A 288,358-nucleotide genomic window follows, 5' to 3' on the forward strand; every position below is an offset into this window, starting at 1 on the left:
TCTTCCCTGTGCCGTGGGTTTGAAGCTAAGGCGTCGTCTCTGCTGGTCCTGGAGCTGGGCCAGGCCTCGTGCTGCTCCCGGCAGCCTCCCCGCCCAGCCCTCACCGCAGCAGGTGGGGGAGATACATTAAAATGAGGTGAGCAGAGAGGGAACCCGATGAGCAGGAGAAAGCCCGGAATCCGAGGCCGAGGCTGGAGCTAAATGGGGCTGTGGAGTCTGGGAGCAGCAAAGTGAAGAGGAAGAGAGTCCACAGGCCCTGAGCTGGCCAGGCACAGGCGGGAAATCCAGATTTTCTCTAGAGGGGCTGTTGGCTCTGGGTTCTCAAGGGGGACATGGAGTGAGGGCTCTGAGCCCGGGGTGGGGGTATGGCCTCCCATACTCTTCATAGCCATCGTCCCACATGCCCAGGACACCCCTTGGCAGACTCTGGACCCACTTGTCACTCTTACCGCTGGAAGACCGCCGTGGCTGGCGGGGGACGATCCGCCCCTCCTCCCTGTCCTTCTGCAGCTCCAGGCCCCATAGGTCAGGGTTCAGGACAGCCAGGGGCCTGGGCCGGCTGTGGGCGCAGTCACCGTACCCCAGTGCAGGGGCCCGCCCTCTGCTCCTGCCTTAGGGTTTCTTTCTTTTTTAGAAATTTTATTTATTTTTAGAGAGAGGGGAAGGGAGGGAGAGAGGGAGAGAAACTCCAATGTGTGGTTGCCTCTCGTGTGTCCCCTGCTGGGGACCTGGCCTGCAACCCAGGCCTGTGCCCTGACTGGGAATCGAACCGGCAACCCTTTGATTTGCAGGCTGGGGCTCAGTCCACTGAGCCACACCAGCCAGGGCTGCCTTGGGCTTTCTATTCTGTCTATGCAGCAGGTTCGGTCAACTGAGTCAGGACCCTCCCTACCCTCCTTCCAGCTTGAGATCTCAAAGTGCAGTGGGGAAACGAGGGAGACAGAGCTGGGTTGCTGGTTGTTGGTTGTCACCCTGGCATCACTGTCCCCTCATCTTAGGTCTCCTCTGTGTCCCTCAACTGCATCGCAGAATCCTCTTCCCCAGGGAGTTCTGGGCTACGCATTTCCACAGTGCCAGGTGTTAGAGGGATTTGGGGTCCGATCAAGGAAAAACGTGACTGCCACGTGGGGTCCGATCAAGGAAAAAAGCTTTGTGCCAAAACGGGCACAAGCTTTGTCTGGGCCACACAATGGGTTTGCAGTGCAGTTCCTGGGGCTCCAAAGCCCCCACACTTCACCACTAGGCAGCACAGGCTTGTGGGATGTCAGGCAGGGGGACTTCCGATCAGGGAAGGAGCATGGGTTGGGGGCTGGGGGGGGGGTGGCTGGAGAGCCAGCCGCACGGACCTCGGCCGAGCTAGGCGTGAAGGAGTTGCTCTCTCCCCGACGGGACAACAGCACGCGTGGGGAGAAGGAGGCGGGCTCCTTCACAGAAGAGACCTGGACGCGCGTGGGACAGCCGGGGGGCGTTGCCTCGGAGCCAGTTAGATAGTTGACTTGCCCGTTCAGGGGAGAGGTCTGGGCTCACCGTGGAGACTTGAGAATCATCAGCCGAGGTGGTGGTAGGTGTCTTGGGAAGAAGTGTGGTGGATCAGGGGGTGTCAGAGAGCGAACGCAGCTGAGGGTGGAGGGGCCAGGGAACTGCACTAAGATGCTTGACTGAGGTCCCAGAGGTCTAAGTGACCCCAGAGGGGGGGTAACATGTGGCGGGCTGGGTCAGATACCTCACAACGGCCAAGCCTTGCGACTGTGCCTGCAGCTTGGTGGATCTTGGCCCTGAACTCCGGACGCCCACACCTGGGTGTACAATGGCGCCTCGCCCTTACCTGCCCAAGAACACGCTTGTGCTCGCCCTGGTCCCATGCTCTTGCTCCCTTCCGTGTCTCCGTTCCTCGGGCTCCAGCCTTGGAGCCTCCTGGTCTCTTCTCATCCACATCTTGCATCTAATCCATCACCAAATACTGGGAGCTCCGCGTTTACAGATCCAGGTGTATCCAGAGTCTGACACCTCTCGCCACCCCCATGGCCACCAGCTTGGGCCAAGCACATTCATCTCTCGCCAGGTTGCGTGGCAGAGAGGGTTGCTGCAAAAAGGAAAATCAAACACGTGGCTCCTCTGTCCCCATCTCATTCAGAGGAGCCCTCAGAGCTGAGGGGACAGCCAAGGGCTGGCAGGAATGCCAAGGTGAACCAGTCTCTTCGTGGCCTGGCTGCTGAGAAATTGGTTTCAAACCTCAGTGTTTTCCCAGTTCACTCTCCCCACCCATGCCTTTGTGAAAACAATTTAACAAACCCCAATACAGGTCATCTGAACGAAAGGAGGTTTTCAGCCAAGAAGATGGTTATTTCAGCAAGAAAATGATAAGTGTCAGGGGAGACAAGTCGCAGCTTGCGGTGTCTTCTAGGCACAGTTGGGGAGCCCCTTGCTGTGTCTACACACTCATCAAAGGCTGCCCTGCAGTCCCCAAGTGCCACCAACAGAGGGCGCTTTCCTCAGAGGCTGCTGCCCAGGGGGCCATAACTGGGCGACTTCAACAGTTCCTTTGTTTTGGGTTAGTTTGCTTTCCTAGGTTCTTTTAAAAAATCCTCTGTGCAAACAAGAGAGACACGTTCCTAACTCGATAGCTTGTGAGTTCATGGTTCTTTGGATAATAAAGGAGTCCAGGATAGAGTGTAATGAGTTGATTATTTTCTCATACTTCTAACTGGGATCAGCATTCTCCCCCTGAGGGAAACTGTCTTTGCTTGGGAAAATACTTTGTGAAGAACCCTGGAGTTGAAGGTGAGACACTGGCTGAAGCTCAAGCAAAGAGACAGAAAAATGCTTCATCGGGGCTGGCTCTGGGCCACCCTCTGAGCTCATCTCCACCGCGCTCTCTCCTCCTCCTTCCACTCCTGCCGCAGGCCGCCCTTGCTCACCACAGGGCCTTGGCTCTGCTGTTTGCCTTGTCTGGACGTCTCTTCAGTGTGATCCATTCTCCCTCCCTCCCTGCCTCCCTCCCTTCCACCCATCCTTCCTTCCCCTTCCTTCCTTCCTTCCTTCCTTCCTTCCTTCCTTCCTTCCTTCCTTCCTTCCTTCCTTCCTTCCTTCCTTCCAGTTTTGGCCTAAATGTCAACTTATCTGGAAATCTTAACTTTCCTCAAGAGCATAGCACAGACCTAGCATATAGGATGCTCTGTACGAAGGGTGCGTGTGTGTATGTGTGTGTCAGGGGGTATGGGAGGGTCTGTGTGTTTGAGCATACATGCTTGTGTGTGTGCGTGTGTGTGTGTGTGTGTGTGTGTGAATTGAGAAGAGGCTCAGTTTTGTGTTGGGTCCAGAAGCAGGGGGTGATGAGGAACCTGGGGTTGGCAGACATCATGGGGCTTCCATGGGGATTCCCACCAGACTCATGAAGGGCGTGGGACCAGGAGGACCTGGGTGGCCCTCTGGTTGTAGGGTGGCCTGGTACAGGGAGCAAAGGAGAAAGGTCAGAGGACCCATATAGAGTCCAAGGACGCAGGAGGAGCAATCAGGGCCGCTGCGTTCGGCTCAACTCTGCTGCTGCTTGGTGATTCGTGGCCATGTTTTCCCCATTTGAGCCTCTACTTTCATATATACAAAACCAAGACTTTGGACCACATATGATTTTTAAACTCTTTGCAGCTTACACTCTATTTTTAGATCGAGTTTTTCAAAAATTTATTTTTACGAGTCTCTGTGTGCTGGAGAATTGGGATAATGATCTCTCTTCCTGAGAGCTGTCAAAGCACCTGAAATCGTGTGTGGAACTGGACTTTGCAATCTGCAAAGCCCTCTGAAAAAGTTAGTTCTCATTACCGTTATTGTTATGGCAACATCAAGGCAGGGGTCGGTATGCTATGAAGACTGTATTCGAAATTATTTCCACACAGAAACCGATGGCATTTAAGTCACACTGTTTTCTCAAAGGCAAAGACAGGTGCATGGAGTCCACTCAAAATGCTTTGAAAGCTCCCTCAGAAAATGGCACCGTCATGTTCCTGGGGTGGGAGGGACGGGATGGTGGCGGGAAGTGTGTGGCTGATATGCGATTAATAATTCACACAGGCACAGGGCACCCAGTCCCCTGGTTGCTCATGAATAAAACATTGGGTTCAGTTGTTTGGCACTCACAGCTCATCTGGAAGCAACATTCTCACTTGGAAATGCCGGCTGGCCCGGGGGCCAGAGCGTCAGAACACCCCGTGGTTCTAGAATAAAAACGCCAGGGAAGGGAATGAGTTCCCAAAGACCAATGAAACCATCCTTGTTTTTAAAAAAAATTAAACATTTTTTATTAGTATATTTATTTTATATATAAAAGAAATACAAAAAAAAAGAAACACAAAGAGAATGCTTTTATGGCAAGTCGGACTTGTCGGCGCCCTCGGCTTGGGTTCCAGGCTCTGACCCGCTGGGTGTCAGCAAAGTCCGCCGGTTGTAGTGGCCCTTGATGATCCCCGTGTTGCTGTTCTCGTTGAGGAGCTGCTTCTGCCTCTGCCTGTTGAGGGACTGGACGAGGCCCAGGACGACGGCAGCCAAGGAGTACTGCCCCGGCAGCCTTCTCGGGGGCAAGATGAATGGGTTGGGCTGGACTCTGCCCAGGAGAAAGTACGTTTTGATTTTCCCTTCCTGTTCGCTGATGCCCTTCACGTAGATCTCCCCGCGGTAGTCGAAGGCAAAGCCCTGGTCCTTCAGGATGAGATAGGTCTCCTCGGGGACTTGGATCCTGCCACTGACGCCTGTGCTGTCCATCCGACTGGCCAGGTTCACTGTTTTGCCCCAGATGTCGTACTGAGGTTTCTTAGCGCCAATGACGCCGGCTACCACTGAGCCGTGGCTGATGCCTGGGAGGGAACCAAAGAAGCAAGAGATGAGAGAAGAGAAGAGAAGAGGGACATCCCCGAGATGGCTGCCCCCTGCCTGGGGCGGCGATCATGAAGGGCGTGATTTCTGCGGACAAACTCCAGGGGCCTGATCCCGCCTCCATCACTTGTTAGATATGTGACCTGGGTCACTTACTTTGCCGATTTGGACCTCACCTTTAGTCTGGTGAAGTGGAAATGATAAAAGGGAGAGGAAATGAGATACAAGCAGCAAAGCCATGAGAGCTCGTGAAAAAAAACTGAGCGTGTGCACACCATGGGACGCTGGGATCTCCTCCTGCCTCTGCTGGGACCAGGCTGAGAGCGGGGCAGACATGTTCGCTCTCCGGTTTGGCTAGGGTCCTGAGGGTCATGCCCTCAGTCCATGGTGACAGCCTCCTACTGGGCCTCCCTGCCTCCCGCCCTGGCCTCCAGGGATGCTCCACTCTGCACTGCTGCCTGAGGGGGAGGGACTCTTTCAGGCTCATCTGATCAAGTTGCAACCCACTCCAACACCTGTCCCGTTGCCTCTTGCCTGTGGGATAAGCCTTGGTCCCAGCTGAGGGCTTCTCAGATCGAGCTGTCGTCACCAGCCTCACTTGCCAGCTCCCTCCCCCTCCCCTGCGCTCTGTGCCCCGTAAGAAACTGTGCTAATGCCCTGCCGACCATTCCCTGCTTTGCGCCTTTGTCTTCGCCTTTCTCTCTGCTTATTTTCTCCCAATCCTGTAGTTCATCTGGCACATGCTTTTTAAGACCGTTTCAATGCCTCCTCCTTTAGGAAACACAGGCTTCTCTTCCAGGAATGGATGCATTTCACTCAACATGTTAGTGGGCAGGTATATCCCCTTCAAATAGGATTTCCCATTCATTCTGCAGACAGAGCCTGGGCACCTGGTGCATACAGTGCTGTCCCCGGTGCTGGGGGTCTGATGGGAAAGAAGAAGACTGCCCCGGCTCTCCTGGAGCTTACCTTCTATGGGGGAGAGATGAGAAATAATACAAACTACTACAATACCAATGAGTGTTCAAGTCTCTAAAGAAAAACCCATCAGGTTAAAGGGATAGAGAACTATGGTGGGCATTTTGGAGGGGCATGGTTAGGAAAGGCCTTTCTGAGCAGAGATCTGAAGACAGTGACAGCGTAGGCCTCGCAGGTATCTGGGTCTGATCATTCTCGGCAGAATGAAGAGCAAGACGCCCCCTCTCTCAAACACGTATGCATATATATAAGATACAATTGGCTGTGGAATTTGAGAGACAGACCTTGCAGAATGCCCGGGAATCGCCAGTCTGCACAGCATTGTTATAGCCGTTGTGCATGTGCTCGTCACCTGACTGCTGCGGGGTAAGCAGGGGAAGCTGATGGCAATGCCAGGTTCACACCTGAGCACGCTGACACGCAGCATTTACATGATTCACCCAGACTCGCAGCGCTGGTCACAGCAGGCCCGCAACACACACCGAGATGCCCAGTCCAGCTAGGAAAATAATTTCCTACCTCCTGAACTATGTCAGCAGTGTGACAGATCACACCATGTCCCGATCCCGAGCAACATGTCCTAGATTTACGTAGAATACCCTTTTGTTGAGGGCTAGGGTCCTGCTTTGTATTCCTGCCTCAATTCTGTTGTGATTTCAAAAAGGACAAGCAAAGTGAATGGAAGATGTTGGAACAAGTCCCAAACATCCCATCCATACACCAAAACATAAAATACAATTTCTTTTAGTCCAATGAACAAAGGCAAGTGGAGTTCCTTTGATCTGACAAGTCAGATGTTGGTATTTTGACCTTTTTGTCTTCAAAGCCGATGAGGGAGGACCGAATACAGTAAAATGGCACACTAGCCAGAGGGCACCTAACATGAGGATGCAGCAAGGATCGCTCCAGATTGCACCCTGGCAGCTAGGAGGTCGTCAGTCTCAGGAAACCCAGGAGCTTCTCCCGGGATGCCTTCCTGGCTGTGTGATGTCAAGTCACTTCCTCCCCTTCTCTGAGCCCGAGTTTGTGCATTTGTAAAACGAGAATGGGGACTGGAGCAGGGGCTTCCTAGCTTGTTAGGGGGCGCTCGAGGCTCAGCACAGATGCCGAAGGAATTGGCACATTCTACAGATTATAAAGGGTTGTTATTCACATTGCTGTGACTGTCGCTGTGCTGTCCCTCTGCAGGAGGGTGCCTCCAAACGCGAAAGAAGGGCGAGCTGTGTGGCTGAGAGAAGTGCCGCAGGCTCTCTGCCTGTCCCTGATTGCCAGCTTGGGGGACACAAGAGGATGAAATGACTCATGAGTCAGCTGCCTCTCTCAGCAGGGCCTGGTGTGGGTGGGTGCTGGGCACAGAGGTGGGAAGAGAGGTCACCGTGGACAAGTGCCTGCACACAGGCCAGTGCCCTTCCCTGGCCTTCAGAGCGCGGCAGCCAGAGCGGCCTGAGCTGACCCCGTCCCTGTCCTTGGCAAGGTCACGCTCAGCCTGGCGCATTCTGCAGGAAGAAGCTTCCTGGCTTGCCGCCCAGGGCCGGGTGCTGCCCGCCACCCCTCCAGCTGCTACTCACCGATCCGGAGCTCGAAGTTGTTGAACGAGTGCTTGTTGATCTCCTGTATGCTCTCGGTCAGGGCGAGGGAGAAGTCGGCCAGGGCACACAGGTGTCCCCACTTATCTTCAGATTGCTGCAGCAGACAGGGGAGGGGAGCTCACTCTCCGGGGCACAGGGGAGCATTTCGGGAGTGGGGGCCTGCTCTGTGTCCTAAGCCCACCCGCACATCCCACAGAAGGAAGTAACCAGGTGTGTGACTCCCTGTACGTTCAAGCCATCAGTGTGCAAGAGCATGGGACAATAGCGGGTTGGCTTAAGAGTATAAACTGTGCGTGGGTCATCATACTCCTTTCCCTCCCCTGCACCTGTCTGTTCAGGCAATGGATCCGAGTTCCCGACCATGCTCACTGTGTGCATGCATGTGTGCATACAACTGCTCTTGTGTATATACGTGCAGCGAATATACATGCGCCCCATGCACACATGCAGTTTGTGCACGCACTCCTATGCACACACGCGTAGCACACATGTTCCCATGCACGCATGTGTGGTGTTGGTACGTGTGTGCTCCTGTGTGCATGTGTGTAGTGTTTGGGTGTGTGTGTACACGTGCTACGATGTACACAGGGGTAGTGTTTCCAAACTAGGCACTATGTACTTTCCTTGGAAGCGCCTTGTGCACAAGCTCCTGAGGGAAGTCGGAGTAGCCTCTGTGCCTCTCTGAGCCTCAGTTTCCTCATCTGTACAATGGGGATGAGCACACTTGCCCTGCCTACCTCCCAGGGGGCGGGTGGGGTTGTGTGTGGAGCTGCCCACTTCCCAGGGGGCGGGTGGGGTTGTGTGTGGAGGATTCCACCCTCGCACCGGAGGCTGGCAAACAGGTGCAGTAAAGGGTCAGAGAGCCCGTGTTTTAGCCTTTGTGGGCCATGTTTCGGGCATGACTACTCCACGCTGCCACTGTATTGTGGCTTGAAGGGAGCTGCAGACAAAGTACAAATAAGGAGTGCGGCTGTGTTCCAATAAAATCTGATTTACGAAAACAGGTGGCTGGCTGGATCTGGCCTGCAGCTGGCCCTTGGGGACCCCCGCCATAAAGGGCCATGCACAGGCACCTGATTCCTAGCGTGGGTTTCCTGCCAGGTAGTTACCCTTATACTGTTTCTAGGCCCTTAGCTAGAAAGAAAGCAAAAGGAGGTGAGAAGGAGGAACAAGGACTCCTTCTCCCCAGTGACTTGGACTCATATCCACGTAACACTGGCTGAGGACCTTCTCAGGGGCAAGGCTCTGTGTGGGGAGCGAGACATTATCTCGGGGGATTCATCCACTGACCCCGGAAGGTGGACATTAACATTCCTACTTAACATTAGCGCCTGGCACACAGGCATCTCTCCAAAGAGCAGGAGCTACTATATTATTATTATTATTACTACTATTATTCCATATTGATTGTGGAGGAGAAAACAAAAGCAAGATTAGACAACAAGCTAGGATCAGGGGTTTAGCAACACCTACCACTCAATCATAATAGGGACTTCTTGGCTCCGGTTTTGTTCATCAAGTGAACAGGGAGGTTCAGAATGAAGCCCAGAGGCTTTTCAACCATAAAGAAGCATCGGTTCATCCAGTAGCCCCTGCCGACCCCGGGAGCAGCGTGCACCACAGCACTGGGATATCCAGTCCCTCAGATTTTCTCCCTCGCCATCCCCAAGCCTCCTGGTGTCGGTGGCCTTACTACCTTCAGCAACATGACAACGGTGAGGCCCCTGCCGTAGGGTGTGGCTGAGTCTAAAGAGTCCCTTTACCTGTTTTTCAGGTGACAGGCCCGAGACAGCCATGTAGGTGCTGCCAATGGTCTTGATCTTTTCGATGTCTTGGAACCGGTCCTCGCCGAGCAGCTGAAACAGACCAGGCAGCGGCGTTAGCCCTGGTGTGTGTTCTCCCTGCAGCCGGGAGCCCTGAGGCGAGCCCTCTGGCTCACATTAAAGACGGCCCCTGGCTGTCTCAGCAGCCTTGGGGCAGCTGCGCTTCTCTCTGAAAACCATGCATTCAGAGAGTCAACATATATTTACTAAGCACCTGCTAAGCACCAGACGCCAGGATGGCTGTGACTAGATACTCTTTAGGGATAGTTTGGTCTCTAGGAATCTTCGAAATAGACAAAGCTACCTTATTAAGTTAAAGGAGGGATCACAAATGTTCTGCAATCCATCAGCACATGTTTGCCTTTATTGTCAACATGTATGTGGAATCCCTCCCCGCCAGCACCCTGGCCTAAGCCACTGTTAGCGTGTACCTTGTTACTGTGTAGCAATAACATACCAGCTCCTGCCCTTACCCCACATGCCCAGCACAGCTGCCAGAGGGATCCCATCCAAATGCAAGCCAGGCCATGTCCCTGCTCTGTGCACACTCTTCTGTGGCTTCCCATTCCACTCAGGGTCAAAGTGAGAGTCTTCTCTGTAACCGGCCGGTCCTCCCACGCCCTGTCGCCTCCACGCACTCTGCTCCAGCCACACCGACCTTGCTGATCCTAGCCAGCCAGGCCTGCTTTTGCCTCAGGACCTTTGCACTTGCTGCTCTCCTTTTGGGACAGTCCTCCCTCAGAGGAAGACTGCGCACCCCTCACCTCCTCTGGGTCTCTCCTCAGCTGTCACCCCAGTGGGGCCTTGCTGACCACTTCATCCAAAACTGAACACAACCTCCCATCCCTGGGGCCACCCACACTGTAAGATAAGGAAGACAAGAATAAACTAGCAAAGGGGAAAGGTGGAGAATTGCCAGTGAAGTAGAAATAAAAACGTGAGTTGGCAGAAGCTAAGGGGGGAGGGAAATGGTGTCCCCGGAGGAAAGCGCTGTCACCCGGGCCTAACACTGCTGGTGGGCTCAGGGCCCAGCGCAGCTCGCTCCCTGGGGACCTCATCATGTCTCCTGGCTTTCAGCACAGCCTCTTTTCTGAAGACTCCCAGGTATGTGTGTCCTCCTTGACCTTCAGACTGACCGACACAATTGCTAAGCCACACCCCCACTACAGGTCTAACAGGCATCTCTCATTGGCCATCCCCAAAGCTACACCCTTGGCCTTGTTTACTCACTTGCCAGTTCTGTTAATGTTGTCTCCATTTTTCCGGTTGTTCTGGATAAAACCTCACAACCCGCATCTAACCTGTCAGAAGCTCCTTGGCTCCACCTCAGAGATGTCCAGATTATCTGTTCCACTGTCCCCATACATCCATGAACCTGCCCTGAGTGCAGGAGCCAAGTTCAAAGCTCAGACCTCCTACCCCCAAGTCTAAATTCTGACCTTTTATTTCCTGTTGTTGGCAGCTATTTAAATGTAACTGCTGGCTCTCTAACTCTTTGCTTCTCTGTAAGACTGTACATCCTCAGGTGCGCATGCCATCCTGGGGGTGGGCAGACAGATGGGGAGGATGCGGTAGGTTTTCTATAGAGAGCAGTCCCCAACCTTTTTGGCACTGGGGACCGGTTTTGCGGAAGATGGGAGGGGGTGGGTGGCAGCAGAGCTCAGGTGAATTTTGGTCACAGCCGGGTCACAACACGCCACGGCTCGGCACCCATTGTGGCCCAGGGGTTGGGGACCCCTGCTGTAGACCATTTCCCTAGAGGCATCCTCTCAAAACTAAGCAGGAGCTAAGAAACTTGGAAAAGTCCAGCTCCAGAGAAACTAGTCTGGGAAACATGGAAAATACAAGCAGGTGCTTTTGTGATTTGACTTGTGTGTGTGTTCATGTATGTGTGAGTGCATCTGTGTGGGAGCGCGAAGCTTGATGAACAGCCGAGGCAGCCTTTGTTCATTACTTTTGTTTCCTGAGCTAAAGAAGAGGCCGCCGCTCGGTGCTCTGTCCTGACTGAGAGTCTGCAAAGTGCACCCTGGGCAGGAAGTGGCTGGAGCAGCCGGCCGGTCCCCAACCTGCGATCACCCCAGACAGGTGCCCTCAGACGCCTCCAAGCAGGTTTCTGAGCAGCGCTCCTGCTGTGAGTATTTCAGCTCAGAGATCCTGGCTTGCCTTCGGCTGCCTACCTCCTTCCCTCTGTGTCCTTACAACTGCATTTCCCCAGCCTCCTGCGGGGAGGGGGCTCTACCCTCCTCTCTTCTCCTCAAAATTTCTTGGCTGAGGGCCAACTTCAGGCCCAGGCAAAGCTTCCTCCTCCTCTGAAATCGATTAGGAGACAGCAAGAGTCATCATTACTTCATTTAATATCCATGCAGCAAATTTATGTACTATACAGCTAAAAGCATCTGCGGGCCTAATGTGTTCCTGATCCACCCCTTTATTAATTCACTAGTCTGCGCAGAGAAGGGGGTGTGAGAGGACTCTTCAGCCTTCGCAGGGGCAGGGCCTGTGGGGCGAGCGACCTGGCGTCATTGCAAACCCAGCCTTGGTGCGTGTGCTCTGGGCAATGTTCTGCTTTCCTCTGAGCCAAGACAGAATTTTGCATGCTAGCCCTCAGGTCCTGTGGTAATTGTGTCAGCAGGAAGAGCAGCGTCGCTATTAAGGTGAGCACCGGGGCGTCTGGCTGGAGCTTGGCCAGGGCAGAGTCTAGGGGCCGCTCTTGACCCGAAGGATGAAGGCATGTCTGGCTGACCCAAGGGGAGCTGACAGTGCTTGGGGCTGGCAAGCCAGGGAACGTTTCCTTGTTGACGGCATTCTCTTTCCTCTTCCTCCTCCTCTGTCCTTTCTCTTCTATTCCCTCCCCTGTTCCTCTCCCACTCTTCCAAAGCACCTGTTCTGAAGACAGCAGCCTCCTGGACCAATCCCCTCTCAGCCTTGTCAACTTCCCTCTGCAAACACCCCTCTCTACCACGAGGGGCGCTGTCCTTTGTCTCAGTTTCTTGGAAGACTCCAGGATGTTTGCAATTTGGGGCACCAAGATGTGTATTTAGTTCGTTTATTTACTACCATTTAAAAACATGCTAGTGGGCACTTTCAGGAGATGGAGTGCTATAGAGTTTAAAATAAAAAAAGAGCCTACTATCTCAACCTTCAATCAGGATATTTTTAATGGAGCAATTTTTAAAAAAAATTTGGGAGTATGTTTTAGACTGTACTAGCCCATCACCACCTCACTATTTACCGGCTGCTTCCTGTCTCCCATTATGTAATTAATTAATAAAGTATCTTTTATAAGCATGTCTTATGTTCCAGGCACAGTGCTAGGCCCTGGGGATATCCAGGATCCATAAGAATATAGTTTCTATCTTCATGAGCCTGTGGCCTGGCATGGAGGCTGTTACCATGGAATCGCTCTCCACTCCCCCCACAGCAAGGCCCTCGGTGCAAGAACGCTGACCACTGAGTCCTAACGTGAATCCAACTCCTAGTCACTGTCTCTCTCTCGGGCGTGAGCCACGGAAGGCAAGAAGTGATTGTGTTGTCACTTATTTTGATCCCCCACCCCCTATCCCTAGGACAACTGAAAGGGCTATGGTTGACTTTATGACCACAAAACCAGAATCATGAAATGCCACTTCAGTGACAAACAGTGCCACATAAGGATTAACAACCAAATGGCACGGCGGGCCTGGGGCCCAGGCGTGGCTGTACCATTCTAGTGGCAAGTGACCCTGGACACCCTTGGTGCTTCTGAGTCTTTAGTTTTTCTTATTTATAGAACAAAGGCTAGTCATTCCTATCCTGTGGGTTTGGTGTGAGGGATAATAATAAGCAAATGTGGAATGCTGAAAATGGCTACATGCGGTAAACGCCTGTAGGGTTAACACAGTGGGTCTCTGCTCCAGACCTAAGTGGTTAGAGGGGGCCAAGGATCTATACACGGAAGGGTTCCAGGATCTATGAAGGAAGGTTTCTGGAGAATAAGTGTTTCATTGAAAAAGGAGCGGCAGTATTTACCTGGCTGGAAGGGGGATTAGAAGAGGTGTCACAAGGGGAGATGGTGTTTGGATGGACAGTGAAATGCCTATGCGGGTTTCCACTGCTGTGGAGTCAAGGAGGCAGGATGGTACGGTGAGGATGGACTAATTTCTTGGCAGAAAGAGCTCTGTGTGGAATAGGTAGGTGGGCTCGAGGGCTTGTAAGTAGCATGACAGTGCTGGACGGCGGGCTGGGTGGCATGTAGTGGAAGATAAGGCTGGGGAGGGTACAGGGACAGCAGTGCAGAGCCACAGGTAACCTGAGGAATTGGCAAAGGGGAGCCACTGCAGGGTTTTGGGTTCCAAAGGGATGTGACAAAATATGCCCAATTTCGGTTGTTGCTGCTGGTGAGTTGCAGGAGGGACAGCAGCCAGGAGCTGATTGTGACCGTCCAGGTGAGGAATGATGTGGCCCAGAGCAAGACCAAGAAGAAGGAATCCGTAGGACTCAGTCGCCAGATGGCACGTGGGGACTGAGACAGGGTGTGGTTCGGGTGGTATAGTAGGTGCTGTCGGTGCCTCACCCAGACCTGCCTCATGGGGCCGTCCTCCAGAAGGCCGCGAGGGCTGGCTGCCGACAGCGCGTGGCTGTGCGCTCCTCGGGAGAATGCCCGGGCGGGCGGTGGAAGCCCCTTGCTGGCCGTGCGGGGAGGTCGTGCACCCCCATGGGCAGCCCACAGCCAATGGCTGACCAATACAAGGGTGCAAAGGCCCGCCCCCTTGCCTCAAGGGCAAACCACTCCCTGGTGTCACTTAGACTCCTGAGCTCCCCGGGAATCAGGCTGAGGCTAGACCTTAGCTTAACCTGCGTATTTGTATGGCTTCCTCTATGGCATTTTTTCAATGAATCATTTACTCCCCTTCTCAGGCTCAGGCACGTCGATGGGCACTGGTGCACTGCTTCAAGTTGGAGGACGAGAAGGAGAAAGCCCCGTCTTGCCTAAGTCTATTAATGTACATAAAGTGCAGCAAGAGTGTACCCCCACCCCATGTTATGTGGTCTTTAGACTCATGCAGGCTGGGAGAGGACAGCACTGTCTAGAGCCTGTTTATCCTTGTGTTTAGGTCTCTGACTAAATGGTAACTGATGGCTTTTCCTGTGACACTTTGAGCAGATGGAGGAACGTCCCCATCAGTGCCCAGTCTCTGTGATGCTAGTGCCTGAGCAGCAGTGGCCCCCCGTCGAGTCTTGGTTTTGTCATTTGCTAGTTGTGTGATGTTGGGGTAAGTCACCGAGCCTCTGAGGCTTATGTTCTTGCACGCCCCCCCCCACAAGAACATAATGTAAAGAAAATAGCATTTATCTCATGAGGTAACAGTGATAATTAGATTAGATAACACATGTTTGTGTTTATAATGCAGCCTGGAACTCTGTTAAGTGTGAAAAATGGGCACCGCTATGATGAGTAACATAATGCGATGACAACAACGAGGGCCATTTGTGACCGCCGGTTCCCAGGGCTCGGTTTACCTCGTCGAAGTCAGCAATGATCTCGTTCAGCAGGCGCAGGCATTCCACTCCTTGGTTGTTCATTTCAGTCTGAGAGTAGAAGTCCGCAAACCCCGGGATGGAGGCGAACATCACGCCCACGGCATCGTAGGATTGAGAATACAGCTCCTGGACAGAGGGACACATGCAGGGAGCCAGAAACAGCCATCAGAGGGGGTTCTGCACAGGTGCTCACTGTGCAAACAGCCTCCTGCCCCCTAGCACAGGTACCCATGGTCAGGGCAGAGAACGGGGGCTCTGACCGCCACATCAACGCCATAACCACAGTGTCATCACCATGTGGATTGGGACTGCAGAAAACTCACAGTCTCAGCCTCAGCTGGGCCCAGAGTCCTGACTGCCCATCCTTTTGTCCTCAGCTGTCTTTCCTGTTGTTCTCGATAGCCTAACCCTCACCGAGCTCCTGCACTTCAGCCTCCCTTGATTCCTCTTAGTAGGTGATCTAGCCTCTTACTTCATGGAGACACCTGAGGCTCTTGGCGTTCCAATACATGTATGACATTTGTCTACATTCTTACTTATTTTTATCGCTTCTGCTTCAACTCCAGACAATGCATTTTTCTTTCCGCCGAAGGTCAACACTTGTGCCTGACCCGTGGAACCCCTTCTAATTTTTTTCCCAGTGATCCTTCTCTTTCCTATTTCTTTTCCCTCTCTGCCTTCCCCTCCACCATCACCTCTTCCTCGAAGTGTTTCCTAGGAGAAAGAGAACATGTGCCTTTGATCCTGAAGACACTTGTGACTACCAACCAGGCTCTCTCCATCTTTGTCCAAATTTCTCAAACTGGTTTCCTCCACAGCCAGGCCTCACTTGGTCAAGGTTTAGTCTCATGTCAGGTGGAGGTGAAATGCCTCTGGAAGAGGTCAGACTCCCGGCCAAAGTAGGAAAATCCCCACACGAGTATCAGTTCCCACCTTCCCGGATGGTTGGGCAGACTGGCTGGTGTAGTGATCACTCCCAAGAAGATGGGTCTCTTGACTTTCTGTGCTTTACTGACACTACATTTGTTTTCCTTGTGGCTGGCCCCTTCCATGATTTTTTCTTTTATGCTTATCCTCCACCTTAGATATCGGCGATTGCTCTGGTTCTGTCCTTGACTCACCGTATGGTTCAATCAAGGCCCCTTACCGGGGCCATCTTGCATGCTCCCAGCCTTTCACCAACATTCCCCTGTGACAATCTCTGAATCCTTGTCTCTAGGTCAATTCTTCTCGGCCTTCAGGCCTCTGTGTCTTGTGCTGGGCTGCCCTCACACGGCCCCAATTTTTCAATGCGGCACCTGAACACATCTGCTCTCTACCTAAACCAGCCCCGGCTCCTTCATCCCCCAACTCAGTGTGTGGCACCCATGTTGCCAAGTCATCAATGTTAGAGGTGCTCAGAGTCATCCTTGACTCCTTCCCCATCATGTCTAGAGTCAAGAAGTTGCCAGTTCCTGTGGGGGTTCTTTTTGTTTCCTAAATATTTTTTCTAACCCTCCTAGCATTGCTTTTTATCAAGCCCTTTCCATTTTCCTCCTTCACCAGTAATAGGTTCCCTGGCTCCAGCCTTGTCCTACCCAAAGGCATGTTCCACACGGCAGCGCAAGTGAGCTTTGAAAGGTATAAGATTGACCACACTTCTTCCATTTTTAAGACCCTCAATGGCCCACCATTGCCCTCAGGAGAAAGCTCAAACACAGTGGCATGACATATATTCATGTCTTCATCTCTACCTCCTATCTCTTCAGCCCCATTGTCTGAAATTTATCGCCTGTGGTGGATCTGGTGCTCCAGAAACACTGAAGCATTTGTACTTCTGTCAGCTTCCATTCCCTCCTCACTCATGGTCCAGCCCTTGCATTTCTTTGCATGGAGTTTTTCTCTGGTCACTAGAGGGCACTGTGTTCATGTGAGCACTGAGCTGAACACTCTAGGAAATTAATGCCTCCTCCACCTCTGCCTCCTCCCCCGCCCCCGAGCAGCTGTCACTCAGTGACTGAAGAGAATTGGCTATAGTCCTCAACTCCTTCACCTTTTGGGTCAGACAACTTTAAGGTATGCTTTTGACGCAGTTTCTTCCCCAAATTCTCCAGTGGGATTAAACTTCAGTCATCCACAAGGTGACTAGTCTAGGATGCTCTTCGGCCTCCCTGGGTCTGCCTCTGAGCAAATTGCGTGTACTCAAATCTGTCTCGCGGTGTGCTTCTGGAAGAAGCCAAACAAAGGTAGATACTTGGCTGTTTCACACACTAGTGCTTTTGTTCTTACTGTCTGTCCCTTGATGGGGCATGTCCTTCCTTCCTGCCGTTAGCTTCCCTCACCAGGCTAACTCTTGTCTTCTGCCTTCAGTAACCACGGAGATACCTTGTCTTCCATACGCCTTCCCAGATGCACAGCTGGGCCTTGTGCTGTGGCTGCGCCCTGAGCAACTCCATGCCATCGACCTTGCCACCTGCATTAGTGCCATAGTGTCCATCTTTCCCTCTCTGCGTGAATTCTTCTAGAACAAGACTCCATGCCATTCATCTCAGTACATTCAGATGCTACACTTGGTGTTTGTGGGATGCCTGCAGTACAGTGCGTGCCCTAGACAGGGTCTGGTGCTAGGTAGACGCTCAAAATGAGGGAGTTAATGACTCCCTGGCCTTTGTAGGAAACAGGAAAGCTTACAAGGCTTTCATGTGAATTCAATGATTTAATCCTTTCAACAACCCTGTGAAGCAGGTATGATTATTATCCCCACTTTACCAATAAGGGAACTGAGACAGAGAAGACTTAAGTCATCGTTTGGGCTCACGCAACCAAGAGCAGCCAGAAGCCCCCCCGCCCCGGGCCTTCTCCATCTGCACATCAGGGCTTGCCTTGTCTACCTTTCATGTCGTCAGTCTCAGAAAGACAGTCCCCTGATTCCTGATCAGTCAGTCTTGAGCTTTTAGGTGCAGATGGATCTGAATGGATGCCTTCACTAGCTCTTGTACAAAAGAGCCTAGGTAGCTTTGGGGGTGAGGTGCACAGATTGCAGCCAAGGTGCAGTTTGAAGGTGGGGCCACTCACCTTGGTCTTGAACAATGGGGTGATACCACAGGAGGAGTTTAATTCTGCTTTGTGGGTCAGAGAACCCCTATAAGCTGACTTACAGAACCGCATGCCCCAAATAGCTATGATTTGGACAAAAAAATAAAACTCTGTTTATTAACTTCTGTACTAGTTTTCTCAGGCCTCTATAACAAACTGCTACAAACTGGGTGGTTTAAACAACAGAAATTTATTTTCTCATAATTCTGCAGACTAGACGTCCAAGATTAAGGTGTTGGCAACGTTAGCTCCTGAGGCCCCTTTTCTTGGCTTGTAGATGGCCTTATCCTTCCTCTGTCTTCACATGGGTCTTCTTTTCTGGGGGTGTCTGTGTCCTAATTTCCTCTTCCTATAGGGATACCGGCCCTATTGGATTATGATCTACCGTAGTGGTCTAATTTTAACTCAATTACCTCTTTAAAGATCCTATCTCTAAATCCAGTTGCATTCTGAGGTGTTGGGGTCAGAACTTCAGAACATGGACTGGGTGCCAGAAGGCATGCAGCGTCATCGCTGTGGCCCAGGCAAATCAGCCCCCACCACCCCAGCAAGCAGGGGGAAGGGTGTGGAGGGTTTGGAGGGCCCCTGCGCGGAGCTCCAGCCACCCCGCTGCACCATCGGAGATGACAGCCTGTCATTCAACTGGCTCTAACCAACCGCTTTGAGTGTGCCATCTGTTTCTTGCTATTTGGGGCTCAAAGAAGATAAAAATACTGCAAACAGGGGAGGGGCCAGTGAATATAGAAAGGCTATTATTGCCTTATTGTCATCCTCCTCTGGTTGGGTGTACAGGCTTGGGCTTTCTAGAGGATTTGGAGCATATGAGCTCACCTACCCCTCTTTGGTCAGGGAAATCTGTCTGGCCCTTCCCCTGCCCAGGCTTGTCTGATTCCAAGTCTTGTGTTTCTTGCCTTCTGATATGAACGTAAGTCTTCTCTGCAGGGAGAAACAGGGTCTGAGACCTGTTGACCTTATTAGGACCCTTTCACCATTCAGGTCTCTGCTCAAAAGTCACCTCTTAGGAGAGAGCTTCCACCCCCCCACCCCCAATGTAAATGCCACCTCTTTTCACAGACTGTAGTCTCTTATTTCGCTTCTCCTGCTCTCTTGGAACTTATCACTATGGGGCACTATGCTGTATATTTATTCACTTTAATGTCTACTTTCCTATGAAAACACATGCTTCCTATCAGCAAGGACTTTGTCTTTGTCTGCTGTTTGAATGCCAGGGTCTACAATAATACCTGACACATCGTTGGCCCTCAGTCAGTATCTGCTGATCAAACGAGTGAATAGTGTGTAGGACATGCGGCTGTGATTGGGAAACAGCAGAAAAAGTAGCGATGGCTCACCTTTATCAAAAATAACTGCAGCTAACAATCTGTGTGCTCTCAGAATGTGCTAAGCACCATTTAAGTGCTTTATGCATAATAACTCATGTAAATGTTGTGACAATCGGATAAAGGAGGGATGTTTTGTTACTTGGTAGGTGAGGCAAATGGAGTGAGGGGCCAGTCAGGATGGAACCCCGGTGTCAGGCTTTTGAGCGTGTCAGATGGCCTTTCTTTACCGAACCCACCGTGCACCCGGCTGCGTTGGGCACCACGGGTGTTCTTACCCAGTTTAATTCTCACACCCACTCGGCAAAGGGCAGTATTATTTCCTCAGTGGTTGGATGAGGAGATGGACTCAGGGAGGTTGGGTAAGCCACCCTGGGTCACACAGTGCTAGTGCCAGAGGTAGAACTTGTGTGGCATGGGCTGATCAGCACCTGAGATGGCTGTCCTTGGTAGTGGCCTTTCAGGAGCTCTGAGTAAAACCGTGGTGAGCGAGCGGACTTCCCAGGACTCATGGATAGCCTGCCTGACACCAAGGACCCAGCCCTGCTGGCCTTGCCTGCAGGAAGGTTTCTGCTCGGGGGTGGTGAGCACTATCGTAAGCCAGCAGCCCAGCAGAAGAATGGGAGCTGCTGGAGCTTTTGTGTGGAGACACTGCTGGGGCAGACGTGGACGGAATGCTCCAGAGGGCGAGACTCTGTCCACCACCCTGTGTTTGGATGGTTGGAGCTCCCTTTTCTTGTTCATTTGTGCCCTAATAACAAGGTTCAGGATAAAAGGCTCAAAAACTGGTCCTGAAGTTACACTTGGGTTTGAATTCGAGCTCACTACTCACTGGCTTTGTAACCTCGGGCAAGTTCCTTTATTTCTCGGAGCCTCAGTTTCTTCATCTGTGAAATGGGGGTAATCATTCTTACCTCCTTATTGCTGACATCCGTGACCAATCAGATTTTCAGGGGCTGCATTAGAGCTCAGATCTGTAGCAAGAAGTGAAGCTAAAAATGCCTCTTACAGTAACAGAGCATGAAAGTGACAGTTTTGATAGGTTCCAGCAATCCTGCCTCTATCTCTGTCACCCTTGCACAAATGACATGACTGTCTTGCTGTCCCTCTCCTATGCTTGCACATGCACACCCACCCCAATTCTCCCGTATGCCTATTTATCTTTACTTACACATATCTCAACTTCTTGCAAACACCTACACAGTATAAGCCCTGACACACACCCCCCTAGTCTTGCCACACGCCCAGGTCCAGCACAGCAGCAGCACGGTCAGGAGGCAGTGTGGCCCGGATGGAAGGGCTCGGAGGGACTGGATCTGAGTTGTAGCTGTGCTGAAATAAAGCCAGCCATGCCATGACCTCTCTGAGCCCCAGTGTCTTCGCCAGTGAGGTGGGGCCGGCAGAACTCTCCTCTTAAGGTTGTGACCTGAACGAAAGGTCGTTTTCCTCAATTGCCTCTCTCCGTACCTGGCATGCGGTAGGTGTTCCGTAAATGGCTTCCGCCGTAATGTGAAGATTCTCTAGGCAAGGTAAAAACTTTCCAGTCGCACGTGAACTCTTAAATATTTATAAAACCTCAAATAAGCATGCCAAGGCATTTTATGGAAAATGTCTTACACCTATGATTACGGCTGAACCTGCCATTTATTTTGCTCGCTGGGGCTTTTGCCTGGAAATGGCCAATGGCTCTGAGTCTCAGCATCCCTGGTTGGTTTCCGTCCTTCCTGGATGAGGCCAGCCTGCTTGCGCTTCTCCCCTTTGGTCCCAGATCCTGGTTGTTTTGTTGTGTGGATGGAAAAGCAGCTTTCCTTTTCTTTCTCTTTGGGTTTCCCCTCTGAAGGCACGGTGTTTCATCCGCTCCTTCTGGAGGTCATGGTTGATGCACATCGATATTCTCCCTGTTTTCTTGGCTTCCTTAGGGAGCTCTTGCCACAAAGCCCCTGACCTTAGGGAGTCTCTAGGAAACCAGGCCAGAACCTAATTCCCAAGAACCGCGTCTGCTGAGGAGGGTGGATGGTGCCTTGATCTGCATCCAAGAGACCCTCAAGGCCCGAGTTCATCAGGAGCTGACTATTCAAGCAGCACATTCCTCATGCACTTGGCTTCTGTCCATGGTCTTTCTGTGGTGGCTTGGATGGGAAAGAGACTCTGTAGGTCTCACCCAGTTCTCTGCTAAGACAAGGGTCACAAACCCAAATGTCTGCATGTGACATAATTGGCAGGATACAGATGGATGAATTGGAGAGCCTATTCCATGCCCAAAGGTATCATATCCACAAATTAAAAGAAATAAGCAAACCAACCAACCAACTACTGAGCACTTCCCCTCACCACACCTGCCCTTGCCAGTCACCGATGAGCAGGTGATCTGGGCCTGCCCGTCGGAGCACCTGTCACAACAAGAAGCACCCTCCGTGCCCAGCTGTCATCTCTGTGCCCCCACTGGAATGTTGGCTGGGCGATGGGAAGTCCTTGTCAGTTTGGTTCACCAGGACTATCCTGGGACCTTACGTGGTTCTCCTATGATGCCTGTTGCATCATATGATGCCCGTGTCTTATAAATATTTGTTGTGATGCAGATTTCTGAAAAATTTAGTCTACTATGCTCAGAGTTGTCCTTCTGTGGTCAAAGGCTAAAAGTTGCACTTGGCCAGGCATCTGCCCGCTGGCCAACTGTGCACAACTAAGCGTCCCTTCAAGGCCGACTCTGCGTCACCACATTGGGATCTGCCTTGTGGGTAGGGCACCATGGTCTCTTCCTGACCTGGCCTATGCCTGCTTCTGCAGCTGCGTCCCCATTACCCTCAGCTTCCTCAATGTGTCCGGACCACACGGCACTGGCAGTTCGCACCAGACATCCTCTGCCCTCTGCTTCAGCACAGCTGTCTCCTCTGCTTGGAATGCTTTTTACCTTGTGTGTCCAGTTCACAGTGCATGGTAGATATGCAGTCAATATGCCACTGAGGATTATTGAACAAATGGTTATCTCCTCTAGCCTGAGTTGATCTATTTCCTCTGAGGTTCTCTATCTCATCTGTGAAATGGAGTAAAACACCAGCCTTTGTGGATCACTGTGAGAATTAAATAAGCAAATGTGTGCCAAGCGACCGGCCCAGAGGGTCCATTTGACGAAATGCAAGTGCCTTCTCCTTCCTCAGGATGGCAGTTCCACTACCACCAAAATCAACTTTGGGGAAAAGAGATGTGATTAGCAGACAGTTTCCATGGTTCCCTTTGGCTGGAGGGTCTCAAAACATCATTGGGCCAATTTCTAACACCCTCCCATCTACAGCTCACTTCTTACCTGGCACATTGGGTCCATGGACCCACCAGGTACTTCCAGCTGTCCACAGATGTTCCCAGTGCCACGGGGGCCACTGAACAAATGCTACAGACTACTGAGGGGCAGTGGGGCCATCTCTTCTAACACTGAACTTTGTCAAATGATGAGGCAACTCCAAAGGTTGAGTGACTGACCCTGCTTCAGCCCCTGTCCTCCAGCCCCTGGACCCTTCTCTCGGGCTGCTCTGCCCTCAGGGCTCCCATCATGGGGTTTCTTGAGGAGTCATTCTGTGCTCCAGCTCGTGACTCTGTGACTTTGGACAAACTACTGAACCTCTCTGACTCTCATTGACTCCATTTATAAAGTGAGGAAAAGTGTCACATTGGTACCTCAATCGGAAGCCCTGTTCCTACCCACATCCGATCGTGAAGCTGTCTAGGCTTGCGGCTGTCTTCTTATTTACTGCGGTGTCCAGGACAGTGCCTGGGACATGGCAGGGGCCAGATCACTTGGGTCTCTTTGAGATGCTCATTGCTGAGCAAAGATTAGAGAATGAGGAAATAATGCTGGTAGCTGGATGGACTTCCCCAAGTGACCCTTCAGGCATAATATACAAAAAATAGTTTTAAGTAAAAGGAGCATTTTTGAGTACCTACTACATGGTAAGCAATGTGCTAAGAAGATATATGTATGCATATATACATATGTATGTACATATGTACATACACATGTGTCTATATATACACATGTATTTTGTTATAACATTTAAATTATTTTAAAAATTGTGATAAAGTACATGTAATTTACCATCTTAGCCATACATATTTGTATGTATATATTTTGTTTATATATTCATCAGTCCATGGAGATTGGTTTCCTTCCATCTTTTAGCTGTTGTGAATAATGCTGCCATGAATATGGGTATTCAAGTATCTCTTCAAAACTCTGCATTAAATTTTTTTAAGTTACATATAAAGTCTTTTAAATTATATGTATACAATTTAAAACTATGTGTGTATATTCCAATTTAGTCTTGCAATGGACATCTTACGTCCATCTTACAGATGTGGGACCTGAGGCTAGGGAGGCCATGTGTAAACTTCACAGTGCTGGGCAGTCTGGGTGGCCTGGCACCAAGTGGCAGGCCTGGTCTACACTGCCAGGCACTCACAGAAGGACAGAGGAATTCTCCCAGAGCTTGGGATCAACGTGTCCCACTCATCCCACCCACTGCCATGCCTTCTCACCGACCAGACAAGCCTGGGCTCACCTCATTGTCTCGGTCTTTCTCCAGGAAATGGCGGGCCACGTGGCTGGGCAAGATATTCCGGAGCATGTTCTCATTGTGCTCCCTCAGCTCCTTCATCTCGTTGATTTCCTCTTTGGCCTGAACTCGCCAAAGGAAGTCCAGGCGGGCTGTGTACTCGAGCTGCAGTTCAGGGGAGAGAAAGAGAAGAAACAGGTAGACAGGCTGTCAGGGTACAGGCTTCAGTCACCTGGATGGCAGGTGGGGAGAGCTTCTTGGGACCCTTCACAAGCAAAATGGCTTTATCTGAGCCTTTCTGGGAGGCACTCTGACTGATACACAGAGAGCAGAGGACGATCAGACTGCATGGGGCCGTGGACCTCCTCTTCCTAGTGTTATGGCACCTGTCATTGTATAATAGTTTGTGTGATTATTGGATAATGGCCACGTCTTCTACCTGTCTGCAGGGGCTGTGAGGTCAGGGGTCCTTTCCCCTGCTCAAAGTTATATCCTTACCACCTGGCCACATGCTTGGCATAGGGCAGGTGTTCAATCAACATTTATTGACTCAACAAAGAAGTTAGGCTAATCAAGCCAGCTAACACTTAGATGGTGCTTATTATTATTCCAGATGCTCTTCTAAGCAGTATGCATATTTTCATTCCTTTCATTCATATAAAAATCCTAATAGGCATTATTATGCTCAATCCTTATTTCACAGATGAGAAAATGAAAGCAAACATGGTTAAGTAAGTTGGCTGTAGCCACACTAGTTAGTGGGGAAGACAGGATTTAGGTTTAACTCGAGTCCAGCTCTAGAGTGTGAGCTCTTAATCACTAGGCAATAAGGAAGAAATGAATGAGCTGATAATGGAAGGATTGTGGATTTAGTAGTCAGACAAATATGGCTTAGCGTCCTGGTCCCACATCAAACAGTGCAACCTGTGCTAGTGACTTCATCTCAGTTTCCTCATTTCCAAAGTTGGAGTGAACTCCAATGACCAAGCAAGGTTGGAATGGGGATTATATAGGAAGTTATAGATGAAGCACATGGCTCATAATAGGTCCTCAATACACATTCATTCCCTCTTGTCCTAGCTTTGCATTGGCAAGTAGATAACTCCCTTTCTAAAGAATCTCACATATTTACCACAGCTTTGGGGATGTCATTAACTGTTGAAATGAACAATATGCCCCACTGTTAAACACAAGGTTGGATGCTCTGAATTCAAGGGCTTAAAAAAAACAATCCAGCTCATTTCTCTTCTTTCTTTGTCTTACTTGAATGTCTCAGTGGATGGCAAGAATGTGAAAAGACAGAGGCAGAAGGTTACCTATTCATCAGGATTTTTAATAGCAAAAGCTGGGTACAATCCAAGTGTTCATTTTGTTGGTTGAATGAACTATTGTGTGAGGCTATAAAAAGAAATGAAGAATATTTCTCTATACTTTGATGGACTGTCTCCAGGGTGCAGAAAAGTGTGTATAGTATGCCACCACTGAGCTAAGTAAGGAAGGGAGATATGTACATCACTCTCTGTCTCCGTCTCTCTCTTTATATATAATATATAATATAAATAATATAATATAACATATAATTTTATTCATTGAAAAGTTGAAGTATAAAAAAATCAAAAGTAAAAAAAAAACCATTAAAGATCATTACCAGTGAGATGAAGAAGAGAGGGAATAAGGTGGAGGAAAAGGGATCGAATTCAAACTTTTAAAATTATACGTTGTTTTGCAAACTTGATTTTGAATCATGGAAATATTTCACTTAATAATAAAACTACATAGGTTTTCAAAACTCTGTAAAAACGAACACAAAGAAGCAAGCAGACCTAGCAGGATAACCACATGGACAGGCACTACTCCAGGTTTCTTCTGACCCAGTAATTCGATGACACATTCATGGAGGGAAATCCTCTGAGGAGGAAAACAGCTCACAAGGAATCTTAAAACTGTTTGCAGCAACCCTGTGGCGGGTGGTAGTGTTTGCATCATTATTCTTGGACTATTGTATGTGAATAAAGGGGAAAACAAATGAGGGTTTGTGCTGGTGTGGTGGAGCTGGAATTGAGGGGAGGGACAAAGGAGACGCAGATGTGAGAGCGATGAGTTTCAGTCAAAGGCATGTCATCCCGACTAGGGCTTGAAGTGTCCCTGTGAACTCAGGACCTGTGTGTCTATTTCCCAGCTCTGCCCACTGAAGTCAAGGCCGAGAAACAAGGAAAACCCCATAGCAATGAGCATTCCCTGTGTCCAGAGAGGGGTTTCAAAATACCAGTCCCTGCCAAAATCACCTCATGGTCTTTGCAGAGAAGGCTGAAATTTAGGGAAGAACATGTACAAGCCTGGAACATCTTTTCCCACCAGAAAGCAAGGAGATTACCAGAATCTAATGGGGCTACACTGAAGGACTCAGAAGCCAATTGCCCAAGCTCTCACCCATAGATGCTGGCTCTCAACTCAGAGCATTTGACTCCCTGCTGTGACTCTTAACCCTCACACTCTATATATGTGACCTCATCAACTGTTGTCCAGCTCTTGATAGATACTTATTGTCCTTTCCATTTTATAAGTGAAAAATGACAGTTCTTTCCCTGGCTGGTGTGGCTCAGTGGCTTGAGCGCTTGCCTGCAAACCAAAGGGCTGCTGGTTCGATTCCCAGTGAGGGCACATGCCCGGGTTGTGGGCCAGGTGTCCTGTAAGGGGTGCGAGAGAGGCAACCACACATTGATATTTCTCTCCCTATCCTTCTCCTTCTCTTCCCCTCTCTCTAAAACTAAATAAATAAAATATTTAAAAAAAAATGACAGTTCTGGGAGCTTGAGTCTCTCAAGGTCCCTCATTCTTCCAGGGGCATTGCTGGGGCTTGAACTTAAGAACATATGGTTCCAAGACTTAGGTCTTTCTTTTCCAGCCCCACAATCCTGGTGCCTGTCTTTATCAGACCCAGGAGTAAGTGGCTGGAGGCATGACCTCAGTAATCTCCATTCCCAGGTGTGGCTTCCTCTGCCATAAATGGAGATGCTGAGGCAAAGCTCAAACCTCTGGGCTGCAAGTGCCTGAGGCCCGGAGTGGGGGTGTGTGTGACTGTTTAGCTCCTGTCCAACGTCCAGAACATCTGCCTGCCTGGGGGAGCAGGAAGCATTGGGCCTCCCGCTTCCACACATGTGTGAGATGAAATTCCCTGACTGCTCAGTTGTTATATAACTTCCTCTGTCGCTCTGGAGATGTATCATTACCACGCTCCCCCTGGGAGGCTGCTGTGTGCCAGCCACCAACAGGCATTCTTAATAAACACCGAGGGCCTCTGAGTCACCCAGGGGAACTGGTGGGTGTAGGGGGCACACCCAGGAGTGGACAGGCTCTATCTGGACGAACAGGCTCCTGCCAGGTGCTATGACTAGATGGCACCTGAACTGCTATGATTCTGCAGAAAGCCTCTTTGAACAGAGAGGCAGCGAGCGGCACATGGTGGGAAGAGAGTGGACCTGTTTCTGTCTGGCTTTCCTTATTGGCTTTCTGACCACAAGTGACTTGAGTCTCTCTGCTCCTGCCTTGGGACCTAATGGATAATAATCATACTTTCCCTGTTTGTCTCAGAGGCTTGTTTTCATGTACTCTATGAGCAAAGCACTGCGATACATATGTTATAATTACAGTCTCATTTAATATTGTAACAACCCCATGGAAACTGTTCTTATCATACCCATTTTATAGGTAAGAAAACAGACTCAGAGGAAGTTACTGGAAGTCGCATATCTGCCAAATGGCACAGTTGGGGTTTGAATATTATCCACCGCACTCCAAGCCGATACCTGTAACTGCTGCAGTTATGGGATATGGTTATGTAATTTCAAAGTCTTCTGAATGCGAAAAATAAGAGTAAAATATCAGGTGTCAATTAAGCACTCAGACTCTCGCTGCTCTTCTGTATCCTTACTTTGTACACACTCTTTACGTGGTTAGGTTATCTGCCTTCCCAGGACTGGTGGAGAGTGGAATACATTAAACCAGAAGGTTGGGAAGGTTGGAAAGGTATTGAGCTGGGGGGACTGGCAGGTCATGCAGTTATTCCTTAAGGTGACAGAGGGAACAGGAACATCTTTCTTACTGTGGAACGAGGGCCCTCGCTTTGAATGTGCTCTCTCAGCTTTCCCTGAGGATTTCTCACCTGTCAGTATAACCTGGCTGATGGAGTGTGTGCACACACAGCCCTTTAATGGCGTGTCATTTGCATGTCAGCCTCAGGAGCTGTCCCCTGTAACTAGAAGCCATCAAGACGTGGAAGACACGACCCCAGCTCTCACATCGAGGCGGAGAGACCTAAATATAGGAATGCTGGAAGTGGCTAGACTTCGACATTTGGCTTATTGTTTCACTATGAGTTCAGTGAAGACTGAAAAACCAGCCGGCGTCACATGGCTGGATGGGAAGCCCTGGCCACAGTGTGCGTGCGCAGACGCGTTCTTTCTGTTTTTCTCCAGTTAGGGAAGGGGAGAAGGTGGGCCTGAGACACAGGGCGAGGTGTGGACTCTAGTTCTCTCACTAGCTGAGTAGCCTCACTTTCTTCATCTGTAAAACGGTATCGATAATAACTACATTCCGGGTTGTGGGAATTTGGTTAAACGAGATAACAGAGGTCAAGTGCGAGGCCCTTTGTAGGGACTTGATATATGTGAACTCTTTCCCTCGTGTCTTTGCTTGCCAGGTTTTATATTACTCCCTTTCCCCCTTGACTACATTTTACCATCTGCCTTTATTGCAAATAACTCTATATATGCATCTCTAGGTCCTTGGGGCTTGGGACTGTTTCATTCCTGGTTTCTCAGGGTTCGTTACCTCCCCGTTTCCATGGTGATTCCTCAGTGATCTGTTTCTATTTCTGCTCTGGCTGACAGTCTTCCTGTTTTGTTTTTCTCTTTTTCTGGCTACTTTTTTTTTTTGAAGTGTGCACAGACCAAAGAAAGATGAATAGGGATGCTGAACAGAGCGGTGAAGCCGGCAGGGCCTGGCTGTACCAAGGAGAGAAATCTCCCTATGTCATGTATGAACATGATGGCATTCATGGTCTCAGTTCACATGGAGAAGTCCTACTGGGGACAGCAGGGGACACCACATGAGTGAGGCCTGGTATGGTGCTCCCAAGCAGAACAACTTCTTGCCCCCTCAACTCTCGAAGTCCTTGGGCAGCCTGTTCCACATGGCATATCCCCCCGTGGGGTTGTTTGGGGTCTGCTCTCCCTCAGAGACTGGAACACTGGGGGCCAGGGATGGGGTGTGGTACAGTGCTATCCACAGTGTCCATCCTGATCCTGGCGGAGCAGAGGCGCAGAGGCAGGCGCTTTATCTACTCAGGACGCATCCGTAACTAAGCGCTTCCTATACTTACCTAAGGCGGTGAGCCAAATGCGGCACAAAAGTGAAAACATGATTCTTCAAAACAGCCCTCCTTGGATGTTCCTATCTCATTTTAGAAATGAGGAAATCGAGGCTCAGGGAGATAAGTAACTTGCTCAAGGCCACAAGCTGCTGAGAGGCAGAGGTGGGATGAGAACCCTGGCTCACCTGATCCTGATGCCTGAGTGTTTACACACACAACTTTGACAGTGATCATTGCATCCAGGCCTGGGCATTGGGAGAAAGCCTAGCTTCCTTCTAGCAGAAATCAAAAGCTTTTTTTTTTTTTTTTTTTGATAATGATCTCTTTGAAAGACATATACCTAAGGGGAGTTAAAACTACATTGTTTACCAAGTCATCTCCTCCAACTTAGGTTTTTTTTTTTTTTTTATTTAAGGGGTCTGTATTAGAAATTGATCAGGTAAGAATCACAACTTGCCGCAAGCCGCTAATAGTCATTTGCTGCCAAGAAGAGCCAGGGTTACAGCAATGGGAAGTGCCAGGTAACCGAAGGCAGCTGGGGCAACTAGTCAGATTACCTGCTGTCCGTGGTAGAACACAGCGAGGAGGAACATGGCCATCAGCAGCAGCGATGCCTCCTTGGTGCCCAGGAAATCTCTGCGGGAAGAAGAAATGCAAATGGCAACCACGGAGGGACTCAAGGACACTCACCCGGAAACGGAGGTTCAGAAAGGAGTGGGATGAAAAGAAAGAAGCAGTTGTTTTCTGAGCTCCCACTAGGTGATAGGCGCAGCACTGGGGGTCTCCACTTAGGCTAATGTGGAAATCAGTTGACCCCCAAGGGCACGAGGTCACTTAGGTCATACCTGGTGGGAGACTTTAGAGTCGAGCATTTAGACAGTGTGCTCACATTAATAATGATGTCTTCTCTCCAAGACGCAGGGACCAGACTGATGGTAGCCAGAGGGGAGGGGACGGGGGTGGGGCGGCTGGGTGATGAGGCGAATGGATTGAGAAGTGCGAATTGGTGGTTACAGGACAGTCACGGGGATGTGAAGGACAGCACAGGGAATGTAGTCAATAATACTTTAATAACTATGTCCAATGCCGGGTGGGTACTGGAAATATCGGGGGGATGGTATATTTAAGTGTATGATTGTTTAACCACTATGCTGTCCATGTGAAACTCATTGCAAAATAATATTTAAAAAATTTTCTACTTGCAGGGCAGTTTTTCTAGATTTCAAAGAGCTCTTGTACTTTCTTGTCACAAAAATCTCTGTGAAGACAGGGATCCTGCCTTTTTTCTTACAATTTTCCTGGTTAAAAGACAGATGTGCAGTTCTTGCTACATGCCAGCCCCCATTCTGAGCACTGTAAGAATCACGCTTAGATTCTTAACGTCAATTCCATCAACTGGCCATTTTTAATCCCATCACGTTTGAAATTCTTATATCAGTGGTATGGGTGGAGCACTGCTGTGACCTCCATTTCAATTCTTGTATCTTTTAGTAAAGGCCTTGTTCCCACTGAGTCGTCTGCTAGAGTGAACCTACAACACCCCTTTCACAGTCCTTGCGGGGGGCACCGGCTGTTGTGCCGCTGGCCTGCCCTGGCCTGGGCTCTCTAGAAGACCAAGCGGGAGGGCAGCTGGAGATGGTCAGCGGCCAGTATATATTTGAACACTGACATGGCTTCCAGCCCTCAAAGGAATTCAGGAGAAGGCCCAGGAACCCCTTGTTTGATCCTACGTGCTTCCTCTCTCTCACTGTGGCCCCACATGAAGACTTTCTCAGGACAACCGAGGCCAGGAGGCAAAGAGCTTGGGGAAGCAACATCAGGCTTAGAACAGGGAAATAAACAGTTTCCCCGGACAGGCTTCCGCTGGCTGGAGAAGAAAACCCCATATACCACTGCTCACGGAAGATCATCTCTCTTGCTTCCCATCACCTCCCATGTTTCCCCTCAGGTTTCTCCATCTCAGGCAATGGTCCCTCATCTGCCCACCCAGGTGCTTGAGCCAAAAACGAAAGCCAGCGTAGGAGTCAGGCCTCACCCCTCCAAAATCCCAGTCCTGTCCACTCTTCCACCAAAACGTATCCTCATTCCAACCACTTCGCTCCATCCCTACTTTTGTGGCCATGATTCCCTACAGCCTCCTAATGTTACTGTCTACAACCGGTTTTTTCTATGGCTGCCAGAATATTTTTTATCACTCAAGCCAGATCACCCCACTCCCTTGTTTTATTGCCTCCCACTCCCAAGCACACAAAAACTCAGAACTTACTCAAAATAACTTAACTTTAGGGTGGCTTAAGGACACGGTGGGACCATCACCGATGAGATGCAGTATTTAGAGGGGGGAGGAGTGAGTGTTAATATGGCTGCGCCCAGGCAACCCCCAGCTTCCCCTTTTCTATTCTTTCTGGAGGCGAGCTGCGGGGCGGCGGGGAGGGGCACGGGGCTTGGGGAGAGAAGAGCATGAACCCCGCTTCCAAGTCCAACTTCTCATCAAACTTGATGTTAAAAGACCCTTCCAGCTTATACAGGGCCAGGCCCAGTTCAGCTCACCAGGTGTGACGGGGGCTTAGGAATGGAAGTCTGCTTTCTCTTGGGGAGGTATGAAGATTTATGAATTTCCAGTTCCATTTTCTCTCCCTTAGAGATCAGATGCTATTAATAGATGATACTCATTATTGTGTTTCTTTTCTATAGCCCCAGCAAAACACGTAATTATTGAGTATTTACTGTGTGCCAGGCACATGCAGGGATACAGAAATGAAAAAGGCACATTGTCTTTGCCCTAAAAAGCATCCACTAAAACAAAAAAAGAGAAAATGAAATAGACAGATAATTTTGTAACATGATACAGTCCATAATAGGGATACACCCTTGTTGCCATGGGAAAACATAGGAAGAGAATGTAGCCTGGGCTGGAAGATTCAAAAGCTTAGTCTTAAAGGATGGTAAATCTTGGGAGGTAAGGATGGGATGGACATATATCATGCTTAGCTAGTGGCTGACAAGCCTCTAGAGTAGGGATGATCAAAGTAAAAGTCTTATGTCAAGTTTGAGGTCACAGGCAGCAGGAGAAAGTGCTCAGCTCTGTTGGAACTGTCCACTACTTTTGGTGCTGAAGTGCACGGGGTTGGGTGGTGAGCCCCATATTGTCATCCCACATTTTAGGCCTAGGATTCATTCATTCATTCATTCACAGTCACTACAGTGCTTATTTGTGGGGTCTATAGGCATATTTTAGTACCACTCTGTTCTCCATATCACTTAATTCTCTGACCCTAAAGTTTGGGAACGCCTGAAAAAACGATTAAAGACATGAGCTTTGTAATCGTGCAGACCCAGGCTCCAATCTCAGCTCTGTTACTGACTGGGTGTTTGACCTTGGAAGAACCACTCTGTTTCTCTGAGCTTCAGTTCATTGCCCATTGAAACACTCTAATAGCATTTCCCTCCATAACTGGGGGATTACATGAGCACATTTTGGTAATGTGCTCAGCATGGTGCATGGTCCACATCTCCCTCTTTCCACTCCATAAAGGTCCCAGTTCATGATCTTGTTCCTGGTCCTGGTGCTTTTGAAAAACAAAACAAAACAAAACATTGGTTCAGGTGGCTCAGTTTGAATGAGAAATGTCATTTGTTTTGCTCCTGCTGAATGTGGCCCAAACTCCTGCTTGGACTGGCATGTCTAATTTCCTTTTCCTTGTGATGCCACTGACTCTTTTTAAGTCTGGAAATTTATCACTTACACACTTTCAAGAGGAAACACAAAGTCCTTTTGAATCATTCTGAAGGCAGCAGTTGAACAAAATCAGAGAGATGACGAAGTCAAATTCAGAAGAAAAGCAAAAGAAAATTATGAATGGTCTTTGAGCCTTTCTGATGTATTTCCAAGAGAAAAAATATGGCCCGAGTAGAGATGGCAGGATATACATAGTAAGTCAGCCAGACCAAGGGACATCCAGAAAAAAATTATGATTTGACTTGACAAGGAATTTTTTTGTACGTTCTATGACTACTTAAAGAACTTCCAAAGAGAGTCAAGTGGCTGAAATCTGTACAAAATTATAATACTTCGTTTGATATTGGGTGACATAGACTTAAAACTGAAGCTGTTTTGAACTAATTTATTTGTATTAATAAAATAATTGAATTAATACTACCATCCCCCCATGTTAATAGAAAAGAACATAATTAAGTGAAAACACATATAGGGTAATGTAATTTTCAGAGCTATAACAATCTTTAGAGATGCTCTTATTGGGTGTCTCATAAAAATTACAATAGTATTTAATTTGAATGAAACTCATTATAGACATATTTATGCTAATTGCAGTGTTAAGAAGGTAATAAAAATTCACAAATAAAAAATAAAAATTGTCAGTAAGCCTACCACCCAGGGAAAACAATGATTAATATTTTGCAGTCAATTAAATGTCATTTTCTTTTCCTTTTTTGCAAAATGTGCTTATGTTTACAAAGTTAGGATGGTATGGTTCACACTATAATAATTTTATGCAATTATATGCTTTACAATGTGAGCTTAATGGATCCATTCTAGTCTGTATTATGTGGACCATACGTAATATACTATTCCTTGCAAACATTTACTTTTCCAGAGAGAAAATTCCAGGCCCAGGGAGGAGAAGTCGCTTGCTCACGGTCACACAGCTGATTTGTGTCAGAGCCACAGTGAGAGTACACCTCTCAGGCACCCAGTTCAGACTTTTAGCTGTTGTGTATCTGATGCCAAATTTTTAGTTTAGCTGTTAGTTCCCCTCCCCTCTCCCCCAAGAACCTGAAATAAATCAGCCAACCTGAATTTATCTTTTGTTCTGTGGTCATGCTAATGACTGCATTTGTGAAGTGCTGATTTGATGCCTCCAACAACTCTTTACCTACAGTTCCCTGCTTGAACTGTCACATCAACACTTAAGATGCTATCAACCCTATTGTAGTAAAGAAGAAACTGAGACTCCAATGCTGAATGACAGGTTCCAGTTGACAGGTCTAGTGAATGGTGCAGGCTGGCTATTGGCCCAGATCTCAGTGATGCTTTCTCAGTAGCCCACACATCCTCCTACATGCACTTACTTGCCCCAAAGCTCCTTGAAGGTGGAAATAGTGTCTTATTCATTTACAGATCTATAGGGCCTAGCAGAGCCTATAGCAACGGTATGACACTTATATCCCAAAGCAAATTGTGCTTACAGGATAGGGAACATGTGGCTTATGGGCAATGGTGAGCAAAAATCATGGGGGTTGTAGAGAAACGGCACTTATCTTGCTGTGAATGAATGGCAAAATATGATTCACAATGAGCTAATATTTCTTTCAGTCACTCACTCATTTCATGTTTCATCCAACAAATATTTAATCGCCAGATATGTTACTAAGTGCCAAAAATATGAATATGGACAGTGGTCCTGGCCCTCAAAAGCTCTTATTCCAATAAAAGAGAGAGACATGAAAATTAATATTTACAACACAGAGAGATGAGTGCAGTGATACAAAAATAAACTGCATGCATTAGAAAATGAGCACTAATCAAAGAGGGCTTCACTGAGGAGATTGTCCTTGAGTCGGACATTGAGAATGATGGGTTGAAGACAGGCAGGGATCTGGACCTATCAGGCAGGTGCAAGTATGTGCAGAAGCTCACCTGGAAATAGCACATGGTTTCCCATGGCTATAACACAGGCTACCAATGATGATGAGGCTGGTGGGGTCTGTGGGGGCCAGGCTGGGGAGAGCTCTGAGGTCCCTGATAGGCAGGTTGAACTTTTAACTTCTTTGAGGCCATTGGGAGCCCCCTAGGCTTTTAAAAGAGGGAAATTAATTGAGCAGACGGCTTTGTGAAGAGTGGATTGAGTGTGGAGGCTGGGAGCCCAGGTAGGGGAGGGCAGTCCAGAGTTGAGAAGGTGTCTTTTTAGGACAGCAGCATTTGTGGTACAAAGGGGGTGTGTCCAATAATAATCCTTAGTATTAATCAAGTGCTTAGTCTATGCCAGGCCTTGTGCTAAGTTTGTCTGATTACATTTGATCTCTTATATTCTAGCAACATAGGAATATTATCCCCACTGTACAGATAAGAAAAGCAGGGCTTAGAGAGGTTAAGTCACTTTTAATTAATTTGCTCAAGGTCGCACAGCAGGATGATGGCAGAGCTGAACCCAGACGGTTTAACTCCTAAACTTATACTCAGAAATGTCATGACACATTCCTTCCCTGCAAGGGATGCTGAGGAAGGTGAATCTCTAGGGACTTAGGAGATACTGGGGGTGAGGGTACCCCACCTGTTTTGGACTCAGTGTCATTCACTGAGACAGGGAGTTGTAGAGGGGGCTTCATGAGTAGATAGGGAGATGCCAGCCTGAAATATTTCAAACCGCATCCATGGAGATGCAACCAGGCTGCCCTGTGTAAGTTTCTCTGTATTTTCCCAAGTACTTGACCCCAGGGACAAGTGGAACTGCTGCTTCTGAGCCAATATGAGCTCTTAAAGAGATGGTTACATCCCCAACAGCAAGAGCAGCCTGTGACTATCAAGTGGACGTACAGCGACCATTGGCCTGTTGATACATAACAGCAGCTGAGAGGGAGGGCTCTGCTGTCCCTTACTAATTTAATTCTGTTAATAGCAAAGTGTGAGCCAATAAAAGACCAGCCAGTAATCGACCTTGAGTCACGAAGAAGCAGCAGTGAGTTTGGGATTCTGGTTACTTTCACAGCCCTACCTAACAATTTCACTACAAGCTCTTCCTTAAGACCTCAACAGAGAATCCAGAACTAAACGTCTCTCCTATGAAGGAGGGAGGGGATAGGAGTGAACAGTACTGATCACCTACCATGTGCCAGGCATATCAGGGCCTCACACTCCCCATGTGCTTCCTGCACCTGAGGCCAGGTGTGGGGTTTAGGTTCCCCAGGGACTGTGGAAGGGGCTAAGTGATGTCACCAGGAGGTTCATCCAGAGGATGAACTGTGACTAATGAAAGAAAGGAGAGAGGAGGCAGAAGCAAATTTCTCTCCCCTGCTCTGTTTGAGATCCTTTTCCCCAACTTACCACCTATCCAGAGGCATTTCAATTGGCCAAATGCATGGCTCTCTGGAGGAACCAACTGGGTCTCCTCGCAGTTCACGTGACCAGCACAATATGGCATTAGCCTGTATTTGCCTCCCATAATTTTCTTCTTCACTTCCCTGCTCTTCGCTTCTGCCACTCCAGGGTTGCATTAGGACTTCAGGTTTGCCTCAGGCTTGGTGTTCTAAGGACTCTAGCCTCAGATAGTATTACTTTCCTTGTAGTATTCCATATTTCAAAAATGATGAAATGCATCATAGTAGGTGCTCAATGAACAACGTCCCCTGTTATCAACATTGCTACAGCCAAATTATAATCAGACCCTCCGAGTCGTGGATCTGTTAAACGTGAAGGAGTCATGAATTATTAGGTTTAGAGGAGACCTGAGCTGTGATTCAGTCCAAAGTTTAACTCATTAATTAATCTGTAATTAATCTAATGATAAGCCTGAAATTTAGAGATTCTGCCTAAATTTAGAGATTCTGCCTAGACCTGTAAGCTAGCGAGTGCCCAAGATGAGGATTCAGTTGATCCCCAAATTTCCAAGACTCCCTCCTCTCCTCAGGGGCTCTGCTTCCCGCTGAACACGGTGGCGGACACTTACTCTCCGCTGTGGTTCAGCTTGTCGTAGCGCAGGAAGAGGCCCGCGTAGATGGTCTCGGTCAGCAGGGCGTAGATGGCGATCATGATCAGCAGCACAGCCAGCTTCAGGACGGAGTTCAGTCGCAGGAAGACCGCACAGGTCACCATGGCCAGCACGCCTGTGAAGACGAAGTACTGGAAACAGAGAACGCAGGTGGTCAGACTGGACAGAAAGGTGGGTGCTTCCCTCTCCCCCTCACAGATGCCAGTAGGCTTCCCTATAGAGATGCTCGCTGAGCATCTCCAGTGGGAGGTCTCGGCCATCCTCAAATTCAGCAGGCCCCGGAGTGAACGCATCACTGCATCACTGGTGAGAAGCAGTGTGGAATCTAGGAGAAATCGCTGCGCGCTACTGAAGCAAGACCCTTCTGATCATTCTACACAGTGCCCCCTGAGTTATGGTGTTTTTCAGTCTGGCTGCTGGGAAAAAACACTCTTCCCAGCACAGTGTGAGCACCAGGTACAAGTCCTCCAGCCGGCTCTACTCCCGGCACCGGCTGGTCTCCTTGCCTGCACTGACAGAGACCTCTGCACATCTCTGGGCTTGTCTCTTCTCTCTGTCCTGCAAACTCTAGCTTCCTTGGTCTCCCCAGACTCTCAGCTCTGTCTTCTCACATCAGGGAGTCCACTAGGTTCCACCTGGGGTGCCCCGACCCAAGCCACAGCCTGAAAGCTCACCTACAGCCACAACAAAGCTCCGGCCATTGCAGGGCTCACCCCATTGGCTTCCTGTTCTGCTGGGGTCACTGTCCTTCATTGCCTGGTGCCCAGTGTCTTCAAAATGATTGTCACATACATTTGGTTTGTTTGCCTTTAGTCGTCTCAGGTGAGAGGGCAAATAATTTCACTGCTGCTTTGTTGGAAATATGCCTTTTCTTTTCTTTTCTTTTTTTTAAGTGACTAAACACCCACTGTGGGCTTTGTCCCTTGAGTAATCTTGAAAAACTGTATAATACTGTCTTTTGTCCTTAAAGCAATTTTTAAATTTGAAGGGCTGGGAAGAATGTTCCAGTTAGATAAATACATTATAGAAAGGATGGAATGTGAGCACTAAGATGATGCCACAGGGTATGTGAAATGGCAGAGAGTAACCTGAAAGGACTGGGTCCTCCAAAGAATGCGTTTTGAAGGAGGGAGGCTTGAAGGCTGCCTCCGACCTGAAACCATGGGAAGGAAATGAGAGGAAATGCCAGGAAGCAAAGACAGAGGTAATTTCACTTCCATGGAAAACTGGCCCTCAGGGACCCTTGAAAACCATAGAGAGTTCTGAATGCTCTTGCAAATATAGTTTACTATTTATCCAAATGAGCCAGAGCATGTAGTAAAGAGCCTTGATTCTCAAATAAAGGTCTTCCCCTCAAACCTCCTGAGGACCACACTCAGGTGTTTGAGACGATGGCTTTGTGGGTTTGCGCCTGTGATTTGCAATCATTTTGCAAACCTATGTCTCTTCCCTCCCCTAAGCTTCTTCTCAAATCATGGTTGGGATATGGCTTTCTTCACTGTATCTGTTCTGTATCTTCACTCTTTTTTCAGTCATTGGCAAGCTCCAGTTCAGGACTACATTCTACTTTACACCACATACTCTAACAACCTCATGTGTTTATGTTGCATCTTCCAGGGTAATAACATGCCTTTGAACTGAGTATCATTTCTTACAGGGTGAAGTAGAGAGGTCAGGGACACGGGTGAGGAAACCAATGCTCAGAGAGACTCTGTGACTGGCCTGCGCGCACACACCTGTGAGGGGTAGGAAGGGGTGTGCAGATTAAGCCTTTACAAGGTCTGCGTGTCTGATTCCTTCTAGTCTGCTAGACAAATCCTCAGGCAGGGAACCATGGTCACACTCTCAGAATGGCAGATGGTGGGGCAAACTGGGTTGTCATGGTAGCTGGTGATGGGAACGGCGCGGCTCCCCATCTTTTAGACCAGTGGAATTCCTGCACCAGAGGCCTATAGGTAGCTCACAAACCTTGTCTACTCAAGAGCCAGACAGTAAATACAGGGTCCTGCACAAATAACGCCCCCCCCCTTTTTTTTTTTACAAAATCTATTATAAAATTGTAAACATGTAGTTTTTAACATAATATCACACCCAAGCACACCATATGACATTTTAGGTGAAATATGCAAATTGCTGTCCATGTATGACATTCACGTACCTTACCAATCACACTCAAGCAAGCCTTACTTCTGCCAGACCCTGTATTTTTGGCTTAGTGGGCGATGTCATCTCTGCTGTAACTACTCAATTCTGCCATTGTACCATAAAAGCAACCATAGAAAATTGGTAAGGCATGGGTGTGACTATGCACCAGTAAAATTTTATTTATAAAAGAGGTGGCTGGCAGAGTTTGACCTCTGGGCGTCATTTGCTGACCCCTGACCGAGAGGATCCTGTGATTGCAGGAGGAAAATATAAAACCCTGACTTGTTTACTTTTATCTCACTTTTTAATATTCTCTTTTTTGAGCATGTTTCATAATGCACATAATAGGTTGGCACACTGGTACAGGAATGTAACTTACAGTAAACATACCATATTTCACAGTGTATAATGTGCACAAAATGGTGCACATTATACATGGGATTATTATACCTATGGTATGTAATCATAGTACCCATGTATAATGTGCATCCTTATTGTTTCCTGAAAAAGTTGAGCAAAAAGTGCACATTTACATGGCAAAATAAGGTATATTGGCAGTGCAGGCTCAAAAGTTGTTTACTAGAAATAATAAATCACAGCTGACATTTAATGAGCAGGTACTTTGTGCCAGGTATTGTTATAAACACTTTCCAGGCATGAAGTCACTTCATATTCACAACTGCTATCCACAGGGAAGCTACTATTTTCACCATCATTTTATAGATAAGGAAACTGAGGCATAGAGATGAAGCTATGTGATCCAAAACACTTATCCCCCACTTTCATAGGACTGGCAGAGCCATGAGCACTGTCGTCCTTAGTTTGGGGTTTCAGGTTAGGGGCCCAGGGTACACAGTGTTGATTTAGAAGGATGTAGAGGCCCAGGTTAAATAGGTCATGAACATCTACTTCACATCAGATGTCATGTTAGACACTCAACATTTGCTAGCTCATATAGGTAGTCACCATGAGAACATTAGTCTTAACCCCACAATAGCCAGGGGAGGAAGGTATTGCTATTATCTTTCCCACTTTAGAGATGAGGAAGCTGAGGTTCAGAGAGAGTAAGGATTGATTCAAGATTTCCACTGCTAGGAAGGGAAGGGGCTCAGTGGGGAGTGATTTCCAGATTTTGCCTAGCTCCCAGTATCTGAGTCTTGGCCAGCTCACTGCCTCTTGGGTCCCTCCTCATGTTCTCCAAACTCAGAAGTTTCCAAGGAGCTGGTGTCCCACAGAGGCCACAAAATTGGAGCTCCTTCATTCCTTGGTGGGAGGAAGTCCCAGAGCACATGGTCTGTCCTGTGCAGCCCTGGATTTCCTTAAGAAGAGCCTAGTTCTTAAGGGCTTCTTAGGGACTGAGCCTGGTTCAGATGTATGGGCTTAAGTGTAAGCCAGATCTGGTCTGCGTTGCAGTGCCAAGTCTTGATAACTGAAGCAGGAGGAGAAAGACAGAAAGAAGAAAGAACAGAAAGGAGTAAGGAAGAATGGGAGTCACGCAGGAGTGGCACTGAGTGGCACCGGACAAGCTACTTTCTAAGCCTTCGTTCCATTATCTATGGAGTGGAGATGGTCAGCCTCTACCGCAGACATTTTGGGACTTAATGATGTTAGGACTTAATGCAGTAGTCAGGTGCTCTATGCCTGGGGTAGGGGGCGAGGCTTTCTTTTCTTTTCAGACATTTCTAGACCAATTCTGGGGCCTAGGTGAGACAGCAAAGAGCCTTTTCTCTATCCACATGTTGGAGAGGGTCTTCACGAACAAGGGTGCATTCAGCGTCCTCAGGGTACGGCATTGGCTGGGGTCTGCTGGGGCAGCCCAGCTGTCTACCCAACCCAGAACTTCTGACCCAACTTGTAAAGTTGTGGGGCATGACTAGTAGAGCCTAAGACTGTCCTTTTCCCGGCCCTGTATGCTGACCCTAAGGCCCAGGGCCAGACCAGGGGCTCTGCTGCCAAGAGAAGGTCAGACTTTCATCATGACACTGGGTGTCCCGCTGGGACACGTCCTGACCCTGTCGTGCTCCATGCACTTTCTGTACCACTTTGGTTTAAGTTTAGCTGTTTTCTGCATCTGTGAGTCACTAGCTTCCTTTCTTCTCTCTTTCCTCCCTCCCACCCTCTCTCCTTTACTTCCTCCCTTCCTTCCTCCCTTCCTCCCTCCCTTCTTTCTTCCTTTCCTTCCTCCTCCACTTCCTTCCTTCTTTCTCCTCTTCCTTCCTGCTTTTCTTCCTTCTATCCCTCCTTCCTTCCTTTTTCCCTACCTTCTCTGCCCCTTTCCTTCCATCTCTCAATCCTTCCATTATCTGTCTTTCCTTTTTTTTTTTCTTTTCAGCTTTCTTTTTCCAATGCAGCAAACACCCTTTGAGCGATAACTCTGCACTCTGTCCGCTATTCACACACAAGGGCATATTCTGCTTTAGAATGTTAATGAGTTGGTAGAAATGAATAGGCATGGGGAAGACAAAGGGAAAGAGGAAAATGGGTGGAGGGGAGGGTGGAGAAGGAATATAGGAAAGAGGAGGAAGAAGGGAGAAAGAAATGGGGAAAGAGCATCAATGGGAAAGAGAGGCAGAGGACCGAGCAGGAAATAGGAAGGGGGAAAGTAGAAGCTACAAGGAGAGGGGGAAAAGCAGAGAAGGGGAAGAAGGAGAAAGAAGGAGGAAGAGGCAGGAGAAGGAATCAGGCCCAGTGCTTTCTGAGGCCCTTCAGCCTGTCCTGCTTATTTGGAGCTGGTAGAGTCCTAGGCCCAAGTCTTGCCAAGGGGAGCTTGTGAATAAATACCTCTGGGTAGGAGCAGATATCTGTAAACACAGCTGAGGAATTGAAAGTCAGGTTCTTCAAGGGTATCGACTTGTCAAAATCACACCACAGCTGCGAATTAAAAAAAAAAGAACAACAACAAAAAAACAAAAAAACACAGGAACAACAGAGTCAGTGTGAGTGCTGGGAAAGGAGTCGTGTGCTCTCCGCGCTGGGCTTCAGCGGAAGCCTGGGGCAGGCCGGCACGGAGGGGGTTCGTTTCAGAGGGGAAGTGCCAGCTGGGATCTCCCTTTTCACTTTAAGGAAAGTCCTGGCTCAGAAAGAGTGTAGGCAAGCCAGTGAGCAACCAGGTGAAGACCGCTCTGCGAGCTGTCGCGGAGGGTCACTGGGGTGTGCTCGTGGGTTCAGGAGAGAGCAGACAGACGGCAGGAGGAAAGGCTTTGGGGCGCTCACAGCCCATCTCCACTGCAACAGCGGGAGGATTTGAGGGGCCTGAGGGTGGCGGGCAACTCCAAGCCCAGAAACTGCTGCAGGACATGTTGGTGGTGCTCAGAAAAGAACAGCTACCATTGGCTGGATGCCTCCTCTGTGCCAGACACTTTGTACAAAAAAACCCCTCACAATCACCTTGGGATGTTGCTCCTATTTTTATCCCCATTTTACAACTGAAAAATAGGAAACTCTGAGAAGTAAAGTAACTTGTCTGGGTCACCGAGCTGATAAGCTGTGGAGCTGAGATTTGAACACAGGTCTATCTGACTCCAACGCCTCTGGGCCTCCTCCCTCACCACTGTGGCAGGGCCAACCCCAGAGGTAACCCTGATCTAGAGCCATTGGGCTCATTGCCAAATTCTGCATGCCAGAGATAACTGATCCTGCAAGATAAGATCCTGGATACAACTCTGAACACTGTGATCGATGATCCTATATACTTCCATGTTCAAGTGCCGTATCTCTAAGATATTTATTTGATGATGAATTTAATTAGACTATGATTTCCCTCTTTCTTTGCCCCATAGAGTCCTTCACTTCAAGGCTGACTAGAGAACTTCAGCAATGTAGACTCTAAGCAATTACTGGGCCAATTTGGACCATACGTTTCAGGTAGAATAATCCTGCAAAGCAACTCTGACAATTGTGGGAGTTTACACGTTGGGTCCATAAACACTTGGAGACCCTCCTTTGGACCCAAAGGGCATGGTGATGGCTTCAGTCACCTGGTGTCACCTCAACTAGCCTCTCTCAAGGTGCCAAGTTCAAAATCTGGAATCAGATAAACCACTCCTAAACTCCACTAGGTCCCTAAGTCATAGACAACACTGACTGTTTGTATATACACAGAAAATGCCTATAGCTACCAGGTTACCATTCAAGAGAGAAAATGAGATCATTAAAACATGGACCACCAAATTAAAAACAATGATAAGTATGGCAGTTGGAGATTCGTCAGAGTTCAATGTGTCACATCCAATGGGAACTTTTAGGACGTCATAGGCAAGATGCTCAGCCTTCCTGAAATGCAGTTTCCTCATCCATTACATGGGAACAATAATACCTACCTGTAGTCCAAAGCAGATGCTCAATAAATGACAGCTCTTTGTTTCCATCCCCCAACTCCCATTCCCAGAGGTACAATTTAGTAGATGAGAATGAGCATGAGTCATGGAGTCAGACAGACCTTTTTTGCAAGTTATTTCATGTCTCTGAGCCTCAGTTTCCTCAGCCATAAAGTGGGGATAATGAGACTTACCTCACGGGGTTTATGTGAGGAGTAAATATGAAAAACACATACGGCTTCTCCTTCTGTGCATGGCACATAGCAGGTGGGTACTTAGTAAGTGGGAACTCTTCTTTTTACCATTCCAATTGGTTAGCCAATGATAGGACAGGGACTTAAAGGAGTTTAGAGCTGCTTTGCAGTGAAACCTCTCCCGCTGGGAAAAAGACAACTTGCCACCAGTAGAATGCACAGTTCTGACAGTAGTCACATCTCTGTGCTCTGTCTCTATGCTTGGAGCTAGACCAGGCACCCAAAGGTAACTGGTACCAAGGAAGGCAATGCAAGAAGCTGCAACGCTGTAAACTCAGAACTCCTGAGAACACCCTAGGTACCAGAGGGTGGGGTGGGGGGGGGGCTTGGGATGCTTACGATATTTAGGATGGCACCCAGGAAATTAATCAGGATGGATGCGAAGATGATGACGTTCCGGGCCAAATAGGTTTCATTGATCCAACAGCAAGTTTTCCGCAGGATGAGGGGCAAACACTTATAATCCTCTGCCGTGGTGATGAGGACCAGCGCTGAGTGAAGCATGATCAGGATGGAAAACTGGATGGCCATGGGCATCACCCTGCAGGGAGACAGAGAACGTTGGGTCATGTGGTTTTGATTGTGTTGATTCCCCACTCACTGAGCAACGCCGTCAATCACATCTATGATTGCCCTCCCCTATCCCTAGCTGCCAACAATCCCTCTAAATCTTGATTTATTTAAGAAAAGGACTATTGCAGGAGACATTTTTTTATTGAATCCATTTCTAGAATATTCTCTTGATTGAAAAACTTTGCCGGAAACATCAAATATCTGGCTGGATGTATTGCTCTTGCCCCAATTTTTCACTTCTTTTGCCATTCATCTTTCTCACTAGGCCCACTGCTGCCAGGGCAACACAACACTGAAATTTTATCTCAAAACTCTGGCTGTGGGCAGGGGAGGGGGGACCCACACACCCTTTCCCCTTCAAGATGGATTTTATGAAACAGGTTCCCTCTAGGTCTTGTTCTGATGCAAGAACTGAACCTGGCAAGTTGTTCAGCTTGGGGAGTGATCACCAGCGTTTGCAGGGAATGGACTCCATGCCATTTGAGACATGGGTGAGGGTGGTTGAGACCTTAGGCAGGAGGATGCATCCTTGACTAAGGCTTCGCCATCATTCCCAATTGTCCTTCTTGAGCTTCAAGCTCTCACCAAAGGGTGTCAGGCTGTTTCTAGCAACTCAGTTTATCTAAAACCCCATCACTGGAGGTGTCTTTGCCTGTTTCCTCTCCTTGCCAAGGTCATTTAGGAAATGTGGTCAAAAGGTAGGATAGTAGGAGTATGTAGCATCATGAAAGCCAGGAGGTAAGTAAGACCTTTACAAGGAGGGAGTAGTCAAGCCTCCAAGTCCCTCTGCATGGGCAGGCCTCATGAAGGCTGGGGGTGACCCCTCCCTAGCCCCAGCTTTCACTGTTGGAGGTTTTATTATTATTTTTTAATACTTGCGCAGTGTTGATTGTATGGATCGCCTTGACAAGACACCTCTGCAGGAGTTCTAGATGAGAACAGAAGCTTTGTGCACCAGAGGGTTCCCAGCTCTAGGCAGATGGGAAATTTCCCCCAAAACAGGCTGGAAAAACTGACAACACCCCATTTTCTGTTCTGGGGCCCCCGGAGGAGGCAAATGAAGGAGAATGCAGGTGGATTGCTTTGCCTGGCTGTCCCAGGAGAGAAGGGGCCAACTCCAAGGCTGTTGTGTCTCTATAATGTGAGGCAGCCATGGTAGGAATATCTTGTTTCATGCTTTGGCAGAAGCCAACCAGGCAAAGGCGGATTAGAAGCTGCCTGGCTCCGTGGCCACCGCTGCATCCAGATGAAGTCTACGTGGCGGGCAGGACCTTGAGTGGCTGCCCTGGGCTCTCTGCTGCCTTTTCTCCCTGTCTATCTCGTCCCCCTGTAGTCCATGGACACCAGTCAAGCACGTGCCCCCAGTGCCCTACTACGTCTCCCTCTGCTTTCTCACGGGATGCTAGTGCTCCCCACTCTCCTCGGGGAATGCCCTGCTCATCCTCCAGGGTTCAGCTGTTCTCTATATTTTTCCACGATACCTGGCAAAGGGCCGAGGACATGGAAAGTCCTCAATCAATCCTCACTGACTTAGCTTCTTGTGGGGACAGAAGACTGTTCCTCCCCTTAGTGGCCTTCAAAGGGAAGAGAATTCCCACCCATCCTCCCAGTCCCTCTGTCTACCCCTTTGCTCCTGCTTAGACCTTCACAAAGGACAAGGTCACGGTTAAGTATCAGTGTTTATGCGAAATTCAGATGCTTGTCCTCGCCTTCTCCTAAACTCACTGGGATGGTTGGGAAGCCACAGCCTTGACCTTCCCAGAAGGAGCCTGGCCATCTCTTCTCTTTGGCCAGGCCATCTCTTCCCAAACAAGGAAGCTCAGGCGTCCCCAGGAAGTCCCCATCACACCTACCCAGATCTTCCTCATTCTTTGGCACTAGGGGGAAGGCTGGTGCCTTGTATTGCTCTTTCTCATCATCACAGCAGCAAGACCCCACCCTGGAGTCGGAGAGTAGAGTGGGGAGGCAGGCAGAGACCCAAGAGATTCAGAACAAACACCACATGCTCTCCTGATTTTAGGCACATTCGGTATTCCAGCTTTTATCATAGTTTTCCTTAAGCAAAACAAACATTTTCTTGGAACTTGATAACATGGATGCTTTGTTGCCTACTTAGCTATTGTGCTTTTGTGTATACTTTAGGTGGGATGTCAGGGTATATGGGAAGGCTATGTGGGGGGATTTGCATGCAGAGCCACCCAAATGAGCCCTTTACATAGTTTTAAGTGATCAGCACTTCCTTCTGGGTTTGCTGAAAAAAGGAAAGGGAAGTGCTGTGGACTGAATGTGTCCCCCCAGATTTGTATGTTGAATCCTATTGCCCAATATGATTGTGTTTAGAGTTGAGGCCTTTGGGAGGTGATAAGGTCATGAGGGCGGAGCCCTCCTGAAAGGGGTTAGTGCCCTTGTTTGAGACCCCGAGAGCTCCCTTGTCCCTTCTGCATGTGAGGAAGGTGCAGACAGGTGTGTGTGAGCCAGGAAGAGAGACCTCACCAAACACTGATTTAGCCAGCACCTCGATCTTAGGCTTCCAGCCTCCAGAACTTTGAGGAATAAATTTCTAGGGTTCATAAGCTACCAGTCTAGGGTATTTTCGTAACAGCAGCCTGAACTAACTAAGACAGGAGGTAAAAGGCAGGCATATGGTCCCACAGCAAGAGCAAAGCCTTGGGCAAGGTAACTCACTTTTCTGAGTATCATTTTTTTTTTAACATGCAAAATTGGGATTTTAAGGCTTATCCCTTAATGGGAAGGTCAGACATGAAAGTAATAAAGCACTGCAATGCTTAGCACATAATAAGAACTCAAAGAAATGTTGCTCTCTTTCTCTATTCATGGTGAAATTTAGGAAACCAAAGGTGTTTTCAAGATCTATGGGAAGAGGATTTTTGTATGACAGCAATTACAAGACAGGCTTTCTAAGCAAGGTCCTGGCACTGCGTATAAAACTCCTCTGGAAATCTCTGCCGCAGCTCCTCAGCGTCCATTTATTTCTGCACACACAGACGTTAGAGCATCGGATTGTTATTTTTCTCTAATTACAGAGCACCTCCGGTGTCCAGGGGCCCTGCATTTGCTTTTGAATTGTTGGTGTACATAAGAGGCAAGGAAACCTTTCATTTTTGAAATAAAGCCTGAAAAAAAGAATGCAAAGGGATTTGCAAACAGCTCTATCCAAATACTTTCTAGGCATTAAATTCTAATTACTCTCTGCAGTCTGTCTGGAAACAGAGTCTGGGTCAGTATCAGGATCTGATGTTTGCTGGGGAGGTGGGGAGCAGAGGGGAGGAGTGAGTGTCCAAAAACAGCTTGTGGTGCAATAGGAATCAGAGACTCAGGTCATATGGAGAGTGACATTTGTACCACCCTTTAGAATCTGCAGAGCCTGGGAGGCCAAGAGAGCACATGATCCTATTAGCAACCCTGAGAAGAAGGCATCCTTAGCCACTTCAACAGACAAATGAAAGGCTGTGGCTCAGAAAGGGGCATGGGACCAGAATTTGTCAAAATGGGCATGGCTTATTTAATGCTGACACCCACTCTGGGGAGCTGGCATTGTTATTCCCGTTTTATAATGAGGAAACTGAGGCTCCAGAGAAGTGAAGTACATACATACAACTAGTGAGATGCACAGAAAGTAAGATCCAGTGCCTTGTCTTTTCTTCCTCCCTTCCCTCCATTTTTCCCTTCCTCCCTTTTCAATACTTCCTCTCCTGCTTGGTTTTCCTCTCCCTTTCTCCCTCCCTTCTTCTTTCTCTCTCCCTCCTTCCCCTCCTCCTTCTCTCCCTGTCTCTCTCATCAACACTGATGCGGGCTTAGACACATTGTTATAACCACAAGAGGTATTTTCTGGACTTTCCTCAGTTTACTCTGTGGGAGAGAAACGTCTGTGTGCATGTGGAAGTCGTAGGGAAGAGCCAAGCAAGCACCGTCTTTCTTTGCCAGGATCCATTCATTTTGTGTTGGGGCCGGGAATTAGCTGTGGTCACAGGAGCAGCCTGCCTCATCCGCTAACAAGTCCATGACGGAAGAGACGCGCCTGAAAGGCACCCGCCATCTGTTTAGTTGCAAAGACTCAATCAGAAGCAAAATGAGTTGGAGAGGAAACAGGCCCGCAGTAGAGGAAGCAGAGCTGTGTTTGGGGCAGGTGGGCAGCGCAACTCGCGCAACTCGTGGACTGTCTGCTCAGAGCTCAGCTTTGAACTTTTTATTGTCAGGGTTTCTCTTCACTGAGCCAGCGAGGGTGGGGCACTGGCTGGTATTTCAGTTACCGGCTCAGTGGACCCCCCGGAGTCGGAGACTCTGTCTGGCCCACTGCTGGGCGAGGTTCCAGGACTGATCCCCCTGGAACTAGAAACCGGGCGGCAAGGCTGGTGTCATTTCGCCTGGAAAGGGAACCTGTCTGCTGGGGAATGCCACATTCCCTTCCTACGGGGCACAGTGGCCCTTTCTGTCCCTCTGCCAAATCCGGAATCTCACCTCATCCGGGGCTCCTCTCCCTCTTTCATACCCTGCATCCAGTTGGTCCTGGGAGCTGTCAACCCTCTCTCCTAAATACCGAGCAAATTCTTCCTCTCGGGTCCACTGCACTGCCTCTCTCTTGTCCTTGTTATTTCTTGCTTGAAGGTTTGCAATCACCTCCTAACTGGTCTTCCTAAACCCACACCTCACCCTCTCCTATCCATTTTCCGTATCCAGTGTGATCCTTCTAAACACAAATCTGGTTACATCGCTTCTTTGGTTAAATGTTTCAATAAAGTTTTCTCTTCGAACCAGTCACAGTTCCTCCAGATGTACAAACCACGGCCCTCAGGCACGCTCCCTTTCCAGCCCTTCCCCCTCCCTCCTCCTCAGTCCTCTCCCAGGACCTGCAGGGCGCCTCTGAAGGCCATTGCGATGTCAGGGTCACGCCCTCTGGGACACCTGCCCTGATCCCTCTGTCTTAACCTCATTTCCACACATCCCGTCCCATCTTACACGCTCCCTATGATAAGAGTCATTACGCTACAATATTTTTTAGCTAACTCTCCTTCTCCCACCCCTCCCCAGAAATGTAAGCTCTGTAATGGCAGGGGCTATGACTGTACATCTCCAGTGCCCAGCGAAGATGGGCACATAGTAGGTGCTCAAAGGATGTTTACTGGGAGTGTTAACACCCTGGACCAGGAGTCCAGAGGGGGTGCACCAGAGACGGTCATATCCTTCTCGGCACCCATACACCCACTGGCAGGATGGAAGCGGGGGGTCCAGGCAGTTTGGGTGAACCTGGCCAGACCCCACCACACTTACGGCTCACTGCCCTGAGGCCATCCCTTTCCAATGACCAGAGTCCCCAACATGGCTCTTGGGTAGTCAGGAAACCCATTCTCTGCTGGCACCCCCTGGTACTCTGTCCTGATTTATTCATTGGCATAGCATATACAAACCTATGTACATGGCATATACATATCTACACCATAGCACAGAGATAACCACTAACATAGAGTATCCCTATCTACCTGTATAACATGGGCATATCTACATATGTACCTGCATAACGGTCATAGTTTATAGGTAGCTACATATACCCTATAGCATATAAACCTAGACATGTGTAGGTATTTTAATTATTTTTTTTGTCTCCTTCCACTAGATTGTAAGTTCCAGGAGGGTAGCATTTGTTGTTGTTGTTTAGGGGTGTTTTTGGTCTTTTTTGTTTCGTGATGTGTCCTCAGCACCTAGAACAGGTGTGGCTCCCAGCAGGCACTCTGGGCTACTGACTGGTGTAAAGCTTCCTCAGCCACATATGCAGAGATACATGTGCCTCCTCTCTCTCTCTTAGTAAAATCTTTTTTAAAAATTGTAAAATAAAGCATAAGTACAGAAAATCACACAATAGTATCGCTTAATTAGTTATTATTAATTATATGATGTCTGTGTTCGTGACAACCACTCAGTTCGTGAAAGAGGACTTTGCAGGGCATTTCACCAGCCCATCCGTGTCCTCTGGCCAGGTCCCAATCCTCTCTCCCACCCCAATTAATTACTTTCCGTGTCTTTATAGCGTATCATCCATTTTTAGACACTATAATTTAGTCTTGCTCATTTTGGGGGTTATATTTGACTTGTCTTCTAAGTCTTTAAAAGTATCTACAGGTTCTCTCTTTATCTCTTTATTTTCTTTATTATTTATCTATTGAAGATTATGTGCCCTTTGACCTACAGCTTTTCCTGCTCTCTGGATTTTACTTTTGCACACTCATTCAACATCTTTGGTCCTTCAGGAATTCCTGTAAATTGGGAACTGGATTGGAAGCCTGAGCAGACTTAGATTGGATCCCACGAGAAGACTAGAAACATGTGGAGTTCTTACACCCGGAAAGATGGTTGTCTCTCCTCTTTGCACTGTTACATCCTTTTCTGCTCACTTCCTGGAGCCATTAAGTCATTGAGAGTTGGGAAATAATGATATTCTAAATCTATGATATCTTTTCAATTTATAGCTTGAATAATTTTATGATATCTCCACTCACCTACTATCTGGTGATCTTATGACAGTTCATGCAGGGAAGGCAGAAAAAAAATATTTGTTTCTTTCCCTTTTTTACCGGTTTCCAAGATAACCTATTAGTTCCTTATCATCTACCAAAGATTATCCACCTGTAAACTCATAAAGTTAAAAATATTTGCTAGGTTTTGACTGAATGTTTTAACAATTATCCATACTGAAGCTCAAATTATTCCATCTTTGGACAGTGGGAGCTTCCTCAATATGGCTTCTGAATCCTTTGGACATGACTAATAATCTTGATGGCTTTCTTGCTCTCTGGTAGGACAAGATGTCCCAGGCTTAGAATCATACATTTCTAAAAAAAATTTCATAAAAACAGCGATATGTCACCTTGAGACCACAATCTGGGCCCTAGTTATGCTGGTGTCTATTGGGTTGGACATTCTTTCTAGAACTTTCCATATTTATTTCTCCAGTCAGGTACCCCCTTCCATTGAGTGTCATGCCTCCTTAGGCTTTTCTTGCTGTGAAAGTTTCTCAGGTTTCTTTTTGATTTTAAAAATATTCTTCCTGTCCATCTTCTGTTTCCCATAAGGTGTTACTGCTGTGTTGATGTGTCCTAAGTTTTCTTTTCCTAAGTCTTTGTTTCTGAAATGCATCTTTCTTTTATTTTTATTTCCTTCCTGACCTCTCTTACCAAGTCTCTAAGTTTTCCTAGTTTTTGTTTACATTATTATTTGTATTGAGCTGCATTAAGTGCTTAGTTCTTTTCAAAATAGTAGGTTCAGATTTTCATATATGCTGTAAGCATGTCTTTCTGAGTGCTTTTATTGATTATAAGGCTATACATCAACTTTTTATTCTCTTTTTGTAATAATAATTTAGTATGGGATTGCCAACAATACACTTTGTTGCCATTTTTTTGTGTGAAATTAACTTCTCTGAACTTTTAGAAAGAGGTGGGGTTCAGGAGAGTTTACGTTTTAACTTCATGGAGCCCTTTTTTCAGTAGTTTTCATGTTGTGCTCAAAACGTGATGGCTAGAGTCTCTGCCCATGCTTTTGTGGACTCTCTCCTTTCTTCTTCTCTATTGCCCGTACCGCGAGCAGTCTGCACTCCACGCGCACAGCTCCTGCCAGGATCCTGCCCTGGGAGGTGGAGGCGGCTGGTCCGTTTCAGCAGCTTATGGTGTCCTGACGGTTCCCCTCTTCAGACTTCCCTGTGGAACTTTGCACCCACCCACTGCTGGATTGGGCAATGCCCTCCCACTTCCAGGTAGTTTTCCAATCTTTCCCATGGCTCCATGGCTTCCCAGGGATTATTTGTTAGCCACATTGGGGCTGTTTTTTTTCCCCCAGCTGTGACAGATGCCTACGTGCTTCTTTATGATTCCCCCCACACTGATGTTTGATATCACACCCACCTTGGGCTGTTGGAAGACTCACTACCGAATTCCATGGGGTTGCCACATCACCTGTTTTTATTCGAATTATAGGCCATTAGGGGTTTGGTTTTGCTAGCTAACTGCTCAGATATCTGGGCATTTGGAGAGATTCAGAACATGCCACTACGCCCACTGTCTCCCTGGAATCCTCTCTCCTTCTTCTAATAACCTAGAAAAGGCCAAGCATTGCCATTCCCCAAAGGTTTGTTAACTTGAACATCTTTCCTTCACAGAATCATGCTATTACTGTGCTCAGAACTCCTCAGGGCCTCCTTCCTGCCCCCAGGATCAATTCTAAGTTCCTTGAAGTAGCGCGGTGGACACTGAACCTCTGCTTGCGTACCGCTTCCTTGCGCACATCCTTTTCTAGACTCTCCTACTCACCCACTGTTCTGCAAACACAAGGCCTTCCCCATCTCTGTCCCTTCGCCAAGGGCTGTCTCCTAACCTGGGAGTACTCTTCCATTCATTGTCTCCCTCTTGTACTCAGCTCAAGATATCCCTTTTCTGTAAAATTTGCCTTAAACCACCCAGTCAGAATGAATCACCGGTTTTGGGGCAAAGCAGCTAATTAGTTAAAAAAGCACAAGACTCTGTCTCTGTGTCCGATTCCCGGCTCAGCCACCATGTGGACTCAGGTCCTTGAATGAATCCTCACCTTCAAAATGGGAATTAGAATGCTGCCTCACTTATGGGTTATTTCTGAGGCTTTACTGAGACAACCAGGCAAGAGATGGAGTCCTTCCCTGGCACGCAGTAAGGACCCAGTAACGGGGAGACGGATTAATTTCTCTTTCCCGCTAAATGATGTCTTAGAGGATGCAAATCTCCTCTTGAAAAATTATACTATTCTCAGGGTCCAGCATGTCGTTTTGCCTGTATCAGACACTTCACCAATATTTGTTGATGTTATTTTTAACCACGTGAAAGAGAAAAATTCATGGTAAGCTTGGGGAGAAGGGAACTGCCTGAGAAAAGAGGCAGACGCTGCCCTACAGTGCAGGAGAGAGCACGAAGCGTCGTCAGTGGGCTAACCCAGAGCCAGGTTCAGATGTCACCTGCACGATATACTTCCGTGTCTGATAGAGGGTTATGAGCCCAGACTCTGGAATGAGACCTTCAGGGTTGGAATCCAGGCTGTGACATTTTTCAACTGTCAGACCCTGTGCAACTCACTTCATTCTCTGAGCCTCAGTTCTCTCCTCTTTAAAATGGGAATAATAATACCTACCTCCTAGGGTTGCCATGAGGATTTCATGAGTTATTATATGTAAAGTATTTGGTACAGTGACTATACACATATAGGTGTTTGCAGTATTATTTAAGTGCTAATTTTGCTGACCCCAGAAGCTATGATGCTGTATCTACGAACAACAAGTGAACGGTTAATGGGGTTGGAGGCTGCTGTCCTCACTTTCTGCATTCGTGGACAATACCACCTGAGAGGGAGACCTATTTTGATTTTGGTTCTTGTGTTTTTTAAGATTGGGGAAAAGACTCTTGCCTCAGCAGAATAATGGGATTATTACATGAAGTAGGACCACCAGAATAGACACTAATATCGTCGCACATTTTGGTATGGATCCTGGATCCCATTATTTTAAGTTCTGATCCCATGAAAAGGTCAGCTGGCAGGCTCCAGGTGAGGGACCATTGGCTCGCAAAGAGACTTCACCTGGTAACTTTGTCCTTTTGTATTTACCTTGAAGAAGGAAGCAAACTTTGTATGGCCGTGATAAACAGAAGAACGATAAACGCACAGACCAAGTTTGACTTGAACACTTCATCCCTCATCTGAGAATACTGTAATTAAAAAAGAAGGAGAATAAATTACTTCCCAGCAGAGGTGGGTGTTTGGAAGAGTTAAGTTTTACCAGTGTGTAGAGCTGGAGGGAAACAGCAAGAAGAGACAAAGCAAATAAAGATTTTTTAAAATTAATAGGAACCCATACCTTAAGAAACCCCTCGCAGAGTATGGTCTCCACCCCTCCCACCCCGCTTTCAGTGAGTAAGGAGCCCCAGAGTGAAAAGGTGTCCCTTCACAGCCGGAGGGCCTGGGCGGGGACTTTGCCTGAGCTTATCCTTTTCTTCTCCCACTGAAATAACAAAACAGAAGAGCACACACCCACATATTTAGCAAATCAAATTCACATTGTCTTACTTCATGAGTAAACTTAAGTCATTTAAGGATCTTGCTCGATTTCTTGTTTGATTTGGGGACACAGGGAAATGCTTTACCAGAGTTTTTCTGACCACCTTCTTCATAAAGTATTGAAAAATAAATTCATAGTCTCTTCGAACAGCAGGTCGCCTAAGAGATCTCCGGCAAGGGCAGCCCTTCCATTTCATACAGGGGAAGACAAGACTGATTGACCAATAAGCCTGATTTCTTCTGTGGTCTGCTCAAGGTCAGCCCTGGGGGACGGTGGTAAGTTTATTTTGATTATCCTGAGTACTTGGTAATTACATTATCCAGCCTTAAAAGCTTCTGGAAGGTCAGCACTGAATGTGTACTTGCCTTAGTCCTGCCTAGTATTCTGAATCCTTGTGGAGTCATTAAATGGAGGAATAATCCATTCAGAAGGAGGGCAGGATTTTTAAAACTGAAAAAGACCTTAAAATGAGCCTAACCCAAGCTCCTCCTTTTACCTTCATGTCAGAGAGGTCTAGGAACTTGTCACAGATGACCCGGCATGCTGATCACTTTTAGAGGGAGGGACACAGAAAGCTAAGCCTGGCTGTGGGGCTTTGTAGTCCCTGCCTTGGATTTTACAGAGTTCCTTTAAGAAGGAAACCAGTCCATAGAGCTCTGATAGTGCCTCAGGCTCCTTGGCCCAGCACTGGGAGGTGGTTCAGGTCAGGTCAGTGAAATAATAGCACCAGTCCAACCTTTTGTTGGTGGGGTAGTCACTATCAACAGGCACATGATTTTTATTCGCTGGCCTACTTCTGGGTGTGGTCTGGGTTTTCGACTGAACTGACGGCACATGGTCATGGCTGAGATTTGGGGAAGGGTCGTGGTCTGTCGCTGGCGAGCTCTGTGAAGAAGCATAGAGCTGCTCAGAGATGCACACTCAGCGCCGCATTCACAGTGCTCCTTCGACCCTCCTGTCCGGAGGTCTCTGTCCCTGTTCTGAAAACCTGCTGGTATCTGGAGGGGCACCAGCCACATGCTCTGGAGAGTCACTAGAGCCATTCTCGCTCCTGAGAACACCATCGAAAACCCATGTTACTAACAATTACAAAGGGCGCCACCTGTGAAAAAGGCGCAGTTGTAGAGCCTCACGCAACAGCTTGAAAATAAATGGGCTAGCTGCAAAGCAGCGATTCAGCGGAGGAGAAATGTCTGCATTCCCCTCAACACCCAGCTGCACCAGGTCGGATTGTTCTTTGTTGGCTGATGGATCAATTTCACTTGGCTATATAGATTTGGTAATGATATTTTTAAGACAACGATAATAATTTTTAGGGCCCTTGATCCCTTTCTTCCTCCTTTTCTTCATCTTCACCATCATCATCATTGTCATCGACTCATTGTCACTCTCACCTTCACAGCATCTTGGAGCGGAAAGGCCCACCAAATGGTCCTTTCTGTGACATCCTGGTATCACCTGCTGTTTATCTCCAGGTGGCCTTCTCTGCTTTGTTGGAGGATGTGGGTTTCTTTTCTCTGAGCTGGGGTAGGACATCCCAAGACTGTGAATACCCTCAGCTTGAACACTCCCAGTGCCTGAGAGCTCACTTTGCAGTGTGTTCCTCCATCATTATTGGCCCATTCTTACTGTGAAAGGTCCTTTCCTACAGATCCCACACCCAAGTCTCTGGCTCCTTTGCTGAGCATTACTTACTGTTGACTTAAAAAATGTCACATAATCATCATTTGGCCAGACTACAGTTGCATACAATCTAACAGTTCTCATTTTCCTCCGGTGGCAAGCTAGGTGGAGACCAAGTGGGAAGACTTACTTTGCCTCCAGGTCTTCCATTGTCAGTGTTCCACTGTGAGCCAACGCCTGGAGGCAGTACCTGGGCCAACTGTGAAGGAGGTTCACACCAATCAAAGGGACACGACGCTTGGAGTCAATTACAAGGGCTTCCTTTGAGGACATAGATTAGAATTTATTATTATTTTTCAGTCTGTAGGGTTTTGGTTGATTCAGGAAGTGGCCAAAATCTAAAGTAACAAGTTTGAGTGATAATGACTAATAATTAGGAAATTTAACCTCTGTCCTATTGTTAAATTTATGTATTATGTACCTACTGCAAGGTAGGCACAATGTATGCTACGTGCTGAACATGGATGGCATCCTTTAATTATGACAACATGTTGAGGGAGATCCTGTTGATCATATCCCCATTTTGCAGGTAATGAAATTGAGGATTTGAATAACTGAGTAACTTGAACAGGACTTTAAATCCTTACAGCTCTGTAAGATGTAATTGTCTAGTTAACGGTTCAAACTACTACCATACTTTTGTCCAAGTGTGCATATGAGATTACACAGTTTTATAGATGGAGTAGATTGTATTTGTCGCCTTGGTCTAACCCTTCTTAATGTCAATTTCACTCAGTAAAATCTCTTAGAAATGAGTCATTAACTCCTGCCTGCCTATTTCCAATGACAGGGGAAATCAACCACTCACTTGAGAACCCATTTCATCTTTGGATAAATCTAGTTTGCAGAGAGAGAATTTCTTAGCATATCTTTCATTAGTATAAATTAATATGTTTGTTAAATTAAAGAAGAATCTCAACTGGGACCATCTGCTCATTTTCATGAGTGAGGAAATTTAACCTCATTCTGCTGTGAAATCCCTCATTATGTACTATGGCAGCGGCTAGAGCACCCTTAAATTAGACTGTTGGGGTAAAAGGCATAATCGCAATGAAGGTGCGAGGGACTAATTTTTAGTCATTTCCTATTTTGAAGTCGACTATCTTCCCTAGCTTGGTGTCTAGTGTCTAGCCAGAGTCATTATCAGGCGTGGTTCAGTGAGTGACAGGTATATCTGAGGAAATCCCTCACCGGCATACTTTTCCTAAGTCACCTCACTTTTGTACGAACATGGGTTTCCTCATGCTTGGTAGACTCGCAAAGAAACTCACCAATGTATGTAAAATGGACAGCTTCAGAAGTGTGAGGCTGGAACGACATCACCCAGGGATAAAAGGACACTCTTAACGGCAATACGTTTCCTAATGCTATGCTCTTCCTTGGGGCGGTGTGTGTTTGGGGGTGGGGGTGGGGGTGTGGACTGACGCGTGAGCCCTCCAAGCAGTAAAGTTTACAAAGCTTCCATCCCACCATTCTTCCAGCTCTCCCTCCCCCAAGTCTCCCATCCTTGGAAGGAGCACTCTCCCTTTCTTGGCTGGTCGGTTCCCCAAGGCAGGGGGAGGCCATGGGAGTGGCAATATTCCTGCGCTCCTTGCCAGATGCCTCTGGTTGCAGATGATGGTGATGTCTACACATGGAGCATGAAGCTTGCTTCAAGGACTGCGCCAATGGCCTTCGGATCAAAATCTTCACAATTCTATCATTCTATACTACTCTATTCGAGATGACATTGGTACTTCTGACTCTGAAAATGCTGGCTTTGTGAGACTGGAGCTAGCTAATTGGTCTGATAAAAAGACGAGTAAAATGGCCCTTGATTACATTTGTCTATTTAGAGGGAAGTAGAAATAGCAATACATTTATAAGAAAAATATCAAGAATATTAAGGAGGCTGACAAACCCACTGCTTGAATAAAGGATGATTTTTCCCCCTAAGCCTCTTGTCTTTCATACCTGAAGGAGATAGCCTGAATATTCTTACTATTTTGGGTCTTACTAGAGCAGTAAAAATGCAACGGTAATTCAAGCTTGCACCAGAATAATTCCTATAAAAAATAAGGTCATGGAAACGATCGGATAGTAATCTGATTCGGAAAATGAGAGAGAACACCCAAGACCATTTGCTTCATGCTCCATGTTCCTATCTCCCTACATCTAAATAAGAGGTGTAGTGTCTCAACAGATTCTGAATGTCTCCAAGAAGAAAAAACATGCATTTCCCCCCCGGGCATTACCTGATTCCAGAGTCCAACATCCTAATCCATCAAATGGAATGATCCCATCAGATAGAAGGTGGAATGAATCCATTTTAATTCATTCGCTTGACTAGCCTCCTTTGCTTTGCCAAATTCTTTCTTAATTATCTTATTCTACTTGATGTAACTCCAACAGGAGTTGATAGAAAAAAGAAGAAAGACACATTTCAAAGTTTGTGATGCATTTTTTCCTGAAATCTGTTAAGTCTCCACTTAACTTTGAGTTTCTTTATAAAGGACAGAAAAAACTGAGAGAAATTCTGAACAGAGATGAGAACCAACTGACCTCACCTACAAGATTATCTAATGGTTTCCTGTGTGACAAATCCTTGTGTTTATGTGGTTGCTGATAGAGAAAGGACAACATGAGATGAAGGTTTTGAAAATATTCAGCACAGAACTTGATTCACAGCAAACTCTATCTACAAGCTGCATCGTGTATTTGGTTAGTGTGCACCTTTGTGTATTGATACTTACAATTGTGTGTTGTTTATGAACGTTGTGGCCCTGGTGCCCTGGGACACAAGACATGTTATGATTGCTTATGCTCACTATTTTTAATGAAGTTGATGTTTACAAGAAGCTCTAGAAGCGTGAGATTTCTTTTAAGTGAGCAGGTTTAGCCTCACACAGATTTGGATCGGCATAGGATTAATCAGAAAAGGGAAAAGAAGAACTCTTGCATTTATTCAAACATCTACTACATGGGTATCATGTCTTCTAATTTTTGCACCAATCCAGTGAGGGGAAGGTATTATGATCATCATCACCTCCACAAGATCATCTCATCTTCGTCACCTACACCCAGCCCCTAAGTGGCAGGGATGGGGTTCGTCACATCTACTCAGTAATCTAGTCCATGTTTTTTGCTCTTTTACTGAACACCAAACACCTGAAAGATAAATGAAGCTTTTATATGTGTGTGGGGTGTCCATCTGAGTGGCAGAAAGCTATCAACCTGTCGGTATCCAATAATGATCCATAAATTAGTCAACCGTCCCTTGCACCCTCAAAGTGGGATTTGAACAAGGCCTGTCTGATGCCTGAGCCCGTTCTTCTAGGACCACTGTGAGCCTTACAATGACACACTTTCTACATCTGTCTGAAGCCATACTGACCTTGAGTGTAGACCTGGGACTTTCTGGTGTGACCTCATGCCTGAAGGCATGAGGCAGGTGACTAGCCCAAGCCCTCACATGCAGGCATGGACAGAGATAGGTGGCTGGAGACCCAGGACAAGAGAATCCCAGGAGAGTTTTCTCAAAATTTAGGCCTCTATCCCTGCCAAATCAGAATCCTAAGGAACAGAGGGATGGACATTTTTAACAAGATTCCAGGTAACCCTCAAGTCTGAAAACTATTAGCCGAGGACAAAGAGGATTTTATGGCTTAAATTCATAACAGAAAAGGAGGTCTTTTCTTAAAAAAGAAAGTTTCAGAACTTAACAGATATTAGCATTGAAAGAAGGAAGGAAATCTGCCATCACTGATAAGGTTTGATTGGGCACTTACCCCACTGAAATGCCCACATCAAAAACACAAATTCCCAGTTAATTTTGAAGTGTATATTAAATGTATCTTCATATTTATTCAAAATGGAAAAGCTGCCTCACTCTGAGGTTGTTCATGCCATTTCTGCAACACTAAATTGAATAAAGTCACTCCAAATACGTGTTTCTATGGCATTAAGCTTCCTCAAAGCACTAGAGGTTTTGGGTTGATTTTAAGTAATTATAATTCATTGCCTTCCTCATCCTAAGTTCCATTCAGAGGCTTGTCTCGAAGAGAAATATGAACCAGAGAGTGAGGAACATCCCCTTCCTGTGAGTTAAATTCTTCACCATATAAAGAATAGTTGCAAATCAATAAGACAGAGCTGAACACAAGAAAAGACGGCAATAAAGGCAAATGTGCAAATCACAGAAGGAGAGCTGTAAAGACCAAAACACAAAAATGTATGGGAAGACGTCAACAAGAATTTTAAAAAATGACAGGAAGGTACTGCTTGTCTCTTATCAAGTTGGCAATTTTTTAAAGGTATAGGCACAATTTTTAAAGGGCAAATTCAGAATACACCTCCAGTATTTAAAAATGTACCTTCTTTTACTCCCATTTTTAGGACTTGATCTTAAGAAAACAATTAAGCATGGATGTATGACTTAAATATGACGATAGCCATCACCATGGAGTTTATAACTTATAATAGTGAAAAACTGAGGGGAAAAAGCCGACAATGGTCAAAACATGCAATGGAGAATCATGCGGCTACAAAGTAATTTCTTTGTAACTTCATACTTAATATTGTGGGAAAAAGCCCAATGCACTGTGCATAAAATGGTCCCATTACAGAAAACAAAGAGCAAATGTATGTACATAGAATCACACTCATGAAAGACTAGAAAGACTGATGCCTACATGTTAGCGCTGGGCGCTTATCCTGGGTGAGAGACCACCGAGACACCATTTTCCTCTTTTTGCCTTATGTGCTTGGTTTAAGCTTTTATTAGGGAAAATGCATTCTTTTTCTTAATAAGAAAAAAGTCATACATAAGAAAAGGAAAAGTCCAATATGATGGACCGTATTTGACCAACGTGTCTTGTTTCCTGAATCTTTTTACTGCAGTTCTATCTTGTGTTTGCCCCTGACACCTGTAAGCTCCTTTAGGGAATATCTCGCCTGAGACTGAGGGAGGGCAGAGGATGCTACTGTGAAATCTGGGCGGGGGGGACCTGGAGGGGACCTCTGATGACTGGGTTAGGCCCCCACCCCCATGCAGAGGCCCACCCTGAGAGTCCTCATGTGGTCGCTGGGAAGTGAGGATGTTGAGATCCACTGAGGCTAACCTGGCTGAGGCCCGAGACTTGGGCCACATGACTTGTCACCCACATGGGATGGTTTTTGAGCACAAAAGCAGGTACTCCTAATAGTTACACTGAAAATGGAATGTAAACCGGCACTGTCTTAGGCAAACCAGGTCACGTGTTCACCTTCGTCATGGGGAAGTCACAGGCTCAAAGCATCAACTGCTGAAGAGACGAGGAGCAGTCAACTCTCCCATTTCACGGACGGAAACCAGCGGGGCAGAGCGGGAAAAGCCATGTCCAAACATGGCTAAGGCACTTGAGTCACGAGCACACTTTTCTGAGGCTTAGCTCAAAAGATTCCTGTGTGTGTGCATGTGCCACTTTGAAATGACAGGGAGTAAGTGGAACTTACAGTCTTCTGTCCTGAAACACCACTGCTACAGAGTCAAAACTGACCTACATGCCCTGACCAGTGGAGCTCAGTTGGTTGGGTCCCACAAAACAAAGGGTCACTGGTTCAATTCCCAGTCCGAGCACAGGAGAGAGGCACCTGCTCGATGTTTCTCTCCCTTTCTTCTTTCTCCTCCCTTCCCCTCTCTCTAAGAATAAATAAATAAAATCTTTAAAACAAAGACTGACCTATGTCTTTTGGCTCTTAGAGTTCACTAAAAAAATATTCTGGGACCAGCAAGCTACAGGGGTGAGGCAGTCTCCTCGGGCAGTCTCCCGGATACGAGTCTTCATTCGTCCCACAAGTGTTTACGCAACACTGGACGTATACAAAATTCCTGTTGCGAGATGCTGTTGATAGATGTGCCCATTTTTATAAGTGAATGTGATCAGGAAAGGTCTGGATGACATTTGAAAGGAGCTTTTGTATTCTCCAATTCACTAATAAAGGTGGATATGTGAACAGGTTCCCTTATTTGTATATCTTATTGCTGTTGAAACAGAGGAAAACCTTTATTCCCCCCACAAAATTTCCCAGGCTAAGGTCGTTACTTCCATTTCCACTTTTCCTTTCAGAAAACATGCTTTTATGGAGCAAACTTGCTCCCCCAAAGCTGGGTCAGGCAGTGGTTCAAGGCTTCGATGTCACCAAGACTATATATCTTTTAATAATTCTAAGATATGTAATTCCCCATCCTGCTCTTAACATCTGCGGAATCTGAGTTCCTCCAGAGAGGCCTGTAATTGCTTCTGCTGGACACCAGGGGGCAATACCGACCAGCGACTGCTTTGAATATAAATTCTCTGGGGTTTTATTTAGTACACAAACTGTGAACTCAGGCAGCAAACCTATGCGGATTGATTTTTGAAGTACAGATCCATGGAGAGCTCTTTTTTTCCATCTGACCAACACCAGGGTATAGGAATGTTGGTTTCCTCTATTGTCTGCTGGGTGGGTTTTTTTCGTTTTTTTTTTTTCCCTGTTCATTCTACTCTGGAGGTGCAAGCCCCGTTTACTGGAGGTGGGGTAGGGGAGAGGTCCTCCTAAACTGCCCACGTTGGGTGGTTTTTCTTTCTTAGTGCTGTGCAGAAAATAGCACCGCTCCCAGTTGGTAGTTTACAGTCACTCAAATATGGCAGCTGGATTTTTAGACCTGTGACCTCTACTTCACCTCTAAGAGGCTCCTTTTCTCTTTTATAAGTGGGATAGCAGTGTTTTTCTCAGGGTGCTATAAACTGACACATATGAACACCAGGCTCAGAGTCGATGCACACGGTACGGCGAATTCTGGAATCCTGTGGATTTGAAGGCCCTGCTTCTATTTTGGTAAGGCCCTGGGCCCTTTTCTTACTTCATCTCTCCCTCAAATCCCTGCTCTGTGCCTGGCACCCCATCCAAGGTTCAAAGAGGAGAGGATGAAGATAACACAGGATTGTCTTTTTATGTAAAGGCCGGGGTCGAAGCGGGGCAAGTCCCCAGGCCAGCGTGGTGGACAGACAGGACGCTGGCTTTGGGGGTCACCGTGGGCTCAGATCACAGCCCCTCCATTGGCAGGTGGAGTTTGGATTTCTCTGACCCTCCATTTCATCACATAGAAAAATGAGGCTCCTAGTAACATCTGCTTCTCACTCTCATTGCTACTCTGCCTGTGCAAGCAGCTTAGACTAGCGCATGGTTTGGTAAATACGCAATGATTGTTACTTATTTTATTCAGTGTACCTCTGCTCAGCAGTAATGCAGCACCTAGAGAGGGTCCCAGAGCCCGAGCCAATGAGGGGTGTCTCCATGACAGGGGGCAATGAACATTTTCTGATGTGCCCCATTACCCTCACCCCGGGGGACCCCATGCCGTGTGGAGCACATGAAATGGCCAGATTGTGGTGGGTAAATCCTGCTCTTTGCTTCCTCTAGAAGAACCTCCCCTGGCCACAAAAATCAACCTTAGACATCCTGTGCATCCCAGCTCCATTTCAGCTCCAAAACCAGGTACTCGCTGATGAGAGATGGGCACTATTAAATTAAAAAAATAGAAATTATGTTTGCAGGGGTCAGGTCATTAGTGAATCAAGTCTATCTTTAGGAAGGATGAATAAAAAGGGTTTTGTGTAGCTCTGGACACCGGCATACACAGGCATTTATACCAGCTAATTGAGAAGATTCTTTGCAAGACCAGCCTGTCCTTCCTAGCTCCTTCAACATAGCAACCAGGAAAGAAAATGCATTTAATTTGGACCTTTAGCTCCCAATTATATTACGAATCGGAGAAGTCCACCTGCCATTTGGCAGAGGGATAGAAGGGGAGGTTGCGTGAAGCCAAATGTATCCTCTCCTTTTGTTTTGTTGGCACATAGGCACAATGCATTAAACTGTGAACTGCTGATGAAGAAAGATACTGATTTCGGAATGTGCAACATTTAGGGGTCTACCAGACCTCATCGGGAATGGTACATGCCCACAGAAGTGTGAATTCCCCAAACTGGGGAATGCAGAATCTCCCAGGAAGTTGATCAAATTCACAAAAAATTGCTCACTGGAGCTTTGCAGAGTATCAGATCCAACTCCTGAAATTTGCTTGCAAATACCATGCTGTTCTTGCCGAGGCCCTTGCAGATACCAAGCATCTCCTGTGACCAGGCAGGGAAGCCCTTTCAGCTTCCATCGGGGCACAGGAACAGCCCCGTTAAGCAGGGACAGCAGCCATCTGCCCCCAGCACTTTGCAGTTTAGAGCTGGGGAGTGAAAGGGGCATTGGAAAAAGGCGACATCGATATGATGGTGGCTGCCGCTTTTGGGCACTTAACCTAAATAAGGCATTGCCTGAAGCCTTCCACGATAACCTGGGAGGGAGGCACGTTCATGATCCTCATTGTATGGCTCATGCTCAGAGAGGCTACTCCACTTTTCAAAGGTCACACAGCAAAGAAGTAGCAAAGGACGATTTCAAACCCAACTCTGGATCCACAACCCATCTTCTTTCTATTATGCCTACATCAGGGGCCAGCAGGGAGCCGGGGAAATGGGAGAATACGTGTCCCTTACAACCTAAGGGACACGTAAGACCGTGTTTATTGCTCATGCTTATGTGAAGTTATTGGGCGCCTGCATATATATTATATCACAAGGGTTGCAACAGATGGGAATTAACATAAAAGCAAAGGCAAGTGGGTGCTACTGTCACGTGGGTTAGTAATGTCAAAGTGGAAGGAATACCCGTTAGCTCCCTGGGATAAAGGACCCCTGTTCTTTCCGTTCTGTTGTCCTTCAAGAGCCACGCTGAGGCTCTTTATGTGAAAGGCTTCTCCTCTCATGGCCTTCAGTCTACTCATGATTTTCAAACAGAAAAAGAAAAGACACCAAACCAAATCAAACAAACAAACAAACGAACAAACCACAAACACACCAACCGAAACTGTAGCCCCTGGGCTCTCTCTGGTCCCGCGAACACTTACAATTTACTTCAGAAAAAGAGCCACTATGGGGACCCAGCTCTACCTTGTGCTCCAGGCTGGAGTCTTTAAACATCAGTGAGAATGGCTTGATATGCTCTCTTCTCAATTTATCGCCACTCCGCAAGTCGATGGTATGTTCTATTCGCTTGTTAATTTCCTCAGGCCCAGACTGGACATGCAAAGCTTGTGCAAGATGGTTTGGAAGTAGATTTATTGAATTTCTTGTTAGGGCAGCCAGAGTCTAGGGGGAAAGCACATGCAAACACAATAAAACTGCTAGTCCCCTTTGGATTAAAAAGAAATGCAATGTTTTTTAGATTAGGTTGCATTGCAAACAGTAATAGCATTCCATGCAGTTGTATTCAGTGAAACCTACAGAAGTGGGTAAGTTAGCATTTAGTTTAGAGAAACACAACCTGGCAAGTTAGACATCGAGAGGGCCATGCCCCTTCCTCTGTGTAGGTGCACTGAATTCCTTGGGCTCAGTTATTTGGAGAGCTGTCAGCTTGAAAATGTTCATCAAGACCGTTTCTCTAACCAGTCACATCTCTGGTATGAGAGAAAGAGAACTAATACGAATAACAGAAAGTAAAGTATATCTGAAAAGCCCACAGAAATGATCATCTCCAACCAAGCAGATTCCACATTTTCGTGTGGTCTTTCCTTTAATGTGGTGGAGAGACTTGGGGACACATGACTTGCATTTTTTTTTTCCTTAGCATTCCTCATGGACACATAGCCAAGTGCACCAAGATCTGCTCCTTGAACTTGATAAAGATTGCTAGATTTTTATGCTTCACAAATTTTTTCCCCCACAGACCATTATATATCTATATTTTCATATAGATATATGTGTTTAATTTCCTTTAGGCAAAAAATGCAAGCAGTTGCAGCCTCTCCCTTTCACAGGGTTAATTAACTGGCAGGAGGTGTGAAAAGGCGTGACCGCTGTGGCCGGTCACTGGCTATGGCTACATGGATGCAGAAACAGCATTAGCTTATGCAGACGCACCAGTTGGTCAGGGAGGCCCCTGTCTCTAGGTAATTCAGTGCAGCTGACAAGACCAGCTGGCTGGATCTAGCCAAACGCAGGGCTCGCTTAGAGTTCCAATGTAAGACAACTTCGTTGACAAAAGGGGGGATTGCCGCTTAAGGGATGTAGGCACAGGGATGCTCATCGTTGCCCTTGAGAGAGATTTCCTTGGGGAGACGCAGAGGGCGTGGTGCATCGGTCGAGGGCGGCAGCGAAAACTCCGATCTTCCACCCACACCCACCACACCTGCTTTTCGCCCGTCTCTCTGCTTGGCCACGCTCAAGCCACAGGCTGGGCTGAGATACGCTGAAGGACACCGTGAAAGGCAGCTTGTGAGAGCTGACAGCCCCTTCGAGACCCTCCTGCCTGGACCCTTCCTATATCTCTGTCCCTCTGAGAGACAAGAGACACCAGCTCATCTGCTGCCAGGTCAGATCCTCTGACTTTAGAGCCAGAGTTGGGGGCTTTGACCCTCTGCAGACTTCTAGCCCATTCCATAAGGATTCTTCCTATCGTACCGTTGGACTCTTCATTTTCACCTTCGTGGAGACAGTCCAAGTAACCTAAATTCCGGGTCTCTAGAGAATTCCACCCTCGTCTCCGGCCCCAGGATGGAGCTGTGTGTGCAACATGTCTTCTTTGCCTGTGCAGAGTTATATTAGAATGAGCTACTTTTGATAGATTACAGCTTTTTCTTTGTAAGGTCTGCAACACCAGTGTGAGCACGTTGGGATCACGTTAAAAATGAGGGTAAGTTCTCAAATATGATTCCAATCCTGAATTGACCTCCAGAAAGCAGAGATTGTTCTTTTATATAAACAACTTAAAGAAGCTGGTTAGAGAATTAGAAAAACAAGTGGGTGAAATGGAAGGAAATGGAAAATGCAGTGAGAATGAATTTTATACATAATTGAAGACATACATATGAATCTATGTTTCAATGTATAATTGAAGTACATGTTATATTTATATACCATAACAAATGTGTACATTTATTTACGCCTTACTCTAGCTGGTGTTTTCAGATAGTTGGGAGGTCAGATAGGCTAACACTGTGATACGTCAAAGTTTGCAGCTGAGCTGGGCTCTCATAGGAGACTCTTCAGAGAAAGATATAGCAACTCTGAGATTGATCCTGAGACCTATGCCCCACCTACGCAGTTCTGAAATCACTTCTTCACTCTGCCAGGAACCAACACTGGGTCTGAATAAGAACACCCAAGTGTATATGTTAGAGCTACTTTTTTCTCTGCTGTGTGTTCAAACCCCAGATCAACCTCCAGAAGAGAAGGCTCCTACTCGTTTTTGAGAAAAGTTTTATTTGTGCCTTTTTTTTAAAAAAAAAGAAAGCCCACTTCTTGGGAAAGCTGTGAGGTGATCTAATCTATCATGGCTAGTACTGAGAGCATTAGGGAGAATACCTGTTGTGTTTGAGGGAGGTGCAATTATTTTTGCTCAAATCTAGGGACTGGAGGTAGAGATGTGCTTGGATGTGAGAGGTAGTGCTTTTTGGGAAAGAAAGCTTTAAGTGCCATGTGGGTAAACACTGAGTTGGGGGACCCTTGGGAAAAGACACACGGGGCTTCTCAGAACCTGCCATGTAACAGTTTTTCCTTCTTATAGGAGTGGAAATGCTAGCGAATTCAACCAGCCTCCATAAACAAGGTCTGTTAGTCAAGATTGTCCCAACTTCTCTCTGTTCCCAGAGACAGTGAAATATCACATTCAAATGACACATCTGATGGTTTTTTAGTTAGGGTTCCTTCTTAGTTTCTCTTTTCTTTTTTTTTGCATATTTATGTCACCATAATCTGCTTTCCAAACAAAGATGTTTAATGAGCTCTTACTGAGGGAGGTCTATGCGCTATCACCATGGGAAGAGGTTTGAGTAATTTTCATAATAAGCTCATAGCTTCTGCTCTGGGAAACGCAATAACAAGGGTCAGAATGTCCACTCTGCTTGCTGAAATAATGGCCAGACGTTCCCCGCAGGCCCGCTGCGCGGCTCCCGCGCCCCTAGGCAGCCCGGCTCCCCGTCTTCGATCACGAGCGGTCATTGTCAGTCTGGGGCCCAGCATTTTGCACAGTCGTTTCCCACCTTGAGGCAGAACCTGAGGTTTGCAAGTGTTGCCTGGATGCTACATCTGATAGGGAATAAAGGATGTGTGAAACCCTTTGATTGGCCTTTGCCACTTTGTATTCTGAGATTTGAATCTGTTTATGATTAAGAGAATAAAGCAATGAGAGGGAGGTGCCCTTAGTTCTGGGCGCTCCCACAATAACAACTTCACTCTTAACCTTTCAGCTGATACTGCCAGGTCATTAAGGCAGTTTATTCAGTGGGATTTAGGTCCCAGGTGTGCTAGGTTGTCTCCCTGGTGTGTTTCCCTAACATCAGAGGTCTTTCTCCTTGTTTCCATTCATCGTACTGGTGGCTCCTGCCTTTGGCCACAGACACACTGGTCTGGTTCCCTTTGGGTGAGGTGTGGGCCAACGGTCAGTTGTGGCTGAGCGTCTAGGCCAACCATGATTCCGGGTCACGGGGTAGAGCTCTTGGGGTAGGAGAGTTAGAGCCACAAGGGCAATCTCCAGCATTCAAGAGTTTGTCCTCAGGCTCTGGCCCAAGGACCTTAGAGCCAGGTTAATCCAGGACAAGTGGTGTCTGACACTGATTCTGTCTCACCTGAGAAGCTTGTCTGGCTCGTTTGGCAGATCTTCTGTTAGCTAATTCAGGACTCCTTGCTTTGTATTATCCTCTGAGCTCCTCAGAAAGATGCTAATCTCAGTTTGAGAATGTGATTGTGCCCAAGTCATTATACGCCTGGCCCATTTTTTAATCAAAAAGAGTGGTTAAACTTCTGTAGAGTTGGCCAAAACAGAACTTGGCACCTCCATTGAAATGTGGCCACTTTGAGGCCACAGGACTTGAGGCAAGCTGCCAATTGAATTTTTAGCTTTTAAAATGTCACATCCACATTAATGTGTGGAACAGACACTCAAACTCCGGCCCTGACCTCAGAGTTGGGGGGTAACGAGATAATAGAGGGAGGGGGTGAGCCCAGGGATGCAGGCAGGGTGCCTGCTCTGGACATGACCCATGAGCTGGGGACAGAGAAGCTGACTTCGCATGAATGGTTTGTTTATAGGGCCACTCGATAGGAGGGGATCAAAGTATGTACTCATAGCACTCGAATGGCTGGGCCGAAATGTCATTGGCTGTGGCTGGAGAGGTGACCACTATCCCAATGATCAAATGACCTCGGGCTGACAATCTAAATAATTTCAGCTCATTTATCAGGACCTAAGCTCCTCAGTTTTCTTGTGAATAAAACAAAACACAACAAAACCAAAAATGTAGATTTTTTTTTAGAAATGTCAATGGCATGAGGAAAATGAAAGTGGGTGTTTGAGTGAGTGTGTGTGTGTGTGTGTGTGTGTGTGTGTGTGTGTGTTTTCAGGACAGAAATTTGGAGAAAACTGAAATATAAGAAGTACCTACACTTTTATTGTTTTAAAGATTCTGAAGTAGCTCTTTATATTCAGGATTATGAAACAAATATAGGAAGTCCTCATTTAATGTCGCTGATAGGTTCTTAGAACTGCAGCAAAATGATATAACAAAACCAATTTTACCAAAGGCTAATTGATATAAATGAGAGTTAAGTCCCAACGGCATCTCATCAATGTTATAACAAAATGACATGATTCGAGGACCTGCTGTAGTAGATTGTGAGTTGCTGACAAACTACTCATGTTTATTGTTTTAAGGCGGTATGTCTGAGCTTTTTTCAGGCTCCTGTTGTGCAATTTGATAATTAAATGTAGTTATTGATGCTTTCCTTCATTTTGTTCCAATGAGCTACAAATCACTGATCTTCAAGAATCCAGCCTCTCTTCCTAGTCTCCACTTATGATAGGACAAAACAGGGGAAAAGAAGAAATGACTCCGATCAGGGTCACAGTGTTCTGTCGTTGGGACTTTGTGGCTTTTGCTCCCTCTTGTCCTCACTTTTCTGTCCCACACTTGCCTATAGAAATTGTCTCATTAATTTAGCTTTTCTGGGTTCTCATTACCCCTAATGTTGGTGTCTGAGCTTAGCACTTAAGAGCAGTCCTGTGTGAAGTACTCTTAGCATCCCGAGTGGGTTCTACCACCTATGATGTATACAATGTCCTTATCATCGCATGATGCGATGAGATTTTTTAGGCCACCAAAAGTGACATAATAGTCATAGAGCGGGAAAGACGCAAACCCAATCTAGAGATTCATCACCTAGAATTCACAGCAGTAGTTCAGAGATCCTTGAACTATGGGAACCATTCACTGCCCAAGGAATTACCACTGTAATTCCCTTTGACCCTAGGTGAGGTAAAAATAAACACCTATACAAATAGCCAAAGATGAGGCTGGCCCGGCCAACAAAAATGTCAAGTGCCTTTGCTCTGGGCTGGAATTAAATCCCTGTAGAGTAATACCATTCATTTCCTTGTGTGGAGCCGGAGCAGCAGTGGGTCATGACGCACATGCAAAATTGTGGTTAAAAAATGAGAATTCAGATTCACTCACACCACATGCAATTTTGTTTGGAAAGAAAAACTGTTATACATATGAACTGCACCAGATCAAAACAACAAAAGTATTCTTGGTGGAGGAGAGATGGGAAAAATCATGGTGTAGCTAAATAAAGAAATTTTATAATAAAAAGTCTTAGCTCAGTCATTGGCAAAACTGGCACCAAGATCAACAAAAACAAATCCAGTTCTTTTTTTCAAATCCAGGAAATAAAGGAGCCAGGAAAAAAATCCATGTTTTTTCCTTTTTCTCTTCCTACCTATCTTCACACATTTAAAATAGCATACCTTTGCCTTCAATTCTATTTCCTCAGGCCACTCCGTATGACTCCCCAAACAACTAGTCGATCCCTTGTTTGTTTAGACAAGTTTCTGCCAGATATTGGCCATTGGGTGGCCTGAGTGTGCATGTTGTACATTTGCCAACTTACTTACCATGCCTAGATTGCAACTCTCCCTGAGCTGCCAACTCATCTCTGCCTTGATTTCTCCCACCTGAGTCTGTCCCTGTAACGTCAGAGAAAGAGAGGATGATCCCTCAGAGTTCCTCTCTCCGATTGCCTACTTAATCCACTCCGTGCTCCCAGGAAGGCTTCCAACTCACTGGCCTTTCTGCAGAGTGTGAAAAGCCAGACCCCGCTAATGAATCTTCCTGGCTGAACTCAACAGCTCTCCTCTGAGTCAGGGTTTAGGGCAACCTGGGCGCTTTGTTGTCAGCCAAAGCCGTGTTACTGGAAAGGGGCGGATTTACCTCAGGGATGGGACCGAAGCTCTTCAGTGTCTCCACCCCCAGGGCCTGCAAGATGTCCCATGTGATGAACATCAACACCGAGTCTGATGTCCAAGTAGTTAAAAATAAATTGCCTATGGAGAAATAGGCACCTGTGACTTCCTGCATACTAAGACCAAATAGGGACAATTCAATATTTGGCAGCTCATCGCAGGAGCAATAACCTAAGAAAACACACCCTCTTTAAGACCGATGCCCAATTATTCAGGCATTTTTAGGGGTCGGGATTTCAGGTCCGAGCTTTCTGTGAGGGAAAGAGAAGCCTGTGTTTTGGTCTCGAGCAAAAGAAACCAGGGGGAGAAGGTAGCCTCGCTTTCCCCCTGAGCCTGGGGTCTTGTGTCCCCATCCTTGGTCCCAACTCACTGCTTGTCTGTAGATTTCAGCTTAATGGTCACTTCCCTGGGAAGGTCTTCCACGATGACCTCGGATCAGTTTTCCACCCTCTGCTACACTCTCCCTCTGGAATGACAATGAGTTCACACAGGTCCTGATGGCCTATTAGTGAGAGCTCCGCACTGTGAGCTCCTTGACAGCTTGGGCCCCTCCTTCCTCTCTCTTTCCCTGACACCCAGCGCAGTGCCTGCAGATTGTGGTTAATCAGCAAGTAGTTGATAAAGGAATGACTGAATGGATGAGGGAGTGAATGAACAGCCTGGGGTGAGGGGAGGGGGACTGAGGCGCCCAAGTTGAATGACAGAATCAAAACGAGCTGGAGTTCAGGAGTTTTTTTCTTGGGGGCATTTTTATGCACAAGAAAGGGGCCAGGCTCTCAGTGTGTGCCCTGCCCTTTAGGGACTGAAGCAGAAGGGGAGACACCAAACTCCTCAAGAAAAGAACACAATGGTCATGGTGAACACAGGGCCGTGAAAGATGAAAGATGGCAAAGGGCGATGATATTTGTAATGATGTGTGAGTGCTTATCTCCATACAATCAAAACTCAACTGCCCAGAATGCTGAAGGAAAGGGAAAATTTCATTTCCTAGTTAGGTGCGATATACTTTCCTCTTTCTTTAACTCTTGTTGCTAAATCTGGTATCAATGTTTTCAGACAGTTTACTAGGGTAAGAGTTATGCTGAACTGTTATCCTAAATGAAGGTAAATGTAAACAGCAGCTATTCTATTGCTTCCTGGTGAATTATTTGTTCTCTGGGCTCTGGATTCTGAAGTCGAAGTAACTCCTAGTATTGGCCACAGACTCCCAGCCTGTGCCGGAGGCTGAGAAATTGAATGGGACGATGTCAGAGCTGAAAGGAGGTGTCAGGACCATTGATTCAGCTCTGCCATCGTGTGGATGGGAAGACTGGGGCTTGGCGGGTGGAAGTGATTGCCCAAAGCCATGGAGTAATTAAGTGGAGAAATCTGGGCTAGAACTCAGTTACCTTGAGCATCCATTTAGGCCTTTTTCAAATCTTGGTCCTACAGAGATTTGCCCCAAGATCGCAACTCAGAGCCTGTGGGACCGACTAGTTCACCATGAGGAACCTGGGTCCCTCAGCATCAGGTGGCCATGAGGTGATCAGATGAGGGTTCCTTCCTTTCTTCCAGTGGATATAGAAAACAGGATCTAAGGAAAGTCTCAGATTGGACTGACGAGGTTAGAGAAACCGAAGTATGTCCTTATATCCAGCTCCCCAGCCCAGCTGCAGGCTCCACTCCCTCCGCATTTCCTTTCCTTCTGGTTTCAACATGCTCCAGTCCAAGTGGGAGCAAAACAAATAGCTTTTTGTGTTTTATACCTACGTAGATGTGAGAGACTGCCCTGCTAAGCCGTTTTCCATGCAAATAATCACCCCATCAGCACACTCCGGGGAGGAGATGCTACCTGGTATAATACAACGAGCTGGAGGAAAATCTGGTCATTTCCTGGAGCTTTCACAGAAAATTACTAACTAACCCTGATGAGCAACTGATCCATCTTCAGAAGGTGAAAACACACACACACACACACACACACACACACGCATGTGCACGCACGCACACCCCATCTTTTAGGACTGACCTGTAAACAAGGCAGAAGGTAGACATCCAGCACATGTCTTTATCTTTAGGCCTTAGAAGGGAGACAGTGTGGCCAATGGGAAGTGTTGGGGGGTCAGACACGATTGGGTTCTCAGTTCAGCTCTGTTATTTACAGGCTACCTGTCCCTTGGGGAATCAACCCATCTCTATGAATCACAATTTTCTCATTTGTAAAGCAGGCACAGCACACTTACGTTGTAAGGCTGGTCTGAAAGTTAAGTGGAAAGGCTGTGAGCGACACTCCTGACATGGTACGTGGCCCCCAACTCTCTATTCCTCTTAACACTAGGGACACTGCGGATATTTGTCTATCCTCATGGCGAAGAAGCACATTTGCTTTCTGTTTTGTTGTGTGGAATATAGAAATTCCAATTATATTTTCAATATTTACAGTCACATAGTAATTTCGTGATAACAATAACGACCAAGGACGGTGGATTTTGTAGAAATGACTGATACATGCAATGAAAGTGCCAAGTGTGTGCTTTTCTCCAGACGATCCTATTAAGAGGCCTGGAGGAGTAAAAGAAAACTGCCTGGATTTTGAGGACATGATACATGTGAAAGGGGTGCTTGGGACGATGGCGAGAATGTCACAGGATGTGAGGGACAGACCCTGGGCTCCGAAAGGGGCTTCACTTCTAAAAGGGCGGTTTCATGTTCTTGGCATGACCCCTGTCATAAAAATCACATAAAAAGGGTTCATATCCTCACAGAATACACTTCACAGCGACACGCAGCTTTATCCTTTGTATCCTCTTGTGACTCATAGGAAGTCTAAGATGCAGTTTGTCCATTCTTGCCACCACAATCCATTTTCCACAAGGCAGCCACAGTGATGTCTTAAAAAATCTAAACCAGTCCACGCCACTGCCCTGCTGGGACCTTCCTCTTACTTCCCTTAGAACGGAATCCCAGGTCAGCCACGCGTGCACGATCAAGCCCCCCCGTCCTTTAACTTCACCTCTTACCCCTTTCCTCCTCGCTCACTATACCCTGCCCCCGCGATTTCCTTTGTGGCAACATAAACTAATTCCTACAATCCTGCCACATTGGGAATCACGGAAGCAACGCACGAGTGCTGAAGGCTGCCAGGAGCAGCCCGGATACCACAACTCAGACTGCAGTGACCAGCAATTTTAATCCAAATGGACACAGATAAAGGGCAGAGAAGATGCGTGACAAGGGAGAATCAAAAACAAGGGAGAATCTTCAAACATAGACAAGGACTGGGATAACTCTTAGTGCAATAGTTGCTCCTCCCAACCACTGACGGACTTTATAGATGGCCGGCGGGGAGGTGACAGAGGCAGTTCTGGGGTTCACTTGGAAATCCAGAGCCCTCTCTTATCAGCTGTGACAAACTGGCTTCTGGCTTCACCACTTCATCAAATCTGCCTCTCGTCAAGGACGTTCTTTCATCCAAGGCCTCGTGGCTATGCTGGACGTTGTTGATGGCTCCCTCCATCTCAGAACGCTCTGCCCTCTAGGCTTCTGTTAACACCACATTCCCTAATTCTCGTCTCATCACTTTACTTCCTATTTGTCACTGTCACAGGATCACTACTTGCTTTCACCTCCCATCTAGTGTCCATCAAGGTCTATCCTGTGTCGCTTTATTGTTTTATTTTACACTTTCCCTACTGTGATCTCCTTCATCCCCATGGCTTCAGCTAGCACTCACATTCTGACAGTTGCCAGATTCACATCCCTTGCACAGTTCTTTTATGCCTGAGCTCCAGAAGTGAGGGTTCAGCAGCCTTCTGGATATCTCCACCTGGACATGGCATCTCAAGCTCAGCATGCCCCAAACTGAATTCCAAGTGTTTCCCACCCAAGCGCCTTCCATTCCAACGTTTCTTATTTCAGTGGGCAGTTCCATCATCCACCCAGTTACCTAAGCAAAAAAAATCCAGGAGTTGAACTTGGCTGGTTCCACTCTGTTGTCACCCACATCTAGCATTTCATTCATTCATTCAACAAATGCCATCAAGCCCTGTTACTTGCCAGGCATTGTTCTAATTTGAGCTGAACAGTGGAAAGTGAAACATATAAACTACTGGCTGACTTTCCCTCCACAGCATTTCTTTTCGGTGTCCCTCCTTTTATTGCTAGTAGTAGTTGGCATGTACTGGATGCTCAATTAATCCTCATTGAAGGAATGAGTCAGAATGTAACTATCTGAACATCTGCTATCTATATAGCACAGATTATAGCACAGAATACTGATGTTAGTAAAAATATTTCTAAGCACACATTAGGAAGCAACAGGAGCCCAAACATTTGGCCAGTTCAGCTGGAAAGCCCCCAGTGAAGCATTAGTATGTTTTATGTGTGATATGCAAACACCCAATGGTCTGGGCTTTCCGTGGAACTGACTGGTGTTTTGGTGGGGCACAGTCTCAGCTAGACCAGCCTTGGTCTCCTCCAGGCACAGGTGAACCCTGACTTCTAGAGTTAACCACAAGTGCAAATTCTGAGAGCTTATGGCCACTTACACTGACTCAGTCACTTCCTAAATCTTGTTAGTGCCATTTAGTTATTTGTGGATGTGAGCACACACCCACTGACTCCTAAGTCTAAAGACATCAAAATGAATTGAGATTATTCACGCTGAAGATGGCACATGTGGGGTGTATCCAGGCAAAGCTCAGGCATCATGAGAAATATGTGGTATGGTTATTGATGGACAATGACATATTTTATAATAACTATTTGATGATATCAGCCAATGTATTTAGGAAATCAGCAAAGAAATATTCCAGATATTCCTGTACAATTTTACCAGATCCATCAATCACAGAAGAAAACCAAGCATCTCCACCCGTCTCTTCTTGGCTCTCAATCATTAATGGCAACTGAGATAAGAACAATTAGGAATTATCCCAATTTCCACAACCAGCTAAGGAAGAAAAGAGTTTTTTGAACGGAAAGGCCAAAAAGATAAAGGAAAGAAAAACATAAAAAGAAAACCAAGAGAGAGAATGTTATGCAGTTACTGAGGCATTCAAGGTGAGGCTTATATCTCCTCTTTCAACAACCAGCATCCAGGCCCAAGCTGCCCAAGGCAGAGGAGGCAGAGAGGGTCCTGCCAGCTGGCCATCCACCCACCTCAGGAGGTACATATAAGGTCATGGTTTTATATAATAGCAAATTGCACCATGCACACCAACTCAGGGATGGAAGGAAGTAGGCACTGAAATCAGTGACGACTTGTGTGGGCAGAAGAATTTGGGGGAAAATCAAACACTTACAACAGAAGAGCAAGGACCGAAGGGTAGACTCTTGCAAGGCAGGTGGACTGGGTTCGACTTGCGTCTTCCCCAGTGCAACCCGGCCCTTGCATTGCCCCTTCGCTCCTTCACATGCAGCTGAATGGAGACAGAGGTTAACCCAGCCTCAGTGCACCCCGACCATCTGTCAGATGCAGACGGTTTTCAGCATTTTAACCTTTTCCATTTTAAATGTCTCTAAGCAGACAGGTTTTTTTTCTTATCTAAAAGCTAATGAGAAAAGTTCAGGTCCACGGATTAAAACAATTAACCCACCCAGGTCTTCAGGAAGCTCCTGACACTCTTGGTTTGCTTGATTTACTTCCTAGTACTCTCAGCTTTTGCTTGGCTCTGGATCATGTCGGAAACTGTTTACAAGCCTAGTATATTGGCTTTTTCTTGTCTGTTTCTTTAAAAAAGGACAGTGGATTCATACCATTTAATGTATATGAATTTGACTATAGGTACTTGGCTTAGATGATGAAAGAAACCCCCTAGTAGAGCCGGTGCTCTGCCCACGCTCTGCAAAGCACTCTGGGGACAGGAGCATGGATTTAGTGGAATCCTGGTAGTTGAAGAAATAATTTTAAAAATCATCGGTTGATTGGCAATTTACACCTTATGTACCGACTGGGGAGCTCTCTCTCTCATGTAAGGACCAAATTCACAATCAACAGGAGTAGAATTATGTGGGTGGCTTTAAAATTTCATGCTACTCCTGAACACTCTGACCCCCACCTTGGGCATCACTTTGTGCTGCTTTTAAATTTCCAAATCAACAGTGTCCTCCTGACTTTAAACTTCAGAGGGCAGCTCAGATCTCCTGGCTCACCAGCTCCCTGAAGGATGGCTTTCTCATGGACCTCACTGTCTACTTGAGCTGCTCGTTTAATAACATCAGATTTCTGTTCCAGCCTGAGTCATTTACTTTTGGGAAAATTATAATTCAGCTTCCCATGACATTTATTTTTAGTGAGGTCAAAAAAATAAAAAAATAAAAGGATAAGGTGTTGGAACACTGGAATTTCTGGCATTTCCTGACATTGCACACAAAGGTTAATTCTGTCCAGGGGAGATACGTTTCATCATTTGCAATTGGGTTGCTCGGCAGAGAAAAGGTTAAAGGTGAGCCGGTTTTCTCTGGCGAGGATGCTCTGGAGCATGCATTTGGCCAACCAGAAGAAGGAAGCCAGGACTTACGTTCTGTTTCCCCACTATGTTGTCGAAGGGCAGTTCGGGGCTCCAGGACCCTTCTGTGAACGTTGCCCCACTGTTTCTCCTGTCTGAGGAGCTCACTGACTCCTTGACAATGTCTTCAGGCAAGGACAGAAGGCTCTCCTCAGGCTGCTTAATTAGATAGGTCTCTATATTGTGCTTCCGCAAAAACTCGTTCCTCTCTTTCCCGTGGCCCTCTTCCACGTTATAGTCACCGTTGAGGCAGTCGAGTGTGGCTTTGGAGATGTGAATCCTCCTGTGTACATAAAACATAGGTCATTATGCATTCCAGACGTGGCCAGCAATGGACATTGCTGATTTTTGTCCTAGGCAAAGCTAACATCAAGGTACTGTGAGGGCCCATCCTCAGGGACAACATATGTTCCCCTGAAAAATCAGAAAGAATAAAATGAAACCAAAGTCCAAGTATAAATCAATGAGCATGGCATGGCACTGCAGCCTCTGATAAAATAAACACTGCCCCGCTGAGCCACACGTAAACACTCATTTTGGCTTTTCTTGTGACTGTCAGCATGATCTCAGTGCTTTTTTTTCAGTGCTGTTGATCATTTTGGGAAAACAAGTTCCATAAACGTTTCCTAGCCCAATGGCAATTACTGCCCAAAATCATCATGCAGAAATGACAATTCGCTTAGTGTCTTGCCTTGTTTCTTCAACTTGTCTAAAACCTTCTTAAGAACAAAGGCAGGTCTTACCAGTGCACAGAGCTACATGGAGGGTCTTTTGGAAAAATGACTGTAAGATGCAGTTTTCCCTGAGATGTGTCCCTTGCAAGGAGCAGAGAACAAAGTGGTGGGCACGTGGAGGCTGGAAGCTGGCCGGTCTCACGCACAAGGTGAGTGACTCATTCCTGCTCAGTCATCAGCCACTGCAGCTCATGACTCAAGTTTCTTTTTTAGCAAAACAACAGATGACATGAACGGCCCAAAGGATCAGACTTGAATCATGGAAATTTTACATGGTAAATCATTCTGGGAAAGTGTGCTTTCGTTCTCCTATCTAACTCCACCCGACGGCCTGCTGTGCTGTGGTGTGGTCTGGGTAGACTAGAAGGGGGGTTACAAGCATGGACTCTGGCCAAATTACTGGGATCAAAATCTTGGCTCTGTCACTTGCTAGCTGGTAAGTCTTGGGCAAGTCACTTAACCTTTCTGAGTTGATTTTCTCCTTTGTAAATGGGAAAACCAATAGTACCCACTTCATAGGGTCATTGTGAGAGTTGATTAGTCAGACAGAAAAGGACAAGAACCATATGATTTCACTCATATGTAGGATATAAAACAGAAAATACAATAACAAAGTAACAAATTCATAGACACACACAACACTATGGTGGTTACCAGAGGGGAAGGGGAGTTAGGGAGGATGAAGAGGTCAAATATATGGTGATGTAAGGACATCAGATTTTGGGTGGTGAGCACACAATGTAATATACAGATGATGTGGTATAGAATTGTACACTTGAAACTAATGCCATTCATCAATGTCACCCCAGTAAAATTAATTAAAAAAGAGTTGGTTAGTGTAAAGTAGTCAAAATACTGCACGGTACACTGTCCATACTATAAAAGCAAGTGCTTAAATTATTTAGGAAGATTCTAAAAAGGGTCACCGGGATCGCATGATTGCTGTTCACTCCTCCAGCTTTACAGGATACAGTCTGAGTTCTGTGCTGGGTCTCTAAGTCCTCCCCTCCCTGGGCCCTGTCCCTTCGAAGTTCATTTTTTGACATCCTTCCAGTGTAGCACCCTGTCCTCTCTCCAGCTAATCAAATAATTGGTATTTCTTCAAATTCAAGGAACTGTTTTATGCCTGCTAAACTCAGAACAAGCCTTTCCCTTGACCAATTGTCATGTTGTCCATGTGACCATTTCCTAGTCCCTGATGCAGCTCAAAACTTATTTCCTTAGGCCAACTTTGGTGTTCCTTTGAATGAATGAATGAAAAGAAATAAATGAGGTACATGCTTAATAGTTCTTTGGCTTTTGTGATTCTAGAAACAATATATCCAAGGAAACAATGAGTGTTTTTGAGTGGCATTTCCAGATGCATTGTGCTTTTAGTACTATCTCTACTTCCCTCTTACCCTTCTTACCTGTTCTGCTCAATTCCTGCTCATAGAGAGAATAATGCACTGCAAAGGACATGTGAAAAAAAAAGACACTACCAATGATGCATTTGTGATCATGTAAGGCACACTCTCCACATTTTCCAAATTAGCATCCTTGCATACAGTCATTGATTTCTAGGGGAGATAATAGAAACAAAAACATGTAAAGATATTTTGAGCTCTCTTCAGAAATGTGCTGAATGAGCACAAAATATTCTCATGATAAATCTGTCAATACATATGAACTGAGTAGTGTTGACCTACGAGAATAGAAAGGCCATTTGACCTCCTGTGAAATCAATGGCCTGACTTCTCTCTCTGACCCGTCTCAGAGCTAGGGGCTAGAGGGCTGTCTTTTTCTCTCAGCTACAGTGAAACTCTTAGAAGAGTTTTATAAAGTCTGATGGCTGATCTTCTTTTAAAGTAATTAAGTTAGATGGCAAACCCCATTTGATATTTTCTCTGGGCTCTACATTTTAGTATCCTGCATTGGTGCATGAGGGAATAATATTTGCCTATACTAAATCAATATTATGTTTTCCATAGTGAAAGACATCCTCACCTTCACACATTACTAATTCTTCTGCGGAGGTTCTAATCAATTACAATTCAGTGTTTTGATAGAAACTGGGTTTTAGATGTTCTTCTATCATGGCTGCTCCCTGGAGCTTTGGAGTAAAAAATGTGCAGATGAGAGTCTGGTGATTACATTTATCTACGGAAATGAGTCAGACAATATCCTCATATATTGAATGCCAGGTAAACCTGATTTCTTCTGATCATTTTAAGTGCCAGGATATAATAATAATAGTCATGAGAGTAAATAAGATCTAACGATTTGGTAACACTTTATTTTGCATAAGTGTTATCTGGTAGCCAAAGCCATTATGATATGACTGGCTCCATGGATCATGTCATATCATTTCCCTTCTTCCAGCAGCTCCACGTGACAGGCATTTTCCCTCCTCATTTGGCTGATGATAAAACTGCCCTGGAGACAGTGAGTAAGTAACTGGCCCAGACACATATTGCTGGTAGGTGGCAGGGCTGGGCTGAGACAAGGACTTCACGTGCAAGGTCCTTCGAAGGCCCTATACCTTTTCCATATGGTAACTGCTGCAAACATAGTGAACATTTACTGGCACAGGACAAAGGACTTTATATGCATTGTCTCATTTAACAAAAGCCCAAGAACAGGGGTCCTCAAAGCGTGGTATCAAGGCCAATGGCATCAGCATCACTTGGGCACTTATTACAAAGACATAGTCCTTGTCCCACCCCAGACAAACTGATCAGAAATTCGGAGGGTTGGGGACAGCCATAGCAGGTTTAATAAACCCCCAGGGGACTCAGATTCCAGCTGAAGCTGAGAGTCACCGATCTAGGAACCCAAGGCTCAGGGGGGTTAAAGACTGGGTGGGGCTCCATGGCTGGTGTCTGCAGCACAGAAAGGGTTTAATTCATTTCTGCGCGGCTCCAGGATCCAGACTATCAACCCCTGTGCGGTGGAGTTGTGTGCCTCCTCCCTCCCTCCCTGCCTTTCCTTCTTCCCGTGTGCCAAGCATCATGCTAGGCTCTTGGGGACACATCGAGGGCCTGGAGATTCATAATAAAAGAACAGCCCTCGGCACATTGAACCAATAATTTAATAATGGGAAGATGTGCAGCGAGGCACTTAATAGCTGTGTTTAGGTGACACTTAATTTCTTCGAGCCTCAGTTTCCTCATTAAGGCAGGGAAGCTAATATTTACTATGCAGGGTGTTGTAAGATCAAATGATGTGATGTATTAATGACATTCAGCCGTCTGTCTAGTACATAGTAGGTACTTAACACATATTTACAACTGGGGGCTAACTCTCTTACTGGAAAATAAAAAAGTAAGCTGAGTTTTATTCAGATGTATATTGATTGATAAGAATGGGAAATAACCAGACATTTAAAAAGCAGAAAAACATAAACCCAAACAATCTTAGACCATGGAGTGTTCTATCTTCTCCCAAATAATTGCTTCTTAGATCTATACCCCTGAATTCTGCACGCAGGAGACCTGCTCTCACAGAGTGAGCGAAGGACAAGGGTTATAAGAAGAAGAGGGTGTTGCTCTGGCTTACCCGGGAATTCCTCCAGACTCAAGTTTGTTTGCAATGTCCACGTCCCAAGACCAGACATCAAACTGCCACTTCCGCAGGCCCAACACACCACACAGCACTGAGCCAGAGTGGATTCCGATTCGCATGTCCACGTCATGCTTCGTCCTTGATCGCACATACCTGTTGACGTGGGCGAATGGAGAGACACACGTGTAAGGTGGGCACCCTTGGCCCTGGTAGCAGCCCCCATTTCCTACTCCGTAAGTTCAACTCCTGCCCATTTATATGCCATCTCTTCCATGCAGCCTTCTTGGATTTCCTTCTCCAAACTCCCTCAGTCTTTTATGTAAACTTTTAAGGGCGCTCATTACCCTTTCCCTCAAACCTGCTGGTCCTACATAACCTCCGTTTCAGGGGATAGCATCAGTATCTTTCCCTTCCCACTTGTCACTAGTGCATGAACCTGAGGCAAACCACATTCCACTTCTCACCTTATTTAATTTTTACTGTTTCCTTCTCTCCAATCCTTCCCCCAACACCCTCGTTCAGGTCTCCTCATGCTTCAGCCTGGGGCCTCTGCCTCAGCCTGAAGTCCTTCCAGCACACGACCCACAGGGTTATCACAAACACCAGGTGACTTGTCTTGTCGCTCCATCACTCCTTTGTTAAAACTCTTCCCTGGCCTCCCCCTCGGGGTCCTGGTGGCAGGAACAGAGGGTTCCTGGGCTAGGGCTGAGCTGCGTCGTCCCCTGGGGCACAGGAAGAAGTCCTCAGAGCTTCCATTCATAGCTTTTGTTTTTGTCTCAAAAAAGGCTTCACTGAAATTTGATACATGGGTTGACCTTAGTGACTCCACAGGGTCCTGTAGGTCTGTCCTCTGACCCTGAGCAGGAAGAGGCATCTTGAGAACAAAGATTTCTGCCAGGGATGCAGGCTCTTGCACATACCTTCCTTCGTCCCTTGCAGAGCGTTTCAGACAGTTTTAGTTTATGAGTTAAATGACCTCACCTATGTAGGAAAAATTCAACTCGTAGGATATAATACGTTGAAATATAATAACTAGAAAAATCTTCAAAGCCACAAAGAAATTCGATTTTTATTTTACTTTAAAATGCTTAAAAGAGCTGTCAAAATTAAAGATGATTTATCTGTTTTTCTTTGACAAAGGAAAAAAACAAGAGTTCCATATTTGCTGCCTTTTTTGTGATAATAGGTTGCCATAATGCTCTCTCTAGCAAATATTCTGGAAAAAACCCCCAAACTTGCTTACTTTGTTTAAAAATGACAGTTTTAGATGGTGAAAGTAATTGCTTTTCACAGTAAATCTATGCTATGAAGAGAGAGTTTTGAAAATGGAAGTTTGGAATTGTTTCCATCTCTCTAGGAACTGGGTTGTCAAACATGAGTTCTGTCAAAATTCTCAGAGCTGCCCATTTACTAATATGTTTTCGGATCTCCCCAGTGAAGTGTTTGGGTGGGGTTTGTACCCATTCAATAAAAATATTAGAAAGCTACTGCTGCCTTCTAATGAGCGTGTGAGAAAAACTCACAGATGCCAGAGGGGAAAAGGATATGACAAGACTTACCCAGAACTTATGCGTAACTGACATAAAAACACAGTCAAGGGGCCGGGGGTTCCCCCGGACCTGCTTGTCTTTATAAAATACACACTTAGATCTGATAGCCATTGGAGACAGGCGTCGGAATAAACTGAATTTGGAACATGACCTTCGTGTCACAGTATCACAAACTATTCAGATTTGTACAAAAACAATCCATCGTCTTCACACCCATTGCTCTCGCTAAACTGGAGTGAGAGCAGAAAGGTTTTAGTACAGTAACTGAATTAAAATATTTAAAATTATTAGTTATTTCATTATCCTTTAAAACCCATATTGCATAGCATGTTTTAAAACATGGAACTATAAAAGAATTGATAATAAATACAGTTTATAAATTACTATTATAAATCATTTTTGATAAAGAGGGGGGATCAAGATATTTAGAAACCACGGGTCCATCGGACAGAGTGGAAAATCCCTGGTCAGGAACACAAAACCCTTCCCGATCTGTCCTGGGCCTCGGTTATTAGTCTCATTCCTCCTGTGCCCCTTAGGCTCCGGCCATCCCAGCACAAGCTGTTGCCTGACCCCTGCGTGTCTTCTCCCCCAGCGACGCTCCCTCAGCCTGGAATGTCTGTTCCCTCATTTAACTGCAGCCTGGATTACGGGCCCGTCCCAGGGTTCGCATTGCAGCCCGTGAGAGCAACACTTGCGGTGCTGTACTGTAACGCTCTCCCCCGTGCTGCACTCTAAACTAGTTGAGGGTGGGGGCTTTGCATGTCTCACTGTCACAAACCCCTCTTAACTGTGTCCGGAACGTGGCCAAAGCTCAATAAACGTTTACTGAATGGAAGGATGGATGGATGAATGGACGGGTGTCACGTTCCCACCTCTCTAAGTTCTTCCACAAAGAGAATAAGCTCCTTGAAGGCAATTTGCTGAGTAATCCTGTATCTCTCTCATCCTGAAGGACCATGCCTCATAGATAGCCGGGTTTAAAAATGTGACTCCCCTTTTTGGGAGGCAATAAATGAATGAATGGTGCTACATACAAAGCTGGATCTCTGTTTTTTCTGTTCCTAATTCGTTGTAAGATCACACAAAGTCATTTAAACAAAACAGTGAAGTCGATTGAGAACATAAAAATATCGAAATAAATTAGATATTAGGAAGGCAGCCACAGATATTAGAAAGAATGCTTGTAGCTAAAGGGTGAGGCAGTTCTTGTCCCTGGGGAAGATTCTAGTTTCCAGGCCATAGTTTTAACTTTAACTTGTAAGTAAAAATCTATACAGTCCCCTTCATTCACTGATGATGAAAAGAGTATAGGACACTGAAAAAAAAAACAAAACAACATTCACAAAGCAAGAGGAGAGACAGCATCCAGCACTTGGGGAGGCATTTCAGTTTCAGTGAGGCAGGTCGTGGGGAGAGGTCCACCAACTCTATTTTGTGATACAATATCCAAGCAGATGGTAAGACTGCACTTTCCTGTATATTTCATGTTATTTATGTCCAATAAAATGTGAGCAGCAATGATATGGGTTACTTCTGAGAAGAAGCTTTAAAAGCCCAATCGACCACACTCCTTTTTTTCGTTGTTGTTCTTCTGTGTCCACCATCAGTCAATGACCTTGGCGACGGTGACTTCTTACCCAGGGTCCTTGAATGAGGACAATGTATGGTGGTCCCTTGCCACTCTCCCAACTCTCCCACAGTGGACAGGAAACAAAAGTGAAAAATAAATCTTTGCTGTTTTAAAGCACTGAGATTTGGAGGGATGTTTGTTACTTCAGCATAACCAGGATTATCCTGACTGTGACAATCACCAGTCTCAATCCACATTCTTCTCATTACATGTGAGTCACTATAGTGTAGAGGTTAATATGGACTCTAGTCTAGTCTAGTCTAGTCTAGTGCCAGACTCACTGGGTGTATATCTTGCTCTGCCATTTACTAGCTGTACGACCTCAGGTAAGTTACTTCATTTCTATCTATAAAATGGGAATAATAATAGCATTGTCGTATTAGGTAAGTAAACAACCATATACAGAGAGTTGAGAATACTGTCTGGTATATACTGCAAGTACAACTTGGTTGCTTTATATATATTAAAGAACTGCAGCCCAGGAAAGTAAGGGATTTTACCGTGGTCACATAGCTCGTAAACAGGACTCTAGGACCAACCAGGGGCTGTTAGGTTTTTAAGCCTCATGCTCTTTGCAGCATGGTGTGCGATCCTTGGCAAATAGCTTAATATGACCTTGAGTTTCAATAGTTGTAATAGAAAGCTCTAGCTGATTGCTTCACTTATAGAGCCTTTGTGAGCCCCAAAGGAGACAATGGATGTTAAAGTGCTTAGCCAACTGATTGTGAAGGACTATTACACAGCACACCATGCAAACGCCATTAGGTAATTAACATTATTACACAGGGAATGCACTGGAACATCTTAATGAAAAGACATTTAGATTTCTTTTCCTTCGACAAAAGTAAAATTACAGCGAGAAGACTATTTCTTTATGGCACTGTTCTCTACCTTTTTGTTATGTCTGGGATTTGACTTAAATAAAAGATAGAAATGAAACTATGTAAAAGTGATGAATAATTTACAGACATTGATCCTCTTTGGAAAGCCTACCTGGTGGTTAGGCAGAACCACAAACACATACCACGTGTTTCAAGATCCATTCTCGAGGGGAGAACTTGGAACATTTTTCAAGTGCAAGCGCAGAGGCAATTCTCCTGAGTTACAAATTGTGTTCAGTCCTTCCAGAAAAGAGCCCAGGGATGTTATGTGTGCCTCTCGGCCACAAATAAAGAAAAATGACTACAGATCAGCCGTACTCGCAACATCTGCACCTCTCTCTCTTCTCTGCAGCCTCTGAGCATCTGCAAGGCTGCGGTTCTACCTTTTGTTTCCAGGAGCGCAGCACTTAGCAGAGCGGTACTGTCAACGCTCTACGTACTCACTGAATTAATGGGCAAAGGTGAAAGGCTTTCACACCTTCTTACACTGTGTTGTCCCAAGATGCTTCTAAGGCCCCGGGGGAAGCACAGAGTGGCCTTCGGACCTGCCAGCGGGGCCTGGGGGTGCCCCTCCACACCTTCCCGTTTCAAATAAAGCAGCTTTGCTCTCCTGTTTTTCATGTGGGGCTTCTAAGGTTTCTTTTAAATAGAGAATCCACTTAATAGTAATTATTACTTTTTGCAGCTTTATACCAAGCTGGGAACCAATGATGCAAAAATTAACCAGCAAAAGATTGAAGACGTTCTGCCTTTTAACTGAACTACTAAAGGGGAATGCTTGGTATATGGGAACAGATGAAGACCCTTAGAACTTTTCTTTCAATTTAAGTGCGTCAAATGGTTCTTTTTGACCAATTAATGCATCTACAGAAGGAGCTGGAGGAATGCCAAGGGGAATAATCTAGTAGCCTTTACTGATCCGTAAATGAGATGCTTTCCTCTGGGAAATCCAGGGGTGAACAGGGGACAGGCTGCCGCAGAGCGGCGTTCAGGGCTACGGGATGAAGGACGTCCAGCTCCTCAGCTTTGGGGGCAGAGACCGTGACTGCAGTGCCAGACCCACTGCTTGCTGGCCGCGGGAGCTGGAGCAAAGGACAGAGCTTCTCAATGCAAGTCACTGTCACCACATCCAGGGGGCGGAGTCCGCATTAAAGCCGGCCTGGCGTGGGGCCGGCTGTCCCCGCGTGCTGGCTGTGGGCGCTGGGCCCCTTGCATCACCAGTGTCCCAGCCCCGGTTTTCTCAGGTGTAGCAGCAGAGAACACTAATCCTTTGCAGAGTTGTTAGGATGGTTTATAAAAATCACGTGTATAAAGTGCTTTACCTGGTGCAATTGGAACACACAACAATAACAGCTGCTACTAACTTTTGTGAGGGATACCAACTTATAATCACACGATAATTGCACAGGTTGAATCAGATCCAAAAGATATAAATTGACCACTCTAAAATTATGAATCGGTCCCTCTCCCCTTCTTGCTAAAACGGTGCTCACATTTGCTCTAGTTACATCAAAATAGCTTCCACCCACCCACTTAATATACCAACTGGGCAGTCAAAAGGACGAACTAGTTTACGATGCAGTAAGAACTGAGCGCTTGGTCCTCAGCTCCCGGGAAGCAACGGTGCTCGTGAACATGCTAGAAGGAGGGAAAACGAGGGAATTAGTGCTGGAGGGGGCTGTGGTCACCGTGCGGGGGGTCCTGTGCTGGCGTCAATATATGCAGTACCCTGGGCATGGTCCCCAGCACTGCCTGAAGAATGAGAAAGCTGAGTTCCTTTTTCAGGGCACATACAGCCACAGGTGGAGTCACTGGAGTTTCTCCCCAGCTGTGGGAGCCTAAACCCCATTGCCCATTTCAACCCTCCTACATGCTTTCTTTTTCCAAAGAAGGGGTAAGTGGACCAATGGAATCTGAGCTGGTGCAGCCCAAAAGGTGGGTGACACAGTCTCCAGCAATTCATTCCCCAAACCAGCAGACTGAGAGCGACCTCCCTTCGGTAGATGCCAGAGTTCACACTAAAGGGTACCTCCTGGGTCACGCACTGTCACATTGGGGGCGGCCAGCGTGGTGGCCACGGAGCCCGACATCGCCTTCAGCTGTGATCCATGCTATAGCCTCTACTGGACATCAGTGTCTGCCCCAGAAAATGGGGCCGCTCCTTCTCGGGAAGTCTGAAAGCCACCATGTCATATCCTAGTATGGAAGTTCAGGTTCCCGAAGTGCTTCATTTTGATGCTAATGGCATTTCTGAAGGTAAATAGCTACAATCATTATTAATGTCCATTTTACAGATGAGGGAAGTGAGGCTCAAAGAGAATTAAGATATGTCTACCTCTTCTGTGATGCACGTTTTATCTTTGTGATCTCACTTCTTCCTCACAACCACCCTATGCTATAGATACAGTTCATTCACTCACTCATTCATTCATTCATTCATTCATTCACAAACATCTCTTGAAGACCCCTGCTGATATAAGCAGTGAATCAAATAGACGAATCAGAAAACCAGTTCCTGTATTCACGGAGCTTACATGAGGATGGACTTCCCCCCTTTTACAGCTAAGGAAGCTGGATGGAGAAAAGTCACATCACTCACTCAGGGACAGTGAGAAGTGGGCCCCAGTCGGCCCTCACGAGGCCAGACTCCAAGCTGAGTGCATCTGGACAGGTTGCTGGTTGTACCTCCTTCAGCATCATACCCCTGTGCGGGGAGTGGACACACACAGTAGGAAGACAGGTAGATTCCTGTTCAAACACAGTGTGGGGCCCGTGAAGGAAACTGAGAGAAAAGATTCAGCCACCTGTTTTCCATCACAGAGCTTTAGGATCTTCTTTCTTTTCATAAAAATAGATTTTTAAAAACTTCAGTTGCCCTAAATGACGTGTGTGTGTGTACTCTAGAATGCATACTTCTTTTAACTCACAAGCATTTTATTTTACTGTTAAATATTAATGTGAACCATGATGCTTAGTGGCTACCCCTTTTCCTATTTTGTAATATGCCAAAATATAAGCCTTTTCTTTCCTTTGGATGTTTATGGAGTCAGATGAACATGGCTCAGGGGCTTTGCTCTGCCGCTTACAAGCTGTGTGTACAAAGTAATTTATCCCATCAGAGCCTCAGATGCCTCCTCTGAAAACTGGGGAAAGCAATAGCAGTTTTCTCACACGGTTGCTGTCAGAATTAGGTGAGGTGTGTCAGGAAGATCGTTCAGTGTTAGTGTCTGCCTGGTACAAGGGGCACATGCAATCAATATTAGCTTTATAAGTTATTATAACTAGATATATTCAATCTCCACCATTATACATAATTTTGTAAAAAAAAAAAAATCATCGTCCACGGTAACTGCTGCATTTTTAAGAGGAATGTGGCCTTAGGAATGCAGTACTGAATGGCATTTCAGAACAAGGTAAGGAAGAGGGGCTTAGGAAGAAAGGGGGGAGAGAGAGAGGAGAAGGAGCCAGCGATGGACGGAGGGAGGAGAAGGGAAAAGTGAAAAGGAAGGGTAAGTAAGAAGTAAGAGAAAGACAAGAAGAGGAAGGGTGCCAGGCGGCACGCAGCAGGCTGGGGCGCGCTCGCCTCAGCGCCGGAAGCAGGTAATTCCTGGCTTTCGTTCCTTGTCCTGCCCTGGTGCCTGGCAGGGCCACCCTGCCGCAAGGATTAAGGCCTTTGCTCCAATTAACCAGCTGAGGACAATCCAGCTCCTGCTTGGCATTCTAGCATCATCCTATGACTTTTTAGCAACGGTGCTGAGAAGACCAGGTTCTGCGGTTTTCATTAAGATTCACCAAGGAAGACTTTTTATAGATCCTTAATGAAGATATTGCCTATAATGGAGCCCATCATAAATTTGGTGTCTTCTCAGCCATTGAGCGTCCCCAAAATGACCCAGGGCATGTGAAGAGGAGCCACCTGGAGCCACTTTCAACCTACTTAATGGAACTGTTACCTAAGCCTATTTTAATCACTTTAATTTTATGAACAGGCATGCATGAGATTGTATTAAACGCTTCATTTGAAATAAAGGTACATTCAATTACGTTTTGGTCATTCATTTAGCTAATATCATGTTTCTAAAATCAAGTATTTTTTTGATAGAATAAATTTAATGTGAAGCTTGACTAAGGCTTATTATTTTCTTATTCTCAGACGTTTACTGATTTTTCTCCCCTCTCAACATTGGTTCGCTCATTTATCAGGGATGCATGTGAGACCTCCTAAGCTGTTCATTGATCCTGTGGGTACTGATGTCAGATTTCAGGCATCAGAAGCAATTAATGGCTCCCTGTCAGGACTGCAGCGGCCATACCTCAGGAGAAGTCAGAGACCAGGAAACGGTTTCCCTCACGCCTCGCTTCCGCTGGTCCCGACTCCCGCTCTCTCCTGAAACTTGAGACGGTCCCCCTAAGCAGCAGCTAGTCCAGCCTTTCCTGATGTGGGCACCCTGTCCCCACATGTCTGTCACCGATGGAGAATCTCTATCATATATTTGGACTGATCTGTGAATAAGGGACCAGCGTCCCTTTGAGTGTTGCTTTGTCTTTTGTGCAAGAATTATAATGTCACTCAAACAAGGAAACTATTGGAGCTGCCGGGATCTAGAGGGGCAAGATTTAGATGCTGTCTCACAATGAAAGCACTAGCCTTTTATAGCCTTTCTGTATTCTGGGGACTGCTGTTGGGATTCCTACTCTGCAGAAATGTCAGAAAGAGGTACAAGGGCAGACCCTGACAGGGTGGGGACTCTACCTCCACAGGGATCCATCTGTGATGACAAATATTCAGGGAGGCCATCTAGTCTGGGGAAACCAGTCAATATGTTGTTTATTGACGGTAGCATTCCATGACAACATATGCAATATAATGCAATGCGTAGTTCCAGACTTGATAGATTCTGTGGAGTTTTCTGGCTGAAATAAGTGTCTTTGGGGCTAAATTAAAAATTGCACACCGTAAAAGCAATAGTTGATTAAGATTGTTAACTCATTTTTGATAGAGCGATGTAATGGCAATTCTCTTCCACACTCATTCAGGTGCAGATGTTGTCTGCCAGGCATTCCTGAGAGTACAGGCCTTGACAGGAAGAGTGGAAACTCTAGAAGTTGGAGCAAGTTGCAACCAAGCCTTGCCTAAATCAGAGCTCTCATTTACCCCTCCGCACCATGCTGTGTTGTTAACTGGGAGAATTACTGCTGGACCCCAAGTCACCTACCATATAATCAAGGAGATGTTCGAGTGTTAATAGACTCTGACTCATGCAGTTAAAAAATATCCTACTGAATTGTCTTCAGCAACTCTTAGTAAACTAATAAGAGAAGGTGTTGAGTCATTTCAATCTATCCAAATCTCGCTTGTCACTGCCCCACTCCAGAGCCTCTGAAAGGAGGGCATACACTGGATAGAATGGTCTGGAGGGACAGGGTCCTCTCCAAAAAGATAAATGAGGATGCTCCAGTTACCTTAAAGAATTCCGGTAAGGACTGTTTGTTTCTCCCGCAGTGCCATCTCTGCAGCGTATCTTTTGCTTAAGCCCAACGTACAAGCCTCTATGGGAAGTTCATGCCTGACTAGATAAAGATGTGGGTGAATAGATAAAGAAGGTCAGACAAATGCATATATGATGAAATACTACTCAGCCTGAAAAAAGAAGGGAATCCTGTCATTTGGGTCAATAGGGATGAACCTGGAAAGAATTATACTCAGTGAAATAAGCCAGAGAGGACAAGACCAAAACTGTATCTGAGAACCTAAAGAAAAAGTTATGCTCATAGAAACAGGCAGTAGGAAGGGGGTTGCTGGAACAAGATGATGGGGGGAAAGGGGGAGAGGTTGGTCAGAAGTACAGACTTTTAGTTATAAGATAAAAATTAAGTTCTTGAGTGGGGCCCTCTGTGCATCCTGGATCCATGAGACCTTTTCTCTCCTCGAATTGGGGAAATTTTCCATCATTACTTTTTCAAAGAGGTTCTCTATCCCTTGCTCCTCTTCTTCTCCTCCTGGTATCCCTATTATGCGGATATTATTACGTTTCTGTAAACAGTGATGGGTAACAGGCTAGCCATTTAGAAAGAAATAAAGCTGGAGTTCTATTTCACTTCTTACATCAGAATAAACCCAGATGGATCCAAGATTTTGAGTATAAAAATTATTAAAATATTAGAAGAAGGTATAAGTGAATATTTTTATAATTTTGAAATAGGAAAGACCTTTTTAAGCATGACAGAAGTTCAGGGTCTCTAAAGGAAACTACTGATAGAAATGCCTGGACATTTCTAGAATATCACAAACTTCAAAAACAAAGTTAAAAGAAGATTAAGAGAAATATTTGTAACTCAAACAACAGTAAAAGGAATAATATTTCTAACACACCTGGCTCTGTTTAAAATCAAGAACAAAAAAACATGAAAGAAAAAGCAAAGCATACAGATAAACCAATAAGTGCAATATACAGCCAATGAATGAATTAAAACACAATAAAAATCCTTTAGAAAATAATGCAAATTGAAAAGTGGCAAAATATTTCAGGTCTATCACTTTGGAAGATATTGTAAAAATTGCTTGAGAATATCCAGATATTGGAATTAGAAGGTAGTATAAATGTTTATTTACTTAATGGAAAAAAGTCATAACCAAAGGGAGGTGGGCGGGGTGAGGGGTCTTAGTCTTGCGAGGGAGAGGCCTCTGGGAGACTGAAAGGTTGAGCCACAGCTGGCCGGGTGGGGCGGTTGCAGGGCAGGGTGTTCCAGGCCGAGGATCAGAGTGTGCAAAGCTTTCCTTGCACGAAAGACCTTCATGTGTTCCTGGAGGTGAGGGAAGTCAGGGGGCCCAGAGTACAAAGGAACAACAGGGAAAATGGCCAAAATAAATTAAAAAAAATTAAGTTCTGGGGATTGAATGTACATACAGCATGAGGACCATATTTAATAATACTGTAGTGTATTCTTGAAATTTTCTGAGAGTAGATGAGTAGATTTTAGTGTTCTTATCAAAAAAAGAAAAAAACTGTGAAATAATCAATATGTTAATTTCATTGTGATAGTCATTTTGCAATGTATGAATATATCAAGTCATCACATGTGCATTTTGAATATGCACAATTTTGTCAGTTATACCTGAATAACAAATAAAAAATAAAATAAAAAATAAATTAAATGGAAACTCTGTGGATAGTTTTGTTGCTTAAACCTGATTTTTACGTGATTGATAAATCACTGATTTTCAAAACTGGTAGAGAGTTCAGAGCTGGTCTGGCCAGTTTCTTCATTTCATAGACAACAAATCCAATTTTGATCTCCCTAAGGGACATCCATGGTCACCTAATGGTCACCCCGGAGTGACAGTTCCTCATTGTATTTCCCTGGCTTAGCACAGTGCCCAACACATGGTAGAGTCAACAAATTATTTGTTGGCTGATCTGCTGATTGATTAACAGACTAAGGTTCGCACATCTAATTAGCTTTAGAGCTGGTGCAAGATATGAGGTCCTCTGGGAACACTGGTTCCCTTGAAACCAGTCAAAATGTTAGTATAGGTCATCAGGTTTTCGGGGCAAAACTCTCCAGTGTCCAAATTACCAGCAAAGAAGCACCTGCAGCCTTTTCCATTCACTGAAGGCTGATCAAAGGGAACTCTGGGTTAGAAATTATGGGCTCCTCTCCATGGTCCCTGGAGGAGGGAATTTCTGCTTTTCTGTAGAAACGGGCAACAGCAAAGTGGTCAGTCCCTGCCTTTCTCCACCTGCCAACTAGGCCTTAGAGACGGTGAAAGATTGGATTTTCATCAAACACCTCTTAGCAAAGCACTGCACTGCCTTGGTCGGGCGCTGGTCATGGGCTAGTTTCAAAGGTGGGATCCTGGGGGCCTGCCCACCAGGAGTGTGGTTTTAGGCTCAGTCTCAAAATGAGCCGTGTCACATCAATGGAGCAGGATCATATTTAGGAAAGGGCTTCGGTGTCCTCTTCTTGATTAGAGGCTATACCATCTTTCTTGATGTCAACAGACCTCTGCCTGAGCCCTGAATGAAGCCAGGGATCTGTCAGCAAGCAGAAAGATCAGGAACAGGGTTTGGAACAGGGAGAATCTTCGTGTCTGTTTCTGACAAGACTCTTCTTCCTTTATAAAATAAAGGCATGAGCCACTGTCTTTGCTGTGGTTGAGTGTGGGAGGAGGTGAAGCTTGCATTTTGGCACCTGGAGGGGAGCTCTGACAACACCGAGCTTCTGTCCCAAAGCCGTAATCAGTCTAGTTCCCTAGTCCTTGACTTCAATAACTCCTCCCCTCTTGATCAAATACACTGACCAAAGCCCAAAGCACCTGTTGCACACTCATGAAACCAACCCTGGGGATGATCCTTTGGTGTTTTCCTATTGGCCTTAGGTTCAAGTGCAGCCCCTTAATGGCTGAGAAAGTCCCGCAGGCCCTGGCTGCTCCCAACCTGCAGCCCATCTGTCGCCACTCTTTCCTCCCCAGGTTTTGCATCCCGATTTCTGCACACGTCTATCCGGTCTTCCAAGCTCTCATCCACCTCTAGGATCTGGATAATATCTACTCACTTTTTAGGGAACAGCTTAGACATCTCTGCTCTGGAAAGCCTTCTCCAGCACCTTGGCACAAATGAGCTGTTCCTTCTTTATTCCCCACAAGTTTCCTGGATTTGATTCATCACAGAGCTTATTGTACCATCTTGAAAGTGCCTATCCATTCATCTCTCCCACTGCATCGTAAACTCCCTGAGGACGCGCATTATGCTCATAAGGACATCAGCAATGCAAAACTGTTGCACAAATTATTGAAAGTGAGGTACAACTAGAACATAATGAAGCTACTAGGCTCATCTGGGAGAACTAATAGGTATGTGGTATTCATGAAATACCTCAAGAGGGCTTTAACTTTCAATATGCATGTGATTTACCTCCAAGGACAGATAGGGTCGTTTGTCTTTCCCATCATGTACATTGAACGTCTGGGATTATGACAGAGATCCCAAATTACCTGATGGTTTTGATCATGCTGAGGCCCATTTCAACGCAGCAGTGGGCGTGGTCCTGACGGGGCTCCGGGAGTCCGGAAACGCAGTAGTAGCAGTCCCCTAGGATTTTGATGCGAAGACAGTGATGTTCCTGGAAGGAACAGAATGGGGAAGGAAAGGACTGAGTCAGAAGGTGGGTCTGTGCTTCATCAAGGCTTGCAAAAAAGAGAGGGAAGCAAGGTCAGGTGGTCCGCACCTTGGGGTGAGGGGCACCAGTTACCTACTGAGGGATTTAGAGGACATCCTAAATAGGAGTTTGAAGGGCTTACAGGTGGAGTGGAGTCGTGGAAAAACACTGGAGATTGAGCTTGACAGATACAGGACTATATCTCATCTCTGCCGCATACTAGCTTTCTGATCTGAATACCCATGATGTGGACAGGCCTGGCGAAGTTAGGGCATTCCGCCTACATACTCACTGTCCCCTAGGGATCGTGCCCCCAGTGCTGTCTTTCTCAGGACATGCCCCTGAGTTCACAGTTTTGAGCAGTCTCCAGCTCAACAAGTACTTAAAAGTATAAATCATTTAGGGGTCTCTACTATTTCAACTCTATGTTAAGTCCCTTCACATGTAGGTTATTGGCACCTTCAGAAGAGAGGCTAACTATGTCTTACACATCCTTTTCTTCATTAATTAATTGATATGTGTGTTCATTGAAAAGAAATATCAATTGAGCATCTTGCAATAAGACAAGCACTGCCCTTGACATCAAAGTGATTTTTAATAACCAATACGATGCCCCATATATTAAATGGAGTGGATCCTTACACCTACCTTATAGGTAGGTACAGGTTGTTTTCTCCCTGCAGAGGTGAGAAGTAAGACACAGTTGTTTGATGGGTTCACAAGCACCAGCGAAGAGGTGCACACTTTAGTACTGAGTGGGAAGAGTCTGAATGTGGCACGTTTTAGAAGAAAGAGAATTTGAGGCGGTTGTAGCCTAGGGACTAAGAGCACTGGCCGAGGCGTCACACTGCACAGGATCCAATCTGAACCCCTTACATCTTTCCTCTGTGTCTTTAGTTAAATTACTTAATCTCTGAGCCTCAGTTGCCTCATCTGTAAAATGGGGATGAGAATAGGACCTGTCTCCTTGCACCTGTGAGGATTAACTAAGACCATGCATGGGTAGACCTAGGGCAGAGCCCAGCAGATGGAGCCCTAAATTAACGTTGCCTGTCTCCATGAGGATGACTTGGACTCCTGTGCTTGTCCTTTGCATTTCCCTTTGTGATCATGGGCAGAGGGCCCTCCCTTTTGGTTTCCTTGGGCAGATGGATGGGAATGAATGACCTCTGAGATGCCTTCTAGATGAGGCCCTAGGAGTTTGTTGCAGACAGAAAGGGGCCACTGAGATGCCAAGCTGTGAAGCACTGTGCTGGCTTCCCAATCTCAGCAGGAGTCAGGCCATTATATTTGGGTAACAGATGAAGGCAACTACTCGGCTGGTATAAACAAGCATCAGGCAAGGCAAAGAGAATGAGAACTGGGTCTGGTGCTTTCTGTCTCGGTCAGATCTCCAGGGTCTGCCAACCTTCCCCAGTGGGCGCAGATGTGATCTTCAGGACTCTGAGGGCATGCACAGCCTTCCCAGGGTTATTTTTAGGAGCTTGGGTTCCTGTCTATTGGCTGCTCTGATGCTGCTAATTTTGCAAGGAGCTTCTGAAGAGGTCTGGTCAAGAAGGGATGTGCAAGACCTTCAACTGCTTCCTCTAAGACCTCCACAGTGTTTGGGCCTGAATGCGGTACTTGGCCCACAGGTTCTGGCAGTTTCCAGGTTTGTGGACTCCATTGGATAGTTATTTAAAAAACCAGAGGGCCAGATGGCCAGCTATAGGCCTTAGTTTTATATTTTTCCAAAGAAGTATAAAAAAATCCATCAACAAACCAAAGTAAGAGCCCAACCACCTTCAAGTACCCCCCTCATTTTATAAAAGAAAAGGCATTTTCAACACCAAAAGGGTAAAATGGTATATTCCTAGAATAAAGGAATATTCTTTGCACTAAATGAAATTAACATTATAAAAACTCACTACATTGTTGTATTATAAATAATACAACATATAACGTGTGTGTGTATATATATGGGGTTAGAAGCGCTGAACCACCCCCCAGCCCCACCACAGTCGGAACTCCACATACAATCTTTGACTCCCCCGGCAAAACTTAACTACCTATAGTCGTCCCTTGATAACTGTGGGGGATTGGTTCCAGGACCCCCCACAGAGACCAAAATGCTCAAGTCCCTTATATAAAATGCTCAAGTACTTTATAAAAACAGTCAGCCTTTCATATTTGCATTCTTTCATGTATACAATATATGAAAAACCTGTCTTCTTATCTGTCAATTTGCAGACACACTTTTCTGATTAATTCCTGAGAGCTGTGACGTGACTTTGACAGGAATAGCCAAACAACTTTATCTTTCTTTGTTTTTCTCTCTTTATTTCTTTCTTTCTTTTTTTTTTTTTTTACCAGAAATTGCTTTGTAAAGTTCAGATTAGGGAAGCCAGGCGGCTTTGAAAAAAGATGTTGAAGAAGAAAAATTAAGTAGGGTGAGGGTCTTCTTGAAAATGTTTTTGAGTTAGTCTTAATATAATCCTTTTCCTCCCATCTTGATGGCTTTAATAAGACAAAAAAAAAATCTTGGGAAATCCAGAGAATTTATGAAACCATTTGTGTAGAAAACCTAGGAGATACACACACCAAATCATCAAAGATAGGTTTATCATTGGGCAGGGGTGGGAGTCCAGCGATTATACTTTCTATATTGTCTATATATTTGATGTTTGATTTTTACTTAATGAAAAGCATTGTTTTTGTAGTCAGAAAAAAAAAGCAATAAAAAAAGAGAAGAGAGAAGACTCTTGGAATAAAAACGGCACCATTAATGCACTAAAAATAGTTGTATTAGCAAACACGACAATTTTATAGTCTTTTATCTAATTGTAATTGCAGAAATAACACATGATGTCCTAGTAGAGATGGAACTGTTGGCCCGCCCCTTGGTCTGCCCCTCTGCCCAGGCACACAGCACCTGGGAACCTGGGCTGCTTTCCCTCTTGAGGCTGCTGTGCTTTGACGCGTAATTTATATGGTCACATATATGACTCATTTTCATGCTCTTTAGCCATAAATTTATCATATCATGTTTATAGATCTGAGACATGCTTTCTTTTTTTCATGCAATAAGTCTTGAAATTCTTTCTATGTCAGTACAGAAATAGCTCTCTCATTGTTTCAAATCTATTGATTAGCTTTCTATTGTGTTGGATTTATTCTTTATAATGACAATTTAGGTTCTTCTAGTTTTGTCAGTAGTTTTAGGCTGTAATGAGGTCAACCGTATAACAACAAATATGTTCTTCATTTTAAAAGTATAAAGTCTTTATAATAATATACATATTCTTTACTCTTAACTTGGATGAGGAGGGGCAGGTAGCAACTAGTTACTTTAAAAAAAGATTAAAGACCTAAAGTTAGCCAAAGGCACTAACAAGGGCCGGGAAGCTCTATTCTGAGCAGCCCTAACCACCAGGGCACAAGGAATTTGACCACCCTAGGAAGATCTTTACCAGAAGGCTTTGAACTTGTCCCTGAATTTTAATAATGCAGTGAATAAACGGGTACAGTGTGTGACATTTACATGGGAGGGGGGTTCTCGCTGATGTGCAACATAATGAACATCTAAAGCAAAGACTCCTGGCAAGGAGACGGAGCTCATTATAAAGATACAGACTTTTGGTGCCAAAAGATGCTAAAAAGGGGCAAGTCCAGTCTCCTTTTATACAGAAGCAGAACATGCAACTTTGTGAAGTGACTGATAGGGGGCGAAAACATTTAAAGTGGGGTTTCTCTTTCCAAGGTGAGTATAACTGTTTTCCCTGGCAGAGTTTATTATACTTTTCTACCCAGGTCTCCGGATAGCAAGGACAGATGCACCAGGGTGGGGTGAACGAGGGGGTTGCTGAGTGCCCGTGGGAACTGAGTACTTATTCAGAGCCAGCCTGTGTGAGAAGGAACACCTCGCAGGTACTGTTTTGTTTATCCTTCGTTACACTTTTGACAGGAAACTGAGAAGCAGGGAGTGGCTCTGTACTGGGCGCATGCAAGCCTGGCCCACCTGCGAAGTCCCCTCAGTATAACCTTTCGAGCCACCCTGCAGGGGCACTAGTGCTTCCAGCCCCTAAAATGCCTCTTTAGAGGTCAAGACCGAGCACTGGCCTCAGCCTGGACCACAGAGGCACCCCCTGTCAGTGCTTCTGGGCAGATTATTTTACTTCTCTGAGCCTCAGTTCAGTCACTCATTGTGTAAAATGGCAACAAAGAACCTGCCCCATAGGTTTGTTGTGAGAACTGAATTAGGTAAGCCAGGGAAAACACTCAACACAGCGCGTAACATATGCTAGGCCGTTTATGAATATTTAATAGTCTCCATCACCTATCTATCTGTGCTTAATTTGATATTCACTTTTTCTTTAAAACCTTTCAATAGGATTCGTACCCCAGGGGTGGACTACAGAATCTTACTTACTGGGGGTGAATGGGCTATGTACTCCCATTTGCCTCCCCTCTGCCATTGTGCAGATGGCAACCAGGGTGAAAAGTCCAGGCTCCAGGACATTCCTTAAAATGTCACACCCTGCTCTCCAGGATTTGTTTCTGCCTTCCTCTTCAAGTTCATTCTTCATTGCAATCTCCCATGCCCTTCACGCTCTAACAACCTTGAGCTTCTTACAGCTCCCCAAACCAGTGGTGTGATTTTGCATTTTCATGCTTCCCTGCCTTTGCCCCATGGCTCAGCCTAGAAGGCACTTCCTTGTGTAATCTGATGCCAAGAAAGCTTCTGTTATTTCCCAAGGCCCCGTGTACAGATGACCTCTTCTCTGGATGCTGCCAGAACACGACCACCACCACTCCCCCAGTCCCTCCAAGAATCTGGCTGTTCTTTCTTTCGTCCACCAAGACCCTGGTGCTATTACTGCTCACAGCACACTGTCCTGCTGCTATCACGGGCTTGCCTTTCGCCCCTACTAGACTTGGAGCTTCCTGAGGCCAGGGGCTGGTTTTGCCTTCCCGGAGTCTTGCACGTCACCTAGCATGAGGTACGTAGTCCATAAATATTGGTTGAACAACGTGCATTAAGTTTTACTTAGCAACCCCTTCCCTGAGTCAGTACGATTTATTGTGACACTGAAAATTAACTTTGGTCACATCGGTCGGTTCTCAATGGAGACCCATTTTTGCTCATCGTAGCGTCTCTGAGCAGAAATATTCAAAACCATAACACGAAGCAGAATAACCACATGTACCTGGCACCAACCACCACTGATGCAACAATCAAAAGAAAGAAGTGTACATTCTTCCCTATCTCTGAATTCCCAGCCCTTTAGGCCACTCAGCTCTTGTATTAGGAGACCATCCCAGGCTCCACCTCCCCTCCCGCACCATCAGTGCCCTATTTAAGAGTTGTCCGGTGGCTACAGGTCACTCTGCGGGCTCTTTGGAGGTCCTTGCCTGTCTGTGCAGCACATCTCCACCACTCCCCACCTTGCGCTTTCCTCTCCGGCGATGCCAAATCTCCTCCGGTTTCTTCATACATATAGAGTAGCTAGCATCTTTATTTTTGTTCTCCTGTTTGCCTAAAATGACCTTCCCTGTCTTCTTTACCTTGCTTATTGATACATAATTTATAAACAATAAAATTTACCTTTTAGATAAATACGAAGAGTCACACTCACATATATAACGTCCACATCATCCCCAAATCACTCCGACCCAATGCTTCTGTGCAATCAATCCATTCACTCTGCTTGGCAACCACTTATCTCTTTTCTGTCCCTATAATTTTACCTTTTCTAGAATGGCTTATGTGTGGAATCATAAAATGCCTAGCTTTTTGCATCTGGCTTCTTTCACTTGGCATGTTGCATTTGAAATGCAGTGATATTGTTGCATGTATCAGAGGCTTATCCCTTTTCATTGCTCAATAGTGTTCTATTATGTTTGTTTGCTCATTTTAAGACTCAGCCTAAGAGTCACTTTCTCCTGGAAGTCTCTGATTCGAGGGTCTGTGTTGTCTTTGCATTCCCACGTCACCCAGACTTACCTTCACACACATCATGTTGTGCGTTGACTGCCTCTTTATGTATCTCTGACTAGACTTAACTCCAGGAAGGGGGAACATGTGCTTTAGTAATTGCCATACTCCCAACCCATAGCACCAGGCACAACCCCAGAGGTGCTCAGATTCAAGTATGAATGGACCTCTTTTGGAATGAGGGAGCCTTAAAAAAGGACATTTTGATACATTAAAAATGAACTCCCACATGATGTGGTCTCATTGAACTCTCACAACAGCCTGTGGAGTTGGGAGTGATAGACACCCTTTACAAAGCAGGAAATTAAGGCACGCCTATTTGAACCGAACTCCCACTCTAAACTAGAGTGTGACAGTGATATCCCTTTGTAACTTGAGTGGTGTTAGGACTAGGAATCTGTGTTTTGATAACAGATGTTCATCTCTTTTAACCTGTTTTCTATTTTAGCTCTGATCAAGCCAACTAAAAATAAAAGTGAATCGTGTTGGCCCCAAAAACAAAGCTTTTAAGTGAGGTCACACAAAATGACGGTCCAGTAGATGACTGCTTATTGAGAATAGGCTAATTCATTCCAGAGGGCATGGCTGGGGTTAGCTGGGACACTGCAGGCAGCCATCGCCACTGCACGAACCGCCACGGAGGCTGCAGCTGGATGGCACCTGGCTACGTCAGGGGGAAATAATGATGCGAGAGTGGAAGTAGATCAGAAGGACTTCAGTTTAATTGTCACTCAACCAGCTGTCTCTCAACTGGGAAAATTAACCCGTCAAACCTCCCATCTGAGACCTGTAAATAACTAATATTGATCCCCAGAATATGTGAGCATCAGGCATCCATGACCGGGGACAGGATGCAGAACAGGGGTGAAGGTTGAGTCCTTTTCCCTAATTCCACATGCAGTCCCTCACTCCTGCCAAAAATGAGTCGGGAATGAAATTCAACTCACATGGGCCAGTCGATCAAATCTGGCAAAGAGCTCGTTGAGCATCCTGACCAGCTCCTGAGCAGACAAGGTGGTGGAGAGGTTGGTAAATCCTTTAACATCTGCAAAGAGAATACTAGACAACAGGGAAGGGATGGGGTGGGGAGAAAGAGCATTAATATTTTAAACCATCCCGGGACATATCAACACCATCCAAAGAAATTAACTGTGGCCTGAGATTTTTTTTCTCTCTGCCATGGGAGTCAGGAGGAATGTCTCAACATTTAACAAACATCTCAGCAGAGAGAGTGTACCCAGGAGTTCAGGAAGGACAAGGGGGCAACGGAAAGTCCTCCTTCCTGTGCAGAGCTGTGCAGTGTGGGCAAGGCAAACAAATCCCAAAAGGAAATCTGTCACTAGGAACAGATCGATTTGTTGTATAAAGCAAAATGAAGCTGTATGAATTATTTTTATATTTTCACAATGAACAGCAACACAGATGCCATGAACACAGAGCAAAATTGACATGGGAAAAAAGTACACAAGACCTCATTATCTCCAGCCTAATGGCATGTATTCTACCTCAAGTTACAGGCAAACGGAGGTAGGCATGTTTGTTTGTTTTTTTCCAAAATTATGGGGCTAGATAGCGAACCTGGGAGACCTCAGGCAGAATAATTAATTACTTAAAACTTTCCATTTTACAAAGCATTTCAATGAGGTGAGGTTTTATTCTATGCATATGGTTTGGCATAAGGGAAACTGGAGGGAAGGGGAGGGGCAGTTCTGGAAAGCCTTCTAAAAGCAAGGCACTGCATGAGCACTGTCTTTGTTAATTCATCCAATGACCTAATGGGGAAGGCACTTTTGTCTCCTTTGTGAAGATGAGCAAATAAATGAGGCTCAGAGAGTCCAGAAGACATGCCCAACATCCCACTGGTAGCATATGGCAGAGTTAGGATTGTCCACTCTAATGGAATGGTAGAGTGGGAGAGAGAGGGAAGAGGGGAGAAGGGAGGGAGAGAGAGAGAGAAGAAGAAGAAGAAGGAGGAGGAAGAGGAGGAGGAGGGGAGGAGAGAGGAGACAGATAATAGAGAGGTGGAAAAGAAAAAGACCATTAATTGGATTATTTGTTATTTGCAGATAAAAGCATTCTTAACTATGAATGAAAGCCTGCAACAGTAGTAGCAGCAACACTGAGAGTATTTACTGTGGACTTGAATCTGATCTAAGGGTTCTACTGTATTAACTCATTTATTCTTCAAAAGAATCTATGGGGCAGGGCCTATTATTATGATCACCTCTATTTTACAGTTAGGGAAACTAAGGCCTGAATACTTGTTCATGAACATGAAAAGCTAGGGTGTGAACCAGGCAGTCTGGCTCTGGAATCTATGTTATCACTACAATACCTTTGAAGGTGGAAAGTACAAGGACCTATAGATCATCTGGTCCAACCCATTCACTTTATAGATCCATTCATCCAAGGCTATTCATATTCATCCATCTATGGCAAAAATGGTTCGTTCATACATTCATTCATTTGTTTATTTGTTCATTCATTCACTCAAGAGCTAATTAATCCAATGACTACTAAGTGCCAGGCACTGGAGATACAGAGATGAGCAAGAAGTACCATCACAGCCCTCATGGAGCATGCAGCCTATGGAAAGAAGAAATGGATTCCCTGAGAACAAAGATCCTAAAAGTTTCATGTGTACTCAGTGTCTCAATATCATCCAGTTTCTCCCAGTCTTCTGAAACCATCATATTTTATGCACCTGCATCTGTACAAAGTATCTGCTCTGTGGCATAGCTTTCTTTCCTGTTTCTACCTATTAAAAGTCTGCTTGTCCTTCAAGAATCCATCATATGTTAAAACTCATGACATGTGTCCTGAGTTGAATAAACAGCAATGATCCGAATCAAGTCCTCCTTCCTCAGCGTGTGGTCACGGGCCCCACTGGCATCTCCTCGAAGCTGGTGAGAAGTGCAGAATCTCAGGCCTCCACCAGACCTGCTGAATCAGAGTCTGACTTAGCAAGAGCCTCGGGTGATCCTTGTACACACTCAAGTCAGAGAAGCACCGGTTGAAGTCATACTCATGCAACAGGAGTCTGTTGAACTGAATATCAGAAACAGAAACCAGGGCCCTTGTTCTCACTGCACTGTTCACTCTGCTACCCCCAGGCGCCGGGCTCAAGGTTGAGTCTTTTGATTCTAAGTATGAACTTGTAACTTTTCCAACATATTCATCTTAGAATATACTGAGGAGGCCATTATCATTTCCAACTCTAATTTTGTTATATAAGTTGTTTATTTGGCTAAAAATAAGTGATGTTACCTAACCATCACTGTGCAAATAGAGTCTTCTAAAGACTCCTAGAAGACTCCATTAGAGTCATAGGAACACGGGCTCTGTGTAGATTCTTTTTCCTAACTGTGTGTTCTTGAGAAAGTTATTTAATCTCTCTAAGCTTCCATTTTCTTGATAATAAAGCAAAGATGCTGCACTGCAGGGTTACTGTAAGAACGTAACATAAAAAACCACGGTCCTCAATAAATAGAGGATGTATAACTCTTTGTGGAAAGTTTTGGGACTCAGAGAGTGTTTAATAGATTGCCACATAGACAGGCCTCAAAAGGCACCCAGTTTTCTAGGCTCATCCAATTTCATTTTGCTTGTATATGAACCTCTAGTGTGCAGGGCGAACATGGAGAGTGCATATGTTGGCAGGGCTGGCTGGAGATGAACAGCCAGTCGAAAGTGGGTGGACCGAGAATGTGCAAATTCACATGGCCTGGATCACAGGAGGAGAGACGGGAGGCAGGTCTGCTGGAGAAGCTGACTGTCCACCAAATCCAGGCCTCCTTAGCACTAGCAAAGACTGCTGAGCCAGGGTCTCTCTGCCCCCTCTTGTTGCTGTGTGGGGCCACGTGACCAGGTCTCATCAATGGCATCTGAGCAGAAGTGATCCATGGCATTTCTGGGCTAAGGGGGACATTTTCTATACTTTCCCCTCCAAGAGCTGAATGCCAAGCACTTTGAGGCCTAGGGGGTGGTACTGCTATAGAATGCAGATGCTTCTGTCCCTGAATCACTCACCCACTGGGAATATTAGCAGTGAACAGCTGTGTGACTAGAGTCTATTGGGTTTAAATTATTGCAACTGGGAGGTTATTTGTTAGAGCAGACAGCGTGGCCCAAACTAATACAGGAAGTGTTTTAAATATATGGTTGGGGGATAGGAAAGAGAAGTCAAACTGGGCAGGTGAGATCTGAAGGCTTCCAAAAGGCTTCCAGTAACAAGCCCAGTGGCGCGGGATCTAGTGCTACATCTCAGCCGTATGTAGATGAAATCACCTTAAGCACCAATGTGTTGACCATTTCAGACAGTTCATTTTTGGATTAGGAAACTAAAACCCAGAAAGAAAAAATGATACTGCCAACATCTTTTAAGGGCTGTGGCTCATAGAAAGTGTTCTGGATGAGAACCCTGGTCGACAGGCTCCTTGTCTATGGGGCACACTGATGTCCCCACGTGTGGTGGCTCCTGTATGCCCTCCGCTGACAGCAGGCGATGAACTGTATGAAATAGCATGAAGGGTTAGGCATTTACGGCAGCCTGTTTTTCAGGAAAGGTCTCAAAACAACAAAACAGAAAAGCAACAGAGAAGAAAGGATGAACCGGGTGCATCGCCAGCCATGAAGAGGGCGGCAGGATTGCAAACGGCTTCAGGAAAGCTCCCTGCTCCTCAGGAGTGTGCTCTGGGGGCTGGGGAATGGGGCGTAGCAGCCCGTCTGACTTTGTTCTCAGATACAGGCCAAGGACCATCCTCCGCTGCTTTTCTCATCTCTGGTCTTATTTTAGCACCCAGCAGCCTGGCAGTGGGCTGCAGGAGCCCTGCCGCCCCTGGCTGAGTTCATCCTCTTAACACCAGCAGGAGGGCCTCGGGGGAGAGCTGGGGAGGAGCCCAGGCTGCAGCGGGTATCTCTTTTCCTGTTGGGTTCTTTTCCTGTTAAAAATGGCTCCTTTGCAGCGAGCTGAGGCCACTGCAAGATGTAAGACAGCCAACTCAATTTCAGCTTAGTGTGCTGTGGACTTTCAGAAAAGGGGCTCGGAGTGTCAGAACTCAGTTTATTGGTTTAAAATAACTTGGCAGGGTGGAAGGGGCAGAAGTACCTTTAGTTGTTCTGGACTAAAGAAAGCACTAAAAAATGACCTGTGCAGAAAGAAAGCCAAATGTGTTATTTCTTGAACTTAGGGGTCCCAAGTATGTGGGTGTGGGTGAGCTGGCTTGTGGATTTTCTCTAGTTTTTCTTAATTAAGGGTAGTTTCTCCCCCACCTCTTTCTCCAGGATAACAAGCACTCTCATAAGTGGTCAAACATTTATATTTATTTTTTCTTATACATAATACACATATTTTATACCTAGTTATAGACATACTGACCACTGTTCTGCCTTCACTTGTGCTGATTCCTCTGCCCAGGTGTCCTGTCCTTATCTTTTCCTCTCGGCTGACTCAATGTTAAATGAGGCAAATAAGAAGCATCTCTTTCAAAAAGTTTCTCTATCCACCCACACCTTCCGCCTCTCACTGCCCGCCCCCCCCCCCGCACAGGTCTGCCTCTTTGCTTCCTTTAATAATAGAGCCCCACCCAGAATATAATTATTGGTACTGCTTGGAACCTGTTGTTCTAGAATTGGTATTGATGAGGTCCCGTGGTCTATGGGACCAGTTCCTACATCTGGGGGGGTGCCTTCCACCAGAGCTGCTATTTGACTAAGGGCTCTCCGCAAACTCCAGCAGCTAGAGCAGCGTAGCCTGACTCTTGAATGAGACCCAGAGACCCACCTAGGCTGACTGTCCTGCTAAAGGGCTGGGTGAGAATCTTACTCCCTGCTGGACTTGCTTCCCAACGAGTGTCCCTCTCTGCCCGGCGGAGGAGAGTCAGAGATGCTGGTAGGTGGAAAATTGTCCTCCTCTAGTTTCCTACAGAGTTAGAGACCCAGGAACTAAGAAGGTACACTGGCTTTTTTAGAGCTATATCAACATATGGACTTTCTCCCCATGCCTGGGAAATTTTCACCCTATGATATTTGGTGGGAGGGAGATACAGTTTTACTGTACAAGCTGAAAAGGTCAGAAATTTGCTTTCTAGTCAATTCCTGCCAGTGACTGGGCTCAGCCAATGGGCCACATCAACCCCAGGCTTTAACTTGAGATGCAAAGAGGCAGGGGGAGCAGAGAGTGGGGGCAGGACAAAGTCAGCCATGTCCAGATCTTGGGGCTGCTGGAGGGACAGTGGAGGTGATAGCTGTGTGGGGACAAGGTTGGCAGCACCAGCAATGAATTCTTCAGAAACAATGGCAGCCGGGTCCTTACTGGCCCAGTGCTCTGCTGTGACTCTGGCCGTGCTTCTGGTTTCTTCTGGCTTGTTTCCTGAGACCACCTCTCTCTCCTTCCCCAATTATTCTACAGCCAACATGTAGCCTTTCAGAGCATTTCTCTTAAATCAGCCAGGGTTGGCTTCTTTTTGGCTTGCCACTAGAAACCATGTCTGGAACACCTACAATATGCCTACTGCTCTACTATACGTACACCCTTGTCCTACGCTTTGTATATATGTTTACTCACTACAAGGTGGCTGCCAAAACACCCATTTTATGGAGAAAGACTCTGAGATTCAGGTATGTAAATTTCCCAAGGTGACACACAAGGGAGAGGCAGAATTGGGATTTTAAAGCTGCTCTGCCTCACTAAGGAGTCTACCCTCTGATTTTCAGACTCGGTATGTTGTCCCGTGCAGTGCTGGGCAAAGAGAGGGCACGGATGGGTGAACGGATAGATGGACGGGTGGGCTGATGGACGGGCACGTGAGAGAATGGATGGACGAGCGGATGGATGAGCGGATGGGTGATGACTGGGTGGAAGGAAGGCTGACGTGTAGAAGGGGATGGATGGGGGGATGGATGGCTCGATAGATGGGTGAACAAGGAGATGGACGGGTGAGTAGGTGAATGAATGGATGGGTGGTTGGCCAAAGACATGCTTGCAAAAAGCAAAAAAAGCTGAAGTCCTTTTTTGTATTGCTTTACAGACATTTATGAGGGATATTAAGGAGACCTACGTGATCACCCTTGAGGTTTCCAGATTGCATTCTGGGGTTAGTTTTCTAATCACATTGAGAAGGCTTTTGACTTTCCCACGCAAAAATGTGAAGGTGAATAAGCCTACTCAAGGGGAGTCAAGCAGTAAGGCAACAGCAAAAATAATCTGACAACCTTCTCGAGCCTCAATTTGGAAACGTAGAACCGTGTCATGAATAACGACTAGTTGATGTTAGTCAACCAATGAAAACCAGCCCTGACACCAGGGCAGACAGAAGTCACGGCCGTGAGAGGAGAGCAGCCACGTGGCACGGGTCACAAGGAGAAGCGGCGGGGCGGAGCGTTGCTCACCTCACATTCTCGTAGCGGTGGATGTAGATCCGGTGGAACTGGTGCTGGAGGTGCTCGTCTTCCACGTTGGTCATGTCGTTGATCATCTCCAGCACGACAAATCGGGGGAGGACGGACAGCACCAGCCGCTCCTGGAACAAAGCAATGAGGGACAGCCTTGTTAGTCTGATCACCGAGCCTCAGAGGGGTGGGGGTGGACGGTGTAGAAGCCATGAGGCTCTCAGCTGAATTTCCGGAGGTATTGTTAATTTCATTCCATGTCTGTGAATATGACAGATATCTATTGGCTACATGCTACTTGCCTGGCATTGTGCTGGGCGTTGGGTGTACAGTGGTGCACCAAATGGATGGACATCCTACCACTGTGGAGCTTGCATTCTAATGGGGGTACAGATGTTAAATTTAACACATTTACAAAATGGGACAAGTGCCATGCGAGAACAGGTCATGATCACGGAGTATCATGGCTGATGACATTAGACACCTACACGTTTAGGGTGAGCCAGCCAGGTGCAGTGCAAGGAAGGAAAAGAGAGCTCCAGGAAAAGGAAACAACCTGTGCAAATGTCCTGAGGCAAAAATAAAAATAAAAATCCATGGTGTGGCTGGCAGGCGGTGACAGAGGGTGTGGTGACAAGTGATGTGGTTGGAAGCGGAGCTAGGTCTTGCAGGCCGATGTAAGCTCTAAGGCGTTTCATTCCAACTACAACTGGAAGCCACTGAGTGGCACTAAGCAGAGGAGTGACAAAACGATCTACATTTTAAATGACCACACTGGCTGTGGTTTGGAGAATGAAGTGTGGAGAGGGAGCCAAGGGTAGAGGCAGAGCAGCCCAGTGGGGAGACCCTGCAGTGGCCCAGGCGAGAGATGATGTGGGACAACATCTACAAGGTTGGTGGCCAGGTGAGATGGCAGGAGAGAGAGAGGGCGTTACCATGGTGACGCCTGGGTTTTGAGTTTGGTTGATGGAGAGAGGGTGCTACATTTATTGAAACTGGGAACCTACGAGAGAAACCAGGTTTAGGAGGCACCAATTCTTTATCAAGAGGAAAGGAAATGAGACCCACATGGCCTGAAGTAGGGACCTAACGCTTGACAGGATAATATTCTTCACTGTGATCAACAGGGTCGATAAAAATAAACCAAATAACTGTTTCACTAACACCATGAACTGAACCCTAAAAAGACTTTGTGTTATGGATACTAGGCAAGGGCCTGGCTTCTTTGCTACATTATTTGCTCCAGTGTGGAACTGAGTTTAAGACAGGTGCACCCTGATCATCGCAGCTTCTCCTATCTTCATAGTTATTTATGGATTTTCAGCATTTTCCGCATTCCTTCTTTCATCGGGTGTTCCTCACAAAACCTTGAAAATAAGCAGGCACAAATGACCTTCATTTAACGGACAGGCCGAGTCTGGGAGAGGTTAGATGACATGCACGGCCTGAACACCTCCCATGTGGCAGCGCCGGCATACAATTCTTTACCTGTTATTCCTTGATGGGATTCTTGGGGAGCTGGGGAAAGCCTAGGTTTTAGATTCTGCCTCCAGCCCTTAGCAGTGACATGGCATTAGGTGAGCCATGTCACCTCTGTGTCTTTGGCTCCTAATTTGGCAAATGACCATGATATCATCTACCTCACAGGGCTGCTATGAGAATTCAATGAAATAAAATGCAGGGGTGAGCAAAAGCGGGTAATACAAATAAATAATATAACAAATAATACTACCAGAATAAACTGTTCCACGTGCTCACAACTGTAAACCTGCTTTTGCCTGCCCCTGTAACATAAGGGGCCTGGCGTGAATTCCCTTCCTTCTCTCTGCTCTGCTTAACCCTGCTCTCATGCAAAGGGCTTCACTAACGTGCCCACTGTGCTTCCTGTGATGAGATTTTCCCTCCCTTGAAAGCTGTCTCATCCTGAAACCAAGAGCCATACTTCTTGCAAGCGCCCCAGCACCATGTTTACTTGGTGTTTGTTAGTGTTATCAGTCAACTGTTCACACAATCGCGGCAGCTACTCTCATGGCTTTGGGGGCGCTCGGCACCTGCAAACAGCAAGTGCTACCTAAATATTTCCTAAACAAACACCTGGACACATTGGAGTCAGAGACTGTGTGCAGCTCATGGTTGTACACCTTGAAGGAGCCAGCAAGGTCTCAGGGGCAGGATAATTATTTGTTAAATGCACATTGGATCCTCCAGCAGGACATGAATGCTTTAAAGGGGGACTTTTGAAGCAAAATTTTAACAGCAGAGCTCTCCAGCGAGGCCTGCTGCTGCCTGGCCACTGCCCCAGCTCCTCCCTTCACAAAGCGTTTTCTGCAAGACGGGGGAATTTGCCTGGAGTCTGCTTATAAAAGCCTGTTTCCAACACTTCTGTTTCCTTCAGATTCATTGACTGCTTGAGAAACATGATTCAAGTCCCCTGAAAACACAATTGAAAGAAAATGGGAACGTTTGCCCCTTAATACAATTCCTCACTCCCTCTGAGGCACAGGAAGTGGTTTTCCAGCTTGGGAGATCAGAGGTATCAGAATCACTCCTGGAGCCAGAAGGGGGCCCAGGGTGGTCTGTGAGCTCCATTCCACACAGTATTTTCTCCCTGGGTTTTTTCCATTTGCACGAAAAGGGACCCTGGATGATTCAAAGAGCATCCGAGGCTCCTGTCTGGATTCCCCGCCCCCCGCCCCGCCCCCATCTCATGTGATGTGCTCTATTCGTGCCATCAGAATGGCTTCCCAGGCCTCAGCTGCTACAGTACACCCCTGGGGGAGGCAAGGTGAAAACACGAAGAGACCAGGATTGTTATCTTGTGCAAAAAGAGACAGGGCAGTCCTCGTGCAGCAGGACCTCTGAATGGCTTCCGGAAGAACAGGCCCCTCTCAGGCTCTTGCAAACTGAGAGGCCTCTGATTAACCTCTCTCTGCAGAGAAGGTCCAGGCATGGTGAGAGACTTAGTCTGGGGTTGCAGACAAGAGCTTCTTTTAATTGATCACCCACCGTGGAGCATGCCAAGTGCTTTGCATCAAGTATCCAGTCAACCAAAACCTCCTTTTCATTGTAGGAGGTGGGAAGTTACTCTTCTCATCCCATTTTGCGTAGAAAGATACTGAGATTCAAAGAGTTCAGGTGAAGTCGGGCATGCACTTAGTTAAGTGTGTGTTGGAGATTCAAGTCCATGTTCTTCTTTTCTCTGGAACTGGGATCATAATTCATCCGTTTCTTCATTTATTTACCACGTCAAGGAGCAGGTGCTACGTGCCAGGGGCGGTGCTGGGCACGGAGAATCAGCAGAGAGCGAACACCGACATGGGGCTTGCCTTTGTGGAGCTAATGTTCTAGAGGTAATAAATAGACCACGGTGGAGAGGAAGGGGATCTGGGGGCTGTGTTAGGGGGGTGGCCAATGAAGGACTCCTCAGGGTGGCTTTTAAGCTGGGACATGAATGGCAGAAGGGACCAGTCCTGTGGAGAGCTAGGGAAAGCGCTACCGCAAGCACTAAGACCATGGTACATTGTCTGTCATCGCGTTCATTCATTCACTCATTCATTCAACAGATTTTTACTGAGATTCTAGGATGGGCAAGAATGGTAGATGCTATGGATACAGGGGTGAACGAGGCAGATGTGGTCCTTGAGAGAGAACATATCAGAGAGGTCCAGTGGAGATGGCAGGCAGGAGCCTGACAAGCATGTGACAGCAGGTCAAGGTCAAGCCCTCACTAGAACTAGGGCAGGCAACCCAGTGACTGAGGGAGGGCTGTTCTATCAGCACAGATGAGGCCCCGGGCACCTTGCTCGAGTTGGCAGGAGAAAGGAGAGGCTGGGCTTCCACACGTTTTATCACCAAGACTCAGAGCAAGACAGAGACCAAAAAGTCAAACTTGGATCTGCAGAGACTAAACATTGGGTATTTAGTCTCAGAAATAAGGCATGTGCTCATCACCAGTACAGGGGTTCCCCACCCCTGTGTTCGACCACACGGCTATTCCGATGAGCCACGCATCCTTTTGGTCGTGCTGGACCTGCCCCCGGGCTGCCTTCCTACCTGGTCTGCTGAAGTGACACCATTTCCAGGGACCGCCCCTCGAATCCTCCTATGCCATCCAGACCTGCCTCCTTCTGCTCTGACTGGAACTTGCACACCAACCTCTAGACCGGCACCTGTACCACTTGAGTGCCGCAGAAGCTCTCCTGGCTGACCTCCACTTAACCAAATCTGGACTACCTGACGCTAGACCTGCTTTTCCCAGTGTCTCTCTCCCACGCACCAGCTGAGCAGGCCACTGCAGGGCTGAAGGTCCCCAGCCGGGAAAGAGCTCTCTAAAGGCTGTCAGCTTCTATTCCACCACAGCCCTTTGCTGACCTGAGTTTGTTCCAGACCCAGTCACATCCATTTTATCTGTGAGTGCAGTCACTTAATTTAATTAGATATTAAATGAAAGTATTAAGTAAGTAAGAATGAGAGATACTGTTCGCATGAAAATAGAATAGAATCCTTTGGAAAGACTTAGTAATACTGAATAACCAAAACACTGCCACCAAATTAGCCGTGGGTAGGACAGCCATAAAAATTTGTGGGATAAATAATAAAAATCCAGCAGTCACTCTGGTAAGTTCTTTTTTGCAAGTACTTTTAAATTCTTGCTCCATTTTTAGAAACTAGAAATCTTGGCTGATGCACTTTCGCTATAGTCTCTATAAGAAACAATTGATCTACGCTTAAAAAAATGCTTGGGCTTTATTTTAAAAGAGCAGATAATGAATTGATTATTTGTTTAAGTTACACATGAAATGTGTAAGTATAATTTTTCATAATTCCCCATTTTAACCTACCTTTCCAATTAATCACGCAACAACCCGTCCTGATGGCTTCAGCTAAAGGAACTGAACAATTCTTACTTGGGTTTCTCTAACACCCAATAACAGCCTTCAGACCATGAAGTATTTGAGAGCCAAGATGAGGTTTTTAGCATCTCAAGAACCCAATACAGGCTTAGCAAGGAAGGGCTGGCCATCTTATGCAGGTTTCTTTGGTCACGACGAGATATATACCCAACTCAACATAGCTGGAGAGAAAAGTCAGGTTTCTCACAAGGATGCTCCCTGACTCTGTGACTTAGCCTCCCTGTACCGCAATTTCCCCATCAGTGAACTGGAGATAATAACAGCACCCACTTCATAGGGTGGGTGTAGGGTTAAATGAGTTAATATTTGTAAAAGATGACAGCGTCTAGGGCATCGGAACCACAGCCCAGCTGTTTGTTAGATTCCCTGGTGAACACGCTGCGTTTGAAGCATCGTTTCAGAACTCTGAGTGTACATTGGAACTGCGGTGTCAATCTGCTAGAGTAGGGGCGTGGCACAGGTTCTACGGGGAAGATGACCAGACAGGAGACGTAAAAAAAGCCAACTGTGCTATACAGTGTAACACCCTCAGGCACCCTTTTAATAATAAAATATTTTAAAATGTGTTATCAAAATCTTGACCCTGGCATTTTGAGTTTATAGCTTAAAGGCTTTTATGAAATTTTTACCCAGAACTGTTATTGTTTCTGAAAGCAAAATGTGAGCACAGCCAAACAGAAGAGGTGGTTTAATTGGCTCCTAAAGGCATGTTCTTTTCAGGTTGATTCAGCAAGAAGGTCCAAAGTCTGGATTGACCTCCATGTCTCCTTGGTGGTGGTCTGAGATCCCAGGAATTTGGTTCTGCTCAGAAATGTAAAGCCTAAAAGGTTTTGGAGTCAGGTAGGCTGGTGTTGAATCCTGCCTGAGCTCAACAGCTGATTCCTTCTGTGACCAAGATATATAAATCCCTTGGGCCTCAGTTTCCTCACCTATAAAATGGAATAATAACACCTGCCTCCCAGGACTGTTTTTCCCAATGAATGACAAAGCCTCTTTTACAGGCCCTGGTACACAGTAAGTGCTTATTAAATAGCAGTGGTCACCAGATGTGCTTTAATGCATCCCACGGGCTAACTCATAAGCCACAGCCTGTGTGACTTTACCAGGGGTGTTCAGCCTGTGGCTCATGGGCCACATGCAGCTCAGGATGGCTATGAATGCGGCCAATACAAAAACCATAAATTTACTTAAAACATTATGAGATTTGTTTGTGATTACATGTCATAATGTATTTAATGTGTGGCCCAAGACAACTCTTCTTTTTCCAGTGTGGCCCAGACACACCAAAAGGTCGGATAGCCCTGCTAGTCCATGACATGGAGTGTAATTTCAAGGATAAAGCACACGAGTCAGGTTTCAAGGACTTTTTCTTTCCTTTTACCTTTTCAAGGTGTTAAGATTTTCTCAGGTCTCTTCACTTAGTAAGCCCCCAGAAATGTCACATTTGAAGTCTTGGGACAAAGTTGTTTCCTCATTTTTCTGTTTGCTCAGTCATTGCTGAATGCCTACTGTGTGCCAGGAGACCCCAGTGCACAAGGCAACCAAGGCCACACCTCTTCCCAGATGGATCTCTGATCCGTCACTTAGCTATGTGACCTTAGGCAAGCTACTCAGCCTCTCCAAGCCTCAGTCTTCTCATTTGTAAAAGAATAACAGTAGCTCCCTTATGGATTATGGTCAGGACCCAGTGAGACATGTCCTGTCAACATGCTCAGCAACAGTGGCTTAGCGTGGGTGTGCAGGGGCAAAGTGGGGAGTGGTCTGTCCCAGGTGCAGGCAATGAGGGGGTCCCTTGCCTGTAGGGAATTTGAAGTAATAAGACAACTAAATATTTGTCCTGTCTTTGATGATCACCAATCACTGGTAGTTTTAAACAAAGTCAATGATAAATACCTTTCCCCACTCTCTAAGAGATGGCTTAGTAGAGAACCTAGCATAGAGTCCAGTCCCTCCCCCATTACTAGCTCTTTGATTGTAGAAGGATCTGTGATACGGCAATGCACACTTTAGCTGTCAGTCTTAGGCTAAACAAGGTACAGCCCACCCATGGTACTTTCAGCTGAGAGGCTCGCCTGATAAATCAACAACTCTAGCATTAAGAAATAAAAAGGAAGACCTCTTTTTTCCCTTTGGTAATACAATGATAAATCAAAGGCAATACGACACTCAGGTGCAATGCTAAACTTTCCTGAAAGGAATTTAGTCAAATGTGAGGAACAAAGAACACTTTTCCTGAGCCCAGAAGATGTTAGGCACCAAGTTGGCTGCTAAGAAGATCCTCTTGAAAAATCTTTCTTGAAACACTTCTTATGGCTTGAGGATTTAAAAGTCTTTTTAGAGTACTCGAAGGGTCATTGACACAAATGTCCCTACTTTTCTCAAAGAAAGTACTACTAAGGACTGTGCCATTTTCAGTAAAAAGACATTGATATATAGGTTGGAAGAACTGAATTTGAGAGGTTTTTTTTTTTTTTTTTTTTGTACATGCTCACTAATTGTCTGATTTTGAGCAAGTTACTTTATATCTCTGAATCTGAGTTTTCTGACATGTAAAAGGCAGGCATTGAACGTCGCCCTGCCTACTGCACAGAAGGGCTTTGCTGAGGATGAGGTATTCTAGCTGGATATTATGGTGCCTTAAAAAATTAGGAGTTTGCAGACAGAATCAGGGTGGAACCCTCAGGCAATGGACAAAGATGCAGAGGACGGAAAGCAAACGGATGACAAGTTTGTAGATGAGTTCACCATGGTGGTAGGTTCTCTGTGAAGGGGGGGGATGTTGGTCAGACTTGAGAATTCCATGGGAAACTGTTTGGAACCACCTTTGAATACTAATAACAAGGAATTTGGTCATTAGCCTATGCTGGCTCACAAGTGAAAAAGTTTGCCCAAGAGACCTGACAACTCTAAGTGGCAGAATCGAACTTGGAAACACTAAATTTGGCACAAAGGCAGTGCCCTTTTGAAAACTCTTGATGGCACAAGTACTCCAAATACTTCCAAAGCTTCCCCTGTGTCTGCAAACAAAGCTAGTGCCTTGTCTGTCAGAGTGCTATTAATTTATATGGTTCATTGACCTTTGATGGGTTCTCTGCTGTCCCATCACCAATGTTTTATAGTCAGAAATGGTAGCCACTGTTTCGGAGGAGAGACAAACACCCAGGTCCTGGGATGCTTCCTCATAGGCTCCTGGAGTCTGAAGAACCAGAACTACCCAAAGCCAAAGGCCCCAGGCAGAAGGACTAGAGGGTGCTGAGACCCAGCTGGCATGGGTACAAAGGAGGGGGTGGGCATGGCGGACCAGCGTGCAACGTCCTTTCCTTCCACGTCTAATGCAGCAGCATTTTCTAAACTGGGACTTGTGACACATATGTGGGCCTGAAATCCAGTTTCATATACAACACTGAAAAATGAAATCGACAAAAATGGGAAACATCAGAATCCAATGGCTGTAAAGGTAAACATCGGTTCATGGATATTTTCTTGGTTTTCTATATATGCATTTATGTCCAAGTAAAATGAACTTCTTACTGGGAATGACAGTGGGAAAAGTAAAAAGGCCACCAGGATCGCTTTCTGAATTCAAGAGCCTCCAGGACTCCCGACCGCATCCCCAACCCGGCAGCCCTGGGAGTGTTTCGAGCTCAGACCATCAGGGTGCTGCTGCCATGTGGGGAATGGGAGGGGTCAGCCCGAGGCTATTTTCCCCTACTTCCGCTTTTTGTTGCTGGCATCATGATTATGAAAATACAAGGTTTTTAAATAGCAGCCTTTCAGTGTCCAGTCGCAAGGTTTGTGGCCGTTCAGAAGCTGCCCTTGACTATGTCTTGCCAGTGGACCTCGAAGGCAGCCCGGCTGCGGAGCTGACGGCTGTGGAACTAACAGCTGGGCAGCGGCGTTTCCCCGGTCTCCACACTTTGCAGCCAATGAGAAGCTGGCCCATAGAGTCCACAAGAGGAACACTGACGCCCCAGGAGAGGATTTAATCCACCTCCAAGGTCAATGCGCAAGACAAGCCCTCTTGGTGGCAGGGTCGAGGGGACCAGGAAGGCGTTTTACGATTTCATCAACACTCAAATATCCTCTCTAAAATTCATCAGGCCCACAGAAGTCTGTGCTCCCTGCATGTCCTTCTGGTTACATATTTGCAAATGTCATAGCACATATCACTCTGCTATTCCATTACACACCAAAAGAGCATGCATATTGGATTCTATTTGACTATTCAATTCAATTTTCTTCAATAAACATGAAGCGTGTCTGATGCGTGCCAAGCTCTGAGGGTGTTCCTGGTGCTGATTCAGACTCCAGCCCCGATGAACACCCAGCCTGTGGGGACTGCAGACCCAGGAGCATCCCGATGGCCCCATTCAATAAGCTCTGTCACAGAAGCGAGACCGTGGCACTCTGGGGACACTAGGAACTACACGGGGGAGGGTGGGGAGGTGGGGCCCGTCCCTCAGTCATACCAGAGCGCTGATTTCAAAGAGGCTTCACAATGATTCAGTGAGGTCAGTTGGATTATTCCAATTTAACAGACGAGGAAAACGAGGCACATCAAGTTATAGCCTCTGCTCAAGTTCCTACAGCCACGATGTGCAAAGCTGGGATTCAAAACCCGGTCTGCCTGGCTCCACTGCCAACACAGCAAATAAGCTGCCTGTAAACACGGTAGGGATTTTCTCTGAAATGAAATTTCCAGTGAAATTCTAACAGTAAGAAATCAGAGGTCCCAGAGAGCCTTCCTTTTGGACAATTCTCAGCCACATTCCCCTCAATTCTGATGAATTCTTTTCATACCATGGTAACTTCAAAATCAGTTAGAGTAATATTGCCATTGGTGATGAGGGACAGGAACAAAGCTGTAAAAGTTACCACATATTGCTTCGACAGGCTTAAAAAAAGCACACATGTTTTGGACAAGTACAATCTTGGTGTGGAAAAGACCCCTACATTGTAAAAAAAATTTTTCCCCAAGAATATCTGGACAGATGTGGCAGAACGCATACATTTCAGATTGTCACCCATGTCTGAAAACAAGGAACCAGTTGGGTACCTACAAGGTAAAGGCTTTGGCTCTGAAGGTGTGGTGGGGACAGACATTCTGTCTATTCTGAGGGGGCGGGGGAAAGGTTTTGTGGTTCTGAGACTAAATAAATTGGAGGGAGCCTCTTTAAGGAAAGCATTGCACATCGTAACTCCCTAGTTGCTAGGGCCTTGTGGAAGGCCCCGTAAGGCGGGGCCTGAGGCTCACACTCCACCAACTTCACTGCAAGTCTGCTGCTGAGCAGGCGGACTCTCTGCGTCACTGCGAATGTTGGGTGGCGCCAACACCCTCAGGGCCCAGCTGACCTGCGGCTGCCTGTGGGTACTGAGAACAAATTATTGTCCATTTCAAGTATTAATATGCGGCGGTTTCCATAGAAACCTGATTATAATTACTCCACAATACATGTTTTAGAATGCTATTCTGGTATCTCTTTTAAAAATTAATTTATATATGCTTTTTAATACTCATCCATTGAAATTTTAAAAATACTGAGTTTATATTGTATCTTGATGTGGGGCAGAGCTTCTCATATGTATTCAAGAACATGATTTTGGAATAGCAATTAGAGCAGCTCTAATTTGGAGGTGGAAAGATTCATTTAAATTCAAATAATCCCCTTGTTTGCAATATTAGCAGGAGATGGGTATCCTCCTCAAAGACAACGTATAAAAAATAATAAAAACAATAACTTACTTTTGTAGTGTATGTACTGTTAAAAATTACCTTAACGTGGCCTAGTCCATTTAATGGTCAAAAGAATTGTGGGAAGTGGGAATTAGTAAAATGATTTCACAGGTGAAGATCCTGAGACTCGGAGAAGTAATTTTCTCAAGTCCAACTTACGTATTAACACAGGACACCAGGCCCCATACCCTGCTTCCTGTGGTGGCTCAAAAAAAAAAAAAAAAAAAAAAAAAGACCGTCCAGGCCAGAGTTCCTACACGGGGACTAGGTCAGAGGCTGGAGGACCTGGCAGAGGTGGCATGGCGGGCGGCCTCTTTGCTGCTCCACCTGCACACAGTGCCTGGGGAAATCACACGGGTCTGGTGTGGGCACATGGCCGCCGCAGCGCCCCCGTCCGAGCCTACCAAAACAATGCCTACTGAACTGAATCATCACTTTTCATGCCAGTGTTTAATTATGTCAATTTTCTGCCTATGAGAAGAACAATCACCAAACACTTCTCATTTACATTTGAAAAGCAGAAAATCACATAATCGGTACTGCTTAGCCGGAAAATACATGTCAGAGTCACTAATTCATTAGCTCTCTCTTTATTATTTCAACTGAAGAAGCCCATCTACCCCCCGCATCATAAGGTGTAATTCATGGCCTTGGATTGTCCCACCTTTTCATACTCCAATCTTCTCGTATGCATTTAAAATCAACTCAGTTTCTGGTAGGCTGAGGACTTTTTTCGCCCTCAGTGGAGTGTATTAGTCCATGATCAAAACAAATGTCAAAGTAAGAGCAGCAATTCTATCGACAACCCTACTACCAACAACAGTTCTTATGGGCACTTACTATATGTCAACCTTTGTATACAAATCTTCTCACTTAGTTCTCATAAGAATTCATGGGGTAGATATGTTTATTACTGATGATTCACAGAAGTGGAAACTGAGGCACAGAGGGGTTAGGCAGCTCCTGGATGTGAACCCAGACAACTGGATCCATTAGTGAGTGAGTTCTATGCTCCAGTCTCTGTGCTGGGGAGGCTGATTTGGGGTTTGTCCTTTGCTTGGGTGCAACAGATCACATGGAATGACTCATTTCACAATCTTTTTCGCGTCTGGGTACCTTATGGTGGATTATCATCGGATGAACTGTTATTTAGCAAACAGAGATGTTCTAAGGAATAAGTGTGTGGCAGGCATTGCGCTCTGCACTGGGCTGAAAAGGGGACAGGTCTCACTTCTGCCTTCACCACGCATGCAGTCTAGTTGGCTGAGGCACTGAAAAATGACTGCAGTAAAATGTTAATGGCATTATGACAGATGTCAGCTCAGGGCACCACCTGCTTCCTTCATATTCCAAAGAGATGCCAGGACAATGGATGAGAGAAATAAAACACTTTGAACTGTTGGAAAGTGAGTAGGTGTAAAGATGAAATATTTACATCTTGGTGATTCATATGCAAAAGAAGAGGCTCCCACAGAGATAACCGCAAACTCTTTTGGACAATAGGGATGAAGAAAGAGGAGTTGATGAAGTAGAGAATGCAACAGGAACACCCCCTGTTGTAAATGAAAACATCTACAAAAGCCAGCATCCCGCTGACTAAAGAGAGAAAGAAAATTGTTACCAAACAAAACAGGGATTTGTCGCCCTGCTGCCACAAAAGCCAAATTTGTGAGGCCAGTGCTGATACAAAATGAAAAAGGTTTTATTCAGATGTGGCGTGATCTTGGGGAATGGCAGACGCTTGTCTCAAAGCCCATCTCTTCCGCAAAACCTAGACAACAAGATCGAACCAAAAGGCAGTGTCCAGAATTCCAGTTCCCATGTAAAATACAGTGCTTAGGAGTCTGCAGGTGGCTGCTATGTGCTCATCTCTAAGCTTAGCTTGTTTCTGGCTGTGGTGCACTTCAGGTTCCCTCCTGGAATCTGCGTGTGGGGCCCACGTAGCCATGGGCCATATGGTTGCTAGGGCCACAATGTCACGTGAACCAGGTGGGTGAGAAAGAGAGAGAGAATCCCTTCTGGAGGCCATGGGTCACATGATGGCTAAGGCCACGTAGACCATGGAGAGAACAGGCCAGTACACTGTCTGAGTGCAGGTCCTGAGCAGCAAGCCATGAGCAGGAGAACACATTTCTTTGTTTCCCTGAGGTTATATTAGTTTTGGGTGTGGGACAGGCCAGGTGCTTTCTCAGAATGATCAAACTCCCCAAACTTTTGTGTGCTTTGGGTGGATCCGCCTCCCAACCAATCCTTTCTTTTCCTAAGCAAGGCTGACAGGCCTCTTTGGCCCAGTACCTTCCCTGAGCCATTTTGATCTGATTCTGTACATGCCTGCTTTCCTCTGGTCCCATCCCCAACCTGGTACCAGAAGGGGGTTGGAGGGCTTTTCCTTCTATCCAGCTATCCTGCTGGCCTTGCGCGTGTTCCGTGTGAAGACCTCCCCCTACCATCATCTTGGCCAGGACTGAGGTGGGGGAGAATGAAGCTGAGCTGTGAAACTCAATGTCCTCCTCGCCATGACCCGGGGTGGTTTGCAAAGGCATTCTTCGTCTAGCTGCAGGCTATGCACTCACTACTTGAACCTCCAACCTTCGTCTACCAGTAGCAGATGGAGTAGAGAGTTCAACAGAAACACCCTCATTGTAAAGAAAAACCTTCACTAAATCTAGCATCCCACTGCCTAAGGAGGGGAGGGAAATTATTCTCCAATATTTGTCAATAATACTCTCATATTTGGAGAAGGGGCCTTGTGGGAAAGACTCCTTAATTCAATTATTATGTTATTCATTTGATACAATGTTGCTGAATATCTCATATCAATTTAGAAATTATGGGAGTAAAACATTGGGTTCTCTATTGATCAAGAAACTTGTGATGTAGTGGAGAGATGTAAGACATGCTACATAACTATATGTCAGGAAAGGGTTAAGCTTGCCATACTCCAGTTTATTATGAAAAAATGTCATCTTATGTTTATTTCTGGCACCTAACTCAGGGCTTGGTCTACATTACAGAATGTACTAGTAACCTGACAGAGTAGCGATAATACATTTGTTACTATTAAAACTCCATAGAAGACAGAAAAAGTCAGTTAATGTGGAATTTTGATTGGATTTTGACAACTTAGCTCACTCCTAGATAATGAAGAGACATCAACCAAGTGTCCCAGATAGCTGCTGGGTCAAGCTGTGCCTGAAGGCTTTTTGGAATGGAACTCAGCAAGTCTAAACCTGGTTTGAGAGGAGGGGCAGACACCTTGGAAAATGATCTTTTGGGGTCGTTATCAGTTTTCTTGCACGCGATGGACAGGTAGGTACAAAAATGGAGTCTTTAGAAGAGTTGGGAGGAGCTAGGAGGACATAAAAGCAACGTGAACTTCCTAGAAGTGCTGCTCTACCCTTGGCCCAGCCCAGCTCTCTTAGCTTCTGCTGGTGGCTGCCAGGAGTCCTTGGTGTTCCTTGGCTTGTAGATCTCTCCAATCTCAACTCCAGCTGGAGTTGTAGATCTTTCAACTCCAGTCTGTGCCTCCTTCTTTACCTGGGGTTTGCTCTGTGCATGTCTCTGTGTTTTTTCTTGCCTTGAGAGCAGAGTTCTCAGTCTGTTTCAACTCTGTAGACTGACTGCTAATCAAGAGTAGTTTCAGTTTTTTTAAAAGATCAATTTGGATCCTTTTGATTTTTCATAAATAATTTTTTAATGGCATTGCATTACAGTAGACCTCCACTTAACTGACTCAATAGCTTGTCCTCCTGATGGAGACTCCAGCTTGCTAAGAACTCATAGCTTGCTGGCCCCGATCTAGTTCACCTGCTATGTCTACTTCATCAGTCAGATCATATCTTTAGCAGGAGGCAGTAGTGTTTGTTTCCAAGGCTGCTTATATTAGTTGTATTTGCTATTGCTATAATCAAATTTAATTGAGTATGGTGTAAACAACAAAATATGAGTGTAAAAAGAAGACACACTTTTGTTTCTATGAAAAATTATTAAACATGTTGTAAATACCCAGTTTCCTTCTAAAATAGTTACTTTCAAAGTATATGTGGGCAAGACATTTGTAAAAAAATTAGAAGCAAACAGCAGACAATTCTAGAATAGTTCTTATTCAGATTGTTCTAAAAGTCTTTTTGTATTATTTGTACATTTTTAACTTTGAGTATTGTGTATGTAAAATAAAGAACAGAGAATTCCTGTCAGTGGACCTGTGCTCAAATCCAGCTGAAATAAGCTATTTTGGGCATCGACCACTTTTAAAAACTACATAATTTGTCCTCCCCCTGCTCTATTTACTGCCACTTTTGCAATGTGCCTTCAGCTGCAGCCAGGCAACAGAGCATGCCTTGCCTTCAGTATTTTATGGTTGGGCTGTGTTGGGTTTCCAATTCCAATTTCTTTGGTCGAAATTCCTTGGATAGATTTATGAGATAAAAGGCCCTGATGTGGTTCTTTGGTTCCTTCTCAGCTTCTCCAGGCCTGCGCAAAGGCATTGAGGGTAGTAATGGTGATTGATTTCCTCTATCTAAATGGCCTCTGGAAATGCTAATGGTATGCAAATGAGCACAGGGTGCTGCCCTCCTTTTAATCAGGGTGTAATTAGTACTCCTCAGGATGCCAAATTTCAATAATAACAAATATCAAGAAGAAAACCTGTAGTTATTAGAAACAGAACGTGTTCTCCTGTAAACTTCAAGATATGACCAAGGTGGTCCAAAAGCTCAAGGACCAACTATGATCCCGAATGCTCATCTCTATTGCTTGATTTCCTCAGAGCAACTCTAAGATTATGGGATGTCATCATTTTGATGAAAGACCCAAAGTTCAGAGAGTTTAAGTGACATACCCAAGGTTAACCAGGCATAGTGTTAGCAATCCAATCCAGGTTTGTTCTTCTTCAGAGCTTTCACTCCTTCCACCATGCCAGAAGAGGCAAATATGTAGTGGGCAGGAAAAATGGCAAAGAACCAGGCAGCCAGATGGAATGCAAGAGTGGGCGGTCCACTCACGCGGGATAAACACAATCCTTTGGGTGAAGTCAGCTGCTACAGGAGGGTCGCCGGCCATTAACACTAGGCCTCTGCTCACTGCTCTACATCTTATTAGCAAGTAGAGGGAATAAACAGTGCCAACCACAATACTAGGCAGAGTGTGAAATCCTGCATTAACTAAAAATTCCTAAGTGCCAAGGAGAAAGAAATAACTCTTGACTGGAAACAGCAGAGGAGGCTTCCTGGAGGAGGGACATCTGAGCATCAGATCGGGGCGTTGGTGAGATTTTCACAGAAATAGCCCTAACATTTGTAGAGTTCTTTACAGTTGAGATAACACTTTTTTCAGGCATTATGTTATTTGTCTCTCAGCACACTCCCATGGATGAGGACAAGAATTATCTTTTCTAATTGAGAGATGAGGGAGCTCATGCCCAAAGTGGTTCAACTACTTGCTGAGAGTCACACCCACAAGTTGGACATGGTGCAATGGGGCAAGCAGGTAGGGCCTCACTGTCCAGTAGAGAAAGAATGTGAGTCACCCATGGGACTAAAAATTCCTAGTACACACATTTAAAAAAACCGAAAAGAAACTCTTAAAGTTCATAGTACATTTAACCAAATACATCCCAAGTATTGCCATTTTAATGACTAATCAACATGTAGCCAATGTATGTAAAAAAAAAGATATTTTGCATTCCTTTTTTTATTGTCTTCAAAATCTGGTGTGTATTTTATATGCACAGCACAACTCAGTTTCGACTAGGCACATTCCGGGTGCTCCACAGCCACACATGGCCAGTGGCTGCCGTACTGAGCACAGCAGAGTTCTGATTCCTAGTCTTTCTGCTCTACTAAATACTGCCTCACAAACACAATGGAGGGAGAGAGGAGCAGGGCCTCTCATACAAATGGAACAACAGGAGCACGCAACTCAGTGTCCTGGCAGGATGAAGTTGGTGCCCCAACAGGGGTAATGGAAGAGAGTGTAATGAAGAGTTAAGGAACACAACAATGGATGGTAAAGCACCCGAAGGCTAGGAAGAGTGGATCTACGAACACTCCTGGTTCCTGGCAATCCTGGGGCTGCAGCGGAGGGCTACCTGATAGATGTTATGGCCTTTGCTATGAACATGCAATCACTGCTATTCCACAGGCTGGCAGGGTAGGAAAGGGAGAAATAAATTCATTGACCTCCTTGCCTTTCCATCCAGGGCTTCCCTTGGCCAAATGCAACCAGAGACTAGAGGGTAATGACCTGCTGATGCAGCCCTAGAGGTTAACCTCCTAGGGCACAGAGAAAGACAGAGAAGAATTAAGACTGGATCTGGAGGGCAAGCAAGGAACAGCCAGCAGAAAATCAAAGGCACAGAAGAGTGGGGGCATGTTTGCTGGTCTGGGCGGTGTGTTGGTGCACAGAATGGAGGTAGCCAGTGACATGACTGAGAAGCGGGGCTGCAGCCAGGCAGTGGGAGGGCTGTACTGCAGGGTAATGAAATTGGCTTGTAGTTGATGGTCAGCAGCAATTGATGGAAAACTTCAGTGTGAGGTCTTCTATAACCAAAATTGCACACTAAAGAGATGGTCCCCACAGGTGTTACACTCCATGTTGGGGTTTTGGGGATGTGAACTGAGAAATAGATATAGGAGGGGTATGAGAATCAAGGCCAGCCACCTTACTACTGGCACAGCGAAGGGGACTGTGGCTGCAAAATGAACATGAGCTTCCGAGGCCTTCTCTTTGCACTGGCTACTCCTCTCCAGCCAGAGAGAGCGCAGCTGGGCCACCGCGGGGCTCACTGCATCAGTGGGCTCCCTGGGGGAGGAGAGGGTTCACATTCTTACCCACAGAAATGCTAGGGGGGCAATGACTATATTACACAGGAATCCTACTCTCCGTTAGGCAGAGAGAGACAAGGACAGATGGAGAGAAAACAGTGGCTCTTGCTCCGTACATTCTCATGAGGTTTGATATGTCCATAAAGTCTCTTATTTCATAAAGAAAACGGGAAAAAGGAAAATACAGGTTCTTTTTTCAAGAAGAATTTTAGCGTTGAGTGACTCCAGGTGATTCAAGCAGTTTACATTAGTTAGAAACTGATTAGCACCAGTCAGAAAGCTATTTTGTGGGAGAGCTTAAAACAGTATTAGAAAAGAAAGATGGGGCAGTCAGTACATACATGGCGGAGACAGCATCAGCAGGAATTTGCACCACAGCAAATGTGGATGGATCAGGTACAAGGATGTGTCCTATTGAAGGAAATGCATTCTTAAGGGGATGAGAGGATGGTGAACAGGCTGAACCGGCGATGCCAGCGGGACATGCAGATGCAGCTGTTCAGCAGGATGTTGATGACAGGCACGTGGAGCTCCGAAAAGAACATGATGTTAGAAATATTGACATGGGAACAATCCAGAAGCAAAGGTTGAGTCATGATAAATCACCAAGAGAGCAACAAGAGACAAAAAATGGTTCTTTAATGGCTAATTTAAATTTAAATTAATTGAAATTAAAAGTCAATTTGTCAATCACACTAACCAAATTTCATGTGCTGCTCAATAGTCACACGTGGTTAGTGACTTTTGGATAACACAAATGTAGAATATTTCCATCATCGCAGCAATTCTGTTGGACAGCACAGTTGTAGAACATTATGTATTGGGGGGCAATGGTGGCTGAAATCACATTGTACTTTTACGCCCCAAAATACCTGAAAGAGATGAAAGCAAAACTATGGGAAGAAATGAAATGAACCTATGAAAGAAATAAAGCCTTCAGATAGAGAAGTTTACAATGTGATGATCAAGACAATGCTTCTAGATGAAATTTATTTTTAAAAATCTTGCTTAGGCAGAACTCCACTTAGACTGAAGTCATTCACGTAAAGAAATAATAAAATGTGAAGTTGGACTGGTAGGTAGAGGAAGTTAAACAAAGTTGTTAACTGACAAGTAGAGACCGGACTTCTGGTTTAGGAGGACAAGGACCCCAGAAAGCATATCCCGAGTGGAGAGTATTTTCCAAATCTATTCATTCCAAAGAACCTTTGGAAAATGCAGTTGTAGCACTGATTGTATATTCATTGTCCCTGCTTTTCTTCCCAGCTTGGGTTTCCCCGCTTCTGCACTCACAGCTATTGTGAAGAACGTAAATGAAACACATCCAATCTTCCAACAGTTTATTGTATAGAGGAAAAAATAAAGAAAAAGCACAGCAAATGGAGATAGAGGTAATTACTTAAAGCGATGTACAAACAAAACACTCATAGAGGTCACAGCTGGGGGACACAGTGAGGGTCTTTGCAGAGGACGTGACATTTGAGCTGAGCTTTGAAGAGCGGATAAGGTTTAGGGGATGAAAGGAGTGCCTTTGCAGTTAGGGAGACACGCATAAGCGAAGACGTGTGTGTACGAGGTCAGAAGGGCGTTTAGGAAACTCCAGTAGAAACTACAGAAGAGTTACAGAAAATATATTTATTACAGCTGAGGATGCACATGACCAATGGTACCTGGGTAATCTTGAATCTAAGAGAGGGAGAAAAGCAGAAAAATGGCTTGAGGGTATGCAGCTCAAGAGATTTTGGAAGATGAGAATACCCACTGACCTGGAATAAAAAAAGAAAATTTCTGAGATTCTGCCACTTTTAGGTCAACCTTGAATTGACTGTTCCTTGAAAAAAAGGAATGAATGAATGAAAGAAAGAAAGAATGAATGAATGACAAGGCTCTGCCTTGCTAGTACTTAACAGTTATCTGTAGCTTTAAAAACAATTTCCTTGAGACTATAAGGCACTCACATGAATCGAACCAACCAACTCAGAACTTAATAGGAAACCCAAGTTTCTCATCCAATCTATTGTCCAAACCTCTAGCTTACATCATTGTTGTCTAACAAAGATGTTAAACAGAATTGCTTTAACACAGCTAAAACATCTGCTGCATTTAATAATAAATCTTCCTACTGTTGTAACATATGGCATCACCAGAAACTTTATTTCAGCGCCCCCAGAGCTTCTGAGACACTTTGAAATGCCATGATTACCATAAGTAGGTTTTGGCAATTCTCAAAGCTAAAAGAAAAACAATTAATTCATTTTAATATTTAAAATAAATATGGGCCGTTTGGATCATTTGAGAGGAGCAGTGGAATCACAAGAACTACAATAATTAGTATCTAACTCCCCAAAGAGAGATGTTCTAAGATGCAGCTTCCAGATGGAAAATTCCCCTAACAGGTCTGCGTCAGACCCGGGCTCAGCCTGTCCCAGTCTCTGCTGAACTGGGAAAGAGTCCCTCCTCCATCAAGTTTCTAATGGGGGTCACGAAAGGCCCAAATCCCTATCCTTTTGTGCAGGAGAATTATTTCAACATGACACTCGTGTGGGCAGAAGTGAAGCCAGGAATCAAAGTTTTAATTCAGTAAACCTTGGTTAAATAAATATTAACCAGAAGATCTTATATTGCAGGCATTGTGCTGAATAAATACCAGGGAATCAGATAAATGGCATAGAGGCAGCTGCCTTTAAGTAGCTCTGATTGTCCGAGGAAAGAGAGAAATGCAAATGAGCCAATGTCCTAAAGGGTCCCATAATAGAGTTTACTTTAAGGCATTCTGGAAGCCCAAGAAAAGCGTTTCAACTCAACTCTGAGGAGAAGCAAGCAGAATGTTCAGAGCAGAGACACGAGGAGGGAGATGGGCTTTTCAGGCAGAGTGAACCACCCAGCACAGGGCAGTGAAACAGCAATTTCAGAGAATGGGGGGTCTTTTGGTGTGAGTGACAAGATGGTGGAGAAGAATCCAGGATAGAGGCCAGAGGCCAGATCCTGGATGGCCTGTTGGGCCATGCAAGGGGGTTTGGACTTTGTCCTGGAGGGAATGTGGCCATTGAATGGTTTTCCTGCAGAGTGACATCAATACCATAGTCATTACAACATCCCCTCTGTGCCTCGAGCACACCCTCTGCATTGGGCTGAGAACTCCTTACCCTTAATCCTTAATTCTCACCACTTGGAGAAAGGAATAGCATTATGCTCCTTTCACACCTATACAAAAGCAAGGTCTCTAGAGGGAAGAGTTTGCCTAAGTTCCCACACCCAGGAAGCACAAGAAGTACGACGGGAATCCAGATCTTCTAGACATTGAAGATTTTGCTTTTAGCTTCATAAAATGTACTGGTTCTGAACCAGGCCAGGTTTTTGGGAAGGAGAACACACTGGAGGAGGAGAAGCTGGGGACTGAGAGACCAGACAAAAGATGTTTAATATGCTCTATTCTAGTTATAATTGATGATAAATTTGTTTTAAAAATAAAGAACAAAGTCTTTGCTGTGTGAAGGGCCGATATCTTGAAGCCAATCACTTAAATTAAAAATGTCAACCCGTGGGACCCTTCAGTAGTTTCTGCCTGGCATTGTGTTAACTGCTATGGGAGGGGAAGGAGATCTTGCAATTGGAGACCATGTTTAAGGAGCTTTGTTAAAAACCTATACACAAAGGAACTTGGAGCAAAGTGTTTTAATGTTTGCTAGCCTTTCCTGCCTGCTTGCTCTTTTCCTTAAGAATCAGGCATGCAATCTCAGGTTATCCAAGAAAAAAGCCTGTTAGGAATGACTTCAAGCATCTCCTGCCAAGCAAGAGGCAGCACGGCTCATGGGCCATGCACATCTAGCTATGGCTGGGTGATTTTTTGGGAAAAATGGTTAGTAACTACTATTAAATATTGACAGTCTCAGTCTTTCCATAACCATATATTCCACACTGGTTTTCAGGCACTGCTGGGTGGGCTGTGTACAAGAATCATTATGGGTTGCTCCTAGGGGGCTCACAGTTCACCCTAACAAACAGGCGTGCAGTGGTTGAGATCCAGCATGGCATGCTGTGATAGAGACCTGTAACAGATTTTCTTCACTTTGGTATATACAGGACATTGAACAATGCCTGGTAGCTACCACTCAATAAATACACAGTTTTCATTGAATGGAAAAATGCAGTGGTATGCTATTGAGGAAAGTATACAAGTTTACTAGAGGGTATCCCCAATGTTGTTGTGCTTCATCACATCATATGTATCTTAACTAATCAATATCTTTGCTAATTCTTCCTTTCTTTCCTTGTGATAATTAAAGTTCTACTTATCCTCCAGGCCCAATCCAGATTACAGACTGAGTCTTATTTGTCCCTGCCACCACTCCGACATGGATGGATGGATGGATGGATGGATGGATCACAGGAGTGAGTTATTATGGCAGTACTCAAAGTTGCCCCAACAAACTATGTTGTCCCTTCTTTCATGACGTTTGTATGTGTTGTTTGACTTTCACACCGTACTCTTCATCACTTCTTGATGAGCTGAATATTATTATCACATCAACTCAGGCATTGTCTGTTTTAGGTCAGCTTCTTTCTGCCTCCCGTTTAGGTTTGACCCATGCATAATTCCCATAGATATTTGCATAGTCATACTCATTCACCTTTTTCTATATTTGGCAAACTCGGTAAGACCAGAAACCAGTTATGAGTAACCATTGTATTCCCAATGTCCAGAAAAGCTCATGGCACATAACAGACTCTAAATAAATAAATTAATTCATGTTTGAACATATTAAGTCGTTTAAATATTTCCTTTGTGTCCTATGATGAGAAAGCCAGTGCTTGAAAATCGTTCAAAACTTGAACATTTCTGTGCAATAAGGCCTTTGATTCTGCATTTATAAGTGTTTTAAAAATGCCATTTAGTCTCCTTTGGAATCATTTTCCAAGGAAAAAGGATCTGACATCACTTAGGCCCTTGGGGAAGCATCTCCTTCACCCAGTACAGAATTTCTAACAGTTATATTATTATAATTAGCTTTGATAAGAGGTAAGTGGGGATGGATTTGTCAACAATGCATTATACTTTAAAAGATGTGGAGCCTCATGCTGAGTTCTGATCGCTGGACACCTGAGGGCCACATCCTGATTTCCCTCCATGTGAATAACTGTCAGTTGGGATTCCAACCAAGACAAGCCAATTTGTGAGCTCTCAGATGAGTCCTCCTGGGACTGTGCTATGTTGTTGATCCATAAAAATTGTTATGCACATTTACACTACTAGAAACCTTTCACTGAACTGAAAGAGCCCTGCACTATTTCTAAGTGTTCAGGAACCTCTTCAGCAAGGGTATTATCACCCCCACGTTACAGGTGGGGAAACTAAGACTCAAACCTTGCTCAAGCTCACTAAGACAGTAAGCAACTAGCCAAAGATTTCAAATCCTGGGCAGTCTCATTTGAAAAACTTCTCTGTCCATCTCCACTGAAGAAGTTCTCAGGGATAATGGGAACTTGAAGCAGAGATCAAGTGTCAATGGAAAGTAACTTCAGCATTGAACAATACCGAGCCAACTATCTCAGCTACTACAGCCGAGGGAAGAGGGCGGTCAGTATACCATAAACACATTAGCATCACTGTGAGCACAAGACTATAACAAATGGACTGCCCATTTTACTTAATCCTCAAAACAAGGAATCTTCCACTGAAAGAGAATCTTTTCTTATAATGAGGTTGACTTAAAATTTTGTATTGCTTTATACACATGATTTAATTTGAGGCAAACACAATGTCGGAAAGGGAGACATTGCCCCATTTATGGGTGAGGGACCTAGGGCAGATAGTTCAGTGGCTTAGGTGGCCCACCTAGGAGGTACCATAGCTGTGGCATGAACACTAGAGATCTTCTCACTGCATTCTAGTGACACTTGTTCTCACTTCTGTATGTTGTTGTTTTCTCTTCTTCTTTTCATTAACTTAAACAAAATAAAGATTAGAGAGGATAGAGGAAAATCCTTTTACCATGTTAGATTTCTACATCACAGTAACTCCAAGACACTCCATTTGAAGGATGGGAAAAGAAGTCTTACGGGTATAATAAAGTGATCATTTTCATTATCTCCAATATTTCACAGACCACTCACCCATAAGTACAGTTCTAGTTGCAACAGAGCATAAAGAAGAGTTCAATAAATTATTAATACAGCCACATTCTCTGAATTGGCATAGGTCCCATGGAAAGAGTGACGCGTCTGTCTGGCAACTATTCCATTTTGCAGAGGAACACAACATATAGTCCCTGGAGCGACTCATGTTTTGTGTACAAGGTGATTCCTTTCTCAGAGTTATTTTTCTAAATTGTTTTATAGGGTTACTCAGTGCAACTACAATAAACCTGTTATGAGGTTCCATAATTGTTTTAGACGTTAACTTAGACATTTCCTAATTCGGAATCCTGAAAAGTCTACATAGGATCTGGCTTTTCAGTCCTTCACACGGTGCCTCTGGTGATAACATACAGCAGTGGGAGTTGCGTCCCGGCCCGCTGCACCCTGCCTGTCCGCCCTGCCCGTCCTCACGCAGACCTGGCTTCCTTCATTCCAAAAATCCATGTTTTACTGATAATTTGATCAAATTAATATGAAGAAAACATTGCATTTTTTGCAGCTACTTTATTTATAATTCTCAAACCATTATGGCATGAGGCTTAAAATTACAAGTGTGTATCATAGACTACTTAAAAAAAAAAAGAGTCCAGTGTGGTAGGATATATCCACTGAGCATAGAATTCTCGAGTATATAAACATGTTGAACATAAAATATGTTGATTCTATAACCAATTTTCAACACACTCTTGTTTTTCCTCTTTGAAAGTTGCTTTCAGAGGTGAAAACATGCATACATTTTTAATAGATGAATAATTTCCTTAGGGGCAAATGTTTATTCTTTGAAAGCTAATTTTATTTTGATGAAACATATCATTTGAGACTAAAGCTATTTTTAAAATTCTTGTAACATCCACTCAAGAAACTCATTTATTTTAATCTCTTCAGACTGGAACATGTGCTCCCACCCTGACATACCCTGCTTCCCCTACTGTGTGCCCTTATCCTGGGATCCCTATCATGTTCCATAACATTTATTATGTTCAACCGTCTCTTCTGAAAATCATGGTGAGGTATCAGGAATCACACATGTCAAGATTCTTCTATGAGCTTCCTGTAATTTGAGTTGCTATGTAGTAAAAAAAAATTATTTGAAACAACAATTTACAGTTTCAATGAAAGGAGAGGCAAAGGTGAGATTTTTTAATGGTTTTTAGCAACCATAGCTTTATTCACAAACATAGATATCAGTCAAGGGTGTCAGAAAATCACTTTGTGCCAGGAATCATTTTATTCCTTTGGGCAAAAATTATTTGAGTGTGGAGAATAAGAGCAACCCTCTTTGTATATCTGACATAACTATTTTAGACTCTGGAATCCCAGGACCCAAACTTTGGGAGAACACTTGCAAGCCAGGCTGTGTTCGGGGAGAATAAAAGCTTTGTGTCATTCAGAAACGGACCAGGGGACAACCAGGACACATGGCCTTCGCCACCATTACCTGTCTTTGGTTCTCCGTCTCCAGCCGCAGCCTGGCCTCCACACACCTCCGCGTCTCCAGGAAGGCCTGGCGCTGGGCCCGGTCTGACAGGTAACTGATGAAGATCCCAGCTGTGTTCATGCACATGAATAACACGGCCTGGGCCACAACCTGAGACAGAATGGCAAACAGAGTCTGGTCAGGTGGTTACAGGAAGAGCTGTTTACAGGCCAAGAGAAAAAAAGTAAAAAAACATTTTCAAGGTAAATCTTCAAGTAATAATCCAAATGCTTAGGGGCAGGTTAATAGAACCATGTACTTGATTCAGGTCTTGGGCCAGATGTCATCCCTTCCAAGAGGCCTCCCTGGACCACTCTAATTTAAAGCTTCTCTGTCCCCAAGTTTGCATTTACACCTGGTTTGGAAATGTGACAGGGGAGCTTCTTCTCTCTTCCTCACTCAGCTTCCTCTATCCTCTTCACTAGCTGAAGGTTTGGGCCTTGTAAAGGGCTGGGAATCAGGTGAGAAGGAGAAGAGACTAATAAGAAACAGGAAAGGTATGGGTTGAGTGGCACTGTTGTGTTTGACCTTGCGCTCCCAGGTCCTCCTGAGTAGCATCCAAGTCCTAATGTTCCTAACTCAAGAAAAAACATCACACTCGTCTACTGCTTTTCATCTCCATGGCCGCTGCCCAGTTCCTAGGCACCAAAATCTCCTGGTTGGACCCTTGACCCCCAAGCCCGTGCTCTGGGCAAGCTGTGGTGTGATTTCACAAGCCGTCCTTACAACCGCAGACTTGCGCCTGTGCTTAGGCCTTTCTGCCTGTGGACTCAGGTCTGCTTTCAGGGGGCTCGCACGTGAGCATTAGTGGCTGCACTCAGGGTGGAGGGAGGGGTTGTAGAAGGAGGGAAGCCTGAAGATTGGAGAATGAGGAAAATATAGGGATGTGTGATACTCCCCACGACCCCTAGGGGACCCAGTCTTTGCCTCATAGAAGTAATGTATGTGTGTGTGTGTGTCTATATATTTATACAGTATACATGTGAATATATATGGATGCGCCTAGCATATAGCAGATATCTAGTAATTGTCAGATATATATTTAAATATAAGGCCAGTTATTTCTGAATGATAGTCTATGGTGTAATATGTACCTTTTTATTTCTTTCATCAATGATGCATTGCAGATTTTCGGAATTCCAGGTTAAGGAATATTCTAGAGGACCATGACGTATTAAAATCTTTTGTATCTATGCTTTTTCACAAAGAATGTTTATGTCCACTCTTCACTATGCGGGGAAGACAGTGGAGGGGGGATTTGGGAGCCAACTCTGGAACCAGACAGAATGGGCCTTAAATCCGCTCTCTGACATTTAGCCCCGGGGGACCAAGGCACGTCTGTCTCCTCACCAAGAGTGTGCATACTGAATAGTTTGGTTTGCTGATCTATGTAGAGCTTCGCAGGCTAGCCCAGTGCTTAAAGAGCTGGGCTCCCACGAAGGCCAGTTACTTGTCACGTGAACTTGGCCAGTTAATTTTTCTGGCCCTCAAATTTCCTCCCCTGCCCAACAGACATATTTTCCAAAAATGCTGTTGGATAATCCATGAAGGCAGTTACCAAAAGGCCTGTCACACAGTCATTGCTCACTATGTATTGACTGCGTGGTGGTATGGTCATTATTATTGCTTTCGTTGTCTCTCGTGTCACAACACGGACTCCCTGAGAGTCTGAGCAGGCCAACAGCATGGTCAGGCTTAAGCTTTGAGAAGGTCTTTTGTGATGTGGCGGCCGGAATAGTTAAGCCCCAGGTGACACCTGCCCTTTGAGCGCCCAGTGAAGAAGGAAGGAGAGTGATAGCGGGATCCCAGGGGCAGTCAGGCTAGACGGAGGAACAGGCTGTGCCACCAGCGTCCCTGCCAGGGTGGTGGGCTCTCCCCACAGCTGTCGGCCCGGTGACCGCGCTTCCTGCCTGCCCTTTATAAATAGTACAGGCAGAATTAGAAAAAGGACCTATAAATAGTTCCCAAGGAAGTTTTAAAAAATAGCAGAGCAATAAAGCAAAGTAGTACACGTAAATGAAAATCTGAGAAAAAGGTAAAAAAAAGGACGTGGGGGGGCAAAGTCAGCTGGCACTCCATGACAAGCAAAAGTAAATGATGAAAAACCTACGTAAAAAACCCAAGTTCAATAAATGACATTGTGAAAAATGACAAAGTAAACGAGATGAAAAGGTGGTCTTTTCAGAAGGTAACAAGAAGAGAGGATTTTGAAAAACAGAATGAAAAGAACAAGAGAACAGGGATATAAGAGTTTTAAAAAATGGACTGAAAAAATTGGCATTAAGGAGGAAGCCAAAATGTTAAAGGCTAAAAACAGGAAGGACGGGAGGTGAGGAAAAAATAAAGTGATTAAACCTTTTAAAAATAGGCAAGGTAACAAATGCTGAAGTTAACAATTTTTTTTTTAAATTGAGCAACATAACAGGTGGTGGCACCGAATTTAAAGATAAACGATGGGAATGCCAAGTAGTTTAAGATGGGAAACATTTATTTTTGTTCCACTCCATTCAGAGAGATGGACAACACAGCAGCCAAAATTGTTCCAAGAGTGTTTCCAGCCTGAGGTAACCACTGCTTAGAATCTGCCAAGCTCCTTGCTGGTGGGCGGGACAACTTCCGTTCACACGTCCCAACTGCACACCAGACACTGTGCTTTGGCCTTTGCACAGGCTGTTTTATGGATGATCTAGCAGCAACTCTTCTTGGTCTTGTTAGCTCCATTTCATAGGAACGGGAAGCTCCCTGAGGTTAAGCAGTCGCCCAAGAAGATCACCAAGCTAGCACGTGGCATGAAGGGGACCACCTGTCCTGGTTTGCCTGGGACACAGCAATTCATGTTAAAACTTGGATGGTGCCAGGCCAGCCAGGAAGCATTCTCTCATGCTTACATTTAATTAATATGTATTTTAATTAATTCCAAGTTCGGGTGGGAAAGAAGGGAAGGGGAGGAGAGAAGACGGAGGCAGAGGAGGAGGAGGAGATGAAGGGGAGGCAGGAGGAGCTAAAGCAGTTTAAGCTATTTGAACAATGCTGTCCCCTCAGGAGCACAGCTGACCTCAGGTGACAAGAAGAGGAGCCGTCTGTTTCAGGCGTGTGGCCTCCAGCAGTGTGCCCACCCACTGGCCTGGCTGTGCCGCCAGGGCTGAAGTTTCACCTTCACACATCATGGTCCCTAAACACAAGCCAGCTGCTTCACCTGGAGCACAACCACACTGCGGGAGAACTTGGTCGTGTTGCAGATATATGATATGATATATCTTTGAGATATGATATATCCATTCACTGACTTTTTTTTTTTTTTTGGCATTGTTTTTGGGCCTCAGTTGTTAGCTTTCAAGCCTAACCCCAGGTAAGCTGTGATTCTAATGTAGTATACGGTTTACCTAAGCAGCAGCGTGTCCTGTTACGACATATATAACAGAAAATGCAGATGTGAACAAAACCAGTAGCCACTGGAAAAGCCACAATCGTGGTCACAGCCCCCCACCCCCCGGGCGTGCTGCTAGCGATGGCAGGTGCACGATAAATGGTCGTTGGATGCGAAAACGAATTAATGTCTCATATGTTGCCAGCAGTCAGAAAAGAATCGGGCATTTTGCAGCGCTGAGCTGGGAATGAAGTCATCAATATTCACAGGCAGGCAAATCAGACATGTTTTGAAGACCAAAGTGGACACTGATTCAATTCTCCTCCCTCTTTATCTCGGGCCTGTCAGGCACTGCATCTAAAGTGCATTATGGATGCGGCGAGAAGGAGGCCGCGGGTCCGCAGGGCCTCTGAGACTCCGGGAGTCGCGCCCCTGCTGGACAAGCCCTCCTACTCAGGGCACAGGCAGGGCACGGATGGAACTGCTACCTGCGCCACGTTCTCTTTCTTGGCACAGGGGGCACAGAGAAGCTGGGGACCTGGGTTAGCTACCTGTCAGGATGCCTCTGGTCCTAGGCTTACCTTTAAAAGTCTAACAGTGGAAGGTGACAGTCTAAGCCTGGGGTGGTTTTGTTCTACTTTTTGGGGAAAGGTGTGTGCGGGAGAGTCTGGCTTGGGGACAACACTGCAGGCCACCTCAGCTGTGTTGTGTCAGTCCAAGGGGTGTCCTCTGTGTCAGAGGGGGTGTGGGAACGGGCCTGAGAGAGCGGGCTCCAGTGGCTGCGTCACGCACCCCACTCCCAGAATGAGGGAGCACCCTGGTGCTGTCCTGCAGGCAGTGCTGTCCAAGAATGGGGTGCCCCCCTCCAGAATTCAGTGTGCACTTTAAATCAAAGGCCTCCCTGTGTAGCGCTGTGTCCCTGGTAGGTGGGGTGCAGGAGTCTGGGAAACAAGGCCACAGGGGTCTCCGCTCCTGATGAGCCCCTCAGGGAGCCTGTGATCACAGAGCCCGAAACCCTAGGCCCTGCAGTGTTCAGGCTCCACCTTTCCCCAGGCCAGATGCCTCAGCCAGGCGACAGCCAGAGTCCCATAGCGACAAAGTGGGGCGTGTTGGGCTCCTCATGCCAAGAAACCAGGAGTCAGGAAGGGTTCCCCTCCAGGTAGGGTTATACCCTGGCCTGAGAAAGGCATGGTAACTGGAGACCTCTGAAAGGTGAGACTCTGGGTCATGCCACCAGGTAATAAACCACCAAGACCAGCACAGGTGCTGGCTGAGGGCGAGGGGAATCTGGAAGGAAGAGAAGGAAGACAGTGTATATCAGTTGGGGACCTAGGATCAGCTACAGCAGTGGGGACTTTAATTTATCCCTTCTAAGTGTCCTCAATGAAGAGAGGCCCACTGGAGTGTAGGAGAACCATTCTTTGAACCTGGATGAAGTAGGTCCTAGTGGCCCAACGGGTACGCTGTGCTGGATCCTGGGCTGGGCCCCTACACCTTCCTTCAGGAAAGATGTATAGAGAAGATCCTCCCAGGACTGCTGCTGGCACAGCTTCCTCTGAGGAGCTGAGGAGAGCCTTCTCCCCCAAGGTCATGAAGGTTATACATGGAAGTATAAAAGTTTGTAGCCCCAACTCAGCTTATAACGTTCATCCCAGCTGCAGAACTGCCCATGACACTGTCAGGTTTCTGCTGAGAATGCATCACAGCTCATTTGTCCCTTCATCTAATTCCACTTTTTTCCCCTTTCCATGGGTGCGGACCCCAACAGCATTCCCTAACAAACTTCCTGCACATCTGTCTGCCTGTCAGAGTCTCAGAGGATTGAACCTTACTAACGTAAGCAGCCTCCAATATTTGTTGAATGAATGATTAAATCAATGAATTTGGTCTGTACCACCCAGACCCTCAGATGGATGATGCTGATGGCTATCTCACAGGTAGGTTTCATCCTTTCTTCATTCATTTTGTAAATATTTACTGAGCCCCACATAGGATCTAGGCACTGACTTAGATTCCAGCGGCAAGTAAGACAATTCAGCTCTCTTCCTTCTTGACGGGGCAGCCAGTAGGGACCTTAATTTAGATCAAGTCATTCAAGGAAAGCCTCTCTGGGTATGAAATAATTAAACAAAACCCAAAGAAAGAGGAGAAGTTGGCCAAGAAAAGAGGCAGGTGACAATTCTTCCAGGGAGGGTGACCCTGCACTATGTGTGACAGGAGAGGGTCCCTTGTTGGAGCCCTAATCTTGTTCCGCCCTGGCGCTCTTGGGATGAACCACTTCTAGATTGTGGTGGAAACCACAGGAAATGGTTTTCTACCCATAGACCTCTGCCCTGAGACTCTGTCCTCCCGGTGATCTGCACAGATTAGAATCACCTTCTCTTCACCAGCGCTCCCCTCCATCTTCTCCTTCTGGCGACATAGCGCACGGCCAAGTCAGGGAGGTGGTGGAAGCAGTTCCTAAGGAAGTTTTTGGTGGGAGCATGAAGGAGGTGTCCCATAATGCCATGGTTACTATGGCAATTTTTATTGGGTCATTTGGTTTGGAGAAACATTTTGATTCATGATTAGTTACTGAGCTGAAAATAGCACCATTCTAAGAGCTTGTTTTCTCTTAAAATGCATCTATTCAGGGTTGGCTAAGTACAGTAGACACCAAAAATTGGAACACTTTCCCAAGTCACTGAACCCTCAGTCTTGACTTTGTCGAGGAAGTCCCTGTTATCTTCTGTTTTACTTTACAAAAAAACGTGTTTCTTGTTACAAAGGAGTATCACATGGACCTAAGAAAGATTAAAAAAAAAAAAAGAGTTCCTTAGGTCCACATTGAAAAGCCCAATTCAGACAGACCATGTAAAGATATAAAGTAAGCTTTACATGGAATAACTTTATAAAGTTGTTCAACTGTACTCTTTTCAGGTTTGGAGGACAAGTTGTCTCCCAGCATTCCTTCCTCTGATGAGGACAGAGAATAGGGTGGTTTAAAATGACAGTTTATCAGTAGACAAATCTTGGCCTACATCTGGCTGTAGCAGGGAATAAACGTGAGCTAATCCGTTAACAAGGGTTTAGTTTACTCTTGCTTTTCCAAGTGTATTCATTTAATGTTTGAATCAAATAAAATGTTCTTCTACAATGTAAGTACATGGTGGTTATGAGTAAGTACAGTGTGTTTTGGTCCACAATGCTGAGCTATATACACTTTGTGACACAGTAAGTGTAAAAATATAACAGAAGCCAGGAACATCAAATGTCTCCAGCCCACGGTGACTCATGCCTAATACCATCCTGTTCACTTTTTTTTTTCCCCCATAAATTTGCTTATTTTAGATTTATATCTTAATTCCACTGCTGAACACAGTTAAGTCAACTTCACTAATTTTAAACAGTGGGACAGTTACCCTTCTAGGATTGTCAAAAGATAAAAGACACTCACAAATAGAAAAGTCCCACCCCAGTACTCGAACCTAGGGATGCAGAGGCCTGCATCTGGGATTTCTTCTTCACATCATCACAATTAACTTTATTCCATAGTACGTTTAAGGGGATGTTATTCTGAGGAAGATGTTTAAGACTGAAGTAATTTTAAAAAATGAGAAAGCTCTGCCTGTATCTAGTTGTGGAAAGGGGAGACGTTGACTGAATCTCTCTAAGCCCACACTCCACATTGTTAAATGGGGATAATAACTCTACCTGCTTCATAGGTTGTTGTGCCTGAGACAGGTAATTACACGGAGCCCTTGGCATATGATGAGCACTCAATACCTATTAGCTGCTACTATCAATAGTAATTCCTTTTTCTTTCTCGTCTAGATGCTATGTTCATTTAATGAGGGGTTTTGTGTCGTACTTAATTCTGTTGGACTCCATAGCTATTGTGACCATGCCATTATTCTGCAAACTGGGATGCTTTGGAGAGTGAAAGGAGACAGGTGTAAATCTGGGGGGCCCTCGACGCACCCTGACATATGGGTGTCCTACCCGTGGCGCATACTCCTGGGCGAGACACAGGCCATTTGCGTAAGTCTTCAAACTCGATTCCTGGCAATTGCTTAACAAAGAGCAGTCACTCTAGGCTCTAAGGATGTGTCAGCTGACAAATAGACTAAATCCCTCCATCACCCTATGGGGACACAGACAATAAACAAATAAGTAAAAAATTATAGCATCTCCAGTGCATCGGTGAAAAGTGTTATGGAGAAAAATTAAGCTGATTAAGAGAAGAAAGAAATGAGAGAAGGAGGGAGCTCTTCCTTCATATGCGGCGGGGAAGGCATCTCTGATATGATTGTATGTGAGCAGAGACCCAGAAAGGTAAGCAAACCATGCAGGTGACCAAAGAAATAATGGAAAGTACACATTCCATTATCATGAAACATTCACAGCAATTGCCCTGTTGAAGTAAAAGGAAAAATGAACAGATGATGGCTAAAATCTGAGCTAATCAACTTCACAGGGACTTTAAAAACTGACTGCAGATACATGTAGCATCTTCTCTATAATGTTGGCTATTTGATCTTTAAACAATTCATAACATATAGCTTTAGCCAGCTGTTACCATTATAGAAATAACAGTTAAAGTAATGAATTTTCTCCTAGGTGCCTGGAGCTTTATAAAAAATATTTTATTCCTTATTTATTCCATGCAGGTCAGTATGGGGGGTGATGACACCCACTTTTGGGTGAGAAATGTGAGGCTCAAGAGGTGAGAAAGCTTGTCTACACACATGGCCAGGTAGTGGGGCTTGGGCCTGAAACGCTCATCCAAGTCTGCTGATTCCAAACGTGCAGCTTATTTTCCAAAGCCTCTGCTTTTAACCCCAGCACCCCCGTAAGAAGCCTGTGCTCATCTGAGGAGAACAAACATTATGACCCAGTTACTGATGGAAATCCGTTCCTTCCATCATCACTCACAACTATTCCCTGAGGACCTACGGCGAGCCAGGCACTGTCCTCCATTCTGGGGATACATTCGTAAAAAACAGACACAATTTTCTATGCGTGCGCCTACCTCGTGCGCCAGTAGAGCTAAGCACCTTACTTGGAATGGTAGGAGGTAAAAGGGATTTTTTGAAAAAGTAGAGCAAGGTCAAGGGAAGGGGAATGGGGGGTGATGCCATGTGGGAGAGCGGTTACAAACTGAAATCTGAGTTTCAGGGTAGATGCTCTCACGGAGATGGTGGCCTTCCAGCAAAGCTTGGAGGGCGGGTCTCTGCGTGGACTTCCTGGGTAGAGCTCATGATAAGGCCAGGAGGGGGCGCTCAAAAGGGACTCTACGAGGGAGCGAGCTGGAGCAGAGTGAGCAGGAAGGAGAGTAGCGGGAGCCAGGGTGGAGGAAGGTGGAAGCCAGAGGTGAGGCTGGTGGACCATGGGAGGGACACCAGCCTGACAAAACGGGGAGTCATGCCGCGTTTGGAGTAGAGGAGGGGCTGACTCGCTGATTTATATTCAGCTCAGAAATTGTCCTCCCAAAAGCCATTGGCCCATCTGCTAGACTGGGCAGGACACTAAACGGCATGTAGGCTGCTTCCTGGCTCCTTCTGAGGTTCTTTAGCTTTAAGAGTCACTCTCCTGCCCCCATCCAGGACACTGGAGACAGGGGCCTTTGGTGGCTTTAAGCATCCCTTCATACTTGGACTGCTCATGATTCTAGAACGTGAAGCGAGAGGATTGGAGGCATTCCGATGGAGATTCCTTCCTCCCACCCTGAGTCCTTCTGCGGACAGTTACATTTAATTTTGAACTTACATATAGAAAATACTGTTTGCATAACTGCCCTTTACAATCTGGGAAGGGGAATACTGGGGAGCCAGGGAGCAGGCGCTGGGTGTGCTGGAAGAGCTGCCTCCTCTCCTGTGGGCTATGGAGGCAGCCACCAGGGGGCGCCGCTCTCACCGGAGACCACCAACAGGGGGTCTGCTTCCACTCTCCACCAGCGGCAGGTGGGAGAGCCAATTAGCAGTCATAGCCCATCAATAGTTAATCTCTTTTGCTCACCAGAGTTTTAGAAATGGTGACAGAGAAGTTTGCCAAGTAAGAGGAAAAAGAATCCCGCTAAAAAATGAACTGCTCAGGGTTGCAGCCTACCCAGTGTTTGGAGGGTAAGAAACTTTTCAGGGCCGTGCTTCCTGGTAGGACTTACACTCTAAAATCAGGTTATTATACCATCTGGTACATTAAATATCAGAAAACTAAAAACATAAATTGCATTACAAACACTGAGCAATGTTTTTTTCCTGGTATGAGTGCTCTCTGAGTAGATCATTTGGGGTAAGTGCTGGTTCAAGGGAAAGAAGTGGGCTTTGAAATACACATTCTCCTCCAACATTTAATCAAAATAGTGACTCAGTGGAGTTCCAATACTGGCTCCATTAGCGATTATTTCTTTTAAAGGTCAAAGAGAACACTCACAGAAAGAGAGGTTGTTCTTTTTCTTTTGGTAAAATACACCACCTTGGAGAAATGATGTGTGTATGAAACACATCCTTCAGCTTTGCATCAGATGCTTTGGAAACACCAAAGGCACGCATTTTCATTAATCAGGCTATTTGCTGCTGCCTGGCTTGAGCCTACTGCCAACTTTTTCACTTTGGCCAAGCTCCTCTCCCCTGTAGCTCTGCTCATTCACTCAGTAATTACTCAGGGAGCACTATTTACGTGCCAGGCTCCAGTCTATGGGCTGGAGAGATAGCAGCAAAATGAGAGAATGGGGATCTCTGCCTCCATAAGGTTTCCACTACAGGCTGCATAATAGCAGGTAACACTTATGAACGAGGCACTGTTCCAAGACTTTACCTGAACCATCTCTGTTAATGCTCACTCCACCTCATACATGGGGACTATCACTGGCCCCATTTTACAGAGGGAGGAACTGAGGCTCAGAGAGGTTAAGTAACTTGTCAAGTCATAAGCTAATGGGCGGCAGTATCAGGGTCCAAACCCAAACACTCTGGGTCCGGAGCATCCACCCTCATTCATTTTGCCAAAGGACCTTCTCTTGGAGAGGAAATAAGAGTGTACATTTGCTGAAGGTTAAAGTAGAGTGAAAGGCATGCATGTGGGCATCTTATCCTCAAGCAGTGGCGGTCTAACCTTACAATCATGACCTTTTCTTGGTCTTTCTAGAGCTCATCCTTGAATTCCTGGTTTGCCAGCCACCTCCACAGTGAGGTCTTTCTCACAGTCTCCAGTCAGAGTTAACGACACCTCCCTCCTTGCTCCCAAAACTACAGAAACATCAGGAGCTCTTGTGGGGATGACGTGAAGGGAGGAAAAAGGGGATGATGGTGGAGATGAAAACAATGGTGATGCTGACATTAATGAAAATGATGATCTGGGTGTCTCAGGCAGTGATGGCTTTTTGTAACACACAAACGTGACAGCTGCCTTTCCCATGCCAACAGCAAACATTTTCTACTAGAAGAGTTGTCACCTAAAATGCAAAGAACTGCTTGGAATGGAGTGAGTTCCCTGCCATTGAGGTATTCAAACAAAATCAGGTTTAACATTTAATAGGAAATGTGTAGATGAAGCATATTGATTTATTGAATATATCCTACTTTCTTATGTTGTTCATTATTCCTCCCAGACCCATTCCCAAAATTGAGTGGACAAATGAATGATAGTAGGACTCAAATATCCTACTCATTAATATGTATATCTATCTATCAATCTAATTCAACATTTGTGTCAATTTCCTCTGTATGAGGTCAAAATATCCTATGTTTATTCGATAACTCAGCCTTATCAACAGCCATCATAAGAAGCAATGAGTAACTATGTTTAATAAAATTGGTGTTCTCTCCTCTTTAATGATACCATCTATTAAATACTGTGGAAGCCATCAGTAATTTTTTTACCAGAACAAAAAAAAAAGCATCACATTGGCATAATGATTTTATGTAGGATCACTGGAGTTACAAATTTGCAGATATGTTAGGTCGTCTTCTCTTGGTATGATTCCTGTTTAGCAGCTGGCGCTGCAACTTTTAGCCTTACCCAGGACCTGAGCCAGAGAGACATGGGCCAGAAACCTGGTAGAAGCAGTAACCTGAACCCTGGTCCAACCCAAGTTTATCTCACCTTCTTGGACATTAAAAGTCTATTGTCTATCATACATCCTCTAAAGAAGCCACAACTACCAACTGGCCCTGAATATCTCCCTGGGTGAATCCCTCCCCCCCTCCCTCCATTCCCCTCCTTTCCTTCCCTCTCTCTATTACAAATACATATTTATCAAACATGGGATGCTGAGAATATCCTGGTCAAGCAAATCAGACCCATTCCCTATTTTTATTGCACTTATTATCAGATAGAAAAGACATGAAACTAATACACACACACACACACACACACACGATGGTATACATTTTCTATGAAAAGTAGGAAGGATGTAGGAATGTGAATAAGTTGGGCCCTAAGAAATACATTGGGCAGAGGAAGACTCCCCAAGAAGGTTTCCTTGAGCTGAGAATGAGGGAAGAGCACCTCAGGCTAAGGAGGAAGGGAAAGTCAGACAGCTCAGAGGCAGAAAAAGGCATGGGTCTTCCAAGGATCTGAATGTAGGTCATATGACTTGAGGACTGAGAGAGAGAGATGAAGAATGGCACCATTGGAGGGAGATAGAGGTCAGATTCAAAAGGTGGGTCCCAGGAAGGAGTTCCTTCCATCTTTGTCTTAAGAGCAATGTTAGCTCTGTTTACTGGTGGGTTCTAATTCCTCATCATAAGAAAAAAACCACCCTGGCAACACTGTGAACAGTAGACCAGAAAGGATCGAAAGTGGATGCAGGGCGGCTACAGTGATTCAGACAAGTAACAGTGTCTCCTGCACCAAAGTGGAAGGAGCAGAGACAAAAGTGCAGGGTTGTGAGGATATTCAGGAGGCAAATTTGTCAGGGACTTGCAATCGATTGGCCGTGAGGACTGGGAAAAGGAGCAACAGGGATGTGCTGGACCTTCTGGATTGGGCAGCCGCGAGGATGGAATAGAGCTTCCTGGGCTCATTGAGATAAAGATCCAGGATGAGGACAAGGTTAGGGGACAATGTCCAGCATTCCTGTCTGAGATTTGGAAGGTTTCTTGAACTTCTCTCCTTTTTAGAATTCAATTATTCTATCTCTAAGCAATTATTCATAACATCAAGAGTCACAGAGCTGTAAGCTTCAAATTAGAAGGAATTTTAAAAGTCATTAAGTTCAACCTCTTCCCCTTTGTCCCAAATCCCTGATGATGGCATCTGGCGTCTGCTGAGCACCTCCAGGAATGACTTTTTAATCCCACAGGGCGTGGTGCAATTTCAAAGAGTTATAAATAGGAAGGTATCTGTCACTTCCTTTGGGAAATAGTCCCACAAACCTTCTCCAGCCATAATGACTGCCTGGCATTTATTCTAGTGCTATAAATTATACATCAGATGAAACAACATCTCATCTGGGTCTTTCTCATCCTCGAATCACAAGTATGGAGCAAAAAAAAAAAAAAAAAAAAAAACAAAAAAAACAAAAAAAAAATCCCCACAAAATGAAAATGGCTCTGTTTGTCTTAGAGGATTAGATCATTAAGTCTAAGAGAAGAGTTGCAATGTTATCTCAAGGAGCAGTCAATGTTAATTTATTGGGCGATATACCATGAATACATTTTGCAGCCATTATTGATTAGAAATTACATTTGGATGTTAGTAATGGAGAACTAAAATAACAGTGGACTAAACAAACTTGGAGTCTATTTTATGTCACATAAAAAATTATCGAGGATGAGCAGTCCAGGGCTAGTAGGGTAACTTCACAGTATTATCAGTGTCCTAGGATTCTTATTTCTTTGTGGCCCACCACCCTGCTGTGTGGCTTCCTCCCCCAAGGCCAGCTCCAGCCCAGATGGCAGGTGCAGGTGCCATTGTGCCTGCTCACCAGGTGGGAAGAGAGCTGAGTGGGGCAGAGGGGTGAAGAAACGCAGGCCTCCCAGACGAGTCAGCCTGAAAAACAGAACTAGCTTTTACAATGATCTTTTCAACTCTTTTTTACATCCAAAGTACCTTGAACCAAGGTCTTTTTTTGTAGGGTGTCAAATGCGAATTTGTTCCTACCCTCCTCAAATGAGGAAGAACTTTGCCTAAGGAAAGACCCTGCTGTGGCCAGCTGTAGGGTGAGGTATGGGCATTAAGGGCAAAACGGTTTCTCTTAGAAGAGTGTTCTAGATGCATGACTAAGGGGTGATTCCTAAGGACTGACGTCTTTGTACATGCAAGGAACACTGATGTAACAGATAGCCAGAAAGTTAGGGGACGTCTTCTCCTCCCGAGGAGCAGCCTCTGCTTGCAGTGTGCAATGGCTGTTACTCCCGGAAGTGGTGGGCACCCCCCGCCCCCCACTTCACCTACCGCTCAGGCTCCTGCGATCAGCCTGTGGACGGCTGTCCTGCGTCCGGCAGACTTCTACCACGCAGGCAGAGCAAGGCGCCTCCCGCCGTGGGGCCGCATCAGACCCTCCCGCATTTCAGAAAGAATCCTACTGCTGCCTGGGGCTTGGTTCCTGGTATCGGTTCAGAACCCTTTCACACTCATCAACGCCTTTAATATTTATAAATGGTTAAGTTCTGACAGCATCTTGTTATAGATGGAATGACTAATGCACCGCAGGCCTGAGGGAGTTCCTGAAGGCCACCGTGTCTGTTTCCTGGGGTCTGCAGACAAGGAAGAGGAAACCGCAGAAGCCAGCCTCCCAGTTGGGGACACTTGGGCTGCGTAAGTGCCCCGCTCAGCCACTTCTGGGTAATACTGACAGAAAATGGCTTGTTGATCACAGCTGACACGCACATTAGGAAAAAGCCAGATAGGCAATTCTGACAGGCGCCACAAAGTCATAATTAAATATTCAGAAGAAAAAAAACTGTCTGTCAATTAAATATCTCGGTCGCTATTTCCTTGCAAACAAATCAACGGACTGAAATGGCACACAATTTTACAACTCGTGGCATCCAAGGTAATTAAACCACTAGGAGAAATTAAATATTAAATACAATCTAATACGGAATTCTCTCAGCATTCGCTACATCATTACTTCTATTTCTTTTCCTTTTCAGAGGTCACAGACCTCAGCAAGCTCTATGTTTGCTATGAGATTTGCCATTAGTCCATGTTAGGAGACAAATAAACCAGGAAAACACACACATCCCCACGTTCGCATTCATTATAACTCATGGGAATGAAAGTCTTAGAGCTTGAAGGACCTCAGGAATGATTTCACAGTGACAGAATTTTCGCACGGCGAGGAATTCACCTCGAGGCCACAGCAGGGTGGGTGGGCCATACAGCATTGCATCGTGGGGGATGTAAAATCCGAGGTCCGTCTTTCGGTGATGACCAGGGGCTATTTTTGGTAGCATGTGCTGCCCCCAGTGCCACAGGGCAATAGCGTGATTGTTAGCATCGCTACCATTTGGAATACTAATTTCATTTTTCTCCTTCTTCATTACTTTTAACGCATTGCCTCTGAAAGTGGCAGAGTTAATTGAGATAAAGTGGCCTTCAAGGACCATCAAATTGAGGGGCAGCTTTGAAATGAGACAGATGTGGCTTAGAATCCTTTATTAGCCGTAGGACCAAAGGGAAATGATGTAACTACTCTGAGCTCAGTGTCCTCGCACTAAAAAGGGAAGCGGCAATGTTGATGCTCATAAGATGACTGCTCAGGCGTTTACTGGAGGAGGCTCTCCTGTGAGCGTCCCTGGGGACGTGCCCATGTCTATTCCAGGGACACACAAAGAGGGCAGAGCCTGTCCTCAAAGAGCACGTGAGTGAGTAACAAAAATAAGTCAGGAAACCCTAATTCCAATCCTACCTGACAGCCCCCCTTCCTCCTTCCGGCCTAAATGGAGAAATACCAGTATAGCCTCATCTCAGTTCAGGTCGGGTGCTTCCTTTGCAACGTAAACCAGGGCCAGGGCTGGGGTGCAACAAGAGAGGTGCAGTTTCAGGAAGCACTTCCTCCCGAGGTCATGGGAGGTCAGGGTTCTTCCTCACTTGGCTTAAAAGCACTTAACTCGATTTGTATCTTTCTCATGAATAGAGAAGGGGAAACTGTTCATTTGCCGTGGACTGCCTGGGGCCATGAACTTATTCTCAAATGAGCTGCCCACCCCCAAGAGGCTAGGAAGGCTCAACAAAGTATTGGGGACGGGGAGTTTGACTTTGAATTTAGAAGAAAACAATTTGTTCCTATTGATTTTGACTCTGTTTCTTGAGCTGATGGTAGCAAAATGACAAAATGGAATAATGATTCACAAAACTGAAAAGACTTCTACACATAACCTCTTTTTGGGCTCTATGAAGCCTGCTTTAGTCAACTGCATCGGGTTCCCACATCCCAAGGCAGCTTCTATTTTGCTTTTAGGCAGTCTATAAACAAACTGGTCCTGCTAGGATACAACCTGGCCTTTATGTGATAGGTTTTAACTGTGGTAAACAGTGGGCTGAGCCTCCAGCCATCCAGTTACTATGCTCAGCAAAGTCCATGCGTTTTGTTCAGTGTCTTCCTCTCCAGAGTGAGGCAGACCAGCCTGGCTGGCGGGCAGTGCCAGGAGTTAGGCAGGGAGATGGGAGCAGCTCTTGCCCACAGCTGCACCTGTGCGAAACCAGAGGGTGAACATCCACTAATGGCCAGAGGGGGGCGCCACGGAGAGGTCAGGTCAAAGGAGCAATTTTCGTTATACTACAAAGCAAAGAAGTCCTGAGTGAGGTGTTGGTGTTGAGATGAGCGACGTGTTCAAAGCTATGGAGCTGAAGAACCCCAAAATGAAGCCAATGAGGGCGTGAGACCTGCCTTAGTATTTGGACTCTATTTTGGATGGATGGGCTAGATCTCTTTAAAATTTCTAGCAATGGACAAATACCAATGAATAATAATTTAGGTCCATATTTTTTTCCTTTATTTTTTTCTACTTCTAATTTTTTTTAACTTAAATAACCTGGATAATCACTTGACGTTTTCTTCACATTACCCACTGTAACTTCTTTAACACGAGTATAGCAAAAACCCAGCTGTGGCTTTCAGCCCGAAGTGCTTCATGGGATAGCTTTCAGTGTGCCTCTCTGCCTGTGTTGACCAGAGAAACTGATTTCTGTTCTCTCTCTTGTGTTTCATTTCCTGTTGATGACTGGGTGACGACGTGCATTGGGGATGGTCGAGGGGGAAGGAGAGGGTCAAGTAATATTCATTCATTTCACTCATTTAAAAGTCCACTGTTCAGAGCCCCCCATGGGCCAGGTGCTATACCAGGTGCTAGGGACACACAGATGAGCAAGGCAAAATCCTTGACCTCAAGGGGCTCGGAGCCTGGTGGGCCCATGGGGGCACTGTGACATTTCTCTGACAGGTGAAAATGCAGTGGAGAGCAATGTGTCACAGAGAGGGACCAGAGCCTTGTCTAAGACCGTGTCTGCCCACTCTTGTGCGGGGATGGGGTGCCTGGGCTGCAAGGCAAGCTACTCCGTTTTTAGCTGAGGTCCCTGTGAACCCCGAGCGATGGGGAGTACCCAGAGCTGAGTCAGCTGGGCCTTCTCCAGCACAAGGCAGGTGCCCCTGCGCGCCATGTGTTGTGGTCCTCAGGGTTGGGGTGCACTTGTGTGTGATGAGGGGATGGGTAAATAACTGACACTTAAGGCCTTCCCTGGGGTCCTTTAACATTCTTCACTAGGAAGGAAAGTCCATACCTGTCTACGATATCTTTTGGAGTCTGATCTCTCTTAAAATAAAATCTACTGCAGCTTTGATTTTTCAGGCTTTACAGATCTGTGCTAAAAGCAGCCCAAGACTTGCCTTGACATAAAATATTTTCTGAATGCTGTGTTCCCGACGCATTAGAAGAGCCAGGTACAAATCTGCCCCCCTCTGCACTGGAGTCACAAACTCCCTCCCCAAATCTATTCTAGGACACAGAACCTAGAGTCCAACAAGCAGCCAACAAATATCTGTTGACTAAAAGACTTCCTCAGTCTCCTTCTTCCCTTCCTCCTAATGCAACCTTGAGTTTTTGTGAGGCAGTGAAATCTAACCTATTTCTGACATCTTCTCTTGCTGCTGGAGTGGCCTGATACCAGAATTCCTGTCCCCGAAATACAAGCAGCATCGCTGGACAGGAATTCCAGGGGAGCTTCTAAAAAGACAGCTGAATTTGTGGTCAAAGGCCTTTCGGCCATCCTGGTCGCTTGCTCTCTGCCCACTCCATGTGCCTGCCTGCAAAGTGGCTATGGAGGCTTGCAGATGCAGCCAGGGGCTTTTCCCCTGACCTTGAGGAAAAGACCTCCCTGTAAAAATCTCCTTTAGGCCGTCCCTGTGGATGGCTGGGCTGCATGTGGCCCAGGATGGCTATGAATGTGGCCCAACACAAAATCATAAATTTACTTAAAAGATAATGAAATGTTTTGTGTGTGTGGTTACGTGTCACAATGTATTTAATGTGTGACCCAAGACTACTCTCCTTCCTCCAATGTGGCCCAGAGATGCCAAACGGCTGGGCACCCCTGCTACAGCCTCTCCTTGAAGAACCCATTGCCAGGGCTCGTCACTGCAGGAAGCAGCCCTTTGGGTGGGTCTGTTTGTTACAAGGCCTTGGCTTTAGATGAACCAAGATCTCTGCTGCTGTAGCAACCGCCCATTGGTCTCTATTCTGTCCCAGGGGACACATGTAAAGTAACTGCCCCGTCCTCCTCATGGCAGCGGCCTCGTACATCAGAGGACACCCGCCCTGCCCCTTGCATCCCTTCTGTCCCCAGCATTCTTCCCTTTTGTTAGTCCTGTTCCGTTAAATTGTTTTATGCTGCATTTTTTCTTCCTATGTTCTGAGTTAAAGCTATACATGTATTTTGCCTATGCATTCCCTAATCCTTAATCGGCTCTATTTTATAAGCAATCATGTGTAGTCAGCATGTAATCACACTCAAAAAAAAAAAAAAGTATTCTGAAATGGTTTAGTCCAGTCAACTGGAAAACCAGCTGACACAGGACAAGGGTGCGCTATTTACAAAATGGTTTAAAAAATAGTTCTTGGTTCACGTGAAAATTATATGCTGGTCTGCAGTTTACATAGAGATGGCAGTTGTAACGCTATTCTCATTTTTTCAGAAACCCAAAACATTAATGTGATTTAATTTCACATCGAGCTCATGTCTTTACCATGAATAATTTTAGCATCTCCTGATTTAGGAGCATTTGGGGCTTTGGACGAAGAGTTTAGGCAAAAATCTCAGGTAGTGGGCTGAGGGAGGATAGAAAACCCCAATAACTAGTGAATGTGCAAGGTACTGTACCTATTAAATAGATGATCTAGGTAAATGAACTTCAGATGTCAAATCATAGACATGCCCCATCAGAGTCCAGAGCAGAGCTTCCAACGGGACAATGCATTGCAGATGTATCTGATATCACTCTGAGTTATTATCCCAGTTCATGGGTTAAGAAGATGGTCACGTAGTTGCATTTACTGGTACAATGGTTTTCGCTCCTCCCAGATTGGCCCGGCTTCCCTCGGAATGTCTGGTACCTCAACGGTTAATTAATTCACTCTGCATTCTTCCTCTGCCCTGCAGGGCTGACTGTGAAAAAATCTTGCAGTGAGAAAAGCTGGCTTCTGAAGTGCGGCTTAAGTGAGCTCACTTCTTAAAATAGTCCTTCATAAACAAAACTCACATGATATAATGTGAGTGTGTAAATCCAATTACGTTGCCTGGGGAAGCGCAGGGGAGATTATTCTGGCGTCCACTGCTCTGCTGTGGCTGGCTGGGTCAAGCAGCGTTCTTAGTCTCAAGCCCCAAGAAAACGCCAGGGGAGAAATTAGTTTCAGAACCCGTTCTCTTGCTAACTGAGGTTCAAACAGATAGATCACAGAAATTCACCAACCTTCAGTGTCTGTTACCTTGAATTCCAGCCCAGAGAAAGCAAAGAACATGCTTCCAAATCGATATGTTAAGTGGACTGATAGACTGTCCAACTGCCTATTCTGGACCTGCTGGACTCTCAGGAAATCAATATTGTGCCTATTTGTTGGTGAGAGAAAAGGTTTGAGATGAATGCTGTGTCTCTTATGTTCTGAAAATAAACACATGTAGGACCAACTGAAATAGACACACTTGTGAAATGAATAAATTAGCATCCGAAGAAATATTTAGACAACAGTGAAATGTCACATCAGCATGATTGTAGTAGTGTCCTTTGATTACACATTGCCAGCAGCATGGAATTTGGGATAAACTTAAAAAAAAAATCTTTCCCTCGTTGGCTTGGTGTCACTTATCTTCGATGAGCTCCTAAAATGCCACCAATCATCAAGGTGTAAATATGACTAATGCATTTGTCCTACTTAGCATGAGACTGCAGCAGCTGCTCCTGAAATAAAGTCCTCCCAGTCTTCCCAGTTCTCATTTAATTATGCTCTGACCCACTGATGGCAGACAGACGACATTACCGGATATGAAGGAAAACACATTCATAATTCAATCTTGCAAAGCACACCCCCTACAATCACTTTACAACTGGCTCTAAATCAGACGTCGGGTCTATTTGCAACTTCAGGGCAAAGGTACCTACCGAGTAGGATGGCTGGATTTAACCGGTCATTTGAAAAGTTATTAAAAATATCCTGGGGAAAGTTTACTCTCTATCCACTCCCAATCCAGAGGGGGAAACAGAAAGGAAAGGAAAGGAAGGGAAAGACAGAACCAAAAAGGATAATCTCTGGGTATTTTTCAGAAGTAAGAGAGAATGTTTCCATTTCTTGGCATTCAGAGAAATCTCTGGGGAGGCTGACACGCAAATCTGTGTTTGAAAGTCATTTTCTCAGACATGCTGGGACAAGGCAATTATTTTTTTTAAAGCTTTTATGAATTGGCTAAAAGAAAATGTACAGGATTGGAGATATTTGGGGTTTTAAAAAGCACACACCACAACTAGTGGGGTATACTCACTTAATGGATATTTGTGAACTGAGTTTCTACCTTGATAGCAACTACCAACTTCGGATGATTTAAATTACATGTCATTTGCTCTATGTTAAGGAGTTGCACAGTTCTCTTTATCAGTTTGAGTTAGCAAATACAGACAAACAACATACAATATATGCTTATGTTTAAATTTTACAAAGGAGGAAGAGATGTTGGTAATTCCATTATACTCACTTGATCTTTACTGGGAAATAAAGACAATGATCAGACTTGCCTTTAAAAGCACACCCAAAGCCTGCTTCTCTTCTGATTCTCATCTGCTCACATCATAAACCACTATCTTACCCAGAACAATAAAAAAAAATGCATTCCCCCTCCCCCCACCCCCGCCAAAGGATTTTTAAAAGGCAAATGATAAGCTAAAAGTCTCTTGCTATTATTCAAGTGTAATGGCCATGACTTAATTAGCACTTTACTGGCTTTAGTTTCTACTGTTTGATGGGATGAGTTTAAGGCAGGAAAGAAAACGCTGCACAGGAAACTCAAATCCAACAGCATGACCTTGAGCACTAACGAACGTGGGCTTGTATAGCTGGCTGCCTTTGCTCCCAGAGTTATCGTGGAGAAATCGCCTCCACTCTGACACTTCTGCTTACTGCCCTCACCTAGAGGTTGCGGAAGACTAATTAGCCACGAGCTTTAACATTCAGAATGCCCCGGAGGAGAAGCAGAAAGCAGCAGTCTTCCTGGTTCCTATGCTGCCTCTCAGTTTTCCAATAACTAAGTGATCTTCACCATCTTATCACTAATGAGCTGAAGAACGAGGACAAAATGAATTTCAAATGTTAGGTAGCTCATAATATCGTTACCAGCAATTAAAAGAGCAGAAAACGCTCATCACAGCAACAGTGCTTAGACTTTATCTACCCCGGGATAGCACCTAGCAAAGACCTCGTCATTAATATTTTAGGTATACAGATGATGTCATTTTACAATGACTTTTCAGATCGACACACTGAGTTAGCAGGATGAAGGACTTATTCAATGAATGAGGTGGGGAAATCTGTGCCTTTAGGGAGACTCTGGGCAACGGCACTGGTGTCCTTGGTTTCAGTCACAGACACGGGGCTGATTTAACTTGAAATGCATGAGACTTCAGTCCTTGCGGTGTTACCTGTAGCTGAGCCTTGTCGGGAGGAACACAACAGGAGCCCTTTAAACTGGGCGTTGAACCTCCTGATGGCTCCTCGGTGTTTCCAATGCCACTTGGGACCTAGTAAATACACACATGTGGGCCATCGCATCTTCCCTGGACTACAATCTCTTTGTTTGGCTGGGGAGTCCATGACTTGTGTGAGTGGAGAAAACATAAACCATCTCTTCGCTGACGGCAAGGAACCTCCTGGGTGGCCCCGTTGAGGGCCCAGCTTGTATCCGCAGTGGAAGGTGCATGATGATCTAAGTAAACACGCAACTCTGTCTCCTCCATACGGGCTGTCTGCAGAGATTTGCAGCTTGGCTGTCACTCTGTCAAGCCACAGGCATAAGGCCCTTCAGGAAGGGAAGTGGGGAAATGAGTTCTCATAGTTTGAATTAAGGAACCCGATCACCATCAGCTCATTAGTTACTTCTGAAAATGGCATTTTAGTGACGTGAAGCCGCTGCTCAGGTATTCTGACTGTATACTCATTCTTGCGTCGGGCTTCTCAAAAATGCTAAGTGACGTGTGAGCCATCCTATTAATGAGAATCAAGATTAATGCAGAGAAAGATGACACTGCAGTGTTTATGGCCTTCTGTTGACAAATTTGTATCCAGCTGAGAACTATGATGATGAGCTTGCCACAAAGAGCCTTTTCCCAGCAATTGAGTCCTTCTCTCATGATTTTGCTTTGCCTTTCCCATTACATGTTAACCCATGTGCAGTATGGGGTATGACTCTCTTGAGTAGTGACACAGGTACTCCCCACTCTTGAGCCATTTTAAGTACTTGTGTGTTTCAAGGGCCAACCCCTAAAAGGTTCCCAGGGAAGGACCAGCACCGTAGCTGGGATTTCAATTCTGCTCGCATCACCTGTTCGGTTCATCATCTTTGGGGCATCCCTTTAAAGTTTTTAAGAATCAGATATTTCTTCTCTGAAGTGAAAAAGAAGGATGATCCCACCTCTTTGTCACTAGAGGTGATAATGTTTGTAAAGGCACTTAGTTACATGTTAAATTGTATAACATGTTGTATAACATATTGCATAAAAGTAAAGGATTAGTATTGTGCTTTGATTTCTCCAAAGGTATTTAGGTGTAAAAGATGGCTTTATGTGTGTGTACAAAGCTGTCACCAACATGTCAGGGACCTTGGATGTTTTATAATATTGTCTCTGCAATGAATAGTTTTGTTTACTCAGTGAGTGTTGAGTACCTACTGTGTGCTGAGGATAAAGTAGTAAAGTAGTCTTTGCCCTTGTGTGGTGTTTACCTTCTGAGGGTGTGGGGTGCCAGGGAAAAAAAAGCAGTAAATATAAACAAATATGATAATTTCCGATACCGGATGGGCTCTGGAGAGAGTAAGACACGTCATGCACCAGGGAGTAGGTCTGAAATAAAGAGAATGTGTCAGTCACGGGAAGATCTGGGGAAACTCGTTTGAGGCAGCATGCACAAAGGCTAAGGAGGGGAAGGAGCTTGGGATCTCTGAAAGATGGCGAGCAGACAGTGGATTAGGAGCCTGAGGAGAAGAGGAGCAAGAAAGATCCTCAGAGAGAGAGAGAGGCAGCCACCAACTTGCAGAGGCTCGAGGAGGCAATGGTAAGAAGTTAGAATTTTATTCTAGCTGCTCTGCCAGGTGGTTAGCAGATTTCAAGTGTACCTTGTGCAGGGCAGGGCAAAAGTAGGTTTATACCTGTTCGTATTAAAAATAACGCAAGTTAATAAATAATAGCGCAAGAATAAACTCTGTGTTTTGCATACTCACAATTGTAAACCTACTTTTCCCTCACTCTGTATATTGCCAAACAGGGAAAACTAAACAGTACCTACTCAGAAGTCACAGAATTATTATTATTATTATTTTTTAAGCGACATTCCTTCATCTTCATCCCTCTGCAGAGTTTAAGATAGAAGTTTGAACCTCTAGAGGGCGCCAAAAGAAAACATTTTGTAGCCAAAGCCACAAGGCTCTTTTCAGCACCTGAAGGGAAGGATAGCGCTCTGATGGCTCTTCAGAGTCAGGTGAAAAGGTGGCTCAACTGAAGAAACTGTAGTTCATCTACAATTCCTCTCCAAACAGCAAGTTGAACGAGCTTGGTCTGCATGTACCAGGACCTTGATTTTCACAGTGAAGGATTGTTTATGATGAGGTGGGCGTGAGAAGACATTTTGGGGTTATTTTTAATCTTCTGCCATCTGGTAGTATTTGAGTAGAGTATAAAACAAATACGGAACCAAAATTTACTTTCTGGATTCATTTGGCAAGAAAAGTGCCTCTATACTTAGAATTTAGAAAATATGCATCTTTGCCACTGAGGATGTGTTATTCCAAATACTATTCCAAACTGACTTAGTGAAATCTTTGAGTAATATGTCCTAAGGAAGGCTAGTGAATGCAAAGCAGTAGGTTATAATAAGTGAAATTTTCTGCAAATGATCAGGTAGCTCTGCTGTACTGTGAAAACAACTCATAGTGAAAAACAGGGCAGGAAGGCATGGAAAAAGAAGAGGATGGTAAGGGGAAAAGGGAAGAGGAGGAAGAGAGGGAGGAGACATCTGCTCATGTCTAGGTACTTTGTAACGAAAAAACTAAAAGGAACGAGAGAGCTTAGAAGCAAGTGAGAGATTCCAATGAGATTCAGTTCAGATCCATGTACAAACAGGACTTAGAAAAGCAGTTAAAATAGAGTTTTATACAATCCCGCGTTGAATCTTTATCATATGTGGCTATTAAAAGTTCCTGGCAATTTTGATAAAAACATTCATTATTGTCTCTAATTAGGAGAAGCTCAGCTGGTCAGCCCTGCTACCTGAGGCTTCATCGCCCCACCTCACGCCTGATGACCATAGCCATGTAGTTTACACACTCTTCACTCTATGCAGGGAGAGTTTGAAAAGCATGTAAAAGCAGCCAGCCAGAAAGTTCACCTGACCAAAAGCAGAGGGAACCATCAGAGAAGGGAGAGACTCTCAAACTGACTACAAGCCCAGAAGGTCAAGGGTGGGTAAACCACTCACACGGTGCCGGCACTCAAAAACCAGGAACAATTTTCAGAGGTATTGTACCAGTTCATTCTAAGCGCCTGCTATCCAAAGCTGACCGCAGGGAACAGGAGTCCTTAAGCTTCTGATACAGCAAAAGCGGCACAGAGCCTACAAGCAGCTACAGACAGGACCACACCGAGCAGCCAGCCTCCCGCCCCAGCGCCTCCCACCAGCCTTCTATGGGAAAACACTTCAGCTGACAGGTTCCCCTCAGTTTTATCAAGAAGCACCCAAATTTAGTCTCCTGTTACCTACCAGACATTTGGCAAAGAAAGCGCCAGACCATTAATTATCTATTGATGTTAATGAATTTAACAATAGAGGCACTGCTGCCTACCTTCTCATTCACAGACAATGGGAACTTTGTTCACCTAAGTGCATCCATATTTAATGGGGAAAGATAGGCAGAAAGGAGGAGAAAGGAGAAAGAGACCTAACGAGTCAGGTTCCACTTAAATATTTCAAGCCATCTACATCTAAACGCCCCTTTTCAATGAAGCAAAACTTGCTTCCTTTGTCAATGACACCCCCACCCCAATGCCAGAGGCTGACTTACTCAAAGTATTGGGGTTGGCTTCTGTAAGATGTCATCTTAGGTCCCCAAGGCAATAAAGAGTTCCCAGATAAAAGTCTGTCCCAGGATTGTCCGAGGTATTGGGCGAGATAACACACCTAGGGTTCCAGCACTGGCAATTAGGACGTGTTTAGCAAAAGTTGATTCCTACAAGGCTTGAGGATTGGTGCCTCAAAGATTCCCAGAAATCCAGCTCGGAGTCCCAGAGTCCCTTACAACTCCCTGCTGTGATGCTCATGAGTAAAGCTGTTGAGAAATGGGTCACCTTCTAAACTGGGTGCTTTTCCTCCCCTTCTGCCTCCTGCCCCCGAGACCACAGACCCTGGGGGAGCAGAAAGAAGACAACTTCTCAGCTGATGTCAGAGGAGAATTACTCACAGAAGCAGAATATAAGGGCAGAGCTGGTAGAAACTTTAGACATTGTTTAGTTCCAGTTTCTCTAAGTAGAGGAAATGCCACCAACGAGGGAACACTCAGGACCTCCTAGGTGCAAGGCACCGCACCGAGCTGCGGGAGGGGCCTCAACCAAGCAGGTGACCTGCCTCTCACAAGGCTATTTCTAAATAACGCAGGGGAGTCGGGGCCGGGAGGTGGGGGATAGCAAGGCAGGCAAGAGTTACCTGGTTGATGGAAATGACCGCCAGCCGGGGGATCACCACCTGGAGGATCACCTGCAGCAGCGAGGTGCCTAGGCCGGCCAGGATGGCCCAGGTGAGCGGCAGCGGCAGCATGCTGTAGGTGGCGAAAAGCGTGAAGAGCACGTAGCCAATGCCGTCGCCCAGGAGCCCGTAGCCAAGGCCTGCTGCCAAGATCTGGGTGGTCATGGCCACCCAGGTGACCACGCCGCTGTACTGCAGGTACGTGTGCGAGGTGGTGTCCTTCCTGACCACCACCAGGGCGCAGATCACCACCTCGATGCCGGTGAAGAAGCCCAGCAGGATACCCTTGAGCGGGTCCATGGGGGCTGAGGCCAGGCTCAAGTGGAGAACCAACAGGGTGAGTTTGGTCAGCACGTCCAGCACATTCATCACCACCTCGGATTTGCGCCTCTGACCCAGGAAATAGCGCTGGTAGAGGCGCTCCAGATCCCGGGACTTGAACGAGTTGCGCAGGGTGGGGAAAATGACCCCTCGGTAGCTATAGCCCCCATTGAGGAAGAAATCCGAGTTGCTTGGGGCGCAATCGAGGTGCAGGAAGCCCAGGTCGCCCCCTCCCCCGCTGCCGCTGGCGCTGCCGCTCCCGCTGCGTTCCGGGAAGACTTTGGTGCCTCCGGTGCTGTGCGCTCTCTCCCCGGGGCCCAGTGAGTAGAGGGGCAGTGCCGAGTCGCCGGAGAGCTGCGACGCGTGGTGGTTGGGGCCGCCGCCCGCAGCGTCCGAGCTTTTGCCGGAGCCTCCGCTCCCTCCGCCGCCGCCGCTGCCCCTGTGCCCGTGAATGAAGCGCTGCTCGGTAATGTGCCGCACCGCTGTCTGCCACAGCAGCCGCTGCGGCCGAGAGCCGCTCCCGCCGTCGCCGGCCGGGGGCGTCGGGTGGATGGTGTAGAGTTCCTCGCTGCCGCTAAGGCAGCGCACATCGGAGAGCTCCATGGCGCCGGGCCGCAGGGAGGAGGCGCAGAACCCGAGGGAGTCGGCTGGGGGAGGGGGCTCCTAAACACCTAAAGGCGGCTTGGTAGGAGCTTGGCAGTGAGCCCTTTGGTCCCTCGCCGCCGCGTCGCAGGAGCCCAGGGCAGGAGGCCCCGCGCAGTCAGGTCATAGTGCGCCCCGGGGCAAAGGGCGCCTAGAAGATCGCCGCAGACCCCTGCGTCCTTGCGCGCCGCCCTCCCGCCAAACCTCGAAGCTTGGGTGCGCGGCAGCGGCGGCGATTTGTCCGCAGAAGCCGCAGAGCTCTGAGCCACGCAGCACCCTCCCCGGGCTCAGGCTTCTTGGCTGGTTCTCCGCTCAGCGTCTTGGCGCAGCCTTTGCTCTCCAAGAGGCTCCTGGGCGCCGTGCTTCTGCTGCGCGCCGGGCGGGTCCTGGCTGCGGCACTTGGCTCGGGACGCCCACGACTCGGCGGCTGAGGGGGGCTGGCCTAGGGTGACCGGCGGCGGCGATGGGTGCGAAGTTAGCAGCTGTGTCTGGAACAGAGCCCTTCGGAGAACTCCATTGCGCCGGGATGGGGAGGCGGGGCGGAGCTGGGGGCGGGGGCAACGAAGGGGGAGGAGTGGGGTGCCCCGCCGGCGGGTTGGCGAGGTGGTAGCCCTAGAGCTAACAAGTCACCAAAGAGTTAATTTGGAGGAGGGGGTGTGTTGAGGCTCCCTCCTGGGCTCGTCAGTTCTGGCTGTCCCCACTTCCTGAGCCCGGACTGACAGCACAGCAACGGCTCCGGCCCGACGCATCCCTCGGGGGAGGGGGAGGGCCTCAGGGTCCCAGTCGCGGCGAGGAGACGAGGTCACGCCTTCCAGCTGTGCTTCTGAGGAGTCGCAACTCACAGGTCCCATACCCTTCACTTCAGTCTTTGGAGTCCATTTGGCCCGGAACTGGGAAGCGCGGGAGGCGAGGGCAGAAAAAAGTGGGGAGGGCTCCAAAGCCAACAGCTCTGAGAACGAAGAGAAGCCATCCGTGCGGATCCAAGGCAAGAACCGAAGCTGGGTGCGGCGGGGGTAAGGTTTAAGCGAGAAGGGAGGCCCGAGGCCGCGGGGAAGTCGACCAAGACGCCTCCGGATCCAGGGAAGCGCCGCGTGCCACCCTGGCGCTCTGAGGCGCGCTGCGGGCACCAGGCGACCAGGAGAAATTTGGAGACCTGTCAGATCGGTCAGACACCCGCGGCGACTTAAACCCGCCTTCGCGCCAAGCCACGCCCCCGGGACACGGGTGGTGGTTGGGGGGGTGGTTGGCAGAGACCTGGAGCCCAGATCTGGCCTGGACACCGCAGGTCTTGAAGGCTGCAGCAAGCGTAGAGCGGCGTGGGAGAGGACAGCTGCGGGCTGGGGCGGGCGGCGGCGCCCCCAGACTTGCCCCCGCGCGCAGATCCCGAGCTCCAGCTGGCGGTGCGGGCGGGTTCCTCAGCTGATCTTTTTTAGGCACTGGCGCTGGTCCTCCGCAGGTGCGCAGCCAGGACTCGTAGGCCGCTTTGCCCACGGACTCCGAGAGCCCAGCGAGCGGAACTGAGGGTCTCCCTTCCTCCCTCCCCGCGGGGGCTTTGGGTAAGGCCAACTTTCGCGCAAAAAAAAAAAAAAGAAAAAAAAGAAAGAAAAAAAAGGCAAAATACCCCAAGAAGCCGAAACTATAGGGGCAGGCAGGCTCCTGTGGAATCTCTTTACTACGCGGATCCTAAGGGCTGGTGGGCGCGCCCCGGAGCGCCAGCACACCAAGTTTCTCCCTGCTCAGAAGAGGGGTCGAGCAGGAGCGCGTGGGGAAGGCATTTCCAGCCGCCTGCTGGAGCCCCGCTTTCCCGCCCGCCGAGCTCCGGCGCTCGGATGAGGACAAAGCCCCTGGGACGCTCGGAGCGGAGCCAGGGCTCAGCGCCGTGCGCACGTGGTGTCTGCATCCACGCGGGGCGGAGCAGGGGCCGCGAGGGCGGCCGCCACCGTCCGGATCTCGGCCGTAGGTAGCGGAGCCCGGGTGGGCGTCACCTCCGCCGCCGCCACGACTGAGACTGCAGCCGTTGGAGCCGGGGCTCTGAGCACAGTCAGCTGATGGCCAATGACGTCAGGCCCTGGGCGCTTTCGCAACACCCTGTGGCGTCCCAGGAAAGCCTACTTGACCGCCTTGCCGCGCCTCTGTCCCTCGGGGGCGCGCGGTTTCCTCCTCTCTGGCGAGGAGGGACCCCGCTCCCCTTGCCTGCCCCGAGCAGGAGCTCTCGACGGCCACCCTCCTGAACCACGGACGCTGTCTCCAGCGTTACTCGTGTCCGCTGAGCCCCAGAAACACGGGATTGAATTCTTTCCTAAGGTCTTCCTATTCCACACGCACGGTTTCGGTTCACCCACAGGACTGGCCTTGCACAGAGAATCCCAGAGGAGGGAAGAAGCCTCTAACATTTTTCCAGATCCCTGAATGGTGGAGGGTAGGTTTCTGGGATCTGAGACTTCCTGGGAATGATTCCTTCAATCCCAGTCCTTGCGAAGTGTATTCTACCATCCCTGCGAAAAAGAACATTAAATGCTCATTTTTAAATAGAAAGAAGGTCGGTTCTATTTTTAACCCAGTGTGAGGATGAATTCATTTATCTGTAAAAAATCCCCCAGAGTAGCTGGTCAATCCAGTGGGGCTGGAAGTTAGGGTCAAAGCACTCGCCAGAACCCCCTTAATCCTGCACTTATCTAGGTCTTAATGAAAGAATCCCAGGAATTAGATCCCTGAGAATGAAATGCTGCTCGCTTCCTCCTTCCTGCATTTCTTGGACTCACGGGCCTCACACGGGCTATCCAGGAACTCTCAGATGGGTAAGAAGTACCTTGACGTGAGGAGGGAGACCAAATGGGGCAAAGGGCGGGTGGCGAGGGAAGTGGGCTCCTAAGACAAACTGAGTGGGGCTGTGTCCCCTCTCTGTGGGCATAGCCTCAAGCCAGCTGTGCTGATGGCCATGTTAGTAAACTTGGCAGCAGAAAACACCTCTTTATTTTCTCAATTCTCTCTCCTTGGGAGGCTGAGAACTCAGCCTGAATAAATGAGGGGTTGAATGCAAATGGAACTTTCCTATGAAAATCTTCCTTCTGGACAGGTTCCAGGATGATTTATTTATTCAGCAGCCAAAGGAGGCGAGCCCAGGAGGGGGCGGTTGAACCCAATCAGATAAAATGAGTCAGGCTGGTGAATGAGCAGAGCAGGCTAGAGAAAGGAACTCAAAGAATTTCATGAACTCGAAGGCTGAAACTAATGTATCAGAGAGAAAACACTGCATCTGGTCAACTGATGCCTCTGAACTTCCCTTTGCTGTAGGGGTGTTGGGGGTGTTTTAGCGCCGATGACACAATTAGATTTCAATGTTATTCTCCCAGAGGGTTCTGTTTGTGCATAACAGCAGGGGTTCTGCACAAATATTGAGAGACTTTTTGGAAAATACAAACCACCGAATGACGATCACTTAAACCGAGAGCTGTCAACACACTGTGCTGAGGCCCCAAGGGACTTCTCACCATGCTCTCTGTTCCTGCATTTACTGTGGTTGCACTGCACTCTGTTCCAGGGACAGTATTTTACCTTCTCAATGCCTTTTTGTACCTGGTCCCTTCCTCTTGGAGTTTCCCTCCACCCCCCACCCCCACCCGACTTTCTCTGTTTTCCTCCCTCAAAACTCTACCCACCTCATCTTTGAAAGCCTGACCAATGTTGTCTCTGCAAGAGGCCTTTCCTGATATCCCCAGTGAGAACTGACTTCCTTCTCTCTTGCTCAAGAGTCTGTTCTGGTACTTCTTGAATGGCCTCTAGTACAGGGGCTGGCTGTACCTCATTTGCTCACCCGTTTGTGTCTCCCCGCTCCCCTTTAATCTCTCCTTGAAGGGGAGACCTGGTTTTCCTTGAGTTCATATCCCCCAGTTTCTAGCAACTAGAGTGAACATAAAGGTAATAAAATTAACAGCACTGCACTGAGCTCCTGTCCTTTGAGATCCTTACAAATAGCTCCTTTATTCATCCCAGCAACCCTCTGGCTTAGATCCTTCTCTGCTGTTAGGTATTCCCATTTCACTGGTTAGGACACTGAGGTCCCAAGTGGCTAAGTAACTTGCCCAGAGTCTCCTGGTTAATAGACAGCATAATTCCATCAACTAAATTTGGATCTCATGAATCTAGCATCCATGAGCTTAATAAACACGCTGTCACAAGCAGTCAACAAAGGTTGGCCTAATTTAAACAGAACTGATAGAAATGAAAATGTCAAATATATTTTGAGTTTCCAAATGCAAATTAAATAAGAGACTTCTGAGGTATTCAGGCTTTGAGAAGTCTGGCAGGATGACTCTGTAGGGCAGATAAAGGTGGCAGAACTAATTCTTCTTTGCATAGAGAGTCTATTTTTGCTCACTTCAAGCCATAGACACTATTTCTGCAGTTTGGAAAAATGGAGGTTTACACATACTGGATTTAACCAAAATGATGATTTGTCCTACTTTACTTCCTGTGAGTAGTGGTTAGTGGAGAAACATCCTCTTTCTTCATTGGAAAATAACTTATTTGTTTTGTGATGTTACTGAATACCATCAGTCATGTTTACAGCAGATATGTTTACAAAAAGGAAATTTGTTTCCCCTCAGCTCCATCTTTGGCTTTCTAGGTCAACAATATTAATATACAAATTCAAATTTTGTTACGAGATGTGCCCTTTGCAAGAACACCAATAGAAACCCTGACACGCACGGAAGACATGAAATATTCACATGTCAAAGAAAAGGTGGACTCAGTTCAGGAAGAGGACCTGAAACCAGAAGGATCCTGTTTCCAAAGGGAAGGAGGGTGTTTGTGACCAGGCAGCTTCCAAAGCTGGAAATCCTTAAAGGAAAAGCAGATGAAATTTGCTAAGAAGGTAGATCTTAAATAGTCTCACCATACAGGCACACAGAGGGAAAAAACAACAAAGAAAATGATAGCTATGTGAGGTGATGAGTATGTTGATTCTCTTGATGGTGCCAATTAACTCACCCTGCATAACTATACCCAAATATCAAGTTGCACCTAACCCCTGCACTTTAAATACATACAATGTTAATTTTGATTATGTTTCAATAAAGCCAGGGGGAAGGATGTTTGTCTTGCCTAGAGTGCTGCTTTCTGGAAAAATCAAGGGCATTAATTGCTTTGAAAGATCTAGGAAAAGTCAACGTCTAACATAAACAGAGCACATCCATGCAAACAGTCTATGAATCCAGAACTTTGGACTCTCACATTCCATCTGGAATGCAGTATGATGTACGCCAGAAAAAAATAAAATAAATAAAATGGCTATTTTACTCCTATCTTGTATTTTCTTTGCCTGGTAAAATGCAAGAGGAAAAAGAAAATGTTTGAATACATTTTGGATCTCCACAGGAATGAGTTTAAGTTAGATTCCAGTGCCTGGAAGGAGAAAGAAGTCTCATCAGGGAGAGAACACTTCTAGACGGCGTGTTGATACATGGACTTCATCAGTCAGGCCGGTCAGAGGGAGAGATCTTCAAGGCAGACATGCAAACAGTTTCCTTCTTCTTCAAAGACTATTCCTTTTTCTCTGGTCTAACCAGAGTGTGCTCACTGTGACATCACCTATGAAACCTCACTTACGGAAACCCTAAGATGAACACACGCAGCCCATTGGAGAAGCCATCAAGAAGCTACGAGACAAGATGTAGTGAAGAAGGAGAAAGAAAGGGGTTTCCAGCTAGTTCCCCATCTCACCAAATCTTTTTCTGGCCATGATTTAAGATCTGTTTTTTAGAAATTTGACACACATATGAAATCTTGGGGGAAAATAAAAACATCACCCTCCTTGGGAAACAAAGCATATCACTTTTCTTTATTCTCTCTTAAAAAAAAAACAAACAACTACCCTATTGCTATTTCAATACCATGAAACTTTTTATTTTTTAAAAATATACCACCCTGTCCCCCCACCCAGGATATTTTTTGAATCTATTTAGGATTAAACTATATAGAGAACATTGTAACATAAATGTATGTCTATATGTAGTTATATTGTATTTCAGTTCATTAATTGAATGCGAAAGAAACACGTCTTCACCTTTCAAAAATCAATGTATTTGCCTTCACCCAGGTGGTGAGGCATTTAACTCAAATCCTTCCTGAAGCTGTCATCTGTACCCACCAGTCCCAGAAAGATGCCAGTTATGTGGGGCTCACGTATGGGGGGGAAGCTATACACCATGCGTGCGCATGGCCTCTGACCTTTGGCTGTCCATTGGCAAATGACTCCACTCCAGGGCCGCCATTCCAGGTCGCCATGGAGCAGTTGGTCTTTGTGAGGACTAAAGGTAATGCATATAAAACCCTGGGGATGGCACAGAGATGCCCCATCCACTCCCAAAATAAGGCCTGTGAACTACTGACAAGGGAGATCACAACTTTTTTCTACTCCCTCCCTTCGCTGCTGTTTTCCTATTTCTGGCTCTATCCTCTCTCACCCAGATGCTTTCAATAGATGGAACATGTCTCTTTCCTTGTCGCCTGCCCCCTTTCTGCAGCTGCTGAGATCATTCTAAATTTAAAAATATGATCATGTTGCTCTCTTGTTTTAAGCATGGGGTAGGGGGAAGGAGGAAATAAAGAAAGGGGGAAAAAAAGCAATGGTAAGAGGGAAGAAGGGGGGATGGAAGGGGAGGGGGGACAGTGGCAAAGATTTTGAAAAGAACAAGACAGAGAAGGAAGAGAGGAAGGAAGGCGAGAAGGAGGATTGGCAAAGGTGAGAGGGAGAGAAGGAGGATGGGCCACCTGCCTTGACTCAGTGTGAACCCGGCACTTCCACATACTTTATTGTGTTAGGTCCATGCAACAATCCAGCAAGGTAAGCATCATGACTCCCATAGTACAGATGAGAAAACTGAGTCCTCATCAAGCTCACACAGTGATTCATTTGGATGACTCAAAAAAATGAGACACAGTGTAGCAGAGACGTTAAAGTTCGTGTGCTTGCCACTGAATCACAGGAGAAAAGACACCCAGAGGTATGATGGCAAATGACTGGAAACTGGGAGGAGTCAGGCAACATGGGAAGATCAGGGAGGATGAGAGACAAATGAGAGACAAAGTAGCCCCAGTTACACCCAAAGGGGCCATCTGGTGCCCTTTGTCTTCATTAAAGCTGTGGTTCCTCTCTAACGACTGTGCACGCTATTCGTCAGATTGATTAATTAGACATGAGTATACTCCTTACAAACCCCGGGGGAGTGCCCATAAATAGTGTCTAGACGTTGCAGCTATGCAACCCAGAAGGAGGCTGTCACAAATCAAGCTTTGTTCTTTGGCTGCTGTTCCTGGGGAGGCTGGTGGCCCTGAGGCAGGATTCAGTAGGGAATTTTCCATGTGCCCAGAGCCTAAGACCCCACCCAACTTTACCTGGGGTGGCTGAGAGTGGAAGTCCCAACATAGGATGCCCATTTGTCTCTGGCCCCCAAACTGATGAAAGACCACAAGTCTTCCCTTTGACATCGTATCTCCATGAAGTTGTCTACAAAACCTCTTCACATTATCTGGTAAGGTTAGAACGTGTCTGAACGAAAGCTTGAAGAACGAGAGTGGGCAGCTTGGAAGGACATCCAGGAGACAATAGTGAACAGGTTGAAGAAATGAAATGATGTGCCTCCCCAGTGCGCTTGGTGGCACCGAAGATGACATTTCCTGGAAACTGGGCACTGATGACCCTGAGTTGGAAAGTTACTCAGGAGAGTACCACTTTGACAGTTTCAGGAATATATGTCCCAATTTATGTTCTTTGTACTTCCTTTTTATATATTTCTAAGTGTGATATGTGTTAAAATGTGCATTTATCTGTGTTTAAAATGCTCTTTTGGTAAGTGTAAAATTAAAATTCTGAGTGATAAAAAAGCATTCTTTGTAGTTTAGTAGCATTTGTTTCCTCTCTTAGCCACGCAGTAAATAATGGAGTGTCTTAGACGGCGTCTGACAAATACAGCACGCCGCGGCGGTGATTACCCCGCTGCCTGCCGGCAGGAAGGGGCTTGGGGACTCACACCTCGTAGTGTACAGGTGTGAGGGGCAGGGAGCTTCCCGCCGGGGCCCAGGCCCACTTCTCTTGGGGACTGGTAATGGGATGCTCACAGTTCTGAAGATGGACCGGGCTTCAAATCCTGACTCCCTCTCAGAAGCTCTGTGCCGTGGTAACTCCCCTCCACTTCAATGTCCTCATTTGCAAATTGTGAAGAATAATAATCCAGTAATACCTATTCCAAAAGATATCCAGAGGGATAACAGACACTGTGATGTCTCTGTCACAGGTAAGCCCAAGACCAATGCCTCCCTTCTCTTTTTGTCTGCAAAAGAAAGGAAACTCCTACCTGTTCTGGAGCAGGGAGTTCGAGAGGGTCAGGCAGATCTGTGTAATAGTGTGACGTTACATCTGGTCTGGCTGGGGCAGAAACTGATTTCCTCTGGGGAAAGGGGGTTGAAGACTAAGACTTGATGAAGGGAAGCTTGGCCCAAGGAATGTCACTGCAAAGCTGAGCAAGCAGGGGCTGTGGGTGCAAGGGCCTGTGGCTGGTATTGTTACTATGGCCCTGAGGCTATTGATTAGTACAGTTGTAAGCTTGAGTTTCAGGACAATCAAGTGACTTGCCTCAAATCCCTAACTATCTACTGGTGGAACTAGTAGGATTTTGTTTTGGGTGGAGGTGATGAAGCGCCTACATAACATTGGCGCTTCATTGGCTGAATCCTAACTTTAAGACAATATAAATACACAGAAAGCCAATCACCTCCATCCCAACACATAGCGGTTAGCACTGGCGACTACAGGACTATACATTTCAAAAGTTGTTGAATGTTGTGTGCACGCCCCCGTGTGTATATGTGTGAGGACACACGCTCTTTTTTTTTCCCTCCTCCATCCCAATCAGTTCATGAAATATATTTAAAGAAATTCTAGCCAATTTGGAAACTGAGCACTCTGTGGGAACTCAGAAAATGGACCTTTGAGACTCTCTCAGCCAAATCCTTCCAGACATGCCAGCGGAAAAGGGTGACAGAGGTTCCCAACGCGAGCTGCAAACTGAAACTGGCACGCTGCACCCTGCTGGAGCTCCGGTCGTCAGCGTCCAGTGCATTTGTTCAGTAAGCCGCCAATGACCTCGGTCACTAAAGAACCTGCAGGAGTAATGCTGGAGAGAAAACTAGAGCCCAGGTCGAGGCCGGTGGGCTGCTGTGTTAGGGAGTTTGAATTTCTTGGCACGCCATAGGACGGTCCTGAAATCTGTCCAATGGTGTAAACGTCATCCTCACAGCAATCCTGTGAGGCAAATATTATCACCCTGAATAGATGGGGTTCAAAAAGACCAGTCGAGGTGCTTTGATTCCACACTGCTGGTGAGCAACCAGCTGAGCCTTGACTATTGTTCTCTGACCTTTTCCAGCTTCTCGTTTCACTTTCCCCCCTCACCCAGGACCCACTGGCCTCAGTGACCTACATTTCTCTTCAACTCTCCCAGGCCTTGCAGTTGTTAGGACGTTTGTGCCCTCCCTGCATCCTGCTGGTCTCTGGTCACCCAGGCCTCCCATTTTGCTGTCTATCTCCCCGAAATGTTGTCTCTTGAGAGCCACCCTGTCTGAAGTGCCTCCTCACCCCAATTTCCTCATCCCTTTCACTCCCAATTATGTTCTATTTTCTTCTTCCTAATACTTACTACTGTCTGAACATTTTACATGTACATATATTTTTTCTCTTTTCCCTTCAGAATATAAGCTTCATGAAAACTGGGCTGTTGTCTGTCTTATTTAGCAATCTACCCTTTGTCCTTGACCTGTGGTAGAGGCCTAACAAATGTTCCTGGGGAAAAAAAAAAAAGGATGACTATCCAGCGAATGACTGATTGAAGTGCACAGCCTGGGGAGCCCAGCCCTGTGCACTCTGCTGAAGGTTTGGCGTGAAACTGCCATGAACCGAGAAAGACAGTTTCTGCCGTTTTCCCCTATTATGGGACCCCCTTGATTCTTGCATGTCACCCAGCATTAGTACTGAGAACTTCAAGGAAAGAAATCCTTTTACAAAAATAAGAGCAAAACAAAGAAGCATAAGAAAAAAATGTCCCAAAACAATCAAGCAAGATTATTCATTTAGCCAAGGTCCTTTGAATTTATCAACTATCTATTGAGCACTGGCTCTATGTCGAACATCCTTGGGATGAAGAGATAAACACAACACATCCCTGCCCACATTACCTAAAGTTTGCATCTTTTTATGCCATTATTTTATTTTCTTGACTATCAATGATGATCTGAACGATATTTTGTATATGGGTAGACACACGGCTCTTGAGTAAAATAGTCCTAAGCAAATGAGCAATATAAAGAAATAAAGGTAAAATTCTAGAATTTTAGAGTTATGGGCCACATATGTACTTATAGCACGTCTTTGGTTTATTGATGGATAACAGAATCACAGATTTTCAGTGACATGTCTAAGGCCACATGAAAGATCATTGAAAAATTTAGTTCTCCTGATTCATATTTTTAAGTTTCTTCCTGGGCAGAAAAATTTTAAAACAAGGAAACAGAGGAGGTTTCTTTCCTTCAAATAAATATTTAACTACTTTTAAAGGACATTACAAATTGGATTTGTAACGATTCATGGTGTCCACTTAATTAGGTTGCTCAACCGCACAAAAGCCATCGGTCGAATTATGTTGAACTCTTTACTACCCAGTGAGAGCAGTGGGATATGAATGAGCTTCATTTTTATGAACCTGTTTCTGAGGTGTTACTTGGATGCAATCATGCCATAAGCCATTCTTTTCAACCTACACGAATAATGCTCTGTTGACTCCTGTTCACCCTTCAGTTTCAAAGGTTGATTCTGCCCTGGCTAGTTCAAATGACCATATTGCGTAGATGGGCTCAGAAGCTAGAGCTGTATTCCACTGTGCAACAGAGGAGATACTTGTGGAAGCACCACGGCTTGGGCTTGCTTGTTTGAACCGTTACCATTCATAGGGGAGTGCTGGCATATCGCATGTGCTCACAGTGGGTATGCGGGTTTCTCATATACATATACTCTTGCCTCTTCTTACGGAGGGTCCATGAGGCTCTTTAACTACAATTTTCCAGAATGTCGTTTGAATGGAATGGATTACTGGGGCTCTTGGCCACAGTGACTTCTGTGGGTGCCAGGATCCCATGACCATTGGCTTTCGCAAGCTCATGGGAGCTTTTGGGCCAAGAGTGGCCGTCGGATGACTGAGGCCAAGTGGGGCAACTGCAGGTGGTGATGAGAGTTAGTAACACTTGCTTCTTCCTGTTCTGCTGTTAAATGTGGGACATGGCCAGGGGAGACTAAGCCTCAGAGCTGTTTTCTGACTTTTGTGGACAGGTGACTCTAGACCAAGGGAGAAGCTCATGTCCCAGGGACTCTAGAAGTGCCGCCTGCATCCCATGGGGTGGCCATGGTTAGGAGGTGGCTCCAGCGAGGTCTGGGAGCCACAACTCCATGGGCCAGCATGAGCCCCTGTTTCCACAGATACTGGGTGCTTCAGTTCTATTTGCTGTTGACATGCTCTTTTAATGATAGTTCTCTTGTGGTCTTTAGCCCGAACTAGTTGTCGAGGACAATCACCTTAGCAATTCATGTGTGTTGTGAAATGAGAGCTCCTGCATTGTTTAGAAATGCTCTATTTGAAGATGTTTGCATGTGAAATCTATTCATTTATCGCAAGAAATTCCTTCAGTACTTTTATCAATGAAAGAAGAGAAAGATCTTGCAATTCTGTAAATTTAATTCCAGCTGTTGCAAATTTTGAATGGTTGTAAAATGGCTTTACGTTTTATTATCACCTCATACAAAGACAGGTTTTAGTTGTAGTGACTATTAAAACTTTGAAAAGAGCTTCATTAAATAGTATTAATAAGAAATTGTATGTTGCCAATTCAAGCATAAAATCCACTATAAAATAAATGTTATTAAGAAGCAAGTTCAAGTTGCCTATTAGAATTTTGATGGGATTTTATTTGGATGTGTCACACAAGCTGAATATTTAATATCTTTCACAATACTTTCTATTTTATCTTTTCTTGTCATAATTATATTTTATAAGAAAATTTAATGAACTTTTCTGTACTAGCAGCACTGCTGAATTTTTCTCTGCTACTAGCATTTAAGTACCATATTTCCTGTTGCAGTAGAAGAAAAAGATCCCACACTACGCTGCACTGCACTGTGTTCAACAGTCCTTTTACAATTTCCTATTGTAGTAATAATAATGGTTACTTGTTCTAAGTGATTTACAGATTACTTGAAAAGAAAACTCTCACTGGCTTACATAACAACATGGTGAGTAGGCGGAGCATGTTCTGTCTTTGTAAAGGTGAGACTAGGAGATACTGAGGTGAAGAGTTGGCTTCCGCCGTGCAGACTGCAAGTGGCCCATCTCTCTTGCTCCTGTCCTGCACTCTGCACATCCAGGCAAAGTTCCTCAAGAAGAGAGATGACTTTCTCCATCCAAACTAGAAAATTAAAATGATGTTACTGATGATGGTGTTGGTAATTATTCATATGCTTGCCATTTTTATTTATTTATTTTTTTAATTTCATATTTCCAGAGATCTATGCAGGTACTCCACTTTTTTTTTTTTTGAGTTGGATGACCGGCCTTTTATTTTATTTTTAAATTAAATTTATTGAGGGGACATTGGTTAAAAACATTACATAAATTTTAAGCGTATAATTCTATGATACATCATCTGTATATTGCATTGTGTGCTCACCACCCAGGGTCTAGTCCCCCTCTGTCACCATAAATTTGACCCCTTTTAACCTCTTCATCCTGTCCCACCCCCTGTTTCCTTCTGGCAACTGCCATACTGTTGTCTGTGTCTATGAGTTTGTTTTATTTGTTGCTTTCTGTTTTATAACCTGCATGTGAGTGAAATAATATGATTCTTCTCTTTTTCCATCTGACTTATTTTGCTTGGCATGATACTCTTAAGATCCATCCATGTTGTAGCAAATGGCACTATTTCATTTTTCTTATATCTGAGTAGTACTCCATTGTATAAATGCACCACATCTTCTTTACACAATTGTCCATTGAAGACATTTAGATTGTTTCCATGTCTTGGCTACTGTGAATATGCTGCAATGAACATAGAGGTATGTATTGTTTTCCATAGTGGCTGTACCAATTTGCATCCCCATGAGCAGTGAATGAGGGTTCTATTTCTCCACAACCTCTCCAACACTTGTTATTTCTTGCCTTGTTGATAATAGCCATTCAAATAGGTGTGAGGTAGTAAATCATTGTGCTTTTGACTTGCATTTCTGTTGTAGTGAACTTGAACATCTTTTCATATATCTGTTCACCATTTGTTTGTCTTCTTGGGAACAGGTGTTCGTGTTAGTAGGTTACGAAACATTAGGAGAAGAAATGAAAGAATAATCCTTCCACTTGCAGATGATGTCTTGCTCTTGAGTAGCAGAATACTCGACTGATAGAAAAGAGAGCTTCACCAGGTCTCTGAAGAGGGCAAGAAAATGTACGTCACCTGGGAAAGTGTGAGGTGGTGTGCTCAGAACAAACATAAGTCAAGCCATACGAAACCCATGGTTTTCAAGACACATGTGACAAGGTGCAAAGGGTTATTATAACACACAGCTACAATTCCTTAGCTTTGTCTCATCTGTTATTGTAAGGTGTCTTGTCATAGTCCTCAGAGGTGAGGACTATGGTGGCAACAGAGTGTAGGTCTGACTCCGCCAGAACTGAGAGGCTTTGGCTTCCCAATGGGCTGGCAGGAGGGACCAGGCAACACCGCCAAGCACCAGGGTGGAGCCGACGGCCACAGGGCAAAGTTGGACCATGAGAGTCAGGGGGCAGAAAGAGCAACTGCATTTGGCTTTTCCAGGAATGTCTTAGTGACCAGTCAACCTTCTCCCTTTATTTTCATCTGGATCTTGATGAGTTTAGTAACATCTACCTGGTACTGGTTTTTCTTGCTTCCCTCTCTCTCTTCCTTTTGTTCCTCCCTTTTGTGCCTGGCATTATGGCCCCACTAAAGTTTAGGAGTTAAGATTGGCCTCACACTACTTTCTAGGAAGCCTGGTTTAGATAATTTCCCCAATTATTTTAAATATCATATGCTTATGTACAGCCATCAATCTAAGCAATCAGAAAATATGAGACTGCAATCCCCCATTTATTAGTGAGATAGGCTTTGTTTTGGGCTAACAGGCACAAAAAAGCTGAGAAAGTTATTCTGGAGCTTCAGAGGTCACTTTTAAGATCAGAGAAAGGAAGCCTGACACGTAAACCAGCTATCAGGAGACTGTAGTAAGTATTTGATAAGAAAATAACCATTCAGTTCAGGAAGATAAGGAATTTTCCAGAAAACAAGGGGCATCAGAGAGAGAGAGGAAGGTGGGAGAAGTCTCCAGGCAGAGGGAGGAACAGGTACTATGAGGTGAGGAAAATCAAGACACATCTGGGGAAACCACGGGTTCATTGAGGTGAAATGAAGCTGGGGAGGACTTTGGAGTCAGAGCTACCAAGAAACATTGGCTTTGTATTGTGGTCTGGCAACCACATTTCTGAGAAATGCAGTGGAGAAGGAAGCATCAAAATAAAATGAACGCTGACTGAGGGACCTGGTGTAAACTAATTGTTTATTTATTCCCTGCTTCATTTAATAGAAAGACTTCAGGCTCTTTGAGCTGCCTAAGTTCATAAACATGAAGAATGAGAGTGGATAGAATCATAAATCATGGCATTTTTAGATGAGGTGGAACAATTAGAGAGGCTGCTTGTCCTTAGAAACCCAGAGAGTTAAGTGGCAGAGCTGGCATCGCTGACTGACAGCTGAAGCGGCTCTGTTTTTGCTACTTCCTTCATTATCGGGCAGAATTATTTTTAGTAATAACAATGATAGGGGGTGTATATATTTTATTTATGAACTTAAACTTGCAGTTGTCAAATAAATATATCACACCTTGCATTTCAAACTCTGTTTCAGTGTTTTAACTTTTATGCAGAAATAAGCACTTTGAGGGGTTGCGTAGAATGACAGGATCGAGCCAATGCGATTCTCTGCTGTCACAGCCCATGGCTGTTTACTTTTCACCTGTTGGTTAAACATAGGGACATGTGCCACCACAGGGGCTGCAGATGCGAGCTTCTCCAGCACTTGAAGTGAACTCAGGCACTTCCAAATTCTTATAAACTTAGTTCTAAAATCAAGGTGTGTTGCTGGGTCAGCCTGTGTCAGGGGAGTTCTTTGGACCAACTTCCAGTTCATTAATGGACAATAAACGTGCCAATTCGACACTCACACAAACAGTAGGACTCAGCTGTAGTAGCAGCAACCGTTGCAAACTTGGAACAACAAATAATTTTTGGGGGGAAAGTATATTTTCCCCTTGACATTGTTCAGAATTGCAAGTGGATGGTGATGATAAAAGCAGACTGATGTCTATCTAGATTTACTATTATTTTAAAATTTTAAGACAACGCACTTCATTATGGCCATCCCCCCACCGTCCCGCGCCAGGTGCAATAGAAATTACGCCCATGAATTCTGGAGTTAAAATCCTGCTTCCTCCATTCCTAGTTGGTGTGATTTTTGGAAACTTATTAACCCCTCAGTGCCTGTTTCCTCACTGAAAAATGCAGACACAGTAGTACCCACCTCAAAGCATTATTATGAAGTTGCATAAGTTAATATATAAAGTGCTCAGATGAGTGCCCAGAGCATAATAAGCACTTAATATACTTTAACTTTTATCTCATCTGGTTCAAGAGAGTAAAGTGAGACCCTGGAGGAAAATGAGCTGGTCGCAGAGATAGGGTTGCATCCCACGTCTGCCGGATTTTAACTCAGTTCCCTGAGGCCTAAACAATATTGACTAATATGATCATAGAGACAAAAATGAATAGCTGATAGCTATTTTATAAAGCATTTAAGCAATGAGTATTTTCAGAGTGATTCCTGGGATATGCGTCATTGATGTGGGTAAAGCAGTTAATATACACACAATAACACAAACTAAAACAAAACCCAAACAATCCATATGTCACATGTTCTGAGTGACCATCTATCGATCAGTAAATAACCATGGGTTGAGTGTCCACCATGCTGAACTGTGTTCCTAGGTCATGACCTTTTAGGTCTTCATTCATGTTATAAGGGCTTTCATTCTTAAATATGAAAGCTGACAGTATCTATTTTCCTGAGTAAGTGCCTCTTAGACTCTTTTCTAAATTGCTCTCACATATTTAAGGAATAATTCCTAATTTCAATTGATTACTCATTTCATTAAAAATTCCTGTGCATAGTCACCCCTGCTTTTATCATTCCCATATTATTTCAATTTTTATTCCAGCCTTATTTATTCTCACTAAGGTTATTAACCTTTCTAGTAATTTTTAATGGTAGTACCACGTTTAAACAAAACAATTTTACATGTGCAGTTGCTCAGAGGGCTCTCTGATTAGAGATGCTTGCTTTCTTTGCCTCTGAGCGTCATTTTTTGTGATGCTTTCTATGTTGCAGGAGCTGGCAAAGATGAACCAGAAGTTTCTGCCTTCTAGGCTCAAAGTATAGATGCTGGGGTGGTAAAACACATGCATCAAACATTCACAATATAACGTGACAAGTGTTCTAGGCAAAGTGAGCTCCAAATATTGATGGAACACTCAGCGCTCAATTGATTCTGCCAGGGAGAGTCAGGAAATACACTCCCATGAAAGTGATATTTGAACAGGGTCTGGAAGATGAGGTTGGACTTTTTAGAGTGAAGAAGTTGACGAAAGAGAATGCTCCAGGCCATTCCATGTGCTTGGGGACTGGCAGGCAAATTTGGTGTTATTGGAGTAGATGGTGCCTGTGTCCCCTGGGGTAGAAGCAGAAGGTGGTATACTGAACTACAGAAGACAAGGCCAGTCTAGAGAGTTAGTCCAGGATCCCATGTTCAAGGGCCATCATTTAAGATGGACCTGAAAGAGGGCAGATCATAGGATGTGAGGGTTGGTAATGGCAGGACATCAGGCTGGGAGGTAAGTTCACGGTCATGGAGGACCTTGTACAACATGCCAAGGAGCTTGTCTTTCCTTCCTTAGGCAGTCTGGGAACCTAGTGGATTTTTCCAGGGAATGGACATAGATCCATTTGGTTGATTATAGAGGATAAATTTGAGAAAAGAAGTCTAAAAGGAAAGAAGTAGTTGCGCAGCTATTTCAGTACTCTAGGTGAACGGCGAAAGCCGGCATGTGGGCTGTGATGAAGGAAGAAGCCAGCATTTCAGCCTTCTCAGGGCTTGCTGTGTACTTCGCAGGGGCACAAAATATGAGGGTCATTCAGTTAACAGTAGTTTAAATTGGCACCATTCTTCAAAAGAACAGGTGCAACATCAAACCAATATTTACTGCGAGCAGACTCTATGGCAGGCATCTCGGGCAGAGTGTTGGATGTCGTTGACTTCAGTCTGATTTTGTCCTCCATCAGACTACTGAGATGGACAGGGTGTAATAATTCCTGTTCTGCAGGGGGAGAGCCAAGATTGGGAGCTCAATGGATATCCTAGTCCACGCCGCCAGGAAGGGCTAGAACCTGCACTTGAGTTGGACTTCACACTTCTCTGTGGGTGTTCTTTCTGGGATACTGGGATTAACGCCCCACATGCCAAATATAAGGGTGGGCAAAATTGGGTTGACAGTTGTGAGTATTCAAAACACAGAATTTATTCCTGTATTATTATTTATTAATTATTGTATTATTTCCCATACAAACTGTCCCATACAAAAAAAAGTAAGCCTACTTTTGCCCACCCCTGTGTGCTCAATGCACAGGGGATAGCTAGAACGTACTGAATGATTTCAGAGGCGGGAGAAAGACAGGTAAGGGGCATCAGGGCAGTGTTTTTGGGTGGAGGTGGCCTTGGCCTGGGCCTGGAAGGCTACAGGCTGAAGCTGAACTCCAAAAAGCAGGGGAGCATAGGCCGGGCGTGCTCAGAGGGGAGAAAGCATAAGTATCTATTTCCTCCTGTACTTCCTGGGATGATGTAACTCTGATTTTCATTCATTCATTCATGAAATATGTATTGGACCCTCACATTGTCCCAGGAGCTATGCTAGGAACAGGACATGCCAGCATGCATGAGAACTCAGTTTGTCTTTGAAAACGAGGCCCTCTGCTAGAGTGGACAAGGTGCGGGCCCAGGAGCCCCTGAAACTGGGTTTGAATTCTGATTCCACCACTTAATAGCTGGGTGGCTTTGGGCGTGTCCTTGAACCTTTCTGATCCTCAGTTTCCCCATCTGTAAAGCTGAGTTAGTAGTATGAACAAATTGTGGGGTTGCTGTAAAGTTCGGAGTTAGCATATTAACATGTTTTGTACAATTCAAAGCATAGAGCAGCTGCTAAGTGGATGGTAGTTATTATTGTTATTATTTGGGGTTCTGCAATCTAGTAAGGGAGCATGGGAAGGAATGAGGAAGTGGGAACCAACCTCCAGAAATAAGGGGTGGGAAAACAAGCCTTGATTGTGTGGGGAGTTTCTGAAAGATCTGGAAGGACACAGCAGTGAGGCCCGTGGGGTTCCTAGAAGTCATCCCGAACAACTCACCACAGACGTGAGGATGCAAGGGTCAGGATGGGGAATTACTTGTTCATGTCCTCTTCCTCCAGCTACCATCAAGGGAGAATATTGCTGTCTCGTTAAAAACAAAACAAAACAAAACAAAACAGACCTACATGACAGGAAAGCGAATGCCAGGTAACCGTTGAATGAAGGCAGAGAAAGAGCAATTGGGAGCACACCAGCTGCATTTCCCAGAGCTGAAAAAAAATGACTTGCCCAGGTCACTCAGCCCAAAGGTAGAGAAATGTGGGCACTTACACAACCTTCAGGATGACCCCAGAGGTGGGGACAAAGGGGAAAACAGGAGTCTAGGGGCTGCCTGAGTGAGATTCTCAGTTCAGTCTTGGGTCTTCCCATTTTCTGCTAATGTATCGTGGTGGTCTGGCCCTTCCAAGAAGGTACATGGAACTAGGGCACCACATTTGACCAGATGCTCCAAAAACCATGGTAGAAACAAGAAGCCTGTCCCAGAAATCATACCCAGAACACTGCATGAAGAAACCCAAGTTTAAAAGGACATTTTTTTTCTTCATGTTTTTCTTTAGAAAAACATTCTGGCTCTTTAAACTCCGACTTTGAGAGAAAAGGGGGTCCCTGAAGAGGTCATAAAATATCCGTTTCAGTCTGGCATCTAAGATCATGCTCCTTAAAGACAAAACATGGCCCACGACCTCTGTTCACATCCCAGGTTTCCCTCTGTGCTCGCAGGGGCCCCAGTGGGGAGCACCCTGGGCATGCAGATGGCTACAAGTTCAAAATCAAAATGATTTTATCTGCTCAAGCCTAACAGTGCACAATGGACCGCGTGTGATTTGCGAAGTGAACCCACCACGTGCTGTTCGCCAAGGGGCTAGAGGCCGAGTGATTGCTTCGTGAGACTGGGGGCAAGGCCAAGTTAGAGAGCTCCCACCGGAGTGGACCTTTCACTGCATCACATCCATAGATCACACCTGGTTCCTCGTGTTCCCGTAGCCTCGTGCGACATCTCTATCACTCTGATACTGGTGATCCAAACGCATTTTTCCTTCTCAAAGTGAAAATTACTTAATTGCTAGAGCAACAAGTAAACTTCTGTTGTGGGAAGTCTCTGAGACTTGGGAGTTTTCCCTCACAGCAGCACAGTCTGGACACTACCCTGGAGGCTGCATAATCCAACTCCAAGGCACTGTTGCATGACGTCTGACATCAGACGCTAGTGACGTGAGACACAGTTTGACCCCTGTTCATTCTTTTTAAGATGTGGCTTTCTTTGTTCAGATGTCACGTTCCTGAATGGAAATTATTTTGAATTTGCAAAAACACAAAGTTTATTTTAAGTGAAGTCGTCATGGTTCATTGCTTTTTTCTGATATACCAATTCTACTTAAAAAAAAACAAAACAGTTCATCATAGTTAATGATGATTGGTAGCTCTCGTCCCCTCCTTGGAATTACACAGGGATCCTAGAATTCTTTAACTGTTCCAATAAGTTATCTTTAATCCTACATATTTCTTTTGAGTGTTGGTTTCTTCTTGTGTTTATACTCCTATAATGATCACAATCTTGTTTTCTTATGAATTTATATTGTTTTAGTCTACCCACAAGTTTATCTCTTTTTATGCTCACCGTTCTTTGCAGCCTCTGCCATCCTCCTTGCTTTAGTTTCCTTGTCCATGAAGTGCATCCTTTTGGTAGTTTTTCTCGTGGGGGAGTCTCATAGGCGTCATCTCTCTCACATCTTGTCTTATAACTTCTTTAGTACACTTTCATTCTTGTCTAGGTTAGCAAGGATTTCTCCTAAAAAAAAGCTCCACAGACATAGACAACAATACGGTGATTACAAGAGGAGAAGGGGAGTGAAGGGGAGGTAGTAGAAGTTAAAGTGGGGGACAAATGGTAACAGAAAGAGACTTGACTTTGGATAGTGAATGCACAATACAATATACAGATGCTTTATTATAGAATTGTATCCTTGAAACCTATGAAATTTTATTAACCAATGTGACCCCAATAAATTCAATAAAAAATATAAAAAACAGTTGATGACAGAATTTTATAGTTTGTTACTAATATTTCTTTTAGATAAACTACTTCTGGTCTGTTAAATATTTTTTTCTTAGCTAATCTTTAGCTCCCTGATTGCTTGCAAGACCTCTTCATCTTTGTGTTTTTTTCCCTTTATCTTAGCATTTTTTTCATTAAGATGTCTAGATTTGGATTTACTTTAATTTATATTATACATAACTCGTTATTTTTTTATTTTTTATTTTTGTCATGTTTATTCTATTAGAGTTATTTCAATTTTTCCCCTTTGCCCTCCTCCACCCACCCCACCCCGCCCCCCTCTCCCACAGTCAATTCCCACTCTGTTGTCCATGGTCACTCATACATGTTCTTTGTTTCCTCCCTTCTCTTTCTTTCCACCATTGTCCTCTCTCCCCATCCCCTCTGGTCACTTTCAGTCTGCTCCATGTTTCCATGCCTGTGGTTTATTTTGTTCGTTAGTTTATTTTGTTGAATAGATTCCACTTATAGGTGAGGTCATGTGGGATTTGCCTTTCACCAACTGGCTTATTTCACTTAGCATAATATTCTCCAGTTCCATCCATGTTTTTTGCATAAGGTAGGAGTTCCTTTTTTCTTTAAATGCAGATTTTATTTATTTATTTTAAATGTCAAAATCCATTATAAAATATTAAAAAATTTAAATCCATTATAAAGTCTCAGCAATTAAAACAACATGACACCAACACAGAAGTAATCAAGTAGATCAATGAAATAAAATGAGCATTCTAGAAACAAATGTATATATCTGTCTAATAATATAACATGATTAAATTGATATTTCAAAACAATGGGGAAAATAAGGCTTATTCAACAAATAAGATGCATGGACCACTATTACTTGGAATAAAACAATATAGAGCCCTATTTCACATATTATACAAAAAATATTCAGGTGAATTAAAAATCAATATGTAAAATCAATTGAGTTTTATGAGAAAATATAAACTAATATTTTCTTACCCTGAAGTAAAATATTCAAACCCAGAATCTATAAAGTAAAATATTGACAATATGACTATATTAAACATTTAAACTATATAGTAATATAAAAAGTTAAAGGACAAGTAATAGAATAGGAAAGTATTTGCAACACATCTAAAAAAGGGTTAATAGCATTTTTTAGGGAAAAAATTCTACAAACACAATCAAATAATGGATAAAGAATACCAAAAAGTCACTTAAAGCTTTTTAAAAAATAATAGAAATAGGCAAGAAATATACAAAAACGTGTTTAGTTGCAACAAATAATAAAGTAACAATTAAAATAACATCATTGTCACAATCAGGTTAATAAGTATTAAAAATATTGGTAATATCAAGTATCGGTGACTGTGAAAGGAACTGGGTATTCATAGACTCTTTTTCTTCATCTCCTTAAAGCAGTCCCTTTAGCATATTTTGCAGTTCTGGTTTGGTGGAGGTGTATTCTTTTAGCCTTCTTTTGTCTGGGAAACTCCTTATTTCACCTTCCATTTTAGTTGAGAACCTTTCTGGATAGAGCAGTCTTGGTTGAAGGCCTTTGCTTTTCATGACTTGGAATATTTCTTGCCATTCCCTTCTGGCTTGTAGTGTTCCTGCTGAGAAGTCAGCTGCTAGCCATACCGGGGCTCCCTTATATATTACTACCTGTTTCTCCTTTGCTGCCTTTAGGATTCTGTTTGTCTTTGATATTTGCAATTTTAATGATGATGTGTCTTGGAGTGGGCCTTATTGGGTTCCTCTTGAATGGGACCCTCTGTGCTTCCTGGACTTGTGTGACTTTTTCTCTCCTCAAATGAGGGAAGTTTTCTATCATTACTTTTTCAAAAAGCTCCTCTAATGCTTCCTCCTCTTCTTCTCCCGCTGGTATCCTCATTATATGGATATTACTACGTTTCAGGCTGTCCTGCATTTCCCTAAATGCCTCTTCATTTGTTTTGTGTCTTTTTTCATTTTCTTGCTCTTTCTTGGAGCTTTTTGCTACCTTATCCTCCAGCTCGTTGATTAGATCTTCTGCTTCATCCAGCCTGCTTTTCCTTCTACTGCGTTCTTCAATTCAGAAACTCTATTTCATTTCCTCTTGTCTCTTATTGATAGTTTCTATGTCCTTTTTGATACTGATATTGTTTGCAGTAATTTCCTCATAGTTTCCCTGTAGTTTTTTGTAATTCTCTCTGAGCTCACTGAGCTCATTGAGCTTCCTTAGAACCATTGTTTGGAACTCAATATCTGATAGTTTACTTGCCTCTATTTCATTTAGTTCTCTTTCTGAAGATTCTTCCTTTCCCTTTGACTGGGGGGGGGGGTGTTTCTTTGTCTTCCCATTATTTGTGAGACTTTTTTTTTGCTTCCGTTTCTTAAATTGATCTGCCTTGATTTCCTGACTTTGTGATGTGAACTTCTATGGTAGGAGACCGTTGTTTTTTCCTTCTGGATCTGCCTGTGATGATGTCAGATGTTGACCTTGTCTGACTTTGGGCAGTCTGTTCGAGACTTCCAGGAATCTACTGTCTGTGACTGTTTCCTTCAGCTGTTAATCTAGTCACCTGCACTCAGCAGTCAGGCTTAGACACCACAGGACAGGGCAGAGTCTCTCCTGGCGGCAGGGTTATTGGGTTCTCTCATGCTGCTGCCACTCAGGGGAGTGGTCTGCCTGAGCCAGATGGCTGCTGTCATATGGGGGATGAGTCAGCACTGGGATCCCACCGGCTACTCTCTCAGTTCTCTCCCCAAAGCCTCCTTCCCCAGTCTCTCCTCAGGTATCTCTAGCCCACTCTGCCCACACCTTTGCCAGAGACCAGGGTAAGCGGCTGCAAATAAAAATTTATGCGTTGGCTCTTTAAATGGCTCTCTGTGTCTCCAGCCACCTGTCTCTGGCAGAGAGAAACCCTGCCACTTTTTGCAGCTGGCTGTTATCTGTACTTTTTGGGGCTCTGGTGCTGTAGGATGGCGATCCCCGCTTATGGTTTAGACCCTACTCATCTCGGGGGGACCCAAATGACCGTTTCAATATCCTTCTGGTGCTGCCGTCCATGGGTGCCCTGCCTGCCTTCTTGAGTTTCTACTGTACTCCTTACCAATTAGGTTGTGCTAAAGCTGATTCTTCTGTCTGTCCGAGGTTATAAGGTTCGTCTCTTGTTCGGCTATTGTTCAGTTGTTTGTTCCAGATGACTTCTCCACAATTTAGTTGTAATTCCAGATTCGTCCTGGGAGAAGGTTTGTGTGACTTCCAGTCACTCCTCCACCATCTTGATTCCCTGATTAAGAATCTTACATAACTCATTATTTTTAATGAAAATGTTTATGCTTTTCTACAATTCTGGAAAATTTTCCAACATTATGACATCTTTTTCTGTCCCTATTTTATCTGCTCCCTCCTTGTAGAAAAATTTAGTCACATGTTGGAACATCATAATCTACCCAGTTCTCATCCATTTTGGTCTGTCTGCTGCATTATGGGTATTTTCCTGAGATCTAGTTTTCATTACCCAGTTACTACTAAAGATTTAGTTGTGTTTAATTTGCTATTAACCTTATCCACTGAGTTCAATTTTAAGGCTGTTTTATCCATTTATAGAAGTTCTATCTGTCTGTTCTTTCACAGTGTTCTTTTCTTATGTTTCCAATTTCTTCTTTTACATCTGTAATCATTCAACACATTTATTTTATTGCCTTAATTTTATGTTTCTATTGTTTGAAATTGGTGTTTTAAACAAATTTGCTTTGTCTTCTGATATTGCTTATGGTTTATGTGCCTGTCATGTGAACAAGAAGTTTAGCAAAGGGTTAAGAATGTACTTTGGGGCCAGAATACATGGGTTTTAATCTCAACTTGGCTATTTGTTTGCTGAATGATCTTGAACTAGTTACACAGATTCTTTATGTCTGATTTTTCTCAAATATATAATGAGCATATTAATAGAACTTACCTTATTGAGATAACTGTGTACTAATTTTATATTTAAACTAATTAAAAACAGCATGGCACATAAAAATTGCTCAAAATGTTCTGTTATAATCATCATTGCCATTATCATCATCACCACATTATTATCATCATATCATCACCACCACCATCATCATCATCATCATCTATTTGATGTGTGAAGTCATCTTCAATAGGACTTTATGCTCCTCAATCCTGTGAGTCCTGAATTGGTAGACATTCTCTATATGGTCATTTTCTATTAATTTTTCTCAGGCTGAGAAAGGTCTTCTGCCTGAATTTATGTCATGTTTTATTTTCTTTATTTTTTATTCTTGTTTACTCTATTACAGTTGTCCCAATTTTCCTTCTTTTCCCTCCTCTGTCCAGCCCACCCCCCACTCCCACAGTCAATCCCCACTCTGTTGTCCCTGTCCATGGGTCATTTGCATATGTTCTTTGACTAATCCTTTCCCCTTCCTATCATCATTCTTCCTTCCCCTTCCCAGACCTTAGGGTTAACAGGCTTATATGTGGGTTTGAGGAGGCCTAATAAATAATAACAACTCATAAAAATAGTAAATATATTTGAAGGCTTGCCATCCAGTCATAAACACAGAAGGCCTCTATAAAACTTAGACTATGAGCAAGTCAAGGGAGAGGCATGCTTTCTGTGGCTTGGAAGATCCCAAAAGGTGGACAAAAATGGAAATTGCTGAAGTGAAACATGTCCAATTCATTGCCCAGACTCCTAGTTAGATAAGATGCTCTTTCTTGAGGGGAAAGACAAGGGATCAGGAAAGTACAACCAAGTTATACTAAAGGAAGACCAACATAGATACATGGAAACAAGGAAAAGAAGATTTCCCTGCCACCTTGTGACCTACCCTGCCAACCAATAGCCCATCAAGAATTTGTCTGGCTTCCAGGACAATTAGTGGTGTATGTGTGTGTGTTGTATTATGCTGTGAATGACTACATAGGCTAATGGGAGTTTTACAAGTCTACACTTTTATTTTGGATATAGTCTTTCAAAAGTCTCTGCTTTGCAGGGGCCTCAGTTTTGACTGATTACCTTTTGCATCCAAAACCCTAGAATCTGCCCAAGAATGGATATTAAATCCTAGTCAAGAGTTTATTAGTTGAGCAATCCAACGTCTTTCCTTTTGTGAAAGCTTGGCTATAAAGAACATGTATAAAGGACCCATTGTAATGGACAACAGGGTGAGGACTGACTGAGCGAGCAGGGGGTGTGGCAGGGGAGAGCAAGGGGGAAAATTGGGACAACTGTAATTGAACAACAATTAAAAAAAGAAATAAACTTTGGCACATAAGAATACCAAAAAAGCTCAGCTATACATTTAAAGGAAAACTTGTGTCATTTTCTCTAGCTCTTTTAGGCACTTTGAAACTGAGTAGTGTAGATAATCTATGCTCTGTGTTATTGGAAGCGGAAGACCCCTGTGATGTGCTCTGCACAGAAATGCCTGCCCGCTCCATGCATGTTCTTAGTTGTGCCTTTTGCTTGTTTTTCTCTCTATTTTTTCCTGTCTGTTGGTCTCTCTACTACCTTTTTATCTTTCTGTATTTCATTGCCTTTCTATTATTTTCTCTTTCTCCCCATCCTCTCCTGCTTGTATTATTTCCTTCTGTTGGCTTCATTTTCTTACTTTTTATGATCTTGTTACAAATATTGGTTATTTTATTCCCAGAGTCTAGCTCAGTCTTTGGCACAGAGTAAAAATTCTGCATATTTATTGATTGAAAGAGTACATTTCCTCCTTTATGGACAATGCAATTTGCTGTTTTGGATCCAAGTTGAAAATGTAGTACCTATTAGAAGATATTCCTACTATCATACTACTCCTATAGCATCATTTCCATCATTATGACGAATATAACATCAACTGCTTAAATGTAGTTAATGTTTATTTTCATCCAGGGATTTTTCTAAAAACTTCTAATGTATGAATTCATAAAGTCCTCACAATCTTCTTGGAAGAAAGATACTATCATTACTGCCCTCTTACTAATGATGAGATTAAATAACTTGTTTTAATGAGAAATTAAATAACTTGGTTCTCAACCGCAGACAGTTTTGTCCCCTCTTGAGGGGCATTTGGTAATATATGAGAACTTTTTTGGTTTTCACAACAGGGGCAGGAGATGCTATTGGCATCTCCTGGGTAGAACTCAGGGATGTTGTATAATATACAGGCCAGCCATTTATAATAAACTATCTGGTCTCAAATGTCAACAGGGCAAAAACTGAGAAACACTTGGGCTGAATAAAGTGTATAAGCTCTCATCACTTTTAATTTCACATGTATTTTATTTTGCATACTTCTGTATTTTTGTAAACAGCAAATACCTGCATTGTTTAAACTAATCTGTCATTCTTTATCTTTTAATGGGTGAATTTGGTTAATTTATATTTATTGCAGTTATTGATATAATTGGGTCTATATCTTAGAGCACATTAACTTATTATTGCAGTCTGCTGCTTTAATCCTATGTTACCTTTACAATTTGATATCTATGCCATAAATTCTCCTTAACATCTTTGTGGATAATGGAAAGAATTCAATGGGGAGAAGATATTAGTTGGAAATTAAGTATTTTGATGGAGGAGAACCTTTCCTTTTGGCCCTATATATCAAATTAGATGGTGGATCAGATAATATTAAAATTCTAATTACAAAGTAGATTTAATTTATATATATATTTTTTGGTAGCAGAGATATTGCTGCTGCCTTCTCCCTCACACACACATTTTGCATGTTCTCACACATAAACCATATGGCTCCTTTTGGCCAATGGACTTCAAGAGTCCCTTCTGGACTGAGAGCATGTGTGTGATCCTCCATCTCCCTCTCCTTTTCTTTCATGAATAATAACCGTGCTTCCTTTTGAGATGATAAAGTCTTCATCAGCCTGGGTTCCTAGTCATTCTATTGATGAGAGGCTCTGGGTAACATCTGCGGGAGCAATAAACTTTTTTATGTTCAGTCACTGAGATTTTAGAATGTGTTATTGCAGCACAGTCTACGTCATACCTTCTGAGTGTGACAGTTAGCTTATAGGAGGTCTGATCCAGGATCTGCAAGAGATGAGAATGAGAGATACAGGGAGGAAGGTAGAACCTTCGTTATGTTCCTATATCATTTAGTTCTTACCTCCAATATAGCATGCGCCAGGTGAACTGTACTGTCTATTTTGACCTAGTGCTCATCTCTACCAGACTGTGAGATCGTGTGGTCAGGATTTTGTGTCAGGATGATGTCTTATTCTCCCTAATACCCACAAACCTAACAGGTGTAGTAGGTTCATGGATGTTGAGCAACATAATGAACATGTAAATATATGAAAGCAACAGGCCCTGGACCCTAAACACAACTGGATGTTCAGAAAATGCTTGGTGTAATGAAAATATCTGAATGCAAGAAAGAATGAAGGAGGCCATTGTTTACCCAGAAAGAGGGGTGGAAGATGCAAGACTCGTAAACAGAACCTTAAGAGTGAGTGTGGGAGGGGTCTGAGACAAATTGTGTATTTAATGATGTACATGATGCATCTGATAGTGTTAAATTTGCTGAGACACAGTAAAGAAGGTGACAGCAAACTACCTGCAGCCCATGGTAGTGTTGCCCTTGGTTGGGGGGAGGGGTAAAATTTCCGGGGACTCATGTGGTGGAGTTGCTTAACTTACTGAAGGCACAGGGCAAGTGGCAGCATCTGTTAAGAAGCTGTTACCAAACTCTCTGTCTCCAGGGCCTAAGGAAAGCTGTCACACTAGGATGGGGGAGGATTGGGGTAGGGAAGGAGGATAATGATTTTGGAGCCTGCACTGACCTGATAAGAGGTCCGTCTCAGGTCTGGCTTGGAGTCTGGGAGACGGGTGAGCCCAGGACCTAGGGTAGCAGCCTGGATAGAGGGCTGAGTCTGGTTACTGTGTTTGGATTCAGCTTTGAGGCAGGATCTGCTTAACAACTGAGAGAATGCCCCATGTGGCTGTTGATACCCCCAAACCCCCAGCTTCCCATGTTGAGTCCAGGGTGTCTCCTGGCTTCTATGCATCTACTCTGAGATTGCTATTGGGAACAACTTGCTTTAATGCTTGGTTTATTTTTATATTAGACTTGCTAGAACACTGGTTGTGGGATGGAGGTGGAATAGTTGGAATGCTCAAGCATTGCATCCTGGGAACAGAAAGGGCCATTTTATTTGACCTCTGAGCTATGAGGGATGTGGGCTGCTCTCTGGCTACAGTAATTCCAGGACCTCACACTTATTGGACAGTTCCTGGAGGTTTGGCAGCTCTAATAAAAACTTTTTCATAATAGCAAGACTTCTGAATTTAAACCCAGCAGTGGGACTTTATGAAAATAATTTAACTTTTCCAGATATCGGCTTTCCCATCTCAGAAATGTGGGTAATAATTCTACAGTTTCACAGAACTCCTATGAGTATAATAACTGAATGCAAGTAGAGGGCTTAGGACAACCTGACAGGGTTAGTTCTCAGTCAGTGTGAGTGATTTCATTTAATCCTCACCAATGTGTGTACCATTGCTGTCCTCAGTTTCCCCTTAGAGAAGCTGAGCCTAAATTCATAGGGCTGATAGATGACGAAAGGAGGATAGGACTCTGTCTGTCTGATGTTGGACCTTGGATTCCAAGCCATTACTGGGTTAAATAGTATCTCCTCCAAATTCATGGGGCCTCAGAGAAAACAATCAAAATGTCCAAGAGGGAAAAAGAAAATGTGGTATATCCATACAATAGACTACATTTTCAGACTTAAAAAAAGAGAAAATTCTGCAATATGCGACAACATGGGTGAACCTTGAGGACAATAAGAGAAATAAATCAGCCAGAGGAAGACACATGCTGCATGATTTCACTTTTAAGAGGTGCCTAAAATAGTCAAAATCACAGAACTAAAGAGCAGAGTAGTGGTTTCCAGCGGCTGGGGGTAGAGGAAATGGGGCTATTAATCAATGGGCATAAAATTTAAGTGATGCAAGACGAATTAACTCTGAGAGATCTGTACAGCAGTGTACCCAAAGTCAACCATCATATATTGAACATTTAAAAATTTATTAAGCAGGTAGATCTCAAGTGTTAAATGTTCTCACCGCAATCAAATAAAATTAAAAAAAAAAAAAAATCCTGGAACCTCAGAATATGACCTTATTTGGAAATAGGTTCTTTGCAGACGCAGGAGGTTAAAATGAGATCATACTCAATTAGGGTGGGCTATAAAACCTAATGCTTGCGTGTCCTTATAACACGAAGATCAGAGACACTGAGCTATGCACAGGGAGAAGGCCATAGACAGATGGAGGTGGATATTGGAGTGATGCATCAACAAGTCAAGAAACGCTGAGGATTGCTGGCAACCACTGGAAACTAGAAAGGATTCTTGCCTAGAGCCTTCCATGGGAGTGCAGCCCTGGGGGCACTTCAGTTTTGAACTTGACCTCCAGAGCTGTGAGAATTAAATGCCTGTTATCTTAAGCAGCCCCATCTGAGGTGCTGTGCTATGCCAGCCCTAGGACATTAATACAGCCACTGTGCACCCACTTGACAGTTGACATGGGCCAGCCCTGACCTCCACATGAAGCTCCTTTTGGAGGCAAGAGGGTTTGGATTCTCTGTGGAGCCTTTTCTGGGCCTGACTGGCAAGGTTATTTTTAACTTAGTTTGTGAAGCTCATAATGAAGGATTTTCTCACTTTTCGTAGGAGTCAGACTTTACACCCCAACATGCAGGTGTAGGTTAAAAATGGATGAGTCATAGAAAGGGCTCATGAAGATGTCTTATAAGCAAAAGAAGCCTTTGATGATAATGGACCCCAAGCAAAATCCATCATCACCATTGTCAAAAGAATTCCACACATCATTCTGCTGAGGCCTATGCTAAGCACAGTTAGTGCACTATCACATTGAACCTTCATTATATGCTCTGAAGTAGCCACTAGCATCCCTTCTTATAGGTAGAAAAACCACCGTAGCTCAAATGAGGAGGGTGAAGCACCGCTGGGCCAGGGCTCCCATCGCATGCCCTTCAATGTCGGCCCTGCTGGAAGGAGCTCCCAGGGGTGCTTCTGTGGAAGGAAGAATGGCAGGGAACAGTCAAAGCCTCATTTGCATCTGACGGGGTCCCTTACATGAGCCGACGGTGGAACCCCACCGCCCTCTTGGAGTCCTGCACACTTTGGCTGGAACTGAGTAAAATTAGGTTGATTTTTGAGCTTGAGAAGCTACAAAGGAAAAGCAAAGACAAAGTGAGAACAAGAATCAAAGGTTAGTTGGAAATCAGAGGCTAGAAATACTATTTGCATATTCCATTAAAATAACTTATTGCAATCATGTCAGAGAGTGTTTCTGTGGCTAAATGCAGATAAAATTTTTCTTAGATAAATTAACAATACACAAAATGGTAAAACTAGGACCGAAGTTACAACTTAGTGAGTATCCAACCCTAAAGTATGGATATTTGCACATTGATTCTTCCTACAACTTGCAAAGTAGATATCAAATATCTCTATTTTATAGATGATAAGAGCGGAGCTTAGAATGTCATGTGATCTGCCTGAGGTCCCCAAATGTTCATCCTTCTCAGTCTGAATGATGCTTATCATGAATGTTCCAGAAGTTATTTTAAGGATTTCACATGAATGGACTCATCTAATCCTCACAGCGACCTTAAGAGGAGGTTCTGTATTGTCCCCACTTTAAAATGGAGGTGTTTGGATGGGTTAACAGTGTTCCAGGGCACCATGTAATAGAATCAGGATTTGAATCCTGGTTCCTGTGCTCTGTGACCTCTTCTGCTTTCAAACAAGCAGCAATTGTAGCAGTGATAGTAATAAAAATAATGTGTAACAAGGTTAAGAAACTTTTCTAAGTCCGAATTTTTTATACAAAATTTTAAAGCTGTGCCTTCTTTGATTAATAAAAGCTCAGCATATATACTATATATGCATACATGCAATGCATATATATAATTAGATAACTTCATTAAAAATCATATAGGTCACTGAAATTCACTATTTGGAATGTGGAGATAATTTACATAGAATATAGATATTTAAGTATAAAAAGGAAACAGTAGGAATGAGAAAAAATCCAGACAGGAAGAGAACTCAGTGTGCTGAGTAATTTACATACTGACAGCAAGTTTCTTTGAATGGAACATAAAATATATGTAAATTGGCCTGCCTATTTAAGAAAAAAATATGCAAATATATGTCCACAGAAATCTGCTACACTTCATGTTGAAGTAGAATAACAAGATGCTTAATTTTCACTCAAATTATTTTTCTTCTTTCCAGAATGTTTCCTCACAAAACTCTAGGTCCAAATCCTTGCATATATAGCATTTAAGTGATCTATTCATCCATGTGTCCATTTTACATGAACTCTAAGCCAGGCATTAGACAGGATGCTGTAGTTGCAAAGGTCAACAAGACATGGAAGGATGGTCCTAAAATGCTCAGAGTCTAACAGGAGACAGAACATGTACATGAACCCCACGATGCACCATTGAGTTACATGCACTCATTGGGATACGTGTCATTAAATTCTCTTGTAATAAAATGAGTGGGTCTGAGAGGGCTGAGAGATACTCTGTTGATACGTTTTGTATTCCCTGATGTTCTCAAGACTGTCAGTGCCCTGCTTTGTCAACTCCCCCACTTTTTCTTTGAGTTCCCTTCTCTCATTGCCTCTAGCCCATTTTTTTCGAAGTCCCATTTTGGGTTCAACACCTCAAGTGTCTCCTGATTGTCTTCAATCCTAACCGTATTGTTAAGGGGGAGATGAGATTTGTGCAGTTCTTTCTAGGTTTCCCCCTCTATGATTTTGTATCAAGCTTAATGCAAACTGGGTTACAGGAATAAAATCTAAAACCAAACATGCTTACGTTTCAGAAAGCATGGGCTTCGGGAGGGTGGGCAGACATGGATCGAAATTCCATTCAGTCCCTTCTTAAGTATGTGATTAGGGGAAAGTCACAACCACTTTGGAACAAACCAGAGGGAATACTTGCTGCTTTGAGAGGTTTTGAGGAGAATGAACGAAACCAATGAGCAAAGCAAATTTATATTTCCACCCTGGAACCTTCCCTCAAGCTCCCGACTCACAGAAACAACTGACTACTTAAACATCTAAGACTAATCTCAAAACAGGTTTAACACTGGACTTCTGATCTCCTCTGCTGAGCTGTTCCACACCCATCCTTACCTAAATCAGTTGATGACCACTCATTCTATCCTTTTAGTTGCTCAGGATGAAACAGTGGAGTCACCTTTGACTCCCTTCTTTCACACATCACATCGGATGCACGAGACAACCTTGTATCCACCTTTGACTGACAGCTGGACACCAGCCATTCATGCTAACTCCTCGGCTACCCCCAGGGCCCGAGCCACCACAATCTCTGACCTGCTTTACTGCCATCACCTCCACACAAGTCCACTCACTTGCACACGTGTGCCCCCATACAGTGTATTCTTGGCAGAGAAGACAATGTGTTCCTTCAAAATCGTAAGCAGATCATGACACCTCTCAAAACTCTACAGTGGCTCTCCATTTCACTCAGAGAAAAAGCCTAAACCTTTACAATGGCCTACAAGGTCTTGTGTGAAATGGCCCCTTATTTCCTCTCTGACCTCTCCTCCCTATTGCTCCCTTGTCCCTGTTCCCTCTGATCTAGCCGTGCTGGCCTTCTTGCTCTCCCCTGAGTATCCCAGACATAATGCCACTGTGGGGCGTCTTTCCTCTGCCTGACGCCCTCTTTTCCATGTCGTCTCATGGCTAATTTTCCCCCCTTTCAAGCCTTTACTCAGCTGTCACCTTCTCAATGAAATTTAACATGACCCCCGAATTTAATACTACGGTTCCCTCCCCAGGACTCCCCCTCCTCCCCACCCTGCTTTCTTTGTTCTTTTTAGGTAACACTTGCCTCTCTCTAACAAACTAGGAAATGTACTGATTGATTGTGTTTGGTGTTATCTCTGTATTTACCCCCCACATAATAGAAGCTCCTCTTAGGGCAGGCATCTCTATCTGTCTTGCATGCTGACAGGCTTAAATCTGAGTCTAGAAACAGAGTGGGAGCTCTTCAAATATTTGCCAAGTGAGAGCTCCTGGCCTAAAGCAAGTATTCAGTTGTAATTAGTTTTCTGTCTTCTGCCTTGACTGCAAATGAAAAGCTACATCCAGTGATAAGTAAATAAGTTCTAGAGATATAACGTACAACACGGCTACAGTTAACACTGCTGTATATTGGGTAGAGTAGTTGCTGAGAGAGGCAGTCCTAGGAGTTCTCTCTTTTTATTGTATCTCTGTGAGATGATGGATGTTAACTAAGCCTATTGTGATGATCATTTCACAATAGAGGTAAATCGAAGTGTCCCGTTGTACACCTTCTATGTTATCCAGCTACACGAGTCAATTACTTCTCAATAAACCCGGAAAGAAAAGTGAAAAGCTACAGAGTGTTTGTTAGGAACACCAAAGGAAATGACCACCAGCCACCTTTGTTCTTTGCCCTGGCTGTGACAAGACTCTGTTCAGCCTGGGAGATTATCCATGCCCCTGAGGTGACACTTTCCATCTGGAGAGACAGTCATTGTTCTTGGAGTGAGTTCATCTCTCTCTGGAAGAACACCACGTTTCCTCCTGGTCCTCATGCCAGATGCCACGTTCCATTGCATCTCATGAACATAGGTTTTGTGCTCCTCACCAGGAAATGCTGATTTTTCTTCTCCAGGCAGACGCTGTGTCGTTCAGCCCCTGAGTTTGTTGAAGGGATTTTTCTTGCTGATGTGTGACATGAGTTTCTTCCTTCCTGGTTGCATGGTGTGGATTCTCAGCCTCTTCTGGGCTGCCTGTTCCATGACTTACCCATTCTGATGCTAGGTCTCGAAAAGGGCTAACCCGAAGGTGGAGTTTTAATAACAGCACGTTGCCCAAACAATGCATGTCATCTCACAGTTTACAAAGCACCTTCCTATTCACTGACTGCATTCATTCTCACAAAGTGATCAGTCCTGTTTTTGTTGGTTGAAAGTAAATGTCATTTAGAATGTGACAGCCTTCTATTGGACCTGGTCCACTTGTCAGCTGTGCGAGGATGTCCCGCATGGCTTCTCTGAGCCTTCTTTGGATTAGGGCTACTGACAGAGTGACTGTAAAATGTGTCATCCACGTCTAGATAGTTTTGAGCTTGGCAGTGAGTGCTTTTAATAATTGTATGAGGTACAAGCACACACCAGCTCTGTTCTGGGTCTATCAGATGTATGGCCTAACGGCAATATTTGTAATAATGGTAGTTAATACTTGCTAATGATAATCCTTCTATCACTTCCAATACTGATAACAACTACTACAGATAACAGTAATACTAGTGATAAATACTTACATCACCAAGTGATTGTGAAGATTAAACAATAAATGTTTAAAACACTTGCATACTGGGAAATGTTAAATAAATGTTCACTGTTTAATTGGAAATAGGGGAGAGAGATTGAGTAGATCATTCCTGAACAGGCAGCTATGTATTGAGGTGCCAGTGGGCTTTTCTAGGGTTACCCAGGTGCCAAGTGGCAGAGCGGTGTTTCTAACTCAGTTTAAAGTTGATGCCTCTGTTTCTTTTCTTTTTTTGCAACACTCACAGGCATGAACCCTTACCCACCTGGCAGTTAGCCAAGGCCGTTTGCTCAGTGATGAGCTCCCTGAAGGCAGGCCCGTGTCCTGTTCACCTGTGTGCTCTCAGTTCCTTTGAGAATGCCTGGCCCCCTGCATGTTCTGGATGGACAGACCAGTGACTGGAGGGACACACTGTCAGAGAGACAAAGTTCTGAAGGCGGTGTGCAGACAGGTACTTTCTTTTCCCACGAAGGCAGTGGAAGGAAAGACTCAGGATGCAGGTGAGCATTGGGGTGAGATTCTGCATAAGCTGGAAATGTCAGAAGCCCAGACTGGTGGCCCTCACATCTGTCTAGTCTGTTCATATTTCTGTTGCCAGCTTTTAGCTCAGTGCTCACAGCTAGCGGGTAACAAATGCTATTGAATGAGTCAGGGCCCACAGTTGCAGCCTATTTGACATGAAGAGGAACATAGGTTTTTTGATCGAGTGGTGATAAACTTGGGCCAAGAGAACCAAGCACCCGGAAAATTCACAGGCAGATGGCAGCAGATGACCCCAGCTCTGGACCTGCTCCTGCATAAGCTGCAGTGCCATATGCTGGACACTTCCAGACCCCGGGCCACCACCAGCAGGAGGTCCTGTGTGCCCATGCTTTTGCATGGGGCTCACCTGAGCCTCCTCAGCTCTCCCACATGACACATCTAATGGCAGAGTTTGCCAGGATTCCAATCCATGTGCATTCCACTAAACCAGCTTGTCTTCAGCTGCGCATGTCTTCTAATTTAGCTTTCCACAACATTTCAATTAAACAAATTGCCAGGAAGTTTTGTACATGACACCTGTAACTACTCCCCAGTCAAACTGATTTCTTTGTGAAACATAAGGCCAGCCAAGCATTTCCCCCAATTGGTATCCCACCAAACACACCATCAACGAGATGCTCCATGAAAAAGTTCCCCTGGATGATAAGATAAGATGTGGTGCAGTATGTTTCCATTTTACAACTCCTGATGCACCCTAGCAACTCCAGGAATAAACCTTCCACAAAGAAGCCTGTTGAATTTTGTGCAATATAATGTTCTCTGCATTTATTTTATCCTCCACCCCCTCCTTTCCCACCTAATAATACTGTGTAGTCCCTGTGTTTAGTCCAACTCATATTGGAAAATACCGGGTAGAGATAATTTCCAATGCTCTTTTCAACTCTGAAATTCTATTGATCTCCTTCAAGAGCAGCAGGGGCCTAGCTGGTGAACCCTAAGGAAATGCTGTTGGTTACTAACCAATATTTGGGGGATTTTTACTACCTTTTGTACAGCTAAGCTTAGGGTGTTGGCATGGATTATTTAGAAACTATGGACCCTTCTCAACTAGAGGCATGGCCTTTAGGAAGCTATCTGAGCCCCAGATCCTTGGTATGAGTCCTATGTCTGCTCATCCTAAGGGAAATGTCTATAAGAAGGAATTCTAGCTCAGCAGAGCCTCTGGGAGGCATGAGTTTCCCTAGTCCAGATGACTCCCTAGAAGATGAGCCTGGGACACTATTTATTACATTTCTGTGGCTGGTTTGGGGCTGGGGGCAAGAGTGCACTTGAAGTCCAGCCTGCAAGCCTCTGAGATCCTCAAACAGTAAGAACTGTCACCATTTGGGAAAGAGACTTCAAATGACTCAGAGCAGGCAGTCTGTGTTCCAGGCTGATGTGTCTTCTCTCTTTCTTACTTCGTTGGATCATTCTAATTGGCCTTATGGTTACTGGTTTTAAATTACTCCTCTCAGCTCTTCCAGGCCATGGCAATGGCCTGGATTATTTTTGTTGCTGCTGTTCAGTGTACAGCGAGGTTCAGCGGGGACACAGGGCAGGGAAAAGGGGGAAATGGGCAACTAACTCCAGCTCTTCGTCCTCACTAGGCAGCACTGTTCCTTCACTTGCAGTTGATTCAGCAGCTGCTGGAGACACAGCCCCTGGCCAGGCCGGTGGAGCGGCCTCTGTCTTCCCCAGGAGTGGGCCTCCGTGAAGATGACTCTCTGAGATGGGATTCAAAACCGTTTTGTGGAAGGAAGGTGGTAGAGAGAAGCCGACCACAGTGAAAGCACAGCACAGAAGACCTGGTCCCAGTGTGGGCCCTGAGACACACCGACTTGGGCTGCGAGCAGGGTTCTAGGCCTCCGGAGACTCAGATGAGACCTGGCTTTCGTGGAATTTATATTCTTATGGCAGGTGGGGCAGACAGCACACAAGAAAACAAGCCAATGAGTAAGAGAATTACACAAGGTTACAAATACTGTGAAGAAACAACATATAAAGAAATAAGAGAAGAGAAGCAGCACTAAGAGTGGGGTGGCTAATGAGCCCTCAGAGAAGACCTCTTCAAGGGGTGGCATTTGAACTAAAAGCTTAATGACAAGGAGGTGCCCCCACGGAAAGATCTGGGGACAGCGTCCTCCATGCAGAGGACACTGTAACAGCTGCCCTAACTGGGGGATTGTTGTGGCAGGTTCAAAAAAAAAAGATGCCAGGTGAGTGGTAGGATATTTTGTTGTTGTTGTTCCAGGTACATTCAGAAGCCATGGAGAACTTTTAGCAAAGTTGCCATACAATCGGATTTATGCTGTGAAAAGCTAGTTGTGGCTGTTTCGAGGTGGGTGTCAGAGGGAGGAGGGGAGAAGAGCAGAGCAGCATGACCAGGTTGATAAAGAGGTCCAGGCTGAAGAAGGGGTACCCTACACCTGTGGTAGTAAAAATAATAGAATCCCAAAAATGTACATAATGTTTGCTATGCAAGTGGTCAATCAGTGCTAGCTATTATTAGAATTACTAGTCTCTTCAGCTCGATATCCCAGAGTTCCAAGTTGCGTTCATATCCCTTGGGTTAAAAGGAGTCCAATGTTGCCATTCCTCTGTAAGACAGCTCTTCCGCGGTTCCAAGAGGCTCTCAGTGGCCCACGGAGTCAAAGAGGCTACAAGGCGGGGAGGAAGCATGGATCAGGGAATCTCCTGGAAACCTCAGTGGCCCACCCATCACGTGTGCCTACAGGCTTAGCCTGGAAGAAAAGCATTCCTCTAGAGAACACACAAAAACTAATGAGACCAGAGAAACTACATGGGCCATGTTTTCTTATAGGCTATTAACGTCCCTGTTGAACATGTGTATAATTGTCTGCAAAGAAACACCTTCCAGGGCTGCTACCATACAATAAATCACTTTAATCTCTACTCAGTCTTGTATCCTTTTACATTTTTAATGAAGCTCTCTACTTTTAAAACATTAAAAAATAAATCTAGCTCAAAATCCCATGGGCAATATTACCTTTAGCTGTGTTTTCCTTTCGGTTTCTGTGCAGTTAGTTGGTGGAGCCCAAGGCTTCCCTCAGCAATAGAGTGTTTCTTCTACCACCTCCATTACTGTCCATCCACAAAAACCAGGTACCTTCTCTGTCTTCATCTACCTGTACAGAAAGATGAGGAATAAAGGATGGATTTTTCTAACCACTGGGACATTCGTCATTGCTCACTTCCTCCAAGAGTATTTTTGACAAAAAAGACCGGTCAATGACCAGAAGACATTTCCTGCAGGGACATCAGATGGATCCCAAATATGATTAGTTATCTGAATCGTTTTATTGAAATATCAGAAGTCTATTTCCTTGCAGTCACACTCACATGCATTATCTCTACATGGATTCCTGTAACTCTGATTAAGGAGCCACAACGCACCAAGTATTTTATTAATTAATCTACACATGTGATTTGAAGCGGATTTATGTATTGTTTTGTTACTATGTTTACTAAAGGTAAGGAAACAATGAGGTATGGAAAGAACATTGGATTGGGAGACAGGAAACCTCAACATTGGTGTTGGGCCGGATTCCACAAAGTGCTTGACCTTAGGAAAATTAAAAAAAAAAAAGTCCTCTCTGCATGTTATTTTTTTCTTATTTGAGGTGATTTAAATTTGATCTTTAAATGTCTGATGTTGACATTATAGGACACTAGACTTTAAAATAACTGACTTCTTTGAGGGCTGGTAATAAAAGGCCTACATTTATATGACCCATTAAAAACTTATAGCTATGGAATTCTGCCTTTTATTTATAAGAAAACTTGCAGCTTTTAAAAGATAAACAAAGCTAATTCCCCTTTACTGCCTATCTTTTTGTAAAAATACATTTAAGTTTACTCTGCCAATTGATGTGGAAACACAGACAATTCTCTTTTTTACAGTCACAGACAATATTTGTTTATTTTAATTTCAGGTGTATAGTATAGTGGTTAAACAATACTTTACCTGTTTTCTAAGCCAATTAGATCAGGCTACTGAGTGAGGATCATTTGGAAAGACCAGAGAGGAAATTACAGGCATTTAAGACTTACCTCAGAGAAAGACATTCAAAGTAGATTACTGGTCACTCTTTGGGGAATGGAGTGGATGGGGGCAGGGGTTAGGCTCTACCTCCCTCCAGATATCTTGGTAATTTTCCCAGCCTCACCCAGCAAGGGCAGAAGGGACCAGGAGAGAACAGAACCTGGCATTCTAGACACGCTCTGAAAGATGAGCTAGCATGGCCAGGGACTCTGTTTTATCCATCTTAGAATCCCCAGTCCCCCGACACACCATGGGTAGACAATATTTTGTTGTTGTTGCTAAAGGCTGCTTAAAATAGAATAAATAAGAGGGTAATGTCTAAGTGTATTCTTATGCCAGGATATGTTTAATCTTGGCACTGCTTTCAAAAGAAATAGCTGCCAAAAATCAAATAGATTATCCAAGATTTTCTTTGCTGGAACATGATAGCTTTATAGCAGGTGTGGCATGTTTTCATTTCTGTGTGCTGAGTGCCTCACACAGTGTCCAGTACGTAGTAGGTGCTCTCCAAAGACTTCTCACTCTCCGTAATTTGAAGTGGCTGAGTGGATGATGGATGGAAGGTATATACTTAACCTGAATTAGACCTGGGGAAGAGAAGATTTAAGGATTCACAATAGCTTTCTTCAAATATTGAAGGGCCTGTCAGGTAAAATAAAGATTAGGTGTCTTTTCAATGACCCCAAGGAATGTAAGTAGAACAAAAGGAGGAAGTCAGCAAAATATCAGCCAGCAACTAAATGTAATTATTACTGCTCATGTCTGGGTATTCTGTTGATGGATGACCAATGTTTGAAGGCAGAATTCATAAGTGGATATATGTTGATTCCATAAAACTTATTTTTCTTGACTTTATTTCAGCAAAATAGTTCTTACGCTTTTATAATGATTTTTTTCATGCTACCTGTGTTTGTTCTACTAACAAAAGTACTCTACCAGATTAAAATATAAGTAGAGCTCTATTAGAAGTATAGACAATTAGAAGCTATTTCCCCACATTATTAAGCCCTCTGGTTTTTCCGAGTGCAGAACTGGTACGTGTGGAGTAGGCAGGTGAGGTATCAGCCTGGAGCCCACGCAGGACATATTTTCCTGGAGTCAAGGGGCTGCAGCTGCCTCCCCACCTTCCTTTTTGCCTCCCGCAGTAGCGGCCCTCCTGGTAGGCTGTGTGATGACTCTGCCTTATGCCCTAAAAGGGCAGGAGGGAGCAGGGGTTTGAGCAGGGAGGCGAAGTGCAGGTGCAGCCAAAGAAGAGAGAAAGAGACCTGGCCTTCGACGGGAGCTCACCTCCTGTGCCCTCCAGTACACAGTTGCATTTTAGACCTTACCTCACTTTATGTCACCAACCCATTTCTTAAAAATGAGTGAATGAAGCAAAACACCTGACATTGATTGAGGCCCAGCTACGAGCTGGTCCTGTTCAATTAATTGCCTTTAAAGTTGGTTTCTCCAGGAGCCCTCCCAGCAAAGCTTTGAACTTTGGATCTTCGTTTTATAAGTAAGAAAGTGAATGTTTCGCAAGAGTAAGGCCACGTGGTCAGTAAGTGGCAGAGCTGATTGGGGGCTTCTTGCCTCTATTGTCTCCAACTCCAGAACCAGTCTCCTCCTACAATGGGGGAGACAGGCACAGTTAAAGGATGCGGACAGTTCCATTAACTCTGTGCAGACTCCTGGAACAACCCAAATGTACCTCCAGCAAGCCAACAGTTTCCTCTTTGCTTATGAAAAGTAGCAGTAGGTCATCCCTTATAAAAATTGTTTATTGATTTTTTTTTATTATGAAGTGGGACTTACTGTGAAACTGATTCGAAGTAATTTGGAGAGCATGTGAAGCATGCACAAGGACGTGATGACGATGTGAACCCTGTCACCCCAATAACTGCTCTGTTTAGCTTGTCCACATTCATCCTTTGAGGCTTCTATTTTTTTTCTATGTAAAGGAATACACACAATTACAGCTACAACTCTTTAATTAACCTGCTCCTTTCATTTAACACTTACTCATAATGATTTCCTGTATCATTACTCTCCCCCAAACCAGCAGTTTAATAGCAACCTGATATTCCATCTTACTGATCTACTGCGATTTATTTCACTGGTCTTGCATTTTCAAACATTTCTTTTCTCATTGTTCTTTGGCTATTACTTACAATGCTGTATGGATTTATGCACTAATGCACCGAATTTGTTATTCTTCTGAACTTTAAAGGCAGAAAACAGATTATCTGACATATCCTTAATGATTTATTTAGAAATGGGATTTTGGGGTCAAAATACATTTTGAGGGAGGTTCATGTACATTACTGTACTACCTTCCAAAAAGGCGCCTCTTACTTTCTCACCAATAGTCTGTGCAAGTGGCCACCCTGCCTTCCTTGATTGCTGTGGTTATTGCCTTTAAAAACAAGCCCAAAATGTTTACCATCTTAAAGCCATGTTGACGTTGAGTAGAGCGGGGCTGAGAAGAAACACTTGGAGTTTTCCAGTCACTTCACCTGGCTTCTGTGAACTTGGAGGAGAATGCTGCCTCTCTTCTGCTTATCCCACAGCTAAACCTTCCTGTGAAGACTCATCTTTTGAGTGAGGTGTCATCTCCCCCTTCAAGATGAGACAGCATGCTGTCTGGCTAAAACTTTTTTTTTTTGGCCTCAGCATGGGCTTCCTGGAATCCAGACTCATTTGGATAGTGCAATAAATGTTTGATCAGTTTAAAAGAAGCAGTCAAATAACCCCTAAATATAGGAACTATGCCAGCAAATTTTTAGAACTGGCTTTAGTGTGCCTATTTTTAAAAATCAGTTTCTGTACATAGCACTTTGATATTATTTTCCAAATTCATTTTGCCATTTTCAAAATCACTGTAGAGCAAAGTCATTGGCTGAACTCCAGGATGCTCCTGGGGGGTGGGGGGCTGCCTGGTGGTCTCTACAGAAGGGGGGAAAGAAAAGTGCCCTTAGGATCTGGGGGGGTGGAAGGGAACCCAAATGTCACCTGGTTCATCTCTCCGCCAACTTGGCACCTGAGAACAAAGTTCATACCATCTGCTTCCTCTGACACACACATCAGCAATAATAGTTGTATTTATGCTGTGCAGTTGCGAGCACCCTATTTGCATTATCTCATGTGTTTTCACATAATGACCTCCAAAAGGAGGCTGATTATCACTCCCATTTTGCAAATGAGGAAAAGGAGACGCAGAGAGATGCATTATCTCAACTATGCCCAAACAGAAGCTAAGTGGCAGAGCCCAGATGCAAACTCGAGCTCGATTGGAGAGCCCACACCTCCAACCACTTTGCTCTTTGCCCTGATGGAGGAACATGGCTGTGCTTTGACCTAGGCAGACACATTCAAGTTTGATCCCAGCTTACAATCTCTCAACTCATTTGCTCGATCTCCATGCTGTCTGTGATCTAGAAGGTACTGACTGAGGGTGAGAAGCAAAGAGAACAGTGGATTTTCACTTCATTCCAGGTGTGACTCCCCCATTCACTCAACATGACGCTTTGGGCAAATTTCTCAACCTCTTTGAAGGCTCATTTTCCTTATCTGCATAGTAGGGACCATGGTAATTGCAGAATTACTTAGCTGTGAATGTGCAATGAGAACTTCGAAAAATGGCTAACAGATAGATGGCTAGCAAGTTTTAGTCTTCTTTTTTTTGTTTGGTTATAAGAAACCTCAAATATCCCAGAGCTCAATTCTATCTCTTTACTAAACATTCTCAACTCTATTATCTTTAATTAAAAATAATTACAACAAATGCCTAATATTGCACCTGTTTTCCATAAATCATTCTGGCCCATGACCACAGACAGTTCTCCCCGCAATTCTGTGAGAGGACAGTGGTGTTTCTCATCATCTCCAATCTATGGAGGAGGGATGGAGCCTCAGGAAAATGAGGGGACCTGTCTGAGGACATAGTGACTCAATGTGATGGAATCCATGTCTTGAACACAGGTGATCTGACACCAGTGGAAGAACGCCTTCCATCACAGTTTTCTTCCTTCCACTTCTCACATCACATATTTTCCACACTTTCTCTTCCTCCTCTGGCTTCTTTCTTCTAGGTCACTGTTGTGGTCCATAACTTCTTGGAGGTGGCTGGCACCGAGCACAATATTTTAGATGTGACTTGCTCAGCGGCACACTTTAGTCTGTTCATTTTGTGTTGCCTGGAAGGATGGGTTTTACTCTAAGCTCTCTCCCCAATGTGGTGTGTAGTGTTGGCCACACTGCTTTATTTCTCTAGTCCTTGGTTTATTTGAAAAAGAGAGGATTGCATAGTGCCTTCAACATTATTGGCTTTTGATACATCGTCCTTGAATGAATGAATGAACGAATGAACGAATGAATGAATGAATGGTTTGTTAATTCCTTACACCTCTGGACTTGAAAATCAGGCAGTCAATAATTAGTAGAGTTCTATCTATATGATTACTTAATTTCTTTAGAAACAGTCTAAATTAATCCAGTCCTGTTTGGGAATGAAATCTTCCTTCTTGGATTCACATTTTCATACAGAAAAGCGTTCATTTCGGTGGCATCCTGGCCTCTGCTCTCTCTCCTTCTCCATCCCCATGGAAAAAGGGGCAACATAATTGATTGGCATATTGCTCAGTCCATCCTAGCTCTTCTTTTGGTCATTTTCTGCCTGTAAAGCATTGGTCCACTCTCTCTGTTATGCACTGACTTGAACAGAGCAGGCTTCATATGTCAAAATGAAACAGTGATTTGGGAGGAAGTTCAATCCAGAGAGTGTCAGCAAGCCCATTGACTATGCACAGAAACCGCGTCAGTAAATATAACTTCTGTCAGTAATGAAGCTGACATTTTGCTCTCTCTCTAACCCTGAGTCCATATCTTATTTTCTCCTTAGTAGAAAAGAGTGAGGTGCTACTGACTACAAAAAATTCTGCCATTTTAGTAAAAACAGATCATCTTAAACCAAAGATAAGAAATGATATTTGAGGGCAAAATTAAAGGTGCTGAGATGGAGGACTTGTTGGCCAGGGACATGACTTTGACCCAAAGCTCTGGGTCATGGTGCCCATGGGGGATTTTGACAAGTTTGCATTGACTTACTTACCATGGGTCTGGTTGGGGTTTTACAATTGTGCAGTTGACTTGCAGGCTTTTTCTAGTAATGAGTGTTTGTTACTATACAATTGAGGACAAACTTGAGAATGTGCTAGCCATTTCGATCTTCATTTTGGGCTGCCGCAACTTAACCTTGAACCACACCAGTAGGACTTCTACTTGTATTTCAAGAGAGGCTAAAGCACACATTAGAACCCCTTGGTCTTGATAAATGGCACATCATTTATGACCACTTTGAACTGCAAAGGCAGATATGTTCTTCACATACCGCAGAGCCCTAATGTGTAAAATTCTCACTTTAAAACTTGTTGGCAGGTCTAGGTAGGCAGCACTACCTCAAAGTCTGCTTGCCACCCTAAGGTACAAAGGAGGAACCCAGAGGTCTTGATCTCCTATAAACACCGGCTTGTCTATGAATGCCTGATAGCTACTCTATACCATGTAACCTCAAATTGGCTCGAGGTGTTCACTTTGAGATTCTGCGCATGGCTTTGGTTTCCCAAGGCTAAAACTGTCACTTCACCCACAGAAAATGTAGTAGATTTTACTCATAAACAGGTGAAAAAGAAAAGAGTCTTATTGTAAAGAAGAATAAGCTATTTTCTCAGAGAGACTTATTAAAAACCCAGAGGCTAAGAAGGCTATTCAAAAGACTGCCTGTGCCTGGACTATTTAGTATCCAAGAATCATTTTATTTAGGAAATCAAGGAGGAACCGGGGTATTCTGACTTGTATGGGTTCTTTCATTATCTCGCCAAGAGTAATGGAACAATGAAAATTAAGCACAGGAAGATCGTGTTAAAGCAGGACAATATCTCCTTAGGAAAAATGTTGACATCTTGGAGAAACATGTATGTAACTAAGGAGAGGTCAATAGAATATATACAAAATTCCTTGTGGCTTAATGGTGACAGAGATGTCATAGGTGAGCTTCAGCTATTGCGTAAGCCATATAGAACACATGCTCGGTACATTTCTGGATTTAGGATCCTAAAGCCACCATGCAGAGACAACTGTCTGCACTGGAATGATTAGATTAATCACATGATACTACAGATAATCTTTCTTTTGAGTAACTCAATGTCGACTGATGGGTAGCATCAATTATATCTTCGGAGTCCTTTATGCCACATAATGCCAATAATCACCAGTGTGATATCCTATTCAGCATTCCAGGGATTAGGGTGGAAATATCTTGGGGATTCTCTCTGGATTCTACTCACCACAGATAAGCTTACCACATATTACAGCAGATCACATCCAGCCTGGGCTTGGTGTAGTCTGATGGAAGACTGTCTCCTGGGTGTGGCAATGGACAAGATGTGTTGGAATGCTAGAGGCTTTTGGCAGGCCCTAAAATTAATTATATATCGCTCATTGTGGGGAACCATACGAGATAATATGGAGAGGATGGTGCTGGATGGATACATATTTTGGTCAGAAAGCAGAGAAAAAAAATTCAAAGGAAAGAAGGAAGGAATTCAATTCCAACAAATAGTAGAAATTTTCCATTTGTTAGAGAGGGAATGAGGCCAAGCTATGTAGGAGATTAAATATAGCATTTCTGTGAGGTTTAGCACAACAACAGAGAAAAGCAACATCAAAGGCATAGTTCACTACTACAAAAGAAGATGTAACAGGAAGAAGTGCTAGTCAAGACCAGGGTAATTTAAAGTGAACAAAAAGTGTGTGGCCCTGGCTGGTGTGGCTCAGTGGATTGAGTGCTGGCCTGTGAACTGGAAAGTCTCTGGTTCAATTCCCAGTCCAGGCACATGCCTGGGCTGCAGGCCAGGTCCCCAGCTGGGGACATGCTAGAAGCAACTGATCATTGTATCTCTCACACATCATTGCTATTTCTCTTCCTCTCTTCCTCCCTTCCCCTTTCTCTAAAAATAAATAAATCAGATCTTTTAAAAAAGTGTCAAAGGGGCTTATTGCAGAGGCAGTGATCCTTACTAGGTTCCTCAAACAAACATATCTGAAGCATCAATTGCAATCATGGTTCTGGAACGTGCTGAGGATGATTATTTAATGGACACAAATATTTGGATGAGGAGAAATCTAGGGGGGAGATTTCTTAAGACCTAAGCAAGACGCAGCAACCACCATCTCAGAAACGAAAACGTGTTCTCACAAAGATGGTGTAGATCTTGCAGGCTGCGATGCCGGAGTTGCCTGGGGTGCAAAGAACATGGAGTTCAACACGATGAAAGGGAATAGGAGGGTTTGAATTCAGGGGGCTTCCACCGGTGGATATTTCTGTAAGTGGAAGACAAGGGTTTCATACACACAGCCCTTTAAACAAAAATATAATATAGATTCATGGGGCTCTTTCTCCCCCTAGGTATGGAAAATATGCCATTAACCCTTAATAGAAATTTACTCCTAAATGGCTTTTAGCTACAGGTCATAGGCCCTGGGCAGCTTACACAGACTGCCCAGCATGCTCATGAAACGGATACTCATGCTTCTCACAGTCTTGCTATGTCTGTGTCAGTTCCTGGAATGGAATTTTACCTGGATTAAATTATTTAGCGCCTGGAGATGTATGTCTTTTAATTTTTCTGGGTGTATTGTAGATGCCACAATAATATGTTTATCCTTATTAATTCTTTGGATTCTTTACAAAGGGGAGTTCATGAAAGATTTGGGATTAGACTGATAGAAGTTTTGAGATCCTAACAGAAATACACTCATTACAGTAAGAGAGCCCAGCCAGTCAATGCCAAGGGAAATCCTACCCCCCCTCCCGCCCCGCCCCGCCAGGCTTCAGGAATCCTTCTAGGTGAGATTGTGAAGAATATGACACTAGGAAGTATTTTAATTTACTTGGGTTGTACTTTAAAATTTTCAACTTCGAACTTTATCTTAAAATGCCCAATACTTTGTTTTAAAGGTTCATTTCTTTGGGCTTGGACATGCAAGGGCACTTGATCTTTGAACATTTGTCTCTTCCTGAGACTTTGACAATGGGAGACGTCTCTATGTTTGCAACACTGTAGAGCTGGAGAATCATTTAGGTTGCCATTTGATCTCACTCCAGAACCTTTGATGAGTTCTCTTAGACAATGTAACTGGGCATAATCTGATAGAATAGGGGATATATTTTTCAGTTTTAGGTACAGCATGGTTGTGAAGTTAATTCAACTAATATCTATTTATCCAAACCATACTGGAAGCGAAATAATCAATAGGATACCCTCAGGTATATTGGCTATTACTGAAAGAGTGGCTTCATGAAGAAGGAATCAAGAATTACTGGATAGATTGCTCATCTTCTCTCACAATGGGCTGACTATGTGCTGGGCTGATGATTAAGCTCTGTGAATTAAGATTTTAAAAAAATCTTGAAATGTCAGAGGAGGATGTCTTTTCTCTTAGCTTCTTATTTTCTGGGAAAGCCTCTCCATTAGAATATTATTTCTGGCCTCTTTCCCCCAACTCTTGGGGCTCCCCTTCTATACCCCAACCAGAAGAAGGCTGGCCTGTTTGAGCGATGAGTTTGGGAAAAGGCACTTGGTGTGGACGGCTTATCCTACTCTGCCTTTCCATTTGGGATCTGCCTGCCTTTAAGGAGATGTATTCAGACCTCTTTCTATCAAGCAGCCACCTTGATGGAGCAGATTCCACCTCTGCAATGAAAGTCTGCAGTTTTAGGAGCTACATTCTTTTTCAGAGGTCTGTTACTAAGCCCATGTGGTGACTCATCTTCAAGTGCAGTTTGAATCATGGTGCATGGGTTAGCTTCAGGTCTCCCCTGCTTCTAAGCTGGCTTCACCGCATTGACTGAAGCCAAGTGAATACAAAACTATTAAAGAAATAGGGACCTGGGGGATAAATCTAGCTCTGCCATCAACATGCTGTGCGATGCTGGGAAGCTCACATCTATGCCTTGGGCCTGGGTTGTCTCAGATGTAAAATGACTGAGTAGGACAAGCTGGTCTCTAAGGTCCATTCAAGCTTTCATATACTATCATACTGAGGGGAGGACATTGAGGGCTGGGAGTTCATATTTGTAGGCTGAGTTGCATCTTGCCAGCTGCCTTTGAATGTCACAGGCATAGCTGTTACCCATGTATTATTGATGGATTTGGGGAATTGAGTTCCCCATCAGTAGTGCCATACATGGGGCCGACTAATCCCCGCTGTCCGGGTCAGCCTCGCTGAACAGAGCCTTTTTGGTGTTTCTGTCCTCTCATGTTTAGATGTTTCTGATAATAAGAGTCTGATAATGCAGACATTTTTTTTTTTTTTTTTTTTGAGCAAGAATGAAAACACTGCCAAAACCTCCAAGTGAGTTGTGTTTGCATTTGGCTTCATTTAAAAAGTATGTCGACAAGTTTAATTTCCCTCTTTCCCTTAAGAATTATTTTAGAGCTGATACTCCTGCCTTCAACCCTCATGAATGTTGTGTTTTTCTCTCTGGGTTTCTCCTTTGGTGATGCTCCTCTCTTAGAGCCATTACTGTCTCTCACTTTAATTCCTTTCATATTTTCAACCTCCATAGCACCTGGGTACCTTGGCAATCAGCTCTGCACTTTAGCATAAAGCAGGGCGAGGGAAATAGATAAAAATTCAGTGCTAAATAAATCTTGGGCCTCTGTATGTGATTTTGAAGTATCTTGCAAATTTGGGAGGTGGGAACTAGAAATGAGGATTTCTTTTCCCACATTATTTTTCTGTGGAATGTACTTCCTCAGGGTCACCTAGATGTGGTGACGTGAGAAGGAAGAAAAAGGGGCCTCCATGAGACAGCACAATACTCTTTGCCTCGTGTCTGGACTCTGAACGTGAGTGGTCTGCAGGGCACTGGGGGTTCATCTTCTTTCTCTACATTCAGCCAGTGGCTGCCAAATTTTAGGGTTCATCATAATCATCCCATGAAGGACCTGACATAACATTGATTTCAGGTCCCACTTACACAGTTTCTGATGCTCCAGGTCTAGCGTGAAGTCTACGTCTTTGCACTTCCAGCGAGTTCTCGGTTGAGGTGGACACTGTGGGTCTAGGGACCGCATTTTAAGAACCGTCGTTGTAGGGGGCCTCCGTGTCAAAGAGCGCTGAGTCAGGGTTGGATGTAAGAAGGCAGATGAGGCAATACAGAAGTGGACAAAGGGTTGAAAGTGCCATTTCCAGAGCTTCCTGCTTTTTCTCTCTGGGTCCAGGGTACAGGGCAAGAGGAAGCATGGTAATATCTCTCTTTTTCACATTAGTAGAGTGAACCATCTTTTCTGAATCCCAGTTTAGGATGTGTTTCCTGACAAGTATAAGCATCCTGGAGGGCAAAGAGCATTTTGCTTCCCTGGAACTTTTTCTGCTGAGGTTAGCATAAAGTATAGCTCCAAGGCCACACAGACCCTTGTTTGAATTATGGTCTCTCTAGCTGTGTGACCTTGGATATATTTCCTTGAACTTCCATTGCTATGTGTATGAATATGGGGTGAAAAGAGGTAAATTAATGGCCATCTTAACAGTTCTATAAAATGGATATGGAGTTTCTTTTTAGGGTGATGAAAATGTTTTTGAACTAAGAAGAGATGATGGTTATGCAACATTGTGAATATACTGTCACTGAATTATCCACTTCAAACAAGTATAGCTATTGCTAGGAGTGCCCAATTCATAGAGAATAACCTGATAACTGTTCATTCATTTCCTGCTTTTTTCCCAGTCTTGTTTGGCCCCATCCTAAGTAGTCATTTGGTGCTTCGAGACTCTAAATGTAAATGTATGCCTGCCACTGTCAATAGAAACATTTTTAATTCATTCTTGGTTGCTTATACTAGGGCCTGGGATAGAACATACACTCAAAAACTTAAATAATAATAAAAATATACCCTGAGGCAGCACACAATTTTCCACTACTTGTATTGCATAGGGATTTAGTGCAGAGGGAGAGAAAGAAATGGGGCTAGTGATTATGGAGCACAGATTCTGTACTGGATGCTTTTACAAATGTCACTTCATTTAATCCTCCCAACAACCCTGAGCGATAGGTAATCTTATCCCCCTTTTGGGGTGAACACCAACTGGGGTTCAGAGAAATTAAAAAATTCACAGAGGGCGATGAGCCAATACATTTTGAAATGCAATCGAAGGCTCACATCTCCCAGAATGTAAAGCCCATGTTCTTTGCATTCTTGTATGTGCTCCAGATGGGCTGGAGAGATTCTGGGAGAGAGGTTGCATGTTGATGGACCTAACAAGGATGCAGGTTTGGAAGAGGTAAACACAGCCTCAGAGGTCATTCCAAGCAGCAGGAGGCAAGCATGGAGGTAGCAGGAGAGAGCGAGGCGAGCGTGTGTGATGGCAATTTTTAGAGTGGAGACTGTTCCCCAGGGGTGTAAGGAAGAGACTAGTTAGAAACCAAATCATGGAGAAACTTCAGCAGCTGATGAGGTGAACTGGCGTCAGCGTGACAAAACCCTATGGCAGTCTTTCCTGGGCTCCTGTGTTGCACTGAGTAACAAATTCCAATTTCTTAGCCCCGTTTATCAGGCCAGCCATCACCGAGCTCCCGATCCTCTGTGCAGTCTCTTTGTGTCTCTTTCTTACTCCCTGCTCCCCAGGGTGGACTAGCTTCCTTCCTGTTCTGAGGGTGTGCCAGAATCTTTGCACATGCTGTTTGGAAGCTTCTCCTCTATTTTTTCCGTTTTCCTTCTCCCCTCTCTCCACTAAACACTCTCCCTGTATTATATTTTTCGGTCTGTCTACAACCTATGTAGTCCCATCAGGTCCCTGCCAAAATGTTCCTTCTTCAGGAGCCTTTCCTGGGCCTCCTGGCCTGGACCGCTTCCACGGGTCCCTGCTGATGCCACACTTGCTGTTGCGTGTGGCACGTCCGTTCACCTCTCTAGATTGCAAGGTCCCTGGAGGCTGCAGTTGCACCTTCCTTGTTCACCTCTACATCCTAAGTCCCAACACAGTACTCAGGACAAAGTAGATGATGAATAGTTATTTACATTAAAATTGAGCGAACAAACACATGAAGGAAGGTGCAGGTTGAAGACATATTCTTCACTCCTTATATTTCCTTCCATATGAAGGGATTTTTTTTGACTACAGTGACACTCCAGCCATGTCTTTCCCCTTGTGTCACTCCTCCATGGGAGGGAAGGTGGCTGGTGAAATATGGGATAAAGGAGGACATGCATACGCAGCTCAGCCGCCATCCTGGGAGCCACCTGCCCAGTAACACAGGGGTTACTGCTCTCCTCTCCTGCCCTGCATCTCAAAGGGATGTGCCCAAGTAGGGAAAACCTGTGGCTGGTGTTCAGGACGAGGAAGCCCTGTCCTGCCACCCTGCTTAGCCACTTGCTCAATTTAATTTTTATCAGTAATCAAGCTGCGTTAAACTTTTATCTGCCTTACTTCTTGTCTACTGTTTTAACTGATTCAGCACATAAGTGGAGAGAAGGGTTTATTGATTAGATCCCTGCAACCCCAACAGGAGGTATGTGATTTTTATTTCTTACAGGGAGCATGGATTTTTTTAAAAGTTAGAAGCAGTGCTATCATTAATGTAGAACCTTTGAAAAATATTGTGCAGGAAACTAATATGATTGGATTCAGCAATCTGGCAAAGATTTGTTGTGTTTCTGCTCAGTACAAAGGGCCGCACTTGATACTGTGGCGGGGGGGGGGGGGGGGGCGGGATACGGGGATGAATAAGAGCTATTCCAGGCCTGTTGAGAGCTCGCAGTCTATCAGTGAAGACAGACACAAACATAAATATCTCTAATTCAAAGGCAGACTGTGATAGGAGCTATTGTAGGTGAATAAACAACATACAATGGAGTTTGGAGGAGGGAAAAGAAGGGTATTGGGAGGTTTGTAAGAGAAAGAGGAATTTAACCTGGGGCAAATGAAGAAATGTGTTGGAATGTGTCTAACCTAGGCGGGGTTACCTGGGGGCAGGGGCCAGGATCAGAGGGGACTTTGCATCCTAATCCCTGGTACAGAGAAAGAAAAGACTCTGGGATGTGGTCATGAGGCATTATATCCAGATTAAAGATGCTAGACTGAGAAATAGTCCCTAAAGAAGTTCTTATCTATTAAAAATACCATCAGGTTGCTTGAGGTAAGTTGCTGGGCAAGTTGCAATGACCTGGGTCGAAGAGCTTCTTGCTTTTTAAATTTCTCTGAGGCTGTGAGTATGTCTCACTCTCCCATCCTTCTACCTAGACTAGGATAGGGTATTTTATTGGTGGCCCCAGACATCTGCCCAATGCTTACATTTTCCTCCGAATAGTTGATCTAAGTAGGAGGTAGGTCTTTTGACAAGTAATTGTTGTATGTGTGTGAGTGTGTGCTCTATATTACTGAGGTGGGGAAGAAGTGTTTCTCTGGCTCACCATCACCCACGCCTCCCCTTGCACATGCCAAGGCATCAGAGAGAGACCAACTGTGGGACCTCTAGGTGATCTGAATCCCCCTCACCTAGCAAGGTGCAGCCCTGCACTGTGTGCCTTATGCTGAGCTGCTCCCTTATCTTACCCATCCTTGTGGACATAGGTTGCATTTTACCTCCCTAATGCCTAGTCTCTTTTGCTTCTGACAGCACCCTGAGTTTTCAGCAGGTGTATTCCTTCCTGCTGGCCACAGTGATTAACTCAGGAATGGACGCAGAGCCTAAACCACTTAATTCAGAAGCAATCCTGAAACTTGGCACAGCTACTGTGAAAGAAGCCCCCTCTTCCTTGGGGTCTAAGCTGGTGGGGTGGAGGCTCAGAGCCTGCTCACCCAGGGAGGAAACCTGCCCAGGAGATCACAGTGGAATGCAGAACCAAGTTATGGAGGGACAGAGAAGTCGAGGGACATCATCTGGACACTTACATACATCCACACACGGAGCCAAAATTCTTTATGGATTTTTAAGTAACGAACTAATTTTTTTCATTGTATGGCTCGAGTTGGTCTATTTTAAGTTTCTACCAATCACAACTGAAAAGGTACACTGATTAATTTACCCAGATGGTGCACCAAATTCGAAACTTCTCTTTCATGGCTTTTCAGCTTGTGATGTCCTCTTCTTTCTTTATTTTGTGGTCCCACTTCTTTCTTCAGGTGTGATGCAAGTGTGCCCTTACTTGGCTACTTTCTGAACTTCCTTCCCAGATAAACAGTGACCCTGGGCCCTGTAACTTGTTCTGCGTCCTAGGACCTGGGAGAGAGCTGGACGTGGGGTTGGCCAGTGAGCTTCTGAGTACAGTCAATATACCACTGATAACCAGCATCTTGATTCTAAGTGGAATTATACTTACTCAGTTTACTTACTTACAGAACATACTACAAACTTACAGAAGCATCAGACTCAGGGCCCCAAGTAGCCCAGGAACGAGGACAAGAACCAGAGAGACACAGGCAGTTAATGCAGGATGATGAGTCTGAGGATGGAGCCTGAGGGTTTGGGTGTGTTTAGTGAAATGGAAACCACAGCGACTCCGGGGAATGTTCTTGGAGGATTTCTCAGGAGATAGCATGGGATGGTAACTCAGGGTTAGTTTGTGTAGGACTTTGAAAGCCAGACTGAAGAGTTTGGAATTTATAGTAAAAGAAATGAAACTTCATGCCTATAGTTCTGGAGGGGAATGTGCAGGGGACCAGTGGCAGGGAACTTCATTAGAAGACTCTCATTCTGATGCCAGAGGACTCTGGCTCCCAGACTGGGTGGCTGGGAGAGAGAGACTATCACACATGAGGATGAGGGTGCTCCACGGGGGAAGCTGGCTTTGCAGGGTGGAGGCAGGAGATTTTGAGTTACATTTTAGATGTGTTAAAATTCCCATGCCAGATGGTAAAGATAATGTGAAGCACACTGACTTGAAGATCCAAGAGAGCTGAGCTGATGATTTAGAGTTAGTGGTCATTCCCTCTAAGTGAGGCCATGGGTGTGGCCGATTTTTTAAAGGGAAAAGTGGCAAGAACATCTGCCTCTTGATTTTTTCATTTGCTTTGTGGAAGGAGACTAGTAATCCATCTAATAGCGCATAAACTTCAAAAAATACATGGTGATTTAGTAGGAAAGAGAAGCCTAGAACAGGATCTAATTGGCTGCATATAATGGTTGGCTTTGGGGAACATACTCAGACCTTTGTTCCACCTCATTGCAGCAGGAGAACAGCTCTCCTCCAAAAGACCACACACAATAAAAATAATTGAGAGGGATCAGAGAGGGAACAATGCCACCTTCTGGGCTCTCTGACCCCTCCCAGTTGTTTTTAAAGTCCAAATCATAAAGGTGCCAGAAGGAGAAGAGAAGAGCAAGAAACTGAAAACTTATTTGAAAAGATAATGAAGGAAAATGTCCCCAATCTGGTGAAGGAACTGGACATGTAAGTCCAGGAAGCTCAGAGAGTCCCAAAGAAGTTGGATCCAAGGAGAAACACACCAAGGTACATCATAATTAAATTACCCAAAATTAAAGATAAGGAGAGAATCTTAAAAGCAGCAAGAGAAAGGGAGAGAGTTGCCTGCAAAGGAGTTCCCATAAGACTAGCAGCTGATTTCTCAAAAGAAGCATTGCGGGCAAGAAGGAGCTGAAAAGTATTCAAAGTCATGAAAGGCAAGGACCTACATCCAAGATGACTCTATCCTGCAAAGCTATCATGTAGAATTGAAGGGCAGATAAATTGTTTCACAGACAAGGTAAAGCTAAGGGAGTGCATCATCACCAAGCCTTATTATATGACATGTTAAAGGGACTTAGCTAAGAAAAAGAAGATCAAAACTATGATCTGTAAAATGACAACAAACTCACAACAATCAACAACTGAATCTAAAAACAAAAACAAAAAACCAAGCAAACAACTAGAGCGGGAACAGAATCACAGAAATGGAGATCACATGGAGGGTTATCAGTGGGGAGGGGGAGAAGGGGGGAAAAGGTGCAGGGAATAGGAAGCATAACTGGTAGGTAAGAAATAGACAGGGGGAGGTTAAGAACAGTATAGGAAATGGAGGAGCCGAAGAATTTATATGTAGGACCCACGGACATGAACCAAGGGTGGGTGGTGGTGGTTCTGGAGGGAGAGGGGTGCAGGGCAGAGGGGAATAAAGGGGAGGGGAAAATGGGACAACTGTAACAGCATAATCAATAAAATATATTTAAAGAAAATGAATATACAAAAATAAAAACAATTGGGAAAACTAATGATAAAAAAGGCAATACCAACCAGAAAATATCACTCCCATTTTTTTCTTTTATTTGCAACTTTGTGTCAGAAAAGCCCCGCTACAGGAAACCATGGCTGACAGATTACATCGGGTCTGTAAGGAATGCGCAGACCCCTTACACATGTCACGAAAAAAAAAGTAACGAGGCTGAAGAAATGACCGCCAAGGATTATTTATCATTAACCTTTCCCTCCTGTTTGTCCAGGTATCCCAGCTGTTATTTATCTCTGTAAATATTTTCTTTCTAATGTCTCTCGGAGCAGTTGGTCAACTCATATTCATTATGAACCTACTGTGTGCCAAATTATACCAAACAATCTAGGGAGAGGGAGAATAAGAAATGGTCCCTACCTTCAGGTTGCTCAGAGACCAGCAAGAGAATGGATAAAACACAGCTCACTTGCTGGCGCCCACAGTAAGCCAGTGCGGTGTTCAAAGTAATGATGGAGGGAGATTTTCAATCTTGTTGACAGGGAAGATTTCTCCAAGGATGTGATATTTCCTATGTGACTGGTGATATGAAATAAAACTTAAGTAGGAATTTTCTAGTCAAAGAAACACAGGAGGAGGGCATCGCAGGTAGGTGAATAACATTGAACAGTATTGTTTTGTTAAACCCATTCAACCTACCAAAACTTATTAAACTCCTAGACATGGGACCAGGCACTAGGGATACAGAAATAAATGAAATCTACACAAAGCAGTGAGTGTTATTTTTAGAATACATTTTCCATGCCCCCAAGACAGTGGCCTTACACATTTTTCTTTGTCTCTCTTGGATCCAGTTTCTATTAACACTTTTTTAAAAATATGGATTATTTGAACTTCTGAGATGGCAAAACTGAACCTCTTTATATAACATGAAAAAACCTTATCACAATGAGGTCATTGTTTCGTAGGTTGCTTTACTCGTATTTTTGAAAGCTCAATGTTTTTTTCCTACAGAATTAACGATCTCTCCTTCCCAGGCAGCGAGAACAAGCTGGGTGGCTGTGGTACCTCTGGGTGCCCAGAGCAATTAGAAGTCCTCCTGCTCCGTTGCCCTGGGAGACACTGTGATTTCAGTGCTGTCGCGTATAATCATGCCTTGGTCAAGATGAAGCAGTGTTTGAAATGACAACATAGGCCCTCTGCCCCATGTGGCAGAGGTAAAAATAGACCCATTGCTGCAGGGAGTGCCATGAATGTCACCTTTCTGTCTCTCGGTTTTTTGCTTTTCTCCTTCTCACTCCCTTCCTCCCACTCTTCGAGCCATTGCCACACACGGATGAAGTCAAGATCCAGGGAAACGAGCACACTCTGTGCCGCCAGGCGTCCCGTGTCGTCCTCGTTGTGAGGCAGTTCATCGTCTTCCGAAGGCCAGGCAGAGTGAGTCTGGCGGGGGACACCATAAGGAAGCACAGCTTTCATCCTGTCATCCTCTTGCTTCTGCAGGGCTCTCTCCCGACAGCGGGACTGAATTTTAGAGCAGATGCTGTGACCGGGCTTGGACACAGGTCCCATGTGACTCTGCAGCATGCAGAGGGGATGTAAGCACCCCTTGTCCTTCCTCCGCCAACCTCACGGTATCTTCTGATCTTGATCTTCCTCTGGCTCGTTCCATTTGTCTCCCCGTCTGAGAGGCTTTCTTTCTCTAAACCCCACCTCTAAGGAGCTTTCAGGCCCTGTTGATCCTTTGTCATCTCTCTCCTATCCAACCCTGCTTCCTCATTCCCATGTCCCCTCTCAGACTCAGCCATTTGTTACGTCTTACCAAGATCCTGTTGCCTTTCTGCCTCTAGACGTTCTCGCTCAACCCATGCTTCCCATGGCCTCCACTGTTTCCCATTTATAGGGTTTATATCTTTCCCATTAAAAACAGCCCATGGCTGCTCATCAATGCTTCATCTTCAGGAGGAAATTTAGAGCTTTTTGCCTTCTTTCCTCCCACTTCTTTGCCTCCCTCCCTCCACCAAGGTCTTCTGACTCCACGTACTGCGGTTGCTTCTTCTACACCTGAAAGGACTGCTCTTTCCGCCCAAAACTGTTTGCCTGGTTGCCCCCCACCTACCTTTACTGTGCCCTTGACACCAGCCCTGAGGCCCTGGCAGACTGAGCGCCCCCAATATTAAGAATCGGGCACAGTCTTCCCAGTGTCATATGTCACATAGCCTTGCTGTAAGCCTTCTCTCATGACATGGATGCTGCTGGCATTTCCCTTGATCCAGATGAAGTTTCTAATACTTAAAAGAACAAGTTAGCTTGAAGCTAGGGATGGCAACAGAAGTCTCAGAGACAACAATTTCAATAAACAGAAGAAAATTAACTCTATTTTATTTGGAACCAGGACGCCATGCCAGGAGCAAATCACAACTACAAGCTACTTTCGACTCTCAGGACCCTTGATTCTCATTCTTCCAAATGGTTATTCAGAAGGAATCTGAATACTAGAAACAAGAATAATCTTTAAGAAGAAAATATATGGGGGAAGCTCTTATGAAAAGATATGGAAACTAAATCATCCCTGCTTAATTACTTATTGAGCAGTAATTACTTGCACGACGCTAAGTACATATTATCTAATTAAATCTTCATAATGACCCCATAGAGTACATAATTTTGTGTACTTCTGGTAGACAAAAAAACAAACAAACAAAAAACAAAAACAAAGAAACAACTAAGGTGCAAAATTTAACCAAATTTATTCAGATTTATGAATAAAGAAGCTGAAATTAAAACTAGATAATGCCCATATTAATATTATTTTCAATACCACCTCTTAGACCACCAGGGACCCTATTCCTTTCTTCATTCAACAAATATACTAAATATGCATTGAGTACTTCTAATGCCACCAGGTCATGTGTTAGGGATCGGCCATTTAGTGGTGAATGAGGTGCCAAGAATGTAATGTTCTCACAATGTAATACTAGGCACAAAGGCATAGACAGGTGATTAGAATACAGAAGGAGAGATATTTTGACAAGGGAAACACAGAGCATGTCATCTCTAAGTGATACTTTCTGGAGGAAAGGGTGTTGAAGGACAAGTAAAAACAAGTAAAACAAATGGCAAGTAATGAAGCTTCCAAGGAGAAACATGTGGAAAAGCACAGAGCCAGGGGAGTAAAGGGGACCGGGAAATGATGGTAGACGGAGAGTAGAACACAAGGAGGAGGCGGGGGCAGCAGGGAGGCAGGGATGGAGGCTGAGCTGGTGCCTTGTGAGCCGCGTTGAGGAGATCTCCCCTCCATCCTGAGGACCATGGAGAGGTGTTGAAGGCTCTGACACCAGGTAATGCCATGATTAGGAAAAAATCACTCTGGGATTAGAGGAGTCCAGGTTGAGATGTGGAGACCAGGAAGAAGGCTGGGCTGGTTATCCCTGGCAAATGCTGATACAATCTGGAGTAAAGTCATCACAGGGAGAAGTGGGAAGATCTGAAAGTTTTAAGAGGTTGATGTGATGACAATCAGCGACTGAATCAATGGCCTCAAGGGTTACCTGACAGCAACCTAGTAAGAGGCTGCCTTTCATCTCTTGTGAAGCTTCTGGATCAGATCTTTAGATCTCTGTGTGCAAACACTTCACACACACACACACACACACACCACCTTCCATGAGACTTTTCTGAAGTTCAACCTGCCTTGTTTTCCTGTCCATCTCAGCCCTCACAGAAGTCCCAGCCTTTCTTCTCATCCATTGTTCCCTGCTCTTAGTCCTCTTATTAGTTGGTATCATATTTCACTTTCCTTTTTTAGTGCCAGTCAATGGTACTGCCCTCCTTCACTTACTGACTTTTTTGACTATAGCCAACAAAGGGCCAAGTGGTTCCAGGACTGGGAGAGCATCCTCCAGGTTGAGAGCCTCAGTTGTCTGCGTTACTGAAGGACTGTTTGAAATATATCAAATTTATGGCTCTTGGAAAGAACGTGGGGGAAAAACATGATGATAATCCCTCACCAAGACTGGGGTTAAATGGTTGTAAAAGACAACTAGTATTTATGGAGCTTTGACAGGATACCAGACTCTTCTTATAAGACTCTATATCATTTAGTCTTTGCAGATGTGGGTTTTTATACCAGCTAACTGGTGTGGAATGCCCCTCTGTCTAGGAAGGTTGTACAATTCGTTTTTCAGGTTTAAACACAGCAACATTGAACTGAGTATCTAACACTCAGTATGTGCTCAAAATCCTGGCTCACTGCCTTCTACACTGTGGCCCTTTCTGCAACAGGGGTTTTGACTTTAGTTACCTGCAGGCCTTGTACTGCAAGGATGTCCCACCAGATGAACTTGACTTTCTTACAGAAAAGCGTGAGAACAGTAGAAAGATGTAACATGTATGTATGTGTGTATTCTTGTAACAGACAGGCATATGGGCTGCACTTCACCTTAACTAGTGAGATATGTAAGCCCAGCTGTAAGAGATAAGTACGTGTAGATGGAGTCTGACTAGCCTGAAAGTGAAAATGTCCATTTAATAGGCTACAGAATGTGCCATGATAAGAATACCTGCAGGGAAAATTAGCCTCTTTAAAGGATGAACTGAATGCTAATGAAATCAGCAAATAGGATGAAACTTGGGGTAGAAACAGAAGCAAAATTTCACACACACACACACACACACAATGTATAAGCACATACCTTTCTGTCCATCCACCCATCTACCTGTCTCGTACCAGCAGTCAGAGAATAACAGCATTACTTGTTCTCCCACATCCTGTGGGGAGAGAGATGGTTTGATTTACAAGTTTCATTTTTCTGCATTTTTCAACCTTACCAGTACTTGTTTAAGCCCCTCCTTTCAAATATTTGCATTCATAAATTAAAAATAAGTCCAATGGGAACACACATTATTTTTAATTTTCTGAAGTCCCGTAGGCAGTGGTTGGACTGCGGATGGGTGGGGATAGGAAACAGCTTTTAATTTGTTTTCAAAGCTTGAATTCTACTCTTCTACTTCTGAGAAACTGCAAAACATTTGGGGATGCCTGCCTTTATTTTTGGTCTCTCCCTGGACTTGTTCCTCCTCTGGCAAAGGTGTAGAAGTCTAGAAGTTCAGAGCTTGGGGAAAACTTGGAGATGGTCTGTATAATCACCTAAAGAAAAGGAAGCTGAGGTCCATTGTGGGAAAGTGGCCTTCCCATGGTCACATAACTACAAAGTGGCAGAGCCTGAATTGGTCCAGGTCTCTCAGTTCCTGTTCAGGATTGTTCCTGTGTCAGGAGCAGAAGCGATACCCCTATTTATGCTGCTCCCTCACTTGGTGTGAAACTCATGATCCTCATACTTTGACCTTTACCTCCTCCTGCTCCCAGGATCTCAGGAATCCTGAAATCGGTCCCAGGTTTCATGATCATACCTGACCCAGTCACTTGCCCTCTTTCTGCCTGAATGTCATCGAGCCAAGAGATGGTAGTGTTTCCTTCCCTTCCTTTCTTTTGCAGAGACAACGTGTGGCCGGAGCTTCATGGAAGGAAGTCTTTTATGGTGTTAGAGTTTAGTTCACTGCTAGGTGCTCCTGAGATGCTTGGTAATGGACATACATAAGTGATGAAAAGGACGTATGTATACAGTCTGAAGCCACGTAGGCCCAGTCCCCCACCACTGCCAGGTGTGTGAACTTCCTGTTCCTTAGACACACTTAGCAGGACAGTCTACTCAGATTGGGGGCAGGATTATGAACGCCTTTCACCAGCGTGATGATTGAGTTGAAATTTGCAATTTGAGTATGAATCAGACAATCCTGAGTTCTTATCTTACCATTTACTATTTGATATTAACCAAGTTCTGTAACCCCTTGGAGTCTCAGTTCTGTCACCTGTAAAATAGAGCTAATAATTGCAGCCCCATGAGTGTGTGGAGTGGATTAAATGATGTAACCTTTGTAGGGTTTCCAACACACTCCTGGGACCAGGGAAAATATTCTTCAGTATTGGTGTTCTCTCCATTAGGAGAACTGAAATGAGGAGAGTTGTGGGGTGGAGGAATTAGTTTTCCTAGGAAAACATGATGCAGTTGGACACACCATGGACTTCTGGCCATGGGATGCTTTGAGAGTGATTTTCACAGGTGACTTCTGGAAATTCAGATGATATAATTTCACAGCAGTACCACCGTGACCACTCCAAGGCCTGAAATCCAAATGTCTTAATATCTGTTTTATCTGATTCTCGCAAGCCTTGCAGCGGATAGACAGAACCCAGATGTTCAGGGAACTTTCATTGCTTAAGTTGCAGTTTATACAAGTCCAATGAGACTCTTACCACCTAGCGGTCCTACGCTCACCCCAGGAAAGCAGAAGGTAATTATCGTTTCTGTGAGTCCTTGGAGTGCTTTGACACATTTTTCATGACCAAAATATAAATGGGAGGTAATTTTTATTTTATTTGTCTAGTTCTTGATGGCTTCTTGCTCTCTTTCTATGGAATAAAAAAGGAGAATGTTGCACACCACATCCGGCCTGGGATTAGGAAAAAATCTGTTGAGTTGTCTCATAAAAACCATGGTCGCATTGTTTCCTGGACAGGGTGATACAGTGGCCATGTTTTTTGTTTTTTTTTAACGGTAAGTTTAAAATAAAATTGACTAATAAGATCTTTCTCTCTCTCTCTTTTTTACTTTTGGGTGGGGTGAGGAGGGGAAAGAAATGCAAAGACTAAAATAAAGCAATCTGGAGAAGTCCAACATGGATTTCAAGTCTCTCTCTCTCTGTCCACATCCCCAAGCTGCTGTTTATGGAGGAAAGGAATTTAAACATCTTTGGAACTGCTAAAGGTGCCAATAACTGTGCTCTCAGCTTTGGCATGGACCAATCTTCGGTATTGCCCACGGTAAGAATAAACGACCTATATTTAAAGAGCCTAGTTATCTGTTAAAATAAAGAACAGTTAAAATAAAGCTGGGTTGCCCTATTGTTTGGAGCATTATCCTGTGGATTAAAGGGTTGGGAGTTCAATTCCTGGTCAAGTCATATACCCAGGTTGTGGTTTTGATTCCTTGTCAGGGTACATACGAGAAGGCAGCTGATTGATGTTTCTCTCTTGTCTCTTTCTTTGTCTCTCTCTCCCTCCCTTCCTCTCTCTCTCTTAAAAAAAAAGGGGGGGGATGAAAAAAATGTCCTCAAGTGAGGATAAAATAAATCATTAGGAACTGTGGTCCAAGTCTAGGTAGACTTTTCATCAGAAACGTTGGAAGTTCGGCCTGGGCATCTTTTTTCTTTCTTTCTTTTTAAAAAAATAATCTCATAAACGTTTTTCTTTCTTTTTCACTGAAGTTTGAAAAACACTGGCACAAAATCTGTGCTAAAAAATAGAAGACACAACTGTTGGCTTCCCCAAAAGTTGGACTGGGAATTAATTTGGCTCAGTTTGAAAAAGAAAAAACCCCAAACTCAACAATAATATGAGATAAAGACATGTTTTGTACAAATCCTGCTCATGTTAAAACCTCTCCCCCCGACTTTTTTTTTTTTTTTTTTTTTTTTTTTGGTCTCTTGATTTTCATCTGCATGGTGTGTTCTCTCTTTCCCTCTTGGGATTACAAAATGTTCCAAACAGTTGCGGTGATTCTGAGCACATCCCTTGGGAGGCTACCTCTGCTGAGCTCCGCAGAGAAGAGGCGATCAGGAGCAGGTTCCAGGGTGGGGGCTTCCCATGCAAGGCCACAGCTCCCTGGAACTCCAGCCTTGGCCTCCTTGCTACTAAACAACTGCTTCCCAGCTTGTTTGAGTCATTTGTCAGCACAAAACCTGCTTCAAGGCTCCCAGCTGGAATCCAAACTCTTCCTCTCCTAGGCCATCAAGCTCTTTATTGTGCTTCTCCTTTTCCCGTCTGCCCTGCAAGTAAAATGTCATTTGTGTCATGCTCGCCAAACATGCCCACACACACTGGCGCGTGAATGCTACTGGCACCCCTCGCTGGGCACTGGAGCTCTCCTAGGTTTAAGAAAAGGTGCCGAGACTCCAGAGATTGAGTGACTTCCCCAGGACTGGGAAACTGGTTAGTGGTGTGGGCTGGTCGCCTTCCCATTACACTGCTTTTCATGTACGTTTTTGCCTCCTTCATCAAACTGCCGATTTGGGAAGTGAAGCAGCTATATGCGCCAGAAGCATCCTAGATCCCATAGGATATAAGGGGTTCATGAGAGCCTCTTCCATTAAGAAATTTACAGTCATTTTAGATAGTAAATCAGGTTTAAAAAAACTTTAAAACAACTGTGCTATGGTGTGAATGTTTGTGCCTTCCCCCACCCCGCAATTCATATGTTGAAACTCTTATTTTGGAAATAAGATCATTGCAGGTGTAATTAGTTGAGTGAAGGTGAGGTCCTACTGGGGCAGGGTGGTTCTCCAATTCAATATGACAAGTGTCCTTATTCAAAAAGAAAGATCATTCATAGGTGGGACATTATAATACAGAAAGCAGGAAACAACCAATTGAATAGACAAACAATCTCATAGAGACAGACAACAGTTTGGTCGTTATCAGAGGGGAACGGTGGAGAAAAGATGCCAAAGGTAGGAGGGACCGAATACCTGGTGCTGGAGGGAGGTTAGACTCTGCATGGTGAGTATGCAATACAACCCACAGATGATGTGCTATAGGATTGTACTCCTGACACTTAGATAATATATTCACCAATGTTACCCCGATACATTTAACTTAATAAAAAATAAATGGAATGACATTTTAAAATGAAAGATTGGATGCAAATACATATAAAAGGAAGGTGCCGTGAAAAGACACAGGGAAAAAGCCACCTACACGCCAGAGAGACAGGCCTGAGAGACCCCCTTCCCTCGTGATTCTCAGAAGACCCCAACTTTGCTGACACTTTGATTGTGGACTTCCAGCCTCCAGATCTGTACGATAATAACTTTTAGTTCTGTAAAAACACTCAGTGTGTGGTACCTCGATATGGCAGTTCTAGCAAGCACATACAGACCTCTTTTTGCCTCTCTGGTCTTTGAGCCCATGCTGAGAAATATTGGAAGAGGAAAAAAGAGGGAAGTCATCTGTTATTTCCAGTTCTGGTGTCCTTCCCTAATCTACCTGCTACTACTTTAAAAAAAAATATCCCTTAGACAGTTACTCTGTGCCTGGTGTCCAGGGGGCTTTGTTGCCAGGGATGGGAAAGCCAAGGCAGCGTGTGCTTACTCAGCCCTGAGGAGACCTTACACTGGCGGTTCAGGGTTTGTTGCTTCTTTTGAGGGACAGGATTATACATGACCCCATCATCCTGTCCAGAAATGGAAACTGGGAATTCCTCGCACTCCTTCTGCTTTCCTTCTTTGGAGACTAATTTCTCTCCAGGCTCAGTTGAGAGCTGTTAACATCGTTTCGGTTGAATTTTAAATTTCCGAGTTCATGCTGCTCGTTGTCTTTCCAGGTTGAGAGCCTTTTGGACGAGCAGGTAATAAAAGTGAATTTTCTCTCTTTACTTTTAATAATAAAGAAATGCGCACCCAGTAGCAAGGCATCTTTAGGAAGCCTGTTCCTGATCTTTCAGGATTTTGTCCAAGTCAGTTTTATGGAGACTTATTGATTGCCTTTATTTTATTTATAACTTTACAGGTGACAAGGAAGGAAAAAATCAAACAGGGCTCTTTTCCTCAAGGGATTCAGGCAAGCTACTTCTCAGAGCTTTGATACCCTCAATTTACAGAATCAGAATCATTTTACTCACCATATAGATGTGACATAGATTTTTTTTTAAAAAAAGCAAAACAAAACAGCACTTTGTCAACATAAACTGTCATGATGATGTACGGTAATTTTTTTTTTGCTCTGAATGGGCCTTCTTTCAAGCTTTAAGAGGAGGCTAAAGGTAGGATTTGGGGTTTTGCTAAATAAAAAACTATGTTTACTCTCTTGAAATCCCTTCAGGTTTTGTTCTCACCTATTCTCAACCTTATATTTCAAGGCAACACAATCCTGGTATTTTTAGTCTAAAATTGTCCAGCAGCCTCTGCTGGTCCTTGCCCCTTTAGGGGACATCCCAAGCATCATTAAGTCTTTCTGAAAGAACAAGTACCGGAACTGCACACAGTAATCCACCAACAGATACCCTGGGTCTTGTAAAATGGGAGAAAATGACATATTCAGATAGAAGAGAAAAATGTTAGGTATGAAAGTACATGACCTATTACGTTGACATGTAACTTGTCTTGGCCCTTGAAGTCAGAGACCTCAGTCTCTAATAGCTTTACTTTCGCTACTTTTCTACCTGTCAAAACAGGACTCATTTATTCTACAAGTGATTTTGGAGCCCTTGCTCTGTGACTATGGCTGTGAACAAGACAGGAAAGGGTCATGTTTTCAAGGGGTTTACCTTCTAATAAAAGAGGGTGAAAAGAAGATGGAAGAAAAGAAACGGGGGAGGGAGGGAGAGAGGCAGGAGGGAAGGAAGGAAAAAGAAAGGGAGGAGAAAGAAAACAGATAAGAGAATTACAATAGAGTGAGGTAATAAAGAACAGAATTTTGAGAAAAGCTCTGAGACACATGAAGGTCAGGAGCAAGAGAATTCTAAGCAAAGGAAACAGCCATATTAAAGGCCCCGTGATGGTCTTGGCACAGCTGAGGCATAGACAATGGGTCTGGGACTGCAATAAACATGACAAGTGGCAGAAGGTGAGGTCATTGAGATGGTCACAAACCAGATCACACAAGGCTTTGCAAGTCAATGCAAGGAGGAGTTTGGACTTCATTCTAAGTGTCATGGAAGCCACTAGTGGTTTTTAAGGAAGGAAGTAACAAGTTCTGATTTACTTTTTAAATTTTTTCCTTCCATTAGCTAGTCACCTGGCTTCACAAAGCTGCAGGACAGGTTAGGAAATAAAGTTTCAGTTCTGGGATGCCATGTGCCCAGGTGAAAACTCTACTACAGAGGAAGAAGGAATGACCAGATAAGAGCTGAACTGTCGGTCTCCATCACAAATACTAAACGCAAATTGAGAGTGAGGAAGACAACAAAGTTAAGATTTTATATATGTGAGTCCTCCAATGCTTTGGTTGAAATCTTTACATAATTTTATTATTTAAAAGTGTATTTTATATCTAGCTTAATTTTTTTTTAAAAAAAGCAAACTAAAAACCTCCAATAATACTATTCCATCCTAAGAGCATTTGCCTCTTCTATCATATAACATGAGTATTGATGTTGACATCCTCTCTCATCCTGGGCTTTGAGTCCCATTCCTGCCTAAATAGCATGCACAGACCCTGCCCCAGGGTATTTGCTCAATAGACATTTTCCTAATGAAAGCACGGACACGTGAATGAGGACAACCGAAACATTCGTAACAGCAAGAGACTGCTAAGGGTAAAGCATTGGTTCATGCAGACTTTTCTAGACATCCACTCCATGGCAGGCATTGCATTATATAGATCTATAACATATATGTAATGTTATACAATATGTATACACATACATATAATAATTACATATATAATGCACCTGTAATATGTGTATTATATATGTAATTACATATATATGTCATGCATAATATATATTTACATATATATATATATATATATATATATATATATATATATATATATATAAAACATTGGGAAGGAAGCTCACATAACCATACACAACAAGTTTGTATGGTAGGTGCTTTTTCCCATTTTATAGATGAGAAACTGAGTTTTAGAGAGAGTTAGTTACTTGCCCAAGTTTGCTATGCTAAGAAAAAGTGATGGTAAGATATTACTGATAGAACATTGATGAATTTTTCTAAGTACAAAGTAGGTGAACTTGGATGTCCTTTTGTTTAACTGAACTTTATTTTCCTCATCAGAAAAATGAGAAGTAAGGGCTTTGTTATGTGTCATCCCACATGACTTAGCTTATAGACGCCATGCCTACTTTGGAAAATAAGGATTCTCTTTTTATCCATCTAAGAAATTGCCAACCTTGTGTTCTCCATCACCCACATCTTTTATTGCATCATAATTCTATGGCTAAATTCATTCATTTTCCCTTTCATGAACTTTAAGACTTTGTGCAAACACTGGTTATAACATCTGAGAAAGCAAAGCCTTTAGCAGAGAGATGTGTTCCAATGACATAGAGAGTAGAAAACCAAATTTACCCATTTTTAAAACTGACCACAAGAAACGCTTTGGAAGTAAAGCAATGGCAACAACTGGTCTGATTTATATGTAAAGAGACAAATGCATACACTCCTACCCAATGAGAAAATATGCCAACAGGATACTACCTCAGGCCAGATAAAAGAAACAATAAATAAGGTGGTGCATTGTGAAGCCGATGGCCTTGATAAAAGGCAGCATTGTAACATTTATAAAAGGCTCTTTTATTTTCTTTTTATTACCTTGGGAGGAGAGGAGGAAATGTTCCGAGTTCCTTTTCTTTTCTGAAAGGCATTCGTACAATGCACCTCTGGGGTGTGCAGAGCAAGGATTTTGGAAACCACACCTGCTGTGGTTCTCCAGTTGGGATGGTTAAATTGTATCTTTTTTAAGTGGAGTCAGAGAAAGGAGACCCTGTAGGCCAGAAGGTCAGAGGAAAGAATCACAAGGTGAAACAGGAAAACTAAATCACTGTTTTTACCTAGTTTGGTGGATTTTTTAAAATCTTCTCCTGAGGACATGCTTATTGATTTTTAGAGAGAGGGGGAAGGAGAGAGAGAGAGAGAGAGAGAGAGAGAGAGAAACATCAGTGTGAGAGAGAAATATAAATTGATTGGTTCCTGTATGTGCCCGGAGATGGGGTTAGGGGACCAAACCTGCAATCTAGGCATGTGCTCTGACTGGGAATTGAACGTGCGACCTTTCAGTTTACAGGACAATGCCCAACCAACCGAGTGCACCGGCCAGAGCAGTTTCATGGATTTTTTTTTAATAGTAGCTTTTTAAAAAATAAATACTTCTTGATTTGATGTATGCATTTGGTCAATTTCCAGAGTCCCAAAATAGTTGTTTTGGTCAGTTTTGTCTAGTTTTACTGTCCATTTTTGGAGATAGAATTTGCTAAGTTCCTTACTCAGACACTCCAGAAGTATCATCAACATTTAACAGTAAAATTAAAAAAAAAGATTTGGGGCGAAGAATTAAAATAAAAACATTCTTATGTGCTACCAAGAAATAAGAGAAATTACTAAAGATAACATTAATGTATTATTATGTTGGATGATTTGAAAAGAGGAAAAACATTACACAAGTCTGCAAGGGGAATGTAGGGAAAATAAGCGCCTGAGGATGTTGTTATGCAAAGTGAAGAAAGGAGAAAGCTTAGCAAACTGAGCATTTAATGAATGATTTTCGGGTGTTAGCAATGAAAGTAACTGACATAAAAAAAATACAGTTGGTTATCAGCACACCACTTTCTGCCAACCCTCTGGGTTCTTTCAGATCTGCTGATTGCCTTTGTGCATCATCAGTTTCTGATTAAAAAGGGATATAAATGATTCAAGTGAAAATTGCACCTCTAAGAAGTATGTATATTACTTTTGTCTATTTTCATCCTGTTCATTTCTCTTCAGCTTTTTGGTCATAAAGGTGGAAACAGTGAAATTGTGTGCAGTAAGAAAAATTACCCTCAGAATGAATTGGTTGTGAAATAGGAATTTAGGGGAGAAAACTGAAGAAACCGTGGTTCCTTTGTCTTGAATAGTGACTGTAGGGAAAGATTTAGAGAGAACTACTTATTCTTTCGTTCATCCAACAAACATTAAACTCTTACCAAGAGCCATACACTGCTGCGGATACAGCAGAGGATAAAAATGCAGAACTTCCTACCTTCTTGGATTTGATATTCTAGTGGAGTAAGGCAGTAAATCATATAATATGCTAGAGGGTATCAGTTTTATGGCCAAATGTTAAATCGGATATGAGGAAGAGAGAACGGTGAGGGTACTCCAATTTTAAATAGGGCAGACGTGGTAGACCTCACTGAGTGATGATGTTTGGATCAAGATTTGAAGAGAAGAGAAAGCACACCATGTGAACATGCACGGAAAGGACGTTCAGGGGAAAGGAAAGGTGAGTGCAAACGGGGAAGATTGTTTGGCACGTCGAGTAACAATGAGGCGGCGTGCTGGGAGCAGAGCGAAAGAGGGAGAGTAGGGAAGATAAACAGAGGAATGATGGAGTAACAGAATAACAGAAGGCCAGATTACGTAGGCTTTGAAAGCTACCTCAAGGACTCTGGTTTGCAAGCACTTACCATATGGTAGGTACTATGCTGAACATGTGACATATGTTATCTCATTTAATTTTGATTCATTAGGTGTCATTGGGCTGTTGCTATAAATGATGGAATGTAACCTGAACAAAATGGAATAGATTTTTGTTTGTATTTTTTTGCCCGAGATCTTTTGAGCATGACAGAGCTTGTATTTGAAACTTGGGGTACCTGGTATCAAAGACAATGCTAAATCAAAGTGCCATACAGAATGTGTTTCTCATTAATGTTATGAATCAAAATCCTAGAGAAGAAATTTTATGCCCTAAGTAGAATAATTCACGTGATCCATCAGAGTGTCCCCTAAGGTTGAACGGAAGTTTCAGGGGGAGACGCACAGTGCGGGTTTGCTTTGATGCAATGGTGGAACAACCCCCTTCCCTCCCTTAGTGCCCCAGGCTCCTGTGGCACCTGAAGAGGGAGGACCAGCGGGGACAGTGGTATCATGCAGCAGCTAAGAGCCCAGGTCCTGAAACCAGAGCTAGAGATGAATTGCAGCTGAGTCACAACTGCATGACCTGGGACAAGCAGCTTTATGTCTTTGTGTGTCAGGGTTTTTAAAATAAAGATGATGACAACCCCTACAAACCAAGGTTGTTTTGTATTGTAGATTGATTATAACAATGCAGGAAAAATATTCAGCAAGTATCTGGAATATACTAAGTGCTTAATAAACATTAGTTAATATGGCTTCACAATGTAGCATGAAATCAGCCTTCAGCGTGCTCCTTTATGTTAAAAAAAAAAAAAAGAAATGAAAAGGAAGTATTTTCTTTTTCCTACAATATCACCACATAGCCATTCATTCATTCATTCACTCATTTCAATGTGTCTGGCACTCCTCAGAGCCTAAGAATGAAGAACAGCATGTAAGTTACCCCCTCCAGTGACTCAGGAAACAGAAGTAGGGAAGCATATAGCAATGTGAAAATTACTGCAATTCATGACCTGCATGTGCCTATTTCTCATCCATTCTTCAAAATGGGGAAGCAAGGATGTTACCATCTATCTCAAGCCTTTTCTGATATAGCCATGAGGAAAAAAATTTTTTCCATCAGCAACTGAGAGCCTTATCTCCTTTACTTACTACAACTCCAATATTTTGAAATTTTTCCATATTAAATAAAGGGATAGCTGAGATCTAGTGTGGTTTTTCTTTGTTTGTTTGTTTGTTTGTTTTTAAGCCCCTCCCCCTCCCCTTCTTTAGGACTGAGGTTTGGGACAGCGCCTAGACTCCAGAAGACACTCAGATGTCAGGTGATAGACGGATAGACGGATGAAGAGAGGGAGGGAAGGAGGCAGGGAGCAAAGGAAGAACGGGAAAAGGGTGGGCTGGGTGGAGGGATAGAAATAGGAGGGCAGGAGAGAGGGAGGAGCGGAAGGGAGGGTAGACAGATAAAGAAAAGGTCGGGTGCACACAGGGATGCGTCAGTGACTCCGAGGCGAACGTTAGAGGAAGACGACATAAATTCTGATTCAGAGTAAGGCAGGGAAGGAAGGCTTCATCGGATAAGGGCTGTTTGAGTTATATCTGAAGGATGATGAGATTTAAGTACAAACAGGGAAATCTATGTGTGGTAGTGGGAAGCTGGGGAGGTAAAGGCATTCTAGACAGAAGGAAATGCATGATAAAAGCACAGAGGTACAGAATGTAATGTATATCAACTGAGGGGTGAGTAGATCAGAGGCAATAGAGCTGGGATTGGAATCTGGAAGGACAGAGGGATAGAGATAAAATAGGTTTCAGACCGTGAAGGGGCTTGGAAACCATGCGAATGAATTTGGATCTTTAAACCCTCATGGGTCCTCTATAGGTGAGCTTGCCTGTCTTCCTGAAAGGCTTAACCGTGACTGAGGACATTATTTTCTTCCTTCCTGCTTGGTACTCAGTACTTGATTAAAATTGAGAACAGGGAAACAGCTGCAGTGGTATTTTCTGGAAGCCTAAATCACAAGGTTTTGGTATCTGAATTTAAAGGGAAAATTGAAATTGCTTCAATACTCATTTAGGCTGAAGCTACTTTTAGAATTTCCAGAAGAACAATTGAAAACACAAGCCTGTCTCCTAACAATGCTTAAGCTTTGGGATTCTTTCTGCCTTTGTCCCATTCCATGAGACAGAGTGGAATTAATTATAATACCTGACATGCCCTTACGCTCCATTTGTAGAGCTCTCTCCGCAAAATGATCTCATTTGGTTTTCATAAAGCTGTAAGGCAAGCACTATTATCTTCATTCAGCAGCAAGCAGACAGGCACGGAACAGTAAGACAAGGAAGTCTGGATGCCCTCGGCTCTACCTGCTCTGGTGCAAGGTCCGAGGGTCTGTCTTCGCAGGCAGAACGAAAGCCCCTGCTGCAGTCCATATCAGTCACAAAAGATGTGGAAGGTAAAGGGAAGCACGCAACGCGTGTTGAAAATCTACTCTTCTGTCCCACACACGCCATGACTACCATCGTTTAATTTTATCGTTACTCCTGGGACTACTTGGCAGAAAACAACCCTGAGGCTCAGACAGGTTAATAAACTTGCTCAAGTTGGTCCCGCTGCAAAATGGCCAGGCCAGAGTTGCACTTCCAACACACACGCCCTTTCTACCACCTCCCACTGCCGTGAGGTCGGTGTGGGCTGAGAGTTCAGACTGCCGTGTTCAAACACTGGCTGCCTTATGACCTCGGGACGAGGTTTTAGCGAGGCTCTCATCGCTAAAACGAAGATGATATTCGTGTTTATCTCTGGGAGTCGCTCTGCAGATGACCTGTGACAATACCTGTCGAGTGCTCAACAGCTCCTAGCACAGAGTTGGCACTAGGTAATGTCTATAGCTACCATGTTCCAACAGGTGCTGTATGTATAGGAGGTCTGTGTGTGTGCACATGTGTGTCTACACACACATGTGAATGTGAACTCATATCTGGTAATAATCTTCCACTGGGAGACCATTGCTTCCCTGGCTCTCACTCGCTTACCTGCTCTGATCATTCAATTTTTCAGACAATCTATTTCCATTCCCATTGTACCTGGCCACTTTTTGTTCCATAAGAGCAAGTTTATAGTACTAATTTGGCTTAAAAAAAATTACGTAAGCAGGTATAAGAATCACATTACATTTTGAAAGTACTGTTACTTACAAATTACCAATTTTAATATTAACGAAATGGATAAACTTTATTTTTTGCAACTATCGTAAAGTTGATAGTTCCATTTAGTCTAAAAATAATATGAGTGTTCTCAGACTCCACCGATTCTGTGGAATTTTCAATAATTGACAATATGGTTTCAGACTTAAAAAGATTAGCCAAAGAACAAATGTGAATCTCATAGACAGAGACAACAGTGTGGTGATGACCAGGGGGAAGCGGGGGAGGGATGGGTGAAGGCAGGCAAAGGCAGGGAAAATGAGGACATCTGTATTAGGGTCAATAATAGAAATGAAGAAAAAAGTTGGATGATATGCTCAAAAGAGGGGAATTGGTTACTTAACAGGAGAGTCATTCGTCCATGAAATATTGAGTTATTTCTGGAGGTTTGCTTATAAATGTTTAACAACCAGATTTTTTATTTTGGTGGGAGAAGCCCAAATTTGTAGCATACTGATTTCTGTAGTGGAAATACTCCCACCATGCCCAATTTCAATCTAATTGCTTATAACAGCTGACTTGCAAAATTCCTGAGCTGGTTCCAGCACACCACTGGCTTTCTGTGAAGTTTTCTAATAGGTACTGGGGTTATAGATAGGTAGTGAGCACTACATTTATATCATTTACAAACTTCATGGCCTGCCCAAAAGAACACAAAAATCATTCAACTTGTAATAGGAAAATCTAGATTTGTTTCCTAGCATAAGGCATAATCAGAGTGTCAAAATGTTTCAGGTGTTACGAGAATAACGTGGAGATGATTAAATGAGAATATATTGAATGCAAGTGTAGCCCAAGTGATAGAGTATGAAATAATTCAATAGTAATATTCCTAATGTACCTCAACGGTAGGTACTTGAAGTTAGATGCAGCATTTCATCGAACAATGGGGGGAATGTCTCAAACAGGTAGCATCTTGCTACTGAAAGGGGAAATCCATTTACCAGCCTCCACAGAGACAGGTTTATAGACAAAAAGCCCCCGAGAGGCCATGTATTCAGAACAAAGCTTTTGGAGTAGAGGTGATAATAACAACAATATAATTAATAAAGTTAGTAATTATCTGGCGCTTATTCCATATATGTAAATTGGCTTACCTCAATTACCTCATGCAATCTTCAGACAATCCTTCTAAATGGCAATTGAAAGTTCCATTAAAGAGTTACTTTCTATTTTCACTTATTTTCTAGATTCAGTGAATTTTCAATAAGAAAATAAAACTCAATTTCAACAGTGATTTTCAGAAGCCAAAGCTTTTGCTTGGAGGAGAGGGGCAGCCCCACCCCTAACTTTTGAATTTTAACATTTCTCCCAGTGATTGGAATGCATGAACACTTTAGAAACAATTTCTCACAGGGTTTTCTACCTCATTTCTGAAACATCAGTTGTTTGGAACAAAATCTATGTGTTTCTAATTTTTTTCACATGACTCAATGTTGATGCCCGAGACTATGTCAAAGGAAAAGGATGCCCCAAATATCCAGCAAAACTAAGCCTTGCTAAGGCCTAGAGTTCTCTGGCTTAAAGAATGGGTAGTTTCCATATTTAAACAAAATTCACTGTAGTATCTTAATTTGTCCAGTCCCTCCCTTAGCTCAGCCATCCTCCGCACAGTTCCCAGATTTCATGTCCAGCTCTTATTTTGTTACCCCATCATTAAAAATGTTAATTCCTTTAGTTTATAGAAGAAAGTAGAAAAGCCACCAAACACAAAAAGTCCCCCATATTTAGACTCTAATTTTCCTCTCTGACCTTGTTTTTTCACAAGACACAAACATAGTATGCACACAGATGTATACATATATGTACAGCAACTTATGTCAGTGATGATTTCCTAATCCTGTCAATCAATTCTTTACTAAGTGACAACTAACTATGGAAGGTGTGCTGTGTGTCACTTACCATCATTCTACTGGGGCCTGAGCCTCTGACCTGCCTTGGTGATTACCTACCCTCTACCTAGAGTTAGGGCTGGCATTTAGTTAGTGTGGGAATGTGCACTGAGCTAAATACTTGGCAAAAAACATTAGAATAACAATAAGACCTACCAGCCTTATTAGATCTTTTCTCTATGTCTAGTAGCACTGGCTTATGTTCTATCATTCAATTCTTGCAAAAACTTCTATGAGGCACATATAAATAACACTGATTGGACATCTTCATTTTCCAGATAAAATAACTGACCATTGGAGAATTTAAGTAACTTGTCCCAACTCACACAAACTCTAAGGGACAGAGCAGACATTCAGCCTCCTGTCTGACTGACGTCATGAGATAGCTACCTTGTTCTGTCATTTTCCTCTGTAATTAAGATTAAAGAGCACTGTCAGCATTTTGCAAATCTGGGCTATGTTATTTTCCATAATTTTATTTTTTATTCTCTAACTCACAAAGCACATATACAGGTGATGGATTGCTCAGCCTACTCATGGAGGTAACCTGGCCTCCATGGATTCAGGTATTGAAGTCAGGCAGGCTGAACTGTGGACAAGCAGGGAGAAGATCTGTCTGAACCACGGCTTTGCCATTTACTTCTATGCGACATGGGAGAGTCACCACAGAGGAATCTGTTTCCGTTTCCTTAGCAACTTCTACCCTTGAGTCTTCATGGGTGCTGTTCTATAAAACTAGGCAGCATTAATAACACAGGTCAACATGATGGGGCATGAGCAACGTCTCAGGCTCAACCATCCATCTGATAAGCTTTGCATCAATTATCTCATTTTATTCTGCTAACAACCTTATGATATCGACACCATCAATGCCCCCCAATTGCATAGAAGGAAAAGTCAAGGTTCAAAGAGGGTGCTGAAATGTGCTTGACACCCACAGTTAGTGAGTTACAGATCTGGGACATTTTTCTCCCAAAATTATAACCTATATGCTAAGTGCATCCAAGGGAAGGTTGTGAAGATGAAATAAAAGGAAAAAGAAGTGGAAGTGATCATAAACTCAAAAATATTTTGTAAAATTTCAAGCACTCAATCGATGTTTGCCCATTGCTGCATGAGTGGATTCTTCTCACTGAACGTAGCTGGGCCGGGATGAAGTCAGAAGTAACAACTGGCATCTTGCTCCCTGGCTTGCCGGCTCTGGGCAATATTCCAGACACTTATTGGCTGGAATATTGGCTCAGCCATTTGTTACCTGTGTCATTTCAGTTGGTCCCTTCACTGCACTGAGCCTTAGCTTATTGTAGGTGTATCAGGGGCTATGCCACTTTCCTCGCTGAAAGGGGAGAGGATTAAATAAAACAACAGCTGCTAAGTGCCTGGTACAGGCGGTTAGTATATGGGTTTGCTTTTTCTGTGTCTTATTGCGCCATGAAGATATTTTAATATGTTTCAAATTTCAGCTCCAAAGATGTGCTTAGAAATAAATCAAAATAGAGCAAATAGTCATATGAGGAGTTGGGAAACAAAAAGATTCATGACCTGTAGCGGAAGTCAAAGGAGACAGATTTTTAGTCCAAAAAGTTAAAAGGGACTATAAAGTTACAGTAGTAAGAAAATATGTCATGTTGTGTTTCTTGGGAAATAAATGTTCCACAGTTTTAATTGGCCATTTATTGGTGGCTGTGACTGCTGGACCCTCACCATGGGGTCTGGCCTTTTAACCACCCAACCTGAGTTATAAAATAATTTTGGTTTCTGAAATTTGAGATAAATAGCTTCCTTTTGGAAGGGAAGTTTTCTGAAGTGTATGTTTATCCTTCAATAATGTATGTTTTCTTTCATTTACCTTCAATCCTACCCTTTTATTGTTACTTAATGAATGCCACATAGGTCAGGATCAGCCGGGTTATGCTGCAGCTACCAATAAACCTTGAAAAATCGATGGTATAAACAAACCAGTGTTTATTTCCCGTATACATTTCTATTTAATGCAGATTGATGAAGGGGGCCTCTACAGAGCCACTCAAGGACCCAGGCTAATGCAGAGTCCACTATCTCCACATTTGACTTGTCGGTTCACTATGGCAGAGGAAGTGGAAGACTCACTATTTTACACTGGCTCCATCTGGGAGAAATATATATCCCTTCTGCTCCCATTTTATGGGCAACAGAGAGTCACATGGCCTTGCCTAGTGGCAAGGAGCTAGGAAGTCTAGCATTCCACTGGTCAAAAAAGAAGGAATTAAAACAGGATTTGGTGAACACGTGGCATTCACCATGTGCCAGATAACAATTGTGTGCGTATGTGAATGATTTAAGCAGTGATTGCATTGTCCCCTTCACAGCTCGCTAATCCTGTGTCTCGTGAGAGCCACTGATTCCCCAGTGCTTAATACGGTGCCTGTCACAGAAATATTATGGTGCTTAGGACAGAACTGTCAAATTCTAGCACTGAATATACATGTGACATTCATTCATTCTGTCAACAAACATGCACTGACTTCCATCTACAAAACCAACAGCAGAGCTAAACACAGAGGAAGAGGATGATACAGTGAGGGTGTGCTCACCTGTGCTGAGCCTGATAACTAAAAAGTCAAGTTCACTGGAGGTGCCAGACAGACCTTAAGGTGGAGAGCTAATTAAATATGTGGAGCTGTTAGGAAAGACAATAGCAGAAAATTAAGGCCACAGTTACCTACTTAGAAGTGACCTCCAAAGAGGTCTGCATTCTAAACATTTAAATTGTTCAAGACTGTATGACATTGTAAAAAAGCTGCATTGGAAGAGGAGAGAAAGAAAAGGATAAGGACCTATTGAACCTGTGCTGAATATCAGGCATTATGTCAGGCACCACGTGCATGTTCTGTCACTGAATGATTACCTGCTCTGATAGTGTTCGTATTCCTGTTTCACAGAGAGAAAAACCAAGGCCCAGAAATACCATATTTAAATGCAGGTCTTGACACCCATTTTCATGCCCATCCCTGACTAATGGCGACAGGGCTTGAAAGAGAGTTCATTGTCATAGGTGACATTCAAGTGGAGGCTGCAGGATCTTGTCGGGGATGAGAAAGAGCTGGGACAGCATTGGGTTAGGTTTTGCATTAGATCACCTTTAACTTGCCTTTGGGATCCAGGACTTGGATTTATGGGACTGAGCCTCAGGGGTTCCTGCTTTCTGAGGGTGGGAGGAACAAGAGGTGTCTGTGCCAAAGAGGCCACCTTGCTCAGTGAGGCCTGTGTCAGACGCCATAGCTGCTCTGCCTGCACTGGGCCGCCCAGAGCGCTTGTGCCTGGTTGGACTCCAGAGAAGGGAGTCCCCAAGGAATGTAATGGCCAAAGCTCTCAGATTTGGAGTTCCAAATATCCATTCACCCTCTAGTTTTTTTTGTTAAATGTGTTCAAGTGGAAATCTCTTGACAGGGATAATTAGGGTCATTTCAAGAGCAAATAAATGCTTCTCAATTTCAAAGTCACGTGCTCTGTAGTTCCCTGCGACACTCGCCAAGCAGGATCCCTGCTCTGGCCTCCAGACCTGCATGAATGATTGGCAGATCAGAGGAGGATGTCAGATGCTCACAGGGCCGTCATTTGTCACCCTGGGCCCTGTGCTGCCCATGGGGTTAATGTTGGGGGTTGTTTAGAGATAAGCCAACACCCTTTCCATGCACTGTCCCTAGTCCACCAACGGTTGTGATTTAGGGGGAAAATCACACTAGTGACCTATTGCAGACACTAATTGGCCAAGTGACTGTGGCTAAGTCACTTCCCTCTCCCAGGACTCAGTTTCTGCATTTGTTGTGCACCAGACAGGTTCTTAGGCTGGGTGCTTGCTCTTCCTTTTCCTGTCCTGTGCTGTCTGGGAGGCCGAAACCATGGTCCAGCGCTCTCTTTTTTGACATGTGGGACGGACTGCAACCCACATGAAAGGTAGGTAGCATGACATAGTGAGTTCAGTATGTGGGAGACAAAGATGTGGTGACTTCCAGCCCTGTCACTTACTAGCTGTGTTATCTTGGGCAAGTCTCTCTGAGAATCTGGCCCATTATAGAAAACAGAAATAGTGTCGTCTACATCATTGTGTTCTAAGTACAAAGAAATAGTAGATGCAGCTTCCAGCCCAGTGTTTGGCCAGACACATGACACATATTAATATGCCTCCTCTTCTTAAAACACTACGAAGCATAAATGGTCCCTCCGCATCCCCAGCAGCAGATGTCATGAGTCAAAATCCCATTCTAATGGGGAAATCGTCCCACCACCCACGCTGCTGAGGACAGTGATCGAAAGGGAGGAGAAATTTTGGGCTCTCTCCAGGGAACATCACACATTTTCCTTTGTTCCAGCCAACTCTTGTCCTTACACTCTCTCAGCGGACTTACGGGCAGGCAGCTCTGGTGCCAACGTCTTGGTGTTCAAGTGGTTTGGGAAGGCTTCCTAAATGAACTAGACTTGACATGACTTTCAAAGTGTAGGAAAATGAAAATCAGTGAACGCAAGTTGTAGAGGGCACGAGCTCACCTACAGGCCTATAACAAGGATGCCCAAGAAGAGGAGGGGTTTCCTCCAATGTGACCGAGTGCAAAGACTTCTGCCACCCAGCCGGGAAGTGCCTGTCAGGGGTGCAGGAAAGGTCTCTGCAGAAACCTGTTCATCACTCATCCTGAGCTGGGGGTACCAGAGGGACAGGGTGACACTTGAATACAGCAGCCAGGGGTGCTGCCCTCTGCCCTCATTCCTGCTCCATGTTCCTGGTCCACCACATGCAATAGATGGAAAGTGAAAGGTGAACTTGATGTCCAAATTCACTCATGTGAGTTTTGGAGGGTTTAGCTATCAAGGACTAGAAATTAATTTATCCTTTTGTTGTTATTATTATCATTTTGTCGTCAACCTCATTGTACACCTTCCGTCCTCCACCACCAATGCCAACAAGTCATGGCAGCCTGGGGAAAGCTGAGTGCCTATGAATGAGTCAAACATTCTCCTAATACTTCACTTGTACCAACTCATTCATCATCAGGGAGCTAGCAATTGATGTAGGAGCAAAGGTGGGATGAAAATGAGGGGATGAGCCATGTCGGTGTTCAGAGAGAGAGTACCACCCAGAGAGGGCAGTCAGCACAAAGATTTTAGGGTCAGGCAGGCCTGAGAACCTGTGAGGAGGTAGCGACTCCTCACAGGATAATAGCAAGTTATGAACAAGAGGGATAATAGCAAGTTATGAGGCCAGACTGTGCTGGATTTCATGAAAAATGAAAGCCAAGAATTATTTTGTGTTCTCAAAAAGAATTAAATCTTCCTTCAGGTAGAATTAGAGTCATTTTATCATTTTCTAGTTGTGTCAACATGATATCTTTAATTGAATTCAATCTTTTCTACCTCAGCATGACACCTACGGTATCCGAAGAACAGAGAAATGACTGTAAAAATACAGAGACAGACAGTAAGATATCATAATGTAAACACTGATTGTATAATTGGTGGTAGTGACATTTGTAGTGATTCTCACCATCATTTCATTACAGTGTTAGTAAACTCCCTTAGGTCTTACATGGCAGAAACCCAACTCAAACAGGCTTCAACAAAAGAGCAATTTATTGCTGATGCTCTCGGGACTGCGTGAGATAGAATGTGCCTGCGCCTTCAGGGAAATCAGAGCCATAGACCTGAATGTTGCTAAGGGCCCTGGTCAGTTATCTTTGTTTCTCTTTCTGAATCTGATTTCTCTGTCTAAGTACAAAGATTCATCTCCCTCTTAAAGCTAGGTGCCTTCCACCCTCATCCCTGGTCCATTTCCCTGGTTCACCACATGCTATAACTGGCAAATGACAGCTTCCAAACTTTTCATCTATTTCTATAGTTAGTGTTTATAGTGGGTCACCCTTCTTTCCCAGTACAAAAATTCTAGGGCTCTTCCCAACCCCTGGACCAAGGGAACATATTCAGAGGATGAGCTCATTCAGGGGACCTGCAAGCATGTGAATGAAACAGGAAGGGACGCAGCCTCAGAAGAACCAGCAGAAGTGGCGATGTCCTCATAAGAAGGCAGGTTGCTGAGTAGAAAACAATAGTTGTCCACTATAATTGCCATAGTTATTATGTTTACTTATCATCATTATTACATTTTGGGCAAATTTTCTACTTAGAAATTTCTAGGTCTAGAAGGGACTCTCATCACATCATTAATTCTGTAAATCTGATATAGAGTGATTGCTAGTTTTTCCAGGAGCTTGATAAACGTGCTTCTACAAACAAGTCTTCAGCCCCTCCCCATGGTCTGTTTCTAGAGAGGAAGCTCTATGTTTCCTCCACTTCTGCCATTTAATGTAGATTCTTCTTGTGTTATTCTCAAAAATGGTAAGGAATACCATTTGGTCACCATCTTCAGCATAACAACGTCTGATATATCTGAAAATTGCTATTGTCAATCCCTTTGTCTGTCTTAAGACTAAATAAACTCAATTGCATCAGCCTGACCCCTGAGCCACATCACTGTGATCGCTACCCTCTTGACTATTCTGGCTTCTTCTTCTCAGCACGTGGGCTTCTACTTTGTCCACTAGCCATTGGCACACGGTGTTTCATCAAGACGGTTCTCCCCTGGAATAATGTAGGGAAGGAGTCACATTCTAACGCAACCAAGCTGTGGGGCCAGAAGCCCCTATATGGTTTTCCTCACTGCTTTTAGTGGGCTCCCAATGTGTAGTTACACAGACATGGATTTAAATCCTGGCTCTGTGGATTATGGAGGATGGGCAAGTGATTCATTTCTCTGCCTCATATTCCTCATTTGCACTGTGGAGATGACAATAATGGTATTGAAAGAACTAAATGGGAAAACTCATGTAAAGTTGTGTCTAATACAGAAGTTGCCCCACAAATCTTGGTTCTCTTTCTTTTCTTTTTGTCTGAATGGAGAAACCAGCAGGCAACTGCAGTCAGATTAATAGGAACAGATGGGAAGAAAATTCAGGTTCTGGGCCCAGCTTTGCCACTAGGTATGTTTGTTCATTTATTTATTGTATGACACTCACCTCTAAAATAGAGAGCTGGAAATAGAGAGGAAGTTGATCCCTAGGGTTATTAAAAACTAAAATTATAAAATCTAAGACTACCAGTTTCCTTTCCAAAGAGTTTAAGGGTGTTTACCACACATATATTTGCCATTAAAAACAACACTGAACATATTAAAATACTTTTAATTCACAGAGTAATATTTTCTGTGTTTTTAATTATATTAAATTTCACTAAAATAATCTTGAGCTCTTAAGAGTTCTGAGAGTATGATATTTGTCTTTCACTGGCTGACTTATTTCACTTAGCATAATAGTCTCCAGTTCCATCCATGTTGATGCAAAAGTTAGGAATTCCCTCTTTTTTTCCTGCTGCACAGTATTCTGCTATATAAATGTATCACGTTTTTTTGATCCACTTATTTACCGATGGGCACTTAGGCTGTTCCCAAATCTTGGCCATTGTAAATAGCACCGCTGGGAACGTAGGGGTGGGGGGCAAAGGGGGAAGATGGAACACCTGTAATAGCACAAACAGTTAAACATCAAAAATGAAAAAAAAAAAGTCCTGATAGCTTCTCATACCTCATCAAATGGCAAAGCCAGAGAGAGAGAACAGAATAAAAAAAGTCAAAAGTCCAAGGTGGCTGTGTTTAATTCTGGACAAGAAAGCTCAGAACTGAGCCTCCTGGTGACCTGCACTAATGAGGGGATGTCACAGAGTCCCATGCAGGACCTCAGGCAGGGACAACGCTGAAAGGCAGGGAGTGTGGGGGTTAAGGGAGTGGGTCTGAGAATCAAACACACTTGCTTGGAATGCTACCTGTGCTCCTACTTATAAAATGAAGACAGTAGCACTTATCGCAAAGAGCTGTTGACAGCGTTAAATGAGATAACGTATGCAAAGTATTAAACATAGGGGACATGCTCCGTCAGCCGCAGCTTGTGTTATTAACAGAATCACAGCAGGAGCTTGACGCGACTGTACTAATAGGCCCAGGGAGATAGAACACATTTATCCTTGTTACACAATTCTTTCTTTGCAGAGGTGCCTGATCCCCATAAACCGGGAGATCTCTGACATTGTTCTGAATATGGATTTAAAAAAACACTTTACTATATTTGCCTTTCAGGAGAAATTTTATTAGATGATAATTTTGGCAGCCCCACTGGTTCTTGGCTGATGTATATACAGCACTCTAAATTAACAATATTATTAAGTGAGCTTGCTTTCCTCGAACATATGCCAAGGGATGTAAGGTGGAGACAGTCTTGAAATCTGATGTTAAGATTTTATCACAATCTGTGAAAGAGAAAAAGCACATTAAGAAAATCAAACATTCATGAGATCAGCATATTTAGTTACAACAAAATTACAAGCTTCCATAAGCGACAAAAATAAATAAATAAACCACTTAACTAAAATAATAAGATAAATGACAGGCTCAAGAAACTATATTAAATAAGAAGTTGGGATTCTTCTGACTGACAATTTAAATAAACAAAACAAAATAGTAAGTGCCTGGTCGACACACAGGGAAAGAAAACGAACATATGCGTCCCCACCAAAAAACGAACAGGAAAAGTACTTCTGCAAATAATCATGAGACACATGAAACAAAACACCACAGTGCTTGATTCACCGATTATTTGTCTCCCTCCAAATAGGCTCGATGCTAATGGCAGGGTTGAGGACGGGGGGAGGGCAGGTAGATGGAACAACCCATACATTGTGGGTGGCACTTTACATTGGTACAGAAGTTTAGAAAAGTCACTTGGCAATTTGTTTCAAGAGTTACTTTCGGGACCTAAAGAAATAGCCTAAAATAGGGGAAAAAGGCCTATGCACAAAAATATCCATTTCTAACAATGAAAATTTAGAGGTAACATACATGCTCACATAATTGACAAAGTATTCAGTGGGATATTATCCTCCCAGCAAGAATTAAATGAACAGTTATTCACCTGAAAATAACATGAACCAAAAAGATCTAAGCAAATACACAGAGCATTAATGATTTAAGTTTACATAAATTATCTCTGAATTATTCAGTGGTCAACATACTGGTATAGCTGTATATACATTAGATGCTCGAAGAGAACAGTCCAGGAAGGCAGACTTTACTATCTCAGGTCAGGAGAGAGTGTTTGGTGGACAAAAATTATCTTCTTCATGAACCTTTCTGTGATTTTCCCTTACTAGGTAAAACCTTCCTATGCCACGAGGGCAACAGGTGAAGAGTCACCATCCCGGCGGAAGTAATTCACCCTGAACACCAGGAGAAGCTGATGGTACCACCAGACAAGAGAGGCACAGAGAAATAACTTCATCACAATTTCTTTTCTCTTTCTGTCCAACCCTGCATCCCACCTCGCTCATAGGAACCGTTCCTGAGAGCACACCCAACAATGTGCATGCAAATCCACATACCAGTCATTTTTTCCATACAAACAAGAGGGCAATAGTTGTTGATTATATATAGTTTCAGCAAATAATCACATCTTCTCCATCACTTTCTTGGAAGGGGTAGACACCCTTACCCCATTGATATTGGGTCTGGCCAAGTGACTTGCTTTGGTTAATGGGATAATAGAGAGCATGACACAAGCGAAGGATTGAAACGTGCTTATGTGTTTGGGTTTTGGTTCTTTTCTATGGTTTTCAACTCCAAGCAGAATTAGAAACACAAAGAATAGGCTGAAACCCGACCTGGAACTTTGCACTGAACCTAGCTAAGCCCTGTTTAGACCCACCAAATTCCAGGTGACCTGCAGGTACAAGAGCAAGAAAATAATTACTGTAGTCCACTGAGCGTTGTGACGATTTTTTCAACAACACTGTTTCACAAATAGCAGACTATAACCTCCATTATTTTCTCCCATATTGGGCGCACACTAGGATAGCTCCTGGCCCCATGAGATTGGGTGGAACAATGAGGATTTTAGGCCATTTTACTGTGGTTTATGCAATGGAAGCTCTTCTTGACTTTTTTTTTTTTTTGTATTAGAGAGCCTATTGTAAATATCTTCATTGCTTTTCAATTCTTTTGGATGCCAAAACTGTGTTTCTTCTTAATGAAACACCATTCAGAAGTACAAGGACCATAAAGCACCCCAGCTTTATCGGGATTATAGTTTCATCAGATCCAATTCAGATCAAGAAACACCATAAAGCTGCTTCTGTGAACAAGTCATAGTGCTAGGGACTATGTATACAGAAATAAAGAAATCATGAATTTTGTCAGTCAGTTGAGTCCTTTGGGGAAAATCAACAATATACTGACAATTACAGTATATGTAAGAGAAGGAAAACATAGGAGACTGTGGGAGCAGAGAGGATGCACAACTGAGGCTGTGCGTGGGAGCGATGAGTGTGGATGTGCTAGAGAAATGCCTGTTACAGTGCATATTCAAAACATTAAACATATCTGCATTACATTTAGCATAGGGAATGGGAGACGTAATTCAGAGGGGTCAGGGAGGTTGGAAGGAGAATTAAGGAGTTAACTTGTTATCAGAGAATAACACTCAGCCAAAGGTAAGGATGAGTTCATCATCTGCTTCTTCCAGCTGAGGTGATTAGCATGAGTCTCTCATGCAAAGTGATTCCACAATCCAGCAACAGAGAGAAGCCAGCTGGGCAGGTTCATGACATTATCCATCACAGCACATATTAATAAGCCAGATTCTGCATCTTCAAAACTACTGTTTGATTTCAGGGCTGCTCCCTCCTCCCTTCCTCAAGGTAAACTGGTGTGCCTTGGGGAATAGACAGAATGATCCCCCCAGTGCCTTTCAGAGATGATAGAATATTCTAAGTTTAGCTAGAGTTTGTTGAGAAAGAGTCATACTCTGCAGCTTTGGATGGGAAAGAGCTTTATGATGAGAGAATTGGGGAAATTAAGAAATCAGCTGAGCGTCACTGAGTGGGCCATGAATGGAAGAATCCTGAAGACTCTTGGGGACACAGTAATTAAACCAGAAGCAGATTAAAGTTCTTCTAAAAGAGATGTCAGCAGAAAGCAGTGGTGATGCCTGCGGCCTCTAAGAGACCTGCTCAAAGGTTTGTGGGTAAGAGAAACAGAGCCAGAGCACAGGAGATCAACAATTATCAGAGAGTGATTCACATGAAAGAAAAATAGCGACTCCATGCCGTCTTAATACAAGAAAGCAACACCAGTGCACACAGAGCCAGATGGAGACCTCTCTTCACCAGCAGTTATCAATTATGAGGGACAGATGAGAGTGAGGGTAAAACCTTCATGATCTTTGCTGAACCTCTCCACTACTGATGATTGAACTTCAGGGTTTGAAGGTGTTTCCATTTATCATAGACTAGAACTACCACTTTACAAACTTGCCATCACTCACTGAAGCTGGGGGCAGTGGTACCTAAGAATGAATCTAATACAGAGGAAAGTTAAGCTGATAAATTGTGTAAGACCTAAAGCATCCATTTGAGGCCCTAGATCTTGCTATTTCTAAAGCCACCCCTCCTCTGACAGTACCTGTGGATATACACCTCTACCAGCTGTCATGCTGTGAGCCTTTTGGGTGGGTGGCCTTTTATTTGTGACCTAAAGAGTCTTGGTACCTAGTGTAACCTCATGACTTCATCTAAGAACATAGTTACACATTTAGAAAGCCTAGAACAAAAGGCAGTCAATAGCAATGAGCACTGCATTGCCTAGATCCTGATTTCTAAATACCATTATCCAATAAAGAGCCTGGGTCCCTGGAAACTGGATAATTCCAGGTCTCAGACAGGGAAAGTACAAGGTAAGCCTGTGATATCTTGTGCGAGAAAAAAGGAAGAAAGAACTCAAAGACCAGTGGACCATATTCAAAGAGCACAGAAGCAGAGGGGAGAGGCTCCCACTGGTTGATTTTTAGAAGTTGAAGCATAAAAAAATAATGCCTGTAATAAATTGTACTCATCAAATTTTTTAAAACCCATAAATCTATAATGATGAGAAAGAGAGGAGAAAACAAAACCCTCTTCATTTCAGAAAAATATCAGCTTAAATATATAGAAGGAATTGCAGAATTAAAAAAACACAATAGCCATTTTTTTTTGATTTAGCACTGATAAATGGAAGCAAAAATCATAAACAAAAAGCTCTGGGGAAACCAGAGATTCCATGGTGCCAAGACTCCTGCCCCGAGCTACCTTGCAGGTTTTATATAAAATAGATTGAGGAAACACTAACAAAAGTCAATGCATAAAACTCTGATAGGATATTGATTAAATAAAAATCCTACAGAAAGGTGCTGAGAACAGCTGAACTATGAATAGGGGCCATCTATTAGATAGAATTATTAAATAGTTTGTGTGATAAAGGCATCATGGCTTTACAGAAGAATGCCTCACTCTTAACACAGGTGAGTTTCAAAAGGGAAGGTCGCGATATCTACAGCTTACTTTCATGTGGATCAGAAAAACATACATACATATATATGTTTGTGTATGTGAATATAGAGAGATGAGGCAACCATGAGGAAATCTTAAAAACTGTTGACTAGTGTTAGAAGATAACAAAGTATTCAACGTGCTGGGAGGGATGGAGCCCTGTGGTCCCTGTTAATGACCCTGAGCTTTGTGTTGGGGGCCAACGGAGCCAATGAAAACATGGTTTACTCTCCTTTCAGGTGCTTGTTTTCAGACCTCGAGCTCCAAATCAGATACATTTTCACTCTTGATCCTTTCTGATTTTCCTCACCTTCCTTTTGTTACTGTTATTTCCTGTTTGCCTCCAAATGCTTCGTATATATATTTAATAAGACTCAAGAATATCTAGACTTACTCAAGTCTGCTTTTATTGATTTCCCTGGTTAGTGACTATAAAACAGAAAGAAAAGTGTTGTCTTTGTGTGAACTGATTGCAGGAGATTACTTCAGGCCTAGAGGTCTTATCTCAATGCTCCCTTCTTTAGCAAGCCTTATCTGCCTTGACAGCTGGGGACACTGGGACTTCTTCCTGCCTGATATGAACCACAGACAGACATGGAACTGTTAAGGGAGTTCAATGGTTTGGAAGAGAGTGCACTCAAAGGTCTCGGGTAAATGGACAAGAAGTGCTAAAATGCTGTCTCTTCAGGATCAATCAATGGGTAACTAGCATTTTATTCAAGTCAGGACCACAGAGCGAGCTTGGGTTTCTTTTGGTTGGTAAATTGTTTTCAGAGATCTCTGTGTACCTCTGTTTACAAGGATGCCTCCCCTTGCACTTTCCCTGGACCAGTGACAGTCTTATTAGACAAATAGCCTGTTGGAAAAAGCCAAGTGGGCCTCATCTGGCAATCCTGCTGAAGATGAGCTATTCTTCTCTTTTGCTTTACAAATAAAGTTATGCATCTCTTTTAAGGGATTCATTCTTGGGATGGATGACATTTCTGACAACATGGCTTTGACTGACATCACTGGCATTAGTCTGGGAGTAGAGACCGGAGTTGTACTTGTGGCTGAGATCTTACCCTTTGTTGACCTTGGTCAGTCACTCTCCTTCCCTGAGCTGAGAGTATTTTAATGAAGTCAGGTGGGTAGAACGGATGACTTTCAATTCACACCTTCTACAAATACAAGTCTATTTTTTGGTTTTTGTTTTGGTTCCCAGTCATGATGTTAATTTCATATATCTCAGATGAGAATCAATTCCAGAGGAAGAATCTGTTCATTCAATTGTATCGCTTAACAGGTAAGGACAATAGTTAACAGGGAACTCAAATTTTGGAAGAATTTAATTTCAGGTAATAGCCAATAAGCTTAGTAATCAACATACGTAAAAAGCTATTGCTTCAGGAGCTGAAGGTGTGACCCACCCAGACTCCAGGAGACCATAAGCAGTTCAACCTGTGTGCCCGGAGGCCTGCAAGCCATCAAGATGGTATCTGAGCCACTGTGCTCCAGGGTGAGAAGCCCTGCCCGGGGCACAGATGAAAGACCACCGCCCAGGGCACAGATGGAAGAATGCTGCGGCTTTTATCTGACTGGCTTTTCCCCTGAATTCCAGTCCCCTGACCTACGCTTTTCTTTATGACGTGGGCCAGTTTAAAGTGGAATTTAAGATGGTCTGATAGGGCACAAACCTGCCATCTTCTCAGCTCGCCAGCCCTCTGAATAAAGCGCCCCTAAGGATCCAACCCCTGTCTCTACTTATTGGATCTGGTAGGTGACAGGCAGTGCGAACATCAGCTTTTCTGGTTTCATAGTGACTAAAGTAAACACACACACTGATAACTTTGGTCATAATGCCCTCTGAGAATAAATATGTCAAAACCTGGGGATGAATTTTTATTAAATTCGTGACCATGCTCCACTGGGTAAAAAGAAAGAAGGGAAACCAATATGGTTTCTTATTTAATCTGTGGCAAAGCTATCAAAACTCTTACCCTAATGTATAATGCATGCATTTTGTTGTGATTTACCCTCATGTGTTGTTTTTGTTGCTCTTTTATTTGTTTCTTCTTCTGAACTTTAAGCAGAATAAAGGGTGGGACTCTCTCAAACACCTTCGTACCTCCAGTGCCCTGTCAGTATGCAGCGCGTGTGCTCAATAAATATCTGTTTAATCAAATGAAACTGAATGAAATCAGCTTCTCCAGTGATTCTTGGAGTTTGCCATTTGCAAATAAAGTGAGAATCAATAGAAAGAGATGTCTTACCTAGGGCAGAAAGAGATTCAGTTAGGATTTGAAGCTAAATGTGCCTGATTCTAAACTACTTTCATTTCATTAAACCATTCTCTCTCATAAGGTGGTTACTTAGCACAGCCAAGTTAGTGAGCTTGAGGGGCTTGAGACTGCACACAGACAACCGCTGATGTACTCCACCGTCACCCCCAACAGGGAGCCCACTACACACACTGACACTAGCAATTCTACCATGATGTAAAAATGTCATTCTGTGAGTTTAAGGCTTTGGTCACCTGAATGCGAATAACGTTGGGGATCTCACAGGTAAATTATCAGACACTTATCTTTTAATTTAAATGAAACATGCCCCACCCCAGCAGCAGCAGCACATGGTTTGTTTCCTTGAAGAGTTTAAATACCAATCACTAGGAAGAAACAGATGGGAGAATGACAATCAGGAATAACGGGACACTAAGAAATGGAAATCAGTTAGGCTCCGCTCTCCTAGTGGCAGCACTTTTATTTCCCTCTCTGCTCGCTTCTCCTGTGTCCCCGGCATCCAAATCATGAGCTGGGAAGCTTAGCACCTCATGGAGGGGATGCCTTGTTTCACTCTTCAAAGCAGAAGAGCCGTCAACCTAAAGGAAATAAATGATGGGTGAGAACAAGAGGATAGCTATTTTGGGACCTGGAGTTCGGCCCAACAACCCCCAAGTCACCTTTTTTATGGATATGAGATTATTAGAAATACATCTACAAATACTTAAATGAAATTAAATTGTTTTGAACAAAAAAAAAATTGTGTCTTTCAAAGGAAAACACTTATGTGAAGATTTATATCTCATTAAGCTCATCTGATTCTTTAAAACTATTCTTTTTAAGTGAAATGGAAGGAAAAATCTTCTATCATTCTATAACCATGAAATTCTATGACACAGTGATTCAATTTCATATGGGATATATTGGTAGTCAAAATAATGGGAAACTTATTTTTTTTAGAAGAGTTGTTCCCAAATTAAATGGGTTCACCATGTGGGATAGAGAGTTTAGCAACCATAGAGGTGCTCAATCTTAAATTACATCATTATTAGACAAATACAGTAGAGAGGCCAATCTTGTATAACATTCAGTGGTGCTCAAAGTGTGGTTCATGGTTAACATATTTGAGAATCACTTGAGGTGTTTGTTAAAAAGTAATAATTAAAACCTTCAGTTCAGGAATGTGCATTTAAAAAAATTTTATTTAACAGGAAAATTCTGATTTAATATAAAATCTGACAACTCTTAGAAGAATTAGATGTGGTGATAATTGAGTCCCATTTTAGGCTACATTTTTTTCTCTTTGTGTTTTTTTCTTCAAAGAATTATGTTTGTTTGAAAGAAGTCAGAAGAAGGTTTTACATTAACTAGGGCTCCTGAGTTATGGGCAAAAGAAATAAATTCTATTAAAAATGATCACAGACTCAAAGAAAACCATGTAAAATCCAGCCTTTGGAAGCACATGACCTGTTGTCACTCCTGGGAACCTGATTAGCAAGAGTGACCTCTTGAGAGCTTTGCTTCAAGGACAACTCAGTTTTAGTTAATTCCAGATTCCCAGAATTTTTGAAGTTATCCAAGTTGGAAAAGGGGAGGTACCACTATTTCTATTAACAGAGAATGGGATCTAAGGACATAAGCATCCTTCAGTGAGTAATTGGATAAAGATGTGGTACATACGTACAATGGAATACTACTCAGTCATAAAAAAGATGAAATACTGCCGTTTGTGACAACATGGGATGATCTCGAGAGTATCATGCTATGTGAAATAAATCAGATAGAAAAGAACAAGAACCATATAATTGCCCTCATATGTGGAGTATAAAACAGAAAGGCGATAAATGAACAAACAAAAAAACTCACAGACACAACAACAGTATGGTGGTTACCAGAGGGGGAAGGGGTGTGGAGGATGAAGAGGGTGAAAGGGATCAAATAATCAAATAGATGTTTACAGATGGAGACTAGACTTTTGGTGCTAAGCACACAATAGAATATCCAGGTGATATATTGTAGAATTGCATACTTGAAAGTTATATAATGTTATTAACCAATGTAACAACAATAAACTTAATTTAAAAAGTAAAATCTCAGAGAATCTGTTAGAAAGTTATCACAATTAATAAATAAATTTGGCAGAGTTGCAGGATATAATATCAACACTCAAAAATTAGTTGTGTCTCTGTGCACCGCCACCAAGGTGTCAAGGCCACAGCGTTGCTGGGACAGCTGATGTCCACATGCAAAACAATGAGGTTGGGCCCTCACCTTACACCATATACAAAGATTAACTCAAAATGGATCAAAGGCCTAAACTTAAGAGCTAAAACTATAAAACTCTAAAACAAAATATTGGAGAAAATCTTCATGACATTGATTCAGCAATGATTTCATAGGTAAAACATCAAAAACATAGATAGACAACAGAAGAAAAATAGATAAATTGAACTTCATTAAAATTAACCCTTATGCATCAAAGAACACTATCAAGACAGTAAAAAAACATCTACAGAAAGGGAGGAAATACCGTAACTTGCAAACTCTGTATCTGGAAAGAGCCAATGTTCAGAATGTGTCAAGAACTCCTACAACTCAAAACCAACAAAACCCCAAAACATCTAAATCAAAAACAGGCAAAGGACTTGAATAGACATTGTTCCAGGGAAGATATACAAATGGCCAGTATGAACATGAGACGATACTTAATACAATATCATTAGTTGTTAGGGAAATAAAAATCAGAACAAGGAGATATCATAACTTCACTTTATACCTATCAAGATGGCTAAGATAAAGAAACATAATATAACAAAACAAAACAAAAACCCAGAAAATAAATGTTGACAAAGATGTGACAAGTTACAATCTTAATGTGTTGCTGGCAGGAATATAAATGGTGCAATCACTGTGAAAAATAGCTTTATGTTCCCTTAAAAAGTTAAACAAAGAACAACCATAGGACTCAGCAATACATTTGTATATATCCAAAAGAATTAAGGGCAGAGATTCAAATAAACATCTGTAGACCAATGTTTATAGGTCCATTATTCAAAAAACTCACAGGTGACAACACCCAGTGACCATCAACAAACGAACTGATAAATTGTGGTATGTACATACCACTGGATATTATTCATATATAAAAAATGAAATTTTGATATAGGCTACAACGTGACTGAACTTTAAAAACATCATGCTAAATGAAATAAGCCAGATGCAAAAGGCCACATGCTGTATGACTCCACTTATATGAGGTATCTAGAATAGGCAAATGCATAGGGAAGAAAGTAGATGGATTTATCAAGGGCTGGGAGGATGGAAGGGTGTAAGTATAAAGTTTCAATTTGAGATGATGAAAAGTGTTGGGTCTAGATATTGATGATGGTTGTACAACATTGTGAATGTACTTAGTATCACTTAGTTGTATACCCACAAATGATAAAAATAATAAGTATTATGTTATGTACATTTTAGCCTAGCCTTGGATTCTTCCCACTGGATTCTCAACTCTCCCCAGTCCTTGGCTGGAGGCAAGGGCCTAAAGAATGAGGATTATGTTTAGGGGAACAAAGTACAACTTGAATGTTGGCCCCGCCCAAACTGCCACAATGAGGTAGGATCACTTTCCCCTAAAAAGCTCAGGAAGGAGCAGAGGAAGCTGAAGTAAATGAGTTTACTGCAGAGGCATCTGATGGGAGAATAATTCTCTGTATTCACAAACTATTAATTTCTCAAATTCTCGTCTGTGTAACAAAAGAATAATTCAGCTGGTTCTGGCAAACGTAATTTGTATCTGCTGCTCTAAAGATTTCATTCAATTTGGCAATTTAATGCACACCTCAATTAAGTCACTTAGAGCCAAAGACTTCTTACAGAAGGGATAAAAAATTTCTGTTGAAAAAGGAGCAAATTGTGAATAATTACACTTGAATTTGTTTATTTGATACAGATAATATCCAGTGCACTTGAGACACCACCACATCTCTAGTGTCTTATATTTTACCCAACTCACTCATTTGTGTTATCCCCCGTCCATGTTGATATTTAAATGAAAACCCTGGGCTTATCTGGGGTTGGCAAGTATGCGTGAGAAAGACTATGTTGGCTTAATCAACTTTGATTACAAAAGAAGAGTAATATGAGCAAACTAGCTCCAGACACTTGATGTGGTTGAAGACTCCTAGAGAGAAGCCGGCATCTTCTAAGCATTGGAGAAAGGAAGGAGGCAGGTGGAAGGATACCCCAGGGCCATCCCATGTAGCACCTGCACACTCTTCCGGATCTTCTCTTCACTCTTTCGCTTGCTCATGTTTCTTCATTGCACTAGTTCTACCTGGTGCATAGATAGTTGTTTGAGTGCTGTTTCCTCACTTAGAACATGCCTAGACTTAGTGGAGGAGCTTTGCTTTGCTCACTCATCTACTCTGAGCACCCAATGCTGCATGAGCACATTCTACTGGCACAGAGTAGGCAAACTATAAATATTTGGTGAAAGAATAAATACAAATTCATGTTCTTAAAGGTCAGCTTTCTTAATCTTCCTCTGACACTTCTCTCACCCACAAAATCAAAAATATATCTGAGTCAGAGATTTTCATATGGCAGTGTCTCTGCTTTCTCTCAAAGCAAATCAGCAGATGCTACCATTAACATATGGTTGTTCATTTGTTTGCCTTCCCACTGGATTCTCAACCCTTCAACAATAGGGACTATGCAAACTCTTCAGTGAACATTTAACCAAGAGTGAATACTAACAAACAGACTTAAGGTAGAATGTCATGTTTTACTTCTCTTCCCATCAATTAAAGTCAAGAAAGTACATTGGTTCAGATTTATTGACCTAGTTATTTAAGCTTCTTGCTTGTTGCAGAGAATATCTAGATTAAAAGATCAAGGATGAGATAAAGATGGACTATAAAATGCTAAAAATATTCTTCATTGTGTTTTGACAGTGCCAGTATAGTAGGATCTAAATTAATACTGGATTAGAATATTTTATGATCAGTCATATGAGAGATAATACAAAGGCCATATTAAAAATGTTGATATTTATAAACTAGCACTCAAGGTTCAAGTAAATTCAAGAATATATGAATTTTAAAAATCCAAGCACATTTAAAAAATTATAATTTGAGGAAGTTAATTTTTTCAATTGTCACCAGAATATATGAAATGAAAATTTAGAAAATACAAATTTAAAATATGAGGAATGAAATATACACACGTGTATTCACACACACACATATATATATGCATGAAATACTTATGTGTGTATATATCTTAATATTTTGTATATTATTTAATTTTACATATGGTATTTTTCTTCCATTTTATTAAATATTCTTTAAAATTGCTATTGCTCTTTATTACTTCAACATTTGGGTTCATTCACGCATTCAATCCCTTCTTACGGGGCTTGTACAGACTGATGCATTGCAAAAAGTGACCACTGATCTCTCTCCTGCAATGCAGCTTTGAAACTCCTCCTATGAAAAGATGAAACCTGTTTCATCTCAGGCCTCTCTAACTGGCTTTGGCCAGCAGAAAGGGGTGAAAGTGACTGTGTTGACTCTGAGCCCACAAACCCTGAGAACTTGCCAACTTCCACTTCCCTCTTGGGAACCTGGACAAGTCTGGGCTAAGCCCCTGGTGGTGGCTACATGGGCGTACACAAGACACATGGGTCCGAGTGCCCCCGCTGACAGCCAGCGGACATCTAGAAGCGGAACGGCCCAGCTAAGGACAGCTAACCACAGGCGATCAAGCAAGCCCACCCAAACAGAGAAGGAACAACCAGGGGGACCATGAACAGTGTTTTGTAGCCATCATTTATTTATATAATTTACATTTTGTTTCATTTTAATTTTCTTAATTGTAGTATGGCTTTTTTTCTTGTGGTAAATATGTGTAATGCAAAATTTTACCATTTTAAGTGTAAAGTTCAGTAGCATTAAGTGTATTCACAATGCTGTGCTACATTCACAATCATTTCCAGGATTTTTCATCGTTCCAAACAGAAACTCTATATCTATAAAGCAACAAGTCCCAATTCTCTCCCCCTAACTTGGTAATCTCTTCTCTACTTTGTTTCTATGAATTTGTCAATTCTGGATACTTTATATAAGTATAACCACACCATATTTGGCCTTTTGTGTCTATCTTATTTCACTTGGCATAATGCTTTCAAGATTTATCCATGTTGTAACATATTAGAACTTCATTCCTTTTTCTGGATGAATAATATTCGAATATATATTATATGTATATAGTGTGCCCAGAAAGTATCTAGTCATGCAATATAAAAAAATAAAAATGTTTCTGTTCCACTATCTCTGTAATCAGCCAGTAACCTGAAAAATATTTCCTTAAATGCTAGAAATGCTTTTTTCCTAAAAGAAGGAAAGAAAAGAAGGAGGCAGCTTAGCTCTTCAAATCGTACGACAGGTGCTGCTGGAGGGCTCTGCAGTGGCCGAGTGGGCCGCAACCGAGGCACAGGTCCCTCAGGGCACTACCAGCCCAACCTAAACACACACCCTACATTTTTGGAAGACAAGCTCCCACTGCCTGCCACTCTGAAATATGAGGTGCTATCTCCACAACTAAGGAATCAGAGATGGTAGTTGGTTGTAGCTTGTCATTCACTCATAAAAGATCAGCAGTCTCTCCCTTCATTCGACACTGTCCTGGTTGTGACAAGTGACGTAACAGGATCCAGAGTTCCAAGACAAGTGATTCCAATCACTCTTTTCTGCTCAGCGATGCTTTGGTGGATGGGCCAGCTCCTCCACGCCATAGTAGATATTCTTATTTTGCCATTGTGTGAAATCATTCCCCTCTCATTTTTTCAATTAAACATTTTATTTTCAGAAAATTGTTGATTCACATTCAGTGGGAAAAAAAATTAAGAGAATCCCCATATATCTTAGCCTATTTTTCCTTTTTGAAAACTTTTCCTTTATACCTGCCTGTCATGCTAGGAATTTTTTCCTCTGGCTCATCATCTCTTCTTGGGATGTTCGCCAACTCATGTCCACCTGTTGGAGCGCTGCCCTGGCTTCACAGCCTAACTCCAGACCCTGCTGTCATGAAATACTTTCACCTTCACTGCCATGGTTTCTTTTTTTAAGTCTATCCACAGGGTGTCTGTCAGCTTCACAAAAATAATAACACTTATAAGTAAGCCTCACCTACTAAACCATAAACCCAGAGAGGGACAACCATTTACCACTAGTACTGATGTAGAATTTTGCACAAGCAGACTCTCAACATATATTGGGTAAATTAAATTTATGACTGCATCATGATCACTGCATCTGAGCACCAGGCATGTTGACATTCCCTTTTAAAACTGAAGCATGTTCATCTTCATGGTACAGAAGATGTGCTTCTAACCTTTGCAAATGCTGTGCATAGTAGTCGGCCAAACAATAAATGTTATTCCTCAATTTGGGGGCCTTAGAATATTCCATAATTCAAATTAGTATTTTGATTAAAAGGAAACTGAAACATTGAGGAAAAGGAAAGAGAGAAAGAAAGACACACAAAAAGAATACTCTGAACTCCATCTAGCAAGCAAGTATCTCACATTTGCAGATTTTTTTTTTTTCCAGCAAAGAAAGAGCATGTGAAAACATAGTGTTGGGAAAGGTTAACAAGAAAACACAGATATGCTGGGATTGCACATGAACACAAAAATGAGGGAGATAAGTCATTGAAATATCACACCAGTCCTCTTGTTAGGCCCCTTATCCTATTATCTGAGGTCAAGGGAACAAAGAACAACAAAGGAAATTAGGTCTTCCATAGTTCTCATTAAATGCTTGAGGAGTCCGACAACTGCTGAGCTGAGCACTTCAAGGGCTTTGTAAAGGAAAGCATGGTTACTTATTTCGCCACCTTCATTTTGCTGGAGGAAATAAGAAATAGCTCAGAGACTAATAATAGGAGAAGTGGCATCCAAAGCAGTGGAGCCCAGTGGCACTTCTTAAAGGCAGCGCTATAAATAATTAAGCATCGCTGCAGGCGAGCCACTAGGAAGAAAGGAAAAAGAGCTGTAAACAACAGAACAAATGAGCAAACAAAACCAAACCGAAGAAGACTCAGAGGCAGGGAAGACAAACTAACGGCTGCCAGAGTAGAAGAGGGTGGGGGGGGGAGGGGAAAAGGTGAAGGGGAGTAAGAGGTACAAATTTCTAGTTATAAAATAAATGAGTCATGGGGATGTGAGGTACAGCAGAGGGAATGTAGTCAATACTATCATAACATTCTTTGGGGTCAGATGGTTACGAACCTCTGTTAGACCTAGAAATGTTAAATAACTATGCTGTACACCTAAACTGATATAATAGTGTACAGTAACTATATTTCAATGAAAACATTCAACATATATGTATTGAGGGCAAAATCTGTCTTGGACTTATGGCAAATAATTTTTTTCACCTTCTGCTCATTTAAAGCCATTTCAAACTTGGCTTGAATAGAAAACCAGTCACACATACGGCTACGATTACATAGATAATCACAGTGGGTTTCTTAGTGACGCTGTAATAAATTCTTCTCCTGAAAGCTAACTCGCTAGAGAAAGGTGATGTAGACTGGGTAAAAGAGAAGGCGCAATATTAAATAAGAGGAAATTCATTAGTTCTTTTCCAGATGAACATACGTCATTGACCTTCATTTATTTGAAATACCTGCAGCTACAGGAAATGGAGAGAAACACTGATGAAATGGTGAGCTACCCATTGACTCTTTAATAAAATGAAAAGGGCAAATGTATGAGATATGTTTAAGAGAGGAAGCTTGGGTGACTTCAGGGTTCACGGCTTGAGTAACTGTCCAAGTAATTCTTCTAAAACCTGGGTAGATGACCTTGGGCATATCTCTTTCCTTCCTGCAGTCTTTACATTTGTAACAGGAGAAAGATGAATGATTTTTAAGGTTTCTTCCAACTTACTGTTTCTTTACTTCTAAATCACTTCCTCATATATTTAAAATTTTTTTTCAGCCTTCACTGGCTTCTGTTACTCGACCCGCCTGCTTCATTGGCACCGAGTCCAGGCACCTGCAGCACTGTGGCCAATGTGACATCGGGTATCAGCTGAGCCCTGACCTCTTCCAGCCCTGTTGGAGGCACTGTGATGTATCATTCATCTTGGCCACAGGAAATAATGAGCTTAGAGTGTTTTCATAATCAGGCTCATTCGAAAACAATTAAATCCAAGGTAAGTGATAAGGCTTTGTATTTCTTCTGTCAGGGTTGTGGGCAGTGGGTGAACCTATCATGTTCGGTTGCCAAAAAGAATGAATAATTAGAAATGAGCTGTTAACTGGAAATGTGATATTTAGTCTACCAGAGTTGGAATAAAAGTGGCAGTGAGTAAGTGTTCAGACTGAAGAGAGCAGACAGGGGTCACTCGGCTACCCCTGTGGCGGAACTCGGGCTGCAGACAATGAACGGACATCATACTACCTGCCACGGATGTCTCCGGAAATGTGTGAAAGTGCCCATTATGGCAGGTGTCAGCCCCCAGCTCACCCAGAAGTGGCTGCCTTCTTTGCCTGCATTGTACGTGCACCTCTGAATTCACAAATACAGACGCCAGAAAGTTTCAGGAAGAGTGAGATGTTTCTTCAAGATTTTCCCCTGGGATTCCACCCCTGGCCTCTTCACATGACCCAAGGATACCTAGTCCCTAATCCATGGCTACTGAGACAAGGGCTCTGAGGTCAGACTGCCTGGCCCCTCCATCTTCGCGGCTACCTAAACGATGCATGGCAGGTGACTTTACCACTGCCTGTCTCCCTTTTCTGAATCATAAAATGGAGATAATGATATGTTACTTATCCTCTATCTGATCCTCTTCAGGCCAGAAATGATTCAGATTTCAATTTTTTTGTAAGTTCGAAAGCTAACATGATACTTACTGGCTAGCTTGTACAACATAACAAGTAGGGAGAGGAAACTGTAATAAAAAACACCCTGTAATCAAAAGCATTTGTGTGTCTGCAGTAAAACCATGAGAGTATTCACAATTGGTGAGATAAAGATCAATGGCCTCACACCACTTCCGGCCAGGTTTTTATGCCAAAAGAATTAGCAGCAAGTACACACACACACACGCGGGCCCGCGCATATGTGTATTTATATATGTAATTATTTTTCTGAGCTTGTCGAATTCTTGAATTGCACAGAAAGGATTTCAGACCTGTATCTCCTACTTCATAAGGGAATATAAGGTTTAAATGAAATTAAGTGGAAGGCTCTTAACACAAAGAGTCTCACATAAAGTGCTTCACTGAAATAGCTTTTATTACAGTTGTTTTATTATTGCAACAATGGGCTTAGACAAGTTAATTAACTTGTTCCAAGTCACAGAGCTTGTAGGTGGTGACCAGAGTTCACACCCACGTCTCCTGGACCCCACAGCTCGTCCCCGCCTCCCCCCTGCACACGGCTTCCTGCGGGCCAAGGCCTCCTCAGTGAACCAAGTCGAGGTGAAAGCCCACGTGGTGGGGATTTAGGTTTGCCTGTTTTGGAAAACAAAAGTCTGGACTGGATACGTAGAGTGAGGGAAGACTTTTAAACCAGGCAGTTTTATTGATTAATTTAATGAAAAAGACTGAATACACACAAAAATCACATTTCTATGTACTATCAATGAATATGTAGAGATTAAAATTACAGACACAATATCATTTACAATCACTCCAAAGAAACCATGGAGAGTATTAAACCCTATTAGACTATGTTTTTTCCTATGCATACCTAGCATAAAGTTTAATTTATAAATTAGCCACCGTAAGAGATTAATAATAACAATAACTAATTAATAACCATAAAAACAATACACCGTAATAAAAGTTATGTGAATGTGGACTGACTGTCCCTCTCTTTGTCTCTCTCAATGTCGTATTGTAGGTGTTCGCCTTTATTCTGATTGTTAAGCATTGGCGGCTGTCACTCACGCTTTCTGATTATGTTGCCACAACACAGGCAGATCGTTTCTGGTTTTGTTTTTGAGAGCACGTGGCTTCTTCATTCTGTCCATGACACCACTTTATCCTACGCCCTGAGTGAGGCCACAGAAATACCGAAGTTCCTCTGTCCTTCCCTGTTTTATGCCTTGTCCCTCCTTTGCTGTGTATGCATGTAGGTTCTGTCGGGCGGCTTCCAGCGGCCATGGCGACCTCCTGAGCACAGGTGCACACGAGATGAGGCATAAAGATACTTTAGTGACTGGCGCATTTACTGCTGAGTGGTGGGTGGGGTAGAGAAGGAGAAGACGCAGGCTTGTCAGACTTATTTCCCTTCACTGCGTGTGAAGAGCGACAGAGTCCCACTCCAAATATCTCAACAAGGACTATTTCCTTCTGCTCTTAGAAAGGAAAAACAATGATTTTCGAAACCTCCAGACAAGGGAAATTTAACTCAAGGATCCCTGAAAGAATTACAAAATTCTCATTCTCTATCTCTCTCTCAAGTTTTTTTCTAACAAATTATAAAACTGGCACTGTACCTGGAAACAGAGGGCTCAGGATTGGGTCCCAGGTCCTGTCCTCTCAATCAAGTTATTTTCATGTTAGGAGGTAGACACATTGTCAACAGTGTCCACTATATGAGGAGATACTTTCCGGTGATTAGGCGTGGCGAGGTCCAGCGGTCCCAGGCCCAGAAACACCCTCGCCCCCATCACACCCCTCCCGGCGCCCTGGGTAATGAGGACCAGACTCAGTGAGGGCGGTGGGTGAAGGTGTGCCCAATGGAGGGGGCACTACAGGACAGGACTGGGAAGGCGAAGGACACAGCATATGCAGGAAAGGTTACGACAAGACTCGGGAGTCAAAAATAAGCTCCCAGAGTTAGCCAGGAGGATGAAAAAGGGCCAGATCTTTCCACGCTCTGCAAGAGTGTGTCTATTCCATCAGCTCTGAGAGCCGTGAAAGGCCTGAGAGTGGATGGTAAGATGTTTAAACATTTTTCCAATGGCAAGGAGGAGTGACGTCTAAGAGACAAGTCTGGAGGTGAGAAAAATGAGATAAGAAGTTATTGCGGATGCTGGAGGCCTGGCCTGGGCCACAGGCAATGAGAATAGGAAGTGATTAGGCAGATACCCAGTTAAAGGGTCCTTAGATGGACCCTTTAAAATTTTTTTCAAGCTAAAAAATTTTTTCAATTTTTTTGAAGTTAAAGGGTCCTTAGATGGATAGAACTTGAGGAGTTGAGGCTATTATTTGATGACAAAGCCCACGTTCCTGTATCAGGGAAAGCTTCTTATACTAAAATAAAATTTAGGGTTCTATGTCTTGAAACGCTAGGACAAATTAAAATAACATTTATCCCACACTCCCTATGGGTCCAACATTATTCTCACATGTGCTACATATACCCATGTGTTCCTATAAGTAATTACGATTGCGATGAACACATAAAAAGAGGCAGAAAGTAGAATGAGCATTTGTAGCAAAGATATTTGATATAATTTCAGAAATCTATGGTACTGTGGTCTGAGTCACCTTCAGTTAATCATCACTTACTGGGCTCCTGTGACTGGTAGAATCTCCTGGAGATGAGGAGACTCCCAAGAATTAAGCAATACAGGCTTCCATTGACCAAGTCCCCACCCTGTGTTGACTGTTAAGCCATACCAAGAGGATTCTTGGGCCTCTGTGTTTGGTGCCAAGTGAACAATGGTACTTCCAGGTTGCAAAGATTGCAAAATGACAGGGGTCAGTAAGGGTCCAGAATCAGACACCGACTGGAGCTTGGTGGAAGGCTGCTGGGTAGAGTGGATTGACTTGGGGGGTCTGGTGCACAAGCCCACCGCCACACACATTTCTCAAGCATATATTGTGTGCCTGAAACGGTGCCGAGAGCTTTACGTGGTCGGACTGATGGGGCCCAGGGCAGGCTGCCGCAAAATACGCCCACGTGGCATATTAACTATTTAGAGGTAAAGTTACTTGAGAAGCAGGTGTACAAAAAAGGGCACCCTGACCCTCCTTGTGCCCCTGAAAGCAGAAAATAAATCTCTCACGTGAGTGGTTCCTCCCTACACCAGGGGAGAGACATCCTTATCGCCAGAGATAAAGAATTCAGGGCTCAAAAAGGCCGTGAAAGTAACACTCTGCCTAGATGCTTCACTAATGAAGCCCCTACAGCTAAATCTCTTTGTCTTGTTAGTTTCTCACACATTTATTGTTTCTTTGTTTTAAAAGTGTAAAGACTGCCTTGGTCAAGTCTTAGTTTCCATTTCTAAGAGACCTCTGGGTGCAGGAATTAAACTGGAATCTTTTCACGTGTTAATTTGTCTCTCAATTTTTTTGAGACCAGAACTCAAGATGGGTAGAGGAAGAATTCCCCCTCCACTACACCATAATAAAATTTCAAGGTAAAAAATAAATGTTCCATCTTTGCAGATAGAGAAACCAAGGCTGAGGGGACAGATGAATTTTGGGATGCAACACTGGGAGACAAAAAGGCAGGACCTGCTTTCAACTCTGCATCCAAACTCTATGTACTTTCCAACATATTATACTGGCCTTACCAAAAGTTCTATATAGAATCGATTTAGTAGATATTGATTGAACATCCTCAATATTCCGGGCACTGAATGAGTTTCTGGGACTCATTATAAACAAGTGGAGCACACTCTCGCCTTTGAGGAATGAATAGGATAGAAAAAGCAACAGACACAAGCAGAATTTCAGTGCAAAGAAGCGGGCACGAGGAAGGGTGATGAGCAGGGTATTTGGGATTCAAGAAAGAGTTCCTGGAGAATACAAGGCCCCAGCTAACTGTTAGAGGATCTGTAGGATTTGACGAGAAAAGTAAGGGGGGTGAGGCAGGAAGTGAGCAGCAGGAGATGAGATAAAACTTGAAAAATGGCGTAAGACCAGGTCATGGAGAGGCCCTGTGAGTGTTCAAGGTCATGGGGAGCCCACTTGGGCTTTGACAATGGGCAGCCCTTGATATATTTTGGAGGAGGTCACAGAAATGCCACCGTGGCATGAAATGATTTTGAACAGAGGGCATTAAAGTTCCTGACATCCCTTACCAGACTAAAAGCAGAGCCTCGTAGGAGAACTGGTCCCTTCCACTCCCCTAGAGCAATAGGGGAGATTGACTCTTAGCCCTGGAGATGGGAAGTCTCCACACCACACTTACACAGCTGCTGTCATAAAACTTCCTGCCGTCTATTCTCTTAGCTGCCCTTTTATGTTTCTAAGTCACTTCTTTCCCCATAAGTACCCTTTCTCCTTCTCCACTCCTTTTATTAAGGCCATTTGTTGTCCTGTGTCTTTCTCTGGCTCCCCTTCCCTATTTAGATATAAGCCCCAAACTCTAATCACACCTTTGAGTCACATTTTTCTGTAAACTCCCATATATGTGTGATTGAATCTTTCTCTTGCCAACCTGTCTTTTGTCGGTTTAAGTAACTAGCACCCCAAAACTGAACGTAAGAGGGTACAGGAAAAGTTTACCCTCCCTGACAGTTTCAAGCCAGATTTTCAGGCTAGAGACCTCATTCTGGTTGCATTTGGAATAATGTTTTTTAGGAATTTAAGGAGGGAGCGGAATGCAAGTGATGAAAATGGTGACCGGAACACCAGCGAACAAGTGGGACAGACAACTTTATCTCCCTCCCTCCTGCATCCACTTATTCTCTTTCGGATAGGCCTACCCCAATTCCGTCCTAAAGAACCACTCTGTCTCCCACTCCCAGCCCATGTGGATCAGCTGGAGTCAATTTCACCTCCAGCTTCAACAGTGGGCACGTGACTCCCATCTGGCCAATCAGACCCTCTTGATCACAGTTATTATGTCAGAGATGGATCCAGGAACCATTCAAAGTTGATGAGATGCAATGAGACTTCTGCTAAGTCCACTGAGTGAGGTGGGTGCTTTTTCTATTGGGTTCAATCTAGGAGGATATAGGCCTGGTGTTGTAGGCAGCCTTCTTGTCACCATGTGGAGTCTGAAAATGAAGACAGTCCAGATAAGAACAGGGTCAAGAGAGATAGGTGCCAATGTTCAGTGCCTGGATCAAGCCATACCTGGGAACTATTGAGGTTCATTCAGCTAATACATTTCACCTGTTGTTTAAGTTCAAGTATAAGTTGCAATTTCTGCCATTTGGACAAAAAATAAAAGACAAGAAAAATATTTACATCTACAGAAGCCATGTACAATATTCTAGGCCAGAAAAAAAAAATCAGGAGATTTTGACTAGGACTTTATCTTGCCACATCACTTCACTTCCATCCATTGCTTTTCAGCTGGCCCCCTGTCTGACACTGTGTGCGGTGCCGTTTGATGCTGATGCATCTGTGGCAGTCACAGAGACTGAGGACACCTCCCAGCCACCCAGGTGCACTTCCCACAGCCTTCTTGGTTCATCCCTGAGCAGAGAGCTTTAAACTTAGCTGAGATCCAGGTGAGAGATTCATAGCTAAAGGGAAAACAGCTCCCCAATTATTCTCTTTTCTGTAGAAGTTCATGGAAACCCTGACTCGGCCACACAGCCTCTTCCTTTCTCAGTGAGGAGATTGTTCCATGAAAAATTCACTTGTGCTTTGGGTCTCAAGGGCTCAGTTCTCTTACCCTAAAGGGTTCATAACGTTCCTTGAAAAGACAGTGAATTTAATCTATGTGGAGAATGCATCTCAATACTGAGTCTTGCCGAGATAGGAGGTAAAATTTGCATTCACTTCTTTGTGACAATCTGCATAGCACTACCTGTCTCCTTCCCTTTGTTTGAAGCACTAAGAACATGAGGAGGTTATTAACAGATGGTGCAAAATGTGGATTCATTTGAAAGATATGGCTACATCCATGGAATGGAATTTAAAGTCTTGTGCTTATGTCTTCATGAGCAGCAATAATTCCGTGGATTATAGCCCTGGTGCATTTGGAAGCAAAAATATTCTCCACTTTATGAAACAGGCTGCTTGATGGAAACCTTCCCTATACTTGCTTAATGAAGTCATACCTCATATTTTTCAGACAACTCATTCCATATGATTCAATTCCTCAAGTATTATCGAGCTCCGTGTTAGATGTTGGGGATATAAGCGTAAAAAAAAAAAAAGTGAACCCTGTCCTCACGAAGCTGAAAATGTGATAGTGGAGAGAAGCACGTAAACAGAGATTGAGGGTCTAGCATAACAAGTGCAATGAAAAGGCCAGGAGAAAGCTCAGAATTGCACAGAAGAAGGAATGGTGGACCACGTAGCAGAGGAACAGGAAGGAGCAATGTCTGGCACGAATTTAGAAAAAGGAAGTCAAACGAGTGAATAAGGCAGGCTGCTATTGTTCTCCAGGGAGACCGAACAGCGTGGGCAAAGCTATAGGGGCATGAAGCAAGGGGGTGATTTGCTGACGATCACTGGCTCACTATGGCTGCTGTGAAAGTGTGGAAAGAGAGGCCGTGATGGGAGAATGCTGGAAGACTCAAGCTGGGCAGGAGGAGAAATGTGAGGGAACCCTGATGCAAAAGTCCAGATAAAGACCAGAACTACAGCAGTCTAGTAGGGATGGAGGGAGGCTGGGGGGCTGGGGACATTTTAGAGGGAGGACAAGGAGAACCGCTGACTAGCCAGTCTGTGGTGGGTGGAGTCAGGAACGCCTTGTAGGTCTGCCTTAGGTACCTGAGTGTGTCCTTGCTCATTCGCATGTGCACCTGCTTATCCTAAGGCCATGTTTTCACCTCCTTTTCGCTCTGCAGCAAACTCAGCACAGTTTCCTTCCCTGCAGAAGTGGCCCATAGCTTCAGGGACTAAGTTTACCTTTTAGGTAAAGTATTTAAAAGCCCCCTGAAGCTCACACCTAAACCAAGTTTTCCCATCTAATTGATACAAGTGACATTTTCACCTCCATCTGCCTGACTCCTCTATCTGTGCCTCATTGTATGTGAAACTTGGGTGAGAAAAAGAGAAGTATTATCCCAAAGCCCCTTTAGACACCAAAACATGAGTTTAGTTTTCCTTTTTCAACTACACTCAGCTTTCTTCTCGTTAATGTACTGAAAGAATGAATATGTAATTCAAGTAAAGAAGCAGCTCTTCAGTGCTGTTGCATTTCGTCCTTTGCATTGAGCTCCTGGGTGCACACACATACCCATTTCTACAGTACATTGTTATCCAGGACTCTGACTTGCAGGGATCATAACTTCACACAGTGGCCCCGAGTCTGTAGACTGCTCTGTGATGGGCCACATGGCTGGGGTTTTCTATCCTTCAACCAACCATACCATAGGTGTCTATTTTAGGGGGTTATAATGAGCCTTTTCTCAATTTTACACAATGAACAAGGTTTGACTCTATAGTGGGCATCACAGTAAATAATTCCAAATTACTCCATTATTGTCTGAAGGAGTTACCATTACTTTCCAACAGATTAAAATGACTTCTCAGGGGTCTCTAAGAGTATCTAGTTAATAATGTCCTGAAACTGATGAAAAACCTAAGCTTACTGACCATTCAAGACTTCTTAGAATACATTTTTATTAAAAAAAATGACTTTCCAATGATGTCAAATGAATGCAGCTCTAGACTATTCTAACAAATGACCCAGAGATTCCTGCCAACAGGATTCTATTGATTTAGACTTCTTTTGCCATTTCTTACTTCACATACTTAAGCCATAAAATTCAAAAATTTTTTTGCTACAAATTGGTTTTTATCCAGTGCCCAAGAGTGGAGGATTAAGTGAATTTTATGGAGTTTCTAATGTGCACCTTATTCTTCATTTAAAATACATTACCTCATTCAATTCTCTCATATCTCTTCTAAGGTAAGGAAACCAAGTCAAAGTATTTGGAACCAATACTTCAAAACCCATGTTCTATTCAAGTAACAAAATACTGATCCCAATGAAATTGTTTTTTCTGGTTGAAAATGTGAAATGGACAACAGGACAGCACTGAATTTGAATTTCCATGGAGTCTTCATGGTCACTGTTGTGCTTTCTGAAGTTGAACATGGATGAATTTATTAATGGACAACTTTTAATAGAAGAAATCCACATATTAAAGTGTAAAAAGAATCAAATCACATTCAGCTATATGTATGAGGTTAAAAAGATCTGCTCCATAATTGAGAAAATGACACTCTTTTTGACAATTCAGGAAAAATACTTTTTCCTGTTATACAAAAACAGAAATAATTCTCTGATTTTAATGTATCAGTTTATGGAGCTTGAGATCCACCAGAGATATGTGCACGACATATTACATGTCTGCACAGGGAAAGAGAAGTGAATCATTTATTTAGGCCAACAATGATTATGAAGCTCTGTAACATTGTTCTATTTCAATAATAGCAATGGTTCCCTTGGACAAATATGCTCAATGAAGAACAACATATATGTTCTTCATTGGACAAAGTGCTTTCATTAATGTCAGTCTACTGGATTTATTGTTGATTTACAACAATGCTAGTAGGAATTAATATTCTAATTTTAGGACTAGTGAACTTGAAGCTCCTAAAGGTCAAATGCCATGTTCGGGCCACAGGTCAGGGGTGATACCGGGGATGGTATCCAGGACTTGACTCCTGGGCTCTACACACTATCACATACCGCTTCCCGAAAATTAGCTCTGCAACTTGTTGGATTACGTAAAGAGCATTTGAACTCTTTTAGATTATTTTGTGTCCTAGCGTGCTGGAGGTGTCAGGAGGTGCCTGATGAATAGCACCCTTCTTCACTACCCAGGTTCTAGAAGAATTGGTAGGGGAAAAAACTGCCTTGATAGAACACCAAACTCTCATCCTTATTACTACAAAGGCGGAGCTGGAGCATGTAGGTTGGTGTGAGGGCCCAATGGCTCAGCTGCCTAAACTCTAGGATTAAGCTAATTTACTCGCTGGGTCATGGGCAGCCCTGGATGGGGACAGGCGTCCTGCGGCCAAGAAGAGCCTGCTCTGGAAGAGCAGCAGAACATGAGGTCAGACAGCTCCCATGTAAGAAGGGTCCAAGCTGTTCATGCCCCGTTTATGCTTCCCAAATACACCCATAAGTTAAATTCCTCTACATCCTTTGGGAAAGAATGAGTAAAAGGGTAAAATGTATTACAACCGGGGGAGTTCCAAGTCTTTATAAGAAACATCAGGCTTAGGCCGCTGCTCTTGAACACACATAATTAATGGGGCAACAAACAATTGATAACATTTTAGAATTCATTGTGTAGGTGTCATGGAAAGTTACAGGAAGCACACTGGAGAATATATTACAATGTTATACTTAAAATATTTAGAGACAATTTATGCTTCAGAGAGCATGACTTCTGTGATCCGATGGAGGCAATGAGACCAGCCAGGTCTCCAAAGGTTAACACAACAGAATACATTGAGCTTCATGTTATTCCAGGGCCGTTAGGTTCAGGGTTACAGGAGGGACGGGCTTTGAAACTAAAACGAAGTGTTCAATATGTGTTTTTGAATGAGGTGTTGAGTTAAGTGAATAAAAGCTGAAGTAAAAATAACATAAATCCTCGTTTGCCTTTAGTCTGCACACCTTCTGACGCGAGAGCAAAACCTGGCTCCCCAACAGCCAGTGTGTCCTGCGCATGTGCTTTTTAAAGGATCCCATGATCATTTTTCTCAACCTGTCCAACCCTACTCCTCGCCTTTTCAATTCTATGTCTTCTCTAAGATGACCCCAGGGCATCACCCAAACCTTTTCTATAGTCAAGGATGGAGCGGGGGGGCATTAAAGCTGTTAAATGTACTTATTGATGAGACAGTACATATAAATGGGGACTGTGCCAGGAAAAGAGGACGTACATTCACCTGCATTTACTTGTTCCAGCCTGAACAGTCTCTTCTTCAGTCCCCTCCCCCCTTCGGCTATGTTTCCTGGAATCCGCGCCCCTCCTCTCGTCAGGGGTCAATTTCCCACTCCGTAGGTTTGGATATTTGAACTATGGCGGTTTGACAGAACTATGACAGAAACTACCCCTAAAGAGTGGTTTCCCTGGTTACTTTTTCTCAATGAGAGTCTCCCGTGAAGCATTATCCAATTCAGGCCTGGTTGGTCACCTGACACCTCAGTTTTGTTATCAGTACAACATTAGGAATTTTGTTAGATGATCTGTAAGTTCCTCTATAAGGCTATGATATTGGAGGAAAAAATGAAAATTATCTTGGATAAAAAACCTGAAAACCAATGATTTTAATGTAGTCTTTGTTAATATCATGCTCTACCAGAGTATGTGATTAGCTAGGTCTCCTTCTTTCTTCTCCAGCTAACCTGTGACATGCTGGATATCACAGCATCTACTATTTCACAGTTTTCGTGTCCTTGAATGGATAAAATTTCCAGGCTTTTCCCATAGTCTCAAACCAGGACATATCATATAAAATTGTTGGAAAGCAATCAGAATAAAAAACCTTTGTGCCTACAGGTTTGGTGAGTTAAGTTTTCTTGAGCAGTGACTAATCGCAAATGCTCTTTGAGTTGACGTTCACTGATGCTCTCTGGGGCTGGCCTTAGGAGACGTTCATAGTCACCTGTGACCTCTGGCCCTACACCTGCACATCGCCATGCCAGGTGAGTAAACACAGAGGACCGTACGAGTGTTCCTGGATGTCATTCCTCCTTGGGAATATGTGTGAATGCAAAAACACATTCCTCTATACCCAGATTAAATATACTTCCAATTCAACTTTCCCTAGTTAGATCCCAAAACTTCTCATGACTGTGCCAAAGCTGCTGGCACCAGAGACAATGCAGCAAAGGGAAAGGCAGAATTGAGAGAGAGGATAGTCTTAACTGATGACGCTTAAAATATCTGAACTTTGCAGAATTTCCAAAGCCTACGACCTGAGAGTAGCATGCTTGAGCTCCTGTCCAGATGGCGGGGGGAGACCCTAAGAGAAAAGCCAGAAGCTTTTCCATTGGCATCACAGCAAGTTCCCCTCTGATGACCACATGCACAATGTCATGTCTGCAGAGCTCACGACTCCCATCTGTCATGGTGCTTCTGTGCAAATTGGTGAATTTGGACGCATTCTGCACGTGAATGGCTCTATGAGCAACAGCATCTTTGTGTACATAACAAGGTGCTCTATCCTTCTGGGCAGATAAAGGTAAGAGAGAGGGGCTCTGATTGGCAAGCGGGGTGGGGGTTAGGTTTTATCCCCTACTCACTCCTTCAACCTCCCTCATGTGGGGCAGTACTGTGCGCTGGCCCTGTAGGCTTACGCCCGTGAGCAGGATGCAGTATATTCTCTAGTGACTTAAATTTTCATTTAAGTGCATATCATTCTGCAGTTATCTTTCCCATATAATAGACTTCAAGAAACATTCATGATGATTTGAATAGATACATGGATAGATATAATTCAGTAATTTTGCTTGCTGTGAGGCATTCCATTGTTTGAAAACTTCCAATTTCTATTTCTGTAAAATCTGATTAAATACCTCTCTTACCTCCTCCTTCTTTTCTCCTCCATCTGTAAAATTGCTTGACTATTCCTGGCTCTTTGCTTTACATTTTACAATCAGCTATTTAAGTTACACACACACACACACACACACACACACACATCAAATCTATTGTGATTTTTGAAATTTTATTTGTTTATTAATTATGTTGGGATAAAATGTCATCTTTATGATAGTTATTCTTCCTCTCTATAAACACAGCCTCTATATTCTTATTAGTTTAAGTCCTTGGACCTAAGTAGTAGCAGAAGCCTTCAGAGTGAGTTGGATTAAATTAGTTTAGGAGTGGAGTCATTAGCGTAGAAATGAAAACATTCTGAGACAGAATGGCTTTTTAAGCGATATCTGGGCACTGATTCAGCTTTCTTTGCCTGGGTATTAGAATGAGGCCTAGAGAGAGTTCAATGTTTGTAAACATTGTACACAGGTGCAGAGATTGTTCATAGGGGTTATAATTCTAACACTCACTTATAGTGTGAGACTAAAAATATAAAAATACAGGGAGGCGCCAAGTTCTCCTTTCTCAGGTCCAACAGGACTTTGTCCACATGGAGAGGGACCCCCTCACAGTGGGTCCTGTATGTTGCCGAGGGCTAAGGAGGAAGTTGAATCATTATAGCTCCACAGAGCCATCCCCAGTCTGCTAAGTCTGAACCCTGACTTAAATGCAGTCAGAACTCCTATCAGAAGCAATGCCATTCATTTCCACTGTTGCAGTAATGGTGTGCGGTAGCACTGAAATAAGTGTTTGCTGTTTTCAATCTTTCTCAGGCCTTGGCGACCTCACTGTGTCTACAGACCTTGTGTGTGTGTGTGTGTATGTGTTTGGGGGGAGGGGGTGGATTCTCAAGGGCTCTGACTTTGTATGTCATTGCTCCCCCATTGTTTAATCTATTCAGCCTGGAGCACCTTTTAGATGTATTTTGATCTTCTCAATGTGTTCTTCATAATGGCTCTTTATGTCTTTTAAATAGTTTTCCTGTCAATATATATCTGAGCTACATTCTGCATGATGTCTTGATGTTGCTACGTGAAGCCCCGTGAAGCATCCAATATTTTACACTACTTAGAATCTAGCCAGCTTGTCACAGTTTTATGCATGCGCCCCGGGAGGACAACAGACGCCCTCTGGATCAGAGGCAAAGACAGTTTGTTACTCACAGCAAAAGCAGCAGCCGGAGTCACATTCTGGCTTTGGGTGGACAAGTGCCCCTCCCAGAGGGTGGCAGGGGGAAGGCCAGGTATTAGCTGCGCTGGTGGTGGCGATGTGTCACAGGAGAGGAACCTTGAGTGGAGGAGACAGATCTTATACCGAGGCCGCTGGCACTCCTTCTCATCTCTCTTCCCGAGAGAGACCTGATTCTTATCATCTGTGCAGGAAAGCAAATCTCTCTGAGGTGGGAAAGAAATATCTCTAGGTTTATTACCCTGGAATTTCTCCAGGGAGAGAGTTCTCAAAATCTCTCCAGGGCAGTCCCAGTCTTGAACTTGATCTTTCCTTATCCCAAATGTAAATAAACTTTCTCTAGAGGGAGTTTGGGTCTCTTTCTTTCCCGGGCTGCCTGCTTATATACATATTCCTGAAGAGAGAGCCCTGGAACAAACACACACCCTGCTCATGCCTGGGCGTGGGCAACGTGACAGGCTCCCACACAGATGGCCCCCATTGCGCCAGCTTTCTCTTGAGATGTTTTAACCATTGTTTAAGTCAGGCACTAAACGCTTCATTGGTCTCTTTAATTCTCATTTCGAAACTTCATTTGTTTCTTTTCAAATCTTTTTTACATATTCTGTTCTGACATACAATTATTTTTTTACAAAACAGTCCTTAAATATTGCACTTTTAAAATCACTTCCAAATTGTTCTTGATTTGCTCATTTTCTTTTTAGTTGGGGGCAGGTCCCCATTCTTACTCTCAAGGGTTTTACTTCCTCTTGTATTTCTTGTCTGTTTTGGTGAGAGGATCATTTGCTCTGCATTACAGAGGCAGCTCAGCGGGCTCGTGTTGGCAACGCACAGATTCCTAGGGCTCCTCCAAGTCTAGGCCAGTTATTTCATGAAATGTTTCTACTTTGGATTCACACACCAAGAGATAAAGTCAATTTGGACCACCCATTTTTACCCACAGTTCTCGCCTAAATTTTCCTTCTTTCTCCTGGTTTTTTAGTGTCTATCACATAGCAACTGAAAGGTATGGAACAGCCAGGTACTCTGCTGAGTGCTTTACATATGCCGTCTTACTTTATCCTTACTACTTTATCCTTGCTTTATCCTCTCCAATGCATACGATGATCAATTCCACTTCATGGGTGGGAGAGGGAAGCTCGCAAAAATCACATTATGTCTTCCATAATCACAAAGCTAGTAGGTGGCAAAAATGAAATTTCAAACCCAGACAGTACTCAGAGCCCTTACTCTTAACCTCTGTGTGAAGCATTCCTTAAAGAGAAAAACATGAATATGTTTTTGTATTACATATTAAATACATATTAAAGAATATGTATTCCTTAAAGAGAACAAAAAGAATAGGTACGTGACTGAATGAATTCTTTAGTTAAAAATCCAGAAACAGAGGCGGGCCGCATCCCGTTCCCCACAGGCTCCCTGGCCCTCCTCCCTGGGTCGTGTCGGGATGTCCCCAATCCCAGCACCTCAGCGGCAGCAGCTGTGAGGATGTCAAACCCGCAGGGTGGCCGGCCCGCCGCCGCCCTCCCCAAGGCACCGGGGCCTTTCACAGACTTCCCGCCGGCGCCGAGAGGCTACTAAAGGGCTGTGCTGCGACGCTGGGCAGCGGCCAGTGTGCTCACTCTTAGCAGCTGCCATCCCCCCCCACCCCCATCCCGACATCGGCAGCCTTTATAGGTCTGGGGGATGTGTGGCACTTTGGAAGAGGCCTAGGCTTTCCGCGAGTGACAGGCCCTGAGCGAGGAGACACGTGGAATAGACCCTGGTTTGAGAGCCTTTCTGGAGCGGGTGCGATGTGACGGACCGGCTGTCCATAAAAGGCGGCCAAGTGCTCCGGCTCCACAAATGCCTGTGAATTTAAACTGAGGCCCCTGCGGATCTGTGCTGACTGTCTTATGAAGCAGGAAATCGTCAGACCGCAGGACTCGGATTCTCTGATTCCCAGCGCTGGAGGCGGGGGCGGGCGGTGGAACATCGGTCCCTTTCAGAGTCCAGGGGGACAAGGTGAGTGAACATTCACGCCCTAGGCATTGCCAGGATAGGTAACAGCATTTCTGATACGCTAATCCCTATGCACGAATAACCGTCTTTAAGTGTATTTTATCAGACTTTTAAAAATTAAAGGAATACATGCTTGCAGCCACATATCAAATCACTCAGTCCTATTTACCTGCGATAATAATGTTAATCATTTTTATTTGTGTCCCGTGGATTCTGTTTCTTTCATTTCCAATTTTTATATTCTATAAAGTATGAGTTCTTTGAGGGTAAGCCAATGTCTAATTTATCATAGTGTTGCTAACGTCTCTCATAAGACCTGGTTGTAATAGGGACTGGCACACATTTACTGAATGAATACATTCAGAATCTGGACACAGCTGATTCCAAACCGTTTGACTAGATTCCTACTTCTGGAAGGATTCAGTGACATAAAAATTCTGTAAGAGGAGACTAATCTGTCATAATTATTAACATGACCCTTTTAGCTTCTCCCCGTCTCTATTTCATTCTCAGTCGCCCTCCATACACATTGCAACATGAAGTTATTAGATCAGGTATTTACAGGTAACGTGGACCACAGTTCTTTTCAGAAAACAGCGATTGCTCTGGGTAACCACATCTGCCTTTTGCCGCAGAATCCTTTCTGCCCTGTGCACAATGCTTGACTTCGCACTCTGCATGATCCAAGCAGCAGGGCCAGAAGAGTTAGGAGAGAGCCACCCGAGAAGCGTATTTATCTGATGAAAGTCAGATAACAGAGAAGCACTAGGCCGTCGCAGAGTCCCTGGCCCTAAGGCTGATGCGGTTCTTACAGATAGCAGCCGCTCAATTGTGCTGGATGTAATTATGCTTTTTAAAGGTAATGTGCTAAGGGGGAAAATGTCCTTTTTAGGGGACGCACACCAAAATGAATAAAATTAGGGGAAAAAATGTCAGGATGAAGGCTTGGGAAGGGGTGGAAGAGGAGAAATTCACAACAGCATGTGCCTAATGTTTCCTGTTTCCATGTACAGCTGGCATTTGTCCAACCCTTTGAAGTTTGTAGAGCATTCTCACACATCATTCATTCATTTATTCACCACACATGGTTTTTTTTCCAAATAGCTACTGCAGTTCAGGAAGAAGCAAGTAAGAATGTGAATCATCAGGGTCCTGACATTTAAAGACCAGTAACCCGTCCTTGTCGAACACGGCCCGAGGCGAGTCCCGGCCGTCAGTAGTGACCCCGCCCGCCTTGAGAAGGGTCAGAGAAGGGAGGGAGCTGAGGGGCGGAAGCATGGGCAGAAATGTCCCTTCCCCAGGGAGCTGCAAGTTGGGAAGCTCTGCCCCTCGCTGTCTCTTAGAAACGGATGGGAAAGCCGGAGACGGAAACAGGATCCCTTCAAATCTGCCCGGTAAACACTGCCCCACGGAGGCCGTGCGTTGCTGCGAGAGCCCAGAGGCCACAGGGGCCGCCCTGGGGGGGGGGGGGGGTCCAGCCCGGCCAGGGGGCCAATGGCCGCGCAGCCCAAGGGGCTGCTCCTGTTCAGGACCGGGACTGGCTGAGTCCATCGTGGGAGGAGACGAAAACTGAGGGCCGAAGAGCCAGGCGTTCCACCAGGGATCGGGACTCAAGCATACTGTTCTTAAATTTTGAATCCTGGTCTTCTTACCTTAAAAATAATGAACAGAAAGAGTTTACTGTTTCTAGAATAGTCATTTTGCCCAGATCTTTAAAAAATAGCATTGGGTGTTGATTTGTACCAAACGGTACTAAGCATTTTACATACATAACATGCTACGAGGCAGGTATTATTATTCTCAGTTGACAAGTGAGGAAACTGAGGCACAGGGGAGTTAATTGCACATTTAGCAATGACAGAGCTGGGGTGTGGGTCCAGTTTTCTCCAGCATCTGCCACCTTCATCAGTGTGTGTGCTACATGAGCTGACCACCAACAGAACCTCGCTGAATGAAATTATTCTAAAAGATAAATTTCAAGTAGAAGGAAATTAAATCCCAAGGGAAGGACTTGGGTTAAGCAAGAATGGAATATAAAGGGATGGGAAGAAAGGGTCCATTAAAACAAATAACTTCTGTATAAAACACTAATAGAATTATGAATAATGAATGTTGTGGTAGAAAATGAGGAGAAATTAAAATGCTGACAGTAATAACATGCAGAAAAAAGAAGGGAATACTGAAAGTTTAAGTGTTTGGTGTCCTTATAACTTTCAAGAGACAGGCAGAGAAATTTATTTATATTAGAATGTGTTTGATGGGATGTAAACCTTGTAAGTATAACCTAAGAGAAAGGATGGAGTCTCTAATCTTGAATGAATAGAAGGATAATAAATAATAAAAACGATATGGTTACTTAAAAAAAGGCAGGAAGGGAAAAGAAGCTTAGAAAAAGCAGGATATTTAGAAAGCCCAAAATAAGATGGTAAAGTATACCAGAATGTATCCACAATTACTTATGTAGATTGTAAGAATGAAACAGACTTACCAGGAAAGGGGAAGAAAGGACTATTTAACTGCCTCCTATCTACAAGAACACAAGTGTTCAGAAAGAATGAAACGTAAAAGTAGAGAAATATGTGTTAAACAAAACCTAAGCAATAAAAAAGTTGATGGAGAGATATTAAAATCAAGCGAACAGAGTATAAGGATATAACACTTCTTAAAATCAATAGAATTGAAGGTCAAAATGGAAAAAGTCCATTTCCATTTTGGGTGTATTCAAACTCTCAGTATTGCCATCAATACTGAGAGTTTGAATACAGTTCTCTCAGTCATTGATAGAAAAACAAATGCAAAATTAATAAGCAGATAAATGCTACAGACAATGCATCAATAAGCTCAAACTAATAGAACTCTGTGCCCCTTAATTAGAGAACATACATTCTTCTGAAACACAAATGAAACATTCATAATGATGGACCAGCTATCAGGCCATAAAACAAGTGGCCACAATTGGTATCATAAAAAAGGAGTCTTTTGACTTGCTATAAGCAATAAGAGGCAGATTAGGGGGAAAAGTAATTTTTCACGGCCATGAACTCTTTCAAAGGGCTCTTTCAAAATTCTGGAAGGAATTTTGAAATTGTGAGCCCAGGAGGAAAGCCAGATCAAGAATTGGAATGGGTAAATTAAGAATAAAATATATCACTTCTATGTGCAATAAATAAAAGCTTAATTCAGAGAAACAGAGAGTAAGGTGATGGTTCACAGGGGCTGGAAGTAGGGGAAAAGGGGAGATATTGGTCTAAGAGAACAAATTTCTTGCTATAAGATGAATAAGTGCTGGGGATCTCATGTACAGTATGGTGATTATAGCAATCTTAAATGTACTCATTACAATAAAGAAATGGTAATTATGTAATGGAATGCAGGTGTTAGCTAATGCTGGGGTAGTAATAATCATTTTGCAATATATAATGTATCAAATCAACATGTGGTACACCTTATAGGTACACAGTGTTATATGTCAATTATATCTCAATTAAGCTAGAGGAAAACAAAGACAAGATTACGGTCTCTGTCTTCTTGTTGCTCAGATACATGCAGTGGGAGGCATACTTGGCTCTTACCCAGAAGGCATCTTAAAACACCTGTTGGTAAAGACTTTGGAGACAGATTCATCCAGGTAAAATAAGAAGTCAGGGGTAGAATTCTGCTCCCCACTGATACCTTGCTATAGAACTGAAACCTGCCAGTCTTGCCTAAATACTTCAATCGCACTCACCAACCCAATAAAGTGGGAAAGCTGCTGCTTTCGTCCCCACATCTGCCAAAGGAAGCACTTTATTTGTGAGAGTATTTGTAGAGAATTTCTTCTCCTTGGCTGGTTTCAAAACAGACTAAACTATTCAATCCTTATTTGAACTGAGATGGTTATTACTTTCCTTTCTAAGCCACACAGTTTAAAAGAAAATCAATGTGGATTGATTTGAGGCGAGTAAGAATCTAGTCCTACAGTAATTTCAAGCATCGTGCTTTTTATTCATTCAATGTTTTTCCAACCTATGGAGCATTGTGCTATCATAATCAAATCACCATAAAACACCAGAAGATTCTTTCAGGAGTAAACATGGTAGCCTGTGCAATATTCTACTCTGTGAAGTTTCCACTATTTGAACCACATCTCTCAGAAGATTTTCATGACTCTCACAGTCTACAAAATACCCATATTCCATAATACAACCTTTAAAAGCTAAGGTGGGTGAATTTTAAGTAGACTGGGAGAAAGGTTGGATGAATCATAGCACAAAATGAAAAGGGGGCTTAAAATAAAAAGAGAAAGAACATTGTAAGGATGACCCAGAATTGTACAAAGATCTGGGTTTTACAAATCTAAGAGCTTAAAATAAATTCTTCATTTCAAAAACTCTAATTCTAGCCTCAAATCTCTTGATCAGTAAAGTATAATTATAAACCCTTGAGAGAAACTGATTTATCTCCCCCCAGCAAGACTCAATGCAAAACAGTTAAGTTTTCTTATTATCTTTTCTATGCAGGTGTTTATTTTTTGGTCTTTTTTTTCTGTAAGTATCCTATTTCATGAGTTCTTGTTTTAGGTGAGGAGAAGGGACATGAATCCATGCCTTCCATTGAATTGGTCTAAGTTTTGTCTCCTGTCCCTATGCCTGTCCTTAAAACCAAGGCTTTGGGCCACAGAAAGTCTGGAGGTGCCCGAGGGCAGCCTCTGACCTGGCTCACCTGCTTGCTCACCTCTCTACCTACCAGATGTGTTTTCTCCAGGTTTTGGCCAGTGAATATTTTTCTTACTTTCTGTCACATCACATGTCCATTTAAAAAGCCTGCAAAACATTGTTTTACATGTTATCTTAGCTTGGATTCTCATAAAAACAGAGTTTCAGACAAGGGCTTGTGTTTGGGTCATTTACTTTAGGTAGTGACCTCAGGGAGTGACAGTGGAGGAACTATAAAGAGTTAAAGCAAAGGCAAGAAAGCCCGTTCCACTGGTTATGGAAGCTGGTTACTGCTCTGGGCTTCTGAGGTTGACATGTTCTTTCTGCTGTATCTCAAAACATTTAATCCATATTAAGTACCTAATAAAAATTCCAGTATGTTGAAGGATGACTATCACTATCCTATTAATCATGCACTGAATATATGAACAACGTCATGTGCTGACTTGATAATGCAGTAGAAGAGGTGAGGAGTAGAAATACGGTGACAGGCCCGGTTTCTCGTTCATTTTCCCTTCCGTTTCTGCTGCATCATGCTGGGCTCCTCAAGGAAGCCTTCCCGGCTTAAGAGGCTGTGTTGTCAAAATGGCTGTGGTGAGGCATCCTACATGTCCAAGAGAGTGTGCTTCCCCATTCAGCTCCCTCACTCCTCCCTTGTCTTTGAACAAACTCCTGTTCTGTGAGCCAGCCAGTCAGAGCCATAAACAGGCAGAAGCTGAAGGGTGTGGCAACTCTCAACCTGCCCTTGTGGAAACAATAAAAGACAGAATGAATGATTGTTGAGTTCCTTGAGAAAAGGAGCAATCATCTTAATAATCTCAGCCCTTAGACTAGAAACACAGGGAGAGTGGGTGCCTTGTCTGTTTCAATCACGATTCTATGCTCTGCCCAAAGCTTAACACCTGTGCAAACTCAACGGATGTTTTTAAGATAAAGTTGATGAATGAATGAATAGATGTTTCTGTGTTGAATGGATAACGAAATGATAACTGAATGTGTAAAATGAGTATACTTCTTTCCAAAAGAAAGAGAAAATGCCTCTCTGCTAAAGAGGAAATGTTCACAAAACCCAATTATTTTTCTTAGTGGCAATCCCATAGCATGCATGAGCCCTGAATTACACTTGAAATGTGCATTTTATATCCTGTACTTTATGCCACAAATAACAGCCTCTTCAATTCAGAAGCACTAGAAAAGGAAACAATTGCCTGTTAACAATTTAGTTCTGAAATAGTGGTTTTGAATGGAAATGAAACAAGACTCAGAGGGTCAGTTCACAGGAGAACAGGCATTGAAATGTGTCTCGCAGCATTGCCTGACAGTTTTTCCTATTCATTCCACTTGCAAAAGGTTCAGAGGCTTTTTAAATATGTTGTGGCAATGTAGTCTCTCTCAAATACTGCCCTTTGGCTGCTCTAGAATACTAATTTTTTTACTTGTGATACATGGATTAGTACTCTACAACCACCTCAGTATGAATTTTTCAAAGTGTGTGCATGGTAGATGGACCCATATTCCTAAAGTGCAGGAGAACAGTGATTTGTGAGTCATCCCTGGCTCTGCCCATAACTCACCAGGTGACACGTGCCTCTGTTTCCTTATCTGTTAGCTGCTATGGAGGTCAGTCCTGTAAGTCTTTCCTGAGCAATTAGTAAGTGCTAAGCCCTGGGAATAGAAATAAAATGGATCTGATTCCCGCCCTCAAAGTGAGACTGACTCATGGGGAGGGAAACATGCCAAAAGAACACTTTCTGAAAGATGTGTTACATACTAGAGAATGAGAGTGAAGCATATGAAGAAAATAATTACATTTGCCAAGATGATAAAACACATCTCATTTAAGTACGATGGTTGTAAGGCTAGGAGTTGGGGAGAGGTAACATTAAGACGGTCCCCAGTGAGAAAGTGGTCAGAGACTTGCATGAAATTTCTTTGGAGCCAGAAAGAGAAGCATTTCCATGACTTGCACTGGGAGTTGGGACCTGAGTAGGGGTTCGACAGGTAGGGTGAAGGATAAACAAGGGCGGGCTGTGTGAGTTTGTGACTGGAGGGGCCTGTGGAGCAGGGTCCTGGAGGATCTGTACGGGAGGAGTGTGAACTTCCTCTTCACACAGTGGCTGTTAGGAGCTCGATGCTGAGTGCAATCCGTTCAGATTTAAACCGTGGCTTCCCACTTATTAGGTGTGTAACCTTGGGCAGGCTGGTGAATAATGGCAACTGACAGTAGTATCTCTGCAGGTGTCTTTGTAAAGAATGAACAAGGTCACACGGTAAAATGCCTAAAACAATGCTTTGTACATTGTAAGTACTTAAGCAATGATTGCTATCATCATCATCATCATCATCAATTCAATGGGATTCCTCTTCCAGTTCAAAATCAAGGGAGGTACTGAAATGCAACTTGGGGTGAGCTACAAGGAAGATACAGATAGAGCTAAATACTTTTCTTGCCCTTAAGAGATCATAACATCCCTGGTGAGTCAGCAAATTCTCCACTGTTAGTGAGGAGATATGCCTCTCCCCAGACATGATCTCATCAATCCTGACACAATCACCTCTAACTAGGGACAAAGTTTAAGTCACAGGTTAGCTCAGGTTATGTCTACTCATAACCACCCTGGCAATTTATTGTGTGATGGCAATTGTTCTGGCGAAAGGAAGATGGCTAAGCTGGAGAAATGGAGAAAGATCTTGCACTGAGGACTTAGTCTGAACTCACGGGAGCCCTTGCGGATCTCTGACTCTTTGATGTGAGGTTGAGGCATAGCACAGCATATTTCTCTGCTGCTAGTAGGTGTCATTCAGATAATACCCCAAGGCTCTATGTGGGAGATGGTCTCTGTCTTCTCTCTGCCCTTGAACCTTAAAGGGTGGTCCAAGGTCTGGCAGCATCAGCAACACGTGGAGCTTGTTAGAAGTGCAGAGTCTGAATCAGAATCTGAAGTTCTACAAGCTCGGCAGGTGATAGGATTGCACCTTCCACTCAAGACATGGCTCTATGTCTGGTTTGGATGCTAGGTATGGCTAGCGAATGAGGAAATAACCCACACTTGGCAGCTAATCAAGGTTTTGGTGAAGCAATTTTGGGTCATATGTGCAAAACAAAAACAGAAACAAAAAAACAAAAAAAGGCACAGGGATGCCTGCGCTGCACTTTCAAATGGGCAAGGCTTGACCGGAACCTGGAAAGAACAACTTCTGACTGAGGTCTCAAGTGCAGCCCGTATGGACCCAAATCAAGGTCTTTTGAATTTGGGTTCACCATTAAATTTTTGATGTGATGTTTGGGAAACATGAATTCTTGGCCTAGTTTGACCTCTAACAAGCTGAGTAACCTAAAAGGCACCCCTTCACCGCTGATGTCCAGTTTCCCAACTTGTACCACAATTGACTGGGGACGGACCCCCAACACTGTCCACGCGCTCCACATCTTGTCACACTTTAATGTTCCCACACATGAGAATGTGACCAGGGTACACTCAGAAGGAAATTTGCCCAATGCCAATTTCCATATCAGCAGGACCAACATATCTCCTTAATTATTTCGGTCATTTCTTTTTCCATTCATGAGGAAAAATATCCCTTAGAGAATGACTTCCCATTAATTCATGCTTTGATTGAAAGTCGCCTTTGATCGGCTGTCAAATTAATTGTAGCTATTTTCATTCCTGATCAGAAGGGCACACATGCTTTGGGTACAGTCTGATGCCGATAAAAGTTATTATCTGTTTGGAAATCTGCCTGCTTTTCCTATCCTGCCTGCTCTTGAATTATAATAGCGTTGAATTGGCCCCCTAAGAAGAATTTCAATGACATCCTACATTTCAGAGTGCTTTATACTTTCCAAAGCACTTTCAGGGAAGTTATACACATGCATTCTCTCATTGATCCTCCATGGCAGGTAGGGAAAAGGGGAAGCACAGTGGATGGTGTGCATGAAGCCTGACTAGCCTCTCTGATTGAACCATTGACGCCCCTTTTCTCCACTGAGAGAGCAGAGATTGAGAGTCCAATAGGGCTCTCACTCATTGCGGGTCTTTGCTACTCTTGTCCAGACATTATCTCATTTCCTCCCACCACCCTGCTTGGAGGTGCTTCTCTTAGTTCCTTAGTCTTTTCAGGTGAAGAAAACAAAAGCACACGTAGGTGAGGTAATTTACACAAGGTCACCTGCTCAAAATAAGAGGCTTCAGGATGTGGGCCCCAGAGCCCTGAGTCCCAGCCGCTGTCCTTTCTCATTTGCATGGAGATGAGACCACAGGGCATTGTTCCAGTCGCAGAGTGGGGGTGGGGGAGCGTGTTCCTCAACGGTAAAGGGAGGCGTCTCATAGCTCCTCTGGCATCTGGTTGTTAAAATTGGAATAATCGCACTAGTAACAGGCCTTGTTGGCGTAATGCTGTCAGGAGTACTTTTATCAATATGACCTGTTTGGCAACGTAACATTGTACACTTGATATCATTCAACCCGTTTTACAGATGGGGAAAGAGGAGAATAGAGATTTCACCCTGCTCTGCTTTAAATGGAAGAAACAGAAATATAACCCGAAAGTCTGTGCTTTTAACAAGCCACACGTCTCTCCTCTCTAAGTCTTGTTGACTCTTAACAAGGATATGTGTTACCCAAGAAACAATTTAAATAAAAATATATGTACATGCTGTGAATCTTGAAGAGTAAGACAGACTTACTTTGTTTCAGGTTTTTCTGAAAAGTTAAAAAAAATGAGCAGAAAAGGTTGGAACCAACTTCCCTGTTTTCATGCAACTTTCAAGGATTGACAATCACAACTAACCGTAATAAATAATAATAATTAAAAACTCTACTATGGGTCTGCTCTCATTGTATATATGATGAAAAAGCAAGTGTCAGATATTCCAGTCACACAAACAGTAAATGGTAGAGTTAGGACTTGAGCTTGGGTCCCTTTGATCCCCAAAACTCAGGCACATCTTACCTTGGAAAAAAGAAGGCAGGTGTGGGAAACACCTTTGCAAACTCTGTGACACACCCTCTCTGTATGCCATTTTGTGTTTTAAAATACCTCTGACAACTGCCTCTTATCTGATGATGGATTTGAATAGTAACCCTGTCTTCAGCCATGTATTTGTAACAATGTCAGCGCACGCACAGCCTGTTGCAGACAAAAGCGATTGATACACCAAACAAGGTTCTCACCAAATGATATGAAGGGTTCTTTCTGACTTCTATAGCCTGTGATTTTCTGATGAAGATGCAAGTGTGAATTCTTACTTCTGAGAAAGCCCTCAGACATCATCTCGATTAACCCTCTGCCTTCACAGCGGAATCAAAAGTCAGGAAGGAGAACCAGGCCGTCTGGGGAGGTGCGGTTAGTGCCGGAGGTAAGACAGCACCGAGTGTGCATGCCTCACCCCTCAGACACTGTCACTTCATGGATCTCACCCACCAGGAGAGTGGGCAGGCCCATCCCACGGACTCTGTTGTGCAGCCACCAGGGCTCCCCAGAGCTCATGTCCCCAAGCCTGGGTGACATGAACATTTCCACATAGAGCAGCAGCATAGAGCTTTGCTACTCTCCATGACGCAACCAACCTTAGAGATCTTTTAGAAGGTGTGGAATCTCTGCCCCCTGTCTTTCCACAGCTTCAGTGGAAAATAACCAAAGACTAGAGAGGGCAAGCAACTGCATTCTAACTTTTTGTCATTGATTTGGAGTGTTAAAAACTATGACTTAAATCAGCCATGAAAATCAATGTCCTGCTGTCTTTCCATGCTGGGTTGTAATTCATCACTTGAGCCCTTGGGGTACAGGGGTGCTCACTGAGCAGTAGTTGATTAAACATTAAACTTGGAGACTGAACATGAAGAAATAAGACATGAAAATTTTTATGGAGCTCACACATACTGAGTCCTGTGCTGAGTGTTGGAGACAAGAACTCACCCTTAGTGAGGGCGTGCTAACCCCAAGCATGGGAGAAATACACAAATGAAGAGCCAAAAGGGTGAATATAAAATTGCAATGCAATATAGGTTTCAATGAGAGCTGTCTGGTGTGATGTGTGTCTACAATAAGGGAATTGGTTTAGTCAGGGGGCCGAAGGTTTCCTCTGGGCATTGAAAATCGAGCTGAGATAATCGCAATAGAATCCTTATGAAGTCAGTTTTAAATTCTTACAAAGCCCTTATTTAAAATGAGAAAACTGAAGTTCAGTAAAATTAAAAGAATTTTAGAGAGCCCCACAGTTAGTACAGAGCTTGTATTCAAAGCCAGGATTGCCTGATCCTGTCCTGCACCTTCCTATTACACCAGTGTTATGCTCTTGGGCCCCATTTGCTTAGACCCCTAGTCCCTGTTCTGTCATCCCTGGGCATATTTATATTTTCTGAGATATAACCAGAATTTGCAGGAAGGACAAACTGTAGAGTCTGGTGAGCTTGGTTTCAAATTCTAGCTCTTTTACCTGCTCTGTGACCTTGGGCAAGTCATTTTAACTTTGTGGGCCTCCCTTTCATCCATAATAGAGAGGAAAAAATGGTGCTGCCATCACTGGGTTGTTTTCAAGATTAGAAATAAAAAAAATAAAAGGATTTCCAGTAAAGTAATAATAATAAAAACCTCAAAAGCAACAAACAAATCTATCATTGGTTGAGCCCCTACCATGTGCTAGATGCATGAATTACCACATTTATTCCGTACAGTCAGACTAGGAGAGAGATACAATAGTGATCCTCATTTTGAGGAAGAGAAAACTGTGCACCAAGTATTAAAGTAAGGTGCCCAAAGTCATAAAGCCAGGAAGTAGCAAAACTAGGATAAAACCCCAGGTAGCCTGGCTCCAAAGCTCTCACCCTTAACTCCCACACCATGTCCCTTCCTAATTGCTGTCTATAACAGGCATAGGAGACGTGGGAAGTTGGACTGAGTGTTCCTTCCAGAAGAAACTTTCTGATCTGCTTTCCTTGTGGATAGTCTGAAGGCTCTGTGTGTGCGCGCCCACACCCCTGCCCAACTTTCTCTCTGGGTTCCAGGAGCTGGCTCTTGCTGTACTGTTTCAAGGTGCTCTATGGAGGCTGCTCTTGGCTTCCTTGCCATCTGCTTGGTTTCCTCCAGCTGCAGAGCTGTGAGCAGAGATGAGTTTATTTTTGGTAGCATGCATTCTCTGAACTGACACCAATGCAGGCTGCTGGCCAGATTCTGTGAAAAATCACTTCAATCATCTCTGAGAGTGGCTGGCTCATTTTCCTTTCAAATTGCAATTTGAATGAATAAGTGGGGAGAAGGAGAAGGGGAGAGGCCTGCACAGAGTAATTAGAATGGTGGGGGAAAGGGGCAGAAGGAAAGTCATGTATGAACCTGGCCAACCATGTGACAGTTTTGCAAAAAATAGTAAGTGCATCCTACACACTAAAGGCCTTATTATCAAGTGACATTTCAGATTTCCCAAGATGCCACGCTCTTCCCTGCTTCCTTGTCTTTACATGTCCTGAACCCTTTGTCTTAGAGGGTCTTCCTAAACCTCCTATCTCCTGTCTACCTGGAGATCACCAATGTTGGATTATACCTCCCTCCTCCCTGCCGGAAGCTCCTTGATTGCCTCCCTCTCACGCCAGTTCATTTTTATGTAAAGATACAGATTTTTAAGTTAAAAAAGTTTATGAACCTAACCCAACTTTACTAATTATTAGATTTTTGAGGTTGGATGAAGCTACCACACTGGCCAGTTTGCAGGACATTGCATTTTGTGAAGGCTCCAATATCTTAGGGATGAGAAGCAACTTAATTTTGATAAATAAATCAAATAGTTTTTACTCACCAGTCTAAATAGGTTGTATTCAGGAATGTTGAATATTTATGATGACAAGGAAAAATTGAATTCGTTTATGTCTCTCTTGACAAATTGGTTGCCTCATGTAGAATAATTGATGTTTTTACTCATAGTGCTTGAGTTCTATTCTGAACATTACTGAGTCATAGCTTAGTTAATGCCTGATTTCAGTTGGTAACATGTTACTTATGAAAGAAAATAAAAGGCTGTGATGTTTTGGATTTGACCCAGTGTTTTCTTTTTTTTGAACTTTGAGTGCATATCATTGTAGATGTTAACACATCTACTGTGATTTCAAGTAAGAGAAAACTGATCCATTGAAAAGATCAGAGAGACTTCCAGTCAAGATGGCAGTATAAGCACACATGGCTTGCCTCTTCACACAACCACATCACAGTTACAGCTAAAATATAGAACAACCATCACTCAGAACCGTCAGAAATTGAGTTGAACAGAAGTCTGACAACTACAGAATTAAAGAAAACACATCCATCCAGAGTCGGCAATCTGCCATATCTGAGACTCCATCAACCTGGTAACACTGTTTGATCTGCATTGGAGATTCCCAAAGATTCCACCCCACCCAATTTATGGGCCCACCCAAGCTGCTTTTCCATATGTTTGACTGGTCTTGGCTCATGCTTCATAACTTCCTAAATCCTATCAACGAGCAACAGCTAGCCTCAGTGAGCCCCAAGCCTGGCACTAGCAGGGGTGAGCCTAGATTCACAGCTTGGCTTCACCTTGGAATCTCCAAGCCCAGGGCAAGTAGCAGACATTTCAGGCTGCTTTATAGCTCGTGCAGGATGGCCTCAAGTGGAACACAGGTGGGAGCTGACCTTGGCCTGCACCACCAGGGAAATCCCAGAGCCAGCATACCCAGTGAACAACTACAGACCATATCAGAGCACCATCACCCTGCCCCTGCATAGCTGATCCTCCACAGAGGGTGGAGATTGGTGGTAAGTGGTCACAGCCAGTTCTTGCAGATAACTGGACTGGGTAA

The 288,358-nt window shown here is 44.3% G+C and overlaps 1 protein-coding gene across 1 annotated transcript; it reads right to left on the reverse strand.

The window, feature by feature from the left end:
* Positions 1–4,359: 4,359 nt before the first annotated feature.
* Positions 4,360–160,382, reverse strand: ADCY8 (adenylate cyclase 8). The gene is made up of 18 exons (XM_054590096.1): positions 159,420–160,382; positions 133,641–133,790; positions 108,594–108,724; positions 102,152–102,263; positions 95,067–95,194; positions 82,002–82,160; positions 77,743–78,013; positions 64,897–65,094; positions 53,761–53,861; positions 43,891–44,092; positions 41,763–41,852; positions 36,795–36,967; positions 29,667–29,745; positions 23,745–23,903; positions 14,756–14,902; positions 9,197–9,289; positions 7,413–7,527; positions 4,360–4,847 (listed from the first exon to the last, which is right to left on the reverse strand). Exons 1-18 carry the CDS (start codon positions 160,380–160,382, stop codon positions 4,360–4,362), a joined length of 3,759 nt encoding a protein of 1,252 aa, XP_054446071.1.
* Positions 160,383–288,358: the final 127,976 nt, after the last annotated feature.

The sequence above is a fragment of the Pteronotus mesoamericanus genome, unplaced genomic scaffold (genome assembly GCF_021234165.1).
Source record: "Pteronotus mesoamericanus isolate MK-2021 breed Mesoamerican mustached bat unplaced genomic scaffold, CSHL_Meso_final scaffold_174, whole genome shotgun sequence".
In the NCBI taxonomy this organism is placed as follows: Eukaryota; Metazoa; Chordata; class Mammalia; order Chiroptera; family Mormoopidae; genus Pteronotus; species Pteronotus mesoamericanus.

What these genes read in the sequence shown, in the direction of transcription:
- ADCY8 (XM_054590096.1), bottom strand. Translation starts at nt 160,382, where the DNA reads ATGGAGCTCTCCGATGTGCGCTGCCTTAGCGGCAGCGAGGAACTCTAC. An exon ending in GATTTGATCGACTGGCCCAT is followed by an intron (nt 95,195 to 102,151) that starts GTGAGTTGAATT and finishes TGTTCCTTCCAG; the next exon opens with GAACATCACTGTCTTCGCAT. An exon ending in CAACTTCGAGCTCCGGATCG is followed by an intron (nt 4,848 to 7,412) that starts GTGAGTAGCAGC and finishes GTTCCCTCCCAG; the next exon opens with GCATCAGCCACGGCTCAGTG.